This window comes from Rhinolophus sinicus, linkage group LG05, assembly GCF_036562045.2.
Source record: "Rhinolophus sinicus isolate RSC01 linkage group LG05, ASM3656204v1, whole genome shotgun sequence".
NCBI lineage: Eukaryota > Metazoa > Chordata > Mammalia > Chiroptera > Rhinolophidae > Rhinolophus > Rhinolophus sinicus.
Genome location: NC_133755.1, coordinates 21503823 through 21728043, shown reverse-complemented (window position 1 = coordinate 21728043; position 224221 = coordinate 21503823). Strand labels below are relative to the sequence as shown.

The 224221-nt window shown below is 34.9% G+C and overlaps 1 protein-coding gene across 17 annotated transcripts; it reads right to left on the bottom strand.

The window, feature by feature from the left end:
- Nucleotides 1-11231: 11231 nt before the first annotated feature.
- Nucleotides 11232-214531, bottom strand: BIRC6 (baculoviral IAP repeat containing 6). Of its 17 annotated transcripts, none has more exons than XM_074331867.1 (74): nucleotides 214103-214526; nucleotides 188284-188465; nucleotides 185959-186096; nucleotides 179723-179916; nucleotides 177204-177315; nucleotides 175211-175293; nucleotides 171625-171847; nucleotides 171383-171543; nucleotides 167676-167734; nucleotides 162184-163578; nucleotides 156433-156582; nucleotides 152916-153141; nucleotides 151094-151254; nucleotides 149912-150043; nucleotides 149299-149430; nucleotides 147171-147349; nucleotides 146033-146166; nucleotides 145305-145466; nucleotides 145074-145205; nucleotides 144283-144380; nucleotides 142729-142876; nucleotides 141726-141859; nucleotides 137303-137449; nucleotides 129359-129546; nucleotides 128237-128569; nucleotides 127904-128003; nucleotides 125896-126110; nucleotides 125519-125727; nucleotides 124849-125195; nucleotides 124028-124229; nucleotides 116199-116332; nucleotides 115324-115461; nucleotides 113677-113804; nucleotides 111974-112105; nucleotides 110076-110291; nucleotides 109322-109505; nucleotides 108509-108664; nucleotides 106622-106755; nucleotides 105817-105970; nucleotides 103727-103843; nucleotides 101448-101602; nucleotides 100488-100614; nucleotides 98685-98795; nucleotides 97105-97238; nucleotides 95053-95180; nucleotides 89063-89625; nucleotides 87738-87913; nucleotides 86693-86789; nucleotides 86345-86539; nucleotides 85398-85598; nucleotides 82872-83151; nucleotides 81748-82004; nucleotides 81411-81519; nucleotides 78746-78967; nucleotides 76968-77748; nucleotides 75475-75618; nucleotides 74903-75032; nucleotides 70355-70486; nucleotides 69258-69425; nucleotides 67983-68156; nucleotides 66497-66693; nucleotides 64382-64682; nucleotides 62190-62407; nucleotides 59225-59389; nucleotides 58207-58375; nucleotides 51142-51352; nucleotides 36009-36154; nucleotides 35405-35515; nucleotides 32649-32866; nucleotides 30880-31041; nucleotides 28705-28782; nucleotides 22578-22766; nucleotides 18560-18694; nucleotides 11232-12363 (listed from the first exon to the last, which is right to left on the bottom strand). In XM_074331867.1, the coding sequence occupies exons 1-74, from the start codon at nucleotides 214431-214433 to the stop codon at nucleotides 12184-12186; spliced, it is 14664 nt and encodes a 4887-aa protein (XP_074187968.1). In that variant the 5' UTR covers nucleotides 214434-214526; the 3' UTR covers nucleotides 11232-12183. The 17 variants fall into 17 exon arrangements, 16 of the variants coding, with proteins under 16 accessions (XP_074187968.1, XP_019597245.2, XP_074187969.1 ...); XM_019741686.2 differs by having other exon boundaries at nucleotides 124028-124247; nucleotides 214103-214525; XM_074331868.1 differs by having other exon boundaries at nucleotides 115351-115461; nucleotides 124028-124247; nucleotides 214103-214525.
- Nucleotides 214532-224221: the final 9690 nt, after the last annotated feature.

Below are 224221 nucleotides of genomic sequence, written 5' to 3'. Positions count from 1 at the left end.
AAATGGGGAGAAAAAAATGCTCTCAATTGAAAAAAAAAGGGTTAATGAAAACTGAGCTAGTGAGTGACAGACGTCCACTTTAAGCCCGGTGTAGAGTGCCTTGGCTGGGCAGTCTGCTGAGAACGCTGAGATCACTGTCTACACGTTAAGTCTTTTTTCTTGGACTGATCAGATTTCTCAGAAAAACTTTAAAATCTACCTGGACGGTGAGGGTCTGGTTGCCAGAGTTTCAGAGCCAAGTGAAGTAAGAAAGCCAGGAGTCTCAGCATTCAAGACCCAGTCTGTATATTGGAGCCCCTCCAGATTACGGGAGGTGGGGTGAGGGGAGGGAGTGGGCAGGGGTTCCAGCTGACTGACTGGGGTTCCCTTTGCTGGAATCCTCCTCATTTGAGCTCTGCTCCCACCCCATAAAACTCAGTCCCAGAGACATCTGGTGCTCCCAGTTCCGGAGTCTTTCAGGGATTCTTCAGTGTCGATAAAAGTTTGCCTTAGCTTTTCCCATTGCATTTTAGAAGTGGGCTTTTTCTGGTCAGCTAAATCACTTACCTAGCTTCCAAATAGTGTTAACTACTTCGCTTTCCTTGTGGGTTATATCTTAATTTTTTGTATTATAGTTTTAATGGGTTTTGAAGAGAGAAATTAGACACATATATTCAATATGTCATGTTTACCCAGAACTTTAAACTGTATTGTAAATGACACCTTTCTCCAAGTAGTTTCAGGTTTGATACATTTATGTGTTTTAACTAATTCAATCTCATATCTTTTTCTTGTTATTGTTGCGGGGAAAAAAATTTTAATCCATATTTAGGAAAAAGGTAGCAAGGATATTCACTCAAATGTTAACAAATGGGTGATCTCTTGGTGAAGGAATTATACGTGATTTTTATTTTGTGCTTTCTTTAATCAATATTTCCTGAAAATTCTAAAATAAACAGACATTTTAAGTTGTTTGCAATGTGGAGAAAAGGACTATACAAGTCCCCGTCCCCAGACCCACTCACTGTCTCTGCTTTTTCTGCACTCAGGGATGTGCACTCGCACCACCGAGAGCTTTAAACCCCCACCTGCCCCGCCTGGGGGTTTCCTGCTTGCATCTGCACACGTCCCTTTCAGGCACACGTGGGAAATGAATTCATAGGGAGCTGAAGAAAATCCTGAACTCATAAGGCACGCAAACCTATCTGGGAAGATGCTTCCTGAATTTGCCAATACCTGCTGGTGAGAAAAACTTCATTTATTGCCACTTGGTAAAGAGTCACCTGTAAGATTCATGTACTCTTGTTTACCTGGAGATTGCTTACTCGTTTACTCTTGTGAACCTGGAGCTCTTCCTCAGTTGACTCCCTTAATTTCCTTCCCTCCTATCTTAAAATATGTCCATATTCTCACTCACTCCTTTCTCCAAGGAATCAGCCCCACTTTACCTGTGTTCTTGGTCGTCTCCATTCCATTTCTTAGGTGAAAAATCGTGACTTCACTTTCAACATCTCCACCTTTACTTCCTCTCACATCAAGTTGGTCAACAAAACGACTCTAGCTGAACCAACTAGCATCCTTTCTGTCTTTCTTTGTTACCGATGACCTTTCCTCTGTACTAGGGGAACTGGGCTGGCAGTCCCTCACTGGCCCATCCTGCACACTTCTTTCCGTAAGGTCTTTCCAAAACACAGGTGTCATCTTGTGCCTACCCCACTTAACTCCCTCACCATTGCCTGCAAAGAGCTTCCCCAGTTGTCTCTGTGTGTGTGTGTGGGGGGGGGGGGGGAGAGGTTGTCTTTCAACTTTTCAACATTCAAAATGCCTTTAAAAAATGCCTAATAGGGGAAAAAAAAAAAATGCCTAATAGGGGAAGTCTACATCAACTCCATACAATACTTACCACCTTGCAAAAGTAGTTCAACATTTTTGATTGGCATTTTCTATTTGTTATTTCTCTTTAGTAATTTAGTTGAATAATCATCTATGCCTTTGGTTAATCCAGATCAGAAATAAAATTATTGTCAATTAATGCCTTTTGTTTGGTCACCAAATCTTACATGCCTGAGGTAGGTTCTTGCGGTTGGGCAGACGAGAGGAGGCCTATTACAAAGGTCTTTGGTACTGAAAAGGCTGGGATCCAGTGGCCCACAGTTAGGGTCCCAATACTTGAGCAGAGCATTCAAGGCTCCTTGCCCCAGCTGACTCTTGCAAACTTCCTCCTTCTGCCACAGCGACACGTATACCCCATGCTCCAGTCACTAAGCACTTTTCACCTCTTCCCTCACCTCTAGGTCTTTGCTTAAGCTGGTTCTTCCACCGTAAGCCTTTCCCTTCCCATACATTTCAGCTCATCCTTTAAGGCCTTGCTCAGAATGCCTTCCCCTGGGGAAACCTCCCCCCCGTCCCCATTTGGAATTAATATTTCCTTCCTGGAGCTCCCAGACGTGTTTAGCCTTCACTTCTGGCCTGTATCAATCTCATATCTTTTAGGTAAAGGGGAGGCAGGATCTTTTCACTAGTTAAAGCACGGAGAAGTCAGGATTGATTATAATGAGCATTTCATGACCCTTCAATCCTTTTTCATATTCCGTAACAAATCTCATCTTTGATAATAATAATTTTTAAATGTTTGCAGATGTTTGCAGCATTTTTAGTTATAACCAAAAACTGGAAACAACCCAATGTCCATCCATAGATAAATGAATAAACAAATTGTGATATATTCATACAATGGAATACTGTTCGGCTACAAAAAAGGATGAACTATGGATACACACAATATACATAAATATCAAAATAATTATGCTTAGTGAAATAAGCCACAAAACATAGAATACACTGTATGACTCCATTTATATAAATCTAGAAAATGCAAACTAATCTATAATGACTGAAAGCAGGTCAGTGGTTGCTTGGGGCTGGGAAAATGGGGAGGGAAGCAGGAAGAGTTACAAAGAGGAAGAAAGACACTGGAGAGTGATGGATACATTCACTCTCTCGATTGTGAGGATCATTTCATGGGAATATACATATGGAAAAGCTTACCAAACTGTACAGTTAAAATATATGTACTTTATTCTATGTCAATTACATCTCAATAACACTTTTAAAAAAATTGTTGTATAAGGTTTAAAATCTGATCTCCCAAGACTAATGTTTTCCAAAAGCCTTCTCCTGACATACACTTTTTCTTCTCATCCCATCTCTGGACCTTTGTCCACGGTTACTGTGCTAGGTATTTCATATAACTTATGTTGTTGAGGGCCGGCCCGGTGGCTCAGGCGGTTAGAGCTCCATGCTCCTAACTCCGAAGGCTGCCGGTTCGATTCCCACATGGGCCAGTGGGCTCTCAACCACAAGGTTGCCAGTTCAATTCCTCGAGTCCCGCAAGGGATGGTGGGCTCTGCCCCCTGCAACTAAGATTGAACACGGCACCTTGAGCTGAGCTGCCTCCCGGATGGCTCAGTTGTTGGTTGGAGCATGGGCTCTCAACCACAAGGTTGCCAGTTCAATTCCTCGAGTCCCGCAAGGGATGGTGGGCAGCGCCCCCTGCAACTAAAATTGAACACGGCACCTTGAGCTGAGCTGCCGCTGAGCTCCCGGATGGCTCAGTTGGTTGGAGTGCGTCCTCTCAACCACAAGGTTGCCGGTTCGACTCCCAAGGGATGGTGGGCTGTGCCCCTGCAACTAGCAACGGCAACTGGACCTGGAGCTGAGCTGCGCCCTCCACAACTAAGACTGAAAGAACAACAACTTGAAGCTGAACAGAACCCTCCACAACTAAGATTGAAAGGACAACAATTTGACCATTGTTCCCCAATAAAGTCCTGTTCCCCTTCCCCAATAAAATCTTTAAAAAAAAAAAAAAAAAAAAAAAAAAACTTATGTTGTTGATACTTACAACAGATGAAGAAACAGTCTCAGAGAAGCCAAGTAGCTGGTTTAGGGCCACACAGCCAGTAATCTGAGGAACTGGCTGGGTCAAGCCTCTCTTGTTTCCTCTGTAACCCAATAGAGTATCATTGACTTGGATTCAGAAAGTAAACTTGTAAATCAGCCAGAAAGTACCACAAATTCCCACATCTACAGCTAAGAGATGTTAGACCACTTTAGGAGAAAACTAGGACTAAATGAAAGACTTTTTATAACATTCCCACAAACGTAGGAAAAAAACGGCGGCTCTTCTGGAAGCCTTTAAACCTGTTTGATCAATATGACAACCTGCCTCACTGAACATCCACCAGTCAGCCCCTTGTTTCTGAAACAGCCTGTCAGCGATGGACTCACTCTACCAAGCATGTGTCTGAATGCCAGCAACGAACAAGACATCATGCTTCAGTTGATGTCAATTCCTTAACCCTCTGCAAGTCTGCCATCTCCTGGACTCCACACTGGCCCAAACTCTATGTAAGGTCACCACTCTTCTCTGCTGGGATGCTGTGCCTCACCAACAGTGTCCCCTTAGAGTATGTCATGGGCTGAATGTGTCTCCACTTCCTACCCCCAAGTTCGTATGTTGGAGTCCTGACTCCCAGTGAGGATCCCTCAACATGTGATGGTATTTGGAAGACCCAGTCTTTAAAGAGGTCATTAAGGTAAAATGAGGTCATTAGGGTGGGCCCTAATTCAATTTGACTGGTGTCTTTATAAGAAGAGGACATTAGGGGGGAAAAAGGGCACAGACGTTTACAGAGAGACCATGTGAACACAGAGAAAACAGCCACTACACGCCAAGGAAAGAAACCAACCCTGCCAACTGCTTGATCTTGTTTGAGCTTCTGTCTGTGGTGCTGTGTTATGGCAGCCCACGAGGTTCAATACACTATAGTAAGCAATAAATTCAGCTTTATCTTTTCATTTCAGGTATTTAGTGGTCTCATCATTCTCTGACAAACCTGGAGGCTCCACTGAGACCATGTGCAAGGCCATTGTAGGCAGCATTCTAGGAACCCTCAGACCAGCACTGGCCCCTTCAGCCCAGAGCTCACGTGTCCTTCAGCTCTACTGCCAGGTGAGTTCGTCTCAACAATATGAGAGGTAACTACTTTCATTGTGTTCCCCCTGCTAAATTTATTATTTTATCCTTTGATTTTTAATGGAGTAGGTTTTGTATGTTATTAGGCCTAGCCCTTTGTTTTAAGAGGTTAGACCTTTTGTTAGAGGTCCAGCATTTGGTTATCTGACCTGTGTCTTTTTTAAGATTAGACTTTCTGTTTGGGAGGTATGTCACTTGGTATTTGTGCCATACCCTGCTTGTAGTAGTTGTCCATCGCTGTGTAACAAATCACCACAAAACATGTAGCTCCAAACAATAAACACTGGTTACCTCACAATTTTGAGGCGGAGGAATCTGGGTGCAGCTTGGCTGTGTGTCTGACTCAGTCTCGCTCTCTCCCAGAGGCTACTTATACACAAGGTTCAAACAGGAGAGGATCTTCTTCCACGCTTATCATGTAGCAGGCCTTACGTTCCCACAGGCTGTGGGCCAAAGACATCAGTCCTTTCCACATGGCCTCTATGTGGGGAAGCTCACAACAGGGCAGAGGGCTTCTCTCAGAGCGAAACCCAATACAGAGGCTACGATGTTTTTGTGTCCTAATCTCAGATGTGAACCTTCACTTCTACCACATTGTTCGTGAAAATGAAATCTGTAAGTCCAGTGCGTATGTGAGGGGAGGGAGGCAGGTATCACTGGGCTCGTCCTAGAGCTGCCTACCACGCTGCTTATTGTTGTGCTGCTGGCATTGTTTTTGCTGATGTTTGTCTACATGTACAAAGTCTTGCTTCATGTGTTTTTGTTTTGCCCGAAATTGTCTTTTCCTCTAGAATGTATAAGGAAGTGTTCCATAGGAAATGTATGGAAACACAGGCCAAGTCTCCAATCCAATCCAAGCTGGCCATGAAGTATGTTAGGTTGATGACCAATCTGTGAAAAAGCAGTTAGTTAAACTTGCCTGTAAAACCTTCCTGAGGGCGCTTCCTGCCTTGTCAATTTGCGAAAAGAAGATCATTTTGTGTAATCTGTATTCTAGGGTCAGTAACTATTGGGGCCATTGATCATACGTACAGTCCATCACTGACTGGCCTCCACTCAGTTGGGGAATTTGAGATACTGTCACAAGCACATAGTTAACCAGCTGTACTGGCCTCCTTGGTGTGTTACAGGTTTGTCTACATCAACATCTAAATTGCTTCCTGGAAGAATTTCTACCTCTTACATAAAGCCAAACCATAATCCCAACCCTTGAATTTTCCTTGGTAAATAGAAAAATTAAATTAAAAAAAGTTTTTTGATTTTTTTTTTTTTTTTAACTTAGAATAACAATGGCCATTAAGGGAAGTTTTTGACACGTCAGAAAAAATGTTTAAGGGGCATTCTGAAAAAAATTTAGAGACCAAACACCCAATAAATAAGTCGGCTTGTTTAATTGGAAAGTGAGGCCTCAGAAAAAAACAAAACAAAACTCCCAGGTAGTCTCAAAGACTTTGTAAACCTTCTGAATCCTATCAAGTTCCTCTCATTTTACTTAGCTTTACCTGATTTTCCAGTTAAACTCCTTTTTTCCCAGTTTTCACAGCACGTACACGAATGCTCTACATCAACCCTTTAAGTGGCAGAAAAGAATGTAGATTCCTGCAGAATAAAGGTATAGAGGCAGATAAACCACAAAGCTAATGAAACTTAAGGTTCAGGGCCCCTTCCTCACAAGCTCCGGCAAGGGTCCTAACAATGTCGTCACCTGATCATAAGACTGTGTGAAATTTGCAAAAGAAACAAAGTAGATTAATGATTGGGTAGGGGTGGTGGGAGGACAGGGGGAGAGGAGAGTGATAGCAAGACATCTTCATATCAACCAGTTAAGTCCACTTCTCCAATCAGGTGACATTGGAGTGGCTGTGGTAATTTGGGGAATTCAGGAAGTTGAGTTGTGGATGTATTTTGATTTAGTGAGATAGATTTATGTAGTTTGCAGTCATTTCTTCATATAATTGAGGTATTGCTAAGCACTTCAGTGTAGGGATGGCTTCCAGGAATGCTCCTACAGCCCTCTGTGCTGACCTATTATGAAACAAAATGCAAGCTGGAGGTCTTAGGATGAAATAAATGAATGAATCTTGTGGTGCTCCACACCAGAGGTAGGTGGGTAATGGAAGAGAAACAAGATTTGAAATGTAGAGCCAGAAGCTATGTAAAATTCTTCCAATAATCAGACAGTTAAAATTGTGAGAAGATTCACTCCTGATCCAATGCCCCGCCAAAATGAAAATCCACCCGACAGGAATATACTTGATTTTTACAGAATATATCATTATAAATCCATTTTTTTCTTTTTTGATTGGAATCACAGCATATAGAATTTATGTTAATACACTGTGTACTGTCTGTGGCAGAGGTTGTATGTTTTCTGCATCCTGACCATCAGTAAAAAACAAATTTTGATCAACCATACTAATGAACTGTCTTTCTTCTATTCAATATTAGAAAATATAACAAAAATTGTAGTTATGAAGTGATCAAAAATTGCACCCAAGAATAACAAAAGCATTTTTAAGATTGCAGCCAGTATATGTAAGAAAAAAAAATTATAAAAATATATCTGTCAATTAATATAAGTATTTTTATGTATTTTGTCGTTTGTGGCATTTTAATTGATCATGGTCTCTTTTGTTTGAAATAAAGATCCACTTGTGGAATATTTAAAAATGTCTAAAAACAAACAAAAAGACAATTATATTGTAAAACTGTTAGGCAGAAGACAGATTTGAAGTTAAATTAACACTACTATCAAGATCAAGAAAAGGACTATACTTAAGGATTTTCATCAACTTCAGAAAGACAGATAAAAAAGACCTTTAAGATAGGTCCTGTACTACAGCTCTATATTAATTCAAAACTCAATAAAAATGAAGAGGCCATCTGGGAAAAATACATTCAAGTAGCTCATAGATATTAACCTCTTAAGACAATGCACACAAAAAAATGGGAAAAGGTATAAAGTGATCACTCACAAAAAAGAATTTCAAATCACTAATAATCATAAACAACGTTGAAGAAATGCAAATCAAAGAATGTTGGATGACAGGTGAAAATACCAGATTAAAAAACTATCATCCCCAGTGCTGGCAGGGCATGGTATCATTAACTGATACTGGAAGTGTGAATCATTACCACATGTCTGGGAAGCAGTCATTATATATCGAAACCTTTGTTCAAGTAATTCTACTTCTATGATTTATCATAAGGAAATAATTAAAGATATAGACCATGTTCATTAGAAAATTATAACTAGAAAAACAGAAATAACCTAAATATCCAATAGTAAGAAATTAGTTAAGTATTTCATACAGCCATTCATTTGCTATCATAAAAAAGTCGTAACATATTGTTAAAAAGTTGATAAAATTGTATCTACAACAAACCAGTTATATAGAATATAGTAGAGGGGAAGATACCAGAATATTAAGGGTCTAACTTCATTTTGTATTTTTTAGTATTTTCCCAATTTTCCATAATAAGCTATAAATTATCATAATAAACTCAGCATTACTGAGACCAAATGAACCTGAAAGCCCTGCCATACTCTGACCATCTTGCCCTAGACCAGGGGTGTCCAAACTTTTCTCAATGTTTTTTACCAAGGGCCATATGCGGTAAAATACACAAACAGCCGGGCCACTCACTCAAGGTGAAGTACGTATTGCCTCACTTGGTTTATTTAAGTAAACTAAATATATTTTTGGAATTTGCTGCAGGCCAATGAAAAATGGATCGCGGGCCGCAGTTGGGACACCCCGGCCCTAGACTGAAGCATCAGAGCAGTCGCTTGGGCCACGCTCCTCATTCCAGTCCTCTCGTACCCAGGCTGCCTGGTCCTGCTCTGAGGCTAACTCCCCAAGGTCTGCAGTTGGGCCTGTTCCCGTGTCTAGGTTGACCCAGTGGGCATGTGTGTTTCTATCTTGGAATCTTTAGGCCTAACCAGTATCATTATCTCCCAAGATTTGAAGCTTGTGTTTTAGCACACTGATAATATTCCAGCACCTATACAGGGATATACCAGAGTATTAACTTTAAATTGTGGAAAAGTATATAGAATGGTGAAAAAATGCAAATGTAGAAATTTGTCTACTAAATAATCAGCTTTTAAATAAATAGGCAGTTAGTAATACCGTGTTTCCCCGAAAATAAGACCTAGCCAGACAATCAGCTCTAATGCGTCTTTTGGAGCAGAAATTAATATAAGACCCAGTCTTATCTAACACAATATAAATATTAATTTTTGCTCCAAAAGACACATTAGAGCTGATTGTCCGGCTAGGTCTTGTTTTTGGGGAAACACGGTAGCTGGCTGGGGACCTCCCCTCATTTGAGTTGTATAGCACTGTGCCGCTCAAGTCATGGTCCGCAGACTGCTACCAGTTGGCCATGGGTTTAGAAAGTGAGAGGAAGCAGTGTGACAATGCTGCAACATTTTCATTGAATTTTACAAAACATCAGTCTCTGCTGGAAAGGAGGGGTAACCAAAAACCTTGGCCCTTCACCAGTTTAAGACAGACTAGTAAATGGAACATCTCACCTTACCCATCTTATCCTTGTCCCATAAACCAAATTATAGGACAAAGAAAAAAAGGTTTACAGTACTTCCTACATTTGTCTGACTTTGCAGATACTGGTCCTAATGCTAGATTAGTAGCTAAGCAGTTTATTTTTGTACTTTTCTTTAAGATAACACCTTGATAGTTTCTAGTTTCATGAACAATTGGCTTTCCTGTTTGAGTTTCTTCACATTCTGCGCGTGCTCTGGGACCTTGGCCATCCTGTGTCTGCTGGTCTCTGGTCCCTCCTTTTCCAAGGCCTGCACACTCTCCCTTCCTCCACTGGCTCCTCAGTCTGTAAACATACTGAAGTTATTCTCATACTGAAAGATATGTATTTCCCCAAGTTCTGTCCATTGTCTCTTCCTCTCCAACCCTTTAATTGTTCTAGTTTATGACCTACCATCTGGACTTTAGAGTGGGCTCTTAAATGACCTCCCAATAGTCGGCAGAATGACCTTCCTGAAGCACAATCTGACCAGGTTGCTCCCCCAATTAAAACCCCTTGAGAGCTCTTTATCAGGGTGACATCAAAACTCCTTAACAGAACAAGGTCTCCCATGACCCAACTCCTATCTTTCCAACACTACAACCAACATTCAGTTCAACCATCCCCACTTTGTCTCTTAAAATCCAATAGTATCTAACGTGGTGCCATTAACTCGAGCTCTCCTTTTGCTCTTGTGTCGGGAATAACTTTTTTGCCTGGCTAACTTGTTTATCTTCACCCTTCAAGACTCAGGATCTCTTTCTTTAGGAAGTTTTCCCTGACCACATCACCTCAGTGCCTCCTCTGTGCTCCCAATAGTGCCCTGTAAATAACCCTGTCAGAGAACTTACCAAATTGCACTGACATGTTTTCATGTTTGTCATTCAACCCTCAAGGGCAGGAGCCTGTTCGTACAAAGTGAGCACTCAAATGTTTGCTGGCATAAAGTCAGGATCCCAGATGGAACCACTTGGGGCCTTGGTTCTTTAAAAACATGAATTGGACCTTAAAGTACTGATGTTGTTCCTTTCCTTTCATAAAATAGCATTCTGAGGACTAATGGTGTCAGGTATAGAAAATGGCTGAACCTTATTTTAATGATTAAAAATAAAATTGAAAATTGGAGACAAATAATATACTTGCTGGTAACAGCTTTTATCATCCATCCTGACAGACCAAAAAACAAACGAAAAAAGAGAACAGGGTTGATCACTATCCTTTTACTTTTTATTGCCGATAATTTTACACTTAGATTTTAGCTAGCATGTCTATGGGGTGACATTTAATTGACTCTTCTTTCTCATAAATTGACCATTTTGCCATTCTTGGGTAGCAGCAGACCTAACACTTTGTGTTTGAGAACCTTTGATCTCCTGGTCACATACTGTTTGTCCCTCCCTTCTTCGGGCGTAAGGAGCTCTGTTCCCCTTTTTTTTCATAGAACAACTCACTGATCAGAACACAGTTTCTCCTGCTGGTCTGCTCCAGATTCAGGGTTCCCACTCACCTTATACAAATACTATCAAGAACCACCTTAGCTTTTCCTTTGTGATAACTGGCCTTGGAAAATCTCCTTTCCTTTCCCATGCTTAGGTCTTGAAAGTGTCCAGTTCTTTATAGAAATAGCATTTCACACATAGCAAACTGTTTTAGAAATAAGACATACTAATAGACCTAAGTCTTTATTTATTTGGCTCTAGAATTTGCATGAAAATGAGCCTATATGGCAGGTACAGAATGTACTGTAACAGCACCAGAGAGGTACTTCCTCTCTGCTCTACAGAGCCTCAGTGTTTAATACATACATGTGACTTTAGTAATAAAACCAGAGTCCAGGAAAAAAGGAGCCCTTGAGGAAAAAATCAGTTTAAGAGTGACTTTTCAAATTGACCATTCCTTCAGTTCAAATAACGGATACATTCACAAGCCCAAATGTTGGCATAGAATAAAATCATGTTCATTTATTTTTTTCTGCATCTTAGAATTAGAAGGCATAAAATTAAATATGTTGATGTAATAAATTCATCCATACAAGTGCAAGTCTCCAGCTATAATGCATTTTATGGCAGATTTATCATTTTAAAAATGTACCACTAAATCAAAAAAGAGGGAGTATGTCCATTTAACTTTTATTGAAGTGTATGGAGGAGGTCTTCAGAAATCAAATATGAGCATGAAGATATGGCCAAACATAAAATCTATCAAATTCAGTGAAAAGTTGCTGACTTTAAATAGTAGTTGTAAGAATGACCAATATATATTCTTTGTTAACAACCTCTCACTCTACAGTAAAAAAAAAAATAAAATAAACATTCAGTAAACATCCTTTCCTAAGGTAGTTTCCCTTATATATCAGTGATTTACCCATTTCTTTGTATACACAAATTTGTTCAACATACCAATCAGTGGTTCTCACAATTGAAAAATAAAAGCACAAAAAAGTTTACACTCTTGTACAGGTAAATAAAAGATCACCTTGAATTAAACTGGATCTCCTTAAGGGCATAGTATAGTTTCAGTTTCATTACCTATTACATAATTAGTTTCTTACATACAAATATTGACATATTTGGCTTGTGCTTCAAAGCCTGTGTCTATGAAGTCCACGTCAACGCAGCTCATAATTTGAAGTCACTGGGGAGTTCTTTGCTGCTGCTGGGTTTGACCTGATCGTGCATGAGAGTGTCCTCCGCGCCCGCTGGGGCACTGCACATGTCCGAGGCATCGTCGGCATCCGGGTCCAAGCCTTCAGGACAGGGAAGTTTTAGCAGCTCTTCCCGGAGCTGAGCAGTGTGACGCTACACAAAGGAAAATAAATGGCAAGTAAATCCAGGGATTCTAATGCAACATCATTTGTGGGAGAAATTGAGTTTACAACAAAATCCAAATCATATGCCTACAAATATTTACTGAGTACCTTCCTTATGCTAGCAACTGTAACAGAGTGACAAAATGGGCAAAAATCTCTCAAAATAATTGATGTTGAAAATAATGTTGTTGAAAAGCCCTGAGTAGTCTGCCTGCAAATGCTACTGCTGTCCCTAAACCATGTATATAGTAAGAGCATTGCTGATGACTTATGAGACAGCATTCATTTGCTACACAGACTCTTTAAATTGGAGAGTAACCGCTTGACTTGTAGTACAAGCTGCCTTTGGTCCAATATTTTGAGAGAAAAAAAGTCAATAAATTAAAATAAACTTGTTACTATTTTAGTGAATGGAAGGAAGTATTTACCAGGTAGTAGGCCCTGTGTAGAATGTTTGCAAAATGCTTCACACTAATTGTCTCACTTAATGCTCAGAACAAACCTTACAAATAATTTTATCATCGGAATTTTTTTAAACTCAAGCAAATGAAAAAGATCTAGAAAGACTACATATTACATAACTTTGTATTACCCCAGAATGTCACTAAGGAAAGGATGTAACAGAGAGTAGTTGGTTGTCTACAGACATTTAATTTCGATTTATAATTTTCTAGTGGGAGAGAAATGGCCTCAAATATCACACCAATGGCTTTGAAAATCAGTTGTGTCAATATCTGACTTTGAAAATGAACTAACCAACATTTACAGAACAATTTTTATGTATCAGGCACTGTGTTCAACATTGACAATGTAAAAGCAATGAATAGAAAAAGGAAGATATAATCTGTGATCTCATAGAGCCTAAATTTTGGTTGGAGTAGTTTAGGACATATAAACAAGATAAGGTAACTACACATTTGCAGCCACTTGTAAAGTTTCAGAGTCTATTTACCTGCTGGAAACTCAACATTTCTCTAGCCCCAATTTCCCTTCCACTGTGGACAACACTAAATAGGGAAGGAGAAATAAATAATCTGACATTGCAAGGGCCCAGCTGATATAGGAATACTATGCCTTTATTGTGGAATGAAGCCGAATAACTGCATGCTTTTCGCAAGTAGCACTCAATCAGCAAAGGTATAGTTGAAATGATGTAAATCTGCACTGATTCAAGGATAGAGATTTCCAGGGCCAGGTGTGACAGAGAAACAACAGAGTAAAAGAATTTGAGGGAGCATTTGAGATCTTGCTCCCCAGCATATGTCGTCGGTTTGGCTCAAACAAACTAATTAAAAAAAAAAGAAGAATTTGAGATATAAGCAAGATGCTAACTGAAATAACAAAGCCAAAGAGGCTGGCCTTTACACACCAAAGTTTTGTGTAAGGGAAAGACATATCTAAACACATATTTGGGGAAGATCAATAGGAAGAACTATAGTGCACTATAGAAAGAACTGGAAGGAAGAGAACCAGGTCCAAGGAAACTGGTCAAATAAACTAAGCTGTGGGAACTGGACAGAGCTAGGGAGAGTGGGTGGTGTCCCCACAGGAAGGCAGCGCTGACAGGACCTAGTACTGACGAGGTATATGTGATGAAGGAGGAGGTCAGTAATATCTAGAGATTTTAAGACAGAGTAAAATGGTTTAAAATTAACACAGAAAGTTAGAAAACCTGCTTAGACGGCAGAGGAGTTCTAATTTTAGAACTTTAACGAAGTGATGACAAGGCATCTATGTAAAAATGTCAGTAATATAATTTTGAGAAAGCAAAGTTCGAAAAGTCACTTTTAAAGAGTAAATGGCCAAAGTCAAAGGCATAAATACAATGAAAAAGAAAGAATAAATAGCCCTGAGGGCCAAAATGTAAGCCTTCAGGTATATGATCATTCAAGAGAAGAAAAAACACACTGAAGGAATCCAAGCGTATGAGAGGGAGTCAGGACAGTCTCGAGATAAAAAGTGTAGCAGACAGAGGACAACCAAGATGGCACAACAGGCAAACGCTGTGCTCACCTTCTCTCACAACCACAGCAAAATTACAACTAATCTACAAAACAACCGTTACTGAGAATCGCCTAAAATCAAACTGAACTGAAGCCTTTCAACTAAGGACACGCAGAAGAAGCCACCTCCACACTGGTAGGAAGGGCAGAGATGTGGAACGGGCTGGTCCCACACCCGTATGTGACCATTAAAGATCAGGAGGGATATTTCGTCTGTGGGGGTCCCCCCACCCCAGAGGAGCAAGAGGTCCCAGCCCCACCTCAGCCCAGACTTCCAGTGCCGGGGAGAGAAGTCCCCATGATTTCTGGTGGTAAAAACCAGTGGAGATTGTGACTGAGTGAGACAGAGGCCACCTGTACTCCCAGGTACTCCTCTTAAAAGGCCCGCACGCGGCCTTACCCACCAACAGGATCACTGGCTCTGAGCTCCAGCGCTGGGGCAGCAGCTGGAAAGGTGGCAGGGACATATGGGGGAAACTGAGTTGTCTGGCCTAGGACGGGGCTAAAGAGGCGGCTTTTTCCTGGATGGGGGAGCCGGTGGAGGCCAGTTTCTTTGCTGAGCCCTCCCCCTTCCCGGCATGTGAATACAGGCAGTGCATTATCTGAGTCTCCCCTGTTCGTTAGCCTCCCCCTGGCAATTTGAGATCCCACCCCACCCAACTTTCAGGCACAACCAGGCCACTTTCCAGTGGCTTTTTGTGCAGACCGCCTACCTTGCTCAAGCTGCACCTAGGGTCGCTCAAAGAGTCACAGAAGCCAGATAAGCAGCATCTGGCTGAGCAGCCTTAAGCTGACACTAGTGGCAGCTGGCCTTGGTTCATGGCTTGGCCTCTCAAGGCTCTTCCAAACACAGCACAGGCGGAAGACATCTGCGGAATTCTTTGTGGCTCCTTCCAGGTGGCCCCGGGTGGGAAACAGGCTGTGGCTGAACTTGACCTACAGCAGATCCCCTCCAAGGTGGTCCTGAGGTGGGCACTCCCAGTGGCCAGCTTCAAAACGAGCTGGAGCATCACCCAGGTGTCTCCAAGTATGACACATCCAAGGGGCAGGCACCAGAGTCCTGCTGAGGCAGATCCTACTCTGTAGGATCAGCCCCTGCACAGCAACCCTTCCACTGTAGTCAAGGCCAATCCTCACAACCACTGAGCCCAAAGGTCAGTCCCTCTCACTGATGTGCAATTATCAACCAAGGCTCAACAACAAGGGCACACACAACCCACACAAGGGACACACCTGGAACGCATAGCTCAGGTGACTAGAAAGACTGTGCCACTGCCCCCCACTACATAAGGCCACTCTACTAAGACCGGAATACATAGCAGCCCTACCTAATACATAGAAACTAACACGGGGAGGAAGACAAAATGGGGAGACAAAGAAACAAGTCCCAAATAAAAGAATAAAGTTCCAGAAAAAGAACTAAGCAAAACGGAGATAAGCAATCTACCAGACACAGAGTTCCAAAGAGTGGGTTATAAGAATGCTCAATGATCTCAGGGAGAACTTCAAGAAAGAGATAGGAAACATAAAAGTGGAGATGGAAACCATGAAAAAGAACCAGTCAGAAATAAAGGATACGATAATGGAAATGAATAATATTTTACAGCGAATCAACAGATTAGATAAAGCAGAGGATTTGACCAGTGTTGTAGAAGATAGCAGAAAACACCCAACTAGAACAGCAAAAAGAAAAAAGAACCCCCCAAATTGAGGAGCGTTTAAGTGGCCTCCGGGACAATATCAAGCGTACCAACATTCGCATTATAGGGGTACCAGAAGGAGCAGACAGAGGAAGGAATTGAAAACCTATTTGAAGTAATAATGACAGAAAACTTCCCTAACATGGTGAAGGAAATGGAAATACAAGCCCAGGAAGCACAGAGAGTCCCAAACAAGATAAACCCAAAGAGGCCAACATCAAGACACATCATAATTAAAGTGCCAAAGTTTAAAGACAAACAGAGAATTTTAAAAGCAGCAAGAGAAAAGCAGTTAGTGACCTAAAGGGAGCCCCCATAAGACTGTCAGCTGATTTTTCAACAGAAGCTTTGCAGGCAAGAAGGGAGTGGCAGGAAATATTCCAAGTGATCAAAAGCATTGACATACAACCAAGATTGCTCTACCCAGCAAGGCTGTCATTTAGAATTGAAGGACAGATAAGGAGTTTCCCAGACAATAAAAAGCTGAAGGAGTTCATCACCACCAAACCAGTATTACAAGGAATCTTAGAGGGACCTCTTTAAGATTGGAGGGGCGTTAAAGATGGGTGAAAGGGGAAGGGATTAGGAAGTACAAATTGGTTGTTAGACAGTAGTCATGGGGATGTAGGGTATAGCATAAGGAATATAGTCAACAATACTGTAATAACTAGGTGTGGTGCCAGATAGATACTAGATCTATCAGGGTGATAGGTGGGAATGGGGTTGGGGGCAGGGTGAAAAAGGTGAAGGCATTAAGAAATACAAATTGGTAATTAATACACTATGGGGAATATAATCAACAATGTTGTAAAGATCATATTAAGGTGCCAGATGGGCACTGGACTTATCAGGGGGATCACTTCATAGACTGTGTCCAATGCGCTATACAACTGAAGCTGAAGTAGAATAATACTTAATATCAACTATAACTAAATATCTAGGTATATATTAGTCACGGGATATGGAGTACAACGTAAGGAAGATAGTCAATGGTATTGTAACATGTAAGTTGTCAGGAGGGTAGAGCTTGGGGGGTGGGTTATCAATTTATCAGGGGTTTAAATGTCTAACTGTTACGTTCCTTTGTGCACCTGAAACTAATAAAAAATAAATTTAAAAAGGTACAGTAAAAAAACAAACATTATGTTATGACTGTTTTAATAGGTAGGCATAGGGTGTTATAAAAGCTTATACTGAAATCATCCAATTTATAAGTCATGTCAAGCTTCTATGAAGTGAAATTTAAGCTGAAAATTGAGTAGAAGTGAGCTAGTAGAGCACGTGAAAAGTAAGTATTTGTAAAGCCCTGGAGAGGAGAGAGAGATGAGTAAACAGAGAGATAAGCAGAGTCACTGGCTTTGAGCACTGGAGAGTGGGTAACTGATAGAATGGAAGTTAAACTGCAAAAGGTTAGTTAGCGAGAGGATGGTTTTACTATGAAGGTGGAAATGTTAATTGCTCTAGTTTGATAATAAAAGAAGAGAGATTTTATAATAATAGTGGCAAAACAAAATTAGCTTGGGGGATGCAAATGTTGAAGAGGAAAATAATCTTCTTTCTAAAAGTTTTAAAATAAAAAATTTCAAACATATAGAAAACTGAGCCGAATATAAACTTTCATGTATATCCATCACCTAGCTTCAACAATTATGAACTCACAGACAGTCTAGTTTCATCCCTATCACACTACTTGGCCCTTCTCTTTTTACTAGTCATCATGTGGTTTTTCATTGATAAATATTCCCGTATGTAACCTGAAATGATAGGGATATTTTTTAAAACCACTCTTAAAAATCCAATAAATTCTTATTATAATCTAATCATTTTAAGTAAAGATAATTTTAAAGTTGGAAGGAAAAGAACCAGTAGATATGGAAAAACTGACGGTAGGCAGAGGAAAAATAATTGGTGGAGGAAAAAAGGAGGCAGGGAAAATAGTGTGGGTTAATGAAGGAATGAGTCCACATAGAAAAGAAAAAAAAAATCTCTAAAACCATCCTATTTTGCATTTCCATTTCACGAACGTCCAAATTGAAAAAAATTGCCCGCCTCCCCCCAAAACAAGATTTGCATCACAGACACTTCCACTAATCAGCTGTTGCAGGCTCTCCAATGACCATCTCCCTCATTACTCCAAGTAAGAAAATTCTGGAAGGTAAGGCCTAGGAAAAAGCTAAATGAGTAAAAAGTCACTTGGGGAGCACATCTGGTTGACATCACCTTCAAATAACTCTATAAAATTCTGTTGCCTTAGCCCCTGTACCGATTTTTACTTTTACAAACTGTCGATTCATTGTCAAAATGAATGTATCTTTTCTACAGACTTTTGGGTAGCAATTTAGACCAATTTAGAACTAAAAAATAAATTTTAGGTTCCTTTGATTCCCTCCCACCCTTTACCATCTGGTGGCCACGGTTCTGTCCATGAACAGACATCTTCTTTTGAAGCACCAACAGGGCTCCTGTGAGGAGCCTAACTCACCTTGAGAGCTGCTGCGTGGTGAGACATGGTTCTGCCTACCCGCTTATCACTGCTGTACTGCTGGATGTCGGCAATCCACTCCTCACACTGGGCCATGATCTCAACTCTTTTCAAGTAAAAATGTTTGTGTATAACCTTAAGAATAAAACAATCAAGGAAACAAAATGTGTTTGGGTCAGAAATTAAAAGACAAAGTATATGGCATTAAAAAGAAATGAAATGTAAAAGACACTGCAATGTTTTTCTCTCCATAAAACTCAATTTAGTGAACTCTATACTATTAATGGAGCAGGTTTATGACATCAGATGACATGAGTTGAAATGCCCAGTTCTACAGCAGAAAATAATGCCCAATCCTAATCAGATATTCAAATAGTTAATCCTATGCAGAGAGAATAAGGCATATATAATGCACCTGATCTTAGCCAAAAGGCCGAGAAATGATGACATATATAATGCAATCTATTCAGAAGGTGAATGTAAATGAACAAGTAAATAACGAGGAGGAAAGAATTAGAAAACTATGGACAATAGAAAAATCTGTCAAAATGTGTACCTTTAAAAGAGAACTCAAAGAACACCTAGATAAACTAAAGACGTTCCAAATGTCAAAGATATTCAGAATGGAGCCCTAAAAAGGCACTATTATTATTTTCTTAATTGTGTCTTCTGGTTAATTTATGGATAGGATTTTATAAAATAAAATTTCCTTCTAGTAATTCTGTTTCCCCGAAAATAAGACCTAGCCAGACAATGAGATCTAAAGTGTTTTTTTGGAGCAAAAATTAATATAAGACCTGGTATTCTACTCTAGTCTATTCTATTCTACCAGGTCTTATATAATAGTAAAATAGACCAGGTCTTATATTAATTTTTGCTTCAAAAGACGCATTAGAGCTGATGGTCCGGCTACGTCTTACTTTCAGGGAAACACGGTTGTAGTTTACAGTTGGGATTAAAATAAAAATCTGAAAAGCTAGTAAAATGTCTTCCTGTGTTAGTAGGAGTCTGTTTCTGACAAATTTAAGTTTGAAAATAGATCAATTTGGAAATATTATTAAATCAATTTGGAAATATTATTCTGTATTCTGGGTGAGCTACTATGTTGTCAAATGAGCTTATCTCCCCTAAAGATAAGGAATTAATACCTGCAAGGGAAAAAATCATTAGGATACCCTGGGAATGGATATAAAACACCAATAAGATCCTGATACACTTAATAGTTATTGTGTTTGATGCCTATAGGGATACAAAAGTAAGACAGAGCCTGACATGAAGACTCATGATAACCACAGAGTAGAGCAGAAAAAAATACTTAAAATACAAACAAAAAAGTCTCAGGGGATTCCAAGAGGAGCAAGTCGCATCTGATAGGGAAAAGTAGGAAAGCACTCATGGATAAGGAGTGTCCCCTTTAATGTGAGCTAGGTTCTAAAAGATGAGAAAGATTATTGTTTCAAATTACACTTATTTGTTAATTGTAAAAGTCATCCCTCAACTCTGAGTTCCTTGTATTAACAGCTTATTCTTCTTGCAGAAAAATTTTTTATGCACGAACCTACAAATTATACATTGACCAAGTAGTGTATGTACTTATAAATTTTTCTGTACATTTTTAAATTAAAGTCTAACATATACAGAAAACTGCAAAAATCACATGTGTACAATTGGACACATTTTCCCACTGTAAACACACCAGTGTAATCTCTTAACAGATACGACACAGAACAGAACACAACCAAGTCTGCCAGAAGACGCCCTCTGGTCCCTCTCACCGTGAATCCTCAAAGGAATACACTATCCTGACCTCTTTAAGCATAAGGCAGTTTTACTCATTTTTTAACTTTTTATCAATGGAATCATATGGAATGTACTCTTTTGTGCCCGGCTTATGCTTTACATTGTGTTTATGTTATTTGTCCACCTTAATGTGTGCGACAGTTTATTCATTTACATTGCTGTATTCCATTTTACAAATACTCCATAATTTGTCTATTCATTCTACTGATGGACACTTGGACTGTTCCAATTTTTAGCCATTATGAATAATGCTATGAACATTCTGCATACCCAATATGTACACAATTGCTATTGAAAATATACCAAGGTGTAGAATTGCTAGTCATATGGCAGATATTCAGCTTATCAGATCCTGTCAGAGTATTCCAAAAGGACTATACCTGTTTGTATTCCCATCAGAAGTATATCAGCTTGAAACCTATGTAATTTTACTAACCATTGTCACCCCAATACAAAAAAAAAAAAGAAGTGTATCAGAGTTCCAGTTGCTCCACATCCTAACATTTGGTATCAAAGCCTTTAAACTCTTAGAGATGCCAAAGAGTAAGTAGACCGGGGCCAGACAATATGGGTCTTTGTAGACCACGGTAAAGACTTTGGGGTTTCTTCTTCGTACAGTGGGAAGTCATTGGAGTGAGATGATCTGATTATGTGTGGAGAATCATTGTAGAAAAACAAAAGTGGAAGCAGGAAAACCGGTTAGGAAACTACTTCCATAGTCTATCCACAGTCTAATGGTTGTTTGAAATTGGCTGGCGACAGTAAAGATGGTTTTACTGACAAATTTTGATGATGTTTTGAAGGGTGGAGCCAACAATATTTGTCAATAGATTGAATGTGGTATGTGAAAAAAAGAATGAAGTCATGGTTGGTTACGGTTTTGGGCTTAGACAATGATGGTGCTTTTTTGAATGAGGGAAGGAGGGAAGAATCTAGAGTTCAGTTTTACAGTGTTAAGTCTGAGATGACTATTATACATTCTAGTGGATTTGTCAAGTAGTTTATCTGGATTCATTATTGGAGCCTAAGGACACTGAAAAATTATTTTATGATACAAACAGGAGGAAAATCAGTTTTTCAAGGGCAGAAACTAAGTTTCATTTATCCTTGAGTTCTGAGTACTTTAGTGCATGCCTAGTAACAGTTGACCTTCAATATGGTTGCAAAATGTATTACTTAAGTAACTCAAGCTTGAAGGGATGGAATATTATGCTTAAGAGCACAAATAAATGCATGTTTGTATGTCCTTTAAGTTTAGGAAAAGAGATGTCCCATATCATTTCAAGGTAAAATGCAAGCCTTTCCAAAAACAGAATACCCAACTTTGTCATTCAAAGTGTAAATTCATATAGTAACAAAAGGAAAAATATTCTTTTTATATTCCTTCAGAGTATATTCATCAATAATATTTTATGAAGAGGGCTTCACATATGATGCTACATTTAGTAGTCACACATAATATTTGCTTAGCTACATTAGCGATCAATTTTACGTTAGGTAAGCATGCCAATTATTCCTCTAGACCGTTGATTTCTGACACATTTTAAGAAACTGATGATCAAGGGGAACAATTTTAACAACAACAAAAAGTTTCATGACACAGTTAAAATAAGATGTGATGAAGTAATATGATATGACAGGTGAAAAATACAATCATTTTTTAGGCAGACTATGGAGAGACAATTAACCACAGAAAAAGAGTCACGTTTCAGGATGCGGTGAAATAAAAGCACTTGAGAATATCAAGACAGGTTTCAGAAACTCACTAGTCCAACTTTATCCTGAAGAAAAGAAAATGTCTTTTTTTCAATGCGCACACACAGATATTAGTACAAGAGCAAAGTTTCTATTTGCAAGACAACTTTAGAAAGTATCTTGACTTAAAAAAAAAATTTATGAGGAATATTTTAGTAACATATTAGGTTGGTGCAAAAGTAATTGCAGCTTAAAAGGTTAAAAAAATTGCAAAAAACGCAATTACTTTTGCACCAACCTAATGTCTAGACAGCTGCTAGTAGAATAACTATTAAAAACAAGGACTTAATAAAAAGTTTTAAAAATCATCTGTTACATTATTACTGATATTTTTGGAATTATGGTTACAAACTATAAGTTCAGTATACTGCAGATACTTCAAATATCAAGGCAAATCCAATAGTGATAAGTTATATTCTATAACGCCTTTAATAAAGTATTTCATTAATTTTATTGAACATACCTCTTTAAAGCATGGTGAAGGGTTTCTGATTTGTTCTAGCATTGCCCACTTAACTGTTGCTTGTCGAATGTTTCCATCGTATTCTCGAGAACTCTGTGTGCCGCTGGGAGTGCCTCTAGACCGTTCATATCCTGGTTCATTAAAGTAAGGCTCAGCTACTAATATAAGGGACTGAACAGACACTAATACCTGAAGAACAAAGAAATAAAGAATCGTTATAATGCAATATTTTTACTACCAATAAACCAATAATATATCGCTTCATCAACTAGAAGTCCCTTTTTATATGTGCTTCCACCTATATTTATCACCATAACGTTTATGTTAATAATACTTATAATATTGGGGCTGGCCCGGTGGCTCAGGCAGTTGGAGCTCTGCTCCTAACTCCAAAGGCTGCCGGTTTGATTCCCACATGGGCCAGTGGGCTCTCAACCACAAGGTTGCTGGTTCGACTCCCACAAGGGATGGTGGGCTCCGCCCCCTGCAACTAGTAACGGCAAGTGGACCTGGAGCTGAGCTGCGTCCTCCACAACTAAGACTGAAAGGACAACAACTTGACTTGGAAAAAGTCCTGGAAATACACACTGTTCCCCAATAAAGTCCTGTTCCCCTTCCCCAATAAAAACTTTAAAAATAAAAAAATAATTATAATATTGAAATACTTTTACATTCTTAGAGAGTGCAAAGTTAACCATGCACTTTTAATAATACTCACTTGTAAAGAAAATTATGCATGAGGCAGTCTATATTTTTATCCCAAGGAAAATTAACTTCCACAACATCACAATAACCTCATTCCTGGAAATTCTCATTGGCAAGATGAGCCCACCTCTTGCTAATGAGAATTTGACCACCTCTAATCGCCATTTTTAAAACAGAAGGCTTGTTTCTCCAGATGTAATAAACAGAGAGTTCATTCTTAGCTAATGTAATACTGCTAGCTAATATACCTATATAACTAGCAAATATAACATCTTTGGTGGAGGGAAAACATTAGATACCATCTGCCTGTTTCATAAATCACAAAGGATTAACAGCAACTGACTTTCATTAGGAAAGAGGATTAAACAATGCCTTGGGATATATTTTCTTAGAAAATTTAAAAAAGGGAACTTGAAAATTATGATCTAAGAACAGATTAGGTTAAACAAGTCCTGGAGTGACCATGTTTTTGAGGACAAGGTCAACTATAGAAAATAAATTTAACCTGTGTAATTCTGAGGTTAGAATCTCCTATTTTTTAAAAATTTCTGAAACTCAATATATTATTGAAGGAAAGTGATTTTCCTTTGGCTATATACATTCCCTAACTCAAATCTGACACTTCTGAAAGTCACTTCTAGGACACAGTTATTAGTTTCTTTCCCATTCCCTTTTAAATAATCTTCTACTTCCACTAATACAAGCAGGACATAATCTCCATTTTTCAATACAGGGAGAAAAAGAATTTAAATTAAAAACTCATCACAAATCTGTAACACAGGAGTTATTTATTTAACCTCACCTCCTTTTAGACAAAAAACAGTTTTATAAATTTCAGGCAGTTGTTGATTCAAACAACTTTGAAGTTGTTGATTCAAAAATTTAAATTCCAGATTCATAGCATATTTGGTTTAAAACAGCTAAATCAAACAAAGGAAACTTAAAGAATGGATGTTTTGTATAATAGACCACAGAAAACTATATTTGAGAAATAAATTTGGGTATAATTTTATGTCTTATAAAAACAAAAATACACTGGACTATAAAGTTTTCATTTGGTAACAACAAAATACCAACATTTCTTGGAATTCGATTCGAAGAACAATTTATAACATGGGTTCTTTTATCATTGAGTGACATTATCTTATACTTACTTTTTAAAGGAATTTTCTATTTAATTTTTAAACATGTATTTTTTTGGAGGTATATAAATGCTGCTTTATCGTATCTTCAGTGAATTCAACTATTCATAATACTGATTTTTATGTCATTTCTGGAGCCTTGGATTATCTGACCTGTTGGATCATTTGATTTTACAGCACACTTTATTGTAGCCAATAAAACACTGGCCATGAAAAAAACAGTAAATTAATAAATCCATGGAAGGCAAGATTTCTTTTTAAAAAGGATTTGATGCTCAATATTAAAAACAATAGGATTTATCTAACTCTGAGAAACAGTGTATACGTGAGCTCATAGACCACAGTAGGCAGAATAATTTATCCCCTCAGAACTTTTTTTTTTAGTCATCTATAAAAAGGGGTAAACACCTACTTCCATTATAGAATGACTGCAAGAATTAAATAAACTTTCCCTTTTTGGAGGGGAGTAAAGTAGTAGTGCTCATAAGTAAGTTTAATACACAGTAGCTGTTCTTTCTTTGAGTAAAAATGACAGCATGATGCATCCAAAAGATAATAAAAGGCAAACAAAATCACTTCTACTCTAAAAATAAAGTATTTTTACCTATGTAATAGGGGCATGCAAAAAGTAGCCAGCATGAGTTCCATTTTCATGAACAAAACTTAATTAAAAGAGCTACCTGGATTCAAACAAAAAATATTTACCATAGCTACATCTGGCTAAAGAGTTTTGTTAGAGTATGAGTTGAAAATGATAATTAGTCAGAAAATATCCACTACATTACGTAGTCTATTACATACATATGGTTATATTTAAGTTAACTTAACAATAAACAGAATATATTTTCATTCCATAATAGAGGATTACTGATTCTTGGTCAATTCTTTGATATTTTCACGAAGTCAAGAATTAGACTTTTACTCATAGGCTGAATTTACTGTTCCTCTCCTGTTTAGCTTCATATTAGCATCCACAAAACTGCAAGAAGTGGGGCGGCTGGTTAGCTCAGTTGGTTAGAGCGCAGTGCTCTTAACAAGGTTGCCAGCTCGATCCCCACATGGGACACAGGGAGCTGCGCCCTCCACAACTAGAGTAAAACAACTACTTGACTTGGAACTGACGGGTCCTGGAAAAATACACTTAAAATAAATAAAAGTTTAACAAAAACAAACAAAAAAAAATTGCAAGAAGTTCTCTATGTAATTTGTTCAAGAACTGACTAAATCAAGAACCATATAATAGCTTCCTTTCACTATCTTTGTTAAAAGAAAAATTTTAACCCTGTTGTATGGTCTATCAGGCCACTCAACTGGCTGACAGGTAATCTTGTCTCCTACAATTTTATACATTCATTCAATTTTATACATTCCTACCACTATCCATTCTTGCAACTTATTCTTATCTTTAGAATATCCACCATTTTGCCATATTCCTGCTCCTACCTAACTCCTGTTAGGAATTATTAACTCCCACTTTCCTTTATCTTCATGTTATGTCTTGTCCAGGATTTAATTCTTTGACTTGGTTCAACATATATTTCAAACAACCACAAGTACCGAGTATACAATAAAAAATATTGATTTGCAGTAAGAAAATATAATAAATAACAACATCTTTGGGGTGAGGGAAAAAAAAACACCCTTAATTAGTAAACTTGTTTAAACCTTTCAAAAGAGTAGGCGCCTACCTGCCTCTCTATGGGAAAATTATGCTATTGACTAGGGCTGTAGTCAGTGGCTGATTTCCAGAACTTTCCATTTTAAGAAAAGTGGTAGTACATGTTTATCATTTATAACCATTTATAAATAATTATCTGAACCACTAAGTATGTTTAACTCGTCTTGCATATGACATCGTTATTAACATCCAATTGAATCAAAATATTCACAAAGAATTAATGGGAATTTGAGGTACATTACAGCAGCATTGAAAACCAGTTACATAAGCAATGCCAAAATTTGTTGTTACAAATAAAATGTAATTATTCTTGATGACAATTCTAATGAATAATGACTTTTGATTTTAAATTATGCAAATAGTCATGACTTACTAGGTTACTGCCAGATATGAAACTTATGGCATAAGACTGAAAAATGTGATACTGTGATACAAATAAATATCTTTTTAAGAGTCTCTACTAGGAAACTAAGCAATTCTAACAATGCTTGTTATTGTTCAAAACATTTTTGTAATCTTTTAAATTGTATATAAACTTCGGAAATTTTTGTGGAAGATTTTCAATATGGCAAAAAGTACTTTGATCTTTTATGCACCTGTGATAAATAAAAGTGTAAACATCTTTGGGTCTCAAAGAAATTAATTCTTCCTGTGGCTCTGTAGTCTGCTTCTAAAGAAAGTTTCTAACTCGTGATAAAAATATGTAACAGATGAGGAGTGGAAGGGAATGTACTCAACATGATAAAGGGAATTTATGAAAAACCTAAAGCTAACATCATACTCAATGAAGAAAGACTGACAGATTTTCCCCGAAGATCTGGAGGAAGACGAGGCTATTCACTCTCGCCTCCTCTTGCTCGTGACCAAGTCAAATTTATCCCAAATCTGGAAACTTAGATTCAGGAAACTATATAAAATATAACAGCATTATTCATAAAACTAAAAAAAATTAGAACTGAAATATTTAGTCAAAAGTGGAGAAATAGTTCAATAATGGTATAAAACCCAAAAGATTACCATGTATAGCAATTAGAAATTATAAAAATGTTAACTTAAAAATGGATATATGCTCTAATGTTAAGTGAACAGAGCAGTACACAAATAATTTATTATATTAATCATGATTATGTGAACTATGCATATGACAAAAAATTTTAAAGGAAATATATAAAGATAATTTCTACGTGTGGATATTTAAGTTTCCAAACTTGTGAAATTTAAACCCTGCATATAGGTTTCTTTATTTCACACAATTTTTGGTATATAACATAAATACTCAGGCAATATAAAAGTTAAAAGCAAATCAAACTTTAAACTAAAAAACCTTAAAAAATTGTAAATTTATCTTTAACACTACATATATTCAACAAAAAATTCAAAAATTGATTCCAATTCTCAGGTAAGTCTAATGTACTTCATGAGAAATAGGGTATCTCCGAGTTTCCTTTCGTAGTTAAACTCATCAGAAGCTTAGTTTACGTTGACGAGTAACACACATATAAAAAATATATTTTAAGTTTTTACTGGAATAGAATTGACATAATTACTTCTAAAACGAGGTAGTAGTTACTTGGAGGACTATACTTGCAACTTCCTTAGTTACTCTGCATGAATCACATAACCTCTTTTTTCTTGGTCTCCACATTAGCAAAAAGAAAAAAATTACATATAGTATGATTTCTCTCATTCGTAGGATGCTACAAGGTCTTTTCAGAGAATCAAAATAAGAGTGACAGCCTAAAAAATTATTTTTCATATCTGCTTTCACTTAATTAAAAATAAAGATGTAGGAAAAGAATTCCTCCAGGGTAGGTCAACTTAAATAAGCTTACCTGGGGATAATTTATGGAAGTCCTTCTTAAAAATCAACACTAAACTATAAATGTGAGTTTAAATTATGTAGCAACAATAATTTGTTTCTGCTTCCTTAATAACAAGTAACAAAGTTAATTCATTTTATTAATATGCTTACTTTTCCATTTCTTTGGGGGATTCTGAACTATTAAGATAAACCATCAGCAAAAAAATACTTGATGGAATATTATATAACATATTGTGTTTTACGTGCTCAAGTGTTTTCTGGAAATTACCTCATAAAACTTGAGACTTATAAAGTGTATGTCAGTTGCTCTGCAAAATAAGAACAATAAATCCCACATTTGATTAATTCCAGGACAGTACTTCTAAGCCTCAAATGAATCCCACTATTAATCAGAAGAACTCCATCAAATGTGGATAGACAGGTTAATACGAGTAGTCTATCAAGTTCCCCTGACAGGAGATTTAGCTCTATAGTGACTGGAAGATGGGATAATCTGTCTCGTCTTGTTGCAGCATAGTGTACATTAAGGGCAACTTAGGGATTTCTTAAAAGGCAATTTTGACAAAATGCAACTTCTTCTTATGCCCTAACTTAAGATTCTAAACTCCAGATGAGACTCCACTGTATTAACTGCTCACGTATAAGCTATTTAGTATGTACTTCTTATCCATCTTTTTATGGGGGGGCTATTATGTTTACTCTTGGTCACACACACAAAGAAAATTTTTTTAAACACAGATAGTTCTTCATTTTCAAAGTGAAACAGAGAAATTTGTTTACTTGCAAAAAGCTTGAGGTCTGAGGATTCCACTTCTCTTCTGGTCTTCCATGCCACGTATTTAAGATGCTTAAACAAACCTGAGGAATATGGGGAAAACCATAAACAGAATTGAAAGGTGTGCTTTTTAAATCAAACTGTCACAACTAGAAGTAAAAACAAATGCTATTACTCCAAGTATCTCAGTTTTATGTCCCTATACAAAACCCTAAGGGTCAGTCCGTTAAAAACAAATTGGCTTCTTCAGATGTGATCCAAATCATGTGACAATTTCATCATAATGAAAAACAATTCAGTATCTATTATTCATTATTACAAATAACACTTTTAAATAAAAACTGTTTTCCAAACAAAAAATTTTCATTGAGAAAAAAGTGGTACTATTTTTCATTTTTAAAAATCTTTCAAAATTTTATAAATTTTGAAAACTCGATGTAACTTAATAGAAGAGATCTTGACTTTGTATCTGCCTCTATATTCAGTCTATTGTAATACATTGTTTTGAACTATGTGAATAAAATGTGGCCTCACACAAACGTGGAATTGGAAAGGGGAGGACCTCACAGATTCCTGGAAAGGGTCCTGAGGATTCCCAGGGTTCCTTGGAACAAACTTTAAAACACATTAGATCTTTGTACACTCAGACAGCAAGAACGTACTCAAACTATCTGCCAAATACAGGTCAACTGGTCACTCTGGGAAATAGAACCAGGGACATTTTATCTGTTCTTATAAACCAAGTTTCATATAATGGGCAACAAATATGGAAAACAAACAGTTCTTAATAAAACAGAGAAGTCTATCTGCCTGCTATTCTCTTAGAGCTCTGTGAAAGCAATCATGCAAAATACATCGATTCGTTTAGCAGTTAATTTCATTAATAATTTTGAAAGTCTTATCTGAACCACTTTGTGAATTATTAAAGTACTCTCAGCCATAGCATCCCACCTGAGTTTTTAGAGCATCACTGTGATTACCAATGGTAGGTACTCTTATCCCCACCTACAGAGCGGGAACCCAAGGTAAAATGCTGTTACCAGTGTGTACTAGAACAAAAACTATATAAACTCTCAAGCCCTTACCCTCCTCCCTGTATCAGTAAGCCTTAAAGTAATTTCTTGAATAAATTTTAACATTTTACACTTGAACTCTATTCAAGTTCCAGTCTCTCTCTTGAGTAAAGTCAACATTGCTATTTCCTCTTCTCTGCTGAGTTATAAAAGACCTGTTTCTTTGCTCTCCCAAGAAAGTAGGTCTACGTCTGGTTAAATCTCCTACAATAAACACAGAAAACAAATTCCAGTTTTGTGACTGGAGCTTATGATAAAGACAAAATGAAACTTGCAAGCATAGATATGAAGCAGGCTGCACCTTTTGAAACAAGGAAGGGAAAACTTGGGCCATCTTTAATGTACTAGATCAACAAGCATCTTAAAGGTGTCTGCTTGTGAAGTCTATAAACTTCTTTTGACCTTCTAGTGATTTTTAAACATTAAATACTCTCAGCATGGCATTTACTGTTGAAATTCCATCAAACTGTCCAAAATTACTTTGAAAAGTGATGACTGTTCTTTTAAATAAAATTTTGAAAGGTTTACTGTTATATGAAATAATTTTTATTATACCTGTTTGCAACTTTGGGAGGTGTGATAGGAATGCATCTTCCCACTGATAAGAAAATATTTTAATATGAAGTTTATAATAATATGCATCATGGAAAACTTGGACAGTTATGATAGTAAAAAACGCTGAAATATGCAAAAAAGGAACATAGAGTTGACAGTACCAGGCCATTGCCATTCCTCTAGCTTCAGGCACTTCTGAAAAAAGATAACTGGAATTGGAGATAAGGAAAGTAAAGAAAAGAGGCAAAGACAGACACCTGGCTATCTCCATAGTGAAGAAAGCTCTCAACTGGCCAAGGAATGTGTTAAATAAGTTTGTCCCTCAGTAACTTCTTAAGACTGTAAGTGCTTCTTAACACTGTTGTGTTTCTGCCCTTTTCGGTGCCTTCTCTCTCATTCCTCTGCCTAATCTTTGCATATAGGGAAGAGAAGCATGAAGAAAGCCATGTATTCTGGAAATAAGATAACTAAAACAAAATTTTGATTCAAGTTACAAAGGACCTTTGGTTGCAATACTTTGGCATTAGAAACAAAAGACTATAATTACATTACCTTGCCATCATTATAAAGGTTTGGATTGAAACGCACACTATGACCACCAGTTGTCTCTAAATTCACAAGAGGGGGTGAATTGGGATAATCTTGAGGAAAATATACATCAAACTCAAAGCAGCCATTTGCATAAGGGGTGTCAGCTGGACCAGTTATCAGAACCTAGTATATAGATACAAACACACAAAAGCCAATGTTACTATTCCTAAACACAGCTACTAAGAAAACACAATCCAACATGAAATAAGAACAGCCTTCTTACATCATTCATATATATATATATATATATATATACACACACACACACACACACACGTTAGGCTAGTATTAAAATGATTTCAGTAAAAATGGGCTATTAAAAATGAGATGCCGTATTGGCATCAGGAAAGCTTACCTTAACATCAAATACCTTTAGATATATTAAGGTACTTTTTTTCCTGAGAGCTTTCTTTCATAAGGTTCTCTACAGTATTTTTAATAATTTGAGATTCTAGGTATATTTGCTATCGTATCTCAAAGGTATGTTAATTTTCTGCTTTAAATCTTCAGATAAGTCAATGTTTTAAAACATAACTTGCTTTTTAATATCTTTCTCTGGGACGAGACAAGGATAACAGGAATTAAAGTTCTCATGTGACAACTCATAACAAAAAGCTTTTGAAATTAAAGTAGGTGTTTCCCTTAGGATTTTTGTTTGTCTAAAAAAACGCAGAGAACCCAATAGTGAAGTGTCAGAATTAGCTAACAAATATCGTTTGAGCCAGTTCACAGATATTTATTGTGCAAAGCACGAGCAGCAAAGCCTCTGGTCCCAAACAGTTGTGTGCAGAGGCAAGTGGCACTAGAGTCTCCATCTGCGACAAATCTGACTTACGCTTTGGGACTTCATGTTGGGATCCTTTCTGTTAGGTATACTTAATGCCTAACAGAGAAAACATCACAAGCTTGAACTTACGTGGTTTATTTGGTGATAAAATACTTCCCTAGGCAATCATCCTATAATTGGCTCTACTGTTTTTGACAAGGAACAGGTAGTAAGAGTGTGGCCAAATAGGCAAGGTCTATGAGATTTCTAGAGAAAAATTATCCAAAAGAGCAAAACAAAAGCGCAGGCAAACAAAAGAACCTTCCTCAAATCAATGGGTCAATAGTTTCCGCTGTATATCTAAGGACAACAGATTATTTAACCTATGAATTAAATCATAAAGTAAAGAAAGCTCCATCTCCCCTGCCCTGGGTGTCAAATCTTTAAAATTTTTGTGCTGCAACAGTCTCTTGGAATTTAAGACCAAATCACCAGTGTTAAAATATAAATATGCATGTTATTTATTATTGTACCAATATTACTTAACTCATAGATCTTATGGATCTATAAATATATAAATTTAGAACAAAAGAAAATACTGATTTTTGAGGCCTGATAGTATAAACACGAGAGATGTATCTTAGACGACACGGAAGAAACCCTGTAACTTGCTTACTACTGATCAGCATTAAACCCTTTCATACCACGCTCTAAAACGAGGATGGGCTGCATATAGTCTTTGCTCAAGGAAGATATTTTGGTATTTTCTTCTAAATCTTTATTTTGAACAGCAGTCTCACCCACATACTCTGAACTAACATTAAAAAAGGAGACCTTTCACTGATGTCCAAAATGCTCAACATAATTTTTATTGAATTTATTAAAATTCATGCTATTTCTCGTGCTTTGTATGAATAATCAAATAATTAAGGTTAACCAAGGAGCTAGGCAAAGTGTTTTCTACCTTCATGATGTCAAGCCGCTCCTCATCACAGCGCACGAACACACTAGAAGACGACGACAGAGGCAGTGAGGTTGAAAGTGTCACCGCTTCCTGGGCAAGGCGGCGGGCTCGGGCAGCACTGTTTGCATCGTTTGCATTTTTCACCTGAGACATGTAATGGTAATTTACTTTAAAACCCAATTTCCCATCTTCATCTTCAGAAACCATCTCAAATGTATCTAAAAAAGAAAAAGAAAAAGCACTGAAAAAAATAAAAACCAGAATGGAGAACAGTTGTTATAACAAAAATCACAAATAAATCACTAGCCCTTCTTCTATCCAAAATGGAGAGGAATGCAATACAATGTGAAAGAACAGCAAACTATAAATGTGTATGAAACACCTACTACCAGATGAATGAAATATGTAATGGAAGCAAAAACAAGAAATGATTTTTAGGGGCGGCCAGGTGGCTCAGTTGGTTAGAGCATGAGCTCTGAACAACAGAGTTGATGGTTCGATTCCCACATGGGCCAGTGAGCTGTGCCCTCCACAGCTAGATTGAAGGACGACTTGGAGCTGATGGGCCCTGGAAAAACACAGTCCCCCAATAAAATTTAAAAAAAAAAAGGTAATTGTGGTTTAAAAACTTAAAAATAATTGCAAAAACCACAATTACTTAAAAAAATGATTTTTAATCTGCAGTATGGACATGTTGGTAGATTATATTTTATTAAGCAGCTAAATGGCAATAGAAAGTAGTAGATAATTTTTCTTAAAAGAAGTGGTATATTTTTGCCAGAACAATTCAGAATACAAAATGCCAAAAAGTATTCTCATTATATTTCATTTTTTAAAACCAGAGTAAATTTTATATATTTGTACTGATTTGGAGTCAATAAACAGAAATGTCAGGCTGAAGTTTACTCTTGCATTACGTCTGAATTTAAGTTAGTAGAATATAAAGGTTACTTATGATAATCTAAGTACTTTGACAATATATAATTAATGGGCTAATTCTTAACTATTTATTTAGGCAGATTTGGAAGGATTTAAGGTTATTCTTCACTTACAAGCTATATATACAATAGAAACAAAGAGGTGGATTTGAACTTTATCTGTAATTTTGATTAACCCCACCCCACCAATGGATTAAAACAAAAATACTGAAATAAATTATAGCATTAAATCAAAACCACCTACTAGGGCAAATCCTGTCATTAGAAGTAATGATAACTTTTGGTCTTGTGTTCATACAATTCTAAATATACAGAAAAACATAAATGCTACATTATAATTAGCATTACTGCAGTAAATTTTACCAAGAATTTACTAAGTGCAATATTCTAGACTAGGCTATTGGGGTTAAATGATAAATAGGAAACTGTATCTGCCTTCAAAGAACTTGTAATCTAGAAAAAAAGGGAAGACATATAAACAGGTTGTCACAAAATGAAAACAGGATGTCACAAAGTGAAAAAGTATATAGAAATGTGAAGCTAAAGATAAACCCACCAAACATCTGATTTTTGCACCAAGGCTACAAATAGTTATCTTCAACCCTGTGCACACAAACTGTGAGGAGGAATATATCCAACATTTAACTGTAATACAATGCTACCACCAACTCTTGACATATCTCCGGTCTACTTCGAATGTTTTATTCTACATGATATAGTGAATTTTGTTTCAAAAAAAGATTTGCAACAACAAAATATATTAATCAAACGATCACTACCAAAGTTTTGAGAGCTTTTACAAATGAAGTCTAAGCTCTGAGTGTATTTTTCCTGATAAATGTGCTGTTCAGTGTGGCTACAGTGATCATACTGGTGTGTGACCTTCCCTGACAAGTCTGTTTATTCCTTTATATGATATCCCTCTTGAACTTGTCTGTTTCATTTCTGTATTTGTTTAGCATTTGTTCTTAGTGTTTTGTAATTTTAAGACTATAGCAAACAATACTTTGTTACTTTGGTATCATTTATAGTTATTAACATAGTATTGAATGAACTTGAGGATTATTACATTTTCCTGAATTCGTTTATTAAACAAAATGGTCACGATCTATCAACGGCGGGTATATAAATCTATATTGTTTTGATTCCTACTTTACTGTTATTTATTATATAGTCAAAGTGTTTTGGGCTGGTTCTCAAGGATGGGAAAGGGGCCAAGGCAATTACAATTAACAATGTCATCAAAATGTGGAATTCTACTGTTTATTTATAGGCCAGTATCATATTAATAGCGCTGATACGATCTTTTAATCAGAGCTTAATTGCCAAGTTTTGAAATGGGAAAAGCTACCAGTGAAATATCCGCCACTACAGTTTACAAAGGTAAATCTCATGGAATTCTAAAATGGTAACAGTAACATACAGGTCTTGGATTCCCCAGGTCAGGACATACAGAAATAGAGAGGTAAAGGAAGAAAACAACTTTCTGCTTGCTTGTTAGACATTTGGCTTTGTATTTCCTAGGTTTCTACTGAATCATGATTTCCAAATATAACTACACATACACATATATATGAATTCAAAGAGATGAAAAGATGACAAAAAGGGGTGTGTGTGTGTGTGTGTGTGTGTGTGTGTGTGTGTGTATGTGTGTGTGTGTGTGTAGAGGGAGAGAGAGAAACAGAGAGAAAATGAATATGAATAATTCATGGTACAAGGAAGTTTTAAAATCTTTAATTTACCAGAACACATTCCAATAGCACTATTAAAAAATATGAAATGAAATCTAATGAAATAAAAATTAAAATTTCAACTTACCAAACTGTAATTTCTTCATAACAGCCACATATTTTTCTTCAAGTGATTTCAACACTGATAAAGGTTTGGGCTTCATAGCTACCTTCTTTGAGTATTCACCTAGTTTTTTTTCTGTTATTTAATATTTCAAGATAAACAACATAGGTATACATTTTAGAACATTAAAACAAAAAGCAATTAATTTCTAGAGTTCAAATTTTGAATTCCAAAAAATTACCACTCTATAATCAACTTCCTATTGTATCAGTTTAATAATAAAAGACTTTTTTTTCTAGTTCATAAACATAACTAATAGGTCTAAAAACTTGATCAACTTCAAAACTTAGATTCTTAAACTGTTAATCAGGTTTCACCCATTCGGGCAAAAACAGCAGAAGTGAAACAACAGAATAATGTAGAATTATTTATATCTTCTATTGCTATTATATGATAATACCAGTTTTAACTAAATTCTCACACATAGTCTAAATGTACTTTTACTATCTAATATGGTGAACTTGCTTAAACATCATTAACATTGAGGGACGACAAAGGCAGTTTTCAGTAAATGAATGGAACATCTTTCAATCAAAAGAAAAATAGCATAAAAGGCAGAGCACTGTACCTTGATTTGCTTGCCACAAACTGGTAGTGGCAGCGTAAACAATCTCAGCAGTCTTTTGGATGTCTGGTACCAAAAGAGTAAGTCCTTCTGGTTCTTGATCAGATGCATCTGGTTTTACTCCTGTTTTAACATTTTCCCTTTTAGATCTGGAAAAAAAAAATTTAATATGGAAGGAAATGGGTGGAAAATTAAGATTGTAGGATTGAATAATAAATACCTCCATAAGTCAGTAACAGTGGTTAAAAATCACTATGCATTTCATTTGACATATACATGATATGTATCAGGGGTAGTTTAGATTCACTGCTGCTTCTGAAGCTGTAAGATAATGCCTAGCTAGCATAATAAATAAAGTTTTGGGTAGGTTTTCCCTTCAAATCAAAAACAAGTAAGAGATAAACAATGTAGAAATGTCACACTATAAAAAGACCCAGATACCTGATATGTCCTTGGATCCACACCTTTAAAAACACACTTACAGTAACTGTAAATACCTAGAAATAGAGAAATCACTTTTATATCTACAAGTGACAAGTGTCTATTCCCTGTCTTTTAAGATATGGAAATCAAAGGACCGTATGTAGGTTTAAATTTTTATCCTATTTACATTTCACTCACAGTATATTATTTCCAAGGGGGGGGGGGAAGAGAAATATTCTAGAGTAAAATTTAGGTTCATTGTTAGGTATCTTAACACACTATGCTTCTCTATACACTGAAACTTAAACATTAAGTTTTAGGGCATAATCATTTTAAAGATATTTTTCTGTTATTCCCTATTCAGGATCTAAAATGTAACCAAACTTACATCAAATCGTGCATCCTAATAGGATGTGTTATAGCAATGTTTCACTGTATAAGGCATAAAAATGTTTCTTTAAATTTTCCAGATGGACGCAGTAGTCATTTACTGTTAGATTCATTGAAAATAACTAAAAATCTATTTCTTTTTCTCTATTTCAATTCTCAGAACGTTATTCACATAATAAACCTCATTACATGAGTGCTTACATACTAAAAAGCTACATCTTTGTTAATTCATTAAATAATTTAAAAAAAAACTGAAATCACATATAAACATGTTTAAAATATGCTAAAGTATGATCTAAACTACACATCACTTATTTTTCCAGATGCATACCTACCAATAAAAGGACTTGGCTATTATATTAAAACAGTGTTTCACAAAGTGGGCATGGAGTCTTAGAGAACTATATAAAAGACTTAACAGGAGGTAGAAGAGTCATTAACAAAATAATACTATTATGATATCTATGTACAAACAAACTGTTGTTTATCACAAAGACAAAAATCTGCTCCAAAATAAAAGGCAAATTAAGAAGAGCCACTCAGTGGGCAGCAAGGGTAGGTGGATCCAGTACTATACATGAATTTTGCAATGGTTCCCATGGTGTGTGAAAAAACGAGTCCCTACAGATATTTTTAACTATAGGGTTACTAGGCACTACCTCATGTGGTAAGATGATTTAATTGAAGAGGCACTACTGGGCTATTGCCTTTTCTCCTATGCTCTCTTTTTATCTTCCCTGAGGTATAAGAAGTCACAGAGAACACATGGCTAACTTTCCTTTGCCACTCACACAGGAACCACGTGGTAGCTGTTATACTGTATACCATTTCAGTCACCAACTTTTGTGTGAGCAGGTGTATATGAACATATATATAAGGAGAATATAGTGGAAGTTTTAAGACTGAAACAATCAGACATTTTTTACTGCTAGAATCAAATAAGACAGTGTGTCTTTTATAGCTATGAAATAAAGTTGAGACTATAGTTTAATAGTGAGTCTAACAATTTGCTTAATAAAGGTATGATTCTGATAGACAAGGTCAAACAGATTTGCAGCTTCTGCATTTACCAGTGGCTACTCACAATCTATTAATGCAACACTGAGAGTCAGGGAAGGATATAAGCTGCCTGACAGTACTCCCTTTGAATTTATAAGGACTCCCTCTCCCCAGTAATAAATAATTCTCTACCTTATACCAGGGCTTAAAAACGTCTTCAGTAATAGGGCTACTGAAACCTAACAGGAAAATAACAGGAAGCAGTTTGAGAAAACAGAAGAGTTTTATGGTTATAGCTGTAAAAGATGGTTTCCTAAAATCTGTCATCAATCAGTTGATCACTGGACTCTCAAATAAAGATTTCACTTAAAGAAACACATCTTGCCAAGCAGAGAAGGAAGATATGGGGGTGAAGTACATTTTTCCAGAATTAAGGTATTTTCACCATGAAGAAACAAGAACCTCTGGCATGGAGAGTCAACTGCATCAGTGCGATTTTGGGCAAGTTACCCTGCAATATTACTGATTCTAATTTCAAGCCCTATACATGAATGCCTATTTGCTAATTCCAGTTTTTAAAAGACTAGGAGGAGAAATCCCTAACATTAAAATAGTGCAAATAGTCAGAACAGTAAATTTTATATTTTTTGACAGCAAAATAAAAAATGAAAAAGTGCAAAAATCCACAGTTTAAAAATATTATTTTTTACACCAAATGAGTACAAGAAATGATCATATACACCTCATACTGAAGACAATGGTTCAATCATAAAGCAGATATATCATAGACCTTTACATCAGGTTCTAATGAGAAATTTTTACGTGGATAGTCTTCTTGACAAAAACATACAGGGGGAAAAAAGGATAATCTCAAAAAGGTGAGAGAGCTTCAAATATATGTAGAACACGCACCACCTGCCTAATGATGACTACAACTGGTCATTGTCTGACATAAACTATAGCCAGTAGTCTCTTTCCTATAAAAGTTGCTGGTTACTGTCAACCCATATGTAGGCCCAGCTCATGAAAAAAGGCCATACCTTAGCTCACATCCTGAAGTCTGTGTGAAAAGCTATTTGAGTTCAAGGCACCTAGCTGGAAGTAGGTCTTTGAGACTGACAATGGATCCAACATGGTAAAAGCAATCAGCGACGGCCGCTACCATGGTATCCGCTGCTTTGTGCATACGTTGAATCTGGTTGTGATCACTGCCCTGAAGAAATACGAGGAATCAACTGAAGTTTCTACTATTGCACAGAATTATCTGCAAACATTTTCCACTATGCTATGAATTTCAACGAAACAGCTAATAAATTAAGCAAATCTTGGCTCTGTGACATATAATCTGAACTAGGATGTGAGCAAAATGGGCAAAATTTTTTGTGAAAACAAAAGGAAAAAAACCCCATAACTCAACATTCAGTTATAGTGAACTGTCTCTGCTAATACTACCACCTAAATTAAGTTGGATATTTGTAAGACTAAATACAAAATATCAGAATTATGTTCTTTTATAGTCTATAAACTGAAAACAGCTTAACATAGCTATTTTCTCAGTAGAACATTTAAAAAGACCACTTCAACCCCTGCACTCCTAATTCTAAAGTCAAAACTATCACACAGTTGAAATAAACATTTAAAGAGCAGAGCTGTGTTGAAAAAGTAATCTGGAGACTACATGCTAAAATGTCTAGATTCTGAACTACTAAGAATTAGCATCTTAGAGGAAGATTCTAAAACTATGGGAGAATAAAACTTCTACATTTATCTATAAAACAATGTGTCATATCATACTCCACAGTTCTAAAAGTTCTTTGCTAGGAATTATAGTTTAAAACAAATTAAGATTAAAAGTAGCAGATAAGATTGTTTGAAAATAATATGGAAAATTACTTGATTCTAATGTCTCCAGAAAACATGAAAATGATTCTTGAAATGCACAAATGGGGCAAAGATCTCTGCAAGAGGAATGTTTTCTGTGATTTAGTTTAAAGCTTAGTTTTTAAGTCTAGATTCCCTTTTCTTTTTAAACTCTTTTCAAACAAAAGTACCAGTTTTATTAGTTTTCAATATGATTTAAATGACAGTTGAAAATAAAATCTTCCTTGTCTTAGGAAGCATAAATGAGCAGCATGAGAAGAAAATATTCAAAACAGAGGTTTGAGAAGCCTTTGATTAATAAAACTTTAATTTCTAGATTAGATCAAAATATAACAATTTTTAGGTCAAATTAAACATTGTAAGACATAATGAAGGTACTGTGTGCTACTGTGGAATAGAGTTGCCTCAAATAATATGCTTCACCAAGGGGCAATCCAACTGAGGAAGAGAAAACATATTAAAATAAATGTTGGTATTGCTGTTTTCATCACCAAGTAAAAGGTTGATGAACAACTACTGAACTTGTTTAAAGTCACCAAAAAAATAACTTAAAAAAAAAAAAAAAAATATATATATATATATATATATATATATATATGGTTATAAAACATAATTCTTGGCTAAGAAATCAGGCCTTTTTTATTTTGTAAGTTTAAAAAACAGAGGAAAAAGAGGAGAAACTAGCAAATGTTTTTCCAATAGAAACAAAGTAGGAGGACTGGAGCTGTAACTCTTTCTTAACTGAGTGAAGCCCTAGAGGAACAGACTTAAGGGAGTCAAAATAAGAGAGTTTGACAGAAAATACGCCTTTTAAGAAGTAGGTCAACTAATCATTGCTTAGCTAGATAAAAAGGAATCGGTTATTTTTATAAGAGAAATGTTATTTTAAAACATGATGAACTTCTTTGCAACAGGAAGATGCTGCAAGATAGCTAAGGCAATAAAGAACATTTGCTTTAATTCTGTTAAGAAGTTAAATATCCAGAATACTTTACATTCAGTACATCTTTTGTGTCATGCTCTTATTACCAATTAAGACTACCTGACTGACAGTAAGTTCCTCTCTCAAATTTTTGGTGAAACTATCAAATACAAAATACACTAAACATGATTATTTGCCTACTAGAGTCCATCAGCGTAAGTCTACAGAGAAGATCAAAGCAAAATAATTGCCTTTGTTCCAGCTCCAAGGAAGCTATGAAGTGTCACACTTACTCCGAAGTGAAGCCCAACTGGTATGGCTGTCGTTTGACTTCATTTTGAGATAACACAGAAGTTGGGATGGCCAGCAGATGAATTTCACCAGGATTGGTACATAAAAGCTAAGGGGCCACATCTTCACAGTGTGATTATTTTGTGGGCAACAGAATGAATTTTCACATTAGATAATATTTCAATTCAAGTGGAAACCATATATATGTAAAAATCTAAAGTATTCTGTTATGTTACCCATGCCACAAAGTCTTTTAATAGTGGAAGTAACTGATAGTTCCTTTCAAGTAATTTTTCTTTTGTAAGAGTCTAAAAGAAAATGTTCATCAATAAGTGGTCATAAATAAGGGGGGGTGTTTTTGCTTATTCATTAAATATCAAGTACTGTTGGTATAGAAACTCTAATTTCTTCCTGACAAGGTAAAGATATTAGAAATAGAAGGTTTATGAAGATAACAATAAAATCAGGAGATGAAAAACAATAGGATGTTTAGGGGGAAGGGTGGTGGGGAGAGGCTTCTTTTAGCAACAGTAGAGAAAACAATTTTATCACCAATACACTGATTGCCGTAATCTATGCAGGTAGGTACCAAATTAGTTTGAAAAGACAATAGAGGAAAAACACATCAACAACTCCTTAGTTTTCAGAGGAATGGTTTTATTACTTCTTTTGAGCAAGAAAGAAATCAAACGGGTAGAGATGACTTGCTCCTCATTTACGTGATTAAACTGCTACCTGTGAGACAGACCACAAAACACAGCAAGCCTTAGTTTACTTTAGAAATCCAGTAATTATTATTTAGGCACAATCCAAATGCTGTGTATACCTAATGAAATATGCTGCTTTTTAATATCCTGTCATAGTGTTAACTTAAAAATTCTTCATGGGAATGCAAGAAGATGAGTAAAAGGAAGTTGCAGAAAAACTCTATAGAACCTACTTGCATTATTGTATATACTTTTATAATTATCAAAAGCAAATTTTTCAATTAAAAATTTACTTCATTATGAACATTTAAAAATTATTTTATATATCCTAAATATCCAAAGATGGCTCAGAAACAAGTCCACCTCCATTTCTAATTATTCACTGATGTACAAAACAAATTGTTCTTTGGAAGTAAAGTTTAATTTGGTGGATAAATGTGCTTGACTGGAACATCAGGAAATCGGAGTTCTTATCATAGCTCAGCCACTAAGCATCAGAGAGTGGAACAAATCACAGTATTTATGAACCTTGTTTTTCTCACTTATAAAAAGAGAGATCTGAACTACCTGAACACTAAAGAGAGTCCCTACAGCTCTAAAATCCTATAGATAACAAGGGACAGGTTACTTATTATGATGTGCTCAGAAAGATTTGTTACAAACTAAATCTTACTTAGCAAGAAACTTCAATGAAATTCAATGAAGATTGTGTGAGATTTTGTCTGAGATAATAAAGAGAGTGGAAATTTTCCTGAAACATAAAGCTCATATGATGCAATCTAATAAGGAATAATCATTTTACATTGGTATGTTTAAGTTTTTCGTTTGTTACTCACTTAAATAATAGAATACGTTGTCTTTTGGGATTTGATCGGTGTTTTTCAGGAACTAGCTAGTAAAGCTCAAGTCCAGCCATTACATAGCATGAAATCTATAAATAATCAATGAACCATTTTGTATTTTGGTAAGAGGAAGCAATGGCGTATACAAACAGAAGAATCTGGACCACGGGTTAAACGACTTGTCTCCTGTTTTGGGTCATGAACATCACAGGCATCAGGAGACTGGGGAGCTAAAGCCCAGATGTATTACTAGTAAGTTTTAAATGTTAAACTCTAAACAACAGGTTTATTCTGTCAAATAACGATAATAAATATTTTCTTGCCTATGACATAGAGCAGGAAAAACTAATAATATACATCAAAGAAATTTTGAAACTGTGTTATCCTACACAACAATTAAGGTTGTAATATTACATCCTTATATTTTCTATGTAACTACATGCTACTATATACTTATCATAACTTACCCACAATTTAAAACAGTTTGAGTTATTCTCAAGAAACAAGAAGGAAAACCAATAAAAACAAACAGGCTGGAACGTAAATACTAATCGAAATTGTTTCAAATTGGTAAAACAAGAAATGCAGGAAATACTCATCTTCCATCTGCCTAAGTCATCAATCTCAGTAATGAAAATTCATTTTCACCAGATGTTGATCCTTCATAATGGGTATAAAACTAGTAGTAGTGACCTTGGACTTATGCATCAATAAACATCCAGTCACAGGATCTCTTACACCTTATATACATCCTTTACCTCCTACATTTGATATCACACTTTCTCAATCCCACATGCGTTCCCTCCTCTCTTAACCTCTCTTTTGGCTTCTAGCGAAACTACTTCTTCCCACTGCTTGTAGGCCAAAAAACAAAGTATTAAACACAAAAATCATTAAGTTATAAAACTAAAGAAAAAAGCCAGAAGTTAAAGACTTTTGGGATAAAATAAATGAGAAACTGGTAACAAAAGTTTTCAAACACTAGCCAAGGAAGTAAATTCCACTTAGAGAATAAGTCCTCTGTGGATGAATATTAAACTTTTTGTTCTTCATAAATGCCTAGTACAGAAGTAGACAAGCAAAAGAAATAAGAAGAGGATTTTATTATTTTGGAAGTCTTTTGATCTTTCTGTTGAAGTGATTACTAAGGTGGCTTTTGAATAATTTCTCTGAAATAAAGTAAATAAACCACTTAATAGTACTGAGGCAAATGAAAGTTAAATAGAACCAATATGTATGATTTAATCAACCATTTCACCATTCTTGTTCAAACTGTTATAAAAAATTTTCAACTGAACAAGAAAAAAGTAACGAATTTCCTGATGACAGCATGCTGAAATGCTCCAAATCTTTTTATGTTTTAAGTGACAGTTGATGGTAGAAAATGACCTAAATAGAAAATTATATTACATTTAGCCTTACAGGTACAGGTAAGGTATGCTTTCAAATGCTACAACTAATGTACAAACATGTCATATATATGTATCTTTTAAAGATTTCAAAAAAGAAATCCTGATGTAAAATTATGTTTCAGACAAAATTTGGAAAGTGTTGAATGTAAAATTCTCTATTTTGAAGTAATACATTTTTACCTAGCCTTTTGTGCTTCCAAAAGGAATGTTATCCCTGATTTATCTTAATCTAAATGCTTATTAATCATCAACCAACAGCAACATTAGTTTCTGTAATTTAACTGTTAGGTTCAAGCTAACTCTATGAAATTATTGCTAGTTGTTAATCTTGAAAGGATGTATTAGGAGAGGTGATGGACACTAAAAACATAGAAACACGAATAAAAGAATATTATAATAGCATAGTTGTGACAACATGGATGGAACTAGAGGGTATTATGCCAAGTGAAATAAGTCAGAGAAAGACAAATACTGTATGATCTCCACTTATATGTGGAATTTAAAGAAGAAACAAAACAGAAACAGACTCATGGATGCAGAGAACAAACTGATGGCTGCCAGAGGGGAGGGAGGTTGGGGGTTTGGATGAATATGGTGAAGTGAGTAAGGAGTACCTATTGGTAGTTACAAAATAGTGATGGAGCTGTAAAGTACAGCATAGGGAATATAGTAAATAATATTGTAATAACTATGTATGTTGCCTGGTGGGTACTAGACTACTTGGAGGATCACATCATAAATTACATAAATGCCGAACCACTACAGTGTACACCTGAAACTAATACAAAATAATATAGAATGTCAACCGTAATTGAAAAATAAAAAATAAAAAAGAGACTATTAAAAAACATCACCTTTAGGACGTTCTTAATGCAATTTGTACAGTAAATATTAACAACTGCCTAAGGAACTGTCAACTTTTAAAAGACAAACTAATTCACGGTAAGTCACTCCTAGCTGCCACGTGGCCATGCCAACAGGTTAATTTGCCAGATAAGCCAGGAAAGATGAACATAAACTATCAGTATGTTCATTCCTTGAGTAATCGTCTAGTTTACACTAAATACCAACACTATCAGAGTACTACAATTATCAGTCATCAAACTAATCTTCAGCAATAAGAGATAATCATTTCATTATTAAGGTATAATTATAATTGAAGGAAACCAGAACTGCCCTAGAGTCTATTACTTCAAAAATTAAAATTCAGAAGCTACTTTTCAGATATATGTATGTGTGTGCATCGATGTATACACGCATATATAATTATACATCACATATATTATTATACATAATAGCAAAAACTCAGTAGTAATTACAGAACTAGCAGGCATAAAAGGCATTCCCAGGATGTTGTGCCACTGTGCCAACGCCAGTTCTCCCCTAAGCAATCCTTCTTCCTGCAACCTTTGGATGCAGAGAAAGTTTGTAATATGACTGCAATACTGATTGTACCAGTCTACTCCCCGGCAGACCATCTAAAAGGGAGTATAATGTAGAAAGCAACCCAACTAATATATCTCCTATGCCTTCCTTCACCAAGAATTATCTGAGTTATCCTTCATTAAAATTTAAGTGCCCCACTGAAAGGTTAAAAGGTCATGCCCTTTATATAAATTATAATAGTCCATATTCAGGGAACTATTCTGAAATAAGAGGGCAAACTCCAGGGACAGCAGGACAAACCTGGTTAGAAGGTGCTTCAGCTAGGCAAGGGGCCCAGAGGGGGCGCTGGGCATCTTAGTGAGCAGGGAAGTAGAAAATGAAAAGGAAGAGAAACATGTCAAGTTAAAACCCAACGATTTTTTGTAAAACTTTCAAGGTGATGATGAGAACCACAATACCACTCTATATTATAGCCATATGTAAACACAAAAGCGAGGCTAGTTTGGCTGTTTGCTAACTTTTACCTTATCCCAATTAAGCATAGATTAAAAAAGGAGAGTATGAAGGTTAATGGACATCTTCCTATTACTTCTTCTTTTACTATTTTGTTAGTTTATATTTGTAAAACACATCTACTGTTAGAGAACGTGAAGTATTTTCTATTAAACAGTGTTTCCCAAAGTGTACGAAGACATTAAGTGGTAATTAGATATGCTATTAGAAAACTGAATTGCATGGTGAGAAAGCCAGTCCTTTTCCAACGAAAACAAAGGTCTCAGTATGCCTTTGGTAGTTCTTTAGCATTTGCTAAATCATCCTTCTTAAAACAGAAAACAGGTCTGGAGTCAGAGACTATTTTTATTTTAGTTTATTCACTTTTACACTTATCTTCTATTTATGGCAAATGATACTGGTTCTTCTGATATGGCAAGATTTTGAAGTTTCTTCTTTAAATAAGACTTTTTAAAGAAAAAAGTCAGTTGATCTATAAAAGATTCTAAAAATAGCATAGGTGGTATTAAGATCTGAAAGTTCTTCCTCATAAATGCTGAGGCTCTACACTCTAACAAGGAATTTCTACCAAGAAAAATTTCCTTCAGTTTCCAATCAGGAAAACTGGCATATTTGATCAGATTAATAACATCCCATTATTACATGAGCACTCTTTTTAGATTCGGATGAATTCTAAAATAACAAAGATGAAACTCTCCAGGAAAAAATGTATCTAAAACCGACTATTATACAAGTTTTCCACATCTACGACTTTTGCTGGATAACACCTTTTAAAAAATAGTGAAGAATGTATGAACATGCGTGTAGTCTCACCCTGCCATTCCTGAACCTTAATATACAAGAGTCTCTGGCTAATGACTGAGCCTCTGTTAAGCCAACTGATGATAGTTTTCTACCTAAGTGGGTCAGCAAAATAACCTAGTAGGATTCGTTTTGGCAAACTTCTGCCCAGGATTACAGACTTCAGATTCTTATACATGAACAAAGGAAACCATGCTTCCAGAATCATCTGTGCTACAGCACTTGTATGTACTCTATTGGAGCCATCTCGGCATAAATTTGCAGTTGCCAATATTAACACGTAGGCGGAGTAATGCAGTTAATAAGTGATTTAAAGTTTGAGCAACATGGTTGCTTTTTAAAGTCAAATATCTTGAACACTGACTGTATTTGTACCTGGGAATTAACTTTCTATCAAGTCCATAATACAAGAACAAGAATACTAATGACCTCAAATCCTCAGTCCTCAGAAATGGCTGGATAGGGAGAGACCACATACAGGTCTACTGCTGAGATGGAAAGGATGAAAATCTCTTACATGGCAGTTTAGTCTTGTTCCAACTTCCATCTCAAACTAAACTTTCAGCTACATTGCAAGATACTCTTTTTATAAGGCAAACCTGATCAATCTCTGCTGAAAACCTTTCAGTGACCCACCACCACATTTAAGAGTAAGTAACTGGAATACACCCTGCTGCATCTTCTAGCCCCTCAATTCCTCTCCAGTCTCATCTCCCACCACATTATACCAAGGCAGTTTCCCTGAATATGTGACACTTTCTTTCACAGCTAACATTATTCTCACAGCCTGGTATACCAGCCCCCTGCCCTCTTCATTTAGCTAATTCCTACACAATCTTTAGGTCTCCAAGTCTGGGGTTGACTCTCTAGTAATGTCTTAGACGTACTTTTAATATACCACATACTGTGTTATTAAAACTTTCTAGTTATTGTTTCCACCATATGTCAGTGTCTTAGAAAAAGGATCCAATTTTCTTGTTATGCTCCCATGATCATTCACTAATACCTGTTAAACGAACAAATCAGTTAAGCTTTTGTGACCAGGCCAGATCTCACCAACTAAATATAATTACAAATTTCTAATGCACAAATTAGATAAAAGCAAGGTATATGATCTGCCTTTTTAGCTTCCGTAATAACTTTCTACTTCCTCTTATAGAAGTTTTCAGGCTTGGGGGAAGAGTCAGATCTTTCATTCTTTGAATTTTGATATCCAAATTAGTTGGATTTAGTCACTGGCCACAAGATAGGATAACCTCAATTAGGTTATTCCCACCAGCAAAAGTAAACTTCCTCTTTGTACTTGGGGAAAACGTTTTAATTTCTCTCATCCATAAAAGCAAGAAAAATTATAAATATAACATACACAGAAGAAATAATTTCAATGAAAATCATTATATGTAACCACCATCATCATAGAGATCTGCAGAGTACATAGCTATTTTTCTTTAATCTAAGATGACCAGGGAGTTAAATATATTAAACTTTATTCGAAGTGAAAAAAATTGCATGCTTTTTTGTGTCTGCTTGGGTAAGAAAAAAAAGTAACAAATGAGAAATACATGAATAAGAGGGAAAAATAATGCAATAAGGTATATAAACATAATTAGCAAACTAGACTTGCTCTGTCTTACTTAAAAAAAAATCCCTATGCTAAATAGACATACTTTAATTATCACCCTTACATTTCTTACTAAGAGTGTGGAGACAAAAATAATGTAAAAATGTTCTGAGCCGAGATACACCTACACATTATTTTTTAAACCATTAACTCCAAGCCCTAATAAAGCACTAAAACATATTCGGTAAGTGATATATAAACAGAATATACTTTCCTTGACCACTGTCTTCTCAAGAGTATCTTGGGGTTTTAAAAAAATACAGTTGGAAATGGGGTAGGAATGTGGAGGGAGGGACAATCTTTGCACTTTGAATCAGTGTTAAAATTGAATTTAGGCCAATTTCCATGGGTATAAACGCTATAGGAAATTAGACTATATTGTTGACTTCACTAGAATTCTTTGTAATGAAAATACAAAAAGAAATGTATCTTAAGTCTTGACAGGCTGCAAAAGAATAGATTTTACCCCCTCTCTCTGTGAGGTGGAAAATGAATTCTCAATGTGCCAAACCTTGAAAGGAGGGTAGGGATGTTTTATCATGTAGGTCTTTGCTGTTTTCTTTTTCTAACTGAGGCTGTATAATATAAGAGATATCATAAGGGATCTCGACTAAGCATCTTCAAATCCTAATACAAAACTCACTAGTAGTGTTTCTTCATCAATACAATAAAGTTATTAAAAATAGTTACTGCACAGAATCACTGTAAAGATAACATAAATGAAATGAGCTCTATGCACAGTCATTATGATCCTTACATGCATGTTCTGTTGGTACAGAATTTCTAAATCTGAAGTGTCATTTTTTCTTATTGAAATATGGAAATGTGAAAAATACTTTTTCCAGGTAACCAAGTAGAAAAATAAAGAGCTCCAGCGAAACGAAACTCATCCTCTTTATGAAACTAAATTTTTGTAGTGAATAATTAACACATTTATACAGAAGTGAAGTTTACTTTTTAAAAAATTATACTGCATATATTATGTGAATAGGAAATATATTAACTTAAGAAAAGAAATGAAATACATTAACTTAAGAAATGAAAAAGGGCACTCGAGGTGCAAAAATTCCACTTACGGCAATAAGCAGCATCTTCTGTTACCTCAGAACTCAATACAACAGAACTATATTTTTGTAGGATCCGACAGAAATTAAAGTATGAGGAAATATGTAGTATAAAGAAAGTTATTTTAATGGTCTTATTTTCACATTTATAACACTACAAATTTGTGATATTATTTTTAACCAAAGCAGCAATTATAGCATTCCAAATCTTTATAAAATTTTTCATCTAAGAAATACTCCTGGGAGGAAAAACACTCAAGGTTTCCTAAATTTTCAATTTTTAGTTATAAACTAGTACAACAAAACTCAAAACACAGAAAAATAAGGTACAGAAACACAGGGCATGAGTCTCCCTAAAAATACATGAGGGCAATTGCGAAGCTCTACACATTTTTATTACTGATTTGTCAAAAGTCTGTTTATTCTATCAGAGTAAGAAACACAAATGGCCAGGAGGGCGAATGGCATGGTCAATTAGACATGTCTCAATGAGACTTGAGCTCAGTCATGAAATCAGACCTTTAGTTCAAATATGATAAGGCACTGTTTTAATAGTATAATTACGCTGGCTGCCTATGTCACCACTTAGAAAGATGTTTTTGCCACAATGAAGGATGGGATTAAACATATTATTCTCTTCTCTACAACAGAAAAAAAAAAATCTCACACCATCAAAGAAAATATACCTTTACATTTTCCTTCCCTGATAAAATAGTAGTATGAATCTACAGCTTTTCATAGCTCTACCAATTGGCTCTTCTTTAATTTATGCTTCTCACTGCCTCGCACTGAGCCACTAGTTTTTAAAGTGATAATGACAGTATCATAAACTAATGGAGTCAGGATTATCTAAGAAGTTGATTTCTCCGTGAAAGGTAAACTATAATAAAAACTATTCCTCCAGTGAGCAGTTAGTTCTGCGCCATTATTTGACATACATCGTACACTGTTTCTCAAATTTTAGGTTCTTAAAAAATAAGTGAGACTAGGTAGAACAAATACATTACAATGACGGCAAAGACCATTCACTGAATGTAAAGATCCCTGACAAAGGAATAAACTTCCACTGGCAGTAGAAGTGCTTTAAAAATCAAAATTAGGCCATCTTTAAGTAAAACTGACAACCATTGAACAGATTCTGCTAAGAGAAAGGAAAAGGTTTACTAGGTTATTTTAAAAGAGTATTTGATAACAAAACTCATCATCTCAATCTAATGAAGTATAAATTTAAATAAAAGTTTCGTTTAAAAATTAAATTTTCCATGAAGATTAATACTAACTTTATCATAATGTCAAAAAATAAATACTGAATCCTCTGACTTCTAAAAAAGGTTATAGCATGAATTATAAACTATGTATCAAAATGAAACAGGAGTAATCCATAAATCCAACAATTCCACTTCTATGAATTACTTCACAGAGATTTCTACAAGCCCCAAAAGATGTGTATCTGAGGTTGTTATAATTGGAAATAACCCAAATGTCCACTAATAGATGCTTATATAAAATAAAGCATCTATATACAATGCATAATTAGAAGCATTAAGAACAATGTAAGAAGTATGTATTTAGTGACACTGAAAAGTATCTATGACCTCAATATTGAGTAAAACTAGCATCTATCTGTATAATATGTACAGCGTGCCAGTATTTAAGAAAAATTCCATACCAGTAGTTGTAAGATCACACAGGGAGATGTTGGATAAGCCCATGTGAATAAACCTTTCTGAGTATATGGATTTGGTGGATACTAGTTCATTCTAGTTTTATATATTGTTTCTGTGTATTTATGTTTCATTAGCATACATTGTTTTTTTAAAAAAATCAAAGCTATTTAAAAAGATTTTTTAGAGGCAAGGACAAGAGAAAAGAACTATATAGTACCTTAAACGGTTGGTGTAGGTATCAACACAGGTCTTCATTTTGGCTAATAATGTACCAACGGAAGTTTGACACTCTGACTGCTCTTCTTCCTCTTCACCATTCTCTGTAGAAAGAGGCAACAATAGAGGCACCATGGACGTACAAGAAGCAATGGCTCGGAGCAATTCCAGCAGAGCTCGATAGAGTGGCACATGTCTTGCCATGTCGAGAACTGAAAAAAGGAAGAGTGGGAAAGCATAAGATGAGAACGTGTGCAATATAAAAGTAAGTCCACAGCAATGTAGCTTCTACTTGGAGCTTAAAAGAAACTGGTTAGTTGGTAAATGGACTAATACAGATTTTATGAAGCACCAATATACAAAGTATAATAATAGGCATGCACTTTTAGGGAACAAAAAATGAGTTGGGGAGAGAGCAATAAATGTAATTAAATAACTATCTAGTTATATTACACATAAAAATGAGTAAATAGCCCAGATAGTACTGAAGTGGAAATACATTTTAAAAATTAAATTGAAATGATGAAGCTACTGTATCTTAGATAAAACAGAATGACGACCACAGTTCATCAACAGTATGTTTCAACAAATCAACTTGTTAGAAAAAAGGTGACTATGCTTTTTATCAGCTACAAATCAAAATTTTTTTTCTTAAAACCACATGCTTCTAAGAATGGATTCCCTACTCTGAGAACATATATTTCTTCTAAAGATGTTTTGTGGCCTTCCTTCAACTAGAATTTACTTTTATGAATCACATGAGATAAGGACCTAACAACTTTTTTCCAATGCCAGTTACTGAGTAGTTATTCCATAAGTATTTGTAATGTTACTTATTTCATAAATATTCATTGAAAACCTGCTGGACAGGCTGGAAACACAGCTGCTGAAAACAAACAAAAAACCCTTTCCTCATGTAGCTTACATCCTAGAGAACAAATGAATAAACATTTTCAGATGCTGTGAAGTACTGTGAATGGTACACAGAATACTGAAACAGGGAAGAATTGCTGGAGGCAGAAATTGCAGCAACGCCACAGACTACACAGGGATTAGAGTATGGGGGAGGGGGATGAGGAATCCTGGACTTAATGTGGCAACGGATATAAAAGGATAAAGGATTTAATAAAATTAGTTCTAAAGGATTGATGACAAATAGAGCAGCTGTTCAGAGTGATGGAGGAGTAGGCTCTTGTTTCACACCTTCCACTGATGCAGAGGACAGTTGTGGGAAAGCATGACTGCCCATTATTTCCTCACTTATTTGAAATTTTACCTTCCATCTTTAATATATATAGAATTTCTATAAATACTTGCTTATGTTTAAAGCTTCTTTTCTAACCCAGGATCTAATGCTAGTACTTACTACTGTAATTTTATGGTACAACATAGCACACAACAGTTTTCAGGAAAATACAACTTAAAACTCAAAGTTACTAACTGACAGGCATAAAACACATTAATACTTGTGAGGATATGGAAAAGCTACGTATATAAACAGGTAGATAGGCAAACTGATAACCAATTTGATATTTTTTGAAATGCTCATATTCTATGACTTAGCAAAGCCACTGTTGCTATATACCTATAAACAAGGATGATCAATATAACACTGTTTTCAATACTGAAAGTTGCAAGCAAGCTAAGAACAATAAATTAAAGGGCTAAATACATAATAATATATCCAAACGATTCTATCCTATGTAGCATTTAAAAATAAAGACCTATCTCCTACATCTATATCTGAGTGAAATTGCAAGACATACATGAAGATGACATGTAAACACAGACTCAAATATTACTTCTTTTTTTATACCTGAGGAACGAAGTAGGAATATTCAGAGGAAAAAGATTCCTGAATAATAATTTTATATACATGAGTTAACATGTCAAACTGATTCTCCTGACAACAGTAAAACATTCTTGATAAAGCTAGTCTCTTTTGATCATTTATCCTTCTCCGCTCATTCACAAGCTCTATCACTTTGGTATATATTTGTATACATCCAATCCTTTTTTCCCATATGATGACATTTCTCTGTGTGTATTATTCTTTGGAGAAAGCATTATTATTCCCATTGCACGCACGAGAAACTAAGAATTAGTACGTTGAACAGCAGCTAAAAAGAAGACAGCAAGACCAACACTGACATCTAGGTACATCTAACTCTGGAGCCTTTACACTATATCGCGATGCTCCGAGTTGTCCAATATGGTAACCAGTGGCAACATATGACTATTTAAATGTAATTAAATGTAAAAAACATTAAAAATTCTGTTTCTTAATTGTACTAGCCACATTTCAAGTGACCAACAGCCACATGAGTCCATACTGGACAGCACAGAAACAGAATGTCTCAATCACAGCAAAAAATTGTCTTGGATAGTGCCACATTCGAGAGACAAACTCCTTACATTCTGTTTGCATACATAAACCACAAGTATGTAGCTATGGGCTCACGAGAAGAGAAGGGTCTTTCTCTACGAGTCGCAGGTGTTACACAGCCACCATCGCTATGATTAAAACAATCTCTAGACTATTCAAAATAGCATGAATACTTTGTTTTAGTTTTATTTCAAAACAAGAGATATATACATGTACTAGATTTACTTGGATAGATATAGAATACTGAGTCTATTAACCATAAACTAGTAATGACTGTGTCATATGGAGAGGACTAGAGTTGGAGGGACAATATTGGGGAGAATTACTTTTCATCACATACCTGGTTAGAACTGTTTTATAATGGTTAATCAGAGTACCTAAAATGCAATAAGTATTTTATTGACAATATAAGATAATTTAGTGATTACTACTTGATAACAAATAGATGATTCAAAGAATTTAAGATTTAAAGAACTTAAGATATAAACACATACATGAAAGGAATTAAGCTATAATCTTGTCCTAGTTGGGAAAAGCAAGAGACAATATATTATTACATATTCTTCCTAGTTAAAATCTTAAAAATTAATCTGACCTCCATATAAAAAGGAAAACACTTAGTGTTTTAGTGTGCTCATTAAAGGGTAGAGTTTTGTTTTCCAATGTACTAAATAATGTATAATTATAACCTTTCCTCAGAACTTGGTATTTTTAACATTCTTTTGAATAGAGTTCTATAAATGCAATTTATGCTTCATGTTATAATACTATTTTCTTTTTTAAAATATTTAATTATATAAATAGAACATTTTATTTATCCATTTATCAGGTGACAGACATTTAGGTTGTTTCATTTTTTTTTTTTTTTTTAATTGGGGAACAGGAACAGGACTTTGTTGGGGAACAGTGTGTACTTCCAGGATTTTTTTCCAAGTCAAGTTGTCCTTTCAATCTTAGTTGTGGAGGGTGCCATTCACCTTCAAGTTGTTGTCCTTTCAGTCTTAGTTGTGGAGGGTGCACCTCAGCTCCAGGTCCAGTTGCCGTTACTAGTTGCAGAGGGCACAGCCCACCATCACTTGCGGGAGTCGAAACCGGCAACCTTGTGGTTGAGAGGACGTGCTCCCACCAACTGAGCCATCCAGGAGCTCAGCGGCAGCTCAGCTCAAGGTGCCGTGTTCAATCTTAGTTGCAGGGGGCAGAGCCCACCATCCCTTGCGGGAGTTGAGGAATCGAACTGGCAACCTTGTGGTTGAGAGCCCACTGGCCCATGTGGGAATCGAACCGGCAGCCTTCGGAGTTAGGAGCCTGGAGCTCTAACCGCGTGACCCACTGGGCCAGCCCCTATAATATTATTTTCAAATAATACATACTCTACTGTTCTACAACATTCTATTGCCAGTAAAATAAAAGCGAACACATTTTTTTACACACTTGCTACACTCAGCTGGAAGGGTATTCCACTGGGAGAAAAAAACAATGTGTGTGTGTATACACAACATGCAGTCTTTTAGAGTTTCTCATGTAAACCCAATTCAATGATTGTTTTAGCCAAATCCTTTTTTATGGGGTTTTTTATAAAGCATTCCACTGATTTATCATATAAACAGCTAGTCTGTGTTATATTTAATTATCTAATGGCAATACAAGTAGCATTAAGTAAATATGAAAACAAACACAACTATTCATAGGCTTACAATTTAATTAGTTGGAAAAGAAATATACATATGTCTCCAATACATATAGCACAAGTCAAGTTGTTTATAGACGAAATGGAGAGTTATGGTTAATATTGCAGGTCAGTTAGGTGGAATTTTATTAAGAAAGTTTATAGCGTAACTGGGCTACAATGTGACAAGTGAAAATACCAGCATTAGGTACACCAGCAACTATTGGGGTAATCAAGGGAGGTATCTCTGAAGTGTTGCAGATACTTTACCCTTACAAATCTATACAAATCAAATCAACTGGTAACATCTAAATTTTAATTTAAGCAACCTCTCTCCTTCCTTATAAAACTTACCAGTATAATTACTCAACAGTGATGTATTATTTTATACCAGAGATATTTCCACACAGAATGCCCTTGACAAAGCTGAGAATTCTAGAAAAAAGGAACTAACATCTGTTGATGAGCACTTATGTGTCAGACACTCTGAGTGGCCACTAACATACTCAAAATTTTAGCACTATGTACTCTCTTACCAGGAATGAAATGGCATACACCATAGGACCTGACAGTATCTTGTTTTGAATCATATGTAGAAATAAATACATTAAATAAGGCAAATGTTCCAAGTTTTATTTGCAACACAGCTAATTTTCAAGAAAATGGGGGTCATATTGCAACAGTTTAGAATTAAAAACAAAGTGGCATGCAACTCTACTTAGCAGTAGAATCTTCAAACTTTCACCCATTTCTAAATTCTTTATAACAATGTAAAGAAATGGCATATTACAATACAAAGTTTCAAACTATTATCAAAACTATAAATATGGATATAAAGTGAAGTACTATGTGTGCCTGACCACTGCACTGTAAACCTGAAGTTGAATAATACCGTATGTCAACTATAATTTACTATATATAGTCACAGGATACAGAGAACAGCATAGGGGATAGAGTCAATGGAATTGTAATATATACGATGTCAGAGGGGCAATTAGGGGAGGGGGGTTACCCTCCCAGATTGGGGGAGGGGGGTTACCACTTTGTGAGGGGTGAAATGTCTACTGGATTGTTTGTACACCTGAAACTAATTAAAAAAATGAAAAAATAAAAGTTAAGTACTATGTGTTATGCCAGCTGAATAATTTCTAATTATTTGTTTCTCAAATAATTGTTTCTTGGCATGTATATCAAACAAAATAACTGTTTTCATAAATGATGATAAAATTATGTATTTGCTACTGATATCAAAGCAGTATCGTTTCATGTAACAGCACTAATACAATTTCAAAGCCCTCAAACAAAAGCTCTCTTGGTGCTGAGGCCTAAAAAGATGGGTAGGTTTTCAATTGTACATTTACTTTGAAGTAACTTTTTAGTAATAATTTTGGATTTAAAGAATGTTATCATATTTAAATAAAGACACTTTCCATAACAACAAAATTAACTTTATTCTCAAATAGTATACTCGTGAAATTAAACTGAAATCCCAACTTTGTAAGGAATTTAACCAAAGATTAAGAATTTCAGACACACAAAATCCATTGTGAGGATAATCAGATGTATAACAAAGCTTGTAATAATGGGTTTTGTCCCACTATCGCTAATTATGGAAATACCAAACCAATATTATAAAAATGAGAAAATATTGATACTAGTATATACCATCATTTAGCTAAGGCAAGCAGCCAAATTAATAATTTATAATGTTTCCAATAAAAAGTCTTGTGCTGATTCTTTCATTTCTACATTCTTCTATAAGATGTTTATTCTTTTCTCTTTTCTGTATTGACAAAATCCATTTATATCTCACTTTTGAACTTGAAAATATGCAAGTTTAACAAATGGTCATATTATTGCTATTCAGTTAAACTTGGCCAAATGAATAAATTTCTCTGGATTTCATTTTTCTTATTTGTGCTTTCCGAATCTGTAAACTGAAAGAGATAGAACTGGATAACTCTAATTTTCCTTTCTACTCTGAAATGATTATTTATATTTATCTCCATACTATGAAACTAGCACTCAAAAGATGCAGATTTTTTTAATACTCGGGCGAAGGATTTTTAGCATGTTTCACTAAATTAATGGCAAGCAATTGAATGTGCTCAGTGCTGCTGTTTTCTGAAAACAGGAAAATGTCATTTTCAAAACTGGGAGTGACATGAGGTGAGGGTAAGGAACTCCAACACTCAACCTCTTAGCTCTCGCATTCATACATTTTTTGAAGTTACGTCCAGCAAAGAAAGAGGATCTCCATCTACTGGCCAGTGGGGTATCTGCAGGCTTAGTAAATAGCATAAATGTTAAGTGCCAATGACTAGAGGAAAAAACGATCCTTGTTTATAATGCATCTTTCAGAATAACATGGCTATGACAAATGGAAGTCAGTACGTTGAGAAAAACTAAAATGAAAACATCCTTTATACAAGGATTTTCCTAGCCTAAGAAATCTTTCATGAAAATAACTACCTTCTCTCTTTAAAGGTTATCATGGCTTTTAAGAATATTGGAGATAAAATATCCTAATGCAAATGTATAATTCCCTTGTATCCAGTTACCTACCTTGAAGCTTTGGCTTCAAATTTACTGTTTTATAATTTTTCTAACAATTCTCTTAATTATACTTATTGAATTAAGTTCTTTGAAGAAAAATTTTTAAAATTGTATCTTAAAAATTACTAAGTTTGTTACATATAGTTGGCCAACAGTTATGCTATATTACTGATTTCATGTTAGTCCGATGTACTAAAATCAGAACGCTAAGAGATGTCTTTTATTTTATTCTGTGTTCTAGGACACATGAGTACACAGTATTAAATTAGGGGCCCCAAAAAACAAGTATTTCCAGAATACTTTTGAAGAAATAAGTTGATCAAACCTATACCTACATATATGGGGAGAGAATAATGTCAAATATTTAAACTGAACCTTATTATTTAAACTGATGACAAAATAAACAAAAGTATTCATCCACAGAGATATTTCAGAGGACTAATTGCAATGTGATTTACCTGAATCATTTCGTAGATAAGAGGACATGGCTGGGATGAGGCAGGACTGGCTAAGAAGTTCTAGAAGCACAGAAGGAAGAGCATTACTGTTCTGTCCTCTGCTCTCGTGAGATGACTGAGCTTCTCCATTTACCGCACCGCTCGCTGGATTTATGTAACTTGCAAGAACCTAAAAAAAAATTGTTGGATTTAAGCGTCACATACTTCAAAAGCCCGTATTTTGTTAGATATCCAGTCTGAATACCAAAAATATATATTTTCAACTCACAATGTCTTGTACTATATGCTTTAAAAATAAGACATTTTCTTCAGACTTTGAAAAGAGAAGGCTGTGTTCTACATGGTGAGAGACCATATATGACTAGACATATAGAAGCAATCCACGTACGAACACAAATTTAAAACCTTAGAACCTTAGTAGTAACTCTGATATTATTTGTTCTATTGAATAAGTTTTGTTAACAGTTTGGAGTGATGGAATCTTATAATTTTATACTAAAATGAGCCTATCATTCTAGAACTGCTGAAAATAAATACTTAACGACGTGATCAATTTTAATCATTTAGTTGATCAGGAACTAAAGCTAATCTTTAAGCACCTCCCTTTCTTATTTCTGTGGGACTTTCTATGTTAGTTCAACTTGCATGATTCCAGAAAAGTCATAGAACAGTGTGAGAAACAAAGATATAAATAAATATTTTTTTAAGAGTCCAGATTCAGCTCTTTATATGGAAGATGACTGGAAGAAAGTAGATTTTCCAGTTATTGAATAATTTCGTCCTTGTCACTTTTTTTCCAGTGAAGAAGCTAACTGAGAGGGAAGAAATTTAAGAGCTACAAGTAGGGAAGAGCAATTTTCATCCAGTGATATCATAAATGTATTGACAGCAGGGAGCATAATGGGCTTTTTACAAGTAGCTGAAGATTACCTGGATAGTCATCAATACTTAAAAGTTATTACAAATACAAAAAATAATCTATCTGTTATCAGTGACAATACCAACTTTGCAAATATACCTGCAGAAGACAGGTAACATGTTCCTCTTCCAGCCTCTGTTTCGTTAAGGCTTGTTCCACATCCCATCCAGAAGCTGTAGAGCCTGTTCCAAAGCCAGTCCCTTTGGCCCAATATAGCTGCTGTTCTTCTGTTGATGTAGGGTTATGAGAACTTGATACCTGAGGCTTAAAACAAAAAATGAAAATTTTTTACTATTTGGTTTTAGTAATCCTCAAAAATATTTACCAGCAGAAATATAAATAGTTCAGCTTTTATGGGAAAAAGAGTTTGAAGGTTCCTCAAAAAAATAAAGAATTACTATGTGACCCAGCAATTATACTCCTAGGTACGTAGTATATATACCCCCAAAAAAAGTAAAAACTGATACTCAAACAAATATATACACACATGTTCATAGCAAGACTATACACAATAGCTAAAAAGTAGAAATAACCCAAACACCCATCAATGGGTAAATGGATAAACTGTGATATATAAATATAATGGAATGTTATTCAGCCATATGAAGTACTGATACAGGCTATGTGGATGAACCTCTAAAGCATCATGCTAAGTCTAAGACAGGTACAAAAGGTAACATATTCCATTTATATGAGATATCCAGAGTAGGAAAATACACGAAGACAGAATACAGATTGATAGTTGCCAAGGGGTAGGATTAGGGAAAATGAGGAACAAATGCTTGTATTTAAAAATTAATAAATAACAATTTAAAAATATTTATCAAGAAAAGATGGGGTAAAGCACCTTAGGGCCTTAAGAGTCAATGATTCAAAATTAGAGAGAGAAAACAGAAAGCTAATAAGGATATGAGCCAGATCTTTTAAGATGAATCTAATAAGAGCTATGTATCAGGAGAATTCTGTGATGGTGTCATCTTTTCAATCATAGTAAGAAAGATTTCTCTGTTTATAGAAGGAGTAATTCTTAATTTCTTTCTTGTTCAGAATGTAATGTGTAGAAATTTTTTGGGAAATAGAGAACATATTAAAAATGTAAATGGTGTAGAGACAGAAAAAATAACTGAGAACTATTGGTTTTTAGAAATAATCTCAAACTATGTAAAGGTCGATTTCTTATTACTAGTTTTGTGGACTGTAAAATCAATTCTGTAACAACCACCATCCTTTAAAGAACTTTCATTAAATTTAACATCCTATCAGTATAAATGTCCATTACATTGTTTTGTACAACTGAAACTAAAAAACAAAATAAAACAAACATACTATGTACACTCAAAACATTTGCAATTATTAGTTCAAAGGGTAACTTGCAAGAAATACCAATGCCTTGTGTTTCCTTTAATGGGAATATTTTCTAAGGAATAATATTACATATAAACAATACTTGCATAAATTCATTTCCAATATAATTTTATGGTCTAAGACTGAGGAATTCCATCTTTCACATTTTATAAGACAAACTGTTAAACAAAATCATGAAAATTTTATTACCATATAAACATTTTCCATTAGAATTAAGATTACTGACAAAGACAGCTATTTTTTTTAATTTCTAAATGTGAAGTATAACATAAATACAGAAAGAACACAAAACAAGTAGATCAACTTCAATTAATTACAAGTATTTATTTAACCATGCAGGTCAAGAATCAGATCTCTGCACATAAGAAACCCTCATTCCATTTCCTATTCATCACACCCTAATTCCTCTACAAGGCTAATTATAATCCTGATTTTTATACTCTACTTCCTTATTCTTGTTTATAATTTTACCACCTAAGTGAAACAAACCCTCATCACTATAGTTTCATTTTGTGTAATTTTTGAACATTTTATATAAGTGAAATCATGCTGTATATATTCCTTTATGTCTGGCATTTTAGTTGTACTTGTGAAATTCATCAATGCTGTTATGCGCAGTTGGCTGTTACCTGTTTTCTTTCATTACCTTACAATATTCCATTACACAGTAGACTACAATTCATTTATCCATTCCATTATTGTTACATTATTTATTTCATCCATTCTACTATCTTTACATTATTACAAATGATGATGGGAAAATATCTGTGTTGTTTTTAAACTTTTACACATTTTGATGGTGAGTAGTTGTAGAATATCAGTTTTCATTTGTCCTTCTCTGATAACCAATGAAACAGATTACCTTTTCATATTATGTAGATATTTAGATAGGCTCTTTTGTGAATTCCCCATTGTAGCCTTTCTCTCATTTTTCTATTGTTTTCTGCCTTTTTCTTTTGAAATTTTTGAAGTTCTCTGAATATTGTGGATAAAAGTTCTTTACCAGATACATACAAACATAGTGTACCAGTCTGTGGCTTTCATTTTCATTCTCTTAGTAGTGTTTTTGATGAAAAAAAGTTTGTAGTAAGTGTTTCTTTTTAAAAAATTCATATATTTTATGAAGAGGTCTTGCACATATTTTTTCAGATTTATTCATATTTTCTATTTTTGCTGCTACTCTAAAAGATATCTTTAATAAGCTCATTTTATGTTGTTGCTGGAATAAAAATTTTTTTTACTTATTGTACCTGCATACTGTATCCACATTAAAATCACTTATACCATTAATTGCTTTGGATTTTTCTATAAATATAACATTATCTTGAAATAATCAGGGTTATTTTTGTTCTTTTTTCTCTTCTCTTACTATACTGGTTAGACCCTACCACTCAAATTATGATTTTCTAAAGTTTAAGAAAGGAAAGGAAGAGGAATCACAGTGTAAATTCAGCATATCCTGGTAAATGGGAAAGCCTCTTAAAAGTTATTAAATCTTTTTTGTTTTTCCAGTAGACAAGTTAACATGGTTTTCTGAAAGAGCCTAATAGATAACAATTAGTTCATAGCTTCTTTTTTAAATATTCTTTGCTTTAGGGGCAAAAAGGAACACACAAGTCTCTGAAATATTAATTATTTCGGAAAAAACTAATTTCTGTACTTCATTTTTCATAATCTAAAGAATTAAACCCAAACTTACCTCTGCTTGATTGAGGCTAGAGTTTGGAACTCGTGGGGCATGGTGGCTCAGAGCAGAGAGACAGACAAGAATGAGATGCAGTGCTCCAATTTCCAAAGCCATCCGCCTTAGAAGCACGCCATCATCGGTTGTCAAAGGTGTAGTGCTAAATAAGCTACGAAGGACATGGAAAGGAAGTGTTGGAAGCACGTTGGCTGAAGGAGATTGCAGAATATGACCTAGATCAAAAAGAGAAAAACTCAAAATTAAAAATATTTGAAAAAACAATTAAGGAACAATATACAGGACCACAAATTAATAATGATAATGTATCAGAAAATTATACCATTTATTAGAAAATAACCGAAATACACAAATATAATAGTAACATCTTAAAATTTAACAATAGTGCCTGGAAAAGCTCTGTAAGACATCCTATGTACAAACTCCAAAAGGAAGTTGAAATATATTCCTGTGACAATAAACAGTTATAGACTATGTCAAATGTATTATTATAAACTAGGTTCTAAACTGAAGCCTAACAATTAAAAAAAAAAGCATTACAAGTGTTTTTTTCACAAGAGTATAAAAATAACTGCTTGCCTTAGGAGTAGTTTCAATCATGAACGGATAATGAAAAAGTGAAAACTACTTTGTTTTCTTGCAATATAGCTTTCTACTATGTTATAGCTAGACAGGAGTGTTAAATGCAAAAACAAACAAACGATGAAACAAAAAACTGTTGCCACATGAATTTGTGGATGAGATAATCACTGCAGAAAGGGATTGGACTTTCACGGTATATTCACTAAAAATATTCATTTCTGTTTAGGGTTACATCTGCTGTCTCATAATAGAGTCCTAAAATACAATGGTTCTTACCCCTCTATATACTTAAAAAATCAGATCAATTAGAAATTCCTGATCTACTAAAGTATATAAAATTTTATATGAAACCAAACAACCAGGACTATTTAGTGTGTAGAAGCTGTAATTTAATAAAAAATATTATAAAAACATTTAAAACACTGTCAACACTTTTTAAGAATTCCATCAATATCAAAATACTAAAGAAAAAGAATGTACTTGGAATATTCAACAGCATAAGAATTACAGGATCCACAAATAAATTCAGTTTTATTAGATTAAATATATTTTGTGGTACAGGGTCTAACAGCGTATTCTTTCTAAATGGCATGTGAAAGTTATCATCTCTAATCAAAACAATGTGACCTTAAAATAACAAAAAAATATTAATTTTCAAATAGATGAACTGAAGAATTCAAGGTTAAACCAAATGAAAAAAACTAGAAGTATGATTTTTCTTTGTTTCCATCTATTAAATAAAATTGCCAGCCCAACTGAAACAAATCACGTTTTTTATTATTATTCTATATGATTATATTATTAAATATATTATCATATAACATTTTGTTATGTTCTTTTCCTCATTCTGTTCTCTCTAATCTAATATTGCTACCAGATTAACTTTCTTAAAAAAAATTCTCATCACATCACCAATTGATATGCTTTGATAGACCTTTACTGCTATTCAGAACAAAATCTGAAGTTCTTAATAAACCTTTCCATGATGTTACTAATATCAACTTTTAAAATGAGCCCTCAATGCTGCTTTTTATGCAAATATTCATCTGCCAACTTATCACTTCTTATATACTCTAAGCATACAAATACCGCTGAAACCATTCCTTCTTCCTGAAATAACTCATCTCAACCTTAGTTGACTCTATCCTTTATCGCCCCCCACACCAAAAACTGCTATGCTTCTTTACTCCTATCATTGGGTATCAAGGAAATCACCTCACACCTACAAGCCTCCATCATGTTGTACCTCTCAAGGCTTTTGTAACTTTGGAACTCCATATGTTTATACTCGTATACATTCCTCATTGCTTTTGCTGGAGGACACTGGCTACTAGAGAATCTAAATACCTGCTTCATCTTTAAATCCCTCCAGTGATGCCCAGCAGTTTTATAAGCACTCACTAAATCACTTCTGAATGAATAAAGAAATGAAAATGAAGATAACTAAAGATTTATTATGTTTATTATTGGAACTAAGTTGCCAACAACAAATCATCTAGTAACTGAACTGTGAAAGCAATAAATGATGATGAATGATAGGCAATGATCTGAATAACTTTTACACAACCCACCTATGTAAAGTTTCATTAATAACACTGGACACTTACTTCCTTCTCCATCATCTGTCACTCCCAATACCAATCGAAGGAGGCACTGGGCATGTTTTCTCTCTTTTAGTAGCACTTCAGCATAGCCCGGAAGACGAAGAAATAATCCAAAAGCAGCCAAAGAATGGGCAGGTATGGGAGACATGGTCTGTACTGCTGACTTGATAGGTGGAGGTTCAGCCGCAATGGTTTCTGGTGCTTCATAAACTAATTCCCCCGATTGTTCAATGGTCACCCATTCAAACTGATCACTGTCCTTTGGCTTCTCCTGAGTGGTAGATGTTACAACTGGGGCACTCACCTAAAGAAGAAAAAAAAAACTTGTTTTGGCTATATGTATGTTTCTATACCAGGCTCAAATTAATGATCTGACTTCAAATTATCTCTTTAAAATATAGGAATATGAAGATCAATACAGAGACTTGTTGTTTTTTTTTAAAAAGAGTTCCCAAACATAGGAGTTACATAATATCGTTAAGTATGGTGGTATCTGCCATTTTCTCCTTTGTAATGAGGTAAGTATCTACAGACAGATTTTTTGAGACTATCCTGTTTCCCCAAAAATAAGACCTAGCCGGACAGTCATCTCTAATGCGTCTTTTGGAGCAAAAATTAATATAAGACCTGGTATTATTTTAATTTTTGCTGCAAAAGACGCATTAGAGATGACTGTCCGGTTAGGTCTTATTTTCGGGGAAATACGGTAGGTAAAAATTTTGTTTCTCACCAAACTTTGATCCATTAGAACTAGCATTTTCATACTTCTTGCCTAAAATAATAATTACTACCTTTTAATTCTATCATTCCTTCTACATTTATTAGTTGACACTGAGCTGTATCTAAAAATGTTCCCTTCTTTCCCATCTATTTATTCATTCATTTATTAATTTATATCAATATGCATTCTAATTTTATTCTGTAGGTCATAATCTATTACTGTATTATTTTGTTTGATGCCCAAATAGAATTAGACTTGGTTCGTAGGACCCCCTTAAAGCAGGTGTCTAAGCTGATATCTAAGCTGATCTTAGATATTCCCTGCCCTAATCCTAGAATTTTTCCAAGATGAACAGGACTTGAGAATGTGACTCTAATTGGAAATAGAGTCTTTGTAAATGTAATCAAGTTAAAATGATGTCCTACTGGCTTAGGGTAGACCCTAAATCCAATGACTAGTGTTCTGATAAGGAGAGATACACACACAAACAAGAAAGATGAGCATGTGAAAACAGGCAGAAATCAGAGTGATGCCGCTGCAAGCCAATGAATGCCATTCACTGCCAGCAACCATCAGAAGCTAAGAAGAGGTAAGAAAGAATTCTCCTCTAGAGCCATTGAAAGATGTCTCTGTTGACACCTGATTTTGGATTTACAGCCTCCTAAACTTTAACAGAAAAATTTCTGTTGTTATAAGCCACCAGTTTATTACAGCACCCCTGGGAAACTAATACAGGCACATATATACTAAGTACATGAAATCAGAGAGAATAATTCCCCTACCTTATTCAACAAACATAAAGAGTTTTGTGTTTCAATTTACAACTTTCCATGCACCATACTTCCCCTCACTGACAAAAGAAAACTGAATATACACAGGTCAATAACAGCAACATTAATGAGCAGGTGAACAGGTTAAAGTAACATTTTTTTAAACTATCTAAAGCAGAAATGGCACCAAAAGAGGGAAAAAAGTTAAGTAAAAGACACAGCGTATTCAGGTAGAAGTATACACTACTATTTTACTCTCCCATTTACAGTAATATCCCAAATTAACATCACACCTAAAGAAGCATAAGAACAAAAACATTACAGTGTGAAAACCATAAAATCAAGGTAAATGCTACAGTGTATTGAGTTTGGCAAATGGGCTCAATCTTCAACGTTTCTTCAGTACTTACTAATTCACACAAAGCTCTGTATAGGTGGATCTTCGAAACATTTATACAACAGTCAGACTATAAGTGAAAGGGTACTTCCGAAAGATTAACGTAATTTAAAAAGCAAACAAAATATGTCTCAAAAAAACTGGGGGAAAAACTTGTAAAAGAAAAAACAAACAAACGAACAAAGGGCTTTGCCATGGAATGATATATTCAATTAGGAATCTTATCTTACCTGCTGAATTACTTCTGGATAGAGCATAGGTAGTCTTTCTGCAATAAGGGCCAGTCCACCCATTCCTGCAAAAACTTGTAAAGGTGACTGAATAGGACAGGTTTCAAGCAACGATTCATCTAATATCCCATCTATACATTCATCACTTGGAGTGAGAGCCTCATCTTCTGGACAGCTACCAAGTAAATCTCCATGATCTAGAACAATAAATTATAAATGATAGATAAAAAAGAATCTCTTTTTATAATACTCTTCCATTTTCAAAGCAGATATTGTTGTCATCTCTTAAACCAACAAAAGAGCAAAACTATCTTGTTATTCAGATATAGCTGTATGAAAGCCAGCTGTTATAAAAATGTTTAAATTAAATGACTTTTGATGTTGCCTCCTATCATCTTGCTACTCAACCTATGGTCCAGGAACCAGTAGCACTGGCATCACTGGAGACCTTCTGAAATGCAGAATCTCAGGTCCCCTCCAGACCTACTGAACAAGAATCTGCATTATAACGGCGTTATGTAATTCATAAGCATATTGACGTTTGAGAATCATTGTCCTTCGGAGCACAGTTGTACATTAACATTCTGTGTAAAAATAAGCCCTCAGAGACTTAAACAGAAAATATTAATATATACACATGCCATGCTCTAAAGAATCCAATTAGAAAAAAACTGAATAATGACAAAAACTTCTTACTGAAAACTAAAAATTATACCATGTTGGTTTAACTTTGAATCACAAACAAAAAAGGTTAGTATATTCACACATAACTAGACCATATAAACATTAAAAAAGACAATCCTGCTGAAACTTTGGGTAAAGGAAATGTACTAAAATTTACTCAAGAAAGCAAAAGGCTAATAATAATTAAGTACTGAACTTTAATCATGAGAAAATTGAAGGTAAAGTAAGATGGTATCATATGCACACACTGAAAATTATTGCTTACATAGCATTTATAATAGTGAAAATTGGAAACAATCAGAATATTTCAACAACTGGGGGAAAGATCCATTCTGTTACATCCGTATTAAAAAATAGGCAATAAAAATGCACATTTAGAAATATTTAAGGGAAAATATAAGTAAAAATTAAAATGTTAAGAAAATATATGATCCCAGTTCTGTTTGAGGGGGAAAATGTTTATAAGCATAAATACCACTCTACATAAATTATCAGCAAATTGAAAATTCTGAATTGGTGTTCTCACTTTGATTATAAAATGATAAACGATTCACTTTGGCACATGGAAAAATAATGTAGAAATTAAAGCATGTGCTCATAAAACAACTGATAAGAGGAATTAAGATAAATTTCCAATGGAAATAATGGCAATTTTTTATACTTACAAATAACTCAGTCATAAAGAAAAATATCTTTGCCTTAAGTTAATGTAAGAAAAGCAGAGGTAAATTAAGTCATCAGTTATAGAAATTCCTGCCTCCTCGGATTACAGACTAATTCTAAAGGAATGTCATACACATACCTTTTTCAGGGTGTAGTCTTTTAAAAGAATCTGTTTTTGACAGACTTGGATCTGTGATAACTCTTGATCCCAATTTAACAGTCAGATCTATTGAGCGGTAACCCTGAGGGAGTTTTCGGTCATACAGGAGAGTCAAAAGCTGGGCAAGGGTCATTTCAGCTGGCAATGGCTGGCCTAAAAATGACAGAATTAAGTTAAACCTAGAATCCAAGAGGGAGACATTTACTTGATTCAATTTTACTCAATTACATAATGCTTTAACTGAACTATATGTAGGAGTTAAATTCTGACACCAAATTTAAAACAATTTAAAATCAGCCCATGGCAAGTGTACAAAAATTAAATCCTTCTAATACGTGTATAACAGTGTCTGTAGAAAGTGTTAATCAGTCTCTAACTAAATTACACCAATATCTTCTGAGCCACAGCAAATAGAAACAAAGAAACAGACATTCCTATATACCTGGGGCTGGCAAATCTTTTTCACAAAAGGCCAAATAATATTTCAAGCTATGGGAGGCCATATGGTCTCTGCTGCAACTACTAACTCTACCACTGTAGCATGAAAAACAGCTATGGACAATACATAAATAAATAGGCATAGCTGTATTTGAATCAAATATTTTTTTATAAAAAAAGGTATCCAATCCACCTGCAAGGGTCATTTCAGCTGGCAATGGCTGGCCTAAAAATGACAGAATTAAAAATGACATCCAATCCACCAGCCATAGTTTTCTGATCTCTGCTAGATTTAAATTAATGTAAAGCTAAGAATGAAAACCCATTCAAAGTTAGTTGGAAATCTGATTATAACACAAAAATGGAGATAAAATGGTTATTACCTTGACTAATGAAAAGTATATTGGTCAAAGAATATGTTTTAGCTGCAGAGAAAATACTGCTTAGCCATCAGTGATACATCTAAGTGTTCCAACTGTTAGAACTGGTTATTGAAAATTTGCCTCACCATGCTTTCTATATAACTTGTTATGAACTCTCTAAAACATTAATTTTGATAAATAATTTTATGGCACATTGACAGCAAAATTTAGGAAGCTAGTAAAGCATAAACATGCAACATTGTAGTGTTAAAACGGATATGTAATAGGCTACTCCCTTTTTTGTTCTCACTTCTCTTGTACTGTATGGACAAAGTCAGTAACTCATTTATCTCATCTATATCACCTGATTAAACATCATTGTGGTGACTACACATCTGATTTATACAGTTGTAAGATAATAATTTCTTAGATGTTTTATTACTGTGAACATTACCTGCCAAGAGTTTGTGGAACAGGTGAAACACTGGGACAGTAATTATTTTGTTGGCAGTCTCTGCTCCTGAGGAAGCACTTCCTATTTTATCAGGCATTGTCCTCCCCCTCCTGGATGGTGGGCGAGGTGGTGTAGCTGACACAGCACGCTTAGATTGGGATTTCAGCCCTGAAAGTTAAAAATCAGTAAGATTCTATATAGCCAACACACTAATGAAGTGAAAGTGTATTTCTATGATATTTTAATAAAGCGCCACATTCCTAACTAACACGAAAAGATAGAAATGTTTCTTCTAATCTAATATCAGATTTCCTGATTCTATTTGTCCTTCACGACATTCCACAAATTATTTTGGCTGCATTTGTAACTATTTTCCAAGAAAGTAAAAAACATTGCTACCTACTACACTCTGTGAGATACACACGACCATCTATTTACTAAAAAGCAGTTTTGTGCAAAATGTGTAGGAAATCCTGTGTTCCTAATTTTTCTCTGAGATAGAATAAACGAGTAAAGATCTACAATTGGAGGAGTAAGGTACACTGAACTTTCTCTTTTTAACTAAAATAACAGCACTTACATCAAGGAATATATCCTCCAAAATTACCGGTTATCTTGGCCATTATATCTTCTTCCCACACCTAATAGTACAAACTTGTTTTTCAACCAATTTTCTGTTAATTACGTCTTCCAATTTTATGTAATGAACACAACATCATAAATGAAATCTAGTGAATACTTTTTCAGTTTGCTTTTTTAAAACAGGGAGCTTATAAAAAATTCCCTGACACTTAGTGGATTTGTAGGAGTATAATTCTCTGTACAGTGTCAAGTTGAAATGCAGTATCTAAACAATTCACACAAGTTCAAGAACTAATGAAATATAGTAAGCTTTGGACAGAAAACAAGTTTAATAACTCCACTGCCAAAGAGTAATAAATTTCTGGTATAATAGTTTTATATCTAGTACTAAGATACCATTTTAAATCAGCTTTCTACATTAATACTTATTATTACAGAAAGTTCCTATAAATGGACATTGTTCTATTTTATAGAAACCCAAACAAAATCAAGATTATAAAAAACAGAAAGCACACCTGAAGCAACAACAACACTGTAATTGTCCTGAAATCCATTTTCCGCCTTAACTTTTTCTTTCTCTTCGTGGTTTTTCTTTTCTTTGTCATCTTTTTGTTCACTAATTAACTTAGCAGTGATACTTGGTGTATCTGTAAGAAAATGTTATGTAAAATACATTGCTTTTCAAAATCATTAAGGGAAGCAATAAACATCTCAGGAAGATTATACAAGATTAGGGGTGGCCCGGTGGCTCAGGTGGTTGAAGTACTGTGCACCTAAATCTGAGGTCGCCGATTCGATTCCCACATGGGCCAGCGAGCTAAGACTGTGAATGAACAATGGCTCGACTTGGAGCCGGCTGACGTGAACGACTGCCTCAGCTGGGTGGAGCCCAAGGCTCACAATACCAACATGGGCCAGGGAGCTGTGTCCTACACAACCAGACTGAGAACAATGGCTTGAACCGGAGTTGGTGGGAGGTGGGGAGAAAGGAATAAATTTAAAAGAATAAAATAAAACAAATAAAAACAAGGAAGACTTTTAAAAAATCATATACAAGATTATATTACCACTAATATGTAGGCAATGTTAATGAATTTAGAAGAAATATTATGAGGCAAACTCTGATATTCAATCCTGCTAATATCAATGAAAGGGAATCACCACTGCTCTTAAATTAGGATACTTAAAATCCAATCTCTGGGAAACATTACATATTACAATAGTATTAGGTTGGTGCAAAAGTAATTGCGGTTTAAAAGGTCAAAAATAATTGTAAAGGGAGGACGGGTGGCTCAGTCTGTTAGAGCACGAGCTCTTGGCAATGGGGCTGCTGGTTCAATTCCCACATGGGCCAGTGAGTTGCGCCCTCCGCAACTACAGTAAAGTCAATGAGCTGCCACTGAGCTCCTGGGTGGCCAGATGGCTCAGTTGGTTGGAGGGTGGGCTCTCAACCACAAGGTTGCCGGTTCCACTCCTTGACTCCCACAAGAAATGGTGGGCTGCGCAACTAACAACGGCAACTGGCCCTGGAACTGAGCTGTACCCTCCACAACTAAGATTGAAAGGACAACAACTTGACTTGGAAAAGTCCCGGAAGTACACACTGTTCCCCAATAAAGTCCTGTTCCCTTTTCCCAATAAAATCTTTAAAAATAAAAAATAAAGAAAATAAAAATAAATAATTGCAAAAACCGCAATTACTTTTGCACCAACCTAATACTACCTCTGGAGGAAATGAAAATCATTATCATGAAAATTTGCTTCATTTTAGGCATAGTTCAATCTGCTTGCTACCTAAATCTAACCTGTTCCTCAAAACATGTATATCAAGGATATTATTTTCAAAATAAGGAAACAGCCTTAACAAGGTTACTGACAATCTGTAAAGGGCAAATATGGAATTCAAGTTCAGGATTCATTCTAAAGCATTACATTAGACTTCTACTTATTCTACAAATGGGAGTACAAAGGAACAAATTTCAGTAACAGAGATTTCTTGTTCTGATATTTTTATTTAGTTAGGAATCTTACAACAAAGTTATATGTTTTACTAGCACTTTAGAAATGAAATCTAAGGACTTTCATAGATAGCTATTACTCTCTGAATTAATATTTTCTTTTGTTACGTTGAAATATAGTATACTATTGAAAATCATGAAAATAAATGGAGACCATACAACGATCTGATTTAGCCATTAAGAAATCCAAAAAGCTAGATGAACTTTTCTGTTATTAGGAATGGTTTTTACTAAGTGGATATAGTTGATACAAATTTTCTTTTTACTATTCTAACTTAACACAATTATGACCTAACGATTTATTATAAAGTTAAAAAGTTAAAATGATCATATGATCATAGCATCTTTTGTGTTATCCTCTATTTTACAGCTTTCTATAACTACTGGAAAATGTCCCAGTGTTCTCGATTTTTGGAGCTGCTTCCGAACTACAGATTGCCTTTGACAGTTTATGCTTCTATAAAATTAAAAAAATTTTTTGAACACCTTAAGTAATAAATACATTAATACAACAATACATTTTACTTTCTCACAAAAACAACCAAGTAATCCAAAATGGAAAAAGTTACAGAAGTCAGAGTGAAATACATAAGTAATGGAAAACTCACAAAATTAATTCATAGCATAATCAGGTAGAAAAATATGTAAAGATCATTAGGTGATAAGAATGTATTTGGTGTTACCTCAATAAATGCCATTCAGACAATAAAAGATATCACTAACAAAAAGTTTTATCAACTTTCTGTTTAAAATTGTTCTGGTTTGGATTTCTACTCTGGCCAGTATAAAAGAACAAAGACCAAATTTACTCTCCCACCTGAAATAACTAGAATTAGAAAAATGTATGAAGTAACAGCTTTCAGACACTAGGCATCAGGAAGGCAGGACAGTGGTATCTGGGGGAATGAAATCAAATGAGGTTAGCCCTCCGACTGCTCCAGTTTATTGCCTGGAGTGTTTCCCAAAACACAGCTCAGCACAACCAGGGGTCACCTAAGGTGCAGATACAGAATTGGGAGTCCAGAAAAACAAAGGCTGGCTGCAGTTTGCAGGGCACAATGCTAGGCTGGAAAGATAATAGTATGATATAAATTATCCGAATTTTAAAATAGAGGGCAAAAACACGGCGGAAAAATGGAACAAAGCTTCAATGAGATGTGATACAACTTCAACAGGCCTAGTAAATGTGGAATTGGAATCACCAAAAGAGAGGAGAGACATGGGGAGAAAGTATTTGAGAAAACAATGGTAAAAATATTTCCAAATCTGGTGAGATCCCACAGATTCAAGAAAGTCAACAAAGTTAAATCATAAGGAAACATGGAGAAAACTGCAAGGCACATAGTACTCAAGTTGCTTAAAACCAATGATAAATAATTTTCAATTACTTGTTTTTATACATGTTGATAAAATATATATACACATATGAAACATATTGGCTAAAGATCATTAACACACTTTTACAGGACTAAAATACTGGTAAATAAAGGTTAAATTCAGTTTTTGTTTTTTTTAATATTTGCTCAGGACAACTCTTTGTTGGACTTTCTACTGGGATATAGTATTATTCTAAAGCAGTCAGTTTATTTTTAAAAATTATTAGGTAATAAAGGGAACTTACCTGTAAAATAGTCTAAATAATATGACATTTTTGAAAACAGCATTCTTTTATAGCAAAGATAAACAAAAATTGTTAAATTTCCAGTTAGTTTGTAATATAACATCTATCCTTTTCCATTATCAAGTTAAAGGTATGAAATCTCAATAACCTAATTTCAGTATTCTTCATTTCCTTCCTTCATTTAATTAACTAATTTCTCATTTTTTTCCTACATCTTTTAAAAGAGACAACTTTAAGGCTATGTTAGAAAAAAGTTTATAAAATCCTATTTTCAGAAAAACACCTGCAACAGATACGGTGAACATTTTTAAATAAGAAAAAAAGTTATTTATATAGTATTCTGCCATTTTATTGTAAACTTTATTGTAATTTGTAAAAAGGTAAAAATTACACTTTTATGCACACTTGTAGTAAATGAAGTGAATAAAACTGGAAAAGAATAGTTTCTACCTTATCTTCTCAGAGTGATCATATCCATTCACATAGTTTAACTTACTGTTTGCATATGGTAACAACTCCCAAATCTCTTCAACCCAGTCCTTTATTCTAAACTTAGGTTTATATTTACAACTAATAGATAGTTCCAGCTTTTTGTGAGGTATTCCTAACTTTCTTCAGTTCTAATATATACAGATAGAAACATATTTACGTTAAAATGCAAACAGTTAAATTTCCAGCTTTTTTAATCTGATGACATACATAAGATCATAAATACTTTGAAGGGAAGAATATGTGTCTGGCTCACTTTTACATCCCTAGGACAAATTACAAATAGCAGCTACTCGAATTTATTCACTGGTTAGGATTTCTGAGAGGCAATAAACTCAAACCATCCACAGTTGATTTGCATTTTGCCATCAAACACTATGATTTTTTTAATACATTTATAACCTGTATGTTGTTTAAAGGCATCATTTGAAAGCTTTTGAAATACAGGCAAGAAACCTAGGGGAAATGTTCTTCACTGACGATTATAAACAATAAGGTCACCAATAAATTTTACCTACTTATTTTCATCTTTTGACCACTCATTTATTCCCTAGATTTAGTAAATGTTTATTACTTAAAATGCTGTCATCCAACCTAATATCCTGGAATTCATCTCCTATATACAACCAGATAGTTTATTGTGAGAAAATTCTATCAACGGCTTCCTCCAACAGCTTGTCTACATTTCTAACTACCCATTATGTCATAACTATACATCACACTCATTACACCAAAAAAACTACAGGTGCTGGCATATACTGTACATTTTGTCTTCATCAGCTACTTACTCATGCTTCAAAATGTGACGATATCCTGACCCTTTCTAGCCATTAAATGAGTGAATGGATGCAATAAAACAAAGTTATAAAAGTAATAAAATTCCATGTACATCTAACATAAGGTTAAAGAAAACCTAATTCTTGAATTTGACTTGCCTGACACTCTGTCAAGAACTTCTGATAACGTTGTTGAGACTGGCAGATGAAGTGTACGGAACTTGTGGCCTGCTCCATACATCGGATGCTGGATGACATGGCTAGTAGCATTAATTCTACCCTTGTACAGCTGAAAATTAATTAAAAAGAAATCAAAACGTGATTTTTTGATATACATATAATTACAAAAAACTTCAAAAGTATAAAATAAAAAATTCAATAATACATACAAAATATAAAGGGCTTGTTTCATATGTTTCTTTAAACGTGGCACATTTGCCATTTGATCTGTTGATTAACTTTTGCTTTAGCACTGTTGTACCTAATATTATGTCATTTTCCCCCAAATCAAATTATAATATTCAAGGAAAGGTATAATTATGTTATTCTAGGTGGGTAGGGTTAACCAAAGGGAATTTTTTTGTCCCATCATGAAGTATAAAAGATGTTTAGTTTCAGTTTGCTATATTAGAAATTGGACTGTAGAGATAACTACAAGCTCTGACGTGAAATTATAAAATATCTTTACACACAGCTAATTATTACAGATTTAATTTAACTTAAAAACTCACTGGACAGGGAGACTGAAGAAACATTGTCACTTTCTCATCCTCTAGCATCAACTGCAAAAATAATCTACGTATAAACCCTGAAATGTTCCCTGATGTTGGAAGGTTCCCTCGTTGAGGAGATGTCTGAAATAGTTCACAAAGAACCTGGCGAGGAAAGAGATTCAAAAGTTAAATGCAGTATTTATTTGCAGCTTTGTACTTCAAAGAATAAAGAGGAAATTAAGAATGTGAATTAATAAGTATATCTGAATACATTAAATCGCAATAAAGAATACATTATTTCATCTGAAAATATATGAACACAGAAGTAGATAAAAAGTTAACAGTGCAACAAAAATTTCTGTGGATAAGATAAATAACTACTATAGGGTTTTTATAAATACGTATCATAACCAACTTACTTTTAACTTTAGTCAGTATCAATGTGGTTACAATACAATAAAAATTATGAAAGCAATGGGACACAAAGTTTCACGCTATCCAAAGGCATAAACCAAATTTTCAAATACCCATATTCATAGCCTTGGTTAACAATAGTAATTTAATCATTTCCTTTTAATTAGGCACATTAAACAGATATATTTTCCCAATATTAATTACTTTAGGCAGTGAAGTGTTAATAAAGTTAAATCATTCAGTAATTTTTGAAAATTATGATAGCTATCTTTCTAGATATTAATAAAGTTTGATCTGAATAAGCAGTAACAAGTAAAGAGGTAACAAAAGAAGCTGGTATTTATTCATGTCTACAATGTTTCAGACAGAATTAATGCTAGGTACTTTGTATACATTACAACACTTAATTTTCTCAAAAAAATCTTTGAAGCAAGTATTACTAACCCTATTTTATACGTTGAACAACTTGTTGAAGCTAGAAACTACAGGTAGAAAGGATCAGAATGCAGCAAAAAGCAACAATAATTTTTCTTGAAATAATCCTAGCTTTCAAGATTTTTAGCCCCATAGACTTAACACAATAAAATCATCTTTCACATTTTTAATGTGATTTGTCAGGAGTCTCCTATCTAAAACCTACTCTGGTGTCTGCTTCATTAGAACCAAACCAACACTTGCAGCAATCTGGTTACAACAAAATGCACTGCCTTACTGTAGATGAGGCACTCAATGACCACCATCAAGTGGCCCATCCTGTTCCAGCAGGTAAAGTGTTGTTCTTTGTGTCTGTTCTTTTTATTTGGGGGACTTTTTAAAAGGCTGATTGTATGACCTATAGCTAGAATCTTGGTGAATTTGCTCATTATATCATCAACGAGAATAACTGATTTATGTGACAGCTGAGGGGAGGAGGAAGGAGGTATCAGTACTATATTTTAATTATGGTTTAAATTCAGATCCTTAAACATATGCACTCTAAACTTTACTATCACCTGGCCTTCATATATGACCCTTTCTCAACTAATTTCACTACTGCTATTTGACAACATATTAAAATAATGAGACACCTAAGTCATACGCCAGTTTTTTTACTTTACCTGTGCCATCAGCTTTTGATTATTAGGGTGGCATGAAATGCACTGCAGAAAGAATGCAACAGTTGCATTCTCAATCGCTGTCCTCTGTTGTGTAGTCAATCCTGCTGTAGTAGCTGAAGAAAGAGAAGCTGATCTTGCACTGGGCTGTTGTGCACCTAAATGATGTCCTCCAGAAGTGGACCCAGAGTGACACAATAAAAACAGAAGTGCTGTCCATAGTGGATTGACTTCAGATCCACCGAGCCAATCTTTCATAATATGGCTATTGCCAACTTCTGTCAAAAACCTAAGAATAGGAGCAACCAGGTCTGCTGTGACAGGCATCTTATTACACTGTTGTGAAACATGATGCCGCCTGAGTTTGTCCTGGGAAGCATCTATTGACTGACCATTGCATTCTGAGTAAGAAATGTGGCTAAAGCAGAAACTAGCCAGACTCCTCACAAGAAGAGAAGGCAAACCTGAGTCCAATAATTGTTTGATAGCTTCTGGAGATTGAGAAGAGGAAGCAAGGGTTGCCAAATGTGATTCCGTTAGTGTAAGAGGCGCTTGTGCATTTTTAGAGTCATCTGTTAAAGATGAACTAAGATCTTGCTTTTTGCTATCATCTGTCATGGATAGTCTGTGGTGACACTGCATTGGAGGAGGGGTAATTCCCATCCAGCCCATGAGCAAGGAAAAATAACTTGGGTGTATGTGACACATTGAGCAAAGCAGACTGTCAACAGCTTTCTTCAAAACCATATTGCAGGGAAGAGACATGGACCAATTAAAAAGTAACCTAGGGGAATAAAAGGTATCATGTTAACAACGCATATATATACATACATTTTCTTTTTACAAAGACCTCACTATTCCAAATATTTCTATTAGAGCTCAATCTATATACTCTGATGAAAATTATACAGTTTATTTAGCATAAATATTACTACATTATAAGATTTCAGGAAGACTGCTTATTTATGCATTTAGGTAAATTAGAAGTTAGGCTTATAAAATGAGTACAGAAAACCAAGAGATCTATATATTAAAATGCTTCTACCATTCTCTGTATGACCTCAAAAAAGTCATATAAAGAGACAATGAAAAATTATACCATGGAAATGTTTAGATCAAATTTGATATGATTAATGGATTAAACCAAAACTATTAGTGAGTTTTACTAATTAATCATGGATTACAGCAACGGGTAGGGCCAAATATGAAAATGAGAGTAGCAGACAAAAGGCCAATGTTTTATGAGTCACGGAACTCTTCAGAAATAAATAAAATATTCTGCTACAAACGTAGCAGGTATCAGGCAAGAAGTTCAGCAAAGTCTTAGCTGAGTACGGTGAAGAAATGTGGGTAATGGGAACTATTCATCAGAAGAACAATCATCACCGGTATCTAAAAAGTAGTAAGAACAACTAATCGTAAAAACTGTCTGAAGTTATTAACTCTTTCAAAATTTCTAACCATGCTTTTCCTCCACAATTGCACATTAAAGATAAGGAATCTGAAGGGTAAATTTGCTAATAGGAGAAACACTATGAATTGTAGGAGCACATACGTTAAACATTCTGATTTTAGGTGAGAAAAGCAGGCAGTGACTCTAATATATCTGAAAACATGAAGATAAATTACATTTTTGTAACATCGCATTCCAAAATCATAACTGATTATACTTTCAAAGTATTATTTTTATCCTAATAAGCATATAAAATACAATTTCATCAAGTGAAAACCAAAATGATCTAGCACTGGGGGAAAAAAAGGATTTCAAAAGTTGTACTTACTCAAAGAGCTCTCGGTCCAGCAGTGCTGGTAAATCATACTCCACAAGCAGTTCATAACTATGCCACAGAATAGCTGCCACACAGTGCAAATGAGAAGGAGATGGCATTAGAAGACCGTACTCTACAGCTGAAGAGTTAGAGCACACGTAGCTCGTCCTGCCACTTCTCTTCACAGCAGCCACTCTTGCAGAATCACTGACCCATTTTAACAAGGCCTGAATTCTTAAAAGAAAATGAATTCAAATAACCAATTATACCACGACTGACATTTAATATGGATAAACATCACACTGCATGCAAGCAATGTATATTGAGAATAATATACTAATTGTTCTTGACAATTTTAATCTAAAATAAGAGGGACAAGGAATTATACAATAGTTCTAGTTTTCCAATAACCTGACCAATCTTAACCAGTAAGTATTTGAGATAACACAACTCTAATTCAACAAATAAACATTGATTCTTACTTCATTTATAAAAAATGTAAATATCTAGAATTACAGGATATACAGCTTAACAAACTCACCCTCTCTTCTAAATTTCTCTCTTCTCTTCTAACAAACCCAAACAACCTAGAGCAGTAATCTTGGGGTGATTTTTTATTGTGCAGAATTTCATGCAACCAATACAGCATGTTTCACACTTCTGTCCCCACCCATTAAATACTAGTACCAGCCACTCCCCTTCCTTCACTCTGACAACAGAATATAGCACCAACATATGTATTTTTTAAAGTACCACCCTACCCTCTGTCCCCTGGAGCTAGAAACCACTGAGACCAAAATAATTTTTAAAGCAATAATGCTTTGGAGTTTGTATTAAGAAAAAGAAAATGGGATAAGATTCATTGTCAAGTTCTTAAAACACTGTTTATATTTGCTGCTGTTTCCTTTCAAATTTGTATTTTAAACCACCAGATTCTTTGCTTCAAGGTAAAAGAAATGGGGATAGGAAAGTATATAATACTACTTAATTCCTCTCTCTACCCTGAAGGACAGAAGAATAAGGACCTTTAAATTTCATTTGATAAGAAATATAGACAAGTCAGAGAAAGATGAGACAATTAAAAGTAGCATTTTCTCAGTCAATAAAGCCAACAATCTTGTCATTAATTTCACTTCTTAACCATTTACGTTTTAAAAAGTATAATGCAACGAAAATAGTTTTATTAAGGGAAATTTTCTTTTTGTGACAAAAATAAAACTATTGAAACTTGAATAATAAGAAACATATTCTAGAAAAATATTTAATACTAATTTTTTAACCCTATTTACCATTATGATTCAACTTTGGCACACATTCCTGTATGTTTTATCAAAAAATATTTTAATCTATGTTTAAATATAATATGTAGTCATCATATAACTTATATCAAGCAAAAAGTTTAATGCAAAAGAAGTCAGCCTATTTAGTATTTTGAAGCTATCATGCTGAAAATAAATTTACTTTGTTAAATGTCATTTAAACATTTTTAATCAAGAGAAGGTGAAAGCAACTCGCCTAAAAGAAGTGAAAGGTACCACATTATCGATGATTAACAATTTTTTCCAGGTGCCTTCCCTGCCTGGCACTCTCTCTATTCCATACCCCCAAGTCTAACCTATGTAAATCTTCAACTATGAGACTGCTGTCTCCCCAACCCTGAGATCAAAAAGCCAAACTCATTTAACTTGGTCTTTCTAATATCCTTCCCAGTGCCAGACATATAGCAGCTATACTTATAAATACCTATAAAATGAGTTAAGTATCCACCAAATAATTAAACCTGTTAATTTATGAAGAAATTAATACAATATCAAATGATTTTATTTTAAATATAAATTAAACAAAACATTAAAGGACAACGTAACTCAGCAAACAATTTCTAGCACAGTAATTTAGTCATTCTACAAATATGTTCTTCCAATACAGAGGATATACATAAAACTGGAGAATGCCAAACCATCACTCAAAAATGTATCATCTAAGTATGAGTTCTTACCAATGTGGAGACAGAAGACATTAAGGAAGAACTATACTAGTAAGACTCACCTAAAATTACCTATCCTGAAAGAGCATTAAATATTTAGGTGAAATGTTTAGATGTTATTTATTTGGTATGGTAGGTTCGACTTTCTGGTAAGAAGCAAAAGAAAGAGGGTAGAAAATCTAATGAAAAGCTTTCAATGAATATTATAAATAATCAATAACAAGTAATCAATCAAAATAAACATTACCATTATCAAAATAGTCCAAGTACCTAATATAGACACAATATTCCTATATTCATACACATTTAGTAAATATTCCCTAAGATAGATAGTATAATTACAATACCATCAATTTAGAAAGATCCCATCAAAACACAGTTCACAGAAAAATATATTTATTTTTAATATTTTACTCTAATCCATTCCATTTCTCAGAAGCAATAGTGAATAAGAGTTCTATTTGAATTCAAGTTTGCTTAAAATATGTCCAAATACATGAAAATTTATGTTTAGTGATCACAAAAATCTCTAGAAATAACACTACAGAAAGCATACAGGTATTTAAATAAACAATATAATAAACACTCTTAACTTTTATGAAATGACCTAAGGAGAAAGTATTACAAGTAACATTCACTACATGTGATTGTGTGTATGTGGTACCTTAATTTAAAAACGAGATCGTTATATACCTGTCTTTTGTTCCAGGATCCTGAGTGGTTCCAAGCTGGTAAAGAATATCTATCGTAGAGTCAGAAGAGAGTCCATTCAGTCTTCCAAAAAGTAAAGGACTATTCAAATCTTGCAAAAAAGAATTAAAAGAAAAAGTTTTCTAAATAAGTGAATAAGCTGGGAAGATTTGCTCAATTTATTTTAAACTATTCATTAAAAATAACTCTTCTGTAAATTCTAACAATGGCAAAAAACTCCAAAAATAATGAAACCATAATGGAATTTCAGAAACAGAAGTAATCACAAATATTACATTGTTCAAGTATAAAAATTAAAATAATCGAAGTTAACTGTCACCTGTAGGATCACTGCCTGATGCCGCACAGTTTCTCAGTAGAATGTCAATGAGCTTTAGGCCAATTCGAGTAGACTGTAGTCCTATCTTTACTAGGACAACCTCGATGTTTGGTGAATGCATTCCACAGTATGGGGACATCAATAAGGCGGCACATGTCTGTAGCAGATTAGCAGTAGGTGCAGCTGCACTTGCCATCATTCCTTCCAGATCACTTATGTGAGTAAGGCAGTGATGTAATAACCGTAACCATCCAATACTGAAATACACAACACAAAGTGGCTTATGTGGTCAATTTAAGTAGCTCAAATTATTTCAGGGATAAACAAAAACTTCTTAAAGATTAGCATGCTGTGTTTTTCATAAATAGCATCAATCTATGTAAAATGAAGTTTTAGAATACTGTAATATCAATAAAGAATTAAACAATAAGTTTCCCCTATGACATAGCAAATAAACATACTTAAATGCTAATAGCATTTAGGAACTGCATGCTTGCTTTTTTATTAATTAGAAAATGTTTTCATAGATACATATATTTATATGTATAAATACAAACTTGCAAAAATGTGAACTCTTGGCAACTTCAGAATAAAACAGAAATCCTAAATTTTTATCAGAAAAATTTTCAACAAAATAAACCTATAAAATTTTCAGGCAGCAAAATCTACCGGAAGAATGTAAATTAAAGAATATATTCAGGTTCTCGTTTGGTTGGTCAGTTAGTTTGTATGGTTCAAATCTAATCCTTTCGTTGCTTGGCATTTAGGAATTACCATATAAGACTAGGTTCCTGGTCTGCATGGTCAATTTGTATGGTTCAGGTATACTCCTGGTGATAGACATTTGGACATTCTTATATTAAACTACAACCCAAAGAACTGGAACCCACATCCACATATACCACACTGTAGATCATGCCAAGGTTAAACATACATAAATCTCAATTTTAACCAGCCGCACGGTTCTGCTTCTACAGAATTGTCTCTATTACACTTAATAAAATTATGATACTGTATAGCTACCTAAGGAACAAAGAACTTCCTAAACTCTAAAAAAATATGAAAAAAAAAGCCACAGGATAAATAATTTAACAGACATGTTTAAGAGTAAGAAGTAAACATACCTTGTTTTAGATACCTGATCTTCAGATGGAAGAAAGGGATTATTAACTGTTGCTGAAGAAGTGGTACCAAAAGCGGTGAGGCCCAGTAACTTAATTTGTGAAAGACCTAACGTGCTGGCATCTCGTGGACGATGGAGTCTAAGGCAGACAGCAGAGGCTACTTCTGCTTTTACAAGCTGAATTTTTATGTAGGTGAGACCGCTTGTGACCACAGGAGTGGACAAAGGTAGCATATTTACTCCATCTGCACTTACTTCAACAGACACTGAAGAGGGGCAAGCTGTAGGAAGAAAAAAATTAAACAATCACTAAAGAAAAATTAAACTACACTTCATACGTTAGTGGAAATCCCAGTAAAACAGCAGCTTTCAGTTATATTCATTATAAACTTATTAAAAAAAAAAGAAAGACTTACATATTAAATTTTACTTTGTCACTAATTCTCACCATAATTGATTTTGGAGCTATTTTTCCAACATAAAACATGAAATTCACAGTATAATAAAAGTTGGATTTAAAAAGTTCTAACTGCTTCTCAACCTTCTGGCTAAGATCAAGCGTAAAAAATTCTAAGTCACCTAAAAAAAGAGTAACTGAAGATACGCAAACCACATGTACTTGATTTTCTCCAAGAAAAAAAAAAAGTCAAACAGGCACTCTATTATTTCTATTTTATTCAGAATTATCACCAACAAAATGGGAAATCTAATTAACATATTATTCACTGTTGTAAATAATTTGGAAAGAATGTAATTTATTAAAAGTGCTTTTGCACCAACTCATTTCACTACTATCATATTGTAATCATCTTAAACATAGACGAGTTTAGAAACTGCTTTCACCTCTAATCTTTTGTTTCTCTTTCCAAATTGAAGCAAACACCCAGACGAGTTTTTTCAAAAATCATTTTCTGCTAATATTTAAGAAGTCCCAATGAAGTAACAACTGGCAGCTGCTATGGGAAAATTATTTTTTACTTACATAACATGGAAGCCGACAATAACTGTATCTATCAACTACAACACATTTTGAACTTTGATTTTAAATTTAATTTCAATTGTAAAATTAGGAAGTAACTTATTGCATGCCAATTACATGCCAGGTTTACACTGAGAACTAGGTAAGTCACATCAATTTTAAAATTTAATCTTCATAATCTTTTGTGATAAATATTATATCTACATTCTACACAAGATGACAGTCAAAGAGATTAAGCAACCCAAACTGCCATATGAACAAATGGCACATTGATATTCAAGCCCATGTTTGACTAAAGATTATGTTATTTCTAATGGAACACAATATATCTTCAATTTCTGTTCCACTCCAATAATAAAATCAAAATGTTTTAAGCACATTTATAGTAGGGAACATCTAACTTATTGATTTTATATAAAGAACAGAGTTCTGCTTTATCACATTCTTCCTACCTCAATTCCCGTGTGCAAATTCAAATCATACCTCAAAGCACCATTTACATGAACTACTCTTTCTCCTTTCAAATAAAGGCTATTTCTTCCTCCTCTTGGAGTATCCCCTAGGCTTATACTAACTTATACTTTATAATGCAATATGGATTAGTGTATTTTCCTTCTGCCATTTTTATTCATTACATTTGTTTTTTTCTAAGAAGTATGGATTCCACAACTATATTAAGGTGTAACAATAGTCTAATCTTGCAAATAAGTGGAAAATTTATTCTCCATATATGCCAGGGATCTACAAAATTTCCCAGTTCTTCATCCAATTATTGAGTGACATCGATAGCAATGAGAATCAATCAATGAACATATAAAAGAATGTGATAATTTCAGTAATTCTGTAAAAATTATTATATTTATAATGAAAGAATTTGGGGACAATCATGAATGCCACAGTATTTCCCATTCTTCTATGAACACTTGAAAGAGTTCCTGCTTCTGAAAATAAAACTTGTTTTCTAAAAATTTCTTTTGAATTATTTACTTTGCAAAGTTATAATAAAATATTCAATGAAAAAAAATCAAATGAATGACTCAAAATATTACAAACAAGAAATCCACAACCATTTAAAATACTATATTCAAAATAAAATTTAAAAATTATTTCAGATGTAATTATTTTACAATGGGGGGAGAGGGTGGAGCACACAAATAAAGATACGTTACTTTTATATCACATGGCCAGTACTGAGGACCCGGCAAGAAAAACTAAGATTACTATCTATAGGTGTGTGAACTAACTCACTTCAACTTACTGCTCTAGTTTAATAAATTTCGGGGTAGAGGAAAGGCAAAATAGTATTAACTGGAATATATTTGTTTGGATTTCATAAAACATTCTATTTATTTGAGGGGAATAGCCATTTCAGTTCATTTCATGGGAAATGATTTGGTGGTAATATTAAACATTATACTAAAAACTTCTAAATTAAGCAATTTGGAAATCGTATCTAAGTGTAAAGCTGTTTGCTAAATATTTCATTTTTAAATATTCCTACATTAAAGTTTAATTTCATGATGCTTCTTTACAAAAACAATTACTCACTTGCAAGAGATGCAAGATGAGGTTGGATATGTATTTCTTTAAGAAGCACTGCTGCAGGTAGGTGAATGGTAAGATCACACCAAGCTTCCTCTGGCAGAAAGATGTAGGACCATGCAGCAGAGCGAGCTCTTCTATGGGGCGGTGTGGCCTGCAAAAGCACCTCAGCTGGCTGGGCAGTAGGACTACTAGATGTGATTGTACCTACAGAAGAGATTTTAAATAAAATAAAACAAAAGAAACCCATTAAAGCATCAAGAACTATTCAAATCATAATTACACTAGAATTTAGTTAAAAACATGAAGATGTGATACTATGAATATAGTTGATACATTTAACATGATTTGCCACAATATTCACAAAATACCAGGGCATCCAGTCAACTGGCAAGGTGACAAGTTCATTTTTACATACCGCCTAATTTATTTATATTCATGGGTCAAATGAAAACTATAACAAATATAGCACAATAATTCTCAAATGATTTAAGTAAAAAAAAATGTCCAATACAGCCTTCAACTTGAAAATATCACCTTTATTCTAAGTTGTCAATGCTCATGAATTAGAAATATTAAATGAAAACTATTTAAACTGGAAAAGTACCTAAATTTGAAGCTTCTTAAAAAGAAAACACAAAACAATTTCTTTAAAACCAATTAATATTTACAGTAAAAACTGACATAATCTACTAATTAGTTTCCTGAATTGTACTTTTATTTAAACTAAAAAACAAATTTTACTACTAAAGAACTATTAAAAACTCCTTCTAATTAGTACAATGTTTCAAAAACCACTACCTTTACATCAATTGTTTTTAATTAAAATGGTGGTATTGTAACACGATCAACTTACTTCAACAACTATTTTTGCTTTATTCCAAACTAGTAAACTACATAAAACTAGTAAACTACATAAATTTGTACCAGTAAGATTTAATAACTCTTCTTACCCAAGGGTGCAAAGTTATGGATCCCTTCTGCATTGTCAGGCTCAGAAGCTAGCATTCTTGTTTTCAAAGTACTGTCAACAGCTTTGTTTGGACCAGAGTCAAGAAATTTCATAATAGTTGACACCATACTTCTTGCAGTGTTTACAATAGCCCTTGTACTAGTAACCATATTGTTGCAAATGAGCTGAACTCCACCTAAATTTACAAAGAATACTAAATGAAAATTATCTTAAAACAGATGGCTTGACATCAAATCAACTTTCACAGAAGACTACAAAAATGAGAACATAACATGGTTATCTATCAAATGATTATATTTAAATGATAATTTTTAGAGTTTTATCTTACCCATATCATGGAATGCTTTCAAGGCGTCACTAGTATCCAATACTCTCAAAATGAACCACAATAATGGTTCAGATAACTGGCAAGTAGCAAGAGAGCCCTAAAAAATAAACAAACAAACAAACACGTTGTGTATTGTAATTTTAAAAGTGATTATTAATTTCCTATTAATTAGGACAACTGAACTTCTATTGAATGTAATATTCTTTTATAGTTAATTACTTTAAAATGACAGCTTTAACCTAAGCCACTAAATACAAAATATCTGCCAAAATACATAAGAAATCTTACCTGATTCAAAAAGGAAGTAAACAGTCTCTCCTCTTTGAACTCAGAGCATGTTTTTAAGCTTTTATCATTTCTACCTTAAATTAATGTGCATTGATTTTGTTTTATGCTAAACACTAATTGCATTTAAAAATTCATCCTTCTCAAATATCTTTGTATCTTCCAATGGAGAAATATATATACATGCAATAAATATTTAAGAAAATGGTAATTATACATTGACATAAAAATTCCTTTAAAATTATGTTTCAGAATCCTCATTTGAAAAAACGGTAAACAGACTAGATGTTAAAATAAGCACATCGGTTTTTAAAAATTCATTTTTTAAAAGATAAATATAAAAAGCAGTAACATTCTAACCTTTCTTTTAAAATTACACTAATCCCTTTTAATCAAAAGGCAACTACGTATGCAACATAAGCTTGAAAAAATAACCATTAAATTTTCATATGAACATATACAGACAACATTTTGGTATTTAACTCTGCTATTTTGGGGGAAAAGGAAAGAACTGGGACAATGGGAAAAAATAAAAAATTTAAGAATATATTAAATGTTTTATTCTTATATCATTATGCTCCTCTTTTACAATATTACTTTTACTCTCCAACTTCTATTAATAATCTCTACTCTATCTGCTGATGTTCACTTTCCAATATATAACATGAATACTCTCCTTGTCTCTGTTCTATAAATAATTCTCTACTCCCATTACTAAAGACTACTTATATCACTGCAATTGTTGCTGGATTGCACTTACCTGTCTGCCCATATATCCACAGGCCATGTAGGTTAAAATTGGCTGCAGCATCATGTGGACTGTAGAAGCTTTTTTACTAAGGGTTGTCAATATGGTAAATAATCCATCCCCAACTGATATGGCATCTAACCCACCATGAAAGTTTTCATGTTTGGTGAGATGTAATCCACTTGCCCCTAGTTTAAATAAAAAGATTACACGTTGTTTTAAAAGTATATCCTTAAAAATCAATAATTAAAATAGGCTTAAAGGCCATTTTTCCTGAAACCACTGAAGGATGGGTACATTAATAGGTGTGTGTGTGTGTGTGTACACACACATACTTAGAAATGAAAATATCTACCATAGCATTCAGTAGAGCATGTTTTTTGGTTATGTGAGCTATATACTGGGGGTGCAAAACAAATGTATACAAGTGGACACTTTGGGCGACGTTGCTCAAGCAGTAGTTCGCCGTAATCAGAAGTGTCTGGACACTGATGGTCACCACTTTGAGCACCTCTTGTAATTGCAGAAGTCAAACGTGACTTGTAGTCATCTTTTGTTATCGGTATATATTATTATAATTTTAATACAGTTTTCCTTTCTTAAATGTGTATACACTGTTTTTGGTGCCCTCTATATATTTAAGGTATCTCTACTGTTAGTAACAATAAAAGGAAGTTGCTCTTGATCGAGGCACATAATTCTGTATTAGCTATATATCAAGAGGAAAGGAAATGAAGGGAAAAATAACTGGTACTATGTGACTGTACTTCCAAACATCTAATAAAAAAGTCATGATTGTTTCGCTTACACAAAGAAAAAAATACCAACAAACAAATATGTATTGGGAATGGATTTCACGATAATTTACAAAAATTCAATTATTTAAAAAAGTTAACACAATGTATTAGCTTTCAAATAGGTAGGAAAGTTAAGCAACAATATATAAATTTTACATTGATATGCGTCATAGAAACTGTTACACTTTGCATGAAATTTTGTATTTCACTTTTTAAGAAAATGTGAATAAATCTTACTGGTTCCCTAACCAAAAATTTGAAGTGAAATTCTTCATCTTTAAAACATTAGAGATACATGGCTATAAATTATGGTATCTGACTTACGATACTGATATGTTTTTCACAATTTAATATTTTGTTAGTATTTTCCAATTTTAAAAAAATTCACTTTAAGTTTTTCAATATTTCAATGTTTTCACTAATAAAAATCAGTCATATGAAGAAGTTTACTATAAAGTACTGCTAGACTATAAAGTAAAATGAATTCAGATATTGAAAAGAAGAGAGCTATAGTATAAAGTGAATGTTCTCAATACGTACCAATTATCATCGCCATGGCACTACTGTTACAGAGGCCCAGAGCAGACAAAATCTGGCTCATAATCTGTTGGTTGGCTAACACTAAGTCAGCGACGTATGCAGGTGATCCTTGAATACTACTACTGCTTCCATTACCATCTTTGCCTCCTGAGACTTTTTCTTCATCTGAAACACTGTCTGTCGTATTGGCAGTCACAGACACTCTTGCACTGTATTCCCTATTGCCCGAAAGAGGCAGCTGTACTAAAATGTTAACCAGTTTTAACAAATCAAACATGAGTTGATCTCTTGTCATTTCTCCACAAACTGCTTTTGCATCACCTGGACGAATGAGGTTGGCAAAGAGTCCCCCAAAGCATGCTCGAGCACCCACTGAGCTATCTGATCCACTTCGAGACATCACTTTGTCAGAGCAAGTGATATAGTGGTGTACTAAGAAGGTGACAGACTCTATCACAGCAGAAATAGTACTAACTGAAACGACTTCAAAATTCTGCTCCAGAGTAAATTCTAAGAGCTTTACTTGGGCATCAAGAGGTCCTTGGCCTGTCTGGAAGGCACCCCTGCAAAAAAGAGAGAGAATTAAAAATTCATTTTAAAATCTTTTGAAAGAAGTTCTCCACAATACAAGAAAGCTAAACAATAATTAATCTCTTGGTATTCACTATTTCATTTTGTAGCAATGGGTTCCATCTCTTCCTGAGTTTGTTCATGTTCTTGCCTCTATTTTATACAAAATCAAAAATGACTTCCTTTCCAAATAGAAAACTAAAGGACAAATAAATCAAAAAGGTGGATTCTGAAGCTATAGACTAAAATGTTTAAAGACCACAAGGCATTCCTCGTAATGAAAAGAGCTGTTTTGTTATGTCCTCAAATGTTGCTATTTTAAAATATTCTCTACTGAACTGGATTTTCAAAAGTTTAGTAGTAATGAAGTAATTTTTATGCATCAAAATTAAATTCTCTCAATTTCTGCATATACCTAAGATATAGAAAGCTAGAAAGATCATCTCCCCCACCACCTAACAAAAAGAAAGCAAAACTAACTATAAAGTCATAATTTTTCTTGAACCCATCAGACTTCTGAGGTCAAAGAGTACCAAAATTCCTGAAATCCATGAAAACACAGGTACCCCCAAGCAGACAGAATATGAGCATTGACTTTCCTGAGGTAGAATTTAGTAAAAAGAGATGCTGGCAATATGTAAATAGGCAACAAGAATTCCATTAAAATACTTAACACATTGCTAAACAAAGGGTATGCAAGTTCACACCCATTCACAGGCACCCTCCCTCACCACCTCCCCCAACACCTTGCCCTATGCATCAATTCAATCTGGCTGTTCCTGAGTTATATACTTTACAATAAACCAGTAAACATAAGTAAAGTGTTTTTCCTGAGATCTGTGAGTCATCCTAGAGTATCAAACCTGAGCAGGGGCTTGTGAGAACTCCCGAATCTGTAGTGAAATCAGAGGTAAGTGTGGGTAACCGAGGGACCTAGGCCTTGCAAATGTCCTCTGAAGTGAGAGTAGTCTTGTGGGACTGAGCAGTTAAAACTGTGAATCTGATGCTCACTTTGGATAGCGTTAGAACAGGACTGAATTGTAGGACACTGACTGATGTCAGGTAAGAGAAATGGTATTGAAAAGACACCACGTATTTAGTATCCAAGAAAAAAACCCTCAAATACCATTAGCTATTTCCCACCACTGTAGAGAAGGAAATGCTCTCCAGCTCAGAATAAAAGCTGAGGATTGCAAGAACACTGGAAACAAGCCCCTTATACTCCAACCCCTACAGAAGCACAGGAAACAAGATCAATTTGAAGATGACGTAACACTAAAGGTAATAATGAGCAACAACAAAACCCAAACCCAGTTCAACTCCAGGAAAGAGTGACTCAACTCCTCACACTAGTCACCCTAAAAGAGACTTGTCCCTTTCCAGGCAAGAATAGTTACTCTAGTGTCTAAAAGATATGTGTTTATCTAAAGCAAAGAAAATATAGGAATGTATTACATGTTTACAGCATACGTAAAACATTCGTAAACATGACAATTGTGTCACAAGAGATGGGAGAAAGAAATTGAAAATATATTGTTGGAAAGTTCTGACATACATAAGAAAATTGAAAATATACTGTTGTAAAATTCTGACACTATATGTGAGTTAGGTATAATATCTGAAGGTAGACTGTGATGAAATAAAGATGTATTTTGTAAAGCTATGGCAAACACTATAATCAAAAACTTTTAGTTATAAACAATAAGCCAACAGTGGAAACAAAGTGAAATTATTTAAAAAAATTAGTAATTCAAAAGTAGGCACAAAAATGTTTTAAAATGGAACAAAGAATAAATTAAATGAACAGACAACTGGCAAAGTTATTAATTTTTGTCCACTATATCAATAATTACATTCAATGTAAAGTGGTCTGACCAGCTCAATTAAGAGACAAATCTTATCAAACGCTTACATGGGAAAAGACAAAAGAAAGTACAGCTAATAATATTTCTATTTGTGAAAGACTGAATGTTTCCAGTCAGAGAAAAAAACAAGGAGAGCCAATTTCACCCTTTCAGTTGAACCTCTCACTGGAGGTCCTAACCAGGATAAGCGTGTGTGTGTGTGTGTGTTGGGGGGGGGGGGGGGGGGGTAAGGTGGGGTGGACATACACAATGGAAAGAAATAAGACTGTCTATTTTCACAGATCACATAACTGTATACAAAGAAAAAGCACAAAGAGGCTACAATTCTTCACAAATTAATCCATAGACTGACACATTCTCGATCACAATCCAGCATTCAGGGGGGAGAATCAATAAGTTGATTTTAAAATTTATATAGAAAAGCTAAGGAGTTAGAATAGCCAGAACAATTTTGAAAAAAGAACAAAGTTAGAAAATCCACAGTATTAGATTTCAAGAAATAAAAGTACCAAAGTAGGGGGAGCTGGAAGGCTCAGTTGGTTAGAGCATGAGCTCTGAACAACAGGGTTGCCGGTTTAATTCCCACATGGGCCAGTGAGCTGCATTCTCCACAACTAGATTGAAGATAACAAGTTGCCGCTGAGCTTCCGGAGGGGCGACCAGATGGCTGAGCTGGTTAGAGTGTGAGCTCTCAACAACAAGGTTGGGGGTTCCATTCCCACAAAGGATGGTGGGCTGCACCTGGTGAAACTAAAGATTGAAAACGGCGACTGGACTTGGAGCTGAGCTGCACCCCTCCACAACTAGATTGAAGGACAACTACTTGGAGCTGATGGGCCCTGGAGAAACACAGTGATTCCCCAATATTCCCTAATTTAAAAAAATAAATAAATAAATAAAAAATAAGAAAAAGTACCAAAGCAGTGTGGTACTGAAAAAGAATAGACACAAACATCCAGTCTATAGAAGAGTCCAGAAATGATGCAAAATAAATATGGTCAACTGATTTTTGAAAACGGTACAAAGAGAATTCAACAAAAAAAGGATAGCCTTTTTCTCAAACAATATAGGAAAAATTGGATAGCCATAGGCAAAAAAAAAAAAAATTCGATCCAAATACAAAATGTAACTCAACATAAACCTAGATATAAAACCTAAAACTATAAAAACTCTAGAAGAAAACAAAGGGGATCATCTACATGATATGGGTTAGCATGTATTTATTTATGACACAAAATAAAGAAACAAATAAAGTACACAAAACTTAAAAAAAATACTTTTTGAAAAATACTGTTAAGAAAATGAAAATATAATCCACAGAGCAATAGTAAACATGTGATAAACACTCATCTGATAAAACTGAATGCCCTCTTTATATTGACTGTACATTTCTTTTCAAGCTATATTATTACTTTAACAAAAGAGCTGTTGGCTAATTTATCGGATTCCAGAGATTTTGTTGTAAACATACAAAACAGCGTATTCTTGGGTCAGAACCTTATAGATACAATTTAAGGACAGGCTAAAAAATTTACAGGATGTGTGTAGGGTGGAAGGGGGTGGGAGAATAGCTGAAAAAAACACCTAATTAGTTTTGGAGGAATGTAAACCACTTAAAAAATGTAACCACTTAAAAAATATATTGTATGTAACTAAACTAAAAACAGTAACAAATATTAGAATCAGTGTATTGAATTTTCATGAAAACCTTGCCACTCTACATGGACAGAACTATACTAAAGCCTTTATCTAATGAGTATATTTAGAGGTCTCCTCTAGGTTTTTTTTAAAAGCCTAGTTGAAATAAATCGTGACTAATTTTTGCGTTGTCAGCTTTTATTTATATCATCCAAAACCTCACAAAATCCTCATGTTCGTATTCCAAATATACAAATGAAAACCATTTAATGAATGCCGATGGTTTTGTGAATCTACACCTTCTTGCTGCCAACTGTCAGTCACTGTGTATGTACGACAAAAAAGCTACACTACAACCACATTAGTTTTAAAGTAATTATAAAGGAGGAAGAATACACAAATGAGGAAAGTAGCTAAGAGATGAAATTTTCTGAAGCTATGAAAGCATATACCCATATAAATTCTGCACATTAATTTTTGTACTTGGTATGAAGTAATTTGCTGTTTTATAAAAAATAACTATTATGAATACTTTATTTTTAAGTTAAATTTTATAAATTATACTTTTTGGTATAATTTTGGTATACCTAATTTCTAATATTTGACATTCATTTTCAAAGAAAAGAATCATGTAATCTACAAATGATTTTCACCATTCTGTAATATATTTTTTTAAATTTTAAATTCACCGCATTTCCAGAATGAAATTAAACAATAAAGATAAAACAGCACCTTTAACTTGTTCCTGATATTAATGGGAATTCTTAAACAAACATACAAGAGTTTCATTTGTTCATCATCTAGTTTTTTGTAACTTTAAATAAAATGACACTGTTTATACTGCATTGAAATTTTTTATAGCAATAAAATGTTGGATTTTATGAAATGTCTTAATGTATGATGAAAAAAGATTCATTACTATGATATATATTATATGATACTGAACCATTCATGCATTTTAAGAACCAACCCATCATGGTCAAAATTTATTCTTTTAAGTTGTGGTATATATACACAATGGAATACTATTCGGCAGTAAGAAAAGATGATATAGGAACATTTGTGACAACATGGATGGATCTTGAGAGAGTAATGCTGAGCGAAACAAGTCAGACAGAAAAAGCAGAGAACCATGTGATTTCACTGATATGTGGTATATAAACCAAAAACAACAAAAGAACAAGACAAACAAATGAGAAACAGAAACTCATAGACACAGACAATAGTTTAGTGGTTGCCAGAGGGTAAGGGGGGGGGGGGGGGGGAGATGAGGGTAAGGGGGATCGAATATATGGTGATGGAAAGAGAACTGACTCTGGGTGATGAACACACAATGGGATTTATAGATGATGTAATACAGAATTGTACACCTGAAATCTATGTAATTTTACTAACAATTGTCACCCCAATAAATTTAATAAAATAAAATTTAAAAAAAAAATTATTCTTTTAAGATACTGATTTGTTAATAAACTTATTTAGGATTTTTCTATGAAATTAATATATAATGTTCTTTAAGCTCTTTTCGAGCTTTCTTATCATACGTATATTCGTTTCAAATGAAATCAGTGATAACTTTAATTCTCTATCTGCAGCCTAGAACAATTTAAACAGCTTCAAGTAAATTTCACCTATGTTCATAATAACCAATCTATGAAAACAGTAAAAGCAAGCAAGGATTCCTTTCCTAATAGACAGAGTTCAGGATCTGGTAGAGCCATAAAGAAATAAAATAAATCTGGAAACATACCAATTAACCGTTCCTCTTTAATCCTAACATCCTTCTGCTTATCTGTTCCAAACATGCCCCCAAACACTAGTAAGGCAAACTTTATTGGGACGATTACATACTTATATAATATTATATACTTATACGATACTTATACATCAGGAATATACGTGTACATTGAAATTTACCTTTCTGTTGAAAGTATATGAATTAGCTTGAGCAAAAATTCACTGAATATTTGAGGACATGTTGAAGAAAGATGAACTTGTAATCTGGTAAGGAATTCTTGCATAGCTTGTGTAGCAGTTGGACCAACCTGAAGAGAAATGAAATTTCACTGAAAGTTGCTTACTAATACCATTTACAGAATTATTCATTTAAAAAGTATGAAGTGTTAAGTCAAATACTCTATTGTTGTAAATTTTCATATGAAGAACAAAAATATTAATAGTGATAGCAGGAAGCCAATTAATTTTTTAGGTCTTGATGTTTATTTTAAATTGAGTATTACAGATTCCATCGTTAATAATTGTTTTCCTTATGGCTTAAAACAACTTATATCAGGTTTATTTTACTCAATACAAAAAAAGATTCACCTGAATTACACTAGAAATATCCTTACAACACTTACAAAAGAACTTATGCATTGATTTTCACAAACCAGCTTATTAATTAGCCTATTTCAAAATAAAAGAACTCAGTCTCAGAGGTTAAGTAATCCACAAAAGATTATGCTTCTAATGACTAGCAGAGCAAATGTTACAGTGAATGAAAAAAAGAAACAAACCCCCCCCAAAAAACCCAAAGGCTAAAACCAAACCTGTACCAATTCATAAAAATCTGCTTTCCCAAACTTCTATCTTACCAATGAAAGAAATGATAGTGAGAATCAAACTAGATAACCTGAGGTAAGTTTTGGAATGTTTTGTAACACTTCTACATATTATTTTATTCCATCCCAATTTGGTATGACCATAAAACACTGGAGGAGTTTTGAAAATACAAAATGCAATTTAATTCTCCAAACTATTGTAGGGTTAGATAAAATTGTTAATACTGAGCACATAAATCATAAATATTCGTAACCAAATTTCCTATATAAAATCAAGAAATCCAAAGAAAGCTTATCTTCAATAACTGACTCTTTGAAAATAAAAATAAAAAATTTTTTTAAAAAGAGGAAAAAACACTACTTTGTATAGTGGTATGTTCCCTAGTATATGTTCCCTGACACCTAGCTCTACCACTAAAACCAGTTGTATAATTGAGGTCAATGCAGATAAAGCACGTTTTTCTCATATGTAAAATAAAGGAAGTTGAAACCAGTGATCCCAGGAATCTTCCCATTTCAAATTCATGCAATTTTTATGTACAATAATGACTAGATAACCTGTCTCTGCCCCCACCCAAACTCTGGTCCAATCTACAAGTAGTTCCTTCTTTCTCACTTTTTTTTTTTCTTGTCTCGTTTATTTTATTATGATCTACAAAATTAATTTCATTCAGTATGAAAATATTGAATAAATGTGTCCACCAGAATTTAAGCTCCAAAAAGCACACTTGGTCTTACATCAGACTTACGTATCATTAGCACCTAGAACAGTACATAGACCTAGCACATAGCTAAGAATTAAGAGATGATAACCTGTTAGGTAATCTTGAATAACTTTCATTAAAAAGATGCTATAAACACTAAATGTATTTTTATCTGAAAAGAAATATAATGAAGTAGAAATATTTTAAAAAGTGGTATAAGAAATTAAAATGATATAAATAAAATTTGTAGTAAAACTAAAAAAAATGTTTATAAACTCTGGTATGTCTTCATTTTTTATTAAATAAAATATTTAATATTATAAAATAACTAAGTTAAATGAATTGTCAATCTTAATAATAGAGGTCATTAAACACAATACATTACTTTTAAAAACATTTTAAATTCCAAAATTACTGAAATGCTTCTTTGACTTTAAGTATTTATTCAGAATATTTCTTAAATAAAAAATCAATCCCAAAAACCCAAGAGAAATCTTACTACCTATTGTAATTTAGTTTCAGTATAGCTACTGTTATTATAAATATTTCAAAAGCTTTTATTACACTGCCACATAAAAGGCATCATTTAGTACTTCGGCAATAGCAATTTTATATATTTAGACTCATTAAAGTTTTTCTTTACAAACATATTTACTGTATAGTCTGAACCTGCCAGTATCTCTGGTTTTCAAAAGTCAGATTACCTGTGGACTGTGTTGATTTGTTCCATGTGGACTGGTGCCAGAAAGAAATTTCACTAAAACATGAATCAGGTTTGGATCTGAAACCAACAGATGGGCAGTACTCTCCTGGTTTCCAATGGCACTGCTGGAACCAGCTATAAAACATTTTTTTAAATGTTTTTAGAAAACGAACCCTAAAACATGTAATATTTAAAACGTCTTTTAACTTCAAGAAAAACTCACATATTCCTGGGTATTACAGTTTATTAAAAGGGTCTGACTCTCTACAGTATTGAGAGTTGGACTCATTCTGTATTGTCATCTACTACAGATCTCTTGTTTCTGTCCTACTTCGCTCGTGAAAAATACCTAGTTTTATGTGTATCTTATTAAGCATACTGTCAAGTGGAAACAAAATAAGTAAATGCTTACTCTCTGTTTGCTGAACCTATTGTTACCTATTCTTAGTAATTAACTCCCCCTTCCAGAAATAGTCAGAGATCTACTTTTCAGGTAAATTTTAACCCAGTTTTCTAAGATAAATTGAAGCAAAAAGTATACATTTTGGGATGTAAGTTGATATGGATTGTACACTGTTAACTGATACACAGGCAACACACCAGTTTTCTGATTGGAATAAAATATCCTTTGAATCAAATCCATCTTCAGTATCATCTAATAATGCTTTTGAATGTATACTTGGAAAATATATTCTAAACAAAAGAATGGAATTTTGAGGCTAAGCAATGACTTAAATTAATATCTTCATGAATGTCACAGAGCTTTCCATTTAATGAAATTAAGTCCGAACAGAATGGGGATGAAATCCACTCACTTGTTGTCATAACCTACAAATGGAATGAAGATTTCAATTCACAAATGGGTAGTCTTTGCTCTCTAATATGAACTGTAATGCCTAACTCACAACACCTCAAGAATGCCAGATAAAACCTAGACCTAAACATGAAAAGTAAAACCAGTAAGCACTATCAAAGATAATGTCAGAGAGTATTGTCATGACTTTGGGATACAAAAAGTACTAAACATTCCTTTCTGAGAAGGTTCAGAAATTATTTTACTATCTTAACTTAAATGCGAAAAATGGGGGTGGGTTGAGGAAAGAACAAAACTTAACAGGACATTAGAATCTGAGAAAAAGTAATTATGTTCAGTGAATATAGGTTTTAGAGGTAAAAAAACAAAAACTGAGGAATCTAGTTATATATGTTCATGAATATTATAATGAATAAGCCCTTTTTAAATACAAAGAATAACCAACATAAAACATAGATTAGTATTAAATATTTGACTTTGTACTCTAAACGTAATCAATTTTATTTTAATAACTATTAAGTTTTTAGAAGGTAAAAATATAATTTGAACTTGTAATGGTAGATATGAATTTATATTATCAAATTAAAATAATATATATAAGACAAAGGATACACTATATAAGACCAAATTCAGAAAAGACATTCCAGTAAGAAATTAAATCATTTTCACAACTATATCACTTCTTAGAAAAAAACTTTTTACAGAATATGATAGCAAGAATAATAAGGTATATTTCAGAGATTTAAAAGAAAATTTTTTGAACTTACGATTAAGCTGCATGTTTGTCATGAGTGTCAGACTATGAAGCACAAGGCACCATGTCCGGAGCAAAGTATTTGGATACCAAGCTAATACTGTGAGAAAGCTAGTTATTGATGCTATGCAGAAAAAAAAAAGGGGGGGGGAGGAATTTTACTCAGAAGAAGTAAATGTTTACCAAGAATTAAAAACAATGAATTCAAAAATGTCATTATTTCTTTAAATCAACTCATTACCTAGTATCCTCAAAACATACAAAGGAAAAGCATTCCCCACTAAATATAACAAAAGCATTAACAGTTAATAACATTTTATGGCTAAGTTTAAAACTCAGCCTATGACACATAAATCACTAATGTGTTATCATTATAAATTTGTTGTCCTTTCCAAACTACAGGCATTTCTATTGCAAAATAATTTGTGTTTTACTAAGAATTCTCATATTCTGCAAAACCTCAAACTGAAAATAATAGGACATACTGGAAAAAAACAGGGATGGGATAGACCAATCAAAACCAATGTAACTTCACAACAAAAGCACAAATGAAAACAGTAATTAGGTCACTTGCAGGGCCCAGATAATAGAATATGAAAGGAACCTTTTCTTTATGGAAGTGTATCAGCTAACAAAAAAGGAATGACAGAATATCTTCATTTTGAAACCTCTAGTGAATTGTTAATAAGCCTAGGCGTTAAGCCTGTTAATATAAAAAGAGAGACACCGAATGACATTGCCTTAAAAAAACACCAACCCTCAAATCAGATTAAGCTCCAATTTACTGTAATTTACAACAACTATCAATCTATAGGAAATACAGGACATGATGGAGATATAATCACTAAAAAGCAGGACCCTAGGACTCCTGGAAAACATAAAACCAAATATGGAGGGAACCTATACAGATTAAAAGGCATTAAAAAAACACACTACAATGTGTAGACTTTATATGGACTCTATTACAAAACACAAAAAATTTTGTAAAATTATGACAATTAGAAATTTGAATACTCACCAGATATTTGATGACAGTAAGGAATAATTTACTTTTCTATCTATTGTTGTTCAATATTTTCCACAATAACAAAGTTATAAATAGCAATGGGAGCAAAATTTATTATTATAATAATTACTAATGCAGTGGAAGAGATGGAAACTGACTGATTAAAGTTAGGCTGGTTCTTTGTGAAACAATTCGACGTGAGACCATGAGCCAGTGTGGCTGTCATTAGGCTGGAAGACAAGCCATGTAAGAGCCATGCAAGATACTGGATGCCCCTTCTCTAGGGAGAAAGCACTAGGAATAAATAATTTTCACTTTTCTTAAAATATAACTAAAATGGATTCCTATAGCCAGACCTGAAGGCTAGTTGTCTTCCTTTGAAGATGTTCTAGTCCCATTATTCCCACATTCTTGCATTTGCCAAGAAAAAAATGAACCAAAATAACTTCTACAGGAAATTAACATCCTCTTGAATTTACAATTACCATAGATGCAAAATCACAGTTTTAAAAAACACTAATTGCAACAAAACAGCCTGTGAAGAAGACAATACTTTAAAGGAATACAATACAAAAATTAACAGAACATTGTCAATTTTAGTTACACACATAAGTCATAACATAATACAGACCACAAAATAAGGGTTTTCTGTTTTTTTCCTGCTAATTACTAAGTCAGTGTGTTAAAAAAAATTTTTTTCACTAAAACATTATAACCCTTATGACAAAGATTAATAAGTATATTAACCTAACCATTATCTTTTTAGCTTATTATTTATGCTATATTAATTTTCCTTCTAATAAATCTTACCTTGATTTAATGAAATTACAGGTATTCTATTAGCATTATATAAAAAAATGTCTGCTCCGTTCTCTTTGTTTCCAGATGAACTAGAATTCAGGCTCAATGTGAGCCACAATTGGAGAAGTGATTCCAACTGAAAAAGAATGAAAATTGACAGGAAAAAAATGTACCTATTATATTATGAAATACTATTTAAACAAAATCTTATGTATGAATCCTTATGATTACAATCAAATAATTTTTCTATTGAATACTTCTCATTACTTCAAATCAGTTGACAAGCAAACACATCTTAAAATTCTTGATGAAATAAAATGTAACTAAATTAAAATTTCTAATTTACCTAATATAAATGTTTGTCTAACTTGTCTTTAAATACAAGTATACGTTAACTATCATATACACAGTTGACCCTTGAACAACAAGGGTTTGAACTGCGCAGGTCCACTTACCTATACAGGGATATTTTTCAATAAATATATACAGTACTGTAAATGTATTTTCTCTTCTTTATGATTTTCTTAGTAACACTTTCTTTTTTTTAGCTTACTTTATTATAAGAATATAGTATTTAATACACATAATATACAAAATATGAGTTAATTGACTGTTTATGTTATCGGTAAGGCTTCTGGTCAACAACAGGCAATTAGTGGTTAAGTTTTTGGGTAGTCAACAGTTTCATGTGAATTTTCAACTGTGCAGAGAGTTGGTACCCCTAACCCCCGAGTTGTTCAAGGGTCAACTGTAGCTGGATCCAAAGCAGTGAAGCTTAAAAATCATAAAAATTATATATGACCTTTCATGGAGGAGCTGTGGTTATCAACGCTATCTCCAATACTTTTCCATCTGAGCATGATAAAGAAATCATCCCTGTCAGGTTGAGAATGGTCTCCCCACTTATTTTCATCTTTTATTAGGCTGGCAATAATGTACAAAAATACACCATTTCTCCTGAAGTCATACCTGAACGTGATGGACTTGAAGCATGGAAAAAAGTTTGTTGAAACAAACATTTAACATTGGGACAGATGACAACTGTATAATAAGCTGGTTGGATTGGTTCGCTGCTTGCAAACCCCCCAGAAGTGAATCATCTGTTCCAGCAGGAGATTGTGATACTGAAAATTAAACACAATCATGATTTTATACACAAAGCAGCAAGAGAAATGTTAACTAGCTATTACTACATACAGGTAAGTGAAGATCATATTTTAAAAAATTAAAATTACATTCTTTAAAATGGTTCATTATTATTTGAAAACTTATTTTTACTATATTACTTGAAAGTGAAAAAACAAGTGACAGAGAAAAGCTCCCAAATTCACAGGACTTGCCCACCAAGAGAAAAGAACCTTACTTTCTAGCCATTTTTATTTTCCTAATTAATAAGAGGAAAATAAAAGGGAGAAAAATAAGAATCTTAACTAATTCTTAAAAAGGTAGCTTTAGAATAATCCAGACTCCAGTTCACTGATTCTTAACCCTGACTATATACATTGTTTCCTGGAAAACATTCAAAAATCCTCATGCCCAGATCACACACCAAACTAATTCGTGGGGAGCAAGAGAAATATAGGGACTCCAAGAATAGTTTTTCATATATTTAGAAAATTATTATATTAAAAAGGGGAAATATATTTAGAAAGTTATATTAAAAGGGTGGACACAGTTCTGTACAATAATCAAAAGACAGAATACATTAGGAAAAGCATGTACATACAAATTACAAAAGGTTCTTTTAATAAATGATTTTTTGCTTTTCAATGGCTAACAAAGAAAAGGGCTACTTTTGGCAGTACTGAGCTGTCTGTGGTCATGGAAAGGCTGAGCCAACAAATGGGATCCCCATATTACTTAGGAGATAACATGCAACAATATTAGTGTATCAATACTAAGATTGTACATACAACACTAGACCTTTTCTTCTATTTTTCTCCTTTTTTCTATATCTCCTAAGGTAAGAAATAAAGATTGCAAACTGAAAAAGTTCAATTTAACATAGGAAGATCTAAAAACCCCAATTTCTCTACTGAAATGGATTGTGAACTCCCTTTCATAGGACAAGGACATGATGCTCTTCCAAGGTCGTAACTAGTATCTCTACCCGGTTAATCACCACGCCCCAGAGAAGGTGAACTGATTCGTAGGCCTATGAAAAATTAAAATATCACCATTTTCTCAGCACAAGCTCTCACTGTACGTCTTTGAGAGACTGCTATCTAAACTGTACTCACCTGACAGGAGATCTACCCAAGTTCAGCACTATACACGAAGGGTCTGCAAACCATGGCTTGATGGCCAAATCTGGCAGGCCACCTGATTCTGTAACATGGTTTCTGTAACAGCCATGCCCATTCGTTTACATATTGCCTATGGCTGCTGTACTGCTACAAAATCTGAGTTGTGTACTTGCAACACACACCACATGGCCCAGAAAGCCTAACATATTTAGTACCTGGTCCTTTATTATAAAAAGTTTGCCTTTCCTGTGGATATTTAGGTAGTAAATAGTTTCAGTTTTGCAGTTCAATTAGGCCCATTTGGCTGTCATCCTTACCTAGGTCTTCTATCCAAGTCTCTAAAGATAACAAAGACGTTAACTATTTTAAAAAGCCCACCTTATCAGAAATTTGGATGTAACACAATGAATTTGAAGGCAGCCAGCTACAGGCCTTCCCTAGGAATTTCATTAACCTGCAACACCACAATAACAAACTCATGACTCAGGTTTTTGGATTGAACTTAACATTTTCCCTGAGACCTTCGTCTACAGTCGACCGTTATTTCCATGCTGCTGACTGCGGTGTTCGACTTTACCCCACGAGCTCAGTGTTCCAGAAAGGAAGTTGAGGAAAGCAGGTGTACATTTTTCTGTATTTTTGTGTTTTTCACGAATGAATAAACAATAGGGAATTTTTATACTTTAAAATAATCATTTATTTCTTAAAAATATAAATACTGTAATTATTTTCTGTGGATTTTGACACATTTTGGATAACAAACTTGAAATCAATAAACGCAGTGAAAAGGTTAAGAGCACTACATGGAGGTAGTTTGTTCCCCTCCACTCTCCCAGTTTGTTAATCCTCTGTCATATTTCTCAACTTGCTACTAATTTAGTAAAGGAGAGGTGCTATATACTTAGCCCACTCAAACTCTTAAAAATGTCCTTGCTGAGTACACCTGAAAATAATCAAGAGGTAAGTTATTTGTTGCAACATTCTAAGAATGATTTTACTTACATGTAGGAGATGTATTTGTTAATGCCTGTAAAATGGAATCTGCTTCCAGGGTAGACATCATTTTCAACATAAGTTCTGCTTGCTGTTCAAGTCCAACTTCAAGGCGAGCATCTAGGGCTACAAAAAGCAATTAAGAGATAAAAAAGCTATTTGATAATTATTACTCAGTCCTATTTCCTACAATAAAATGCTGACATCCAAACCCAAAACAGGGTGGGGAACGTATCCTCGTGTAAGAACAACCTGACATGTGGTATTAGAGCCACACCAGGTAATTGCACCTGTGCAAAGAAGGCTAGAGATGGAAGAGAGGATATATAAAGAGATGTGGATCAAATAAGTAATGATAATGGAAATAAACAAATTAAAATAATGAGAACCAGGTTCCTCACTGTCAGAGAAAAAAAGATTAATACAACTATGCAGACGTAGAAAACTAAAATGAAGCCTATGGAGTTAGATTAGTTAGATTAACTAATATATCGATGCGAACTCATGGCATCTAGACAGACAGATATAGAAATGAATATAAATTCAACTGTGTGTAGATACACTCACACCTACATTATCCACCAAGAGGGCCTGGCCATCAAAACAGCAGTAAGTATATCTAGCACCCAGATTTTGGTTTCTTAATCGCACTTCTCCACAAAAAGGTTTTGAAATACCCTTCTCTTTATTGAAGTAGCTAATTACTAGTCAGGGGAAGGGAAAGTAAATGATGAGCCTCAGTCAACTTGTTGCTCCAGAAAACAAGGAAGGGCTCAAAGAAAGATGAGGACATGTCAAAAAGATGAGAGACCAGCTTGTAAAATATCCCACTGGTCAAATCTGGGACAATTTGAACATCAAAATAATGACAACACCGTGAACGTAATTAATCCCATGGAACTGTACACTTAAAAGTGGCTAAGATGGTAAATTTTGTTTTTTATATTTAACCTCAATAAAAACTACCAAACAAATAAATAATGATAATAATAAATTATAACCCACTGACTAAAACAGGAAACAACGGGTCTATTCAAACTAAGTATTTTTTTTTTTAAAGAATAGTTTCCAAGTACCACTCTACCACCACACCCCAAAAAACTTCTTTTACAAATAAGAATAAATACAATAGAGAGAGCTGGCAGACATCTCTTAATCAAGTAAATAAACGAAAAACCACAGTTGTAGGACAAATTAAAATCATGAGCATGTAATGGGGTGCAGTAAGAAAACCTGAACATTACATTCTTGTGACACTTCTGCCAAAGATGCATGGTCACAATCTAATCAAGAGGAAATAGCATACAAACCCAAAGTGAGGGACATTATACAAAATAACTGGCCTGTAATCTTCAAAAGCATCAAGGTCATGGAAGTTAACTCTGAGGAATTGTAGCAGTGAATAAAACTGAAGAGATATAACAACTAAATACACCACATGATTTTGTACAGGATCCTTTTCAATAAAGGACATTATTTAGACACAATTGCTGAAACCTTAATGGGATGTGACTGTTAATACTAATGTTAATTTCCTGTTTTTGATGAAATATGCTTTCTGACGTATTTATGTAGAATATGCTGCTTTGTGAAATAAATGAATCAAAACAAAAATATCAGATTAGCAACTCACTCCCAAATGGATCAAGATAACAAATGTTTTCTGTATTGAACTTGCAACTTTCTGGTAAATGAATGATTATTTCAAACTTTAAGCCAAGATTTTACTTTTAAAATCTTGATATAGAAGAGTGCAAAAATAATATTCAATGTGGTTTCATTCTGTTTACAAATAAAATACAAGTTTATCATTAACAAAAAAAATATTTTTAAGCACAATTAATTAAAATCACTGGCAAACTCACACAATTCATGTATTTTACAAGGGGTTATTCTGAGAAACAAAATTTGGATCATAAATGGAAGCTCCACCAAACTGACAGAGAGAAACATACAGCTCTGACCACCATGCTCATGGCACACCTGTGATATTAAATACACTCAGCACAGGCTCAACCTCAATTTCTAGAAATAAAAAGCATGAATTTAGGGCTTGCTTTAAAAATAGTATATATCTTAAAATACAAACACATACTTACCCTGAGACACTGAAACACTAACTGTCTGTGATCCATTCTTCTCTGTATTTGCGGGTGGCTTTGCTACAGGAATTCCAAGACCCCCAATGTAAGGGTTGTAATTGTAAGTGCCATAATCAGCACCCCAGTAGTCATACCACGTACTGCTTATTGGCTTAAAAAAAATGGAAAAAACCTGTGGTTTATTTTTTTTCTCTTCACAAAGAGTGACACTATATTTACATTACCTAAACTCAAATAGAGCTATAAAATAAACATTCCCCCCACCCTTTAAATTCCCCAAAAGATACCTAGAATCTTAATGATCTATAGGAATGGTTCAATAATATTCTCTTCATTTTATACCAAAGTCTAAAAATAGCTTACATATTTAGAATCTGAGAAGTAACTACCATCCTTAATAAAATGTCTTACACACAAAAAGAACCCATATAAAGCATTAGGGGTGTATCTCCTTTAGAAAAAGTTGAGGCTAATACAGAATTAGAATCCGCAATGAACTCTTCTTGCATCAGCTTAATTGCTGCTTGAAATGTTCACAATCCATCAGTATACTTCCCCAAGCTTATTAGTGGATTTTATGTAAGACTCTAGTGACTATATTAACAAACTGGTACAAGTTTTCCTTATATTATTCATTTGGCATATACTACAGTACCTATAGCAACTTAATGTATTTTGAGTACATTAAATAATGGGTTACATTTGGTAATAAATATGTACTCTTTCCTCTTTTAAGTAACGAATAAACCGAAAGTCTAACATGAAAGATTTTATTTGCAAAGAATACTCTAGTGTATCATACCTTAAAAACTTTGGCTGCAAGAGGATCTTTTTCCAAATCAATATCTAAAGGATCAATGTCAACTTCCATTAAATCTTGAAGTAGCTCAAGATCAATTTCTTTATCTTTTTCCAAAGAGGAAAGAGGAGGTGCACCTTCAAATAATTGAATGTGATTTTACTGGTAGAGTATATAACGTAAAATTTAACCAATATACTGCTTCTGATTACAGAAAAGTTATAGTACTTCTATGTAACGTTTCTACTGAAATAAAAATCTCTAAATTTTTATACCTGACAATTAGGCATTAGTAAGTATGCATATGTATCACTCTATAACACACAATTAAAAACACCAATGCAGTAACATTTGATTTCCTAGAGGAAAAGACCATGGGATTAACCCTTGTAGAATCAAGTTGCATAAACTATATTATTAATGTTATTACCTCCAATTTTTCAGGAAATGATACCCAGTATTCAAGTGAAAAGCAAAGAAGATTTAAGTTACATGACTGTCATTCACCTTTTATTTTTCTATTATGAATTAGAATTATTTTTCTCTCATGTTTCCAAATTCTTACCTAAATTCTATTCCTTACAACTCTTATCCTCTCATCCTTCCTACCCTCTATTCAACAAATCTTTATAGAATGCCTAGCAAATGCCAGCCTGTATTATGGTTTGAGTATATAAAGATTAATAAAACACATTTCCACCCTCCAAGAAATTAACAGAGGTTCAGAAGAGACAGTACACTGGAAATATTAAAGCAACTACATCATAGTAAGTACTGGAAGAGACAAGAGCATAAGGCAGCACTGACAGCAGTCTCCAACACTGAGGGTGGTGACGGAAAAAGATTCTTGGAGAAGAGCATGTTTTATATGAATCTTAGGTAAGGAGTTCACCGCGCAAAGAAGAGGAGAAAGTCTATTCCAGATAAAGGGACTATCAAGTAGCAAGGATAAAAATCATGAGAGAATATAAGATTAAGGAATGACAGGTGATTGAAATGACCATAGCATCTGGCATACATAGGGTAGTAACTAAAACATAGTCGTGAAAAGTAGGGAGCATGCCACACAGGGCTGTGCAGACTAAGATACTTTTTTAAGGGCACATATACTTTTTTAAGGGCAAGAAAGAAAACAAAGGAAGGAATAAAAGGAGAAAATACACCCCAAAAAGTGACTATTTCAATAACAAGAGCCTTTAACCTTGTTTTCTTCACCACTGAGTGTCTTTAACAGTTTCCTGGGTTGTAATTCCCTCAACATAGCCAAACCAGACGATATCAAAATAATCAGGACATTATGAAAGGATAGCATTTTATTATAATAAGCATTCAGAAAATCAAAGCAAAACATACTTATCAGGAAAATAACTGATATGGCTACTAAGGTCAAAGACCTCATAGAAAAATATAAAAATTAACTTTATACTTCACTAACATTCTTAATTTTAAACATTTTCATTAAAAAAAAAAAACAGCTCAAGGGCCAGCCTGGTGTCTCAGGCGGTTAGAGCTCCATGCTCCTAACTCCGAAGGCTGCCGGTTCGATTCCCACATGGGCCAGTGGGCTCTCAACCACAAGGTTGCCAGTTCAATTCCTCGAGTCCCACAAGGGATGGTGGGCTCTGCCCCCTGCAACTAGCAACGGCAACTGGACCTGGAGCTGAGCTGCGCCCTCCACAACAAAGACTGAAAGAACAACTTGAAGCTGAACGGCACCCTCCACAACTAAGATTGAAAGGACAACAACTAGACTTGGAAAAAAGGCCTGGAAGTACACACTGTTCCCTAATAAAGTCCTGTGCCCCTTCCCCAATGAAATCTTTAAAAAAAAAAAAAAAAAAAAAGGCAGCTCAAGTATACTTTAAATAAAACATAATTCAAAGAATGTACCCGGTATATCCTGTGTCAAAGGTTCATCTATAGTTTCTAGCAATTGAACTGAAGACTGTTGAAGGCAGTCATCAGAGTCGGCAGCTGTGGCACCTACATCATCACTCACTGTTCCTTCCTCCATGGCTTCTGCAGCTACTGGAGCCAGAAGTTCTCCTGTATGTAATGAGACAGTTCTAACTGCTTTAATGATTTCTAAACAGACATCCAAAACACATTAAAGCATATTCCTTCCTCCAGTTTAGAGAATGACAGCATACATGCTCTTCTAAAAATAAAAGATTCTGAGGCAAATGAGACCTCACCTACCTAAGAAAATGCATTACCCAATGCATTACCTTCAAATGCTAAAGACAAGTAAGTAGTAGAAAACACAAAATGTGTGATGTGAACAAGGAATTATTATAATCACTTTACATGTTATTCCTCAAAACAACTTTATAAGGAAGGTACTTTTATTATCCTTATTTTACAATATATAATCATTTTTTATTTATGAAAAGACTGAGGCTCAGACAGTACCTTCCTCAAGGCCACATACAGAACTGGTAAGCAACCCACTGCTGGTGTTAATGATGACACCCACTAGCTCCAATATCCCTGCACTTTAACAACCTACCTCCTCCACAGAGACTTACATTTATCACAACTGTCAACATAACTAAATACGAAAGTAGTTCTAAATGGTTGCTCCTTCTATAACATTAAAGAGACCTTTTATATGGTTGGGGGTTAGTTTCTTTTAAAGATTACTTAGTCGAATAATGATAAGCTAATTTTGACATACCCTATGAAAAATAAATCCTGACAAACCTGCTAAAATATCCTGTAGCATACAAGTTAAGGAATATTGAGCCCAAGCACCACCCCAAGATATATCTCCTCTATTGAAGTCAGTTCCAACCAAAAGTAATAGCAGTCTTTCCAGTTGGGGTTCATTCACAATCTCACACAGATGTATAGTTGGCCTCGTAGCATTCGCAATGCGTGCAAGAACCTGTAATACATTTTATAAAATCATACACTTAAATAGCAATTACATATGTTTTCTCCAAAAACAAAGCGTTGGAGTAGTTTTCAATAATGAGATATGCTTTTAGTGTCAATATAATTGACCAACATGGAAGGCAAAAGAAATGTAATTTCATGAGTCAAATATTAAAATCTGGCTAAAAATCTGGGTTGAATAGTGAAAAATAATTCCCCTAAACAATGAATATGCTACAGGAAAGCCTTCAGGGCATTAAAACCCCTTCATTACTATCATTTGACATTTGTTTATTTCCTATTTTAATTAATAGAAAAAAGGTAGGTTCAAAACAGGCATACCCAAATTACACACATTTCAAATCTACATTAATCTAGTTTTAACTAGATTAAAATATAAATTAGGTATCCTGAGAAGTGACAAAATACTTTTAAAATCTTTCAAAACTGTATAAAAGGAAAACCAATAAAAGCATAATTACTTCTCTTAATCAAAAATCAATTCAAGACTGCATTCATTCTAATCTTTTTTTAAACCTATAAATCTGTAATTATAAATTATACCTATTAGTTTACCTACCTTACAAACAAATAATAAGAGATCTGCATGACATGTAAAATCCATGGAGAGGAGAAACAGGACAAGTTTCTGGACTACTGAAATACAACGTTCATGAGCCAAGGTAAATGGAAGTGGTTCTATCTCTGGACTTTCTTTTGTTGTTGTAACTTCTGTGTCTAAATTAGAACGGGACCATTCTGCTGTCCGACGTAACCGAATTAAATCCTTAAAGTGCTACATAAAGAAATGTACAATATTTAAATCAACATTTATTAAATGAAAATTCTTTCAGTACAAATTTACTTATGGGATGAAAATACTCAGAAAACTTACCATTTCTAAAGAACAAAATTTTTAGGTAAACCATAAGCTTCAAAAAGTAAGATTATTAAAAGCTATACTGACCAGTAATACCTAATTTTTTATTTTAGAGTAAGGTATAGGATATATGACACAATTTCAGGAAGATGAAATTCTATAGGAAGGCTACATTAGGTCAAATCCAACCTCATAAACATTACCGAAACATCTAAACATAATTCATAAAAGGTGGATGGTAAAGTAACCTATATAACTTCAAGTACTGAATATTAATTCAAGTTATTTCAAAATCTGAGGGAATAACTATAATTTCACATTCACAGAAACACAATCACAAACTTGGTTGCTACAAATAAGTGTTATAACCCCCAAAATTTAAAAACACGGGCTGGCCTGGTGGCTCAGATGGTTGGAGCGCCATGCTCCTAACGCCGAGGTAGCCAGTTCGATTCCCACATGGGCCAGTAAGCTGCGCCCTCTATAGCTAAGGTTATGAACAACAGTTCTCCCTCCAGCTGGGCTGCTGTGGACTGCTGGGGGCTAGTGTGCTGCTGTGAGTGGCTGGCAGCCAGCGTGAGCTGCTGTATGCTCCCCCATGGGCTACCATGTGTCGCCATGAGCGGCTGACGACCACGCTGGCAGGCAGCCGGCAAGAGCTGCCGTGAGCTGCTATGAGTGACCAACAGGTGACCGACTGCCTCAGCCGTGGGGAACACAAGGCTCATTAACACCAGCATGGGCCAGGGAGCTGTGTCCTACACAACTAGACTGAGAAACAACAGCTTGAACCAGAGTGTGTGTGTGTGTGTGGGGGGGGCAGACGGGGGGGATAAGGGGTGGAGGGGAGGCGAAAGAAGGGGGAGAAAAAAAATTTAGAAACACATAAAGTTATTTTTTAAACTTTATTTACAAATCATTGCACTTAATTTCAACTTAGAAAGGACAAACTACGAAAACCGTACATTTCCTTGAGTCTATCTTCAAGTTACTGAAACACAATTCACTTTCAAGGAAAGATACTTACACACGGTCCCCAACTTCTCATGGTTCAAGTTACAATTTTTCAACTTTATGGTGATGCGAAAGAAATAAGCACTGATCTGGACCCAGGCTAGTGACATGCAGCACCATACTCCCTCCTGCTACTGGGCAGCAGCGAACCACAGCGACATCGAGCACACCCCATGCAAACGACCCATACTCTATAGTGTACTGTGTTGCCAGTCTTTTATTGGAATGTTATGTTCTAAGCACCTTGAAGATAGGCTAGGCTAAGCTATGATGTTTGGTAGTTTAGGTGTATTAAATGCATTTTCAATTTAATATTGTCAACTTATGATCAGTTTATCAAGATGTAACCCCATCGTAAGTCAATGAGCATCTGCAGAAAAATACCTTAAGTCCACGTTTATCGTGTATTTCCTTGAGTTAACAGCTACTCCCTCCCCAAAAAGTCTTGAAATTTTTCTGTAGATAAGCAGGTTAACATATATTTAAGTTTCCTGATCATTATCACAAAAACTTAATTACTCAAATAATACTAAAAGGAAAACTGACAGTTCTAAGATAATTACATTAAAAAGTAAAAGTCATACCTTTGAAGTAGCCTGCTTTAGTTTTGCTTGCTCTACCAGAAGTTTATAAGATGATCCTTTGTTACTTTGTATTTTTTCTTTTTCCATCTGTTCCACCAAAGCCTTTTGTTTTGCTTTTAGTAGGTTAAGTTGCTTAAAAATAAAAAAATAAAATAAATCTTATAGCTAATATCAAAATCAACAAAGTAAATTATTCTTCTACTCACAGAATTTCATACATCAAACTAAGGAATAAGAACAGTTCACTCTCCCTATATGTTCCTTCCCCAAGCTCAGATTCAAATTTTACTTTCTGGCTGACATGTACTCCCTATGTAGTTAGGCCCAACTACCATGGTTGCCTCTGTTCTAAACATGTACAGACTTTTTTTTTTGTCATTATTCCCTAAACAATGTAAGAACTTATTTACATGGCATTTGTATTGTACTAGGTATTATAAGTAACTTAGAAATGATTTAGAGTGTACAGGAGGCCGTACATAGTTATAAATAAATGCTATGCCATTTTATCTGAGGAATTTGAGTGTGCAGATTTTGGTATCTACGGGATCCTGGAACCAACCCCCCATGAATACTGAGGAGTGACGGAAATTCCCTGAAAGATCTAGTTTTAACTGTGTTGCTGAGTTAAAAAAAAAAAAAAAATCATTTCTAAATCCCGATTACCAGATCTTTCCATGTTATATTTAAAATTAATCAATTCGTTACCACATGGGAAAAGGGAAATAACTAGAAGATTTTCTTTTGTAAGATGCTAATGAGACTTTTTTTAACTTATTTATTTATTTAAATGTGTTTTTCCAGGACCCATCAGCTCCAAGTCAAGTAGCTGTTTCAATCTAGTTGTGGACGGCTCAGCTCACAGTGGCCCATGTGGGGATCGAACAGGCAACATTGTTGGTAAGAGCACCGGGCTCTAACCAACTGAATTAACTGGCCGCCCCCGAGACTGACATGTTTTTAAGCAGAGGGAAACAATTATTTTTAAATATGTGGAGAAAATATTTTACTGCATAACATTCTTAGCTTTGCTTTTCTGGGACTCTCACTTTAGAGTAGTACATGTTTTGGTCTGCTTATATTTTTTATTAATTAAAATTTTTATTGTAATAACAGTAGATTCATATGTAGCTGTAAGAAATAATACAGATATCTCTCATACACTTTACCCAATTTCCCCCAATGACAACATTTTGTATATAGTATAACATATATAATAGGATAATGACATTGTTACAATTCACCAATCTTAGATTTCTCCAGTTTCACTAGTACTCATTTGTGTGTTTGTGTGTGTGTGTATGTGTGTGTGTTTCTTACTGTAGTATTTCACCTAAGAGTTTCAATTGATCAAACAAACAAAATATTTTAAAAGGACCATTCAAATTGTTAACACCATTTACTGTATTGTTAATGTTAAGTACAATCAAGAATTTTTAGGAACTCCCGGATGGCTCAGTTGGTTGGAGTGTGGGCTCACAAGGTTGCCAATTCACCTCCCACAAGGGATGGTGGGCTGCGCCCCCTGCAACTAACCACAGCAACTGGACCTGGAGCTGAGCTGCGCCCTCCTCAACTAAGATTGAAAGGACAACAACATCACTTGGAAAAAGTCCTGGAAGTACACACTGTTCCCCAATCAAGTCCTGTTCCCCGTCCCCAATAAAATGTGTTTTTTTTTAAAAAAAAGCATTAAAAATTACCTGTTTATGATGAACTAGCTGTTTTCTGATTTTCCTGGAATATAATCTATCAAGGCTACTGCTACCTTTGGAAGACCTATTTATGTTCTGAGTATGCAGACTATTGTTAATAAAACTCCACTGGTTACCTATAGGGCAAGGAAAAGTTTCATTATTAATTGTCATATATTACTTTAAAGTACTTTTAATACACAGTAAACACAAAATCATAAATGTATCAATTATGACAAAGTAGTTATAAAGAAAACTATTGTAAAGAAATTGGTAAGATTTGACCCTAGGAATGTTAACCTTGATCTTAATTGACTTTAAGAGTAGAGTTCTGTCTCCAATCTTTCCTTTAAGATAACAGCCATCTTTCAGCACAAATGTTTAATTTTTGTACAATACAATTTTGATAATGTCACTCAATTCTAACAAATACTCAATATTGCCTATATTTGAAACTCATATGCTTTTGTGCAGGTACCCAAAAAAATGATACTCAATAATTTGACTTAATGACTTCAAAAATAAGGTTGAATGGTTGAAAAACCACACTGTGTAGCTCTACTTATTCTCATTTTTGGAACGTACCTAGACTATTCTTTGCCATTTTTCAACTCAATTCAGATTTAATACCACACTTTACCAATCTCCAATTATTTGTTCATGTCTGCTTAACCTAAAGACATTTTTTTCTCTATTACCTATTTGCAAAGTCAGTTCAAATTCTTCAAACACTAAAAAAAATGTCTTCCACAAATGTGTTTCCATAGTATCGGAATGATATGAATAAAAACTAAAATCTCCAACACTGTTATATTCCAACTTTACATTGTAGCTGTTTGTAATTGTATGTCTTAGCTCTATATCCTATAATTGAGTGAACTGCCAATGACATAAAGTATTCGTTTAAAAAATAAATTTAACACAAATTCCCTGTATATGAAAAGAATCCCCCATCCTCTCCCCAAATATAATATGTACCATAAACTGATTCACTATAAAACATCTCAAGGGATCTTTTTTAATACTAGGATCCTGATAATATTTAAAATTCCAAATTTTATAGTACTTATTGGTTGTATTTACATATTAGATGTAGCTTTTTTGAATCCTGTATGAAAAGGATTACTAACTTGGGAGAGGGGAAGAAAACAACTTGGCTTGCAGTTTGATTTCCTTTAATTTTTAAATTTTTCTATCCCTCTAGCTTATGGAAAAAGGTTATAACTCAAACAAAATCTGGGGATTTCTGTACCTAAGGATAAAAGCCATTTGTAATTAATGAGTAGAACTATTTTATAACAGTAAATAAAATGAAACACTATATTAAAATAACATAAAACTATAGGAACTCTTCACAGATTTCCTTTTCATTAACTTTAGTTAAATGTATGTTATCATTATAAAGTATTGAAATGAGCATGGGGGAAAACCTCGTGAAAGACATGCTAGTATTTAGAAACTAGTCATGTTCAGAGAGGGGCTTCTCCATAAAGTCCTTCAAAAATAAACTCTATCTTTGAAACAGATCCCTGGCAAAGGTAGTTCAGATTTTACATAAATTACATACAGCTGGAATCTCCAGGACAGTAGCCAGTTCTGGAACAATCGTGAGTCTCTCAAAATCCCCACCAACAGATTATTATAAACTTTTGATACCTGTCAGAAACCTCTCCCTGTCTTTACCATTCAAAGGTTTCTTTGCAGCCGCTGCTTCATCTTCAACAGTTGACACATAATCCAGCAACCTGGACACCAGCATGACAACCCAACTGATCATGGGAATATCTAGTACTCCTAGACAGAGATGGCGGGGGGAGAATAGTCAGGTGACTCAGAAAGTCCTAACAAAGTCTGATAAAATAATTATGAGCTAAATAAAACATTTTACAAATCCAAAATACACCATATCGTTACTAACACTAATATTTATTTATAATAAGCCTCAAAACTGGAACATATAGTCACAAATAAAGTAATACATTGAATCTAATGGAGGACCAATGCTTCATAGTATGAAAATAGATTCTTAAGTGTAGGATAAATCCAATAGTTAACTTATAAACTAGAAAACAAGGTATGAGATGCTATTCTTAGATTCACAGGTGACTGAAATAAAAAATCTAACTCTCAATTTGTAATTCACAGTCTTACACTATGTTCTAAGGATTTCATTCCAATTACAATTTTCTTGCTCAAATGAACTCATTAACAATGACCAGAACAGGAATAGTACCTTAAAGCTTAAACTTAAATAAGAGATTTTGATTTTAGTTAACAGAGTATAAAAGACGCATATTACAACAACTTCCACGTTTGCAATTCAAATAATGAAAAGGTAACATTTAAAAAGCTGTAACTACACGACAGTCAATCACACAAAGGCTGGTCATCCTTAAAAGTCTACATCATAAAACCAGTAACAAATTGTACAGCAATAAATATTTTAAAAAGTATTTCAAAGTAGCATTTTAAGAAAAGCAGTATTTACAAGAATCTGATGTTTCTTCTAAAGATAACTCTTTAAACAATACCTTCTGTCCTCCGATGCATGGGTAACTGTGGCTGAAGAGGTGACAACAAATTATCCAACAGATTAAGTAAGCTTTCTAATACTCCACTATTACTAAGTGATCTTTGACCAATGCAGGAAAGTAACATGAAGACCCTAAAAAAAGGGATATAAATAATATACTCATTATGAATCAATTTAATCATTTATTTAAAAAATAATTTACACTGGGGCTCCGGTCAACAGAGCGGGGTAGGTAAACGCTGTGCTTGGCTCCTCCCATGACCACATTAAAATTACAACTAAATTATAGAATAATCATCTGGAGAACCATCTGAGACTAGCTGAATGGAAAGAAGTCCTATAACTAAGGACATAAAGAAGAAGCCACCTCAAGGCTGGTAGGAGGAGCAGAGACACAGGAACAGGCTGGCCCCACATCCACATGTAGCAAGTGAGAATGAGGAGGGATATCTCAGCTGCAGAGATGTGCCCTAAGAAGCAAAGGGCCCCAGCCCAACACCAGGCTCCCCAGCTTGGAGCAACAGTCTCAGAAAGAGGAGCCCCCACAACATCTGGCTTTGAAACTCAGCAGGGATTCCAACCATCCGGGTAAGACAGAAGTCTGCTGGAAACCCAGGCATCCTCCTAAAGGGCCTACGCAGACGGTCTCGCTGCCAGGCACTCACCCTGGGCTCTGGCCAAGGGACAGTGGCTCAGGAAGCACTAGAGACATACACGAGACTGAATTGTGTGGCTTCAAGATGAAGGCTGGAAGGATAGCTGTCATTGTCCCTGTGCTGAACCCTCCCCCAACACGGCCACATCTGAATTTGTAGTGGCCTGGTGAATTCTACTCACTCAACGTTGGAGACTCCATGTGACCCTGCCCCACCTAACGCACCACAGGAGGCTTTCTGTAGTGGGCAGCCAGCATTAGCCTGCACTACAGTCTTTCGTGGACAATTCTTGGGAATTTGCAGGCACCAGGCAGTTGGCAAATGGCCTCAGTGTACTCTGTGCCTTTTGCTGAGTGGGCCCAGGCTTATCTGGCACCAAATCTAAACTGCAGAATCTGATGAACACTACTCGACCCACACTGATGACTCACTAAGACCCAGCCTCACTCCATTCATGTACCGCACAAGGCTCTTTCACGGTCAGGATCCTCACGGTCAGGTGGTAGGCAAAGGCAAGCCTAGCGATGCCCTGGGCCTTTTGCTGAGCTACCCCAGGCGTGACACTGGTGGCAGCCGGCCCAGGTTTGTGGCATGCCCTCTTCCACGAACCTCCGGATCCAGCACAGGCAGGAACCAACTACAGATTGGCTGTCCTTGGCCTGAGCCTTTCCCCGAAGTCCCCAGAACCAATACACTCAACGGCTGGCTTCAGACCACGACAGAGTACTACCTGAGTAGCCCCACAAGCTGCATACCCAAAAGCTGGTCTCAGAGGACATGAGAGCCCACTGGGGCAAATCCAGTTCCATGGGGTCAGCCCTCCCACAGCAGCTCTTACGCTGTGGTTGTGACCAACTCTATAATCAGTTAGCCTGAAGGCCAACCCTATCCACTGACAAGACAACAGCAATCAAGGGTCAAATACAATAGGAGGGCACACACAACCCAAACAAGGGACACTCCTGAGCACCGGCTCAGGTGATGAGGAGACTACAGCACTGGGTCCCACAGGACACCGTATAAGACCACCCTGCCAAAACTGGGAGGTGTAGCAAATCGACCTAATACATACAAACAAACACAGAGAGGCAGCCAAGATGAGGAGACAAACATGTCCCAAACGAAAGAACAGGAGAAAACTCCAGAAAAAGAACTAAATGAAATGGAAGCAAGCCTTCTACCAAAGAGTTCAAAACACTGGTTATAAGGACGGCTCAAGGAACTACGTTGGTAAGAACTTCAACAAAGAGATAGCGAGCATAAAAAGGACATAGAAACCATAAAAAAAAAAAAAAAAAACAGTCAGAAATGAAAACTACAATATCTGAAATGAATACAAAGAAGGAATCAATAGGAGATGAGACGAAGCAGAGAACTGAATCAGCAATTTAAAGGTAGCAGAAAAAAAAACCAATTGGAACAGCAAAAAGAAAAAGACACCCCCCCCAAAAAAAAAAAAAATATTAAAAATGAGGATAGCTGAAGGGACCTCTGGGACAACATCAAGTATACCAATATTCAAATCATAGATATACCAGAAAGAGAAGAGAGCAAAGAATTTTAAACCTATTTGAAGGAATAGTGACTAAAAACTTTCCTAACCTGGCAAAGGAAACAGACATAGAAGTCCAGAAAGCACAGAGAGTCCTAAACAGGATGAACTCAAACAAGCCCACACCAAGACACACCATAATTAAAATGCCAAAGGTTAAACACCAAGTGAGACTTAAAAGCAGCAACAGAAAAGGCAGATCCTATAACACTGTCAGCTGATTTCTCAACAGAAATTTTGTGGGTCAAGGGATTGGCATCAAACATTCAAAGTGATGAAAAGCGAGCACATACAACCAAGACTACTCTACCCAGCAAGGCTATCATTTAAAATCAAAGGAGCAATAAAGAGCTTCCCAGACAAGAAAGAGATCAAGTTCATCACCACCAAACAAGGAGTACAAGAAATGTTAAAGGCACTTCTTTAAGAAGGAGAAAAAAACAAACATAAATATAAATACTAAAATGGCAATGATTACATACCTATCAAGAATCACTTTAATGCAAACGGATTAAATGCTCCAATCAAAAGACATGAGGCAGTTAAATGGCTAAGAAAGCAAGACTCATACATATGCTGTCTATGAGGGTCCCACTTCAGGTTGAAAGACACACACAGACTGAAAGGAAAGGGATAGAAAAAGATATTTCATGCAAATTGAATAATAAACAGGCCAGGGTAGTAACAGTAATATCAGACAAAACAGACTTCAAAAAAAAAAAAATAGACCAGAAAAAAGGATTATTTCATCGTGATAAAGGGATCAATCCAACAAGAGGATATTACCCTTGTAAACAACTGTGCACCCAACATAGGAGCACCTAAACATATAAAACAAATACTGACTGACATAAAGAGAGAGAGCTACAGTAATAACAGTCATAGGAGGGGATTTTAACACCCAGTGACACCAACAGACAGATCTTCCAGACAGAATACCCACAAGGAAACAACGGCCTTAAATGACACATTAAACCAGATGGATTTGATATTTTTAGAGCGCTTCACCCAAAGGAGCAGAATGTACTTTTTTTTCAAGTGCACATGGAACATTTTCCCAGACAGACCACATGTTAGGTCACAAAAGAGTCTTAAATTTAAGACTGAAATCATATTAACAGTCTTCTTCAACAAGAATGGTATGAAACAAGTAATCAATTACAAGGAATAAAAATGAAAAACACAACAACACATAAAGGCTAAATAACATGCTACTAAACAACAAATGGGTTAACAAGGGGATCAAGGAAGAAATGAAAAGATAACTTGAGACAAATGAAAATACAACAACCCCAAATCATGTGGGACACAGAGAAAGCTGTCCTAAGAGGACATTCATATCAATATAGGCCTATCTCAAGTAACAAGAAAAATCTCAACTAAACAATCTAACCTCACAACTAAAGGAACTAGAAAAAGAACAGAGTCCAAAGTGAGTAGAAGGAAGGAAATTATAGTAAAGATCAGAGTGTAAATAAACAAAATAGTCTAAAAAAACAAAACAAAAGAAAATGAAATCAAGATTGGTTCTCTGAAAAGAAACAAAATTGATAAATCTTTAACCAGACTCATCAAGAAGAGATGACTCAAATAAATAAAATCATAAATGAAAGAGAAGTGACAACTGACACCACAGAAATATAAAAGATCATAATATTATAAACAATTAATTATATGCCAACAAATTGGACAATCTGGAAGAAATTGATTAATTCCAAGAAACACACAATCTTCCAAAACTGAATTAATAAGCAGAAAATCTGAACAGATCTTTTACTACTAACGAAATAAAAAAACTCCCAACAAACAAATGTCCTGGACAGGTGGCTTCACAGATGAATTTTACCAAACATATAAAGAAGAATTAACACCTATCCTTCTCAAAGTATTCCCAAAAAATTATGGAGGAGGAACATCTCCCAAGCTTATTTTACAAGGTCACCATTACCCTGATTCTAAAACCAGACAAAGACATCACCCCAAAAAAAGGAAAACTATAGACCAATATCCCTGATGAACAGATGCAAAAATCCTCAACAAAACATTAGCAAACCAAATTCAGCAATGCATTAAAAAGATCATACAGTTTGTTCAAGTAGGACTTTTTCCTGGGATGCAAGACTGATTCAACATCCACAAATCAATTAACGTGATATAGCACATAAACAAAATGAAGGATAAAAACTTTATGATCATAACAGTAGATGCAGTAAAAAGCATTTGACAAAATCCAACATCGATTTACGAAAAAAACGTTCAGCAAAGTGGGAATAGAGGGAACATACATCAACATAATAAAGGCCATATATGTCAAACCCACAGCTAACATCATACTTAATGGTGAAAAGCTAAAAGCGTTTTCCTTAAGATCAGGAATATGACAAGGATGTCCACTTTCACCACTTTTATTATTCAACACAGTATTAGAAATCCTAGCCACAGCAATCAGAAAAGAAAAAGATTTAAAGGCCTTCCAAATTGGAAAGGAAGTAAAACTGTCATTATTTGCAGATGACGTACTATATAGAGAGAATCCTAGCGTCCACCAAAAAACTATTAGAACTGATAAATGAATTCATTAAAGTAACAGGATACAAAACTAATATTCAGAAACCAGTTGCATTTTTATATACCAATAATGAACTATCAGAAGGAGAAATTAAGAAAACAATCCCATTTACAATTACATCCAAAACAAAAAACAAAAAACCTAAGAATAAATTTAACCAAAGAGGTAAAAGACCTGTACTCGGAAAATTATAAGATACTAAAGAATGAAACTGAAAAGATACAAATAAATGGAAGCATATACCATGCTCAAAAACAGAAAGAATCAACATTGTTAAAATGTACATACTACCCAAAGCAATCTACAGATTCAAGGCAATCCCTTTCAAAATTCGAATGGCATTTTTTCACAGAACTAGAACAAATAATCTAAAAATTTATATGGAAACATAAAAAAAATCTCGAATAGCCACAGCAACTTTGAAAAAGAACAAAGTTGGTATCACGCTACCTAATATCAAGCTATAATACAAGATTATAGTAATCAAACAGCATGGTACTGGCATAAAAACAGATATATAGCTCAATAAAACAGAATAGAGCTCCCAGAAATAAATCCATGCCTATAAGGTCAATTAACCTATGACAAAGGAGGAAAGAATATATAATGGGGCAAAGACAGCCTGTTCAATCAATTGTGTTGGGAAAACTGGACAAATAACATGCAGGAAAAAAATGAAACTAGAGGCCCCCCCCCCCCCCCCCGTGGCTCAGGTGGTAGGAGCGCTGTGCTCCTAATGCCGAGGTCGCTGGTTCAATTCCCACATGGGCCAGCGAGCTGCGCCCTCTATAGCTAAGATTGTGAACAATAGGTCTCCCTGGAGCTGGGCTGCCGTGAGCAGCTGGGGAGGTTGGGGTAAGCTGCCGTGGGATGCTGTGAGCTTCTGCGGGCTGCCGAGGGCTACCATGTGCTGCCATGAGCAGCCGGTGGCCAGCATGAGTGGGCGGCAGCCATCGTGAGCGGCCGGGAGCTGGCGAGAGCCAGCGTGAGCTGCTGTGATCCGCCGGCGACCGACTGCCTCAGCCAGGGGGAGCACAAGGCTCATAACACCAGCATGGGCCAGGGAGCTGTGTCCTACACAACCGGACTGAGGAACAATGGCTTAAGGGGGTGGGGGGAGGGAGGGCGGGGGGGGCAAGGGGGGGGAATTTAAACTAGACCACCTTCTTACACCATATACAAGAATAAACTCAAAATGGTTTAAAAAGTTAAATATAAGACCTGAAACCATAAATCTCCTAGAAGCAAACACAGGCAAGAAACTGGGACACAGTAATATGTTTTAGTAATATTTTTTCTAGTATCTCTTTGGACAAGGCAAACAAAAGAAAAAATAAACAAATGCAACTATCTCAAACTAAAAAGGTTTTACACAGCAAAGGAAACCATGATCAAAACGAAAAGACAACCTACTGAACAGGTGAGGATATTCACCAATGATACATCCAATAAGGGGTTAACATGCAAAATTTATAAAGAATTCATACAACTCAACTCCAAAGAATAAACAATCCAATTAAAAAATGGGCTGGGGACCAGAACAGATATTTCTCCAAGAGGACATACAGATGGCCAACAGACAAATGAAAAGGTGCTCAACGGCACTAATCATCAGAAAACTGCAAATTAAAACCACAATGAGGTAACACCGCACACCTCTCAGAATGGCTATCATCAATAAATCAAAAACCAAGTCTTGGCGAGAATGTGGAGAAAAGGGAACCTTCATGCACTGTTGGTGGGATTGAAAACTGGTGCAGCCACTATGGAAAACAGTATGGAGGTTCCTCAAAAAAGTAAAAATACAACTACATTATGTCCCAGTAATTCCGTTTCTGAGTTATTTATCCAAAGAAATCCAAAACACTAATCTTAAAACACATATGCACCCCTACGTTCATTGCAACCATATTTACAATAGCCAAGATATGGAAGTAACTGAAGCGTCCATCAATAGATGACTAGATGAAGAAGTGGTATATATATATACAATGGAATACTACTCAGTCATAAAGAATGAAATCTTACCATCTGCAACAAACGGATAGATCTGGAGAATATTATGCTAAGTGAAATAATTCATACAGATAAAGATAAATACCATATGATCTCACTTATATGTGGAATCAAAAGAACAAAATAAACAAAACAGAAACAGACTCATAGATACAGAGAACAAATAGATGGTTGTCAGATGGGAGAAATGTGAGGGGATGAGTGAAGGGATTAAGAAGCACAAACTGATAGTTACAAAATAGTCATGGGGCTGGATGTAATGTACAGCATAGGGAATATAGTCAATAATGTATTAATTATACATAGAGAGAGGTGGGTACTAGACGAATTGGGGTGATCACTTCATAAATTGTATAAATGTCTAACCCCTACGCTGTACACCTGAAACTAATATAAAATAATACTGAATGTCAACTGTAATTGAAAAAAAGACAGTAGGGAAGTCATGTGACGACAAAAAGGGAAGACAACTACCTGCAAGTCAAGAGAAACCAACCCTGCTAACACTTGATCTCTAACTTCTAATATCCACAATTGTGAAAAAATTAATTTGTTCAAAATAAATAAAAAATTTTTACATAAATAAAGAAGGATATAATTTACATTTAAATTGAATAGAGTAATGACAGAATAGAGTAATGACAGCAAGATTTCTGGAGGTATGATGTTAAAATTAGCTCTTTTTTAATCTATTAGTTGTATTTTCTAACTTTATCCACAAAAAATCAGGCAGAGAAAACTTTATCACAGCCTCAAAAAAATACATTTAACATAGAATAACACGAGCTGATACAAAACACTTGTAAACAGAGATCTATAAATGCCACAGATTCAAGTAGGAAACCAAAAAATGTAGTCTGGTTATATCATGCCTAATCTTCAATATGCCCTTCACTGGGCATTCCCCAAACTCTGAAGACATGCTTCATTTTTCCACACTCAGTATACACATACAGAAGATTTCCAAACCTGAACATTGACTGTGAATAAGTATAAATCATAATAACAACTAAGTGCAATACTTTCTGACCTACCTATCCTGCGGGAAGATGAGAAGCTGCTCCGAATTGTACAATTCCTGAAGAACATTGGAGAGAAACTGACCCCACCATCTTTCACCACCACAGAGTTGAACAAGCAGAAGTCCAGTATGTAACCGTATCTTTGGGGTTCCACTGATGCACAAGTGTTTAAAAAGCTCTTCACAGGCCTGGGCATGAAATGTGCTCTGCAAAACTGCAGGAACAGAGTGTCCTGTTACAAGAAAGAAAAGTAGTAAAATTTCCTATTTAACTGTATGCTGTAAGATCAAAATCAGCATGCCTAAATATGTTTTCCTCTTACCAGGAATCAGTATACAATTATATTCCATTTATTTTGCTACTCATTTACTTACTCCTCGCATACAAAATGTTAATTGCTAAATACTTGAAGAAGAGAAGAGTAAGCACTTAAATCCATTATATTTCTTGTATGTGCAGTTGGGTGTATCAGATGGCTGTATGTGTATTTGTGTGTGCATGTATAATACTGGCTAGAAAATGACAGCTCTGTATTAGATTAGCAATTAACAGTTTTCACTGTTGCACTTTTAAACAATATTTATTATTTTGCCAGTAACACAGTGCTGTGGGATATCAAAAGCCGAAACTCAAGAAAAGAAACGATCAAAAATTCATTTATGAAAACCAAAAATATGGGGGGGGAAATGAGCTAACCTAAAGAACACATTTCATAAATACATTAGAAAGGATATAATAATTAACAATACCCAGAAAATATCAACAACAAAATACGCAACAAGATCACATGAAATATAATCCCAATCTTTCAATTATTTAAGCCAAATACAAACCATTGGAAGAGTGAAGAAGGCTTAGCAAGGTGTCCAATAAATATCTGATGATAGTACGTAACTGCTCTGTGGAAGATGTCTGAATTAAGTCTTTTGGATCTGATGTTTCATTCAACATGTTCCTACTTGCACCTAGAGCTACTTTGAGCCTCTGCACAGCATTATGAGCCAAATTTAGTTGAAGTTGTAGCTGAATACAATCTTGATAGGAGGAAAAAACTCTACTGTCTTCCTCAACTGCCTTGTCCGGTTTTCGCAAGAAGTACTGTGCATTGTTAGCACTGTTGAGAGGAGGAAGATCGATACTTTGCAAAAGAGTTTCCAATCGATGACAAGCTAAGTTATACCTATAAGTAAAAAAAAATAAATAAAATAATCCCTGTAATGTTCTTTGACGTACATGTACAGATATACACTAAAAACTAAATTTCTAAAACATGTTAACACAAACATTAAAAATAATCATTTGGTTTAAGTACAAAATTTAAAAAGCCAATTATTTAATCACAAAATATTAATGTTATTAAATATTATAATATGCTAGTGTATTACTTCCTTCTGTTCTTTTCTATACATTTATGAAAAGACATTTTTTGACAAATATATGCAAGACATTACAAATAATGAAGGGTTTCAATAAGATTAAATTATACTGCAATTTTCTACCAACCTGCACTGTATATCCTCCTGTAGAGCAACCATCATTGCTAAATGCTGGTCAATTTCTGGTTGGTTTGCAGATTCTCCCTCTCCCCTTAGAGGATCATGCATTAACTTCAGTTCACTCTCCCAAGGTAATATGTAAGTATGACCATAGTAAAATCCTAAGGGGATTTTGGCTCTGGCATTTGTACTTCCATAACGTCCAATGACAGTGATCTGAAATGAAAAATTATAAATATACATACACACCCGTCTGCAACAACAAAAATCTCAGTGATACATTTAAGAAGATATAGTTACACTTTAATTATATGTCTGAATATTTTTTCATAACTTGTCAGAAACATGGAAAGCAGATCAATTCACTTTCTTGAAGTTCTTTACCTTCATGAATCTGCACACAGGGGGTGGTATCAAGTCATGAAGAATTAGTGAATGGGTGCTTATATCAGTTGCCACTACCAATCGCCTCCCATCCACCTCTTCTCCTAATGTCCAAATGTCAATTGACAGAGAGGCCAAGTCTCCACAAGTGGGAATCAATACATCTGTCAACAAAATCGGTCTGCCAAAATCCAAGGTCACAAACCTCCTTGCTCCTATGAGAGAGAAAGCAACAGTTGACCAAAAATACCATACATCAATTAACCAAAAGATAGACTGAAAAAGTTAGGAACACTCATCTTAAAATTTCTGAAACTTCAATCTAGGTGAGATTGAACTCCAAAACTTAGAACTTAAGTTAAAAATACACAATTCTAACTTTGTTACTATAAAGGAAATCAACTGTATATATATGCTTAATTTAAAACATTAGAAGAAAAATTAAATCAGCAAAAATAGTACATAGATTAATTCTATAAAATACCTATCTACTCTTCTTTCAGCCACTTGGTCTTTTTTTTTTTTAATTGCACAACTAGACACATTAATACCAAAATGTGTTACTTGATTTTAGTAGCCTTGTTTCACTTTTCAGAGTTGCATTTTACATCGGGGTTAAAAGGCAAAGTAAAAGTATAAGGTTAAAATATCATGTAGTCATTCTTGCACTAAAAAATCCCCTAGGGAGATTCTCCAATGAAGACAGCTTATCTCAATGTTTTCCCCCAGTACTGATCCATCACTGTCTCCTCAGCTCAGAACCAGATAAAGTAGATGACTTCCTCTTAAGGGCCACACTAAAGACGTAGTATGTCTTTTGTGTAAGTACTAGAATCACACTCAGCATAGTTAAGATGCTCACACTAATTAAAGGCAAGAATGATCTGAGAGGAACAAAAGAGAGAGCAAATTTGCACCCCTCATTTCACACACATTTCAGGAACAAGCTCAATTAGTGAAACAGTAAGCAGGATCTTTAATAATGTCTTAATTTTTTTTCTTTTTTATTGGGTTAGGGTGAGGGGTAGCTAGTAACCTTATCTTCTACAATTTACAGCAAAGGAACCCAACTAAGTGAAACTTCCAGGACTAGCGCTATTCTTGATGGGGGCTGGTTTAAAAGAAAACAAGCAGTTACCAATACTTTCCTAAACAGAAAAGCTATTAAACAACAAATATAATTCTCCTACTTAGAGGGTTAATGTGCCACAGTCAATTCCATTTAAAAAAAAAAATCAGAGTGTAAACAACTACTCACATTTCATAAGAGTGTACAACAAATTTCACTTTAAATGTTATAAACACTAACGTTACGAATGAATGATTACTTGGGTAGAAAATACCACTACAACTTTTTAAAAGAAACTCCCTCTTCCACAAAGGAAACTGTCCACTGCAATAGAGCAAATAAGGTTCAACTGCTTATACAATGAAAAGTGATACAATAAGCACCACATTCATATACTTCCCCCTAGAAAACATGCCTAAGGATTCTGTTGAATTCTGATGCTGCTCAGTTAGTAGGACTGTAAGAGGGTACAAGCTTAGGTAAACTGAACTATCCAGACACCATGAAGTGTTATTAAGTTTACTCAGGTATAATTATCAGTTAATTCTGTCTGCCATTCTCAAGAAACAGTTCCAATACCAGAATGCTCATCTTAAGACTACTACTTAAGCTTAATTTCTAGTGTAATGGTAATTGAGCAGCTACACTGGAGGCAAATATTTATGTTAATATTGATGTTAATAATGTTCAACAGGCAAGACTCATATACAGATTAAATCCACTGTTTGGACACAATTAGTGAACCTACTCAGCAGCATTCTTCCCTTCAACTTGGTGAGCCATGTCTTGAGCCTTCTATAGTGCTTATGCTCAGTAAAACGTACTTACCCAAGAGCAAACGTGATTTAATTGCAAAGAGAAATCAAACTACAGAATATTAAGTCTTCAAAGGGCCAAGAGACTTGGCAAGAACAATATTTTAAGGAAGTCAAAGATTACCTGAATGCATTCGCTCTATAATAATGGACTGGTGAGGTGGAGGTTGAAGAAAATGTGAAGCATGAGAAATTGCAAGGGCTAGACCAGAACCAAGTGGATTCTAGAAAAGAAAAAAGTATAACTCTACATTGATATTACTCTTGTGCTATAAAAACTAGTAACCATAATATCAAATTAAGTCTCATTTCCGAATGGACATTCTATAGTATTTTATAAAAAAATAATTGAATTTATCAAGTTGGTATAACAAAATTCCGCCTTCTAAAGTTAACGTGTATTACAAATTATTTTTAAATATCTAAGCGAACGCCTACTTAAAATGTAATAATTTACCATTCTGGACTTGTTGGAATTTTTGTTATGTGCAGCAAGATTGACTGTTGGGGAATCAATAACTGAGCCTGGGAAAAGTTGTGCAAGTTCAGCATTAATCACAACGGAAACTGCTTCATTGGGTGGTGTGAGTGGTGGAGTCATAAAAAGTGGTGTTGTTTTTGGAGTGGGTGGAATAACATCAGATGGATGAATGAAGAATCCAGGGGCTGCCACTGGGTTGGAAGGCACAGAGTTGTGAACAGGACCTACTGCTGATGCTGCTGACGCTGCTGACGCGGCTGCAGCTGCTGCAGCTGTTGTCTGATGTAACTTGGCTTCCAGCTTTGCTTTCTGTAAAAGAAGTAAAAGGAACAAATATAGACTAACCTTGCCTACCTCAATTGTGGGGAACTACATGGGTATATATGATGAAGATAAGCATGATTAAACTGGATCCTCGTTAAATAAAAATGAAATTAAATACAAAGTGGACAACACGAATGGGTTATTTCCTTGCTATACATACTTTGTTAAATATTTGATATAAAATTTCCTGAGTATTTAGGAACTAGGACTTTCTCAAAGCAAAGGTGCAAAAGAAGCAGAACAATTAAATGTAAATAAATAAACAAAGTTCTCTTTAAAACAAATAACAGGAAGTGAACTGTCATGTTTCCTAACCTGATACAATCTGTCACCTGGAATTCCTAAGTTGCACTTAGACCACGATGAAATCTCCAAAACTTGTCATTATTACTAAATTTTAATTCACATCAATTTAACGAGTTTTTTAAATGTTTTTTAAATGTAAAGTTGTTCAATCAATAACAATAGTTAACTGGTAACTATCTGTAATGTTTGACCAAGAATGTTTAAACATAGTAAGAATGGATTTTACTTAAAGATTGCAAAAAAAAGTATCAATTATATTCCCTAAGTTATGTATCAAATAAAATGCATTTACATAATTTTTAAATATTTAAATATATCACAAAGACGTTACCTCAATTTTTGTAGAAAATGATTAGCTCAGATCGATCAAACTACTTTCCTTTATGAAAATAATGATCATTTTTACAGTACTTTTTCAGCTTTTGAAGTTTAGAGACAGCATGAACAAAGAGCCAAATAGTCTCCAACCTGTTGCTGAAGCTTCAAAAGCTGCTGCTGTTTCTCTTGCAGCACCTGTAGCTGTTGCTCGGCTGAAGCCATTGCATGAGAGAGAGACTGCAAAGCTACCTGGGCTGCTGAACTCAGGGCTGTCGAAGCTTCCCCAACTGTCCCAGATGATAGTCCACCTACTGCAGGAGTAACCCCGAAGGAACTCACTGGCATAAGGGGGAGAAAAACACAGGATAAAGAAAAGGTACACAGAGAAAAATATTCAAAGTATTATCCTATTTTGACACTAAAACTATAGTTCATTTTCATTTTGAAAGACATGAATCTAGACTGTATAAATAAGGGAATCTTAACAGTAAATGTATGTTGATAATAATAGTATTCAAGTTTAAGGGATCCAGAAATGACTTCTATAGCAAAGAAAAACTGGTCACTATACTTTTAAGTTTAAAAATATTTGCAGCATAGAAATTTCATTTAATATGACTGAAATAAAAATACAAAATGAGAGTAATTTTATCATATAATTTGAGCATAAGAAATAAAATGAAATTTGCTTTACTAAGATTTCTTACAAGCAACAATTCTTTCTCCCGCCCTGAAAAAGCTCAAAAAAATCTTTAATTCTAAGAACATCATTTTAAAAGACTGGTAACACTACTTCCTCATTTTAAAGCACAGCCTAAACAGAGAGGCTGGCCCACATAGAATAATATGTAAAGCAGTTTCCTACCATGTGCTCCCCAGAACACTAATATGGATAGAAAAGCGTGTCCCGTGCACAATCAAGTCCAGCACATAATGCTTACCCATGAACATTATCATTAAAAGTCTATAAAATCCTACAAGTTGAAAAATTCTTTTGACTTTCCTTTTCAATGTTATTCAAATATGCTTTATAAAAGAACTCTTTTCCCATTAAGTATTTATCAATATTTGTGGAAAACATTCTGGGAAAGTTTTGAGATGACAACTATTTCACAACTCAGTGAAACAGGTCAGTAGAAAACAAAAAGCAGAAGCCAAATCTAACAACAGTATTAATGCTTTTAACAGGCCTTTACTAGAAAGTTATACTTGGGAAAGACAACCGCTACTGTAACAGCAAATGTTTAGTGTGCATTACCACATGGCATTACTTTAGTTAATGACTACATTTAACAGACAAACAACCCTGAGGGGCGGACCCTATGATTCTGCTTTTTAGTTGATTAAGTAAAGAATGGCTCAGAGAAGTTACCCTGGAGAGCTGAGAGTGGTAAAACTAGGATTAGAACCAACAGCAATATGAAACCGAACTCAATTTGAGGCTCAGTACTAACAACGGAACTTACATCAACTCATTTAATCTTTGCACTGGCACATAGGTATGTATTAATGTTATGTATTTTATAGATAATGAATCTAAAGTTGAAAGAAGTAATTTGCTCAAATACTTGAATAGAGGAAAAAATCAGGTAATCTGACAGCCTATTCTAATGGCTAGATTATGCCAGCATTCAAATAAACTACAAAAAAATTAAGTTGCATTCAACAAGATAGCAATAACAACAAAACTGTGCATAACAACTTACAATTAAAAATGTCCTCAACTTAAAAGAAAAAAACACACATTTATTACAGTGCACCATACTACACACCTCTTTGAACTTACACAAATTCAATTATATAAGCTTGGTCAAAGAAAGAGCAATCATATTTCATACAAGCTATGTGCCCCAAAATGAAAAACATCTGCTCCCTGTATGTTCCACCAAAGCCAAAAGCTATTAATCCCAACTCCAGAAGGAAAATTATTAGACTTAATCAAGCATTTATGTTGTACTATAGGGGTAATTTAAGCTATTTTCAATATTAACCATATGTACTTTAGTCCTTTACTGACTTTAAAATCTAATGCCCAAATAATGTTTATGGGAAAACTGTCACTATAAACAATCCAAGGAAAATAAGTCATCATGCTACCACAAAACTAATTTTGAAATCTTTTGCACACTCTTGAGTTTTCAATACCCTCTTCTATTTCCTATTAAAGGCCTTAAAAACTAGATATAAAATATAGAGGTAAGAACTAGACAAAGCTGACTGTTATCACCATTTCTATTACATAATTCAGGACGTCCTACGAAGCATAACAGAGTAAGAAAAAAAATAAAAGATAAAACAATCAGAAAAACAAACTAAACTCTATTAACAGATGGCATGATTACGTACATTAAAAAATCCCTAAGAATCTACAAATTAAATTTAGAATTAGCAAATTAACATAGCAATGTCATTAGATATAAGGTTAATATAAATATATGCAAATCAATTATATTTTTAGTACACTAGTGTTTCCCCAAATGTAAGACCTAGCTGGACAATCAGCTCTAATGCGTCTTTTGGAGCAAAAATTAATGTAACACCCAGTCCTATATTATATTATATTATATTATATTATATTATATTATATTATACCGGGTCTTACAGTAAAGTAAGACCAGGTCTTATGTTACGTAAAGTAAGACCGGGTCTTATTTTACTTTATATTATATGAGACTCAGTAATATAGTAAAATAAGACTGGGCCTTATATTAATTTTTGCTCCAAAAGACACATTAGAGCTGATTGCCAGGAAGGTCTTATTTTCGGGAAAACACGGTAGCAACAAAAGAATGTAAATAAAATTAAGAAAAATATCACTTATAATAGCATAAAAAAATCAAATAGCTAGGTAAAATCTAAAAAGTATGTACAAAACGTCTCCATTGAAAACTACAAAACATCACCAAGAGAAATTGAAGACCCACATATACTAAAGAATATACCATGTTAACAGACTACAAGGCATAGCATTATTAAGATTTGGTCAATTCTCCCAAGCTGATTTATATTCAAATCCAAAATTAAAAAATAATGTTTTTTTGTGTATAAATTCACAAGCTGATTCTAAAATTTAAATGGAAATACAGAGATCAAAGGTACAGCATGTTGTTTACAGCTAATAATACTGTATTATATACTTGAAAGTTGCTAAGAGAGTAGAACTTAAATGTTCTCACCACAAAAAGGAAATGGTAATTATGTGACAGGATGGAGGTATTAGTTAATGCTATGGCTGTAATCATTTTACAATATATAAATGTATCAAACCAACACATTGTGTACCTTGAATTTGCTTAATGTCATGTCAATTATGTTTCAATAAAGCTGGGGGAAAATGGAAACACAAAAGACACAGAATCTTTAAGAAAGACTATCTTTAATAAAAGGAATGCTAATGAGTCCAATCCCAAGTATATACCCAAAAGAACTAAAAACATACATTCACACAAAAATTTATACAAAGATGTTCACAGCAGTATTTTTCTTAAAAGCCAAGAAGAGGAAAGAGCCCAAACGTCCATTAACTGCTGAGTAGATAAATAAAATGTGGTATATCCATATTTTTTTAAGAAGTGCTAAGTCCACACAATGAAATGTTATTTGACCATAAAAACTAATGATGTACTACTGATAAATGCTAAATGGATGGTACTTGAAAACATTATACTAAGTGAAAGAAGGCAGACTAAAAGTCCACATTAGTGTATGATTCCACATTTACATGAAATGTCCAGGGTAGGCAAATCCAGAGAGACACAAAATGGATTAATGATTACCAGGGAGGCGTTGGGAGGACAGGCAGGGGGATAGGGAGAGACCACTAATGGCTATGGAGTTTCTTTTTGGAATGATGGAAATGTTCTGGAATTAGATAGTGGTGATGATTACCTACTACTGTGAAAACTTTATATTAATATTTTAAATTACCAAAAAAGAAAGAAAACCAAAGTTGATAGATTTACACTAATAGATTCAAAGACTTGATGGACAGTTACAATAATTAAGAAAATGAGGTATTGGCATAAGGTTAGACAAACTAACCAATGAAAGAGAAATAGATCCACACACATAGCAGACACATAACTTTTAACAAAGGCAACAAACACTGCAGTAGAGAGAAAGGGGGATAGGTTTTTTTTACCCATAAATGATTACATAGCAAGAGAGATAGTCAACTAAGATGAATTAGAAAATAATACCCATTGTAAAAGGAGATTAAAAAATTGAAAATTATGCCAGTTACAGTAATGAGGTGTCACATATATGAAACTGGAAACACAAAAAGACAGAAAATGGGGCAGAAGCAATGTTGGAACAACTAATGGCTGGGATTTTTCTATAGGTGATGGAAGATACCTTCAAGTAAGGATTCAAGAAACTCTGTGAATCACATAAGCAAGATAGAATGAATATGAATGAATTTCATAAACAGCTTGAGTACTGACAGTTACCTTAAAAGAGGAATAATAAGAGAGACAGGAGATGTCTAACAAAAATAGTGTGCAAGGTAAAAAACAAGATTATATGTAAATCACTAGAAAAAATAATAGCTAACATACAATTCTACACTGTGAAAATATACCTCAAGAATGAAAATAACACCTCTTGATCCAAATAAACTAAATATAAAATGTTACTGTGATATACAGATAAATTTAACTATGTATTGAAACTTAGACGACAGCATCAGATTATGCTAATTTGATTGATAAAAGTGCATCATACTTATAATTAATTTAGACAGTTATGAAAAATCGCCATCAGTAGTTAAAAAAATATTCATATTGTTTAAGGTACGTATCTGTTATTATATAGACATAAAAGTAATACAATATCTAGTATTTGTTTGGAGGTACTTCAGCAAAGAAAACAGATAAAAGAAATGTGGAAAAGTATCAATACTATTGGAATCTGAATAATGGCTATGTGGTTTGCTGATCTAATTATTCAAAAAATATTTGAAATTTTTCCAAGAAAACTAAGTTAATTCACCAGTAGACAAGTACAAATAAGAGATCTTAGAGGATAGTTTTCAGACATAAACAAAATTATACCAGATAAAAGTTCAAAATCAAAGAAAGGAATAAAGAGGAATGAAATGGAATTATGAGATAAATACAAATGAATACTGAATATAAAAACTATTATAATAATTATTAGGGGAATCAAAACACACCTAAACTAAGATATAAAATCACAATGCCATATAAATTGGAAAGGTGATAAAAAAATGTTCAAGATATTTGCACTGAATGGTAAAATAGCAACTGGACTCCTAGATGTCAAAGATATGTGTATACTATGATCTCTAGAATAAATGCTAAAACCAGTAAAAAGTAGAAAAATAGACCAATAAAAATATAATCACCAAAGAAAATAAGAGAAAAAGAAGAATCTGGCAAGATGAGAAATCTAATAGGATATATAAAAAACACAGTAGGTTTAAACACAAATATGTAAGTAATTATACTAAATGTAGATTAAATTTTGCCATTGAAAGTAAAAGTATCAGAGTAGATTAAAAAAAGGAAACTACATGCTGACTTTAAAAGTATGCCTGAAATATAAGGAGACCCTGGAAAGTGGAAACTAAAAAAAAGGAAAAATATATACTATACAAATAGTAACCAAAAGCTGGTGTAAAGTATACAAATAACAAACAAATTACTTTTAGGAAAAATAGCACTCAAAAATAAAGACATAATTTGTAAAGATAAGAGATTCAATTCACAGGAAAGATATAACCATTCTGAATTTGTATGGTAGTTCCAAAATGCATAACATAAAAGCTGATTAAACTAAAATAAACAAATCCACAGGTACAGTGACAAAAATTTAACACATTTTATTAGCTGAAAAAACTAAGTAGTAGATGAAGTAATCAATACATAATTATCAAACTTGCCCAAATAGATATATAGCATACACTTCACCAACAAATGCTGAGTAAACATCATTGTGAAACATTCATGGAATATTTAAAGCTGACCCACTACAATTTTTATCATATTTTGCAAGATTGATAATCAAAGTATTTCTTTTGACCCCAAAGCAATTTAAATAGGAATAAAAAAGAAGATAACTAGAAATTCATCATGTACTTGGAAATTAAGAAGTGCATTTCTTTATGTTACTTACTAAAGTTGAATATACAAATGACAACCCTATGAAGCAGCAAATCAAGTTCCCCATTCGTATCCAAGAGAACAGTGTATCCATTATTACTAATAGTGCCACAACAGAACAACCCAAATGTCGACTGACAGTACACAAACAAATAGTGGATACACAAACTTTATTTTATTCAGACAACAGAATCTTAAACAGCAGTGAAGAGGAACCAACTATCTACATATATGCAATGATATGAATTTAACATTCATAACATTGAACAGAAGGCAGACGAAAAATATATAAATGCAATTTTATATTATACAGACCCTACTCAACCAGTGCTCAGAAATGCATAATTAAGTGATTATACGAAGAAACAAAGACCACGAAATGATTACTCAAAAAGTTAGGACAATGTTGACCTTTTGGAGAGAGTGAGGGAGAAATAAAGGGCATGGAGACAGACCACACCTTTTAGAGTACTAGGAATATTTTTTGATTTGGTAGACAGCTTGTGTTTTGATAAACTTCTGGGCTATACAACCGTTTTCTGCACTTTTCTCTATTAGGAATTATATTTCACAATTAACATGTTTCAACACAAAAATCCTAAACAGGAAGTTGAGAAACCACAATCATCTTCTAGCACCTTATGATCAATAGTCAAGAGTTTGCTCTAACATTTAATAAAAATCCCTCTGCTGGTGGTGATTTCAGTCTGGGTGGAATACAGAGGTGATTGTTTGTACAGGCAAAGAAGACCACCTTTGGACACACAAAAAAGTTGGTTCCATTGCTTCCTTTGCAGGAGAGTAAATGGGTGAGGAATGTGAAGGAATACATTTCTTTTTTCAAGCCTAAATTTTTACCTGTTTAAATTTTATACCTTATGAAAGTATACTTATTCAAACATGTAAATTTTCTTAAAATAAAACTCTTAGATCCTTATTTTTATGACTGTCCAAAGAAAGAGTCTAATTTATAACTAAAGAGTTCTCTGAAAATTCAATTTCTATCATAGCATGTCTATTCTAGTATAAATATATGTTTCTACAAAAATGACTAGAATAGTCCAAGAAAGCAAACACAAATAAACTGTGCTCCTTGTGGCATCTCCACATTAAAGAAATATTAGATTTTAATTTCATTTTAAAGTGAAACTCTCATCATAACTATATAAGCCATGAATTTCATTCACTGGTTACTCCTCCCGTTGGAAGATACAAGATGATTCTGAGTAAAAAGACATGCAAATGAAGAACTGCTAAGTTCCTTTTAAGACTTTTTGCCATTCTGAAGCCAAGGGCAAGACTAAATTTCTATGGCTCCTCAAGTAAACTTTTCTTACTTTCTGTTAAAATGTTAAACACAGGTATACAAAATAAGATTTTCCACTGATTATCCATTTAAAACATCAACAACACCACATATTCAACATACTCATATACAGGTTCATATATCCAAAGTTGCTTTAAACTAGCTGGAAAAATAGTATTCCCTCTTTATTCATCTCACCTCACCCTTCTCAAAGACACTGCACCAAATATACTTTTAACTTTAAAGCAAGAAACAAAACATTATGATGTTAAAACTACACACAAGACTGATCATCAACTGATGATTACTGAAGCTGAGCAATGGAAATATAGTCCACTGTATGCTCTCATCTATTTTCATTATGTTCAATATTTTATAAATTAAAAGGCTTCTAAAAACACACACACACATAAAAACAAAAAGATTTAAAATAGTGCACCAAAGGTTTGGGAAAAAAACCTATGAAGAGACTTAAAAAAGAATATAAAACTACTAATGATTTTCCCCCAAAATGTCCCTCCTATTTATAACTTTCTATTTAACATGACAGTAAAGAACTTACATATACTATAAGCTGATATTTAAGTACTTATATGTCACTTTATATTTATTACAGCATATAATATACAATAAAGAGTGTATATAATAAAAGATGGTATATACCAGTAAACGTACTTGCATCATCCCTTTCTATTCTGGTTCCATCACTAGTTGACACACAAGTAAAGTGTAAGGGTTCAACTTCTAGAAGTCCAGTGAGAGATGTGAAACTACCTTCGGCAGCTGTGCAACTACTGACCTTTCCATTTCCTAATACAGAAGAGAGACAAGAGTTATAATATGTGAATTAATCTTTAAAAGACAATCCTATTAAGAATTATAGTGCTACTCCAATTTTAATTGGAGAGATGTATAAACACACAACCCTCACCTCACACAGTGCTTCAACAATGGACATGGTATTAAGAAAACTCACAAACAGGAGATACTAGTTTCCTTGCTACAAAAGCAGAGCTGCATACAAGCAACTCAGTGTCCACTCACATTAACAAGAAACAGTAACAAGTAATTTAGATTTTAAAGAGGAAAAAAATAATAAACCGGCTACTTACATTAGCTATTGCCCAATCTGTTAAGTATGCATAAAATCAGAATACATTCTATGACATCAACAGTATAAATATGACACAAAGTAAAAACTAAACATTCCAAAATATTAACAAGATTTATCTATAAATATTTCGTTATAATGTATATATATTATCAATTTTCTAGAATGAGGCATACTACTTTATAATGATAGAAATAGTTTAAGTTAGCATATGTAGTAGTAAAAAAAAAATTGGATGGTTACAACTATGTGAATAAAACCATGGCAAGAAGACTGGACAAAAGAATTAAGAATGTATGTGGGTATGGGGGGAAGGGGTTATTTTCAGTACTTTCCAAATTTTCTGGAGTTAGCACTACTTCAAACAGAATTAACAGATAAAGTACAACAGAAACTCAAGATGGAAAGAATGGGGAGACAGAAAAACTGTCTTCAACATCTGAAGGACTAACTGAAAAGCAAGAGTAATTGGCCAAAACCTTGTTTTCTAAAGTCCCAGTGGTGCCAGCACTGAGTCTGACATAAGAGTTAAAAAAATATTTTGAGTACTTAAAACAAGATGTAGAAAATACAAAATTAAAAGGACAGGTCCTTGTTCTCATGAAACACATATTCTGTGTTATAGGTTACTAGGCATTAAACAGAACTAAACTTTAAAAAAAGTGCTGTTTTACTTAAGAGAAGCTCAAAGGACTGATAAGTTAAGAGGAAATCAGTCTAAGTAAAGGGGTAATAAAATACTTCCATGATGAGATGATGAGATTTATGAGAAGAATACGAGATTTTTACGTATTTATTCCATTAGGCCAGGGGAGTACAAGCCGAAAAAAATAACATGAATGAAATCTCTCCACTAGGAATGAACATGGCACATTAGAGGAACTGAAAGAACAATGCAATCAGAGGAACATTTCTCAATCCTAAAACCACTCTTCATATCTTTAAAATAATTAAGAACTCTAAAGAGTTTTCATTTATATTGGTTGTGTGTGTGTGTGTGTGTGTGTGTATGTGTGTGTGTGTGTGTATATATATATATATATATATAAACATATATATATACACAGACATATATTGGATGTTGATATATTTATATATCTATATATAGATCTATATTTCGATATATAGATATACATGTAGATCTATATATACATAGCATAGAAATTTTAAGATAAACTTAAAATATTAATTCACTTAACAGTAATAAACTCATTAGATATAAAAATGGAAAACTAAAGAAAAATAACGGTCTTCTAAAACAAAAATAACTTAATGAGAAGAGTGTAATGTTTTACATTTTGCAAATCTCTTTAAAATCTGGCTTATCAGAGAGTAGCTGGATTTTTCTATCTGCTTCTGCATACAATGTGTTGCAATATGTTGTTTTTGTAGACGTATATGAAAAACACCCAACCCAAAACAAATATGTAGTTTGAAAATGAAGGTTTTAATAACCCTACATATTTGAAAACTTGACAAGCGGCAGTATTCTTAGCGATTAATTGCCACATGATATTTGATACCTTATCAGTGAACTTCTCAAACTCGACTGCACTAAGATTAATCGGTCTATCTTGTACTTTTAAAGAATCTTTTACCCATGCATGATGCCATCATGCATTGATCATTTAGAAAATATTGGTTCACCACTATATACAGATCTTCCAAATGTTAACACATTTCATTATATAATATCATAAAATGACACTCACTAACATCACAGCCCATCAGAAAAAAACCTTTACGTATTGGAAAGCTGTGAAGCTCACTGTGGTGGATACACGTTTTCCAAAATTCTAATTTTTTTTTTTTGCTTAAAAGCTGTACTTTTAACATTGGCAACAAATACTATCAGTTGGACAGATACTGACAGCTTTTTCCTATAAATTTTTTCAGAAAATACCTGCCAAATAATCAAGTCTGAATAAATATATGTTGCCTGTCAATCATTCTTGCAAATAAAAATGGTTTCCATGAAACAAGCAATTAGTTCAGCTTGTAACTCAAACAACTATACAAGTGTGTTTCCTTTGAAAAAGCCATGGCTCTACAGTATGCAGAAGTGCTTCATGCACACTTCCATTTCATCATGGACTATTTAAAACATGAGTGCTCATGAGTTTAAAATTTAATAAAATCACCAATTTCTATAGCTTCATTAAGGACATTTGTAAGTAAAAATGAACTGGCATATTTTTTATTGCAAGTGCGTAGTGAGAATATCATGCTTTTTGCACAATCAGTACAAAAGTAAATGCAATGAAAAAATGCAAATAACAGCGTTCTATCATGAAAACAGGATTCCCCTGAAAGGATCTTAGGAATCCTGAGGGGGTTGACTGACCACATTTTGACACTCACTCGGCCAGAGAAAGAAGACTAACAGTGGAAAGAGAAACAGAGCCAGATCAAACAAGACTTCATATGTTAAAGATTTTGGACTACAGAGTAATGGGAAGACATGAAAAGTATTTCAAGGAGAGAGGTAAGGTGATCAGGTTTGCATTTAAAAATGATCATACTCATTGCCAATATGGAGAATGCACTAAAGTGAGGCAAGAACAGATGCTGAAAGAACAGTTAGAAAGCTATTATTGTAGTCCAGGTTCAAGATGACTGCTGTGTCTTGGACTGTCATCAGGTGATCACAATGGATCAGAGAGTAGGCAGATTTGAAACACACATTGGTGGAGAAATAGATAGGATCTGGTGATAGCCTCAGTGTGGAGGATGAGAAAGATAGGTATCAAGTATGACATTCAGATTTCTTTTGTGCCAGTGATGCCATTAACTGAGAAAAGGAACACTGCAGAAGGAACAAAATGGTGAGGAGCAAAATGATGAGACAGTCATATGCAGACACATGATATCTAAGTCCCTTCTCTTGGGTTTTCTATACTGAGTGTGGCTAGCCTTGCATATTTAACTCCATTTGGCCTGAGCTTTATGGTCTTCTCCTTACACGCTCTCCCATAATGGATCTCATTCTATCCTAAGGTATACAGAAGGCATCTATCTATCTAGTTCTAACCTCTCCTCTGAGTTCCACTCATAAATTAATGTGTTACTTCAGTAGAGACAAATTGACATGAAGGAATCAGAGGTGAAATCATCAAACAGAAGCATATACCCAAGGCAGCACAAGTCATTAAAAGGCAAGTAACAGGCCAGTAAGTGGTAACCTAAGAGAGTAGAGAGATTGGAGTTGAGGAATTTTAGATTTTATTTATAGTTCTATATTTCTTTTTTTTTTTTTTTCACTTATACTTAAGGTGGTAATTATCTTCATATGTTTACAAATAAATTTTCTAACATTTTTGGTTTACTAAAAACACTTTCAGTAAATTCAGCAAGATAGAAGCAAATAAGAAAATGGTCACTGCTTTATGTAACAAACATAGATAGACATCAAATTCTAGTACTTGAAAAGATTATACAAAGAACATTATACATTCAATCCTAAGAGCCAATTCTTCAGAAATGTATACAAGGATATATGTAACACTGTGTACAACAAAGTTTGTCTAAGAAGAGTGTGGCAGTATATGCAGAAAATTACTCTTCTTCATCTTTGCTTATTACAATAAGCATATATTAATTTTATTTTTTGACTTATGAAATAACATGTTCTTTGATTTTATGAACAGCAAAGACACACCAAATAAAATTGAAAAGACTACAACAAATAATCAAATTTTAAAGTCTCATGAGTATTAAAGTCATACTCAGATGCAATAAAACACACACACACAAAAAAAAAATTTCACAACTCTTTCAAAAATAACCTTGATATTTTTGAGGAGGGAGTGAAGAAATAAAGGTAAATAGTTAAATGATTCACACATTTTAATGTTAGGTTCTAAATTTCAGTTTTTAAATAAAGATAGAATGTAGTATCTACAATTTATTAAGCCAATGGTAGCTTAAATCCAAGATAGAAAATTCAGAAATTCCTTTAATAAAAGAAGTTACTACCTGAAAGGACATCTGATAAATCAATTTCATCTGACTGGACACCAATGCTGCTGTTGTACACATTTTTACAAGAAGAGCCACTCATTTCCAAATCAAAGAGGACTGGATCAAATGGTGAGCTATACAGTCCATATCTGAAAAATAAAATAATGTCCTAATAATTTTCCTGTCAGCCATCTAATTAACAAATTATCTATTTACTTAGTTTTAAACGTTTGATACATGGTAGGAGGAGATACTAACGAGTTTTAACCCATTAAATTCAGTGAATCTCAACTGTATTCCGGGCAAACCCATACTGTAAAAGACATGGTTCAGAGACTCAACAAATGTGATTTGAATAAGCTGACAGCTAATAAATCCAGACTGAATCTTCACCTGCAGATTGAAGCCCGGAAGAGAGATATGAGGCAGCCCTACCGCCCCTCAATCACTACACTGACTCAACAGAAAGTACAAAGACTTTGAGTTTAAGTAAAATTTCATCAAAATCAAAATTTCAATCTAAACAGATTACAAAATCATTGTATTAAATAAAAGAGTTCTTCAAATACTGAAGATTGGGCAAGAACTCAAATCTAACCTTTAGCTATTTTTCATTTCATTGTTTAATTCTTAGATAATCTGCGGGTGAAGAATACTAAGTAAGGGCTGTAAGTGACTTACAAAATTCCACCTACAACGTTTTAATAACAGAAACAAGAAACAAGTTACTTTAAATCCTTTTCCATTAGCAGGAAATGCCACTTTTAAATATTTTAATATAATTAGCCCTCTGAATCACCATCTTTAGGATTTCCATAATTGGTAAAAGGGAAATCATTACAGAAAACATAGGGGGAAAGGAAGCCTTAAGCTAATATCATTTGGGAAAAGGTGAAGTATAAATTAAATATATTTTTGCAAGAAAAATAGTTTCCAAGCAAATATACATAACAGTTCTGTACAAAGGTGGCATCGTGTCCAGAAAGGCCCATTATTCGCCATTATACATATTAAATACCTTGTCTGAAGTAAAGCCTCCATTGGCGTCAGCCTGTCCTGTAGCTGTCGGGACACAGCAGTAAGCAACGATGCACAAGCTGTACTGCAACCAGCCAAGTCTTCATCTTTAACATAGTTCAGTAAGACAAAATACCAATAGACAGAACCTGAAGACAACAAAAATCAGGTTTTCTTTCATTCATCTCTCTCTAACAAAGAAAACTTCAGATTATATATTTATCAGTGTCCCCTTTTCCTAGATTTTCTTACAACTTGCAACTTACAAAGGGACCAACTCCTCAGCGGACTCTAGGAGGACAATGACTAAGAATTTCAAACATGTTTTTTGAGAAGTATATCAAGTCCACAAGTCACTTAGGTATTCAATAACGTAAGATGACTGTGAGGGACACTTTACAATGGCTGGAAAAGTGGACAGATGTCTGGGCCTTCAAGACATCCTTCCCGAAATAGTGTTTCTCTGTTCTAAACTTTTCAAATACAATGGATGGCATTAAGCTATAAATAGCACACTTTACCAAATGTGTAGAATTATTCCATACTTCCAGTTAGATACAGACCAACATGGCTTAAAATATAATTGTGATAATGTATTTTAAGACTCATGAAATTTGAGATGTCTAAGTATACCCAGAATTTAAGCTATATCTCTGAGTATCTTTAAGAAATTGTTTTAAACACAGAGAAATACTAATGTGAGCAACCAAGTGCAAAACATCCTACTCTATATCACAGAGTTAATAGTTTTATCCAATATATGTTCAAGGTAAATATAAACAGACACTATCGAAATTAAGATACTGATATAATACACATTCACTGACTAACTTTCAGAAAGCTTTTTTCCTGATATACCACAAAGATCAAATCCTTGTGAAATATATTTCTTTCATTGAGACAACTTGTTGAATGGGTTAGTTTGAAGACAAATGATAGAAATGTCTACTAAAAAATAACATTAAGTTTTAAAGGGCAAATCAATAGCGCTTCATATTAACAGCATAAAATAGCAAAAAACATTGAAAATTTTTAAAAATCTTCATACACACACACACGCTTTGGAGACTGTTTTGTAAATTCCTACTTCAGAACCGCATTCATTCTTGAATGCATTTCTACACTCTTCCAGTGCTGAAAAAAAACACCTGGCCCTTTTTAGAGAATTTCAGTTGGCCATAGTCCCTATCAATCACACACAATAAATGCACGGACCATTGTATTATTTATGTCATCTATCTGGTACTTACTGGCATTTTAGTTTGTGATATTTGATGTATAGTTAGTAAACAACCAAACAACTCAATGATTTTAATGAAATACAGAAAAATATGGATTAAGATAACTTGTTATTTAGACTTGATTCTCCCACTTTTTCCTAGCAATATTACTGAATAGTGATTACCTGCCCAATCAGAATATAACAATTCTTTTAAAAAGATAAGCTACAGAAGAAAAGGAGAATTGAGAAAAAATAATTACTAAATAATCCCAAGTATATCGTGAAATATTTCCTATGACTACAGTTATTAGTGATTAAACTAATTTCACATACCACCAGTTGCAGCTGCAGGTAAAAATGACATATTATCAAGTAAGGCCTTCAAGAGAACAGATCCAAATCCTGGTTGACATGGGTCACATTTGCCATTACTGAAATTTTTAAAGAAAAAATTTAAATACATTGATACTCAAGGTCCAAATTCAACCTAAACATGGTGCCGTACTTTTAAAAATCTTTAAAAATGTATTTATACTGATTACAAGAAAAATCTTCCTTAAAGCTCTATGGACATGCAGAAAGACAGAAGAAATTATTACACTAAGGGCCTTTGTAACTCTTTTCTTATGCACTGGTCGATTCTCCTTATCAAAGGGTTAACAAGCAGGTACAGTCAATATTGACTATTAGCTTTTAAACAATTCCCATAGTTAGAATCTCAAGGTCTAGAGAAAATGATTTGGAGTATCTTACAAATAAGCCTGGTAAGACTTTCATATAACAGGGAACTAGGTCTCAGATGAAGGATCTAAAGACAACCATGGAGAGTGGGGATGGAGTACTCCTTAACAAACTCCCCAAACTGCTACTAGTAGGCAGAGAAGCCTAGTAGAGTTCTTTTATTAATAGATTTATTGAACATGACATTTTCACACACAAAAAAAAACCCCGAAATTATTTCTCAGAATTTCAGTAACCCTCATTAACTTCTGAAAATTTGCTTAAGTTATACATACACTCAACAAGGATCATATAAAACTAGTGACAAAAGATCATCTGCCAAACTGCAGGTGTACCTAACAAAGTATACTTTCACCTTAAAATCAAAACAAAACAAAACCAACCTAATGCACAAGGCTAGAAATCGGGCACACTTATGGGCTATGCTTCGTCCTGCCTCAAAGAAGCAAACACGTACGATGTCTGAGAGACATTTTCGTGTTTTCGAAAGCAGGCTCTCGTTTCCTTCCTTTGAGCTGCAAAACAATAGCAAACATTTAGATTCATCTTGAACTTCCAATCATAACATTCAAAGGGCAAGCATGAGTGGTAAGTAAAATCTTTTAATTATTAACCTTCCAGGTCCATTTGAATGCACTCCAGCTAACCAACAAAGAGTATCTAACACGAGGCTCTGGGCATGTTCTGTGATTTGACCATCATCTGCTTTTCTACAAAGGGTGTTAAGAAGCTTCTCATGAAATTCTGAAAACTGTAACATGGCACATCGTTGCACTCTACAAAAAAGAAAATATAAATACATTAACAAGCAAAATGAAACAGACTAAAACTATCACAACCTGTTGGTCATATACTGTTTCATTTTAAATCATGAATATCACAATTAAAACAAAACTTTTGAAAATCATATATATTACAATGAAATGTTGGTCTCTGAATTTAATGTTATGGTATTAAAAGATTTAACATCGTATGTAAGAAATACTTGGTATGTAGAAAGTTTTAAAAAGAAACTAATTTTACAAAAATGTATTATATTCAGAAAGAGTGAGTAAAACTTCAAATTACTATATTTATTTACTTCTTCATACTACAAATATTGTATTACTGGTATATACCAAGTAGTATATAGACACCAGAGATAAACCAATGCAATAGAAAGACAACTTGACCCTCACTGAGATTACAAGTTCTTAATAACAGACATGGAAAGCAAACAAAAATTTTCAAGTAAAAGTTAGATTTAAAAATATTGTGTGTGTGTGTCAGTATGATTACTGGAAGTCTTCCTTTGTATGTACTTTTATTACTAGACGAATAATAAGAAAAGGGAATGAGTTACCTTTCCTTAGAAATTGAAGTTTTCTTAAATCTTCGAATTGTGACTGACACCTCTTGAAGTAAGTCACAGCCCCGGAGATTTTCAGATTTACGAGCACCACTTGCATTTTCATTCTTAACATTAGATGATTTTTCCTAAATGTACAAAAATAAGTAATTGAATGAACAAATAATACTAAAAATTATTTACTATTCAAGTTTTCAAATAAAGAACAGTAAGTATGACTGTCAAAACAAATTTCAAATTAAAATGATAGCTTTTATCCTATATTCAGTAAGTGACTAATTTTGCCCAGAATTGTATTATAGTAGAAGAAAAAGGCAGTTACTATTTTAAAGGCAACAACCATGATTAAAAATTATGATGCCAAGGTCCTGAGTCCAAGTCCCAGCCACAGCACTTACAAGCTATATGAGATAATGCCAGCTCCCTAATTTCTAAGGTTCACAAACTTTCAACATGAAAAATGGAGATGATAATTGCACCTGCTCTGCCTACTTCAGAGTTATTTTGAGGATTAAATCAGATAAAGTACACAGAAGTCCTTGAAAAACTGGAAGACCTATATAAATATAAGATGATTGGTGTTACTGATATTGTTATTGTTTCTTATGACTAATGATGATAGAGAAACAAAATCTCCAGAGTTCAGGAAAATCCAAGATCAGGCAATTATGAACAGACTGCATGGTACACAGGTATTATAGAAAATCAACCATGAAAATTACGGTTTGTCTCGAAAATCACTTCCCAATTTCTCTTCCTGCACACGCCCAAATGTTTACCCCGCCCCCCCCCCAAAAAAAAAGTGGTGAGTACCAGTAGAGGACACAGAAACAAACTCGCATGCCTAAGGAAATGAGTATTATGGCCTAAAATAATTATAAAAGTAAGTACCTACTAACAATTACTCCCTACTGAATATACTTTATAAATGTTACATAGTTTGCTTACTTTTAATTCAAAATATTTTCTTCTTAATTATATTTTTTAAGTCACTGTAAAGAAAAAATACAAACAAGACAATTGTGTATTGATAACTCAACAAAGGGTCATACCACTTCCAATAGTGTGTCAAATCTCATCCACAATATTTAAAACAGCATTGCTAAAAGTTCAAAATAACACTGTTTCATACCTTGCCCGCTGCAACTTTTGCCAAAAGTGAAGCAAGTGAATAACCCTTGTTACTCTGGTGTTTTAGGGATGGAAGCCTTACTACAGGACGTATACCACCATTACAGATCTCATCCGTTCCTCTTTCATTCACTGCTTTGACATGGATTAGAAATGAACGATATTTTCCTCCTGCCATACCTAGAGAGCAGGGCAGAGTAGGATAAATAACTGAATCACCAAAAGAGCAAATTGTTTTTCCTCTTCATAGAGTAAGTTAAATAAAACTCCACAAAAACACACTGGTTCAGAATTTTTTCAAATTATACTGTTTCAGTTTAATGTGGCTGTATAACTTTTATATGTTGGTAGCAAAAGAACAAAAAGCTACAGGATTATACTAACAGCATAAGACAGAAAATTTTGACTAACTGTTGTAAACACGTGGCATACTTTCCCCAATGAAGTTATTCATTTTAATAAATATTGTGAACTACAGCAAAACACAAAGGAAAACACTGTCATTAAGATACCCAGAGATAATGATGGTATCCTCATGTGTATCCATCCAATCTATGCATACATACACATACACTAAGATTATAATGTTAAGAGTTGAAAAAGCACAGGCTTTGGAGTCATTGCCTGGTTTTGAATAATGGCTCTGCCATTTTATTAGGCATGTGACAGATTAATCTCTATGATTCAGTTCCTTCAAATGTAAAGGAAGAAAAATAGTACCTACCTCAAAGGTAATTAAAAAACTTAAACCTGTGCATGGCACAAAGGAAGCACTCAATAAATACCGGTTGCCATTATTACCAGTGTATGTTTTATTATAACTAAACTGAACTAAACTCGTACTATAAAATCTGTATGTAAAACATATTGCAAATAACCCTCAAATTAAACACACCCACCAGCAAATCATCAGCCTATTGCTGCTGCAACAGCAGTCTTCCTGTAATTAAAAAAGCTACCTTTTATGTTTTTGACTGATCTACCTGCCTACTGTGCTAGCACTTCACTGTTACACAGTTCTTATTGCTGTGTTAGTAACTGATAAGACCCTCCCTTTCAGTCTTCTTTTTTCAAATTTATTTGACACAGATCATCCTTTTTTCTTCCATACAAATTTGGCAATCATATTCTCCAGTTCCAAATAATTTTTTGGAAATTTGGTGAGAAAAATAATCATTCTTGGTTAATTCTAAGAAAATTAACACTTTTAAAGATCATCTTTTGAAATGTGTCACATAATTTCATCCTCCTATTTTATCAAAGCCAACATTTTTATTTTCACATAAAAATTTAAGTTTCACACTCTCATTCAACAAAGCTAACTTGTACTCTCAGTAATATGAGAGATTTTATTAGTTTTGCTCACTACTGTATCCAAGTATGTGGCCTACGACATCATAGGGTCTCAGAAACTTAATGAATGAATGGGATGCAGTCAAGAGAGCATATTGAAACTTGTATATATCTGTAATCAAAGGTAAATGTGTGAATGTGGACAAACATTATGAAGAGAATGTACACAAATTAAAATAGTTGTAACATATTTTTCTTGGTTTGGGGAAGGATCTCCACAGCTGACGCCACCTCCAAATTTACTTTAATAATCGAGCTAGGTGTTTTGTTTGTTGGCGTTTTTATTCACCTCTGGGGATACAAAAGCTGAAGTAAAAATCCTACTACTGCAATATCTATTATATGTACACTGTAGCCAATTATTTTAAAATATACATTAACTGTAATTTATGTTTATGTGAGACACCCAAATCATTACATCTATACTGTCAAAACTCTTCTATAAAAACAATATATTAATACAATAAACACTCCAAAGACACAGGACTCTTAATTGATGGGAAAGGCAAACATGCCACATCACACTGTGTTCCCTTTCTTTATGCTTTTTCAAACAGCACTGAGCCCTCCAGGACAGAAAACGTCTAGGATCAGAAGTCTCACATAACAACACAGTCATTTATGAGACGAAATCACCTTGGCTACCTGGAAATTGATGGAGTTGCTAATGAAAATCCTAAACAAAACAGTATCTTACTTTTTTGAGATCAGTTTTCTTCTTAATCTATTTTTACAACTGTGGCTTTATTCTGCTTTTGTAAAATATGTTACCTTACCTTTAACAAGTTTGGGACTTGTTAACGTCAACATCCCAGCATGCCCTGATAGATCAAGGCCACTAGCAAGCCACACTGGCCCACACAGAATGTCTTCTTTATGATCTTCTAAAAATGGACATAATCTAAGACCTAAAAAGGAAAATATACACTTTCTTTTAAATTAGTTTTTAATTTAAAATGTAATATTTAATAAGCAAATATCCATCCCACTTACATATAATGCCACCACAAAAAATACCATAGTTAGAATGTGTTCAAATTTAAGAATTCACTATCATGTTAAGGAACTATAATCAATTATCTGGTGTACTGTTTTCCATTCCCATTTTATTTACATTCACCTTGATTTTCAAAAAAATAGTAAAACCATGACATGATTTCAAATCCCAAGATATTAAAAAACAAGAATTGCAAGTATTAGCGCAGCTGTGTTCACAAAGATGAGCTGAAAGTTAAAGCATATTGCCAAAGCAGAATTACAGGTTATTTTTTAATCGTGTTCTTAAAACCAAGTTTTTGCAAGCCATAAGGAAATCTTTGCCCAACATGATGCGTTTGGATCACTACTCCTTTGACTGTCATGGACAACAGCTCTGTTAATTTCACTCACACTGTGATTCCTCTACATCCATGGGCTGCATTTCTTCATTCAAATCAACCAGGGACGGTTTCCCATTTTGTTCCACTTCAATGTTAAGAGCTGGAGACAAAGGAAAGGTGATCTGCCTATCTACTGCTGTTTCTAGAGGATAAAAATATTAGTAAACTTTATTTTGCTTAATATCAATGACTTATGTGCCTAAAATTCTAAAATTTTCTGTTAAACTTGGAATAGTTGTGATTTTCATCACAGATGCTATAAAATGATTGTCAGGTAGAAGAAAATTAGATTCAATTAATTGCTTCATACCCTCTTCTCTCTTAATGGTACTAAAATATTCACCTGAAGAAATAATTTGCTGGTAGTTGAACTCAAGTTCTTAGCCCAGGCTGCAGAATACAAACATCTGCAGTTTTAAAAATACCAATGCCTACTTCCTAGACTCTATTAAATCAGAATCTGTCATGTTTCAAAGGATACACACAGACAAAAAGTCACACATATACACACAAACACACACATACGTTTTCGGAAATAGGAAATTTTTCAGGTTTCAATGTTTTTACGCCTGTTGTGAAGTAACCATTTTACTCTGAAATTATCTCCTGCCTTTTAAATTAACCCTTTAAGGAGAAAGCACTGAGAAGTAAGTAACATCTAGTTCCCAATATGCTAAATGTGTACAATCTATTTTAATAACTCAACATATCAAATTCTTAACTTTTAAGAAAATTAAGATAGGTATACTTATGGCATTACATGAAAGGTTGGGTTTCACTAATAACCTTAAAAGAATATGTGACTTCCATAACAAAGTTCTTTTCCCAATTAAGTCTCCTCTTAAGAAGAATAATGCATTAAGTCTAGTAATGCTAAACGTGAAACTAATTCACAAAGGGACTAATCGCATTTTCAAAGAAAGAAAGCATAATTACTCAAATTTATGCAATTCTGAACAATACTGAGTTACTGAAAAGCTTTAAAATATTCTCAGCATTATGTTTTCTCTATAAAACCACCAAAAGTACAACAAGAAAATAGTGAGGGGTGGGGGAAGAGGGGAGTAAGGGAGCGCAGGTAGGAAAGGAAGGTAAAACCATCACACCTAGATAGCCAAGTTGAAAATTAATGATTTTTAAGAAACCAACTACAAGATAAAATCTTCAAATATAAATTTTGATTCATTCTTACCATTCACTTTCCCTAAGCCTGGAGCTTTATTTTTCAGCAGTGTCACTTGTATCTGTGGAATATTGGTGATGTTTGAGTTCAAAACGAATTTGAATCCCACGTGTCCAACCATACAAGCTTTAGGTAGAACCAATTCAAATACATGTTCATCCCAGCTGTTGCTGTCAAATAAGGGGGAAAATGAAAATAAAGCAAAAATCTTTCTTTGGCTATAACCATGTTATCATTAATATAGCCTTTCACACTCTGATTTTTAGCCTCCAACAAAACAATGCTTCTCAATGGGATCAGAAGAGAAGATAAGCAGTTCCCAACAGAGGTTAAACTTAGGGCAATTGAATGACCTTACCTTAGAAGTTGACACGTGCCTTGGGAACTATACATTAGTGTAATAAACCCTTATTTCTTACAATGTGGAGTATTATGCATCAGAATTATCTGCAGATTCCTGGGCCCCACCCTTAATCTATGAGTAGGATTCCAGGAATCTGCAATTTTAAAATAAGAATTTCTTGTATTTTTTTACACATGTCCATTCTAATTTAAATTATACATTCATATATATGACATATTTAATATACATTAACACATTAACATATTTCACATATCTATATACACACACACATATATATATCTCCAAACCACACTCCTCCAGTAAATTCTAGACTCACATCCAAATTTCTACCAGCCATCTTAAGTTTATCATAAATAAATCCAAATTTCATGATTACCCACTCCAATCTCAGTAAACAGAAATTCCACTTTCAACTAGCTCAACTCAAAACCTTAGTCATCCCTGACTCTTCTCTCCCATACCAGATGATCAATACGTCAGCATATACTGTTCCTTCTACCGTCCAAATTATATCCAGAATAATTATATCCAAATTATATCCAGAATTATATTCACTGCCTCCACCAACTATCACCATGGTCCAAGCTACCATTACCCTTTCACATGGATTACCTCAATAGCATCCAAAGTAGAATCCCTGCTCCCATCACTATCTCCCTAACATACACACCACAACCACTCGTAATCTCTACTCATAAACACATAAGTCCTACCGTATCCTTCTAACATATAAATTATATTACATCACTCCTATACTCAAAACCCTCTAACTTCTTCCCATCTCACTTAGCGTAAAAGTCTCACTGGGTCTATGAAGACATTCGTGGTCTGATTATCAGCTACGTCTTCTGACCTCGCCTCCTACCACCCTCCCCTACATTCACTGCACTCCAACAATGGTCTTTGTGCTCTTCCTGGAATTCATAAAACATATTCTTCAGGGTCTTTGTACTTGTTATATGGCCTCTGAATTAAGGTCTTCATGGAAGGCTTTCTTAGGCCCCTTACATTAAAAATATCCTACACATTTTCTCTCTCCTTCTCACACAAGTACACACCCAACAACTACTCTATAACCATACTGTTTTAACATATTTCATAGCTTTTGTGACCATATGACATAGTAGGTATCTGCTTACTGTCTGTGTGTCCCCACTAGAACGTAAATTCCATGAGTGTCATAGTACAAGTCCTACAAGAGTGCCTGCAAAAAACATGCATTTAAATATCCGTTCAGTAAATTTTGTGGACTGAGTGACCAAACTATTTGCAATGTGAATTACTCTCACTATTTTACCTACAACTAAGAATATATCAATTCCCAAAACTAAGGTGACAAATGAAAGGAACAAATCTATTAATATAAAAAAGTTAAGAGAAAACAGTAGTGTATTTAAGAATTGTATGTTGCTTCTGACAAATGTATACTACGGACTTGAAATTAAATACCTTGGAAAAATGTTTTACCTGTCAGTCTGTAGTTTCCAAGTCCTAGTATGCTGAGCAGCATCTCCGTGGTGTTGCTGATGCAAATGCTGAGGATGCCTCCTTTGCTGCTGTTCTTGTTGAACTTCGACCCAGCATGGAGGCACAGTAGCTGAAAACCGTGGAGTCAAAGTCTCAAAGCGGGTTAGCTCCACTAAAGATGTCAAGATGTCAAGGGTGAATGGCTGGTCCACCAATAAATCAACTCCTTAACAACAGTGAATACAGAATTTGAAATAGGTTAAAAAAAAAAAAAAAAAAAAAGTAGTCTTATTCATGTTTTAGTCTACTCAATTGCGACATTTACCAAATATCCTGAAAGTTAATAATGTGGGCTACATATCTACATGCAACTAAAGTAACTAGCAGTGACTACATTACAGGCATAAGAAATATCCATCTTGAATATTTTAAATTATAGAGAGGGTACTTGTTACTGGAGAAACCTGTTAGAAGACTCCTGACTGAACTAGCACTAAATTAATAAGGGCAACAAAAGTAATAGTACTAAAATGCAAGCCAAACTTACATCAGATCGATAATTTTTAGATTGTTATTTACAAAACAAAATGCTAAACATTAGCAAGTACATAACATCTGCCCTTTCAAACAGTGTTTTTTCCACTTTTGTGTTAGTTAAAAATACATTACACCACATTATAAGAATAACAACTGGCTTCAGAAAGATTAGTTTTCTTTTATATATACATGTATTCACATTGGTGAACTGTTTAACATTAGAAAAAGATGAAAGGCTGCTGTGCTTGCTCCAATTAACAAACATAAGTTTTTAAAAAAGACTAAAAGGGGCCGCCCGGTGGCTCAGGCAGTTAGAGCTCCATGCTCCTAACTCCGAAGGCTGCTGGTTCGATTCCCACATGGGCCAGTGGGCTCTCAACCACAAGGTTGCCAGTTCAATTCCTGGAGTCCCGCAAGGGATGGTGGGCAGCGCCCCCTGCAACTAAGATTGAACATGGCACCTTGAGCTGAGCTGCCACTGAGTTCCCAGATGGTTCAGTTGGTTGGAGCACGTCCTCTCAACCACAAGGTTGTCGGTTCGACTCCCACAAGGGATGGTGGACTGCGCCCCCTGCAACTAGTAATGGCAACTGGACCTGGAGCTGAGCTGCGCCCTCCACAACTAAGATTGAAAGGACAACAACTTGACTTGGAAAAAAAAAGTCCTGGAAGTACACACTGTTCCCCAATAAAGTCCTGTTCTCTTTCCCCAATACAATCTTTAAAAAGAAAAAAGAAGACTAAAATACAAAATCTGATAGGTTTACAATATTTCCACAAAGAAAATTTACACCAAGTTTTATAAAATTATCACAAGTATACTTCAAACCACATTTTTTCTCAAAGCTTCGAACTTTATAAAGCTGACACTGCATTAAACTGCAAATATTAACAGCATGTCAATAGCCCTCTTTACATTATAGTCAGGCACCATGTTAACAATAGGATACATTCTAAGAAATGCACCGTTAGGTGATTCTGTCGTGCGAACATCAGAGTGCACTTACACAAACCTCGACGGGATGGACTACTACACACCTAGGCTACATGGTATGGCCTACTGCTCCTAGGCAAGCCTGTATAGCGTATTACTGTACAAAGGAACACGAGATTAAATCAAGCATAAGAGAAAATGATGCAATTGTGAGACACAGTAAATGTCAGATGTATGAGACTGCTACCAGTGTAACACGGCACACTGACTTATAGAGAACTTTTTCTTTGTAAGTAGAAAAAGTACACTCTAATGATAAAAAATATATAGTACAGTAAATACATAAACCAGTATCATAGTCATTTATTATCAAGTATTATGTGCTGTACATAATTACATGTGCTACACTTTTATATGACTGGCAGCACAGTTGTTTTGTTTACACCAGCATCACCACAAACACCTGAGTTATATGTTGCACCACAATGTTACAACTAAGACATCACTGGGCGATAAGAATTCTTCAGCTCCATTATCTTATGGGACCATCATATATGCGGTCCATCATTGACCAAAGCATCATTATGCAGCACACAACTGTATTTCCTTCTTTATCACCTAATTCATGGCTTGTCTACTAAATAGTATTTTTATGAACTCTATATGAAAATTCTTGTCCATTATAACAATAACCTATAAAATATGAAAACATTCAACACATTAGCTTTTTAAACTAAGTCGTACAGTGCATTAAGACAATCAAGTCTTGACTAATTATAACAAGAGACATGAGTCAGTGTATCTCAACTAGGGCAGTCTTGCCTCCCAAGGACCATATGAATGAGGGCAATTGTGTGTGCTACTAGAATCTAGTAGTAGGAAGAAGCCAGAGATATGGGATACAGTACAGGACAGTCCTCCCACAACAAAAAATTATCTAGCCCAAAATGTCAATAGTGCTACGGTTGAGAACCCCTGACATAACGTAGTGAAGACTACCATATATTATAAAAATAATCTCTCAAGTTAACATGTATTATACTAGTAATCACTAAAAGTTTGCCTTTGGTGCAAAGAAGAATGATCAAATACCCAAATTCACTAAGATCAAATACCAACTTTATGTATTTTTTCTATTCAGAATATGTTTGAGTTTAAACACACTTTTCATTAAAGATTTGTTAAACTTCTGTTAAATGCCAAATTTGGGGGGGGGGTGGTAAAATGTGGTGCTAAAAGTAATACATAACAGCACTGTGGAAGTACAAAAAAGACTAACAGTAGGAGAAAAGGTTGGGAAAAGAGCTCAGTGTAACATGTGTAGAGCATGAAACTGAATTCCACAATTAAATCGTGAAAAAAGCTTACTATAACTGGACACTGAGAAAAATAATAGAGTTACTTCATAAAAGTCCATAAAATAAATAAAGATTTTTAAGCAGGAGAAACATGCTAACATTACTTCTTTTGAAAAAACAGTCCCAGAGGGCAGTGTAGAACCAGGATGGAAGAAAGGGCAAAAACAACAAACGAATAAAAACAAACCTAGCTCAAGTTTCACAATGGGGCAACAAAGGTCTGACTGTACTATCCCAAGAAGAGAGTAGTATTTTTTCAGCTTTTCAATTCCAGTAGGGCTTTAGTAATACCGGCCTTTCCACTGACTTTACACTTACTTAATGAACTCTTCTCTTTTTCATGTTTTTTTTCTCCCTAACTACAGCAAAAGCTCCTTAGTAGCCAATATAATGTTTTTACCTCTTAGGTAACTTCACCAATATTGTTCAACCTACCACAGAATGAAAACCATTTCTTATTTTAATGTTTACAACATTTTCCAACTACTGGAAAAATAATGATAAATAATGTACAAAAATAAGCCTGGTAAAAGAATGTCAATAGGAAAATGAACTCTCTCAACAAAGAAACTAAGAGTTGACTATACAAACTGAAATAGTGTTTAAGATGATATAAGAAAGACTCAAAAAACTTTAAACATCACAAGAATTTGCATTTTTTAAAGTATTTAAAAACTGAACATCATACCTGTAATGCCAGGACTTGAAGGATTTGATAAAGGTTTGGAACCTTCTGAAGATGGTTCTATTCCTTTAGAAAGAGATCCATCCACTAGTATATCAGCTTCATCAATATCATCACAGGTTCCTCCAATTTGGAGAAAATGAAGCTCACCACCTACAATGTAGTAAAATTCCATCAACATAGATACACAGAAAATGGGTAAACATATAAACACATACTACTTGGTTAAGAAACTTATTTTAATATCACTCAATACTCAAATAAAGAGGGCTACTAAAGTGATTTATCTCCAAGAATTTAGATATTAAATTGCCAAGGAATTGAAAACTGAAAATTAAAGTGAATTAGGAAAATGAGAAACACATACTCATGTGAAAAGTCACTTATCTAGTACTTACTATGTGTAAGACACTAAATGCTTCAATTAATTCATGTAGTCTTCACAAAAAAACATTGATAGGGACAATTATTGTGGCCACTTTACAGATAAGGAAACTGATGCACGAGCTATACTGGGATCCACAGCACAATCTCTTAATTCCAGCAGTAACAAAACAGAACAACAAACACTCTTAATTTTTTGAAGCACTCACAAATTTTATCACAGGAAAAAACTGAAAGTGAACTTAGCAAATTTTTAACACAAAAATTAATAAAAGTATCTTCTAGAAAGACTATTTGGAGATTCACTTCCAGAATTACAGAATAAAGATGATACATCCTCTTCCTGAAAAGCAACTTTATATTAGGTTGGTGCAAAAGGAATTGCGGTTTTTGCAATTATTTTTAACCTTTTAAACTGCAATTACTTTTGCACCAACCGAACATAAGCCTGGACAAAACTGTTATTCAACCAGGATGGGGCAAGCCATGAAAACCATCAGATTCGCTGCTACGGCCACAGAGAGCTCATTGGATTTCGAGAGCTATCAGGTTAAAGTGCCTCAGTGGCAATAAAAATGAGGCCCATCAACTCTGCTACCTGAAGTCAGCATCTTGTTTACGGCAAGCAAAGCACTAGAAATAACCAGGGATTTAACAGGAGTTAAAAGAAGTGAGAGAAACATATGGGGCTTGGTAAACTCTCCACATAGCCTACATTGATCAGAGGTTGTACACATATGTAGCAAAGACTAGATAGGGCTCAAGCACTCAATACATTCCCAGTCAATTAAGTCCCATGCCTATGCAGAAAAGACCTGAGAAGGAAAAAGAGATAATAAAAATACAGAAAATAAAGTCAGGGCACACTTGCATACAGCCTTACCAGCAAAGGTATTTGGGCACAACCACTTATCAAAATCTTTGGCTGAATACTATGTGGACACAGAGGCAACAATAAGAAACAAGGCTTAAAAATTAAAACCAGAAAAGAAAAAAATATGAGGCGAGACATCAGCAACTGCGTACTGCAAAAAAAAACATATTTCACAGACTTACTCAGGTAGATTACCAAACAAACAAAGCAACAACAACCTCCAAAGCAGGGGAATCAGAATCCAGAGTTTCTACAATGTTATTTAAAATGTTCACTATTAAATTAAAAATTATAAGACATGAAAAGAAAAAGTGACCCATGCTTAAGAAAAAACAAAATCAATGAGAAATATCTTTGTGTACCAGATTACATTTGGCAGACAAAGACTACAAAAGATACTACTATAAATATTCTCATAGAATAAGAGGAAACCAGGTATGGAAAATTAGGGAACAAATGGTGAAAATGACTCAACAAATAAAGAATCTCAACAAAGAAAAAAATTATTCTAAAAGAACAAAAGGGAAATTCTGGAGTTGAAAAGTAATATAACTAAAATGAAAAGTTCACTTAAGAGGCTCAAAGCAGATTTGAGATGGCAGAAGAAAAAATCAGTGAAATAAAAATAGACGAATAGAAATTAACCAATCTAAATAAAGAAAAGATTTTTTAAAATGAAAAACATCTCAGAGACCTATGGGTCAGATCAAGTGTAAGAGAATTATATATAATGGGAATTCCAGAAAAAGGCATAGAAAAAAATGCGATGAAATAATGGACAAAAACTCCCCAGATTTGATGAAAAACATTACACTATAAATCCCAGCAGTTCAATGAACCTCAACTCAAGTAGGATAAATAATACCAAGAGATACACAGATACATATATATATATATATATATATACACACACATTATAGTCAAACTACTGAAAGTCAAAGTCAGTGAGAAAATCTGGAAAGCATCAAGTTAAAAATAACTCATGACAGACATGGAGACTACATTAGAATAGAAATTAACAGCTGACTTATCGAAAACAATGGAGGCTAGAAGGCAATAGAATGACATGCAGAAATAGTCAACCAATAATTCTACATACAGCAGTAGTCTTCAAAAATAAATGTGAAATAGACATTTCCAGATCAACAATGACTGAATTTTTTGCTAGCAAACCTGCCTTATAATAATTACTAAAGAAAAGTCCTTCAAGATGAAAAAAAGCAATACAAAATTCACAAGAAAAAATAGAGTACTAGAAATAAAAATTAGGTGAACGTAATATTTTTTCTCATTTAACTTTTTTAAAAGAGAAAGATTTAATAAAATAACTAACAGTTTTTGTTGGGTTTATAACTTATCTAAACGTAATATATAAGACAACACTAGCACAAAGGTAGGGGAGAAAAAAAGATTACAGCAGTTTCCGTATTTTACTAGAATCAAGTTAGTATTATTCTGAAGTAGATGTGGTAAGTTAAACCATTAAGAATGTAAGTCCAAACAGAGGTTCTGATGCTCCTCAACTTATGATGAGGTTACCTCTCAATAAACTCATCCTAAATTGACAATATCGTTAAGCTGAAAATGCATTTAATATACTTAACCTATCGAACATCATAGCTTAGCCTACTGGTTTTTACTGAATAAATATAGCTTTTGCACATCATAAAGTAAAAAAATCGTAAGTAAAACCATCTTAGATTGGGAGCCGTCTTACATATTTTTTAAAAATATCAACACAGGCTCTAGGGACATCATGCCAAATGGCAAAGCAGAAACTTCTAGGTGGAAAGCTCTAGAGGTCAGTACCTCCATCAAAGCAACAACTAGGGAGAGTGATTGGAACTCTGGAACCTAACACAACAACCAGGGGAGTGCTTAGTAAGGAAGAAACTGCTGATCTTCCACAAGAGTGGACTGCAGGAACCATCTGCCACCCTCTTCCTCAGCTGCTCGGCAAGTGGCCCACATTTCTGCAGTGGCTGGCTGGTGCCAGGGTAGGGGGTAAGAACCTTGCTTCATATATACACGTGTGTATTCTATTTCTGAATATTAATCAAAGATAGCTTCATCAAATCTACTTTTTAGCATATTATTAATACTAATTTATTAATACTAATAAAATTAACTTACATTTATCAATTGTAGATTTTTATCAAAAGTCTCAATGAATCTCCATGAGAAAAAGTTTTATACTATTTGAATACACTCATACAAGGCAATGTCACGTCCATTTCATTCAGTCTAAAAGCTTTTAAAAATCTTAATCCTACTTTACGGACTGTCACACATACATTTTAAAACATCAACTTTTTTCTCCTCTTGACTGTTATTAATCTAATCTTTTCCAAACGCATCTTGATCAGTCAATCCTTGAAGAACTGGGGGATAATTGTCAAAGTGGTTAACTTCTCAGGCTTTTTCCTGTCCTCCAATTCATCCGAATAAATTCCTTATCACATGAGATCACTTACTAGAACTTTTTACTATCCAAACTCCAAGAATACATTAATCTAGTTTATGACTTAAAAACTATTTCTCCTAAATCGCCAAAAGCATATTTCATTAAATAGTAATTTAAATCATTAAAACTCTGATTGCATTTCTGGAAAATGCTACTAGTGTCTTAAAAAGATGTACCCTGAAGCCAGGTTCTCAGGTTTTAAACCCAGCTCCATTTTGGATGGCCAATGGTAAATTAAATTTTCATTTCTTAAATCTTGCATATTAAGATTCCAAAAAAAGTCAATTTATGAGTCGTCTGCTTTTGTTACATTCTGGCAGCCTAATGTAGTTAATCACTCTGATGACAGACTGCCAGATTTGAACACTGACTCTGTCACTTTTAGCTCTATGACTTAGGCAAGTTACTTAACCTCTCTTTCCCTCAGTTTCCTTATCTGCAAAATGGAGACAATGATAACACATACCTCATAAGTTGGTGTAATGACTAAAAGAATGAACAGAGGTAAAGCTCTCACAACATGATCAATAAATTCAAATTACCCTTCATACCACATAGTATTTCAATGGTTTTGCTGAACTTTATCAACTCTAATTCAACGTTTTATTAGTCTATAGTTAGTCTGCATTGCTCATTTTTTCAAATTAATCTAGCTGGGTTTTTATGTTATTTGAAGATTTTTCCCCCATGTTATTTCACCTGAAGTATCTCAAAGAAGGCAATCTGAACCACTACATTACCTGAACCATTATCCTTCTTAGCTCAAATCTTAAAATCGTTTTAAAAAGAGGAAAACAGGTTAATTCCAACCAGAACCATGTGAGATATTAACTCTTCTCAAACCCAATTTCTCTGCTAAGCATTGGCTATAGTTACCTAATCTTCAAATATCTCCTGGCCCTCACTTCCTACTAAACTATCATCAGGACTATTCATTTTGCCTGACACTGTCAGTAATCCTTTTCAAAAATTGCTTTTTCCCGGGCCAGCCTGGTGGCTCAGGCGGTTGGAGCTCTGTGCTCCTAACTCCGAAGGCTGCCGGTTCGATTCCCACATGGGCCAGTGGGCTCTCAACCACAAGGTTGCCAGTTCAATTCCTCGACTCCCGGAAGGGATGGTGGGCTCCACCCCCTCCAACTAGCAACAGCAACTGGACCTGGACCTGGAGCTGAGCTGCACCCTCCACAACTAAGACTGAAAGGACAACAACTTGAAGCTGAACGGCACCCTCCACAACTACGACTGAAAGGACAACAATTTGATTTGGAAAAAAGTCCTGGAAGTACACACTGTTCCCCAATAAAGTCCTGTTCCCCTTCCCCAATAAAATCTTAAAAAAAGAAAGCATTCCAGTCTAAAGCAATCGATGCTTCTTCATTCTTTCTTAAAAAAAAAAAATTTGCTTTCTCCCTCCAACTTAAAATACATTATTAAGTAGAAAAAAAACTGCACACAATGTGTTAATTTTCATGGAGCCTCAGCTGTTGCAAAACTGATTCACTATCAGCCAAATGTTAGGAGTAAATCAGAGAGAAAAAATTTATTTGGCAAAATAATTAACTTGCTAAATATTTTTATTTCGGAAGGAAATAAGGACTAATATCTGTGCCAGAAACTTTACATACATAATTTCATTTAATTCTAACAAGCCTGGAAACAGGCCTTCTTATCCCAGTTTATAAATAAAGAAACAAAGGTTTACTGAGTTTAAAGTAACTTGCCCAAAGCCACAAAATTGAGCAGATGCAGGCAGGACTCACAGAAACAACAGCAGGTTATTTTCCTGAGGTTAAAGCAGAGAAGATACTTTCTGAGAGACTTATTAACTTATTTACAACTAGAATCTTTACCTAGAGCAGTAGAAAAGAGTTTTAAAAAGTTAAAAATTAAAACAGTAGAAAGATTTACTACGGCATTATAAAAGATTAAATTTCCATCTATATGAATCTAAAATTCATACTAGGTATGCACATCAACAAGTGCCATAAATTGTGTAAGAGTTGTGGACGAACCAAATAAACTAACCACTTACCTTTGGTGCATGCACACAGCCTGTCTGTGCCCGAGCAATAAATGACAGAAACAAATGAGTCCTGTTCCTCAGTGCCCTCCTTTTTGGGAGGTTCCACTTTGGCCAAAATTTCAAAGTTTGAAAGATCTAGTATTTTTACATATCCTCCCTGAGTGGTTATTACCAGGTGTCCAAGAGTAGAAATATCAGACTTTTTCTCTCTCTCAATGCCATTCTTTGAGGTTAACTGCATTTCCTCGACAGGTTCCTCACAGTCATCCTCTCGATTATCCAATATATCTGGCGGAAGCAAAATGAGCGAGGTAATTGTGTCCTGGGGATCTTTGATATGTTGGATTTTTATTGGCTCCTCTTCTAAAGTCACTATCCGAGTGGCATAATTCATTTTATAAAGTATTAAATATCCACCACTAACATTCCTCTGCTCAGGGTGAATTATCAAAGGAGTCTGTACATCTGCTGGTGATTCGTGTTGGATGACACTAATATTTGCACCATTCACTACAGGAAGACTGGATTCCAGCTCACCTTTCCGTCTATTACATAGTGCAGAGTTTAATTTATTTAAATTATTCAAGGCCTCTACTTGATTTATTGCACTCAAGGATTCAACAGGGCATGTCCGCAGTCCTACCAACAAATGAATTCCATCAGCACAAGGAGTTACTGAGTCTATACAAAGATTCTCCTCCTCTGCAAACTTTGGCAGCCTCAAGCACTGGACCAAAGTCCCAGGCTTGGGAGACACAGAGTTCCACTTCTCAGAATCTGGAGAGGTAAGGTTGGCTGCTGCATCCGCGAACTGTTGAATGTAACTCACAGGAGGATCCTGCAACAACAACTGCTCCTGACTATCCAGTTCCATTTCAATAATCTGTGGAACTGTAAAACCATCATCATGCAAACTTTTACTCATTATATTGTTCATTTGTGAAAAGATTTTTCCTGCTTTCTCATCAGATTCCTTGATGCTATAAAGAAGCAAAATGGGTAAAGTCCTCCTTACCAGAGGAGAATTTAATTCTGAATTAGTGCAGGATTCATTGTCAGTTGACCCCTGTTCTGATACACTTTCACCCTGAGTTCTGCTTAAACCATCCAGTGACCTGTGAGAATTACTACTAACAGGTGAGGTAGCAGGAGATTTATATGTTAATAAACCTCCAGCTAATAAACATGGAAAGGGAATGTTGTGTTGTTCCTGGTGCTTTTCCTTTGTCTTTTCACTCTTAGAGTTTGTTAAGCAAGGATTTGCCCCAAGTTCTTCAAGATCCTTAACAGTATCTTCAAGCACATTTGCAACAATCTCCCACTGAAGTTTTTCTGGCTGCTGGAGAATGCTGAGTGCTGTTATATCAAGGCTCACTTCCATGGCTTCCTTCTGCGATGTATGCCCTTTGAAAAGGAACAATATTTATTAGCAATCGTATTGCAAATGCAAATCAAAATCTGTACTATAATGTTTTCATTTGTACTCATCTAGTCAATAAATTATAAGTGGAAGAACTTAAAATATTTTAAAGAAAACTTAATCAAATCTGAATTTTCAATTCAGAATATATTCATTTGCCTAGTAATTTGTGAGCCAAGTTTCGTTTTAAATTAGAATAAAAGGGTTAAAGAATGACGACATCATTAATATAAAAATAATCAGAATCCTACCATTTAATTCTAAATCAAAAAATAATGCTATTTATGCATCTGTCATTTATGCACACTGCAGAATATCCCTGAAACAATATTGTAATCTCAGTTCCCTATCCTTTACCATTTACGAGTCACAGCCTCATCTCCTCTCTCCTACCCCACCATGCTAATTACCAGTTGATTGTCACAGCATGCAATTTCATCCTAACCTCAGCTTACAAAACTGTAATAACTAGAAAAAGCGTTCCCAAAATTTGTCATTTTAAAAATGAAACGTAAGTGTCTTCTGTGTTATCTGCTAAGTTTTAGTTCATTGTAGTTCATTAAAAGTCAACTACAGTTCTTCAAGCTGTCCCCTTACAAACAATACAAAAGTTATTGCTCAGTCCCAACACTCCAAACATGCCATCTCTGTCTACACAAAACCCTGCAGTAGATATCAGTCAACACCTGTACCAGGTATAATCTCGATACCAAAGTTTCAATACTGAAAGTTTCAACCAGTTTGTTTTTTTCTGAATAGCACAAACCACTATCCCTCAGACAAGAACGGTATTAGCAACAATAATTCAAAGATAAACTCTAGGTAATCTGGAAATACAAAAAAAAAAAAGACTGAAATTTACAATTTTAGGTAAGAATACAGAAAAGTAAAGGAAATAAACATAAAATAATTCAAGATGATTGCATGAAAGTTTTTCAAAAGTTCCCAAGTAAATGAATCAGCAAGAAAGATTCATGGAACATCAAACGTTTAAGATATATTGAAAGTTCTGTTTATACCACTTTTGTTACCTATTTCATTAACAATATCTTCAAAATGCTCACTGGCAGGTTTAATTAGAATTTCACATTTTCTAAGGATAATCTTCTCATTTCACATATTGTCACTATTATCCTCTAGAACTGAAACCACTTCTAGCTAAGCAGTGGAAAATACTAATTACAAACTCAACAATTTAGTTTTCCTAACGAAGCTGTCCATTTATTTAACCACTCACTTGACTACATTCACGTGCACTCTGTATCTGCCATGCAATATGTATATATATTTACTCTACTAATATACTAATCTAGACATGAAATTAAATGTTGACAGTGAGATTTTTATAACATGTAGTACACTATTATAAGACTTGAGGATGTTCAACTATTTATTAGACTAAATGATTAAATGATTTTGTTAAAGTTATGGTAAGAAACTGTCAAGAAAAAGCTGTTTTATTCTACATATAGCATATTTAAAAAATTAATTAAACATAAATTACAAACATTAACACACATTTAAGATAATATTCAAAGTAAATGAAATATGAGATGAGACTGTCCAGTAGAAAGGAAAATATAAACAAGCGGCATTACTACTCTGCTTCTTCCCAGCTATTTACTTACTCAACATCTGGGAAACAGCATATGCCATATGTCGTACATTCTATTCTACTAATAATGACTACTATCGAAAAACTGTAAGAGGCATACTTGTTGTCTTATCTCAGAATTTCTCAAACCCACTGTACCACAAAAAAATGTTTATGCAATATACCTACAGACATCCTTCACTATAATATTCTTCAGGTAATCATTCTGAGAAACCCCTCTTCTCTATTCTGCTCACTCAAGCAGTGTCAACTCACAATTCTGCCAGCCAAACTTCCTGAGGTTAGCAATTCGGTTTTATACAGGCACTTTTCTAAGACCATCAAATTTCAATTTGAACCATCCTTCAATCTCCTGACAAACATTTTTCCCACTCTTCACAAGAAGCAATATATCCTTGATTCAGATATATGGCCCCAAAACAAACTTTTCTCTCTGACATCATCTAGATACTTTCAAAAGTCATAACCTTCAGGTGTAAACTAGATAAAAGTCTTAGTCTGCACTCCCATTTTTTAAACTAAAATATATATTCTATAATTGTGCAGATCACATCATTCAATTTGATGAGAATCACCTAGTTAGTAAACTTAAGTTTTGAAATAGAATCTATGACTTATTTTACATAATTCAGGAAGAGAACACATCTATCATTAATATCACAAGCCTCCAAAAGCCACCAATAAGCTTTCAATATATCAGATTAGAATATAACATATAATTATATTCCAATTGTATATATGTATCAATAATTACCTTAGAAGATACATATTTTACTGCAAATTAATGAGGTACTTACAAATCCCAAAAGGAGGCAATTAAAATGCTTAAATGAGAAGAAATTTTTTTCTCTTACTATGGCTACCATTTAATTCTACATAAAAGGAGAATACTCCCAACCCTAAATGAAGTATCACAGAAAAAGTCAACAAAACTATATGGTAACTGTTTTTAGATACTGGGAAGTGAAGTGAACAGGACTACAGTATCTACAGAAAGTATAAAAGATCAACCAGGCACAGATGAGAAAGATAAAGGTAGAAAGGGATAAGGAAATAGACCAAAGATAGAGATTATAATTACAAAAATACCTACTGAGATCCTTAGACCCGAGAAAAGAGCAAAGCTATAGCATACAAAGGAAAGGTTATAGTTAGAGTCAAAAAAACTAAGAACAGAAAAGGAACATTTAGTTCAAATATTTCACTTTAAAATGAAAAACTGAGGCCCGGAGAGTTTAAGTGACTTGACAAAACCAAACAGCTATTTTGTAGAAGAGACTAGTGAACCTCTAACCAGATCTCCAGGTGACCAGTGAATTATTCTTCATCAGATTAAGAATATGCAATAGTATAGCCCTTTTTTGCTTTTGCAAAAGGACAACAAAGAGGGAAAAGAGCATTATCTTCATAAGACTAAATTTTTAAAATGAAATCTTTATTTTTCTGAAACTAACTACACATCTGTAATTCATTCAGGGCATCTTCCTACTTTTCTGTTGATGTTTTTGTTTCTAAAAACTACCTTAAAAGACAACTAAGGTTAACCCAAAATCAGTCCAATATTGTTTGGTGGCTTTAAAAAGGACTTTGTAACAAATTAGAATTTAGAGACCACATGCTACTCTATACTAACTATAACTTTTGACAACTATACTACACAAAACCATGTCTCTTCTAGAGATATAACAAATTATGTATGTCCTTAGTTCATGAGATTTGACATTAGAGAATAGCCACAATTTAATAATTTAATAATGGTCGCTTTTAAAAAATACTGGCTACTTCCCAGATACTATGCTTTGCATATATATATATATATATATATATATATATATATATATATATATATATATCTATCTTAGTCCCCAAAACTCTAATTAAAACATTAAAATAAATATTTTATATATTAGGAAATGCTATCAGTCTATAATTAAGTGACAGGATTTGAATTTTGACATCATAAACTATTTTGAGAGATGCACTAGTAACCATGCCTGTACTATAACTACATTAAAATACGAGGCATACTCTTTTGCCTTAATAGTTCATAAGATAATGAGTAAGGAAGCATTTAGCGGATGCCTTAATGTCTATGATTTTTATTCTTGTCTTTGGTGGAGAATAAAGAATCTTAATTTAAATATTATTTTTATTTAACAAGAGTCTACATTATGCAAGAAAACTGAACGCATTCTGAAGAGCTTCATGTCAACACCCTGACATCTGCAACAAAAATTTAATAAAACTGTCCCCTTTACTTCCTTCGGCTCAAATAGGTAACATTTAAAATTTAAATACAGAACACTACATACTACTAATTCAAGATCTCTGTTATGTAAGATTAGAGTTTAAATTCAGAGTTTGTATTAACGAAGAAAGACATTTAGAATTAAGTGATATTTAGCTTTATCTGCAACTGTGTAAATGCAAAGTTTTAAAACAGATTATCTACCTTTTTATACATACCTGTCACAGAATCTGATCTGGAATGCTCTTCACTGTCTGAATCCTCCAGTAAATCATCACTTAAAAGTCAAAGTAAAAAAAATAATTTGAATTTTTAAAAAATGTATCCATAATATGAGACAGCAAAAAATAAAAAAGCAATACAACACAACCACCACTGCTTTACATCTGGAATATAAGCTTCACTAAGACTATTACAACTAGCTTAAATGATATATAAGTAGTTGGAGTTCATAACTGATTAACAATGCTGATAATGAATCTTAAATCATTAAATATCTGCCTGAAATAGGATGTGAAAACCTCTAAGAATCTGTAACAGAATTTGTAGAAATTAGAAGACTGCTAAGGTATGATTGGATATAGTTTGGGTAAATAAAGATAAAAAAGAGCACAAGATTCCAGTAGTAAAATTCTCTTACTAAATTCAGGAACGATACCCTAAAAACAAATAGGGGAGTGTGTAACACGTGAGTATGTACATGTACTCACACATTCATTTCATTTTTGTTTTGTATTTGGTTTGTTTTGGAAGGGCTGTTAAGAATGCCTTGAAGAAAATTATTACAACCCAGAATTTAAAAGTTAAGACAACATGACAATATTCCCTCTTTTACTCTGCACTCGGATGGCCAAGAAATTGCCGGTTTCCCTCTTTGTGTTCATCTTTATCCTCAGTCTCCATTGTTAGCAGACAAAAAAAAGATATAATTACAGATCACTCCAGCACAATATTAGGCTATGTCTGTACTCTAATAATCAGCACTTCTACAGCAGTTCTAAAATTCTAATAACCTTAATTACAAAAATAAAAACATGCATTTTGCAGGAAGAAAAAGTAAGTCTCCATTTTTGAAACAATGTACTGCACTTGCATCAGAAATACCCCGGCATTAATAATGTTGTTTTAAATGAAATGTAAGTCAGTAATCTGTTAAAAAAAAAAAAAATTGTTTGGAATTTCGAGGGGGAGAAACTTGCTTAGATATTTGACAAATTTTCTGTTTCAGTTTTTCAAGTGGTGATAACTGTCTATAAACCAATTTTGTGCTATAATTTAAACAACAAAAGAATGCAGAAAGTTTCAGATCAGCTGCTAATTGATTCAAGCTATTCAAACACTAATTGGCTGGTTGGCGGGGGGGGGGGGGGGGGGAAGATACCTGAAAAATAAATACCAAGAGGGAATATTAATGAATGGAAATTATCCAGAATGAAGTCCAAATCAAGAAGACACAGTAAGTTTCAGATAAAGAAGAGCCTTTACATTAAGAAAAATAACTAAATATTACCCAGCTGTACTGAGATAAAAGGTTAAATAAAGTAGTAGCATACTTTTAAAGAAGAAATTTAGGTATCTCAAAATGAAGTTACAAAAATTATAATGGGTTTTCAGAAAAATCACCTTTTAAGGCAAAAATAATAATAATTAAAAAAACTTTTTCTGAATGTCTTCAAAATAGAATAATCTATTTTACATTTTATTTTACGATAGAAAAATTCTCATACTATTATATGATAAAATCACAGGAATAAAATCAAAGGGCGAATTTTATGATATGTAATATTATAATAAAATATTTAAAAATTCACGAGTTAAAAAAAATGCACATAAAGGTTAACACCTGGATGCTGTGATTATGGGCGCTATACATTTCAAGTTATTTCTCTGTATTTTCCAATTTTTCTACAATAAGCATGCATTACTTATATAATAGACAGATTTACTAAAGCCTTTTACATGATATAAAACCTTTTGCAAAGTAAGAAACATGTAAAATAAGATTATGAATAAGTTTTAAAAGTTTACTTAAGATTACATGTCTTTTGAAAACTAAATATACTAATATTATAGGGGTACTTTAGTTTTGGTGGTACCAATACCATCAACAACTTCAAAGCTAACTTAAGGAAATGTTTGCCAATTTGAAAGACAGAACATACAACTGAGAAAATGTTAATTCATTGAAATTAAATGAGTTCCCAAATAAATATTCTTCCTTGAATAAATTCAGAAGACAAATGTTATCTTCTAAATAAAAATGGTCAAAAGCAATTCCTAAGCAAACTATATAGCTAATTATTTTCTACTTCTTGGCTAAGCTTTAATTTCCTGAATTATGATTCTTCAAGCTAATGAAACTCACATGGTATACTTTGAAAACAAATATATTTTATCTTGTACCACAAAGCAGAGGTAGTTTTGTTCATTATATTCACTACCAATCCAACAAGAATCCTGCTACTCCGGGGGAGGGATAGGCCAGCCAGGGGGCTAGAGTTTCGAGATGAAGTTCTACTTCTTCAGCTTCCTCCTATTACCCCAACTTGAGAGTAAATTTCTGTATGATTCATCTCACACTTTCTTGGGAGAAAAGGGTCCTTCTATCCTAGATAGAGTAAGTCTCTTAAAACCAGGCAGAGAGATTTATATCTCAACTCGAGCACACTACCCCACATAATACCCGTCCAACAGAAATATTGGATACGTGTTTACTAAAATACACATTTACCTAAGGGTGTGTGTGAATGTGCTGTGTGTGTGTATGCATGTATATAATCTTAAAAGTATGTCTTGATTCAATTTTTAATCCCCAAATTACAAACTCCAAGACAAAAGTTCTAATTAAAATAGGTGTTCAGAAAAACATACCAATTTCATTATCTTCTATTAATTTTCCTCTAACTTCTAAGAAAATCACAGAGAACCAGCATGCTTACTTTCCAGTCCTATTGGCAACTGTGGACAAAAATTCCATGGGCTAGCTGCTTTCCCATCAAGCTCTCACTGGGATTTATAACTGAGAACAACCATGAAGCTTTCATTCTGTTCCAGAGCTCAGACCATATTCATTTACCTGCCTGTAATTTATACCTATTATTACCAAGAGGAACTAAACAAAGGTAACCTTCCCAACTTATATGCTGTAAATTTTCCATTAATTCCCTCAATTAAATAATTTCCATTCAAGCCACCAAAGGGATTGTGAAGTAAAATAGTAAATCACTGACTGGTGTTAACACCAATCACACATCAGTAACATAAGCCCCTGCAAGTGAAATAACAGACCTCCTCTGTGTATCAGGACATCTGGTCACAGTTAAACAGGCTCCATTTCACACTGCGACCTTCCGAATCTTAAAAAGAGGTAGCTGCTAATGCTTAAAAGACAAGCGGAGGGGTTTGTGGGCCCCTTCATTCTGCCTACTTGAGGATCCTGCAGGTGTTGCCCAGTTCAGAGTTACAACTGCAGTTTCTTGGGAAACAAGTGAGTGAAGTAGGATTATACTTTGACTCTACTGCCCCCACAAAGACCAAATACAGCTACAGAAATCAGGAAGCTGTCAAAAAAGCTGAATGGAAGAGAATCCAGCAATAAAATTTTATCAAAATGTTTCTACAGCAATAATTATCATGCCTCAACTCACACTGGTTAGTGCTAAATTTTCATTGTAGCAATTATATCTAATTTTCATAGATTGAGATATTAATAGAAAACAAAGTACATTTTACACACTATGGCATTTCTGAATGAAATTTCTTTTCAAGAATCACACAGCTCTTTCAGATTTCCAAACAAACATTTATTCTCTAATCTCTTGACCTAATTTTTTTCTGCCTCTTCAATTAGAATTAAGAGAATATAAAATTTAGGAAAAAGAAAACATTTAACTTCAATGAATACCACAAAAACAAATTCACATACCTATCTCCTTCCAATTTTGGTATATCTGAGCAACTAGAGGAGTCTTCCAGCCACGCCAAAGTTGGTCTCCTTGATTCAACTGCTGAGCTTGGTTCTCCCGACAGAATAAGCTGTTGTACAATGGCTGGATCATATGCATTAATTTCAAACTTTAAATGCACCTAAACAAAGGAAGAGCCTAAGTTCACAACTGATTTTTTTTTTCTCAATTACTAATTTGTTAATTCAAAATTAAAACACACCTTCATAAGTTTGGAAACATCCCATATGCAGATCTTTCCTCGTTTTGTTGCAGCAGCTAGAAAATGAGGGCAGCTCCCCGACCCAAAGCAAGATATTCTATCTGTTCCATCTGTACAAGGAAACTGCGCAGGACTTGTTGCAAGAGTGACTGACAATGGCACATTCTGTGTATGCTCACCTTTCACAAACGGGCAGTTTGGGGAATGTCTCTCGTGTTCAGACCTTACAGAAATTAAGGAAAGAAAATTCTGTTTAATGAACAACAAAGCTGTGAAGTTTGTACATTAAAAAAGAACCCCAAGATCATGCTTCCTTTTTTTAAAAAACAATTAATTGAACTTAAAGTATTCCTCATTTAAAAGACTCAAATACCAAATCATTCAATTTTATCAAGATCACTCGAACATGTTCAACTACTCACTTTATAATAGCAGTTGTGATTCACTTTAATTGATTACGAACACAATCTCAGATAAAACTAAGACATAAATGTTATCATATAATTTATGCTATATTAACATACTGATAAAATTTTTTCAATTCTGGTATTTCCTCACACTGGTTTCCTACAACTTAAAATGATTAAGTATTTTGCTTCAGTTTAAAATTATCCATGTATGTACAGTACAGTGACAATAATTAACAATACTGTACTGCATACTCGTATTTGAAATTTGCAAAGAAAATATATCTTAAATCTTCTTACCACACACACAAAATGAAAACTATGCAGAGGTGATGGATACATAAATTAATTAGCTTGATTGTGGTGATCTTTTCACAATGTGTATATGTATCAGTATCAAGTTGTACACCTTAATATATACAATTTTTACATGTCCAAGATAAATCAATAAAGCTGTTCTTATAAATTAATTATGTATAACTATACATAGTATATATATTTATCTGTGGCCAGAACTATAAATGACATAATATAGCAAAATCTCAATAAATGCCATTCAAATCGCAAATAACTTTGTAGCAAAGTCTAAAAGCAAAAACACCAAGACAGTATGGATAGCGACCTATATGAAGAACACAGTAATATACCCTACACATTCATATACAATCACTACAGGACCCAATCAAACAAATAATTTCTAAACACAATTTCTTTTCAAAGAAACTTAGATAATGTTCACAGATTGTCCAGTATTTCTTTCAAATAAATGCTTATTGGTGAATAGAAATGTTAAATTAGTTTAGTACTAGAAAACCCTAACATTTTTATAAAAATAAAATACTAGGACCTAAGATCAAGACTGGTATAAAGACTAAGAATTTTCTCAAGTATTGAAAGCAGGATCAACTTTAACACTTAAACTATCTGTCAAACTTTGAGCCTACTTTCTTTCTTTCTTTGTGGTTTTTTTTTTTTTTTTTAAACTTTGACAAATTCTAATTACAAGGCATTATTTGAAATGTCAGGATGCTGCTACCAAAAAAAGAAAAAAAAGAACCTTTTTTGCCAAAGCCATTTTTACATTTCCATGGCAAAGAAAGGAACACTATACTTATAAAGCATGCTATTCCTTAGGGTGTGCATATTCTTTCTACATTGCACCTACAAGTTACCTACATCCAGATATAAATCCTAGAAAATTTGCAATATGCAGGTGTCTTACATGAATGCTTTTACATGGCTTCCCTAAGCACATATTTTGACTGGATTCCCTCCCAGCTGAGTCCTCGGGTTATTTTCCCCTTTCCATCTTTCTCTCTTAACCTGAGGAGTTTTAACTTTATAATTACAACTGTATTTACACAAATGATACATGACTATATAAAATAAAGCTAAAGACCCACTTCAACTATAATATCCAATCCCAGTAATCTCCTATTCTACCTGTAGGTAACCACTGTTATGAATTTAAGTGGTATACTGCTAAAATATTTTTGTAAATTTATATACATATATGTACAGACAGAAAATATAGAGGTTTTATTTTAAATAGACAGTACCATTGTATGAATCATTCTACAGCAGCTTTCTTGACACAATAACATATCTAAAAGTTACTGATGGTGATTAATAGAGAGCTAACTATTCATTCCTTTTAATTGTTGGATCATAGTCATTATATGAATATACGCTTTATTTGGCTATTCCCTTCTGATAGGCATTTAACATGTTTCCAGTTTTTCAGTGCAGTGACCATCCATTTTACACCTCTTGCATACAACAGCAATTAATTCCCTAGGGTAAATAAGTAGAGCGGAATTGCCAGATAATACGGTGTGCTCATTTTACTCTTTTAAAACTTCAATCTCCCTCCAAAGTAACTCTGTCAACTCTCACAATTAAAATATGAGAGTCCCATTTTCCTCTTCTACGTCCTCATTCTTTTTCCCCTTATAGTTTCAGGTGGTGCCCGGGCTCTGCTCCCTAGCCCCCATCAATCCTGTTCTTGCTTATCCATTTGACGCATTGTCCCCAAGTCCTCAGAGACTCTACCAACTGCTCGAGCTTGAGGAATCCTGACTCCTGGGGGTAACAAGACGTAGAATCCTTGATTCCCTGACCATGTCAAGAAACAACGGGTTTTGAACAGCCCCAGTTGGATATCTGAATCAACTTCCCCATAGAAAAATCTTTATATGCATGTGTGTGTACACACACACACACAGTTTTTAGAGGAAAAGACTAAGTTCCAAACAGAACCCTAACCTAAATCTGAAAATTGCTCGTCTTCAACTCTGTCTACAGATAGATGCAACTCCAAGTTTTGTTTTCATACAGTATTTCCCACTGAAACCTGGAATCCATATGTATACTCCAGTAGGCTTTTCCAAGTTCACCCCATTCCCACCAGGTCAGTAACAGTCAGAGACTTCAAACTAATTTGAGTACAAAGTTAAATGACTATTTTAAAATCAAATCCTGGCTCCATGACTTACTAGCCATATGCCCCTTCGGCAAATACTATTTCATGATAAAATGGGATAATAATTCCTATCTCAACGACTGTAAGGATTAAATTGGCGAATATACCCTCCTATAAAAACAAAGACAATAATAATACTTATTTCGTAGAGATAATGTGAGAAATAAATGAGTTAAAAAGTCTATAACGTGCTTTAGGATGATACCTAGTAAATAGTTTTATATAAATATTTGCAATTATTATTTCTATTAATAGGGCCTCAAAGCAGTCATTTGTGAAAATGAGGTTTCAATACATGCTCTCTAATATTTAGCTAAATTCTAAACTTTCATGCGCTAGAATCAAAATCACCACAGACGCCCTAAAATTACTTCAAATGACAGCCTGCCCTCAAAAGACAAGAATTAAACTGCTCAAGTTAACCATGCTATTTTATCACACAGCCTTCTGGTTTTCAGAGCCTGGTTCTTTGACACTTCTCCCACATACAGATTTTAGGAAGTCCAAGACCTCAGAGGTATTGTATGCCAACTGATGTGACAGCATAGACAACGCTAACTCATTCTCTTGGATAAAGGCAAAAATACAGATGGCAGAAAGTCACGAATATTATTATAGCTAGATCATAAAAGTAAAATTTAGAAGCACATTTATAGGATTAACTGAGCCTAATATGTCCAGAAAAATCAAGACTCACCAAGGTTCATCAGTAGGTTCCCAACAAACGAGACACACACTACAAGTAAAACACATGGCTCTATCATCTCCAGATGAGGCAGGCTGCAAATTTATAAAGAATATAGGAAATGTTAACTATATTAAAATAGCTTTTAAATAAAAATTCATCTAAAACCACTAATAAACTTAGATAAAAATTATATATTAAAAAGAAGAAAATTAGCATATACTATTAAGTTCCAACGACACACTGAATCCCCAAATGTTTATAAATCTGCTGCCTTATTTGAAAAATTGTTGCATCAGAAAATGACCAATAAGTCAAACATGGAGGCGCACACACACTCAATCTCTGATCTAGCATCTTCTAATTATATTACTAAAGTATCTGAAATATAGTTAATTATACGAAAAGAAATACTCTAACAGGTTTATTATTAAAAACTGAATCCCACACAACCACACAAGAAAGGGCAAGAAAAAGGGAAAAGCAAACTAGTGCTAGCAAACTAGCAAAAGAGTGACCCTAATTCATGTAATATTCAAGACACATGGGACAAAATGCTACGTATATATATCAAAACCTGAATTGAAATATACCTTTGAAAACCAACATTATTATTTCTGGGCACTTAACTCTAGTTACCACTGACTATGTCTACAGATTAAAATGTATTATACATTTTACAAGATTAAAAATAATGAGCCCCTAACACAGGCAGAAGATTCTAGAAAACCTATGAACCAGTCTCCAAATGAATCTATGTTTAACTGGAAGTCTGAAAAACTTTGAATGAAATATTCAAATATGCGGTATTCTGATTTAATTTTAGTTAAGATACTCAGAACACTTCAAGATAACTACGTGTTTCCCCGAAAATAAGACGTAGCTGGACCAACAGCTCTAATGGGTCCTTTGGAGCAAAAATTAATTAAGACCCGGTGTTATGTTATATGTTATGTTACGTCACGTCACGTTATGTCACGTTACGTTATAGAAGATCCAGTCTTATATTAAAATAAGACTGGGTCTTATATTAAAATAAGACTGGGTCTTATATTAATTTTTGCTCCAAAAGACGCATTACAGCTGATGGTTCAGCTATGTCTTATTTTCAGGAAAACACGGTAAGAAATGATCACTCCCGATTCTTCATGCTAATAACTTCAATATATTTCAAAGTTTAGTTGAATTCTAAAATTAAATAAGCAAGCTTTATGTAAACTGACGTGTTTGATTTCTTAGATTCTTTAGCAGTAATAAAACAGTGGTAAGCCTGTCTACACTACTCAGTTGAAGTTTCTTTTAATTAGCATATTATGCCTAACTGAACTCATTTTTCTTAACCTCCCTCTACTTTAGTTCAGTCAAGCTCTCCATAATGTCCCATTCTCATGTCTTTGTAACACTAATCCTTCTACTGTACACCCTCTTTTCCTACATAAAACTACTACTATTTTCCTTGATTAATTACTCCTCTTTCTGCACAATTTCTTAATCAGCTCTTCAATTATATATTCAGGTAGCACTTCACTACCCACAATGCTACTACTTTAGTATATGGGTAATTTATATCCCAAATAAAATTAGAATTTCAGGAGTAACTGTAATGTGTTTTTTTATTGCATGACCCTAGTATCTATTACTGTTAGGAATACAGAAGTCAAAACATGAAAATAAACACACATCCAAAGAGAACACTTCTCAAAAAGCAAATCTGAAGAATACTGCCTATTTAGGAAAGAAAATAGTTACAAAGCATTAACTCTGTTGTTAGCTACTTTTAACAATTTTTTTTTTCTTTTCATACACAATACATGACATAGGAAATAGCCAGTCAGTATTACATTCAAAGATGTAAGAACAAAACACACATAAATACATACACACAAGTACACTGCTAGGTTACATGAAATAACTGTTTGAAAAAGTATTAAAATGTTAATGATTTTACTCAAGGCTAAAAAGGCACGCTAAAAAAAAGGTTTTTATTTAATAGTCTTTTCTTTACCTGATGATAAAATCCAGCTTGAGCCATGGGATCTGGTTGTGCCCATCTATAGCCTACATGAGGCCATGAGGTAAACGTCTCCCGTCTGTTAGCTTCACTATACATTAATGATCTAAAAGTAAACATACTTTATGTAATCGACATTAGGCATCAAATTACAGTGACAGTCCTATTTCATACTGGAAAAAAAAATTTTATTGCATTATCAACAAAAGATTGGAATGGCCTAATGACTAAGTTCATATTTATCTTTTAAACGAAAAATAATCACTTTTAGAAATTTCTCTTAAACAGAGCAGGGAAAAAGAAACCTGACTGCTGCCACAAATGATAAACAATTCCAGGGGTAGATTAAATTAACCTATGTTGCATAATTACCAAACACAAAACCTGGAAATGTAGAGGCAGAGAGCTGTATGCTTTCATCATGTGCCAAGTTTTGTACAATAAACAGATAAAACCAAAGAAAGAGTGGTTTTTATCTCAACCATATTGAGAAAGTATTTTCTATTTCTTTTCTTTAAGTGGAAGGCAGTTTTCTGTTCTTTCTCCAGAGAAATCCTTTTCCAGGTAAGTTGTACTCCCCAGAGAATTATCAAAACAGGACATCTTCACATTTTCATATTAAAAAATTAGCTCACTGAGACTCAAGCTGTAACAGAGAGGGCTCGAGTATTTTTTTAAAGGATCATACCAAAATTAGAAAAAGTCTTAACAGCTTCAAGTAAGAAACGACTGATAAACAAAGCTTATTCTTCCTAACACAAAAGTATAACTGATAACAGAAAGGAAAAAAAGAGAGAGAGAGAGAGTGGTAAAGGTCATCACAATGAGAAAAATACTTTTCTTTAAATTCTTCCCTAAATTCGTACATGATTTCCTGTATTATTGCTAGTGATCTTAAGTTTAACTTAAGAGTTGTGTTCTGGTTTGAAAAAAACATCACGGGTTAGAAAAGCCTTATCCTTTACAGGCTTTAGATCATCAGAATCTGTGTCAGTCTTAGAACAGAAAACTGTCCACTGAGTTACATTACCAAAAAAGGAACAGCAGTAGCATCTAATAGAGCCTAACTCAAACTTCCAAAGGACCTGAGTTCATCAAGGTCCTCATCAGGACCCTAGATTCATTTTTAATGAAACAAACACCACAAATTACATCAAAACTAATATTCTGAGACATTTTAACGCTTCCAGAAACACTGAATATCCTACCCAATGAACGCATTTCCCAAAATAAAACATTTACCACAGTTTGCACTAATTTTTTTTAGAAACCCTGCTGCTATTTGCAAAGAAAATAGCTCTAAAGGGCTTTTTTTATAATCTCAACATAGGCACAGCTCTCAGGCAAGAACATTTATTCAAAGTACATCATTTCTCTTTCTCGCCCCCACCCCAGACATCTTCCAAAAAATAATGATAGCTATAGCACACATCACCTGATAGTTATTCAGATTAAAAATGATAATCTCTACATTTTGCCCAAAAGACAGAGATATCAATATTACTATGGAATATAAAAATTCTTCACAAATGTTAACACAACCAACAGAAGTTATCTATATAATAATAAAATCACTTAACCAAAAAAAGCAATTGATTAAGCAAAGTCTCAGTTTACCAAGAGATAAACTAATAAATACTACAAACTAAGAGCCATACTTAAGATAACAGAAGTTAAAAGTTAATTCACTCAGTAATGCCTTTGCTAACATCAGCATGTACTATTTATAAATGCACTTCAGAAAAAAACATGGGAAGTTACAATTCACATCAATGAAAATGTGAAAACATAAAATGCTACATGTGAAGGAAAATGTGAACTTATCAAAACTGTTAAATATTACAGTATAACACTTTTAAACTTCAGTACTTTCGATAAGAATCTGATAATTGTTATTTCAAATAACAAATTATGTAAGTTTTTAAACCAATGTATGTATTACTGGCTTTTTAATTAGTTTTATACAAAGAAGAAGCTCAGTAAATCTCTACTGAAGAAAATAATAGTTGAGATGCGATTTTTATAATACTTTTCTTACTTCCAGGGCAGGCAGCATAAAAATCTTAATTCAAAATTATCCTAATTAACTTTTTAATTCTTTTCATTTGTTAGCAGAACATAATACATGGCTCTTATACTTAGTCTCTCGCATGTTTTTTTCATTTATTAAGATTTATTTCAAAGGTCACAAATTTCAACAAGGTGAAATAATTCTTATAAATTGAATATAGTATTTTTAAGTTGATTCAAATATTTATTAAGCAAGTATGAAACTGTAATTTTCAAAATATAACTTTATGATCTTTAAACATCTCCCAAGTATCAGAAGAAATAGCATTTCAAGTGGTAGTTTACGTCACTTATTTTGATAAAAATGAGAATCTGAACAGTTTTTTAAAACATTTTGAAACATCTTTTTAATTATCATCCAATTTACAGTTTTCCTGGGTTAATCCAAAAAAAAGGAATCAATTCAACTTCAGTATCACATCTCTTTATAAGCAACGTTATACCTGTCCACAGAACGGCCTGGCCCCACTCCAAGTTCTGGACGTGCACTAGGTAAGAGGTAAGACAATCTGTCCATCACTGAGGATGCCACAGGTAAGGCAGCAACATTTTGATTTATTTTCTTGAGTTCATTCACAATGGCACTGGCAATGGACTTTAACACATGATGAGGAAGATGAAATGTAACTGTCGCCCACTGAAAGAAAATGGGGAGTGTAAGCAAAGAAAAATGGACTCAACAGTTTTAAGCAAAACCATAACTTACAAATTATAAATAAAGACCTATCAATCTCAAGTCAGTTGACTGCATTCATTCATTTAAAGCAGGAACTTGCAATTACATAAAAAATGAAATCTCAACTAATCACTGTGAAAAAGTTCAGAACCAGATGATAGCACACCTCATATATCCCATCCACAATTAAGGATAACTAAAATCATCTGGCATTTTTCATATTTCTCCAGCACATATACAATGTTAAGCACAAATTAGGCCCTCAAATATCTCTAGTCATAAGAACACAGTTGTACAATGTGTCACTACTGGGGTAGATGAGAAATTACTTTGGCTTAGATTCTTATGTATTTATTGTTGTCACCATAATCCAGCAGAAGTAACTAAAAGCATACATCTTATAGTCACAGATTTGTATTGAAGGCCATCTTCACCATCAACTACGGTACCCTGGTCAAAAACTTCAGTTTCCTGCTTTTGTGAAATGGGGAAAAACAAATACCTACTCACCTAATATTATAAGAATTCAAGTGAGGACTGACTGGTACAGTGTTTAACAGAGCAGACGTTCATAAATGTTAACCACAATTATTTAACACTAAAACAATTACTTAAGAAGTTAGACTGCAAAAATGCTATGTATTATTCTCCCAGAAAAGTAAGTCTATAAACTAATTTCACCTTTGTATCTTATTCCTACTCACCTATCAATGGTTTCTACTCTTTCTAGTACACTCTAGGCAGCCTACTTAATTATTACTTATCAATAAAACTGGAAAAACTTGTGGCCAGAAACATGACTTGAATTGCTAAAAAAAACAACAAAACAAAAAACTCAGAGAATGAAAGCCTCTTACTTTGTTTCTAGACCTAACCTGTTCATATAACCAGAGCCTCTTTGTTTGAAAGGGAGGCTGAATCCCCTTGAGAAAATCCTACAATAGCCCAACTATACACTGTAAACCATATTTCAAACCTTCTGCAAAGGCACCCGTGGGCATTCACCAATCACTATGCTCTGGAGAATAGGAAACACTGTGATTTTTCAGGCATCAGCATTTTCAGGCAAAGCATCAGACAGTAGCATTGAAGTGACCTAAAACATCACAGTGAAAGGGAGGGCTTACGACGGTCAACCCAAAACTGTCTCAGTGAGCTCTGTAGGTCCCCAGACCTATCTTGTCATTATTTTTCCAGTTCCCAAATGCACAATTAGAAGAGACAGAATAGGCAACTAGAAAAATTCCTACATTGTTTATTGTTTCTCTGATCCTTTCTGAGAACTATTAAAGCAAGAAAGGTCAAGTGGAACCCCTAAAACTTTCATTCTCTACAACCATACAAAACCAAAGTAGTATCACATTCCTGAAAAAATTTCTGAGATTGATGCCACTATAAGAGACCTGAGAGACAGAGGAGTAATCAAACTATCTCACCTCCATTTAACTGGCCTGTTTGGCCTATGTGGAATATAAATGGATCTCAAGGAATGAATGTGGATTGAAACTATCAAGTGGTGACTTTAATTGCAGCTATATTCCAGATGAGATATCCTTACTAAAGGAGATCAACAAATCCCTTGATATCTGGCAGGCAATTACAATTCTGTCCAATACTATTGTCTTTCAACTAATTTTAAGGACCATCCAAAAGACTGCTTTAATCTGGCCATAACAATAAACCTTCAGTGTTACCTTGGGACTGAATCTCATGCTGTTTACCATAATCTAGTTCTGCAGAAATCCTGATCTAACATCCTGCCGATCACCAAATTGGTCCACTACATTGATTAACATCACATCAATTGGTCCATATAAGGAGGAAGTAGCAAGGAACTTAAATGCCTTACTGAGACACATGCAAGCCAGAGAGAATCAGTAAGAAGCTCCTGGCTTCTTAGTAGCCCCTAGTAGAAATTAATACCTATCCATTGAGACAAATGTTTATGCAATCAGAGCTAACTTACCCACCACGAACTAGGTGTTATCTGACACACCAAACCATAATACTGGGCACGGGATACAAGTATCCTTCATCAACTAGTTTATAAGAGATCAGTCTTGAGAAAGCCCAAAAGACAAGTTGAATAAGCAAATAGCTCAGACTTCTACAATACCTACTCTTGTCAAAATGCCACCTTCTCATTTCATACTGATCTTCTTATGATGCGATAACTGAGGAACAAAACCTCTGGCTCTGATTTACAGATGGTTCTGCACATTATGCTGATATCACCCCAACATGGATGGCAGCAGCATCACAGCCCTAGGCAAGACAGTGGTGAATGTAAACCTTCTCAGTGGGCAGAACTCCAACCAGTACATTTTTCTGGATTGAGAGCTGGTCAGAAGTAAAGGTCCTCACTGATTAATAGACAGTAGCTAATGTGACTAGATAGTCAGGCATGTGTGACGATCAGGACTGGAAGACTGTTAACGAGGAAGTCAAGGGTAAAGGTGTACGAACAGACGTCGCCAAAGAAAACCAGAGTGTGAAACTATTTGTGAAATACATGAATGTTCATCAAAAGGCATCCATTCCAGAGGAAATGGATAAATTACACACACTATGAAAGTCACCCTCTCTCCACAGCCATTCCAGTGTTTGCTCAATGGACCTATATGCAAAATGCTATGGCAAGAGAGAGGGAAGGCATGTACAGGCCAAACATGAACTTCCCCTCACCAAGACTAACCAGGCGACAGCTCTTGCTGATTACCTTACCTACAAATAGCAAATATCAAAGCTGAGCCACCAATATGACACCATTTTCCAGGAGGAAGAGCCAGCTATCTGATCATAGGCTGATTACACTGAATTCCTTCAGTCAAGGACTAACCAGCAATTTGTCTTCACTGTAATAGATACGTATTCTGGACATGCATTTACCTGTTCTGCCCACAATGCTTCTGTCATATTATATCACTGCCTATGGACTAATAGAATGGCTTATGCCCCATCATGGTTTGCCACACAACTCTTTGCTTCTGACCAAGAAATCACTTCAAAGAAAAAAAAAAATGCCACAATGGGCTCTTGCCCATGAAAGTGACTGGTCTAACAGTGGTATCATTCACAAGGAGCTGGCCTGACCAAAAAACAAAGTGTAATGCCCTATTAAAGACTCATTTTAGCTACTAATTAGGAGAAGTTCCTGAATGGAGTTGTACCTTGCAGGATTATACATATGCTTTAATCAACGAAAAATACATAATACAGTTTCTCCCAGGAGGGTCACTATGATACTTAGTAACCCATTCACAAACTTTAAGCTTTATGCTCTGGAAATCTTATGTCCCAAGGGAGGAATGTTCCACCAGGGTATAACAATGGTTCCACTGAGTTATGTGTTGACAGTGCTATGCAGCATCAGGCAAAGAAGGAGGTTATTCTACTGGTTGGTATGATTAAAACTGACAAACAAGGGAAAAGGGATGGATGCTAAATAAAAGGGGCAACGAGAACTTAATTGGAATCCAGGAGATTCTCTAGAACGCCTCTAAGTCCTTCTATGTCCAACAGTAAAAGTGGAGGGATGGTTACAACAACGTGAACACAGCACCACTGAGAATCTGGATGCGCAAGAGTGAAGACTTGGGTCTCTCCACCATGTAGACACCTGCCGACTGAGGTCCTGGCTGAGGACAAACAGAATATGGAATAGGTAGAAGGTTATAAATATCAAGTATATCCTCTTGACCACTGTAAAATTGAGGGATAGAGCAGTTATGCACATTTTCTTCCCTTATTACATAAATGATGGATGGAGGGATGGAGGGAGGGATGGATAGATGGACAGACAGACGTTTAGATACACGACAGATATACAGGCTTATTTTATACAAGAATTTTTGGCTACAGTTAATGTAGTCTTTAGACAGCAGAGTTCTGTTAGCTAAACAGCTGAGACATAACTAAATTTTAAGATTAGTTAATACTACCTAGGGATGGATAAAATATCTACTGAAACTTCTTAGTAGTCCCTAATAGGAATTAATACCTATCCGTGAGACAAATGTTTATGCAACTTGTCCCTCTCTCCGTCTCCTTCATGGGGATGGGGAGAGAGAGTCTTCCTTCATAAAAAGGAACAGTGCCTCTTGTTAAGTAAAAGCATAATATTTTTGTTGTATAAAAGTTCAAATACATATACATAGTATGTGATGAAGATGCTGAGTAGGCGAAGATGTGGAATGTGTCAGTCACTAAACTATGGTCTCTAATCTCCAAACCTACCCTCTATTTCTCTTCAGTGTCATGTTGGGGCTGGAACTATACAAACTACATTTCTTTTTTGCCAACCAGTTTCCTGGCTGTTGAGTTCTGACAAAAGGAACACAGGCTGGAAACTGGAAAGCATGATGAGGGGAGAAAACTAGCTCCTCACCATTGTCATTGCTGTTAATTTAACACTGTTTCAGCAAAAGACCAGGTGGTAGCAGCTGATTCTAACGGCAGTCTTTTGTTGTTTTCTTAGCACTTTCAGAACTAGTCTCATAGAGCTCCCTCAGAAGTCCTAACATCAGCCAAGCTGCACCGCTCTTCAGAGACATGAGTCTCACTTCCACCAGCTCCAAGCTCCTCAGGTACCAGCTGGGCAGCAGCTCCTTCTCAGAAATGTGAGTCCCAGACCCATGGGGCCCACTCTATAAATTTGTAGAGTCTGATAAACCTAACCTCTTGTTCCTGCAGATGTAGGTGAGAGCCACTTCCTGTGTGTCACCTCAGTGATTCCTCTTTACTTTTTCAGTTCTCAAACACATATTAAATCAATTCTTTACAATAAATTCTCTGTTGGACTGCAGCATATGGTTTCTGTTTTACTAAATAAAATGCCCCATCAATAGAATAAGCGTTAATAAAAATCATCGTAAATCTATAGAACAAAATTCAATACAATTATCAGAAAAAAACTCAGACAATCTATAAGAGCTGATATGAAAAGATACTCAAAATGCATTAAGTGAAAACAAGGTATATGCTATAGTCTAAATGTTTGTGTCCCCCCAAAATTAATTTGTTGAAACCCTAACCCTGAAGATGATGGTATTAGGTAGGCCTTTGGGAGATACTGAAGTCATGAGGGTAGAGCCCTCATAAATGGAATTAGTGTCTTTATAAAAAAAGGCTCCACAGAGATCCCTTGTCCTTTTCCACCATGTGAGGACATAGCAAGAAGGCGCCAGGTATGAACTAGGAAGAACAACTTCACCAGAAGGCAACCATGCTGACACCCTGATCGTGGATTTCCCCGCCTCTACAACTGTGAGCAGTAAATGTCTATTGTTTATAAACTACCCAGTCGGAGGTACTCTGTTACAGCAGCCCAAACAGACTAAACTAAGACAGTGTATCACAGTATTTTACAATTGTACTTGAGAAAAAAATATTTATAAATGTAAAAGTTATTTTTAGAAAATAGTTTTTACCTTCTACTTCATATCCTCTGATATAGAAATTTTATATGCATTACAATTTTAACTTAGAAAAGATCTTACAAGAAAAACACAGAAGAATTAAATATAGCCAAGGATTTAATTCAAAGCACCATCTCCTACAGACATCCTAGTCATGCAAAAAAAATTTTCTTTCAATTTCAAAGCCTAAAATGGCCCATTTCCAAAGACATTCCATTTCTCATGGAAGCTTACAACCTGACAAGCAAGTCTCTTTCTTGTAATTATTTAGGTAAATAATTGTAATTATTTAGGTAAAATGAGAGAAAGCCAGCCTCTTGACCAATACGGGTCATCAAGCATAGAAGCTTTAGGAACAAAGTAAGTAAAACAGTTCCCACAAACTGAAGTTAAACTTCAGTAAAAATAGTTTCAACTTTGAGATGACTTATAAGCACATTTTGTTTTTTTAAAAATAGAGAAAAATCTAGAATTGGAATATTTCCAAAGAGGATGGGGGTGGGAGGGGAGGACAGAGAAAGGCGAAAGTATGGAGGTATATTTTCTATTATAACCCCAAACAAGGTAACTTTTTTTAACTTCTTACCTTAGCAACTTTGTGATTTGCTGCAGTCTCATGAGATGTATTTTTTAAACCATCTTTAAGCTGTGTGATGAACAAATCATAACCCTCCGTACTAGAAATATCTACCTTTTCTAAACATGCTGATAAGAGCTGTTGTGCCTAAATGAAAAAAATGATCACAGAAAATTAACACAACAAAAAATGTTAAATTCAGATCCCTAGTCAAACAATTTAATTTGTAATGATTCTGACAGGTACTAAAGCTTACCTACTTTTAATTTAATAAATTTAATCAAATAATGATGTGAAGGGCTATTATAAAATTAAATGACATAATCCAATGTATTTAATGTATTACCACACAGTAAAGTTTTACTACACGGAAGCTATTATAAACCAAAGCAAGATAGAAAAACTGGACAAGATGAAACAATGAACAAAAATGATAGAGGGAAAATTTTAAAGATAAATGTAAAGTCCTTCAGTGAGCTTTAAATAAACTACGCAAAACCATAAGAGGGGACATTCACTAAATCAGAAGATAATATAAAAAAGCCCTTTGCGTTGTTACCTACATGTTCAATATGAACTACCTTAATCAAAAATATGGTCAATACATGGAGAATATATCCGCACTGATCCAAACAAACCTAGGTAGGACCCGTACTTTAGGCAAGACAGTGACAAATGAATGTGGCGCTGTAAAGGATGCCTGGGATGTTGGAAGGCCCACAAACATTATGTGAACAACAGCATTGCAATTATTTAGGTAAAAAGAGAAAGCCAGCAATAGATGTTAAGAGCCAGCAAGGGTGGGGAGGTGGTAGAAGCCAGTTAAATATCTAGCATTTCAGTCAGTGCAGTAGGAAAAATACTGACTTGAGGGTTATTTTATACAAATGTTCAAATATTTTACTGTGATTTTGTTGTTCTTTTTAAAACCTGAAGTTTGATATCACCTTTCAGGGTAAATATAATATAGATCCTTTATTAAGATATTGGCTTTATTAAGGTATCACCTGATCTAAAATCCTTAAATTAGGAGGGAAAAATGTTCAAAACAAGAATTAATTAATTCTCTGTCCAAAGATTTTAGACATGGCCCCAGATCCAGATATTCTAATGACAAAAAGATGGTCACTCTGTTTACAGAACTCAAATTTTCAGCCACATGCTTTCAATATTAACATACAATAGACAACTGTGATATGACACTAAATGTGAAATCTAAGTGGATATAGGTTGGTATCTTTTTTAAAAAAATACCTTCCAGAGAGAATAAAAACATGGGTACACTGCACACTGACACTTTTCATGTCCTAAAAATAGGAAATATACTATACTGCTTTTATCAACTAATCTTAATCAATTTCCAAATGTAAAACAACTTGTATGAAGGCAGAAAAAATATCTCACTTTTTTAGGAAGCACAACATTATAATCTTTTATATTCTATTTAAGATGATTTGAATTCCAAAAAAATTTTTTAAATGTACTTTCAAATTACATAGTATGAACATCAACACACCACACAAAAAAGTCTAAGATAGGATACATTTACAAATTAAGTAATGAACATGTAACACTACAGAAAAATGAATATGGCTGAAATTTCAAATTAGGATAGTTAAGAGACATGATATATAGCAAAGATTACCTACCGGTTGTCCACTACTACGTATTCCTCCCCTTTTCTTAATACTTAAAAAAAATAAACCATATCTTTCCCAATCTTCTCAGCCTGATGTGGCCATGTGCCCATGTGGCCAATTCTGGTCAATGGGGTGAATGTGAAAAGGGCATTTGTAAGAGAGTTTGTGAAAGAGAACAAGAGGAATGAAGGAGAGACACAGACTGCGACAGAGAGAGAGGAGGGAAGGAGAGAAACACAGGAAAGGAGGGAGAAAGAAAAGGGAGGGTAGCAGTGCCATGACACACTGTGCGGCCTTGGCCTTTTGCCCTCCATTTCCTTCTGACTGGGAAATAGTGAGACTTGGAGGAACTGTCTTGGACTCACAAGATGGAAAGTAAGTACTGAGGTAAGCAAAGTTGACCCTATACTTAGCCCTGTTACTGGAAAGAGACTATCGTTTAACCCTAGTATTTGGGGGTCTCTGTTAGTGATTTAACCAGTACAGTTCCCACTTAAATACCACTTCGAAGCGCAGCCATTAATTATGCACAGGAAACACTAGTGTTTAAATAAAGCTGTGATCAATAAGTTACTTCTTTTGTTTTTATAGGGCTACATATATGTCCTCAAAGAACAATCTAATTTCATTTAACAGCTAAAAGGTCTGAGATTACATTAAGTAGAAAAGTACATTGATACTTATTTCAACTTACCTCTGTAACAGGTAATTCAAGCTGAACCACATCATCCTGCTTTGAAACTGGAGTTTGCAGAGCAGTGTCTAACAACAAGATTCCATTAAGGTCCTTCCTACACCCTACTGCATAGTCATCCACAAATATAACTTTATCCACGGCAGAAATATACTGACACTTCACCTGTCCACCTGGTTTAGCTGTTAAAAGAACAAAAATTCAACACTTAAGATTTTTAAGACCAATAGTCCATTAAAAATAATTGTTTACATGGCAACTAAATACAATATATAACCCTGGACTGGAAAAAATTGCTCTAAAGCACGTTATAAGAACAACTGATTAGATGGGAATATACACTGTAGATCAGGTAAAAGTGTGAAATTATCAACTTGACAAGTACATTGCTGTAATAAAAAAAATGTCATTGTTCTTAGAAATAAATAGTAAGGGGTAGAGGGTATGATTATGCAACTTACTCTCAATAGAACAAAAGTAATATGTACATATATGCGGGGGAATGATAAGCAAACGTGGTAATGCATTTAAAATTATAATTAGTAGAACTAGGTAAAGGGTATAAGGAAGTTCTTTGTACTATACTCATTCAAAATTAAAGTTTTCAGAACAAAATTTTAAAATATTCGTATTTTTGGTTATTTTTTTTTTTTGCAAATCTCAATAAGCATAAAGTCAGCATGGATAATTTCTAGGTAACACCTCAAAAGGCTTTTATTTCTGAGATAAAATTATGCAAAATATTTATAACCTAAGAGAACCAGTAAAGCCTAGGTTCATCTACGACTGAAATAACAGGCAATTAACACTGAAAATCAATGTTCCCTGAAGTTTCTGCTGAGTCAGTGTCAGAACACAAATGGACAGTCAGTAAACACACTAACCACAAAATTTCTCAGAATAAGAGTACAATTTCAAGAACTCTTACAAAAGACAGTAACAGATAGGCAGAAGCTTTAAATATAATAGCAAAAACACGTTTGGAAAAGATAACATCAGATTTTACATTTAAATGTATAAGGAAGTGTGTAAGGAGATTAATGTAGAGTGCTTCTGCCACAGATTCAGTCTCTATAAAAAGACTTTAAGAATGATCAATTGGAAAATTTTACTGCATTAAAGAAACTTCTATGTAGGCAAGCAATCCTGCTACTAGTAAAACTCATTCTAAATTCCTACCACAACTCTATAGAACATTCCAGTTATTAGTACTGCTATTGCCTAATAATACAAAAGCAGAAAAGTGGAAATAAATTAGGGTCCTATACATCAACCTCTAAGACAACTATAAAACATGTTATAATCAATGAATATTAGGGTTGGTTTTCTTAATCCTAAATTATTATAGCTCCCTTGGGCTCTAATAAACAGCTTGGAGGCATTACAAAACTGATTAGGAACTAACTCATTATCTATATAAAACAAAGAAAAAATTCATGGCATTTCCATAGGTCAGTCCCAGATCTGGAGATTCAAAATGTATTAGTATACAGGAAAATAATCTCTGTAATACCATAAAATAGGAATATATACCTAGCACTTCTGATCTCTAGGTAGAAACCACAGGAAACAATGCAAATTATAGGAACTGAGAGTAGAATTATGTAAGAACTTATAAAGATAGTTTCAAAACTCATTAACTATAATTTTTTTAAAAACAGACTATTCTGTTTTTAGAGCAGTTTTAGGTTCACAGCAAAATCAAGTTGAAAGCACAGAGATTTCCCATATGTGTCTGCGCCTCCATAATTATGATTTTTTTAAAAAAACAAACTACAAAGTCTGCTTTATTGTTTTAGGGATATGTAATTATGTAACAAACTATAAAAATCATAATTTTGTTTAAATTTTCCCAGAGAGATATAAAATGTGAGAATATACACCAAAGTTTTTCGACTGGATTTCCATGCAACCCCAAGATTTCATGTAACGTCCCCAGAGATTCCTCAAGAGATCGTAACTGTAAAAAGTCAACACTGGTTTTTGAACTTCCTACACAATGCAGTATTAGCACTCAAAGCAATGCACAATGACCAAACAATCTTGTTGGCAATCTCTTCAGAAGTCTTTCAGGCCCATCCATACAGCAGCATGTTCATTCGGATGAGTCAATTCTCCCTTTTTGACTTAAGAAAGCCCATTCATATGCGGTAAGTGCAGTACTACACAGCGGGGAAGACAGTAGGCTGATATCAGCCATTCACCCTCCAAGGCTCTTCCTGCTTCTATGATCTCCTCTTAACTAATTACATCTATAAAGACCGTATTTCCAAATAAGGTCACATTCTGAGGTTCTCTGTGGATGTGAATTTTGAGGGAAGATTATTCAACCCACTACCAACCTTTTTTCTGAATCTTACTGGGCCTCAAACTTTAAAAGAGATAGAGCTTTGTTAACATAGTCTGAAAATAGTACACTCAAGATTAGATTTTACCGATTTGCCCGTAGACAAGTCCTAAATTTCTGTGAAGGAAATAGCCTGCAATGAACAAAGACTATTTTGTGGAACTTTCCACCTTCTTACATGTTTGAGCAAAACTTTTCTTATATAACAAGAGACAAGACCAAAGACACAAATTCTTATTTCAGTTAAAAAAGAAATCCATGTGTGCTTAAGTTTGACCTAGAATTGGCTGTTTGTAAAGGAAAAAACAAGTTTCACAATGAGAGGTAAATTTCAACGTTTATTTTTAGTTTATAAGAGTAACAATTTTAAGCACATAAAGGTCCATAAAAAAGATGAAGAAACCAAGAAACCTATATTGGAGCCTGATTGTGTCATTCAGTAAGAAAACATCTTTTCAAACTCGTGTACAATATATTATCTTAAGTTATACTTTTATTTACATCGCTTTGGTTCATAGTTTTAATAGTGTTCTATTCAACACAGTAAATTTTAATGTTACCAACAACATCAACAAACTTACAACCTATTTAAATCTCCCATGCCTATCTTAAAAAAATTAAATACCATTTTGGCATAAACCAGTTATTTAACAGAAACTCATTTTGCTTACCTTAGATGAGTTTACAATGTCTCAAAAATTAATTTCCGAAAGAAAGGTGTTACGCTTAACTAATGTTTTGTTATATTTTCAAGAGAAGTTGGCTGAAACTTATTTTGGGTTCTTAAGTAGGGGGGAACAGTCCTGCACAAACCCTATAACACATACTGTACCATATTACAATTTTATGTAGAGATATTTGTAAAAAGACTATAAAACCTACATGGATAAAATAAATAATTTTTTTCAAGAGGAAACTTCAGTACAGAAAAAACTCAAATGTCCTCCCATCTACACCAGATATCAGCAAACTTATTATAAAAGGGTCAGACAGTAAATATTTTAAACTTCAAGACACAGATGGTCTCTCTCACAATAACTCAACCCTGCCACTGTACCACAAAGTAGCCATAGATAATATGTAAATAAACGGGTGTGGACATGTTCCTTTAACACTTTAGTTAGAAAATCAGTAGACTGCCTGAGAGCCACAGAGGTGGTACCACGGCAGGCCTTAGTTTGCAGACCCTTGGTTGACAACTAATGGGTTTTATTAGTGCAGATATTCTTTCTGGGCAGGGGAAACTTTACAAAACTAGGTTAAAAATTCACAGCAAGACTCAATAAGCTGCTGAAAATTAACAAAGAAAAATCTTGAAAGCAACCAGTGAAAAGCATGTTACTTACGAGAAGTAATAATTAACAATAAAAGCACTTTTATTATTCAATACCACAGGGTTCCTTAGGAAGTGGACCATTTTTTATACACTGAAAAAAGAAATTCTGTATCTAACAAAAATATCTTTCAGGAATGAAGGTGGAAATAAAGACATTCTCAGATGAAGGAATACTGAAGAGAAATTTTGCCAGCAAAGCTGCTTAAAAGAACTGCAAGAAAAAGTTCATCAAACAGAAAGGGAACGATTTCAGAAGTAAACTCAAGATTATCAGGAATGAGGAAAGAAATAGTAAATATCCGGGTAAATACAACGATGATTCTTCAGCTCAGTTCTTTAAAATATATTTGACAATTGAAAGTAAAAGTCATAACTTTGTCAGACAGGGTTTTCAATGTATATAAATGTAACAAATTAGTCAACTATAACTTAAAAGAGGGGAGGGCACAATATGATGGAAAGGTTTATACATTCCATTCAAAATGGTAAAATACGAAATTGATTCTAAATAGATTGTGAAAAATATATGCTGTAATCCTTCGAGTAGCTACAAAAAAATACAAATAAGTCAAAAAAATTGATAAATGAAAACAAAATAATTTAAAAGTCAAATAACAAAAAAAAAAGCATAAAAGGAGAAAAACAAGTGAAAAAAAGAGGATAAATAAAATGGAATATTTAAATCAAAATATTAATTATATTAAATGACCGAAACATGCCAAGTGACAGATTGTCAGAATGAATTTAAACATACACAATCCAAGTCTATGATGGCTATAAAAAACTTTTGCCCTTCTAAAAGCATAAAAAAGAATGGAAAAAAGATATATCATGCAAATGTTCATCAAAAAAGGATGGAATGTCTATATTCAAAGCAAACGACATCACCAAGGATAAACAAGGACATTACATGAAAAAAGGGTTAATTAACAAAGAAGGAAAAACAATCCAAAATATATACACACCTAACAGAATTTGAAAATACATAAAGCAAAAACTAACATAACTGAAAGGAGAAACAGGCATCCATAATTAAAGCTGGAGATGTCGACATTCCTCTTTCAGTAATTGATAGAATTAGTAGACAGAAAACTGGCGAAGACTTAGAGAAACTGAACACAATGACATGTACAGAATATTCCACTTATCAACAGTAGAATTCACATTCTTTTCAAGTGCTCATAGAACATCCATCAAGACAGATCATATCCTGGGTCATAAAACACACCTTAACAAAGATAAAAGTAAAATTAAAAGTATGTTATCTACCCATAATGGATTTAAGTAGAAATCAAGAACAGAAATATAACAGGAAACCTCTAAATACTTGAAATTAAACAACATATTCCTAAATAACCCAAAGGTCAATGAAGAAGTCTCAGGTAATTCAGAAAATGTTTAATTAAATGACAATGAAAATATAACATCAAAATTTGTCATATGCAGCTAAAGCTTGGAGTGAAATTTATAGGAATTAAACACTTATATTAGGATGGGGTAAAAAGGTTTCAAATCAATAACCTATGCTTTACTTAAAGAAAACTAAAAAAGGAAGAGCAAAAATGAAACCAAAACAAGCAAAAGGAAAGACATAATAGCAGAACTCAATGAAACTGAAAATAGAAAAATAACAGAGAAGATTAATATAAGCAAAAATTAGTTCTTCGAAAATATCAATGAAATTGATAAACCTCGAGCAAGACTGGCAAAGATAAAAAAAGAAGAAGAAGAAACAAATTACCAATTACAGGAATGCAAGAGGAAGTAAACTCCAGATCATGCAGACAATTGAAAAATAAGAGAATGGGATGACTAACTCCATGCACATAAATTTGTCAACTTAGGTTGTCAAAATAAATAAATTTGACACTATAAATGTTAAAAAGATAACTGGGGAATAATACACATAAGATCTACACACATAAATTTGAAAATATAGATGAAATGTACCAATTCCTTGAAAATTACAAACAAAACATCCAAAATGAAACATAACGTGAAGTGAGGAAAATTAATTCATTGTTAAAAACTTTCTAAAGAAACCTCTAGGCCTACCAAATTTCACTGGAGAAATCTATCAAACATATAAGTAAAAAGTAACACCAATTCTACATAATCTCTTCCAGGAAATGGAAGAGGGAACACTTCTAAATCATTTTATGAGGCCAGCATTAACCTGATACCAAAACTAGAAAAAGATGTACAAGAAAACTACCTGCCATTATCTCTCTGCAGTCAGATCCAAAAATCCTCAACAAAATAAAAGCAAATGGAACTTAGCAATATATAAAAAGAAGAATATACCAGGACCAAGTAGGATTATCCCAGGAATGCAAAACTGGTTCAATATTCAAAAATCAATCATTGTAAATTACCGTATTAGTAGCTTACAGAAGAACTGCATGACCAAATCCGTAGATACATTTGGAAAAATACAACTTTCTTTCATTTTTTAAAAAAATAAAAAACCTAGCAAATAGAAATAAAAGGGACTTTCCTCGACCTGATAAGGGACAACTACAAAAATCCTACTATCAACCTACTCAGTGGTACAAGACTGAATGAACACTTCCCCCTAAGATCAGGAACAAAGCAAGGATGTACTTTTCACCACTCCTAGTCAATATCATACTGGTAGATCTAGCTGCTGCAGTAAGAAACGAGGATTTAAAAGCCATACAGATTAGAAAAGAAATTAAACTGTCCCTATTAACAAACAACATGATTACTGCTGTAGAAAATCCCAAAGAATCTAAAACAAAAACAAAATAGAGCTAATAAATGAGTTTAACAAGGTTGCAGTAAACAAAGTCAATATACAAAAATCAATCAATTCTATTTCTATCTACTAGCAATGATCAATCTGAAACAAGTTTACAAAAAAAAGTAATAATTTACAATAGCTCTAAGCCAAAATAAAATATTTAAGATATATACCTAATAAAAGGTATACAGGATATGTATGGTGAAAAGTGCAAAAGGCTGATGAAAGAAATCAAAGAAGACCTTAAAAAAACCATGGTCATTGACTGGAAGAGTCAACACAGTAAAGATGTCAACAAGCCCCAAATTACTCTATAGATTTAATGTGATTTCTATCAAAATCCCAGCAGGAGTTTTTGGCTATAAACTGATTATAAGATTTATCTAAAAAGGCAAATGAACTGGAACAGCCAAAACTATTTTGATAAAGAATAAAGTTAGACAAAACACATTATCAGATTTTAAGACCTACTATAAAGAAAGTGTGGTACTGGCAAATAGACAGACATATATCCATGGAACACAATAGAATCCAGAGACATACCCACATAAACATGGCCATCTGATTTTTTTTTTAATTTTTAACTGTAGCAAATTGCACATAACATAAAAATTTCCATTTTACCCATTTTTAAGTGTACAGTTCAGTGGCATTCAGTACACTGAAGTGGTGTACAATCATCAGCACCATCCATCCACAGAACTTTTCATCTTACAAAACTGAAACTCTGTAACCATTAGACATGAACTCTGTCTTCTAACTTCCATCCTCCCAGCTCCTGGCAACCACTATTACATTATATTAATACTTTCTGTCTCCATGAAGTTGACTACTCTGAGTACCTCATGTAAGTGAAATCGCACAGTATTTGTCATTCTGTGACTGGCTTATTTCCCTGAGCATACTCATAATGTCTTCACGATTCAACCATGTGATCCAATCCCAGAGATTCCCCCCACCCCTTCGCTTTTTCCCACTCCTTTAATCTACCGCCAATGGACTTCATGTAACCCTCTTCCTTTGATTCTATGTATAAAATGAGCTGCAAACGGCCATTTTATGGAGCATTTTCTCAGTCTGTTGAGACTTTGCTTCCCGGCAATTGTCATCAGTTTGGCTAAAATAAACTCTTATAAGCTTTCAAAAAAAAGAAAAAAAAAAGATTCAACCGTTATAGCATGGGTCAGAATTTCCTTCCTTTTCAAGGCTAAAATTATTTCGTATACATACAACACCACATTTTATCTCTTCATCTGTCTATGGACACTTGAGTGGCTTCTACTTTTTTGATTATTGCGAATAATGCTGCTATCAATATGGTGCACAAATATTTCCGGACCTTGCTTTCAATTCTTTTGGGTATACGTACACCCAGATATGGAATTACAGGATCATATAATTTTATTTTTAATTTTTTTAGAAATTGCCAATACTGTTTTCCATAGCAACTATTTTATATTTCCACCAAAAGTACTCAAGGATTCCAATTTCTCCACATCCTCAAAACACTATTCTTTTTTTTAATAACAGCCATTCTAATGGGTATGAAGAGGTATGTCACAGTAATTCTGATTTGCATTTCCCTAATATTAAGAGCTTAAAGAAGGAAATACAGATGAAATGTACCATCTTTTGAGCCTCTTTTCATGGGCTTGTTAGCTATTTGCATGTCTTCTTTGGAGAAATGTCTATTCCAGTCCTTTGCCCATTCTTGGGTTGTTTTGTTGTTGAACTCTAGAAGTTCTCTATATATTCTGGATATTAGTCTCTAGGTATCTGAATATTTGGTTTGCAAATATTTTCTCCGTTATGTGGTTTGCCTTTTTACTCTGTTCATAGTGTCCTTCAACGCACAAAAGTTTTTCATTTTGATGGGAGTCCAATTTTGTCTATTTTTTCTTTAGCTATCTGTGCCTTTGGTGTCATATCCAAGAAATCACTGCTAAATCCAATGTCATGTAGTTTTTCCCCCTTCATTTTCTTCTAAGAGTTTTATAGGTGTAGCTCTTATGTTTACGTCTTTGATCCATTTTGAGTTAATTTTTGCATATGACGTAAGGTAAGAATCCAACTTCAGTTTTTTCATGTAGATATCCAGTCTTCTGAGCACCATTTCTGAAAAGAGACTGTCCTTTACCCCACAGAATGGTTTTGGCCTCCCTGTTGAAAATCATTTGACGATATACGAGTACCTGAGGGTTTATTTCTATGCCCTCTATTCCATCAGTCTATACATCTGTCTATGCCAATACCACAGCAGTAAATTTTGAAATCAGAAAGGATGAGTCAAACAACTTTGTTCTTTTTCAAGAATGCTTTGGCTATCTGGGATCCCCTGAGACTCCATATGAATTTTAGGATGCATTTTTCTACTTCTGCAAAAAAAAATCATGGGGATTTTGATAGAGACTGCATTGTATCTGTAAACTGCTTTGAGTACTATTGACTTCTTAATAATACATAATACTAAGCACTGATAAGGATGTACAATAAGTGGAATTCATACATATCTTTTTTGTTTTTTTTAAATTTTTATTAAATTTATTGGGGTGACATTGTTTAATATAATTACATAGGTTTTAGGTTTACAATTCTATAATACATCATCTGTATACTGCATTGTATGTTCACCACCCAAAGTCAAATCCCCTTCTATCACCATGTATTTGACCCCCTTTACCCTTGTCTACCTCCCCCGAACACCCTTTTCCTCTGGTAACCACCACACTGTTATCTGTGTCTATGAGTTTTTGTTTGTCTTGTTTGTTGCTTTCAGTTTTATATCCCATATATGAATGAAACCATATGGTTTGAATTTTCCATCTGATTATTTCACTTAGCATGATATTCTCAAGATCCATCCATGTTGTTGCAAATGGCAGTATTTCATCCTTTCCTATCGCTGGGTAATATTCCATTGAAGGTATGTACCACATCTTCTTTATCCAATCATCCACTGAAGACACTTCAGTTGTTTCCATGTCTTGGCCACGGTGAATAATGCTGCAATGAACATAGGGGTACATGTATCTTTACAGATAAATGTTTTCAGATTTTTGGGGTAGATACCTAGAAGACAGGATTGCTGGGTCATATGGTAATTCTAGTCTTAACTTGCTGAGGAGTCTCCATACTGTTTTCCATTGTGGCTGTACCAATTTATATTCCCACCAGCAGTGTAAGAGGGTTCCTCTTTCTTCACAGCCTCTCCAACACTTGTTAATACGTGTCTTGTTGATGATAGCCATTCTAACAGGTGTGAGGTGGTATCTCACTGTGGTTTTGATTTGTATTTCCCTAATAGCTAGTGACGTTGAGCATCTTTTCATATATCTGTTGGCCGTTTGTATGTCTTCTTGGGAGACGCGTCTGGTTCAGGTCCTCTGCCCATTTTTTAATTGGATTTTTTGTTTTTTTTTGGTATTGAGTTGTATGAGGAACTCATCCATTTCTAATGGAAACGCATAATGGTACAGCCACACTACTTTGACAGTTTCTTATAAAGTTAAACATAGTTACCAAATGGCCCTGTAATCCTACTTCTACATATTTACCCTAGAGACATAAAACCTTGTATTCACACAAAAACCTTTACTCAAATGTTTATAGCAGCTCTATTCATAATCACCAAAAACTGATAACATCCAAATGTCAAAGAGTGATGGCTAAACAAATGGTGATATATCAATTCAACAGAATACTATTTAGCAATAAAATGGAATGAACTATTGATACATGCAACAACTTGAGTAAATCTCAAAGGCATCTTGCTAAGTGCAAGCAGTCAGTATCAAAAAGTTACATACTAGAGGGTTCCATTTCTGTGACACACTAGAAAACATAAAATTAATAGTATGGAGAAGAAATCAATGATTGCCAAGGGTTAGTGGAGGTGATGACTACAAAGGGACACCACAGGGGAACTTTTTCAGGTGTTTAAACTGCTCTGTATTCTGACTATGGTGATGATTACAAGAATCTATGCATGTGTAACTAGTAAACAAAAAAATAGACCATTTTACTGTATGGTCATTAAATAAAATTCATTTCAAAACATTATAAAAGAATAATGACAATATTATAAAAGAATAATCACAATAATGAAATTCACAATACACTATTAACTAAGGAGAAAAAGTAGTTCTTAACGTATCATTGCAATCCAAATTCTATAAAGATTAATGTATCTTTATTGTTTAATATAACAGAAAAAAGCAAAAAGAAATTGTTACACACCAAATGCAAACAATGGCCATCTCTAGGTAATGAAATCCTGGGTATTCTTTTCCTTAGTCTGTCTGGTGTCCTTTAATAAGGTAAGTTACTTTTAAAATAAAAAATTTCAAAGGAAAGAAATTGTGTTTTTTAAAATCAGTTATCAGTTCTAATAGTCACTTCAAGAACTAGTCAACTCTAGCAATAATACACTATCCATATGCATTGCTATAAAACTTGAAAAACTATCATCAGAAATACAGTATCTCTGCAAACTAACATAAGACATTGTACAATTCCATTTCCACTAACATGAGACTTCAACGCTTAAAATAGTCTATTATAGCATACTAATCGTACAAACAAATGTCAAAGTCAATAAAGAGGTTGCAAAATTGATGTTAGGTTTTTGTAAAGCATTTAAAAATATAACTAAAGTTACCAAAAATAAAATCATTTAACAAAAGTTGTTAGTACATTATATTATTCAAAGCCAAATGAGTATTCCTGTGAAATAGAATTTGGTGCAAAGCAAGTTTACGAAAGCTCAGTGGTGAGGCCATGAAGAAGCAAAGGATAAAACACAGTGCAAGGTATATAGCACTGTTCCAGGCAAGAGAACCAACATCAACCCAAGCATCGAAGAGATTCTCCAAAGGTTAGAGAATTAATCCTCACACTGCCTACATTTGAAGTCAGTCGAAGTCAAATTCCATCCAAATATGATGAAAATTCATCCAGCTGTCTTTGCAAATTACAGTAACAGACAAGCCAACAGAAAATTCCCCTGGACATCTGCCTTGCTGCTATCTCACATCACTGGAATCTTTCATCAATCAAGTGCCATCTCAGAGAGACCTCCTCACAGCACAAATTTACCCAGCACATTTCACACCAGTTCTAATTTCTTATGGTATTTATCACCACCTGACATTGCGTGCATGTGTGCATGTGTGCGCGTGTGCGTGTGTAACTTATCTCTTCCCACTAAACCACGAGCTCTAGGAAAGCAAGGACTGTTAACTGCTGTATAACCAGTGCTTGACACACAATAAATGGTTTTGAATAAATGATTTATTTTCTATAGTTCTGAAAAACTTTTTAGTATATTAAAACTAAGCTGTAATGTGGTAAAATGTAGTAGTCTCAGGTTTTGTTTTGTTTTTGTTTTTTTTAAATACAACATGAAACTAGGAGATCTGGTACAGATAACCCTAGCCATCTATTTCTACCCTCCCTAGCCCCTTTTCCCCTCCTCTTCTCCTGTCACCAGTATGAGGTCACAGTCCTAGACTGTAGTGGCATTTTGGTGGAAAAGTATGAGAGAACTAACTAAGTTGGCTCCAAAAAAAAAATCAACCCAAACTGAATTACACTAGAAAAGGAAAAAATACAAAGCAACAGAAATTGAGCCCTTGATATATCCCTGCTCTTACAAGCATTATTTCATTATATATTCACTAAATACAACTTAAAATACAATGAGGTACGTATTATTAGCTGACTAACTTGGGAGATTTTCCTTACAAAAAAATTTTAAGACAAAATAATGATTATTAAATTCAAATGAAACCTGTTTCTCATTTATCCCAGGCATATCAAATAAACTTGCTTGTCTAAGGTCCTAAAGTTTGAACCTCTAAACTTAGCTGCACATTAGAATCACCTGGCATGCTTTAAAAAAAAAAAAAAAAAAAAAGCAAGCCTAGGCTCCACTCCAGATCACTTACGTCAGACTACTGAGGCCTTAACAGTTTTTTTTAAAAGCTCCCCTGATGATTCTAATGAGCAACCAAAGCTGGGAACCGCTGCCCAATGCCATCTCCCCAGTCTTACTGCGCTCTCTCCTACTTCATAAATCAAAGTACAGGAACAAATGATGAAGATTTAAATTCCTGGTGCCTACAATCAACCTCAAAGACGACGTTCCTACCTCCTTCCCTCTAACATTGCTACCATTTCCTCTAAAAAGTAAGCATAATATTTATCTCCTCTAAAATGCATCCCTGATTTAACATACTCAAACGAGACCATACTACTTTTTTTGGAACACTGCCCTTGTCATAAACTGTTCTAACAACTACTTTATGCTTTTTGTTATTTGTACATCCGTTATCTCCTCTCTATACTGCCTTCTTACCGTTATTTGTACCTCTATTATCTTCTCTTCTATACCCGAGAAGTTTAACTTTTTGTATCCCTCACAATTCAAGTGCTACAATTCCAAGAATTTCTACATTCATTATCTTATCAGATGATGAGGTAGTCTGGGCAAGAATTACTAGCCCATTTAAAGATGGTAACTCAGAGAACTGTCTTGCCAAACTGTGGGAACAGAGTCCCAGAGAGCAGTTTCCAGACTCTCGGCCTCACGTGGAAAGGTGCTGGCTCAGGTAGTAGATGGCCATCAGCTGTGACTAGTTGGCCATCAGCTGTTACCGGTTAGCCATTAGCCACTGGTATAACTGCCGTCGCTAGCCCAGGGGGTGGTTTGGTTTCCAGCTTCCTGTGTCTCCAACTCAGTCGCCAGCGAGAATAGAGTGGTATGACTCCCCCATCTATGGCTCCATTGGTGTTCCTTTTTGGCCTCACTATATACTTCATTCTTGTGCAGGGAGCAGGAGCTGAGTCCCTGCATGACACATGGCGCAGCGAGCAGGGTTCTCCCGGTCACGGAGTCGTCTGCCCTGGGCAGGAGGACATGTGGCCCCCACATAGCATGGTGCCTGGTGGCCGCTGTTCTCATGAGCTGGACCCCCATGGAGGGGTGGTAAGATGTGGACGGTTCTCCAACCAGCATAGGCTGGAGAAAGCGAAGGTCGTTCTGGCCCTGTGGGCTGGGAAGTGCTTGCTGGGGCGGCCCAGATGCGGGTCCCAGCAGGAAATGCTTGCTGAGTCCTCGGTGGAAGATGCAGGTGAGGTCAAGGTCGTCCCTCACCCCCAGATTGGAGAGGACTTGGAGCCCTCGCCCTGCAGAGAGGGGACACATTGTGGGGCCAGCGCACAGCCCTGGCGAATGACTGTGGACTATGGAGAATGGCCTTCTATCCCTAATTTGATGGACCGCTTGACTGTGCTTGGGAACGTACCACCATGTAGTAGAACTGGCAGATGTTTGCTTCCTGGGTCTTGCCGGGGCCGCCAGCGAGACTGTGGTGCAGGAAAACCTGTTGTTGGGGTGCAGGCGGATGTTTGCTTCCTGTGTCTCACCTGGCTGCCGTCGAGAATATGTAAGCACCTTGACTGTGAGCCACTATTATTCCAGCACGGTGCCCTGAGAAACCCTGGCTGTGCCCAGGAAACCTGGCTGTGCCCAGGATATTGCATCCACCTCCAGGCTCCTCGCACAGGGCCCTTCGCAGAAGACACCTGTCGCGTACATTGTGAAGCGAGACCCTGGAGGGATAGAGTGTGTGGACAGAGTCCCAGACAGCAGTTTCCAGGCTCTCGGCCTCACGTGGAAAGGTGCTGGCTCCAGTAGTTGATGGACGTCAACTGTGCTAGTTGGCCATCAGCTGTTACCAGTTAGCCATTGGTCACTGATACAACTGCCGAGGCTACGCTAGGAGGTGGGTTGGTTGGCAGAGAAGCAGATGGCAGGTTGCGGATCATGTGGCTCCTGCTTCCTGTGTCTCCAACCCAGCCGCCAGCGAGAATACAGTGGTATGACTCCCCTAGCTATGGCTCCGTGGGTGTTCCTTTATGGCCTCACCATATCCTGCGTTCTTATGAGGGGACCGGGAGCAGAGACCATGCATGACACAAAGACACCAGAGGCATAAGACCATGAGCAGTACAATGTGCATATCAGAGGTACCTCCCGCCCACCTCCCCACTGTTCTTACTACATTACAGAAATGTTATTGTTTATATTCTAGCTACAGTTAGAGCCAACATTTCTAAGCACAGAGTAACAAATACTCAACAACTTAAGTACAAACTACAGATTTCCAGTAAAGTAACAAGGATATAGTAAGACAAGCACATTTACCTGTGCTCCCTCCCAAGCTCCCACTGAAAAGACAGTAAAGAAACAAAGAGGGCTTAACCAAACCCACAAAGACAAAAAAAAAAATTGAGGGGCGGCCGGATGGCTCAGTTGGTTGGAGCGCAAGCTCTCAACAAGGTTGCCGGTTCGATTCCCGCATGGGATGGTGGGCTGCGCCCCCTGCAACAAAAGACTGAAAACAGCGACTGGACTTGGAGCTGAGCTGTGCCTTCCACAACCAGATTGAAGGACAACGACTTGGAGCTGATGGGCCCTGGAGAAACACACTGTTCCCCAACATTCCCCAATAAAATTTATTTTGGAAAAAAAAAAAAATAAGAAAATTGAGATGATAGCAACAAAACTTTTGAAGTTGGACAGCAGATGGAAGAGTGTTAACTGACTTGTTCCTCCCATAAATATCTCAAAGCTAAGCCAGCCAGCAGGGAGGAAAGCCCAAAGTATGTGTGTTGTATAATAGTATTTTTCAAATTACATACTCCTAGATACTAAGTCTAAAATAAAAATTATTTAAAGTTAGTAGCTCTGGCAATATTTTCTCAACTGATACTAAAATTGTAGCTCCTATCATAATAGGGCCCTAGATTTTTTTTTACCTTAAACTGGGGGGAGTTCTTGTACTACTTAAAAATATGTGAGCCTAGGAAGGTCAAGTCATATTACCTACTTCACGACCTTACTCCGGCTCATGCTTTCCGTTTATCTGACTAACTCCTTTCCCTTCAAGTCTCAGCTGAGGTGTCACCTCTTTCAGAATTTGGGGGGAGGGGTAGATTTCAAATTCATCTTATTATCCACATATGACAAACACTTGGTGAAGTGCACTATATAATTAAAAACACCAACACAGAAAGTAACGTTTATTGAGTGCTATGGGGGTTCAAGTAGTGTCTGTATCAGTTTACTTAATCTTTCCAATAACTCAATGGGTTAGATATTAATTATCAAATGCAGAGAGAAGGGAAGCATCTTGCCAAAGGGCACAGCTACAAAGTGGTGTATCACAGACTGGAACTAAGTCTGGCTTCAGAGCCAGGCTTCAACCCTGAATTTCCAAATGCCCCTGGACATCTCTGATTGGATGTCCTTCATGCACCTCAAAATTAACGTGACCAAAACCACTATCTCCCTCTTGCTCCCCAGCCTTTTCCAACAAAAGCTACTCACCACACCTTCTTGTCCAGTAGCCCCCCCTTATCCCCAAGGATACATTCGAAGACCCTGAGGGGACGCCTAAACCAAGGATAGTAACAACCCTATATAGACTGTTTATTTCCTATGCACATACCTATGATGAAGTTTAATTTATAAAGTAGGCACAGAAACAATCAGCAACAATAACCAATAATAAAATAGAACAATTATACCAATACACTGTAATGAAAGTCATGTGATGTCTCTCGGCAAACTAGCACATTTTTTTTCCCTTCTTCACAATTTCAGATAGAAAGTTTGTTCTTACCATAGATCTTAGCAACTTCTGCATTCAATTATTTCTTTCTTAAGTAGAGAATTTTCACTTAAAGAAAACACTTTATGGCTTCTCTTTGGCCTATTCAAATTGCCAGCATCACTACTCTTGTGTTTTGGAGCCATTATTAAGAAAAATAAGGGTGACTTGGGCACAAGCACTGTGATACCTTAACAATCGATCTGATAACACAGAAGGCTACTAACTAGGGGGTAGGTAGCATACATAGCATGGGACAGGTTAGGCAAAGGGATTACTGTCCAGGGCGAGATGGAGTGGGACAGCTTGAGGTTTCAGCACACTACTCAGAATACCGTACATTTTAAAACTGATGCATTCTTGATTTCTGGAATTTTCCATTTAGTATTTTCAGACTATGGTTGACTACAGGTGACTGAAACCACAGAAAGCAAAACCATGGATAAGGGGAAACTACTGTATTGCTTATTCGGATTACTGAACACCATTCAATGCTCAAAGAAAGAATCTAAGCATGAATAATTTTCACGTTGTCAATCTCTCATCGCCACATTCACTAAATTATACGGTGTTCCTACCACTCAAACTAACTTAATAATGCTCTCATCGCTTCTCATACCTGGGCATTAGCTCCAACTTTTTCTAAAAACAAACTTGGGGCGACTGGTTGGCTCAGTGGTTAGAGCGCAGTGCTCATAACAGCAAGGTCATGGGTTCAATTCCCACATAAGGGCCAGTGAGCTGCGCCCTCCACAACTGGATTGAGAACAATGACTTGACTTCCCAGGAGCTGATGGGTCCTGGAAAAACACACTGTTCCCCAATATAAAAAAACAAAAACTTGATCATGTCATAACCTACAATGGCTCCCTCCCATTGACATCAAGTCCAAACTTCTTAGCAAAACGTACTATGATCTTGTCCTTGCCATTTCTCAGCTTCAACTCTAACCATCCCCACACATAGACTAAACCCTAACCCTTCACTCCCCAAACTTCTTCTTCCTTGAATTCACCATATTTTTAAAAATCACCATGTCTCTGCACAAGCAAGTACCTTGGCTTAAGATCATCATGCCTGTAACATTCCTTCCCACTATCTCATCTTTCAAAACCAATCATAAAGGCAATCTCCTTTGAGAAGCCTTCTCTATTTCCCTCCAGTTGAAGAAACTCCGTCCTCTGTACTCACACAGCATTCCTCACATCTATATTACAGAATTTATGACATTATGCTAAAACGATTTACTTAAAAACATCACCAAGCATGCATTCAAAGGCCAAAATGTTGCTTTAATTATTTTTAACCCCCATGCCCAGCACATGTTCAATAACTGCGTAAGCACCAATCAACCAGCACTTCAAATCACCTTGCTCTTTTAACAATGTCAAGTCCAAAATCAATGAACTTACAGTTTATACCTCTCCTATAATACAAAAATTATTGCTCTTATAATTATATCTATTAGATTTCACCTAGTCACATTCCCACATACATGGAAAACTAGAAGAAAATACTGCAATTTCAAGAGTATCTGTAGCAAAAACATCTACTACATTCAGCTGCCTTGCAAATAGCCACTGCTATCAGAAGAATAAAAAAATAATAAAATACAAGTACTTCTAGAGTACACACTAAATACCAGGCACTGTTCTACATGCTTTACATATATTAACTCATTTTAATTCTCTCAGTCACATGATGAGGTAGGTACTATTATCCTCATTTTATAGACGAACTTCAAGATCAAATAGAACCAAGACTTAAACTCAAGCTGTTTGGTTCCAGAGGCTGATCTCCTATACTGCCTCTCTTTAAAAAATCTGAAACTATTAAAACAAAGACTAGGATAAGTTTTCTAGCAGAGCAAAACTACTTCTTTTAGAAGATAAATGTAAAAGTTTGGATAAATACAGAAGATCTTAAAAACAGCAAAATATTTTTTAAATCTTAACATAAATTCACTAATCATATAAAAATATTTTGCTAAAAAACAGCAAATCTTTGACATAGGATAGATTGTCATGTAGCATTACTGAAACAAAGCCAATGTAGGTGTTCATAGCCCACAAAGAGATTTGCTGAATTAAGTTTTTACAAAGAACCCAGATACATCCAGAACACAACTATCTTCCAGGCCTACTGAAATTCCAACTCTTACTGTGTTTATTATTTTCATAGGAGACTAATTGAGACTAGGAAGGATGCATGTACCAAGGTGAGTCAGGAAATAGGAAGTAATATGAATCATTTACAATTTCCAAAGTGGAGGCCTACAGAAAGATTTTGCATTTGATCCAAATTAATGCATGCCCAATTCAGAAGTAGTAAGAAAAGTATTTTCTACCTCTACCAAAGTGATGAGTTTTATTCATAAAATTTATTTCTTGAGAACTATGCAGGCTAACATAGCTAGTTTTCTCTATTTCAGGGCTTCCTGGAGCAGGCAGCTTGAAATCTGAACAAGAAGTTGTCATATCAATCAATCAATCAATAAGAATTCACTTAATCTGAACTTCACTGCAACTGGAGTAGAGTACAATGACACTTTCTCATTTATGACCACTGCACAAACTTCTCAAATCAAATCAAAGTCTGTATCTATCTAGGCAAAGGATAAAGGGAGATATTAATAAAGAAATGTAAAACTAGAGTGTTTATCCAGAAAACAATAAGCAGCTTTAGTTTCTTCTTTTTCACTATGACAAAGACCTGGAACCCACATCAGAAACTGAAGAGATAGGACTTCCTCTTACACAAAATACTACAATATCCATTGATTAATACCCACAAACATATCTTCATTTCCTTGTCCACATGTACAAGAACAATCTGTATATACACAGAACTAATAATACAACAGACTTTACTTCACTCTGACGTTCAGCTACACCAATACACAGAAAGATATTTATCCAAATGTAGGTAACATTTGTTACCAACATTAATATTTCCATCTACATGTGAATGATAGCTATCTATCCTCTGTCTATAAATACTAAGTCAGTGAACATTTTTTAAAAAGTGAGGAGCATGGTGATATCAAGCACCCAGGAGGCTTGAATTCACTGTGTACTTACTGTACATATGCCAGGAAGTGTTAGACACTTGAAATGTTTACCACTTAATCTGCATGATCATCCTGTTAAATATTAATCTACAAATGACGATGCTGAATTCAGGAAGTTTAGGTAGTGAGTTAGTGAGCTAAAAACTCAAAATTCATGACTATCTAAATCAGGGGTGTCCAAACTTTTTTCAACATTTTTCACCAAGGGCCATATGCAGTAAAATACACAAACAGCCGGGCCACTCATTGGAGGTAAAGTACGTATTGCCTCACCTGGTTTATTTAGGTAAACTAAATGTATTTTTGGAATTTGCTGTGGGCCAATTAAAATTGGATCGCGGGCCGCAGTTGGCCCGCGGGCCACAGTTTGGACACCCATGATCTAAAACATAAAGCCCATTCTCTCTCCATATGCTCTCAAAAAAGCTTACAAAAACAAAAAACAAAATATACTACTTTTAGGAAAAGTGGGGAGCTCTTTCAAGAACAGCACCACCAGCAATTAAATAAGAAAATACTGAACAAATTAACAATATCAAAGCAAAAACTTAGATGGTTCCTGCAGTCAAAGGTGATAAATCAGAAAAAATTCCTAATAAATTCAAATTTGGGGTTAAGTTAAAAAATTTAACAGAGAATTTCAAAAAGGTTTAAGCAGAAAAGGGTATTTACAGAGATTTACAAGAAAGTAAGAACATTTTTTGAGCACTTTATATGTATTAACACATAAGCTTCACAATTGTACAATTATCATCCCCATTTTGCAAAAGGGAAAACTGGAAGTGAAATTTTAAGTAATTTAGTCAAGGCTACAGAGTTAAATTGAAAAGAAAAAAAAAAATATATCACCTGAAACTGGGATCTTACCCCAAGCCAACTGTATCCCAAACAGGCTCCTTCCTAATTATTATGCTACATTGCATGAACAAACAATAGCTAAAAAGAGGGACATATCTAATAATAGAAACAATATGGTCCCTGGTGGATGGAGAGCTATTTAGATTTTTTAAACCCAAAGTCCACAAATAGGCATATGAAAAGATGTTCAACATCATGGTATTAGGGAACTGCAAGTTAAAACAATGGCTAGCACTACATACATATTGAAATGGCCACAATCCAAACACCGACAATAGCAAATGCTGGTGAGGAGATGGAGTAACAGGAACTTCATTCACTGCTGCTGGAATGCAATATAGTACAGCAGCTTTGCAAGACAGTTTGGCAGTTTCCTACAAAACTAAACATAATCCTACCATATGATCCAGCAGTCGTGCTCCTTGATATTTACACAAATGAACTGAAAACTTACATCCAAGCAAAAACCTGCAAACAAATGTTTATAGTAGCCTCACTCAAAACTGCCGCAACCTGGAAGCAACCAAGATGTCTTTTAGTAGGTGAATGGATAAAAAAACTGTGGTACATCCAGACAATGGAATATTATTTAGTACTAAAAAGAAGTGAGCTATCAAGCCATAAAAAGACATGGAGGAAACTTAAATGCATATTACTAAGTGAAAGAAGCCAACCTGAAAAAAGGGTACATACTGTGTGATTCCAACCATGACTGTTTTAAAAAAGGCAAAACTATGGAGAGTATAAAAACATCAGTGATTGGCAGGGGGGAGGAGAGAGAAAGGGGTGAACAGGCAAAAAGCAGAAGAAGTTTAGGGCAGTGAAACTCTTCTGTATGACATGTCATATATAACTATCAGAACTCATAGAATGTACAGCACCAAGAGTGAACCCTAACATAAACGATGGACTTTGGGAGATAATGATATGTTAATTCAGGTTCATTGATTGTAACAAACATACCACTGTGGTGCCAGATGTTTATAGAGAGGGAGGGTGTATGGTCCCATGGGGCCAGGGCATATACAGGAACTCAGTCTTCTCTGATAAATTTTACTATGAATCAAAAACTGCTCTAAAAAAAAAAAAAAAAATCTAAGGAAAGAAAAAAGCCAAAGAAAAGGTTTTATTTAGCAGTTAGTATGTAAGGAAGCATCCATTTACCACACTCATTAGTTTACACCAAGTCAAAAATATTTATTAATATTTTGTACTAGGCACCCTGGGAAAGGGATGTTAACAAGCAGACAAGGTTCCATTCACAAAGAGTTTGAAATATAGTTAAACACACATCGAATATTCACAAGAAGCTAAACAAAATGGCACTTACGAGGTCTGACAATTAAGTTCACGAACTTGCCACCATGCACTTAAACACAGCTCGGTGAGGTTTCCTAACCTTGGTATATCAGTGTCTCACAGCTCATGTTCATGTCGCCGTGTGACGGTGTCTTGCTGAGTGGCATTCATTACTGTTGTTGCGTGTTTTTGTGTGCCATCGTGAGAATGTCTGAGCTTGAATTAGAGCAACGAACAAACATTAAATTTCTTTGTTATACTTGGCAAGAGTGGAGGTGAAATCAGGGACATGTTAGTCCAAGTTTATGGGGATAATGCCATGAAGACAACGGCCGTGTACAAATGGATTAAACGTTTTTCTGAGGGGAGAGAACGCGTCACTGATGAAGAGAGGTCAGGACAGCAGGTAAAGAGCAGATCTGACAAAAACATTATAAAAATTTGTTGAATTGTGCGTCAGAATTGTCGGCTGACTGTGAGAAGCACAGCAGGCCAAGTAAACACCAATAAAGAAACAGGAAAATCTTAACTGAAAATCTTGGCATGACAAAGGTGTGTGCAAAAATGGTTCTGAAGGAACTCACCGATGAACAAAAGAGAAGGAGAGCTGAAGTTTGCCAAGACCTTTTGGAGATGCAAGATGATGTTTTGGGCCGTGTTATCACTGCTGATGAAACATGGGTGTACCAACAAGACTCCAGAATAAAGCATCAAAGTGCACAATGGAAGTCAGCCAATTCTCCACGACCAAAAAAGTTCCATCAGTCCAAATCAAGAGTCAAAACAATGTTGCTAACCTCTTTTGATATCAGAGGGATTATTCATTATGAATTTGTACCAACTGGACAAATAATTAACTAAGTTTACTCTTTGGAAGTGCTGAAAAGGCCACATGAAAAAGACAAAAACGACCTGAACTTTTCGCCAACAATTCATGGCTCTTGCATCAGAACAATGCACCAGCTCACACGGCACTGTCTGTGACGGAGTTTTTAGCCAGGAAACAAATAACTGTATTGGAACACCCTCCCTACTCACCTGGTCTGGCCCCTAATATGACGACAGCTCTGATGGCCATTCCAGAAAAAGAGTTCCAAAATTGCTTTGAAGGGTGGACTAGGCTCCGGCATCGGTGCATAGCTTCCCAAGGGGAGTACTTCCAAGGTAACCATATTGATATTCAGCAATGAGGTATGTAGCTCTTTTTCTAGGATGAGTTCGCAAACTTAACTGTCAGACCTCATAAGTAGTTCAAAACAGAAAACATACCACAAACATTAAGTTGCCAAATTACTAACCTAAAATAGACATTAATAGGACAACATGTGTTTAGGTTTTCAGTGGATCACATCAGACCAAAAGAATCAGAAGTATCTGATCTAGATTTTGAAAAATAGGTAAGATTTTGTCTAATTGTCTGGAGGGACTTGGTGCATTCCAAGAAAGAATGAAAGTACTGGAGCTGGGAAAGGAAATTAAATGAACCAGTTTCACAAAACAGGGAAACATGACTAGAAACTGGTAGAGGCCAGATCATGGAGGTCACCTAATTCTAGTCCAAGGAATCAGCGTAAGGACTCAGAATTCTTAACACTTGAAAACTAATGGAGTAAAAAGTCTTGCCTAACCTACATATATACAAATATATCGCTCCTTAATCTAATTAAAGTGTATTTAAAAACATTTTATGTCACATACAGATAAAGTTAAGATATATACTAGTAGACATAGTTAAAAATTCACCATTTTTGCCACCAAATTGAATACATATACATACAAGTTATGTTCCCATCCTTTAATTTTCAATCTGCACTAACAGGCTACCCATAACTGAATCCATCCATCTAACACACTGCTCTACCACGCAATAAAACTCTATGGTTCTGGTTACACCACTCTTTATTCCCTCAAACAAAGACATCTTTCCTCTGGGGTAGAAAAGAAGGTGGCTCATTGTCCATTAACTGGAAAGAGGGGTCATGTTAGGACCATGGTCACTACTGGCACCTTCTCCCCATTCTATTTATAGGACTCTCACCCTCTATTAATCATTACAAGCAAACCTACCAAATACTTACATAGTCCAGACAAAATATAAAATGCAGCACTCCCTACACAATCATCTGAATAGATGACATATACATGACCCTATACAATGTTTGGTAATCATTATTAATAAACTGCACTTCTCATATATGAAAACATTTCAGAATTTGCCCACTGTTACTTTCAAACTTCTCCTAGAATCTTTTTATTTTGCTTGCCATTAACTCTTCCATATATTTTTAATCACATTCAATCCTCAATGTCATGAGCATCAGCAATTGTATCCAATCCCATACTTTTCTAATTAACAAATGCCACAAATCCCAAATAAGTGATCACAAATCACGGCTAGGTTTCATGCATCTACCTTTATTTATACTTATATTAAGCACCTAAAACTCTCCCCTTTCGTAATCTACCACTAAAGTGACTACTTTTTTTCTTTTATAAACAAGCACATACATAATACATCTAATTTCCCCAACCATTTATAACAAATTCGAGCATACATAATTTTTCTCAAACATGGCCTCCAGATATAAAAACACCCCATGAGACTCCTCTTTCTACTGAAAACATTTTTAAACTTTTGTTAATGTGGCTTTTTATAGAAATCCAAATACATACACTATACCACTTATTCAAAGTTTAAAATCATGAAAGACAGTGTTAGACATTGTTTAAAGATATAAGTATATACTAAAAAAACATAAAGACACGTATGAAAATGATAAAACTAAAGATAATGCTCATGGGAGAGGGAGGAATGCAATCCAGAAGGAACACAAAGGAGGCTTCAAATCTTTGTAATGCTTTATTTCTTAAACTGATTTGGGAATACATTATCATAGTAATTCTTTATACTTTTTTATTTGAAATAATTTTAAGTGAGTTTAAGAAGATATTCAATTACTAATGAGTATCTCCCTCTCATACAAGCTGTTATGTCCAAGCTGCAGTAACTGCTCATTGCTACTTCTGGGACACCCCTCCTGTCCTTTACTCAAGTCACGAAAAAAAAAATTTACAAGCCCACATCCCAAAATGTTCTTAGACTTATTTTAGATATGTTCAAGATTTATATTCTATAGCTACACAAAATCTATTTCTTTCACAACTCTCACATCAATAAAAATTAATTCCCTTATTTTATCTTTGTATCCCTAAATTGCCATTTACTTAAATGCCTTATTACTCACAATAAACTAAAATAACCACCTTTCCTTACTTGTCTATGTTAAAATACAAGTGAATTGGTAGACCACATAACTACTTCCACTTGACTAAATGCAGACAGTAGTATCCATTATAAATCTGTGCGTGAGTTACTCACTCATATACTCACTTTTCAATCTCAGTTTATAACATCTAAATTAAGCCACTCCTCATTAAACCGCAAATGATAGGTCATCTCAGCCAAACGTAACTTGGCCAGGGCAATGCCAAAACACTCCAGTCCAGTCCGCTGAGCGCTCACTTCACGCACACTGAAAGTCGCGTCCCTGGACCAAGTGGACACCACCCAGAACTGCTCTACTTCCTCGGTGAGGCTCAGATATACTTCCGAATCCCAACTTGCGGCTCATTGTGGCAAAACAAGTAGAGAAGGCCTGAAGTTTCACCTCATTACGAACCCAAAGGAATCTACATTTCATACACCGCAGGTCCCGAGTTCATCGTCACTGGGGATGGAGGGGGAACAGAAATTGGAAGCCCTGAGCTAGAGGACAAGGTCTAGCCTTCCATGGAGTCCGCCAAAGTCCTAAAGTCGTCGACGGAGCAGTTCAGGCAGCTAGCCCGCCTACTTCCCTACCCACCCCCCACTCCAGGCCACCCCACCCCCCACCTCCACCCCCACCCCCACCCCGGGAGCGAAGCCCGCGGAACATCCTAGCACCTGCGGGTCCTAGGAACAGCCGAGGATCCACAAGAGGGGAGGGCTTGGATGTCGGCTCGGACGCTCGTCTCGGGCCACCAGCCTCTCACTCGGGACCAACGCTTCGACCCTTTTGCTCTCTGATCCAGCGGAAGGCAGTACAGACACCTCTTCTAGGACCTATCCAGGGCCTGGCTTTCTCGGTGGCCGAGCTCCGAGGCCTCCTCCTCTCCTAGAGGACCAACCTACACCGGACGCTCAAGGCCCGAAAGGCAACTCCCAACACTGCCCACTTGCCAGTCTTTCCTGCCCTGCTGCAGCCGCTGAAAAAGCCAAGTCCTACGGTCCTCCTCCATCAGTTTCCGGGCCTCCCTTCACAGGCAGGCCTGAGCCCCCAGCCCTGCCCTCCCTCCTCCCCGCTCCCATCACGCCGCTTCCCCTCCTCCGAAGGCCCAGCCCCGGGGCAGGGCGGCTTCCTTCCCTGGTAACCCGCCGGCCCGGCTCCTCCCGCAGCGGGCCCGGTCCCCGCCCGGCGTGCCGCATACTCACCGCTGAGCGCCGAGGCCTGCAGGGTGGCTCCCGAGGTGCCGTCGATGACTTTGATGGTCCCGCGACTGGTGACGGCCAGGATGGCGTTTAGCGCCGGGTGGTAGGAGAGGCTGTGCAGACCGTCGGCGTCGCAGCGCATGCAGCCGTCCCGGAGCACCAGCCACTCCGAGACCCCGGCCGCTCCCGCCCCCGCCCCCGCCGCTGAGGAACAGCCCGAGCCCGAGGCCGCCGCAGCCGCAGCCGCCATCTTCCGGCCTGCGCTCAGCACAATCACACTGGGAAGCGGCTCAGTGACAGTCCCGGGAGGTGCAACACCACCGCCAGTCACCATCCGGGGCCAGGGGGCAAGCGGAGCGCGTTAACCGGAAATGAAGTCAGGCGCCGGCACGCACGCGGGACGTCGGCCCAGCGCCCAGACGGGCCAAGCTCGGAGGACGCTGGCGGAGGAGGGGGAGCGAGAGCGAGAGAGACGGGGCGGGGGCTGGAGACAGACGAGTGGCGCATGCGCGGACGGGCTCGCGCGTGCCACGCGCCACTGGTCGGGCCAGCTCTGCGTCCGCAACGTCCCAGTTTCTTTCTCCGAGCCCAGGGAGTGGTCGCTGCCAGGGCTCCGCCCCGCACCTGGGCTCCAGGCCGGGGGAGGTTGGGCTCCCTTGCATTTCGGCTGGGAAGGGTCACCGGTCAGCGCTACCTGTCTGAGATGCCCAGAGGATCTTTGCTGCAGTTCCATCTGCGCCCGAATGGTTCCCAGCACGTGCGGAGCTGCTGTTCGGCGGTGGCCAGAAGGAGACCTCAAGGTCTGGATCACGACTCGAATCTGAGAATAAACAGCCCGGAAAAACTTCTAGTCTGGATTTGGAGAAACCGATTTGAAGAAACCGAACGACTTCCCCCAAACCTGTGCCTATCACAACGCCCCCACCCCAATCCCCGAATCTCTGTTGAACAAAAGTGCCAGATATGAGGTGCTGGAAGCATATAAAAAGTCTAGTTTCTCTATCCGTTCCGAAGAACTCGAGTTATGTGAATTGTTAATAGATGTGTACAGGTGTTGAGGGGACTCGTCAAGCAAATTCATTAATCATCCCCCTTTAGAAAATAACTGCATTTTTTTTCAACTTTTATTTCCTAAATAATTACTAGACTCAAAGTTATCTGCAAATATAGGACAGACGTCTGTGGTCTGCCTCCCCCAAACCCATAACCCCTATGAGAAAAACATTGGACAGACCTAGATTGAAGGACATTCCCTAGAATCCCTGACCAGTACTTCTTGAAGATAAAACAGAGAAGTCCAATTTACCCAGTTTCCCCCAACAGTTACATAATTTTAGTACAACATCAAAAGCAGGGATTTGACATTTACATGATGTGTGTTTAGTTCTATGTCATTTTATCATATGTAGATTCCTGCTGTGCAATCAAAATACTATATTCTGTATATTTTGGGATCATATTATCTTGGAACGCCTCATTTCCTTTTCCTTAAAACCTAATCAAAGTGCTGTTGTGAGAATAATCATTTGTAAAATGTGTAGAATAGCATCTGACGTATGAGTATAGTAGGTGCTCATTAAAGGTTATGAAAGTTAATTGCCTTCCCCACATTCCTATGGACTTCCTTCAAGAAATCTTCATGGATTATTCAAACTACAACTTAGGCCTGGTTATTCACATGCAAAGTTTTATTTATATATTCATTGCATTTTAGAATCACAAATACGGCATTTTCGTCTGATGTTTGGAGGCAATATATATATAATAAAGTGGAAAATACCCAAGTAGTAAAGTCTACATGAATATCTGATTTTGAGTCACTGTGGCTTCATTTATCAGCTCTATCTGTGAAGTTGGGCAAGTCACGTATTCTGAGATTGTTTCACCAAGTGTTAAATAAAGATAATAACTTTATCATTACTTGCCCTGCTTAGGTTTGTACTTGTAAACTGTAAAAACAGAAACACAGAGAGGTTAAATGGCTTGTTTAAGGTCTCACAGCTTCGAGCAAGCTAGAGTTTGAATTTACGCAGTTTGACTCTAGAAGCCAGACTCCTAATTTAACCCTCACACTCAAAACTTCAGTGCTTTGAGGTACACAGTACAAATAATCAAATCGGGGGTAGCCGGATGGCTCAGATGGTTAGAGCAGGAGCTCTAAACAACAGGATTGCTGGTTCAATTCCCATTTGGGCCAGTGAGCTGCGCCCTCCACAACTAGATTGAAGGACAATGACTTGGAGCTGATGGGCCCTAGAGAAACACACTGTTCCCCAATATTCCCCAATAAAATTATATATATATATATATATTTTTTTTTTTTAATTCTAAACATAACTGGGACTGTCCTAAAATTGTTTTTTAAATCTCAGGACATAAACAGAAACTGGAAAAACTGCCATTTCAAAGTAGTTTTTCCTCTCAAGACCTACGTGGGACAAACTTTAACTTTAATCTGAAAGGTTACCATTAAGAGACCTCAAATGAAAAGCCCCCGTCTTATTGATAGGGAAAACAAACTAGTAACCTGAACTCTAAACTTCCTTTAATGTTGACGATATTGAAAGAATCGAGGCACATATTTGTTAGCCTGTGTTACTTTTTTTTTTTCGATTGGGGAAAAATTTCTGTATATGAATTTAGCCTGCTTTCACCTATAAGCCAGCATTCTCCAAAATTCTCCAGAATTACCCAGAAAATATTCTGAAATAAAACACATACTCAAAGAATTTGGGGAAACAACTTTCTCTATATTTCTCCTCTTAGGAAATTTATAATACATATTAGCATATCAAAAGCTCTGAGCCCTCCCATAGTGAAGAATCCTGTTTAATCTCTTAATTAACTCATATGGCTATCCAATCCTGCAAAACAAGTGTTTCAAAGAGCATTCTTTAATGTAACTTCTTGCTTGTTTTTGTAAATACGTATTTTTGTTTGAGCACTTGCTTAGCTTTCAAAGACTGCAGTTAAGTGTTTCAGGACCCAGGTTAAGTTTCCTGGATTTAAAGTGATCATAAAAATGAAACTGGGCAAGACTGGCTGAAGTTCAACATTAACTGTGTTGTTGATGTCTTTCTGCATATGGAGTTGAGAGCACTGGACCTTGAAAACATACTGATTTTCATAGCTAATCCGTTTTTGAAGTGATGGCCTTTTGAGGGCCTCCAGCCAAACCATTTCAGGGCTAGGAAGTGATCATCTATAAAGGAAGTGGAAAGTCCCACTGACAATCATTCTGAAAAGAGGAATTTGCTGGAATCAGAAATGTGGACTCAGAAAGCAGGGCTGATTGACACACAAAAAGCATTTGATAAAATCCAACATCCATTCAAAGAAAAAAAACCTCTCAGCCAACAAAAAATAGAAGGAAATTTCCTCACCTTGATTTAAAAAAAAAAAAAATCTACAAAAAAAACTACAACTAATAGCATATTTATGGTAAAAAAACTGAATGCTTTCCCTCTAAAATCAGGGATAAGTCAAGGACTTCTACTTTCACTACTCCTTTCCAAGGAAGTTCTGGAACTAAATGGAATTCATGATACAAGGAAAGAAAAAGAAACAAAAAGAGAAAGCATCGCTTCTCGGCCTTTTGGCTAAGATCAAGTGAAGAGAAAGCAGTTTCTCATTCCCACCCCTCTTTCCTTTGTGCTGCCACTGATGGTGGGAAACCAATGTTTAAGAGGGGAGGCTGAGGCCTAGAAGAGACTAGAGACTCCAGAACTGCAGGTGTTGATTGGCAGAGGAGTAAGCAGAGGCTCTGGCTGAGTAGACTCCTGTGTCTAGAGCTACCTAGAAGCAGAGAGAGAACCAAAACTGATTCTGGAGCTTACAGAGCAAACACTACCCCTAATGATTCCCTGGTAAATGCTAGGGGACTCTGAATGGGTGGCTGAGGTCATGCCATGAGAGCTAGAATCTGGATGCGTAACACACTCCAATAAAACCCACCACATACACACACACACACACACACACACACACACACACAATTGAGCCATATACAAACATTGCATAAAACAAATGCTCAATATAATAAGGGAATCTAAATTTAGGGGGGAAAAACAACTTTGATGTCAATGAAGGAATCTCGAAACTAAAACGAAAAATAGAAATCATCACCCTAATCGCAGTTAATTAACCTCTCTACTGAAGTATACAGGCAAATTTGCTTTGTCCCAAAGCAGAATTTGATGAAGTGCTAATGATTTCTAATGCAAAGGCTGACCTCCTAGGAATTCCTTCTTCTGGACTGATATTGACAGCCAGTATGTGTATCATTAAAATTTACTCTAAGGACAAAACAACAATGAGATACCACTTCACACTCTTTAGGATGGCTACTAGCACAAACAAAAATGGAAAGTAAGTGTTGGCCAGGATGTGGAGAAGTTGGAACCCGTGTGCACTGTTGGTGAGAACATAATATGGTACAGCTGCTGTGGAAAACAGTATAGCAGTTCCTCAAAAAATTAAAAATAGAATTACCATATGAGCCAGCAATTCTACTTCTGGGTATATACTCAAAAGACTGAAAACAGGGTCTCAAAGATATTTGTACACCCATATTCATAGCACTATTATTCATAATAGCTAAAGTGTGGTAGGAACCCGGGGTCTATCAACAACAGAATGGATAAATCATAATGGAATATTATTCAGTCTTAAAAAGAAAGGAAATTCTGACTTATGCTACAACATAGAGAAAACTTGAGGACATTATGCTAAGTGAAACTAGTCACAAAAAGATAAATAACGGTATGATTCTACTTACATGAGATACTTAGAGCACCCAAATTCATGGAGATAGAAATGAGAATGGTGGTTGCCAGGGGCTGGGGAGTAGGGAGAATGGAGAGTTACTGCTTAATAGATACTGAGTTTCAGTTTTGCAAGATGAAAAGAATTCTATGAATGGATGATGGTGATGTCAGCACATTATTTAATACACCTGCATTGTATACTCAAAATGGTTAAGATAGTAAATTTTATGTTATGTGTATTTTACCACAATAAAAAAATTAGGGAAAAAGAAAAGGAAAAACAAATTTTTTTAACTGTTTATTTATTTTAAGTGTGTTTTTCTAGGACCCATCAGCTCCGAGTCAAGTAGTTGTTGAGGGTGCAGTTCACAGTGGCCCACGAGGGGATCGCACCAGCAATCTTGTTGTTAAGAGCACCGCACTGTAACCAACTGAGCTAACTGGCCGCCCCAAGGAAATTTTTTTGAGATGACTAATGGGTTTCTGTTTATTGGGTATCAAAATAGAATTGTACAATTGGTAATATTTATCTCTATAACACTAATTAATAGCATTGAATAACTGTTCAGTTGACTAGAGTAGGATTTGAGTGAATTTTTATTTAGAACTATTATATGCAAGTAAATTGTAAAGCAGTCAGATATATAATCATACAGCTGATTCTGTCATTGACATAATTTAAATTTGTAGATTTTGAAATGACTTTGTATTTATTATTTAACACAGTTCATGCAATTTACTAAACTACCTGTTGAAATTCTGATCTGATTGCATATACACATTGTTTTTATATTTCATCACCAAAATGAATCCTACCTGATTATAAATTCCTTGAGAGAAAGAAGTATGCCCATATATCCTTATATCCATTAGAAACATACATTATAATGCCCAACACTCGGTAGCTGCTAAAAAATAAGGGAATAAAAATTCACATTATGGTCCTTCCCTGTCACACTTGATACACATTTGCACCATTAAAATTAATAATAATGATAAAAACAACTACTTCCCAAAAGGTCTGAGTTATTTTAGCAAATTGGAAATCTCCTCAGTTATTTTATCCCTAAAATAAGATGTGAGAAAGAAAATACTTCTACATGTGTCTTTTAGGAAGGAAATTCTGACACATGCTACAACATAGATGAACCTGAGGATATTATGGTAAGTGAAATAAGCCAGTTACAAAAGGACAAATACTATATGATTCCACTTATATGATGTAATTGAGTAACCAGATTCATAGAGACAAAAAGAATTTGGTTGCCAGGGCCTGGAGGGGAAGAGCGTATGGGGAATTATTGTTTAATAGTTACAGAATTTCAGTTTTGCTAGATAAAAAGAGTTCTGGAGATGGATGGTGTACACTTAAAAATGGGTAAGATGGTACCACAATACACCTATTAGAATGGCTAAAATCTGAAAAAAAAGACACTATCAAATGCTGATAATGATGTGAAGCAATAGGAACTCTCATTCACTGCTGGTAAAAATGCAAAATGGTAAAACCCCTTTGGGAGACAGTTTGGCAGTTTCTCCCAAAGCTAAATATAGTTTTACCGAATGATCCAGCAATCACATGCCTAGGTATTTACCCAGTTATGTCTACACAAAACCTGTACACAAATATTTACAGCAGCTTTATTCATAATCGCCAAAACCTGGAAGCAACTAAAATGTCCTTCAATAAGAGAATGGGTAAACACATTGTGGTACCTACATCCAAACAATGGATCATTGTTCAGTGATAAAAAGAAATATGCTACCAAGCTGTGAAAGACGTGGAGGAAATTTAAGTGCGTGTTACTATGTGAAAGAAGCCAGTCTGAAAGACTGTATACTGTGATTCCAACTATATGACTTTCTGGAGGAGACAAAACTATGGAAGACAGTAAAAAGGTTAGTGGTTTCCAGTGATTTGTGGGAGGCAGGAGGGATGAAAAAGTGGAGGATGGGATTTTTAGGGCAATGAAACAATTCTGTGTGATACTGTAATGGTGGATACATGATATTATGCATTTGTCCCACAGAATGTACAACACAAAGAGAGAATCTTAATGTAAATTATGGACTTTAGTTAATAATGATGTATGAGTATTGGTTCATTTACTATAACAAATGTGCCATACAAACACAAGGTGATAATTATAGGGAAAGTGAGTGCAGGAAAAGGGGTGTATGGGAATTCTACGTACCATCTGCTCAATTTTTCTATAAATCTAAAACTGTTCTAAAAATTACAGTCTGTGAATTTTTAAGAAATGGTTAAAAGGGTAAATTTTATCACAATTTTTTTTTTTAAAGGTTAGAAAAATTCACTGTCAGGACGAAACCAGAGGAAAGTCCACATTTGTTTCTCTTCATTGAGAAGGGATTAGAGTCCCCTCCAGTTTTTCCAGATACAGTTTTGTTTCATACCAGTGATATCCTGGTGTCCTGGAAAGAGGCCAGAGCTAGGGCTGTTACAGGATGTGTGCATTTGGGATGTGAATATGATGATTAATAGGAGGGAAATGCTGTCAGGGTAACAATAGCATGTTAGCTCCAAATATTGCATGTAGTGCCAAGATCAGACTTCTTGAAGTTCATACATATTTAGTTGGTACTGTTTTTTTTAAAAAATGACTCTCCATAGTAATTTGCATAAACTTACTAGGTTTGTGTGAGGCTTTTTGTACTTAAAAAACTGGAGTTAATCTTTAATCTTTACATGTGCCAATGTTTCTTGCTTTCTTTCTTTAACAAGTTTTTCTCACTTCTGCTATCTTCATGGTTTCCTTGCCCTTCCTCCGGAAGTGTGTGATACAGTATAAAGATGAGAAATCAAACAAATGATCTCATATGCATCATGCCGTGTTTGGGAGAACGTACTGATGTGTGCAATTTATTTTGAAATGCATTAAAAAAAGATGTTTGGATGGATGGATGGATGGATGGATGGATGGATGGATGGATGGATCAAAATGAACAGATATACCATATGATAAAGTATAATAAAATGTTAATGGTGGAATCTCAGTGGTCAGTATACAGATGTTTACTATAGTCTCTCAACTTTTATGTTTAAATTTTTTCACAATAAAATGGTTTTTAAAAAGACATACCAGAATGAAAAAATAAAATTAAACGTTTACAGTCTCCCTCCACCTCTCTCCAAAAGAATTCTTTTCCAGTGCAGCTTTGTCACTGTCTAGTAACTACAAGCAAGCTGCTAAAGCTTCCTAACTCAATCGTCTCCTGTGTTAAATTATAAAACTGGACAAAATCAGCAGTTTCCCAATGTCATTTTATGTGTTGGTGACATCAGAGTCATTCAGGTGCCCCACTCTAGATCTATAAAATTAGAATCTCATGGAATCTATATTTTACACAAGAACCTCATGGGGTTTGATACCAGCCAGCGTTGGAATCCCTTGAACTACAGTCTCTTCCCATTCTAAAGTGAGAACCTGTTTATTCTAAACCTTCTTAGGAACACATGTTACATTTATCAAGACCTAGGGATCTTGTTAAAATATAGATTCTGGGGACGGAGGTCTTAGTTTCTGCATTTAACAAGTTCCCAGCTCTGAAGCCAATGCTGCTGATGCCTAGACCATATTTCAAGGAACAATGCGCTAGATCAGAAGCAAAAGTAAGCAGAACCCACTATACTTTCATGGACTCAGTTTTCCTTCTTGACCGTACCACTCTCATGGAAAGTGAAGTAGTATGTTGAACATCTTCTATTTTCTGAATTTTATATAGAATGATCATAGGGAAAAGCCATAGGGAAGTGCCTTTTTGATGCAAGAAGCCATTATTTATGGAGAAAAGCTCAGTGTGGCATTTAAATGAAAAGATACCCGATCGATTTACCTATGATGCTTTTAGGCAATCATGTGTTCTGTACTAAAGATAGACAACTTCAAAAGCCATCGATATGATAAGGGTATGCATAGGATTATAGCCTGAGATTAAAGAAAAAGCCATGGACTAAAAAGAAAAAAAAAGAAAAAAAAAACAACAACAGTGGCAATTAATTGGAAGTTCATTAAAGTACCTGAAAATTTCATTTGCTTTCCTCTTTGTTTTCATATGCTATCTGATTTACCTTTCTAATAATAATTTGGCAAACATTTACTGAGAATTTATTATACCCTAGTCACTGTGTTAGGTGTTTATTAAGCACCTTCTAAATACTTGTCGTTTAGAGTAAAAACGACAGAAACAAGAGACCAAAGAAACAGAGGTATTGGGGTTTACAATCAATGAGCAGACAGACATTAACCAAATCCTCATCAAAATAAATATGTGATTGCAAATGCGATAAGGGTACGAAGGAAAAACATATAGTGCTATGAAAAAGTGTCAGGGGAAACTGTTTTAGACTGGAGAGTCGAGTCAGGCTTTGCAACATAAAAGGAAGTCAAGCTGACATCAAAAACCTGACAAGGAAATATCAGTTGAAGAGGAAAGTATTGAGGAGTATCTTGGAAAAGAGAATATTCTGTACGAAGGCAGTGGGGCATTTGGCCTGTCCAGCCAGTGGAGCTGTAGTTGAGTAGGCTATGGGAAGAACGCACAAAATAAGGTCAGGAGGAAGGAGGGGCTATCTTATGTAGGAACTGGGAGGTGTAGACCACACGGAGAATCCTGGACATCATATTGTGCAAAAGAAAGTATTTGACAGTAGAGTGACATTATCTGATTTGCATTTAATGAGACCACTCTGGCTGTTATGTGAAGAGTAAATTTAACAGCAACAAGCAGGGCCTGAGTAGGGAGTGGGGTGTAAAGCAGTCAACTCAGAAGCAAAATTTAAATCGCTGCCAAAATGCTCAGTGATCCAGATAAGTCATATGTTAAAGCAATATTTAAAAAAAATCAAATCTACAAACTATGGTCTGCAGTCTAGCTCCCTGTTTCTGTAAATAAAATTCTTCTGGAATCAAGCTAGGATTAGCTTGAGAAAATTACAAGAGGTTCATGCAAGGGCAGATCCTGTCTTTACTTAAAATTGTGATGTTTTTTCATCTCTTTTTTTTTTTTTTTTGGCGTGTAGTTTGATTTTTTAAATATTTTATTAAAATCTGATTTATCAGTGCACCCGGTTGGCTCAGTTGGTTAGAATGCAGTGTTTATAACACCAAGGTCACCAGTTCGAGTCCCACATGGATCAGTGAGCTGCGCCCTCCACAACTAGATTGAAAATAGCAACTTGATTTGGAGCTGATGGGCCCTGGAAAAACACTCTGTTCCCCAATATTCCCCAATAAAATTTAAGAAAAAAAATAATTTTTCATGATTACAGAGGTTTTTGGCACCCCCTTACATTTTTCACCTAAGGCAAATGCCTCACTTGCCTTATCCTACA

What these genes read in the sequence shown, in the direction of transcription:
- BIRC6 (XM_019741686.2), bottom strand. Translation starts at nt 214,433, where the DNA reads ATGGTGACTGGCGGTGGTGTTGCACCTCCCGGGACTGTCACTGAGCCG. An exon ending in TATGAAGAAATTACAGTTTG is followed by an intron (nt 32,867 to 35,404) that starts GTAAGTTGAAAT and finishes TTTCTTTTTTAG; the next exon opens with ATACATTTGAGATGGTTTCT. An exon ending in AGACCTCAAGCTTTTTGCAA is followed by an intron (nt 22,767 to 28,704) that starts GTAAACAAATTT and finishes TTTGTTCTTCAG; the next exon opens with GTATTAGTGTCTGTTCAGTC.